The 210,604-nt window shown below is 33.6% G+C and overlaps 1 protein-coding gene across 4 annotated transcripts; it reads right to left on the bottom strand.

Moving 5' to 3' along the window:
* Nucleotides 1–13,543: 13,543 nt before the first annotated feature.
* LOC118187005 (formin-binding protein 1-like) lies at nt 13,544–206,651 on the bottom strand. Of its 4 annotated transcripts, none has more exons than XM_085825909.1 (15): nt 206,414–206,651; nt 80,605–80,720; nt 78,635–78,685; nt 66,925–67,072; nt 58,044–58,106; nt 57,749–57,853; nt 56,767–56,895; nt 52,705–52,851; nt 48,606–48,809; nt 30,837–30,955; nt 30,486–30,618; nt 30,074–30,249; nt 22,637–22,794; nt 17,706–17,878; nt 13,544–14,654 (listed from the first exon to the last, which is right to left on the bottom strand). In XM_085825909.1, the coding sequence occupies exons 1-14, from the start codon at nt 206,435–206,437 to the stop codon at nt 17,721–17,723; spliced, it is 1,731 nt and encodes a 576-aa protein (XP_085682035.1). In that variant the 5' UTR covers nt 206,438–206,651; the 3' UTR covers nt 13,544–14,654; nt 17,706–17,720. The 4 variants fall into 4 exon arrangements, with proteins under 4 accessions (XP_085682035.1, XP_085682034.1, XP_085682033.1 ...); XM_085825908.1 differs by lacking the exon at nt 206,414–206,651 and adding an exon at nt 104,718–104,786 and having other exon boundaries at nt 30,837–30,934; XM_085825907.1 differs by lacking the exon at nt 206,414–206,651 and adding an exon at nt 104,718–104,786 and having other exon boundaries at nt 22,637–22,782.
* Nucleotides 206,652–210,604: the final 3,953 nt, after the last annotated feature.

Consider the following 210,604-nt stretch of genomic DNA (forward strand, 5'->3'; position numbering starts at 1 on the left):
TTTCTGTTGAGACAAAAACCTCGATTACTGGCGGATATTTGTTGAACGCGCGTTTTAAGCTGTTCTGGAACTTCACGGCGAGTTGAAATAGACTTTCCAATGTCTGTGGGTTTCTCACCTTTAAAAAATCCTGAATCGAAGGAAGCAGCATTAAAATTATCTCTATTAATTCATTATGTGATTGATCTCTTTCCATACAGTAGATTGAAGATTTGTATTTTTCTCAAAATAAAATTGGTCAAATCTTCGACATTCGACTGATATTTATTGAAGAGCTCTGCTTCCAGTTTTTCTCGGTCTTTGACTACGGAAAACGCTTTTAATAGCGCGCTTTTAAAATTTTGCCAGGTGTAGGTTTCGGAATGCTCTTGGATAAACTAAGGGTTTGGCCTTTTAAATTAGCCTTTGCTACTGTAATCTTCTGTAGCTGGTTTACGGGATGTAGTGTAAAATGCAGCTTCAGCTGTTCTAGAAATGTCATCACCGAACCTTTGCCATCAAACGTCGCGGCTGGCTTTATAGCTGCCATGGTTTCTACTATGAAACCAAATCCCTTCATTGTGTTTACTGGTGGCTCAGGAATTTGAAAGGTACGAGGAATCAGCGTAAATTTTCTATTTTCTAACGACATGGTTCGTTAAAATGCTTCGGACACAAATATAGAGCTCCTGACTTTTATTCTGTCAAATTAAGTGTCGAAGAACCCAGTGAACTACAAAGCGAACAATTGCTTAAGTCCAAGAACAGAAACGTTAACTCAAGAAGGGCTTGTTCAGGAACATGCACGAACTCAGTTAATACGCAATAATTTAATATGTTCATTATAATGTAGATTTTTTGTGGCAGCAGTGATGTTTTGTTATATATTACTTTGAGCGTGATAACGCATGGAATTTGATTCTTTTTTGTAATGTTTAGAATGCTAAATAAAATAGTTCGTTGTTAATTAAAAAGGTTTTCTCTGCTAAATATATTACCATTCGTCCGAAATTATTAAATAAGTCAAGAAATTGATTAATTTCAAACAACTGGCGTCCGGTGACAGAACGGAATGGCTATTTGAAGAAAACGAAACAACGGTTTGAAAACGAAACACCGATTTCGTATTGGAATTTATCAAGTGAGTTTATGATTTATTTGATTATATCCTTTATTATTTGAATATATTGGACATATTGAATTTAAAATCATGGAATTTTTATTACGAAAGCGTAAGCCTCTAAGGCAATCGTTTACGATTACTGCCAGTGCTTTAGATGCTGAAATTCTAAAGCCTGACATGGAGGTTAATCAACTCCAAGTATTGAGCTCACAGTTGGAAGAAAAATTTAAGAGATTAGATGAAGTTCAATCACAAATTTCCGAACTTTTGTTAAAAAGTGAAAACGAAAGTGAATATTTAGCTGATTTTGACACGAATGAAACATATCGTGATAAATATATCAGTTTAAAAACAAAAGTAGAAAACAAAATGGTGAATTCCACTCCTGTAGTTACACCTGGATTTCCACGAAAAGGAACTTTAAATTTCCAAAGTTGGAGCTTCAAAAATTCAATGGAGAGACCCGAAATTGGTTAGGATTTTGGGGAGAGTTTAAGAAGATCGACGAAGATGTAAATATAGATGACGATGATAAATTTCAGTACCTATTTCAGGCAACGGTCGTTGGATCCCCAGCGAGAGAGCTCATCCTCCCTCAGGCGCGAATTGTAAAGAAGCTATCAAGGAGCTAAAATCTCGATTTGCACGCGACGAATTACTCGTAGAAATCTATGTTCGCGAATTATTAAAGTTAGTTTTGGTTCAAGCTAGCAAAAAAGGAAATATGATTCTATCCAACTTATATGATAAGTTAGAGACGCAACTCAGAGCTTTGGAGACGTTGGGGGTAAAAAGTGAGATTTATGCAGCTATGCTTTATCCCCTTGTAGAATCTTCACTACCTGAAGAAATTCTGAGGGCATGGGAGCGATCTCGCCAGCGTAGGGAAAGTGTTGCACACACTGAAAATTTGGAAAATTTATTGCCTTTTATCCGAATTGAAGTTGAAAGTGAAGAGCGTCTTCAGTTGGCCCGTACAAGTTTTTCTGCTCCAGACAAATTTGACTCAATTCCAGCTACAGCAGCTTGTACAATGTATGTCCAGAAAGTAAGTTCCGTTTGGTAATAAAAGTAAATTGTGTACAACTACAGAACAGTTATTTATTGCACAAAATTTAACAAATCTTAAACTACTTTTCCACATAACTGCCGAAATATTGCAGGCATTTGTCATAGCGTGGCACAAGTTTTTGTATACTTTCTTCATAGAAATTTGCAGCCTGTGTCTTCAACCAGTTGGAAACAGTTTCTTTCAGCTCGTCGTCATTGTTCAAGTGTTGACCGCCAAGGAAAGACTTAAGATGTAAGAACAGATGAAAGTCGCTAGGAGCGAGGTCAGGGCTGTACGGAGGATGGTCAAACACGTCCCAGCCAAATCCCTGTAGGAGGTTTTTCGTCACATTTGCAGTGTGTGGTCGTGCGTTGTCGTGAAGAAAAACAACACCTTTTGACAGCAATCCTCGGCCCTTATTCTGTATTGCGCAGCGCAATTTCCGAAGTGTCTCGCAATAAGCATCTGCTCTGATTGTTTGACTACGCGGTAAGAAATCAATGAGTAAGATGCCTTTCCAGTCCCAGAACACTGTGCACATCATTTTTCGAGGTGTCAAGATTTGCTTCGGCTTAACCTTTGCTGGGGATGAAGTGTGCCTTCATTCCATTGATTGCCGCTTACTTTCAGGGGTGTCGTAAGAAACCCAAGTTTCATCTCCTGTGACTATCTGTGTCAGAAATTCTTCGCCGCTTTCAGCATAACGGGTCAAAAACTGAAGTGCACTACCCATCCGTTTTGTTTTGTGTTGCTCAGTAAGAATTTTTCGTACCCAACGTGAGCAAAGTTTACGAAATTTCAGTTTTTCGGTAACAATTTCATGCATTAGTGATCATGAAATTTGGGGAAATTCCATAGCGAGAGCACTAATTGTAAACCTTCGGTTTTCATGGATCTTGTCATCAATCGCGTGAACCAGTTCTTCTGTAACCAAAGATGGACGCCCACTTCGTTCTTCATCGTGCATATCACTACGACCGTCATTGAACTTTCGGACCCATCTTTTCACCATTGAATCACTCATCGCTTTTCGTCCGTAAATATCGCAAATTTGCCGATAAATTTCACTAGGTTTCACTTTCCTCGCATTCAGAAAACGAATCACAGATTTGATTTCACGAGCGGCGGGATTTTCAATCAACACTGACATTGTAAACAAGCACAACAAAGCGTACGTGACTGACAGCGATCTCCAAATGGAGAGCGTTTCTTCTCCTTGATACAGAGCGTCTACTGCGCATGTGCGGAACTGCGATCGCAGAGCTGCAGCGGAGATAAATTGAAACGGAACTTACTTTCTGGACGTGCCTCGTATTTATGCAGGATATTCAAAGAAGAAACAGCTTAATTTTTGTGTTTGGTGTGACAAGGAAACACATCATTCTTATGAGTGCTTTAAGCTGCACAGCCTTTCATTGGAAGATAAGAAAAATTTACTAAAGAAAAAAGCTTGTTTTAACTGCCTAAAAATTGGGCATGCTGGAGAAAAGTGTAAAAGTTCTGTGAAATGCCTAGTTTGCAACAAACGTCATGTAACGGTGATGTGCAGAGAACTAAAAAGTTCTAGAAGTTCAAAAAAAGAAGCACCTAAAGCAGCAAACGAAACGAGTGAGACTTTGTCTAACCAAAAACTGCAGACAACTCTTCTCCAAACTATTATGGTGAAGATTGTCCATAATGGAAAAAAAGAACTTGTGAGAACGCTTTTTGACAGTGGGTCACAAAGATCTTACTTACGGAAAGACATAATAAAGAGACTAGATTTAGTCCCATTAGATCAAAAGACTTTGAGCCACAACTTGTTTGGTGGAGTTGAAACTGAATCTCAGGTCCATGGTATTTTTGATATCGAAATACAAGGAACGGAAAATAAATTAAAATACGAATTATCGGTTTTAGATAAAGACAAAGTTTGTGGATACATTCCTAGAGTGAAATCCAAACATATATGTTCCTCACTTCGAGAACATAAAATAAAAATCAGTGATTCAGGAAGAGATATACCAGATATCGGATTGTTAATAGGAGCCGACTATTCCGGACAGTTGATGACGAATAATATCATTCCAATTGACAAAAACCTTATTGCCATTGAAACAAAATTGTGTTGGACCCTACAAGGCCCAGTGCAAAGTCATAATACCTTGCTTGATACCGTCGGACTTTGTTATTTGGATCTCACAGAACTATGAAATTTAGAGACAATTGGCATAAAAGATCCGGCGGAAGTGAAGAATTTAGAAAATGAAACGATCAAATTTTTCCTAGAGAACATTAAAGTAATCGAGGGCAATAGGTATGAAGTCTGTTTGCCTTGGAAGGATAGTCATCGGATTCTTGAAGATAATAAAGATAAAACGGAAAAAAGACTCTTCGCCAATACACGAAGACTGCAGAAGATGGGATATTTCGAAGAATATGATGGTATTATTAAAGGCTGGCACGAGGAAGGTATAATTGAAATAGCTCCGAATAATACTGATACAGGTCACTATTTATCTCATCAAGCAGTAATCAAGGATTCCAGTCTGACTACGAAAGTGCGACCTGTATTCGATGCATCGTTGAAGGATGAAAATGGAAATTCCTTGAATGCTTGCCTCGAAAAGGGGCCAAATTTAATAGAAATGCTTCCGAAACTTTTGATACAATTCCGGCAACATGCAATTGGTGTTACTGCCGATATAAGGAAAGCTTTTTTACAAATCAGTTTATGTGTCAGAGACAGAGACTTTTTTGAAATTCCTGTGGTGGAAAGATTCAAACAAAACCGAGATTGTTACCTACATACACTGTCGTGTCGTGTTCGGCATTTCTTCGAGTCCATTCCTGTTGGGAGCAACGATTTCTTAACATTTAGATAATGCTCCACAAGATTTAAGAGGAACGGCACTTAGATTGAAGAAATCCTTTATGTCGACAATTGTATAGCTAGTTTCGAAACCAAAGAAGTAGTCAAGTTCAAAGAAGAGTCCCAAACTCTAATGTCTTCAGGAGGTTTTGACCTTAGAGGGTGGACTGCTGCACCATTCAAAGATAGAAGCATGACTTCCTATCAGAAGGTCATTCCAATTCTGGGACTCTCATGGGACACCGAGAATGATGAAATCTATTGCAATTTAACCCCTTTCACATTTTCAAAGAGTGCCCATACGAAAAGATCTCTTCTGTCAATCTCACAGAGGATATTCGATTCCATCGGATTTACAAGTCCAACCACGTTAATTCCAAAACTTATTATACAAAAAACATGGAAGATGGAACTTTCCTGGGATGAAAATCTTTCACAAGGTATAGAAAGAGGAATTCAGGCTTGGCTCAAAAGACTACACTTCTTGAATTATTGTAAAATTTCAAGAAGACTTGTGATTGGACCCTTCGATGACTGCTCTATCTCTCTACATTGTTTTAGTGATGCTAGTAAGGTATCTTATGCAGCATGCATTTTCTTACGTGCATATTTTGAGGGCAAAACTTCAGTACAATTGGTATTATGTAAATCAAGAGTAGCGCCTACCAAAGAAGTAACTATTCCCAAATTAGAGTTGCTTGGAGCAGTTACAGCTACTCGGCTGTACCGTCATTGTAAGTCATTGACGCTCTTAAATTGACAAAGTGCCAAGTGTACTTTTGAAGCGACTCGTCTGTAGTTCTGACATGGATAAAAAAAACCCCACTGGAGTGTTTTTGTGGCCAATTGTGTAGCTGAAATAAGGAGATGCACAAATCCGGACGACTGACATTATGTACCAAGCTTAAGCAATCCAGCTGATCTTCCCTCTAGAGGGTGCGATGCCAAAATGTTGCTACAGAGCAGATGGTGGGAGGGGCCGGATTGGCTTAAACAGGAGCCGGATAAATGGCCTCTCTCTGAAGAGTCAGAACTAGAAACTGATGAAAGTACAGTTAATTCAGAAAAAAGGGAAAATGTGGTTTCTAGCGTTTCTTCTAGAACCCCAAACTTCACAGAAACATTCACTCGATTTTCTGGATATTATAAAAACGTGAGAGTATTAGCTTGGATCTTTAGATTTCTTAACAACAATCGTTATAGAAAAAACGAAAAATTTAATAAGGAATTGACCTCAGAAGAAGTGAATTTTGCAGAGAAAAGGTTGTTATATTTAATTCAAGCCGAAAACTTTCGGAATACTGATGGAAAATTTTGAAAGGGATGATTACATTTGAGGATGACTTTGGACTTCTTCGAGTAAGAACCAAACTAATTTTAAGTGACGAAGACGAAAACTTTAAGTGTCCTATTCTATTACCAGGGAACCATGCACTAGTTCATCGCCTAATAGAACAGAAACATCGGCGACTGCAGCATGCAGGTACAGACCTTGATCTGCAACTTGCGAGAAGATTATTGGATTGTCGGTGTGAGACGTCTTGTGAAGAGAATTTGTTCAAAGTGTGTTATTTGTAAAAGATTCTTGTAAAGATTTGTAAAGGCAAATCTGTTCAACCACCAGTTGCACCCTTACCAAAGGACCACATTAAATATGCTGGACTTTTTGAGGTCACTGACATCGATTTAGCTGGCCCATTGTATGTATTGTCTGGCGAAAAAGCATGGATTGTGATTTTTACTTGTGCGATCTATCGTGCTGTGCACTTTGAATTGACGAAATCTTTATCAGCAGATTCTTTTATAATGGCACTCCGAAGATTCATTACAAGAAGGGGTAGAATAAGCATCTTATATACTGACAATGGTACAAACTTTGTAAGAACGAATAATGCACTAAACGAACTTGATTGGGGAAAAATAATGGAGTTCTGAACAATTGAGAAAATTAAATGGAAGTTTAATCCTCCAACCGCTGCCTGGTGGGGAGGATTTTGGGAGAGGTTGGTACGGATGCTAAAAGATCTTTTAAGACGAGTTTTGGGCTCTAAAACGGTCAGTTACATTGAGCTGGAAACTATACTATGCGACTGTGAAGCAAAAATGAATTCACGACCCTCAACTTGCTTAGAAGATGGGACTGCGGAGTTAAAGCCATTGACACCTGCATATTTTATACAAGGAATCCCTCACCATGATGTAAAGGATCTGGATACAGCAAAAGTTTAAATCGTCGCTTGCGGTATTTACAAAATCTTCGGATTGATTTGCGCTCGAGATTCAGAAATGAGTACCTAGCCGTGCTAGTCCATAGAAGAGAACGAAAAGGAGACACTTTAGAGGTGGGTGATGTGGTGCTGATTGGAACTCCGGAAAAGCGCATCAACTGGCCACTGGGACTTGTTGTCCAAGTATTTCCAGGTGCAGATGGTCATATAAGAGTGGCAAAAGTAAAAACGGCTGACGGAGAAAAAATAAGACCCGTCCAAAACCTGTATCCTTTAGAAGTGACTCGTCCCTCAGAGCTACCTCAGCCTCGTTAAATCCAGATCAAGATGCGGATCTTAGAACTCCCCCCCCCAACTACCAACAGCTCTGGATGGTCAGATTGATACCTCAAGAATAGTTGAGCCTCTGACTGAGTGCCCTATAATAGGCAGACTCATAACCACTAGGGTCGAAAGACAAGTAAAAGTTCCTCATCGACTGAATCTCTGAACTGAGTAGAGAATACGTTGCAATTTCCTAAAAATTGCAAGGTGGGAAGATGTTCAGGAACGTGCACGAACTCAGTTAATACGCAATAATTTAATATGTTCATTATAATGTAGATTTTTTGTGGCAACAGTGATGTTTTGTTATATATTACTTTGAGCGTGATAACGCATGGAATGTTATTCTTTTTGTAATGTTTAGAATGCTAAATAAAATAATTCGTTGTTAATTAAAAAGGTTTTCTCTGCTAAATATATTACCATTCGTCCGAAATTATTAAATAAGTCAAGAAATTGATTAATTTCAAACAGGGTTAATTATCCATTATTTACTCCAGAATTACTAGATTAACAGTTGGTCCCTTTCTTAGGGCATACAGCAAAGCTTCCACTTGGACTCAAACTCAAAATGTAAAAAATACGAACTAACTAATGACTAACTAAAGAGATTTAGCCCAAGCTAACACAATTCTAAACTAGTTGGCCAGCAATATTAAATTAGGCAGCGAACTACCAAAAGGCACGTAATACGGCCGAGCTTAACAACAGCTTACAGAGACGTAGCCCAAAGGCAAACCCGCGCTACTCAGGAATCCTAACTTTCTCTCTGTCGTAGTCAGTGAAACTTGACTTAAATACCATTCTCCTTCTCATTTGCATTCAACACGATTCTAAAAACTCATTCTGGAGTTGTAAGTTAGAGCTAGGTAAGATAGGAAAGATGCATTAAATTAAAATAACTGATATAAAATTAAAATATACCTTACAAAGTATCTGACCTTTTTTAGAAAACGACGCAGTATAGTCCTGTTGGATAGATATTTTTGAATAATGATACAGATGCTCATCTGTCTGAGGTCCTGAAGTACAGCAAGACACCAGAGAGAATTAACATTTTTTTCTTTTTAGTAAGACAAAGTACAGCAGAATTAAGATTTTGTGATTCATTGTATTGTATTTATGACTAAAATTCCATAGGCGGGGTAAGTTGGCACCAAACTATTTTGGCCTTCAAATTTGGCGAAATTTTTAGGTGCACTAAATGAAAGCACTAAAATGTGATTTTTAAACGTAAACAGAATAGTAACTTTTAAGTTTTGCAGTAGTGAAACACCGTTATTTTATGTAAACAGAATAGTAAATATAACTTCATAACTACTCGATCGCGTGGGGAAAACTTACATAATCTTTTCTTTTCAGTTCACTTCGTTACGTGCATGCAAGCGAAAAACTGAATTCGAGGTGGAAACATCAGGCATCGCAACAATACTGTCCTCAAGATTTCCCTTACAGCACGGGTTGTAGAATGATTTCGCATGAATTTGTACCGATTCCCACTGATTATTTAAAATTTATGAAAGTGGTGCCTTATTCTTCCAGCAATGGCTTTTAAAAGATTCGAAAATAACTATGGATTTAATATGAAAAAACACTTTAATTGCAGATATTTCCAAAAAATTTAGAAGCAGTTATTCTTACAGAAACAAACTTAATTTTTAAAACATAAAACTTAAACAGAGTTGAGTTGTAGCTGGTATTACTCAAACAAACTCCCACCTTGCAATTTGTAGGATACCTATAAATTGCAACAAAAGTTATAAATCAAGTCTATTGGGAATTTTAGCACGTCGGCCAATTGCTTTTTTTCCGAAACTGCTTTATCAATTTGGGTACCAATTTTAATAAATTTGGCTCCTTTTCTAAACAATTATTCAAGGAATTTCCTTTGGAATCTTACATCGACGCATCAAAAACTGGACAAATTTTTGTTGTTGTTACACCAGTTTTTATCACAGAATGATGTGGTAAATAGTGTCCCTTTTTCTCATCTTTATCTACAATTTCAATAATTCCATCCCGAACCCACTCATTAAACACATCATCACATTCTCTTAAATGTCCAGATCGTATGAGATTTTTGGTAGTTGACATTAACCGTTTAGTGGCTAATTCCTTATTCATTCCTAATTCTGGACGTCCACTTTTCCACGGCAAACATACTTCATATCTTTTGTCTTCGTTTCTTTTAATAGTTTTACAGAAAAAAATCTACCGTTTCTTCATCGGTTACCTGCTTTGACTTTACTTCTGCAGGACATCTTATACCGATGACATCTAGGCTCCATAATTCCGTCAAATCCAAATTATTAGCATATACAATACTCTCCAAAGATTTTGGGTAGTTTCTTTACCTTGAAGCGTCCATCCAAGTTTTCTTTTAATAGCTACCAAATTATTATCAATGCACTCAATTCTCCCAGTCAATAATGAGCCAAGATAATCAGCTTCTATTAATAAACCTATTTCAGGCACATATTCTCCTGTATCACTTAAGCGTATATTTTTCCTTTTCAAAATTGGATAAATATCAGGATCCTCTACACGTGGAATCGCACCACATATCTTCTTTTCGTCCAAAACTGAAATAGTGTACTTGAAATTTGAACACAAGCTTTGTAATGTAATATTGTAGACATTATGGGACTCTTGTTTAGTTTCACTGCCCCCAAAAAGTCCATGACTCATCATTTCTTGATCTACAAGTTTCAATCCTAGTTTCTCCGCAATATCTTTTCGTATGAAAGATCTCTGAGCACCAGTATCAAATAATCCACGAACGATTCCGGACTTGTCACCATTGATGATTTTCACCAATACAGTTAACAATAACGTTGGAGATTTTTTTGGTGACAAAAGAACCTGTGCATCCGATTCAGATTGTTTGTCTACTGCAAACATTAAGAGCCTGGTAAGTGGAAATAACTTTGAATAGTAAAGAGGAAACATATTTAATTAGAAATGGGAAAAGGTCCAGATCAGAGCCAAACAGTAGCACCTTAATAAGCTAGGATGAACAAAATGGCTAAACTGTTCAATTAAAATGTTATGCAATGTGTAGAACAATCTTACCATTTCAGACAACTTCTTGAGACTTAAGACTCTAAATAAAGCAAAGAAACTAAAGGCAGACATGCAAGGTCTAGAAAAGCTTAGTCCCCTACTTCCAGTGAAAGATGAAAAGGTTCAGATTAAAATAAACTAAAAAATGGCACTCATAGGATATGAAAATACTTATAATTAATGAACTAATAAATTTCTGATATTTTCAAAACTAAAGATGTTTTTAATGTACTCTACTTTTTTATAAAAAAATATGTTTGATGATTTTGGACAAACTTGTAAATGAATTAAAATCATTTCAAAGTAACCTAATGGAAACAGTGTCCCATTTAATGAACAATTTGATAATGCCATCATGAAATGGTTTATTATAAAATGCATCACTACACATGATATGTGGCTGTTTCTTCTTGAATGTAATTTTAAGCCCCAAAAATGTTGTATGAAGTTACTCTGCACAGGAAGAACTTTTCTCTATTTTGCAAGAAGACAATGTCATTTCCCGCCAACAGCTTTTTAATAAAATTGTTCATTTTAAAAAATGAATTAAATTAAATATTTTATGAACCATAACACTGAAATTTACATCAATACAAGCAGTTCATTCAGTATTAGACACGGAAGGAGAATCCAAGTCACCACATTTCTTTTCAGTTTCCTCACCTTTGTATTGCAATAGAAATCAAAGTATTCTAGACAGATAATAACAGGCTAACTATGCTATGATTTGCTTTTTAAGGTAATATTTATGCTCAAATAAAGAGAATTTTAACAATATTTTGTATTTAATATTATATGTTGAAGAATTAAAAGTTTTGTTTAAAAACTACATAAAAATTCTAAATTAATTTTTAAATATAGAAATTGCTATTAGAACTGGGGAAGGGAGAAAAAACCTGAGGCTATGCAACACTGCATAATCAAAAGCCATAGATGAACAAATATCTCATTCTATCTCAATGTGATTGGTATTATTAATAATGCTTTGTCATCACACTGTCAACAAAATATATAAAAATATTTCTGAACTGATGTAGTAAAATAGTATATATTCTTCATTTGAGTGTTTACACAGTTAAATAAATTATTTATGATGTATTATATAGTGGTGCTTTAGAGCAAACATTTTTCAGAACAAATCACATAACAGCTGAAGAATACCTGGCATAAAATTTCTTACTGAATTTGCTAGGCATATGCATAAAAACTGCACATAAATGCCATAAAAACATACACATAAATGCCATTACAAATTATTAAGAGCTAAACATGGAATTAACTTTGTTTTACTTTCTGTTTAGGTGACACATGAATTCAGAAAATGAAGGAAAGGCAAAATGAACCGAGCACAGAAAATGCATCTGTGCATAAACAAAGAAAAAGAGAAGCAAGCAAAACATTTCTTAATAGAGTGAAACTTCTCTCAGCAACCATTTGTTAAATGACCCATACTACTCAGAATATAAATAGACATCAGTATTGTTAATCACAATAACATTTTCTCAGGCAGTATCTTGAACCCAAATAAAGCTGCAAACTACACAGTATAGCAACCACCAAAATGTTACAGTAATTTACATGCTACACAAATCATTACAGTTATATTTCTAGTTCTTAATGTAACAGTAAAGTAGCTGAGAGTGAAATCAATGCATTTTGTTTGCTTCTTTAATTTAGTATTACAAAGCATATAAGAGCTACCTATTCAGTAATATGAAATTTATCACATAAACTTGCTTAGATTTTAAGTTTTCTTTTAATAATTTTTTACATTTCTACAATCTTTATGCTAATTTTTTCCTTTCCTGCTGGAGAAGATATTATTTTATGTTAAATGAAAGTTGACATGGTTCAAAAATAGTTTATTATTATTTATTTATTCATCATCATTATTTTTAATGTTACTGTTAAATAAGTTGCACTGCTTTTGAAGTAGACAGTTCCTCTCTATACATGTTTTATTTGTTTATCTTTTAGTTTCAACTTAATCTTAAGCATTTGCCCTTAAAATATCTGCAAATCAAAATATAAATGTTTCAACTTTGGTACAAATTTTAGTAAAAGTTAATGAAGATATATATGGCAGTGTGTTTCAAAGGACACTGAAAGTCTTGAATGCATGACTATTTTAATAAATGAATGTTTTTAAAATTACCAGACAAAATTCAAAACAGAAGGTTTTTAGTTTTACACAAGCTTTTTACATGGACAATCTCTTTTCTGCATTTTAAAATAATACTTTCTTCTCTCTGTATTTTAGAAAACTGAATGCAAAGTAATTCAATATTTTTTTATTGATTTACTCATCTTTGTTTAAGAATTCACTATTTATTTTGGTAATTTAATTTGTAAATTTATTAATAATAAACCAACATACCCCACCTCTACTTCAGTATTATTCAGACTCAAAAGCCCTTGAATAGGATTAATTCATTATGGAAATTGTTAAGCAACACCAGTAACTGAAAGTCATATGCCAAAAATTATAGATGTAAGAAAGGAAGTGAATGGCACTGAGTTTTTTTTTTTTTTTTTTTAGTCCCATGGAAGACTCATGAAACTGCACCTGAAAAACTATAAATTGTGCACGTATTCATTCATAATTCACACAACTATTTTAAATAATTAATAAATTAGTAAATTTCTGGCATTTCTAATACTGATGGTGTTTTTAATACTCTGCAAAAATATTTCAGTGTGTTAACATTTTGGATCAGCTTAGAATTCATTAAAATTACCTATAGAAAACAGCATTCCACATGATGACCATCATTCTAAATAGATTGCACTACTGTACTCAGTATTTTTTAAAAAATTCTAATTTGAATTAATTTTTTTTTAAAAGACCAAAATTTGGCTTCACTTTTTATATGATTAACGTTCATAAAAATGTTTTAAAATAATAATAAACATTCGATACAAAATTCGTGCATTAAGCTTTATTCAGCAAAAAAAGTATCAAAATGAATTTGGCTAAACAGCATGACCAAAGCATGCACAATTCAGGAATTTAATTATAAAGGTACAAAATTTTCTAAAATTCTGGTGAAATGTACAACCAGGAACTATAAAAACAGTCTCAATATATTCTCATTCAAAATATATGGCATATTAAAATTCAATTAAAAAAGCTATAATAAACTGACAGTTACTTGTATAACCACTTATATAAAGGCAGTCAACATTTTAAAAGGCACTAATATTATCATATCTTGCACATTGTAAAAAGATAAATTTTCTATAAAAATACATTTATAGTTCATATTACAAACTGAATTACAAAAAGAATTATTTAAAATACTTTAGCATTTAATCCCCTTTAGCTATAATAAAATTTTTAAAAATTGATAAATTATTCACAACTGCTATATTTACATTAAAAGATATTACAAAAGGACACAGTTTCTTACTGTTATTTGAAAGATGAAATGGAATATAACCTTGAGCAATAACATATAATACATACAATACAAACAAGTCACAATAATGATTGTAATGGTAAAGTTAGAAATACTGAATTCATTCAGAAAAACATTAAATTTATCACATCAGTAACACAGGAGCAAACTGCAGTACTAATATAGTCTACAGTGCTTCAAAATCATGAACAAAAAAGAAGGGGAATAATACTTCCTACAACATAGAATCTTGAGCCTGTTCTTTCAATATCACAAAAGGTGACTATATATATATACACACATATAAAAATTTTAGATGTTGAGTAACAAAACATATACATATATATGTCTGTTATACTGATTGTAAAATGAAAGACATTCAGCATATTATATGTCCAACAAGATAAAACTGAAAAGAAATATAGTCACCTCTTCAGATATATCCATTCATTATGGAAACTGTGTCATATATTTAAATAATACCTCCAATGGCTCAGCTGCTTAGCAATCTAGAAGCAATTTCAATAATATATTTAATCTCAATAATAATGTCTCTAGGCATTTAAATTCCTAAAAAGTTAAATCACAATGAAAGAACACATTAATGACTCTTCTTTCTTCATGCTGTATACTGCTTCTGAAAACAGAAAGAAAAATTTATTGCACATATATGTAAGATAAAATTCTATGTTTAATTTTTAATTAGCTCCTTAGGTCTTCTTTCTAATTTAATTACTTCCTCTTTATAGTCTAAAGCAGAGCTTAATTTCTAAACTTAGAAGTGCTAGAGCCCTATGGAAGACTGTTACGAAGGAAGGAAACAATAAATAAATAAAAATAAAAATTATTAAGTAATTAAATTAAAATTAAAGGAAATGTAAAGAGACAAATAGAAATTTAATAAATTAATTATAAATATCAAATAAAAATAAATTATCAGACCTCATCTTATTTCTGGCTTTGACTGACATTAAAATTCCACTCAAAAGCTAAGAAGTACCTTATCCGATCTCTACTTGAATTTAAGTCGATTATATATATTATGCACTATGTCAAGGATTGACAGAATGCAAAAACAATTCTTTTTCAGTACACCAATGAAAAATGATAAAATGATTAAAACGTCAGAAAGGAGAACTCTAAGAACAGTATCAGGATATGGGAGAAAAATTTAACAGAAAAATGTAGCTTTGAAAATGAAGAGAGAAGAGTTCAACACTTTCTTATTGTGCCCTGTCGATATAATTCTAGCCGCTAAGAAGAAACTTTCCCTGAATATGATCCAATAATAATGTGAGAATAAACGTAAGACTTCTCTATGCAGGTGAAAATAGTGGTCCTCCTCGAGTGGTTATATCGTTCAAAAAGTAAAAGGAGCTCTGTAGTAAGAGTTACTAGCATAGCACATGCACGATGAGGGTGGTGCCTTTTAGCCCTTTCAGAAACGAAAAATTAACCTGCTCTCATAAATTCATTGAAATTCCTGGAAAATAAGCCTTTGGTATGTGTGGGTGAGGACTCTTCATTCCTCAAAAACCTCAACCTCTGTCTAAGGGTTGCATCCGAGGGAAAGACAGGCCTGTATTTCGTAAGTTAGAATCGATATTTAAAGCATATTTATTATTAAAAAATTTTTTTGGCCGAATATTCATTTAACTTACATAAAAGAAGTGCCAGAACCCTTTTATTTAGAGCTCCAGCTAAAATTATCGTTTATCTCAAAAATTGAGAAGTACCAAAGCCGGGCTCCAGAACAATTTAAGCTTTGGTCTAAAAGTAATGAATGATATGCTTAAAATAGGATCTTAGAAAATAGCATCACTTCACAATGGATCCCTGTCACATCATTCTTATATAATGCTCGTGATGCATATATTTACATACTGATAAAAATGAAATTCAAATATTTTAATTGATTTTAATATTTACACACCAAAACCATAACTAACCAATAAAAATACAGCAGAACCATACCTTTAATACCCTAATTAAGTCTAATTTAATACCATAATCTATGCATTCTTTTTGGCCTCTCTATCCACTTACATTTGTGGTACCGACAACTACATTTGTGCTAATACAGTTGAAAGTCTGAAATCTGGACATCCAGAATGGTCTAAAATCTGGACTACAGCAACCTCTTTTTCTGTATGCTTAATCCATATGCATTTCATGTTTTTTCATAAAAAAACATGTCGAGAGTCCCGATTCTCTTAAATTCACTTTAGCACTACATAATATACCTCCATATTGAAGAAATAATTATTTACTCACATAATTTAAATAAGTCACATAAGTTTATTCAAATATATCTATATGATCAATAAAAATTTGGCTCTGTAGCCTACCTTTTCACAAGGCCATGCATCTCAAGCCATAACCATATACATACATTGTAGATTTTATGAATACTAAAAAATTTACATCCCTAATGCCAACCAAGTGAATCATTATTTATTATTTTTTGCTTTCATCACTGCATAACTATAAATATATGGCAGCTTGAGAAAAAAAAAAAAAAATTATGAATAATTGAATAAAGACAAAATGGTAACCTTTTATGTTGACATTACCATTGGCAATGATTAAAGACTTCAGCTAACTACACTGTGAAGTATTGAAGAGGAGTAATTTAACAGAAATTTCTTTTCATATGCAAAAAAGAAATTTTGTAAGTGATACTCATAGGACAAAAGATTACATTTTGTGCTGTTTAAATTGAGAAAAATTGATTTGTTATTTCAATAAGGGCAGGACCAGTAGCAGAGACAGTACGGCTGCATCGGGTAGCAGAATTTAAAGGACAACGAAATTTAGGATCCACGGAGACTGCACAAAACCATAAAATGTCCAGCCCTGGCTCTAAATAAGCCTAAAAGTATATGTTAGAATTTATTTATTTGGTATTTGGGACTCAGATAAGCATATGTTGGAAATACAAGTAAGTATAATAAATAATTAACTAATATAATTCAGGCTTAATTTCTTCAGTGTGTGATAGAAGAAAGACAAAATTTAGTGGAACACTGTGATTTTAGTTTCCAATCTCATGATACACTGTCAATAGTATATAGTGGACATTAGCTAAGCTTTATGGCCATATTTTAGCTATGAAGAATACAATACTATTGGAAATAAGGTTAGTTAGAATGCCTAGCAAAGTTAAGAATGTGATATCACTATTGTACATGAAAGTTGATGAGCTGAAATTCATCATGAAAAGCCCTTCATGATGAGTTGAAATTCCACAAAATGCGTGGAAGATATGTTTCAAGTGCTTGAAATGGAAAAAAAAAAGAAGCATCGATGTTTATTAAGAACTTCTTCATCAGTATGAGAGTGATGATGAAGCAATCTGCAATATAACATCACTGGAGATAACAGCTAGGTGCAATTTTGTCTGGAATGAAATTCTGATATGATAAGGCTAGATTAGCAGTGTATGTGGAGCTGCGCAGCAGTCAAAATTCATTTCATGCATTATCTACACACTTATCAAGCATTAGTATAAATGTACTGAAATAGATGAGGGTAATGTTGCTTACTAATATTACCGTTGTTTCAATGTTGGCAATAAATATTACTCTCTAAACTAAAAAATCAAGTTTTTTGCTGAATGCAGTAACAATACTTTAAACATTTATGACACAACAAAATGAATTTATAATTTCAAAAATAATTATCTTACTTAATAAATGATGCATCAACAGTTATTGTACAAATACGTTTCTATGTATGATGTAGGAACAAATCCTTCTTCAAAATTGCGTTTCCGGACGCGCGTCCACCCATCACCTTGATCAAGTTCAACAATATCAAATTCTTCACCTTCACACACATCAATGGAGCCTTCACTTTGTCCTTTTTAAGATAAAATAATTAATAAATATGAAACTACACTTCAAATATTCTACTGACTTAGAAAGACACATGAAAACAGTAAATATTGCAGGCATTGAACGTTATACATGCTGTTTAAATGAGGTGTTTAAGGAAGATATATAATTTGTATGTAATTTTTAATAACACACTTCCTAAAAATGTAAAAATTCATGCAATAATTTTTTAAAAAATAAACAGCATCATTTTATGAAAACACAGTCAGCATTTTGAATCAGGAGGATTCTACAAAAATTAAATATAATTTTTATTATACAATAAATATTTCGCTTTCTTTATGCACAAGAGATTAGCAGAGATATTTGAGAATGAAATCATGGACCTTTTTATATATAACTACCTAATACAAGATTTTTCATGGATAACAAAAGAACTAGAAAATGAAAGCTATCCATTTTGGATATGAATCTTTTTATGTAAAACAGCATACTCAAAAAATCTGCAGATGGCTCTTTTCCTTTTGATGAATATTTTTATTACATATTTTGTCAATTTTGTATATGAGATTAGCACTTTTGAAGAAATTAAAACATAAGTAATAGTTTATTATCTAAAATTTTACTCTAATGGGGAATATATAAGACATCATTGTTATTACCTTTCCCCTTTTTAGATAGAACTTTTTCAAGGCACTGTGATAAGACTTTTTATAAAATCAAAAATTTCATTTTAAAACTTTATAATCTATATCTAGGGTTAATAACTCAGGAAATAAAGTTATTGCCCATTACCATTAATTGGACACCAGCTTTAATGTAAGTAATTTATTTTATTATGATTTATAAAAAGAATAATTAGCCACACAGCTTCACAAAAGAATTCCTAAATTCATGTTTATAATATATCTGTAACAAAGCTGCAAAAAAAGATAGGTGCAGTTTCGTTTGGAATGAAATGCTGATATGATAAGTGGTTAGTGATTGCTTCACAGCTCCTCATGCACCGCTAATATAGTGGTGCTGGTGCATGAGATGTGCAGCAGTCAGTACTTTGCAGGGTTCATAGCCACATTTTAGTTAAAAAAATAAGCACCTATAAGCACTTTTCAAGCACATTTTAAGGAAAAAATAAGCACCTGTCTAATTACATTATACACAACTGCATAACCTTAAAAGAAAAATTAGACTTGTAATTTAAAATATGAGCAATGCAATATTTATTAAGAGAATGAGCATTCAACAATGGAAAACAATTAACTTTTTTAAAAAAATTTAAATGACAGTTCAATTTACAGAATTAGTTTACAATGAGAGGGAAAAAACTTTGCAGAACTAAATTATATTACAAAATTTAATGATGATATTTCAGTTGAAAATATAGAAAATAAATAATAATAAGCCATATTTATTGTATTCGTTTGGCACCTAATAATAAATACAATTTATTTTTCCACTCATATTAATATTTAAATAATTTAACTTAAATCAAAATTCTGAACATTTTCTAAATTTTCATTGCATGACAGTTTTTTCTTAACATATATCCCAAGCAAAGTAATTTAAGTAAAAAAGAGGCACATTTCTGAAATCAGAAGACGGGAAATTGCTTCATTCAGTCATCCTTTAGCAGCAAAAGCTTAACTAACCAGCATACTCGGAAATTCCCGAATTTTCCTGTTAGTAACTGGAAAAAGAGGAGTGGGGGAGATTGTAGCCGTTCTTTAGATTTAAATTTAGGCTAAATAAATGATTTTGACATTTCGATATGTGCATCATATAAAAACCAATGGAACTGAGAAATATTCTGCTTAGAAAGCACAGTAAAACTCTTTTAAGTGTTCATAAACAAATCTCAGACTGAACATCAAAATTAATTAATTATCAATGCAAAATACCCCAAACGTTATTGCGCAATACGTGCTAATTCTTCCATATGTGATATTACGCAATCGGAATCAACACCTGCCGGTATTCGGAGAAAGAAGAACTAAATAAAGGAAAAAAAAGAGACCAATCTGGGGTGTTTCTGATTCTAATTTTCAACAGACTGCATTAAATTTCCGGAATAGAATCAATCTTCACTTAGGTTGGGTAGACCACAAAAACTTTTAGTCCTATTCAATCCAGATTGGACAGTGACAAAAAAAAAAAAAAAAAAAAAAAGGTACGCTGCTTCAATATTAGAGATTTTTCGGAGAAAGGGGAGAACCTCCCAACTTCCGTACTGTATAATGTATTGGGGAGAGGAAAAAAAAAAAAAAAAAAAAAAAAAAATTAATTTGACTATTCGGTTACTTTCCTTTTATTTAAGCCATTCCGAATATTATTCCTTAGAAAGCTAATCTGTGTAAAAACACACCCATTTTTGGAAGTTTATCTATACTTCAGCAGTTATTGCAACTATATTATTATAAACATTCATTCATATGCTCATAATATAAGCATAACGATCATAATAAACACGAATATGAACTGACCACGCAGAACGAGAATGCAAATTATTAAAATCTTGATAGAAATTCAAACGTGTGTAGTATTTGGGTGGGAGGAAAAGAATACCGAATGTACTGGGATTTTCTACCGTTTTCGCAATTCTTTGACCAACAGAACGACGTGCACCTGTCTGTACTCTCGCGCGCACCATACGTTAATGCAGAGAAAGGGGGAAAAGCAATTTCCAGGTGTATGATTCACCATTTAATGTTGCATATAAGGAAGAAAAGTTGTTTATTAAGTTTCGGCTTTGGTACCGTAAAAAAAATGCGCATTCATTAAAAAACAAAGGATTTAAAAAAAAAAAAAAAAAAAAAAAAAAAAAAAAAAAGCACAAGCAAAAAATAAGCACTAAAAACAAAAAAATAAGGGCTTTAAAGAAAAAGTAAAGCACCTATAAGGGCCTTTATATTTTATTTTCAAATATAAGGACTTATAAGCACTTGTAAGGACCGCTACGAACCCTGGTACTTTGTTTACTTCATATACAATACAATATAAGCTACATCTGTTGCAATATTTCGAGCTGAACACATGAAAAACCTACTAATGTTCAGTGGTTTCATTGATTTGGAATCTCATAATAAGCTCTATCACACAGAAAAGAATACTTCAGTTTTTTCCAGATGTATTAAAACATTTCATAACATGGAATATAAATTATTTAATTATCATTTGCTGTCAAGAAATGAGACTTTACTAGCTGTTACAAAAAGATAAGCATGTAGAAACTTTACCATATCACAAAGAATTCATGTAACTAAAAACTATAATCCCAAGAATAATTTTGTTAATGATAATTTATAAATTTTAAATGAATATATCTTCAGGTATATTCACAACCAAGCCAGAAATTCACTGAAATAAAATTGCAAAATGTATTTAGTATCTAAAAAGAATTAAAGTGATAGAATTTAAACTTGATCTTCTAGTAAAATATTCATAATAAAGAAGACATTTAACCTATTATTTTTTAAATTTTAATTAATCAAAGTACATGATGAGCACATAATTTATAATTTCATGGAAAAGACACAATAGTTCAGAAGAGTATATTCTAATTTTGGATATTCCAGTAATCAATCCCCAAATAATATTCAGCTCAATAATTAATTTCAAATAAGAAAGAATTGCCGTCATGCAATATTTTATTTTCCAAATGAAAGTATTTCATGAGAGTAGTTTTAATCTTCTACAATTTTTCATGCGGAATAAATTTACAGTTTGGCTGCTTTCTTCAGTTCCAATATTCTTCAAAAATGAAACTTAACTTGTGCTTTATTAAAACTATATAATTATTCTTCTTTTTTTCCTTTCCCTTTTTTAAAGAGCTACATTTTAAATAGTTTATGAACTATTTCATTGCACAATCAAGATATACATTTTATTACACTAATCAATTATTAACTATTGTTGGCGCATTTTTACGCCAACGAATTATGCCAAATCATCGCCTCCTACAATTGAGGCAGCAGACTTAAAAAAAAAGAAAGCTAACAAGTTTTGACGTGAGCAATTACTTGTAACCAAAGCTCAAAATTAAATTGTATTTTGCTTCACTGTAAATATTAGTATATGATGTGATGTTTTTCTAAATAAAATAATAATAATAATAATAATAATAATAATAATAATAATAATAATAATTAAAAAAAAAAAAAATAAATAAAAAAAGAAAAGAAGAACAGTGAAGCTGGTTTGTCACTAAAGTTTATTCAACTATAGTATATTTCAATTATATTATTTTTCAAAATTTCAACAGTACAATTCAATAATTTTCAATAACCATAGGAATATTTTTCAAACTGTAAAAAAATCATTTCTTTTTCTATTACTATTATAGTTTAAAACTAGTTTGTAAGAAGTGTTCCTTCTCTAGGATTTTCTTCTGTATTGAAATTCCGTAGCTAAACAATTAAAATGCATTAAATTGGAAACATGTTATGTTTTACAATGCAGATTTAGCTGGTAATATTAAGGGTAGCTTTGTTTACTAAACATAAACCTATTTGAAAAGTTTTTTTATGAATAAAAATGAAGTATCTGAGGTTGAAAGGTTTCATTTTATCAACATCTAAAAAGATATCAACTATAACTATTATTTTCTCATTTCAGCACAGCAAATTATGTTGGATACAACCAATATACAAGAAAATGAATCTTTAATAAATGATAGTATGTTTATAAAGTTTTTTATCTCTTCATATTTATGTAAAAATGAATACAGGTACATACACTTTGAAAAATATAAGTGCAAAGACTACCAAAGCATTAAAAAAAAATTTACCTGTAAATGGATACAAGGCTTTTCCAGTCCCTAGTACTGCATCGAATTCATCATTATACTCATATTCATGCTCAAATTCTGGATCAGGATAACAATCGACATCATCAGTAATGCTTGGTTGGCTTGTTCCAATACCGCTCTCAGGGCTGTTAGAAAACCTAAGTATTATGCCACTCATTATTTTAAAAAGTACATAACACAATTCCGTGCAAGCAAAAAGTTAAAGTTTTTTTTTTTTTCCAGAGTTTAATGTTACAAATCAATTCAATTTTCCACAATATATCAGTAAAAATCATTTCCTATCAAAGATGAGCTGTCCTGACAGGTCATTATGTATTCTCCTGATAGGTAACAAATAGGGTCTCGAAAATATAATGCAAGACATAAATGCTAGGGCAGGAATGGTCCACAAGCCAATCGCAAAGCAATTTTGTATTCATCATGGCCAACAGAAGACAATTTCAACATGGAAATAGAACTTAGTCATGACTGATAGAAACAGATGGTTGTGGCTACTTCAGTATTATAGTGGTAACACTGCATTAGCATTCTAGAAAAAGAGGTCAATATTTCTTAACACTACTTTAGTGCAAAAATTCCCGATAGAGTGTTAGAGGTTGCCATACAAATTTTTATATTCACCATATTATTTTTTAAAACTAGCTGCTCAAGCAGCCAGCTAAAACCCCCTAAAAAAGTTTTCAAATTTTAATGATCACCCAAAAGGGTTTATTAAGGTTTTTTACACTCTTGTTGCAGTCTACTAGTCCGTTCGTGTACTCACTCCTGCTAACCTTTTTATTCTTTATAACTTTATTATTAAACATTGTTTTCTTCCCACTTATGCCACAAACAGTTCAACAATAAAATCACAAAATTCTTTAAAGCCGAAGAGTAGCAAATGTTTAAAATTCCCAATGCAATGTCAAATTTGGCATACATTTTAGTATTTTTTTCAGTCTTTTTTCAATTCATTATAACAATATTCAGTTTTCTAAGTATGATGGCTAACCAAAAGATTTGTCTTTTTATGTGTTAAATTATTCTTTGCACTTATGCCATAAAAAAAAAAAAAAAAAAGGGGAGTTCCCAACAGACAATATTGCATACTGGAGATAAAAATGTTTTATTCTGTACAGTGTTGCACTGCTCAGTTTCAAATTGTTGAGTTTGTTAATCAAAAATTCATTACAATTTTACAATACAAAATAAAGAATAAAAGAAATTAAAAATTGGACTTCCAAATGCACATGTATGGGTGGAGGACTATGTTATTCAAAATGCTTTCACATTTGCACCCCATAAAATTCAATTCAATAGTAAAATCACAAAATATTTAATAACAGCATATCTTTAAAATTCCCGATAGAGTGTTAGAGGTTGCCATAAAAATTTTTATATTCGCCATATTATTTTTTAAAACTAGCTGCTCAAGCTGCCAGCCACCTAAAATAGTTATCATTAAAGGGAAAGTATATAATGATTTTAATGACTTCATCTAGTGCAATTTAATAAAAATATTGAATATTTCTAATAAAACATATCATGATTTTAATATGTTTATTGAAATTTGTCACATTAAAAACGTAGGAAAAAATATTAAGAATGATTTTTATTGCTTTTAAATCACTTAACTTCTTACTCAATAACCTCCCAGATTTAATTGGATAGCACCTTAGGCTTCCCTGAATGGCAACAAGCTGAAACATGGAATATAAAAGTTCATTAAAGTTTTACAAAATATAAAATAAATAAAAAAAGAAATTAAAAATTCATTCTTACAGGTGCACATGTTTAAGTGGGGGACTACATTATTCAAAATTTGATTACTCTTGTTCTGATGTTACTGTGCAGCAAGTGAGATAAGTTACAACAACAGATTCTTCATTATTTAATTTCTTTAAAAAATAATACCTAGTGATAATACTTAGTGGCAACAATTTGAAAAGTGATATGCCATTTTATAGTTAAACGATGCAAAATCCCATTTCGAGGATCATAACCCCTTTTGGGTTGAAAATGACTTCGAATTTTTATGAAAAATGGGAATTTGATTATTTTCTTTCAATGATGAGTGATAAATGTTTTTGCTTAATATGGAAAGCCACTGTAGTTGTTACTAAAGAAGGTAATTACTAAAAAAGGTAACTATATGAATTATTTAATGATGGGAACAACCAAAACAAACTTAAAAACAAAAATCACAAGCTTGAGCATGTCAACAATATGCAGTGCCTATGTAAACAATGGACGATGCATATCTGAGTATCAAAGAGAGGGGGAAGAGGAGAAGAAACCTGCCCCCATTAACAAGTTCAGTTCAATACAAAATCAATGTCAGTACAGTTTTTCAAGTTTGAAGATGGGAAAGGATTTTTGAAAGTTTTTCTTTTTTTAAAACTAGGATTCATATTCTAAGAGGTTTGTTAAAGTAATATCTGCTGTGCATAATGCCATATGCCATACACTGCTATTGTCTTTTTTCAGATACATCATCCTTGACACACTTCACAATTCTTGGGGGGGGGATACTGAAATGTGAATATGTGAAACATATTTTATTAACCATTTCATTAAATTATATGAATTCATATTCCTGTTTGAGAGTATGATTCAAATTTATTCTTGTAGCCTGTTATATACATTAAAAAAAAATTCTGAAGCATTGCTCTTCACCACATATTATATTCAGATTAAAACAAAATTACACAAGTCCCAATTTCTATAATTTTTATATTTTTAGTTTTAATCAAACTCTAGCTTATTCACATGCAGTCACTTTGATTTTTGAGATGAAGTTACCCCCTTACTGAGGTGCAGATGCATTCTCCTAAAGTCAATCTTATTATATTTGGAAATTTATGTTAGGCTATATAGGGTGTATCAGTACAGCATCGGCAAAATTTCAGGAGAGATAGCGTACACCTAGATGATGAGAAATCATACAGGAATGCAGGTCGGAAACGCTTTCCTGGTGCGGTACTGACGACACAAAAATCAAGAAAGGACACAAATGGGGTGAGAAAACATGTTTATTACTCGTAGTACAACAAAAACAAAGAAAAAAACAACATAAAGAGACAATGATCATCATCAAAGAATGTGTTCGAAATTACGAGCCAGACTGTGATGCAGGAACTGCGTCATGCATCTCCCAGTCATGATTCATATCTTCCATGCGGAAATGCGAAGCCTGCATCATGGTCTAGGCTCGTAATTTCAAACACTTTCTTTAATGACGATCGATAGTTTGTTTTTGTTTTTATTTGTAGATTTCTGCTGTACTAAACATAATAAAACATGTTTTGTCTCAGTGTTAGTATCCTTCCTTTGTTCCTTTTTGTGTCGTCACTACCACGACAGGAAAACATTTCCGACCATGCATTGCTATGTGATTTTCCATCGTCTAGGTGTACTCTATCTCTCCCGAAAGTTTATCAACTGATACACCCTGTATAAGTTTATTCAATGAAACAAGAATAGATCTAACCGTAATTTTTTTTCAATATTTTACAAAACTGTTACGGACATTTAACATACTATACCAGCCCAACAGAAGGGTTTTTTTTTTTTTTTTTTCAGATTTTCAAACAATACAGACCTTTTTGCAATGTTTTATTCACTTTCGTTTTTTAGATAACTTAATTAACATTTATTGAACATATATAGAATATAAAGAAGAAGAAGAATTCAAGATGCTTCTTGATCAGACCAGCAGCTGTTTATGAACCGACATCAAGCTACATAAAAAATAGTCATGTCATTTAATATCATTTCTCTGTTTTATCCTCACATAATATTGTCTTGGATACTCAATTTTTTAAATTTTACTATCTACTAAATGGCATGTTTTACCGTTAAATATTAGCATAATTATAGAGATTTATTTTGCAACTGCTGTTTCATTTTATATGTATTACAACATAAACTTGGTTTGCATGCATATATGCACCAGAATTGAGCCTTACTCTTTATTAATTTAAAATCACTTTCTGATATTACAATTAACCATAAACATGTAAGGTATGAGGACTTTTAACAAAATACATTTTTTTCACAAGCTGGTAACTTCCACCAAATATTTCATTTCAGGATCAGAATTGTACATTTTTTACACGAGATCATATGCATGTAATAGTGAAGAACATCACATAATACTTCAGATTTAATATTCAGACAGCTGTTCATTTTGAGCAACTACACTGCTTAGAAAAGGAAGTTATTTCTTGTAGATCCTGTATTATTGGACTGATAATATGGAGTATTCAGAAAGTTACTATGCACTTTTAGTTACAACTTCTTTCTACCTTTTGTATTTTCAAGTTACTTCTGTATAGCCTAATTTTAATAAAATGAATATTCCTAGATGCATATACAAAACATATATTTAGTTTATTGAATTTAGGCAAAACGCTTGAAAACTATCAGCTTTATTCCTGCTTCAATCTGGTTGCTCTAAGGGAATTCAAGAATCTCTTATCTCTCTGCCTTACCTACAGAATCTTGAGAGTATTTTTGGTTTGATAGATTTAGAGTAACCTCAAGCTACAAAGACACTATACTCACAAATGTCCATACCTTATCCAGGATCTAAACCTGAATCCAACTTATAAGAATTCTTATGGCCCTATCACTTCTATGGACGTGCGCGCTTACCCGGGACAATTCCGAGAAACGAGATTTTAGTAGCACGGCTTTAAGCGAACATGTCTCGGCTACGAGCAACATTTTAAAACTTGTTCGAAAATATTCCGGCTGGGGACGTGTTTCTCGAACGTTCAACCAATTAGACCAAAGTTTTGCTTCTGAAGGATAACGGGTAACTTTCAATATGGCGATGGCTTTCACTGTGAAGTCATGGACGGTGGAAATAGATGCCGATTTAATTATTGCTGTTTTGTTGTAATACAACTGCCTGAGTCATTTTTTAAATGTGTATATATTCATTAAATATATAATCGTGGAAATTTCAGAGTTGACAGTATTTTACAACATTCTTGCAGTTCGGATTTGTTTACAAATTGTTCGTTGCCAAAAGTTCGCCAAATTTGTCATATTTCGTGCTGATCGTGTATTATCACTGTTACATAATAGAATTTTATCTCTTAAATTTAAGTTGAATAATATTTTAAAATCCGTTTGTATATGCGTGGCTTTTCTCCTAATTACTTATCTTTTAAATTGTTAATTGCATACTCCGTGACACATTTTAAACAGCATAAGATGCATAAAAAAAGAAAAGCATAGCTTATGTAATAATGAGAATACTCATTAAATTTGTCTATTATTTTCATGTTATTAATGAAATAATTTTTGGATTATAAATACATTAGAAACTATACTTTTATTGTAAATGCTACATATTGAAACACTGGAAATTTATGGTTTTATTATTATGCATGATGAAAAACATTTGTATATACATTCATTAATATAAATCTTATTCATTACATTAATACTAATATATATTAACAACTTCTAAACCATCGCATCTCTCTATCTGTATGTAAATATATGACTTATTAGATATGTATATATATGTATGTATGAATACAAAAATGAACATTGACAAGAAGTTTATTTTAAGTTGCTTTTAATTCAGATAACGATATGTAATTGGCAGCAACTATAGTTATCAGTTCTTTGCAAATTATTATGGGTATGTAATAATCAGTTGAAAAATAACTGATGAGTATTTGAGTACTAAAGAGTGTACACATTTTGTTATTGGGTTAATTCATAATTATATCATATGTATTATCTACGTAATAAAAACATGACTACTAAATAATAAGAAATGTAACAGCTGTGCACTTGATTACTTAAAACAGTGCACAACTGATTATCACGTTCATGTCTGTTTACATAATGAATTGCACGGGCCTACTAGTGGCCGAAGCGTAGTTGAACACTGGTAGTTCTGTGTCAGGTTAGAATGCCACGAATGGGCTGGCTACATGACATTTCCTTGGTTTGCCCCATTTGTAACTGGTATACGAGCCAGCTTAAAAAAATCTTCTACAAAGGGATCCCTCCTGTTAGGCAGATATCCCTCGAGGCTTTGCCGTAATCACATAAAATAAACTCATGATGTGCACCACCTAATTTCTAGAGTTGGCATAATTAATGTGTTTTAGGTGTATTACCAAGTGTTCTATGGGACAGTAAACAACTCGCACATGTTTGATTACTCATGTATTCATATGCTTTATCTGATCTTCATTTTGTTGAATAATATCTGCTGGCTGTGAGGATGTAAATATCAGCCATATAGACATTTGTCATAAAAGTTCTTTTTTTTTTTTTTTTTTTTTGTCTATGAGCCATAAAGTTAGTCAAGGTCAGAAGGTGGTCACCAGGTCACAAATTTTCCAGTGAGCCATCAAATTTTCATTGCAATGCAGACAACAGAAAATACACATAAATAATGTCTGATAAATAGACTTATCCAGCACATGTTGTAAACTATTTTTAGTGTATACAGAATTTGGCTATTACTGATGTAATTGATTACTATAACCAGAAGTGTGTTTATCTGTTGCTTGAAGTGCCAGAGTGAAGATCAAAGTGATTAACTTAATAGCAATCACCTTTCTATTATCTTCCATTACTAAAGTTTAAAATGAAAAGTGTGTGAGCGATACAAAACAACACGAAGAAGCAAATGTCACTTGAAAGGAAACGTCACTTTCGCCAATCTGAGCGATAACAGATTCTTGTTTAGCTTTCAGCCTGTTTACCAAGTGAAGATGGTAACCCTATTTCGCCAAAGGGCGTTTCTCAGAACTGTTGCTGCAAACGTTTTGTTCCAGCAACAAATATCGTATGTGATAAGAGTTTTAAACTTTCACCTACAACTAGATATATGAATAGTGACATCAAAGACTCACTATGCTGGGCATGATTTATCTTTACATGACCATAAAATTGTAGTGTGGATGGTACTATTCATATGATGCACTGTTTACCTTTTATTCTTTGAGAGCAAGATAAAGCATGTCATTTATTGTCCAATACTCTGCCTTTTGCAAGAAGGCTATTTTATAGGCCTATGTGCAAATATAGAAATTGTCTATCACTGTTTTTTAAGAAGGCACTACTATGCATACAGCTAACAAACTCTAACTTCCCTCACTCTCCATACTTATTCCATCATACCTTTTTTTTTGGGGGGGGGAGGGAGGAATAGGAAAATCTGCCATTTGCTGTGACCCTCCACAAATGCTTAATAAACTAAAACTGCTAAAAAATTGCATATCAGGAACATTTCACCAGCAGATCTGTAGAAAAATTTATGCCAATATGAGTGTTTGGGACTATCAGTTTCAATAACATTTATAAAGCATCCATAACAGTTCATGGTTTCTTCACCTAAACCCCATATTTTAATCAATTTAAACAATTACGAATCGAAAAATGAGGGAAAGAAACACTAACCCATGCATTTGCTGTGGAGTATTTGGAGCAGATATTTTGTAATTAATGTTGCCATTGGGATTACACACACTGGAATCTGATGCACTTCGTGAAAGTGAATCTTCAGAAAGACTATTTCTGTGTTCTCGACTTAAACTCAACCCACTTCCATGACCTTCAGCTTCCAACATATAACCCTATGGGAAAAGGAAAAGGGGGAAAAATACATATATAAATTTTGCATCCTTCTTTCATTACTTAAAAAAGAACATCCATACATATTACTTTATACATAAATAATCTAATGATACCGATCTACACACATAATTGCACCTAGCACAGCATGCAGTACCAACTTTTTACACATAAAGAAACTCAAAAATTAAAATGGCATCTATATCACTAACAATTAAACAAACAAATTACAACAAACCTGAAACTTTTGTAGCTCATTTTGTAATTTTTCTAATTTTAAGCCATTGTCTGCTAACTGTCCATCTACAGAAGCAGGATCTCCCATAGCTGAATTTTGTTCATATACTCCTTTCATTTTCATGAGTGCATCTCTGATTTAAAATAAACAGATAAAAATGTTTGTATTCATTTATACATTTATCAGTAGTGTTCAAACAAATCAGTGTTCAACATTCATTTATACATTAATCAGCACTTCAGTTGTACACAATAAAAAAACAAAGCAAATTGGAGAAATAAACTTTCAAAACAATGCATATTCAGAGATTAATATCAGGACAATTTAGTCTACCTGAAAAATTTTTCTTACCTTGCCTGTGTTTCTTGGTGTATTTTAGATTTTATTTCATCTATTTTTTGCTGCAGTTTCTTTTTTCTCTGTTGAGGTGGTAAGTCACTATAGTCCTCCTTTATTTCATCAACGGTGTTCTTAAAAATAATAGTAATAAATAAATAAACAAAAAGTGCTACATTTAAGTCTTTAAAGATCAAACTAAATCTAACCTTTATTTAACTCTTGATTTTTATTTATTTTTGTTGATAAGTAATAAAAGATTATTTCTTCTAGGCATAAATTTTTCACAGATAAAATTATTTCATAATATGATTAGAATAGGTTTTCATTTACAACAATTCACATGATTATTTGCAAAAGCATTACTTTCCTTTCAAACAATCTTAAAAGTTTCTTGAAAATAAATTTATACAGTCAAAAGTCGTTAATCCGGACTCGTCGGGACTTCGGCGATTCCGGATTATCGATTTTTCCGGATTATAGATCATCAGTTTAAATCTGGTAAGATGGCATGCAGAAATTACAAAATTAAAAATATAAAACCGTAATTTATGAAATAAAGAACAATTATGAACTAAAGGGTATCAAAATTTACAAAAAGAAAAAGCTTAATATTTATTTGTTTACTTTATTAAACATTTCCTTCAACGTAAGTTGCTTCGTTTCATGTGATAATACTTTCTCTTTAATTCTATTAAACAGACATAATTTCTTGTTTAGTTACAAAGTTCCGCTGTATAAGTCCTATAATTGCTGTGTTGAGAATACCGACTAATTTGTCAATCGAAATATTTTCATTTTCAATAACCTCTGGGTCACTTTTTTCACTATCGGAAGCGAATTATAATGACGAGGAACTTGATTTAAATCATATCAAAGACGGAGATGAAATACTACACTTAGTATGGAATTATAAACCAAATAAAATAAAAACATCTGCCCTGAAGATAAGGATAGTGCTGACAGATCAACTTCCAATTCGCGGCGTGAAATTGATAAACAGATTTCGGATTTCAAAACATACTTTCGCTTTGTAGATACAAATTAGATATTAGTAAATATATATCGGAAATTCTATTTGACATAATCTTTCTAATCTATCATAATTTAATAATGACGTTTCTGCCCCCCTCCCTCTGCCGCAGAGCAGCGTGAAATTGATAAACAGATTTCGGATTTCAAAACATACTTTCGCTTTATAGTAAATATATATCGGAAATTCAATTTGACATAATCGAAAGTTCAAGCTTACTTTTATAAAATTGCTCTAACAGTCTGCAAAAAATAATAAGCCGGATCCAATTCGAAGATTAAGGAACAACGCAATCTGCAACATTAACTGAATTAGATAACTTTAGCTTAGCGTATTACTTCGTTACACATTAAACGCGTATGCGCACAAACATATTCGCAGCCGTAAGTCTTACGCGCTCTCGTAAACGCCTGTGCGCATGCGTAAATGCGACGCATGCGCAGAAAGTTTGTAGCTTTGAGGTCTGGATTATGGGTGTCCGAATTAACGACTTTTGACTGTATTATTGCAGCATGAAACAAATGAAAATAGACTCATGCAAGGCAAAAGCTTTTTTGAGATTACACAACACCTGAACATTGTGAAAACAATTCAGTTACACTGCTTATGAAATTATTTCAGTGGAATAAATTAGAAAGGACACTACCAAATCACCTGCAGATTCTATACCCATTTTCATCCTATTATAGTAAATATTACTCATTTTGTAAAAATTTGTTTTGGTTGTATTTGTATGCATAGATATGATTTCCATTGAGAAACGACACTTCCTTTAATAAAACTAGTTCTACATTTTCCATATTAATAGAATATTCAATTAAATCTTGATATTCATGCATTTTTTTTATATACTATATTTAACATTAATGACTAAAAAGAATAAAGACACAATATTTTAAAATATAAATTAAAATTTTAAAAATTAATTAGTACAGTTATTAATATATAGCCCACAAATACTGAACTCTAAAATAAGATTTAAAACATACAGCAAATCTGCCTAAAAAAAAAAAAAGGAGAGAGAAAATAATCAAGATTCAGAGAATGCAAAAACTTCTAGTGAGAACAAGTGGCTACAGCATGAGTCGTTAGTTCACTGCAATTTGTTCTTGCGTTTGCAGTGATCAGTTAACCAACCAGAAACTAGTGATCTGCATTCTTTTATATTTCAACTTCTTCACTGTCATCAGCTGTCCAATTGGTACAGTGGTCAGCAAGCCTGACTGCCACAGCAATGGGCCCAGGTTTGAATCCCAGAGAAGGCATGTTTGCAGCTGTCTGTCCCTTCATAAGAGGCAATGGTGGCCATCGATTATGTACTTCCATAATGAAATGGCCACCCCTTCTGGCACAAGTCTAATAATGGCTATTAAAAAAAGTGCCCGGTCATTAAAAAACTTATTTACTATCTCATTTCTTAGAGACAAATGCATGATTTCTAATGAAATCAATTGATCTTAGTTTATTGTTAGCAAAAGCAGTGAATAACCACTGTCTAAAAATGAAGTTCTCAGTCAAGGAGGTATTTCCCTCTGCAAGGCAAGAATTTCATAGTTTCAAGGGAGAATGCAGTCAGCCTGATTCCACCTGCTTACTTGCTGCACCATTAAAAAATAATTGAAATATATATATATGTAATATATTTAGGAGCAGGAATTTTGATGTCGTAGAATTTAAAAACGCCGAATCACAATGAGTAAGAAATTTGGCAGTCAAGGTATAGTTAATTTAAATTTTTATTGCAGTAAACATGTTGTGGCCACAATGAAGTTGGCACATTAATTGTACCTATTACTAGAGGTTTTCCTTTTTGATAAATTTGCAGTAAGATAGTAGGAGCAGACAGACAAAATGCAGCTAGGCCAAAGCGTCAAAAGCAAGTGCGTAATGTTCAGGATGAAATCTCAAGTCAGACTGAGTTAGTTTCGGTTTTCAAAGCATTTCGATTGGACAGTTAATACTGCTGTGAAATTACCATTGGCTGGTTGAGTTCTAGCTCCATCCACATCACCATAACTATGCAAGAACCATATGACATAGAACAGTCTCGAAATGGCGCAGTGCAGAGAAAGGTCACTATTTTTAGAACAGAGAAGGGAAATTTATGTTGCTAATTTTATTCCTTATATATTCTTTATTTTTCTTACATATATATGTAAGATAAAAATGTATGAATCAGAATTATAATATAACTATAAACATTAATTCTTCCTCTCTATTCTAAAATCGTAATAACTTATCTGCATTGCGTCATTCAAATTAATCATGCGATCTTGCGTAACCGTTAATACCAGATGCCTCTTGACCACCAATCACCGAATTGTAAACCAAAACTTTTCTCTTCGCGTGCTTCCATTTTTCATAACTACGCACTTCAGCTTTTGCTCTCTACTGTGCTAAGATGTAATTTCGCTGGATTGTTTTCTATCCCAACAATATCAAAAATGTAAATCTTCTGTGGAAAGGCACGACTAGAGTGCCAAATGATTGTGGCTACAAATATCAATTGGAAATAAAAATGGAATTAAAACTGTCTCGACTGCCAAGTTCTTTAGATATTACCAAGTTAGCATTACTAGCATACTGCGCTATCAAAATTCTTCTTCAATATCTCGCATCGACACTGCTCCGGCTTTTCCTTCCTTTGCTTTTATTATGACATATATATATGTTCTTTTCGAGTTTTAATAATGGAACAGATGATCTTCTGACAATACGAAAAGGATGCATGTGGTAAAACAAGTTCAGAACCACTAGTCTAGACATAACATTCAAGTAACTATAAAGTGGATTATATCACAAAATATAAGACATTAGAAGAAAGAATTCCTTGAAACTAAATAAACCACAATAATGGAAGCATGAAAGAATCCAATACATTGTTTTAAAACATTTGCAATGTAATTTATGCTAATTTTAAGTATACTAAAAGAAAATTTGTTATTGGCCTGACACTGAAGGAGACATTAATCCGAAAGGGGATGTCTGAAATTGGCAAAATCTGGTTAGTTATTACAAAAGTAAAGCTTGGGACCAGAGGTTGTGCGGATTTTAGGAGTTTGCGGATTTCAGGACAGAAAAGATAAAGCATAATATTCGGACTAAAAGTACAAAATAAATAAGGCGTATTAGATACATTTAATTAAATTATTATATAGCTTATTCCAATAATTTATTATATGCATTATATTATTACATATATAAATTGATTGTATTATTCATTGTATTATATATACACAGCATCGAGGTTTGCCGATTTCGCCTCATGCAAAGATTTCCGGTTTCGGATTTTGGTGTTAGAATCACTGTTGCTGTAAAATTTAACAGCTTTTCTTTATTTTTCCATATATCACACACAATCGTGTCGCAATTCCATACCAATCTGCCATAAATTGAGGAGTAGCATCTGCCTCTATCTTTTTCAGAATTTTCACTTTTTACATTACCGTCAATGCAACGTGTTTACGTTTTTCAACGTTGCAAGCAGTAAAATCATGAGTGCGTTTTTTATCTGCCATTGTATTAAAAAGGGCTGAATTTTAAAATATTCTTAATTGATCCACAAAATATCCAGATAAAAAGCAAAGGCAGAACTACACAATCTCGTGAAATAACAAAGCTCAGAAAATATAACAATGTGAACTTGAATGAAGAGTTGAGTGAATCATCTGCTTTTTCACCTCGATGCAGATTAGAGGGAAAAAAACTTCTATCTTATTTATTCTATCTTACTTTTTTAAACTTTTTTTATGTCAATAATTTGGTATTTCCATTATGACTCATTATTATTCGGTAAGTATTTTTTCTTCGATATTTCGTACTCAATGTTGCGGTTTCCGGAACCTATAAACTGAATGTTTATATTTTGAGAGGCAACGTGAATTTCAGGTCAGCGGATTTTCGGTATTTGGCCGATTCCGGATTAGGCTTTTTTCCAGATTATAGATGATCAATTTAAATCTGGTAAGATGACATGCAGAAATTATACAATTAAAAATATGAAACTGTAATTTATGAAATAAAGAGCAATTATGATCTAAAAGGTATAAAAATTAAAAAAAAAAAAATTTGTTTACTTTTGTTTTTTTTTTTCAATGTAAGTTGTTTAAGTTGCTTTGTTTTTTGTGCTAATACTTTCTCTTCAATTCTCTCTTCTATAAACAGACATGATTTCTTGTTCAGTTACAAAGTTCCACTGTTCAAATCCTGTAATTGCTGTGTCGAGAATGCCGACTAACTTGTCAATTGAAATTTTTTTCATTTTCAATATCCTCTCTCTCACTTTCTTCACTATCGGAAGCGTGCATATGTAAACACTTTACTGGCTTTATGCGCGTGCATAGCAGACGTGCACATCAACTGCGCATGCGTAAGTTTGTGGCTTTGAGGTCCGGATTATAAATCATTCCGGATAATGGATGTCCGGATTACGGACTTTGTACTGTATTAATTTTTATTAGTGTTTTCTCTGACTTCATCCATGAAACATTAGTTCCAAATGTTTGGGCAACAGATGTTATACTATGCCCCTTTTCAAGCTAGTCAATCATTTTTCCACGTATAACGGCATACCGATCTTTCCTTGAGACACACTGTGCATACAAGCTCACTTTCACTTGCAGAAGAATGCTTGGAAATGTGCCTTCCTTTATAAGTTGTCTTGGACTATTTGTGCTGATTTCTTGGCTTTTGCATGCCCTGATGTATACTCTCTGATGTCATGATCCTGCATGTGCATCAACCTTTCACTGAGTTGGCTTTTCAGTGCACTCATTGCAAAAAGCCCTTTTCAACAAATTCATGGCTGTATGTTAAAAAATTAATTTCTTGCTTAAGTTTTGTGCACAGGTATATTATGTAATCACATATATGATAACATTCAGACAATTGGCCATCATTGGCAGAAATAAAATAAGAAGAAAAACTCAAACTAATAGAAAAGATTTGCAGAATTTATCGGTCAAGAAAATACTCCCTGTCTATATTTTGATGAAAGAAGAGATAATACATGATGGTAATTAAAAAAATTAATTCAAAGAAATTTAAATTTAATTTTAAAAGAATTGAAAAAGTGGGCAGTTATTCTTTCATGCAAGAACTAAAATCAGAATATAACAGCCATGCATCTCCTTCTACAGGATTTTCTAAAGATATTGATTCTAACATAATTTTCCATTTGACTACACATGAAATTTTATTTGAAGAACTCGATATGATAGGGAATGATGGAATTGTAATTAGTATTGGTTTGAAACATGGTGTTATCTACCAGACCAAACTGCATGCTGGAGAAACACTGTAGTGGGCCATACATCTCCTACACTTCAATGACTGCAGTTTTCTACACCTATTTCATCACTTGGGTGATGTTACTACTGTGCCAAAATCATTTAGTGGAACACTTGAGAAAAAACTCCTATTGTTTTACTTTGAAAATGTTAACTACATTCCTGGAGCTGACAGAAAAGCACTGAGCAAGAATCAATTGCATTTTGTAGAGTCATTAGGTTATATCAACACAGGAGATGTGAAAAATTTATAATGCCCTCACTGGGATTCAAACATCAGACGTCCCAACTGTTATTTGGACATGTTACCCAGTTATACCAGAAATGCAGCATGTGGAAAGGAGGAAGAAAATACATTACGTACTCCCACTCTTAAAGGGCATCTGAGGATAAGGGCACAAAATTATCAATTTCTCAAAATTTACAGCAAGACAAAACCCATTAATTCAGCAGAATGCTTTCTTAGCTAATTCCAAAAATTCTATCCTTGCAATGATTTTGGATGAAAGAAGATATATTAGAGAAAACTTAAGCCTGCACTACTTGTTGAAAGCTCAATCTCTTTCCAAGCTAAAGACTATTTGATACTTGATCATGACAAAACTCAGCTTCGAAGCAATAAACTACATATCAATGGCATACTTGCAATATCTCTTCTTCTCTCCACAATTAAGGAACATTGTAGATGAGGACATCAAAAATCTATTAAAGACTGAGACATTGCTTCAACTGAATTCCCAGAGCTTCCCTTGTTACATCCAGGTTGTAGAGTGGTGTGTCAAATTTGTGACTGAAGCATCTACAAATATGTGTGGTGCTGATGCAAGAGACAACTTCATCAAGAAGACACCCCAATCAAGATGTGCATTTTCTGAAAGCCAACATTTTTTTTTAAAAACTAATTTTAAAGTGCATTCCTTTAACCCTTTGTGAAGCCTAAAAATTTCCTTCTGTACGTACAAAAAAATTGAATGAAAAAGGTTACTGTAGGTTACTCTGAACCTTCTTTATTTATAGTAGATGGCAGCTCAACACAAACCAGTCCATATATTTTAGCCATGTTTGTTTTTTAAGACCCTCATTTTTCAAAGAAATCTTCCAGATTTTGTTTTAGTGTATAAAAGGAATTGTTTGAAGGGAAATTTCTATGTTATTTTTCTGGCTGTATGCTAATTTTCTTATTCTATATTAGTTTTAAATATTTACCTTGAAATCTTGCCTAAAATCGAACGGTGAACTGAGGTGTTCCCAGACTGGGCTCACTGCGAGTCTAGGTCTCCGAGAGGCAGCTGTATCTTTATTTCTCTGCAGGTCACCAGTCAGCTCATTAACATAGAAAGGTGGGTCCACATCTGTGTTTCATTTCCTGTTTTTTTTTCTTTCTTCTCCCCCTTTTTTTGAGGGGGGAGGGGAGGTTTGGTTATCAACTAAGAAATTGGGGTGATTTTCTGAAGGTCAGGGATAATTTTATCAGTTAGCTGCTTGGTTTTTCGCTAGAGGAGTTCTCTTTTCCTCTTTCGCTTTGGTTCAAAGAAGTTTTCTTAGCACTACGTTTAGTAGGTTTGAGTTGTAGACATTTATATTTTTATTTTACAGTTTACAATTTCAAACTGTATAAATAATATTAGTTTATTTTCTTGGATTTTTAATTATTTTCCAAATGGATCGGAGAGGGCTGACCATTTCTAAAGCACTGAAAGTGTTACACAAATTGCTTTCATATAGTGAATCTGATACAGATCCCAGCATATATGCAAAACATGCAATAATATTGTGTTGTGCTTTTTAAAAGGTGGTGCCACTTTCTTCGAAAAGGACCACGATAAAAAAAATAGACTAAAGTTTAAATATGAAATGTAAATAATGTGAATATCATATCTAAATTACTTTTTTTTTTTCCATTCATAAGCATGTAATCATCATATAACCCAAAATGAGCTTTTTAGGGAGGGATGTAGAGTAGCAGATCTCCCCATGGCACATCCTGGGTAATACTAAATCTGCTATGGTATTCAGAATATAGTGTTTTTTAATCATAGGCAAAAGCTCTTACTCTTTTACGTGCTTCCCAGCAATGCTTGTTTCAGCACTCTTTTTGAAGCTCTATTCAATCAGTGGGCCAACATCGGGCACACCCACAGATTTAAAACGATAAGTGCTATCTTTACAAAATTTTACTTCTGTACTCCTCTAAGCCTAATTAAACTGCCTACGTTTTTTTTTTATCAAAATTCCCACTTTAAATGGTAGTGTGCCGGAAAGGGTTAAATAAAGAAATTCAAAATTATAATACGAGGCGTATTCGGAAACCAAGCACTGTTTTGAAAAAAAGAAGAAGAAGAAAAAAAAAAAAAAAAAAAAAAGTAAAACAATTTTTTTGAATCCAATTTTATTTTTACATGAAAATACATGTCTTAAACTATTTTTCAACATAGTTTCCGCCAATGATCAAACACTTGTCATACCAGGTGACCAGTTTTTGTATACCATCGTCAAAGAAACTTCCCGCCAGTTTCGATAACCACGACTTCACAGCATTTTCCATGTCATCGTCAGATATAAAGCACTTGCCACCGAGCTCGCGCTTCATGTGCAGGAACAAGTGATAGTCGGACGGCGCCAAGTCCGGGCTGAATGGCAGGTGATTGAACTGCTCCCAATGAAACTGTCGAATTAACAACTGAGTGACACCAGCAGTATGGGGCCAAGCATTGTCATGGAGCAACACAATTCCTTTACAGAGCATTCCTCTTCATTTGTTTTGAATGGCATGCCTTAGTTTAGTTAAAGTCTCACAATATCGTGCTGCATTAATGGTTTCACCTCTGGGAAGAAATTCAGTAAGCAAAACGCCTTTCCTATCCCAGAAGACAGTGCACATGATTTTTTGTGATGACATTGTCACTTTGAACTTTTGTTTTTTCGGAGAATTAGTGTGTCTCTACTCCATTGATTGTTGTTTCGATTCTGGTGTGAAATGACACACCCAAGTTTCATCACCTGTCACAATTTGGTTTAAAAAGTTTTCTCCCTCATCACTGTACCGCGTGAGAAATGTCAGGGCACTACCAAGTCGCTTTGTTTTGTGAACATCAGTGAGCATATTTGGAACCCATCGGGAACACAGTTTGCGATAATTCAAGTGGTCATACACAATTTCGAACAAAACAGTACGTGAAATTTGTGGAAATGCCTCTGAAAGAGTAGTCATTGTGAAGCGTCGAATTGTGAAGCGATGAATTGCTTCATCAACTTTCCTTACCAAACCATTGGTGACAACAGAAGGCCGACCACTCCGAGCCTCGGCATGGACATTTGTTCGACCTGCATTAAACATTCTCACCCACTTTCTCACCATTCCATCACTTATTGCGTATTCACCGTAAACTTCTGTAACTTGATGATAAATTTCGGCCGGTTTATAACATTCCTCGCGTTCAAAAATTTAATCACGGCACGAATCTCACAGTCAGCGGGAGAACTAATCATCTTAAACATTTTGAATGTGCACAGCAAACTGAAAACACAACATAGAGCAACCAAAATGGCGACAATTGAAAGTCAGTGAACAAGAAAGACTAGTGCGCATGTGCGGGACGCCTACCACAGCGCTTCGACGGCGCTAGAATGAAACGGTACTTAGTTTCCGAATACGCTACGTATATTCACTGTTTGTTTACTAAAAATGAAAAAGTACAATTATCAGAAATTATTAAATAAAGCTACTTTTTTCAAAATAATTGCAGTTTTGAGTTCTTTGTGCAAAAAATGAATAATTTGAAATTACAGGTTTTAAACCTTTTGTGTTCCTCATGCCTCAAAATTTATATTAGAAACAAAAAAAAAAAAAAAAAATTTCAAATCTTTGAGTGCCATGCAAAAATGGAAGATGTATTTTTACATGAAAACTTTTTTTTTTTTCATTTTGTATAGGTAGACAATAGGCAACTTTTCCACAGTGCTAGAAAAATTAAAAAGAAGTCCTTTTTTGGCTCACTTTACTGTGTATGGATTTTAAATATCTGCCTAGCTAAAAAATGACTTAATATGTACCTTCTAAACTTTATTCACTGCCACTTTCTGCTCTTTTATTCTAAATGAAACAAAATCTGCAAAAATTTACTGTAGATATACACCTAATACTGTTCTGACATGAAACCTTTTTACACAATTTTGATTCAACATAAATTTAATATAAATATTTCATTATCTTTTTGCGTATGGCATTTTGATTTATTACAAGTTGATCCAATCAAATTCCAAGTTTTTTTTAAAATTAATTTTAAATTATGGATTATATTAATCAAGCTGGATTAATGTCAACTGAATGAAATCCACCAACTTTGACCTACCAACACAGTAAATTCATCAAACGCTGGTAGTTTGGTCAGGGTTCAAATCCTGGCTAGTTACATGGAAATTTTCATGTTTTTCTCCATGTATAACTTGAATATGAGTCAGTTGCACTTAAAAGTTATTCATGGGGCATTCAACATTTTGGCAGATACCAAACACTACGCTATGAAAACAAACAAAAAATGCGAACAACTTCGAATGCAAGTTGGAAAGTAGTTTGACCACAATGTGTTAAAAGCAAAGTTCCCATTATACTTAAATACAACAGAATTTCCCAGTACCATTACATACAACAACTGACAGAGACGGATTTGATGATACATCATATGAAGATACTGATGAATTACTAGTTAATGAAAAGAAGATGAAATAGTAAAGGTTATTCTTGAGATTCTTGCACAGAGCACAGTGATAATGAAGAAAACAATCCAGTTCTAAATGAAAATTTAATAAAAGAAATTCTGGAACTGGCCAGAAAATTTAGTAATCATTTCGTCAAACATCCCAATGAAAAATGTGCTGGCAAGTTTCAACATGAATTGAAGTTGTTGACAGCCTCTTGCAAAGAATTATATAATGGCCAAACCAAAACATAAACATAATATTTAATATATGAATTCATTTATAAAACTGGCAAAATTAGAAGAGATTCATACCGATTTTGATCAAAATATCACAGACAGAATTTCACTAATAGAGGAAGAAGAAAATGCCCATAATATTTCTAGTGACAGCAGTGATATTTTAGTCATATTGCACATGGATGTGCTATTTATTGTCAAATATTTAATTTTTTAATACATTTAAAAAAATTTAATACATTTTCTAGTGATAGTAATGTGATATTCCAAATGCTAAAGTACATATACGTCTTTAATCTTTGTACATTTATCAAGGACGCCCACAATTATTCATGACATAAAACTGTGGATGGATTTCGTAAAGAGAATGATTTAAGCTCTTGTTCTCATTAAACTATATGATACATCCTTTTTTTCTCTTTTAGCTTATTATATTACGAATTTTAAACAAAAAGTTTATTTCATAATAACCTTTTTAATATTTTTATTTTAAAATTAAATTGAAATGGATATTTATAAAAAGGCATGACTTGAAATTGTATTGGACAAAAATAAATCACGTAAAAACAGGAAAGAATTTTTTCCTTACGATGTAAATGAAAACTGTGCAAACTAAATAAGAACAAAATTCAGTATGCATATGCAAATACATAAAGAATGGATTTAAAAAAAAATCATTAAAGTTACTTTTAGTAAGTTACTCAAAAAAGTTAATTTTGTTAATATAATTAGAATCATGCTTGAGTTTACATGTAAGTCTTAAAGAATTACAAATCGAAACAGGTTAAAGAAATACAATGCATCACAATTATACTGAAATGCAAGTGGAGAAACTAGTTATATAAGAAAAAAAGGTAAAGAAACATGCAAAGAAACCACCAATCCCATTGATACTTACAAGTTATATGCATCAGGTATCACAGGAAATTAGTAGAAAAGGCACATGCACAAAATATTGTCATAAAAAAGAAATTATATTAGTAAACCACACATAACAAAAATATGAAAAATCATAAAATACAGGATATAAGGGAAAAAAATTACAAACAAAATGAAAAGTGCTAATGTAAACATATAAACAATAAATAAAGCAGGAAATTATTCTTCTTAATCAAATTTTATAAGAAAATGAAATTACAATTAACTTTCAGTGTTTAGACCAATTAACTTTCAGTGTTAGACTTCACTGTTAATTTCATTAACAGTCTTCTAAAAAAAGCTGGAGGAGTGTACACCCTAAAGGTTTTGAAAATAATGAAATCTTTTATTTGAAAGTTGGAATAAAGAGGGATGTTTTAAAAGATTTTATAGTATACATTTCTATTCTACACTGTGCAATTTTTTTTTTTACTTCACTTTTATTAACAGAAGGCCCACTATATTCTTATTTGTCATGATAAGCCATGATGTGAAGACTTTGTTCTTTTCTAATTTTTATTTCTTTTCTTATTTTTTCTTACTTTTCTATCTTACTTTTCAAATCTAAAAAAAAATTAAAACTTACTTTTAATTCCCCATTTGGAATATATCTTGCCATCACCAATTTGTTTTGCCAATGAAGCCAAACTGGCAAACCTACACATCTATTTTTGAATCTCATTCTTTTGGGTCTTTGTCTTGTTCTTTGTTTGTAATGATTTCAATGTTCTCTATTCATTTTTATGTATGTTTCCTATTTCTACAATTTAACTTCAATCTTAAATTCAGTAAAAAGTGACTAATTAATTTCTTCTACTTTACTTGATACTGGAACTTTTTACATATGGATGCGTTTTTGTATATTTCATTAATGGATTTCCTCTGCATCGGGAGGAATTCAAAATTTTCAAGTGAACTGCTATAATTAAATAATTTAAAATGGTTCATCAGCTAATTGTGCATCAAGAGAAACACAGTGGTTATCCTAGGGAAAGGGGTTCAATTGAATTTACCTCTTCTTGATAATGTCAAGTCAGATTTTACTTGCATTCCTCTCCCTATATACACATTTTGTATTCCCCTTCTAGTTTAATACTATTTTTAATTCTTCTGATTAATTTTTTATTGATCTATTGGAAATTCTGGATTTTAATGGTTTTGAATCTTATTTCTTTCATGTTTTTGTGGATTAGATTCTAAATTTCTTATTTCTTATCTATAATTGATTAATTTTCAGAAGCACATTGCATGGGAAAATACTGAAAAAATTTTGTTTTAAAATAAAAAAAAAAAAATTACTAAAAAAATACCGATATATATATAAACAAAAGTACATAAAATAGATAAATGATTACTGTTTATCTATTTTTAATTTGATTAGATTTATTAAAAATAATATTAATCTGTCATTAAATAGATTCTGAATGTTTATCGGGGGGAAAATTTTTTCTTCTTTTTTGAATGTTAACAAATGAAATACTTTTCAATTTATGTGACCTTCACAATCATATTGGCACTTCAAAATATTTTACTTTGTTAACACAGATTTCAAAATCTTGTATTGTTCTTCACAAAACAGATTATAAAATGACATTTCTTAAACTAAAAATTAAAATTTTTTCCATATTTATCTCTAATAAATTAATTTAATACTTTTCTATCTTTCAATGTTTCAAAAATATGTTTTCATTTAAAAAAAGTAACTTGAATTTATTCAGTTTAAAGCAAACCATGTTTAAGTTTTAGTACACAACAATATTCAAAAGGATCTGGCGACTTAAATTCAGAATAAGCAGCATTTTCGACATTTTTACTAGCTTAAAATCAAAAGGCTTAATGATAACAAAAATACCAACACAAACAATATTTCAAAATGAAAGGAAAAATCGAAATATATAAAGTTAAAAGATATTAAACATTTCATTATGTTTTGGTTGTAAGCCCTTACCTAATAGTAAATTTACAATACAGCATGATGTATATTCAAAAGATTTCTTCAAGGTAATAAATTTTTTTAATTTTGCAAAAGATTAAAAATTGTTTGGCACACTAATAATTCAGTGTCTTCTTATTTGTGTGTGTGTGTGGGGGGGGGAGGGTGAAAAAGCTTATAAGATGGGTAACAGAAAAATTATTTCTTATTTTCATGTTTAAAAAAAAATTGTATTACACTATTTGTTTGCAAAAACTTCATGACTGAAAACTTTCATGTATAGGGACAGCAGCAAGCCTTGCTCTGATAAAAAGAGATTTCAGTATACAGTCAAAAGTCGTTAATCCAGACTCGTCAGGACTTCGGCGATTCCGGATTATAGATCATCAGTTTAAATCTGGTAAGATGGCACGCAGAAATTGTAAAATTAAAAATATGAAACCGTAATTTATGAAATAAAGAGCAATTGTGATCTAAATGGTATCAAAATATATATATATATATAAAAAAAAAGGAAGAAGCTTAATATTTATTTGTTTACTTTATTAAACATTTCTTTTCAATGTAAGTTGCTTAAGTTGCTTCATTTTACGTGATAATACTTTCTCTAATTCTATAAACAGATATAATTTCTTGTTCAGTTACAAAGTTCCGCTGTTCAAGTCCTATAATTAGTGTGTCGAGAATACCAACTAATTTGTCAATCGAAATTTTTTCGTTTTCAATAACCTCTGTGTCACTTTCTTCACTATCAGAAGCGAATTATAATGACGAGGAATTTGATTTAAATCATATCAAAGACGGAGTACATCGAGATGAAATACTACATTTAGCAAAGAATTATAAGCCAAATAAAATAAAAAGATCTGCCCTGAAGATAAGGATAGTGCTGACAGATCAACTTCCAATTCATAGCGCGCCGTGGCGTCCCCCCTCCACCGCAGAGCAGCATGAAATTGATAAAGAGATTTCGGAATGGTTAGAGAAACAAAGGATATGCCTTTATCCATTTTTTGCAGCAATTCCACTTTTTGCTTGATGGACATCGAAACATACTTTCGCTTTGTAGATTCTTTGGGAGCTCCAACATCGGAAATTCTATTTGACATAATCGAAAGTTCAAGCTTACTTTTATAAAATTGCTCTAACAATCTGCAAGAAATAATAAGCCTGATCCAATTTGAAGATTAAGGAACAACGAAATCTGCAACATTAACTGAAATAGATAATTAGATAATTTTAGCTTATACCGTCCGTTATACATTAAACGCGCATGCATGCATAAACGTATTATGCACATGCGCACACGCACAGCCGTAAAGGTCTTACGCGCATGCATAAACGCCTATGCGCATCCGTCAACGTGACACATTCACGCATGCGCGTAAGACCTTTACGGCTGCGAATATGCGTGTGTGCATGCGCGTAATACGTTTACGCATTCACGTTTAATGTATAACTAAAATTATCTAATTCAGTTAATGTTGCAGATTGTCTTTCTTGTTCCTTAATCTTTGAATTGGATCCGGCTTATTATTTTTTGCAGACTGTTAGAGCAATTTTATAAAAGTAAGCTTGAACTTTTGATTATGTCAAATAGAATTTCCAATATATATTTACTAATATGTAAAGGATCTACAAAGCGAAAGTATGTTTCGAAGTCCATTAAACAAAAAGTGGAATTGCTGCAAAAAATGGATAAAGGCATATCCTTTGTTTCTCTAACCATTCCGAAATCTGTTTATCAATTTCATGCTGCTCTGCGGCGGGGTGGGGTGTGGGGAAGCCGCGGCGCGCAATGAATTGGAAGTTGATCTGTCAGCACTATCCTTATCTTCAGGGCAGATCTTTTTATTTTATTTGGCTTATAATTCTTTACTTAATGTAGTATTTCATCTCGATGTATTCTATCTTTGATATGATTTAAATCAAATTCCTCGTCATTATAATTCGCTTCCGATAGTGAAGAAAGTGACACAGAGGTTATTGAAAACGAAAAAATTTCGATTGACAAATTAGTCGGTATTCTCGAAACACCAATTATAGGACTGACTTGAACAGGGGAACTTTGTAACTAAACAAGAAATTATGTCTGCTTATAGAATTAAAGAGAAAGTATTATCACATAAAACGAAGCAACTTAAACAACTTACATTGAAAGAAATGTTTAATAAAGTAAACAAATATATATTAAGTTTTTTTTTGTAAATTTTGATACCCTTTAGATCATAACTGTTCTTTATTTCATAAATTATGGTTTCATATTTTTAATTTTATAATTTCTGCATGCCATCTTACCAGATTTAAACTGATGACCTATAATCTGGAAAAATCGATAATCCGGAATTGCCGAAGTCCCGACGAGTCCGGATTAATGACTTTTGATTGTATAAAAATTTACATTACACATGTATGATTTTTAGTAAGTAATAACTGCAGAAAACATTTCTTTAACTCCTCTGTTGGTAAATTTAGCTTGGAGAATGTTAAGTCTGTATTGTAGTACTCGCCACATGCTCTTCAACATTTTATCTGTAAACTTGATTCAGTATCTGTGAATCTAGCCTTCAATGTATGTGCAAAATAGCCTTCATCCGAATTATGAATGGTGTAAAATATTTCATCACTTACAAAAAGCCTGCATTTCTTGAAACAGCACCAATGCTACTAGTTTTTCTTAATATTTTTCATACCAATTTCTAATGTTCTTAACAACATGAGATTGTATCCATACAGATTTTTAAACTGCCAGTGATGAGTGATTGTAAAACACATCTAATTCCTTTCATTAACACCATTTTAATAGTAACTATTCTTTGTTTTTAAAAACTATTACACCATCTATCCCATGGTCATCTTTCTCTCTCTCATACTCGCATGGGGGAGGGGGAAAGAGGGAATCAAATTGTTCTTTTAGGTGAGGATTTTTGGAGATACAGTTGAATTCCACTATAAGTTAAGGAACTTCAAGGAATTGGAAGTTTGGTTTGCTGTATACAATTTCATGAGAAAAGTAGCTATCTTACAAAAGTATAAAAATAGTGTTTTTATATTTGTATGAAAATAAATAAAAAAAATATTGATGAATTTACCTTTAAGATATGTATGGTTACAATCTAAAGAATGCAAAATCTGAATTTGCAGGTCAAGACTTGGACAACATTTATATGCAAATAAAACAAAGTGATAAGAATAAAAAATTTTCATTTCCTAAAAGATGAATCAACTATGTAACCTAAAGTCTTAAGATTCACTACTTCCTCTTTCTCAGATCAGCAAAATTTCCATCACTGTACCAATTTTAAATATTCATCATATCCGTGATTTGATGGTATTTAAATGCAAGGAATACAAAGTAATCAAATCTCATTTAAGATGGAGGACTTACAGTCATATTACTTTACTGAACTTTTTAAACAAATCAATTGCACTTTACAATCAAGTGAATAGTTAAAAATATTCATGAAAATACTAACCTTTAGGTAAGACTTTAAAATTATAATGGATTATTATTTAAAGCACACTACCTATATGCTTTCCTATATTTAATTTCTTACATTTTTGAAGAGGCTATTATTAAATATAATCTGGCCATTTTCATAGGTAATTTTTTAAAATTCTAATATAAATCAAAGAAAATGCATATTAGAGAGATATTTATTTTCATATGGCTACCTTTGCACTGCTGAAGATATTTAAAATTCTTCCTCGCTTCTTAGATCTACCTCCAGATAATGTTCCTTTCACTGTCAGAATATCAGTTCTATTTGATGATACAGTATTAGATAGATCACCATTTCTGTTACTTAAATCCTCAAATGGAATATCTTCAGGTGGATCATAACCAGATTTATACTTTTCAATTACCAAATACGAATCCTAGAGGAAAAAAACACAAGTTATATCACTTTAACACAGCAAAAATATTTATTACTAATAGTAAAGATGTAGTTTAAACATTTTCAGAGGTAAAATAAATATTTAAAAATACATATTTTCAAAACTTTACAAAACATAAATAAATTTTATTAAATAATTTCCTTAAAAGTAAATGCTTTCATAAAAACATACATTTTTATAACAAGTTACAATTGACTCGAGGAAAACATTTTTCATTATTTTGTATTAATGGATGGACAGGGAGGAAGGAGTGGGAGGAACACAAGAACTTCACCAGTGATTTTACAAGTGTAGTTCCACCACATTTACTGTACAACTCCAGTTAACAATATAAGTGTTTTATCTTTGCACAACATACAGTTTCAGTGGCTGATTCATGAAGTGGGAAGTTCTTCATCTTGAGACATAGAGTTTACTTTTTTTTTTTTAAACTATACGCCTGTGCGGTGAACCTTCTAAAATAATTATAAAATGGAAAAAATACGCAATGATTTTAATGAGACCAGTTAGTGTATTAATACTTCTAATCAGACATCTCCTGATTTAAATGCATTTTATTTTAATCAATTAAAAGTTAGAAACAATATTCTTAAAAACTGCATTTATTTTAAATCACTCGGCCTGTTCCTGAATATCAAACAGATTAAATTTGAAAGTTAAATAACTTATGCTTTACTGAATGGTAACATGTTGTAGCATGGAAAATTAAAGCACTTTATTTTGGGCAGTGGCGACACCCCCCCCTCCCGAAAAAAAAATCAAACAAAGCTGCCACAACTCGCTTCCAGTTATTAATAAAAAATTCGTTAAGTTCTTACAAAATATGAAATACATCAAAAACTAATTCAAAATTCGAGGCTAGGTTTTGCATTTCCTGAGCTGGCTATTTTAAATATTTATAGACTATGAAACATTGATTTATAGACAATGGAGTAATTTTTAAAATGTATAAAAGTACACAGCAAGTGTACATTTTTATGCAATATGTCCTTTAAGATATAGCTTTAAACTTTCAAGAGATACCTAATATTTATTACAAAAGTGTTTACTAATACATTTCATTGTATATATAACATGTTTTTCAAATTTATTACTTATATTATTGCACTTCCCTGCACCATGCTCTCATGATGTACAGTAAAATTTCTCATAACTGGCATCCATTTAACCCAATAAACTTTTGAAAGTCTAGATTTAAATCTGTAATTGAGACTATGAGATAAAAAAAAAATCACAACATGTATCAAACCTTATCCAACTAATGAATCAAGGAATTATCCAGAATATAAGAGATGAACTACCAATCCCTTTTGCATATATGTACGAACTTCGAAAGTAGCATCCTCAATTTTCAGAAATTATTCAATCTGAAGACCACCATATTTTGTCTCTTTCCCAGAAAGATATAAAGAACATTACATTATGTTGCTGTTGGTATAAATATCAGCCTATGATCATGTTTGTAGATGACAAATCTAGTGACTAACATTCTCTTGGTTTTAAAGCACTGGAACTCATTTCACACATCTGGGATTTAACTACATATTTGGAGAAGATTAACATTAGTAAAGATGTGTAGGCTTGTATGGATATAGTCTATTCTGTTCCCTCCACACTCTTTCAAGAAGATGACGAAATAATCGGACTGGTATTGGGAAGGGAGGAAGATGATAGGAGGAGAAAAGGCAGACATGAAGATCACATACAGAGTAAGAAGGTTATCTGGAAGGAAGCTAACAAAGAATTGCTAATTTTCATAATATTTCCCATGAAATTGCTGACCCTAGACGGATGCAGACCATCGGTCTAGGTCTAGATGGATCCGTCACATGCATCCATCTAGATGGATGCAGACCATCCTTCTAGGTCTGCACATGATATTATGAAGCTTCATTGTATAACACAAAAGTTTTTTTTTTTTTTTTTTTTTTTTTTAAATTGCAACAATGTTATAAGCAAGATGATACTCAAAGTAATATACCATCATACTAAGAAATCCATAATTTCTGTGTGATAATAAATATGGTAATTTTTAAATGTTGTTTAATTTTGTTTTTGTGAAATATAAAATCATGTTATGTGTTTTAATTTTAAACAATCTGTAAGATATCCACTATCATTTTATTTAATTTTTGCTGATATATAAAAATATCACAGATGGACTTTGTAAGTTGCAGTTCCTACAGATGGCATCACAAAACATCAGCAAAAGTAAGTTATAGAAATGTATAATCAATTATCTAGCTACATCTCTTATCCATAATTGGACGGTCCCATCACTGCTGGTTAAATGGTTAATGTACCTAGTTAGCACATCCAGCTAGCAACTAGAAAAGTCATGACAGGGCACAGTTGATTCTTAAAATTTTCACATTCTGGAAAAATTTGATGGTCTTTACAGTGGTGCAGAAACTAAAATTTGGTAGATTACTCATCACCACCTAGCTCTGGTTAGCTGGGTATTGTGTGTCTCCCCAGTTGCCCTTTTAACAGAGAAAAATGAAAGAAATTATTACATTCTCCCCATACACCCATACTCTCATGGTAGTTTGTCTCACTAGCTAGAAGTTGGAAGATTCATGATTTTAATTTCAGTGAAGGCAGTTGCTTTTTCAGATGCCTGCATTGAAAAACTGACATTTTCTAATTATTTACACACCCCATCAAAAAGCTGCAAAAAAGGTATTGATGAGCAAAGTAACATACTGGCAAAAAATAATTTTATGTAACTCATGTTGTCACTGAAAAATATTCATGTGGCAAACCAGAGCTTCTTCCCCCCCCCCGACTCCACACTTCTCCAGGCATTTTCACACGTGAGACAGCAGATTATGACCCTTACTATGGGAATTTCACTGTTTTAGCATAGTGGTGAACTGCATACTGAGATTTCCATTGCTTTCAGCAAAACCTTAAGCATAGCTTTCTGCACTTGTGAACCATAATATAGCTTGTTTAACTCCTTTCCTGTGCAGTATATTTGTGTGTCAAAAATGGAAAGATATTTTTATTCTTTTATTCCCAATAAACAACTTTACAGATAATTCCACCCCACTTTTGAATAAATAACAGACAATATCGTCATTTATTGACAAAACAGTGAATTAATTGTATTGTGCCTTTGATAAATGGAATGAGCTCATTTGGGCTTCACAGAATAGAAACACTAATTTTTCGTCTGTCTGAAGTCAGTTTGGTGCAACTGCATTTTGGGTGACACTGGTAAAGGGTTAAAGCCATTGCGCATGTGTTTTTTTCTTCTTGTTTCAAGATTTTGGTACCAAGTTTATGCAGCTCTGATTTTTTTTAAAACAGATCAGTGTGTGCACGGGTAGAATTACAGAATAAAATGATAAGCATGCGTGTTTTGTAAGGAAAAAGAATGAAAAAATAGTAGTACTGGATGCACTGTTGTAATAATGCACAGATACTTCAACTAATGTTTCTCTCAAATGTCTCTTTCTAATAAATTGTTATTAAAAGCTTCTGCAAATCACCAGTGAGTTAATGGCTTTTTAATGAAGTGTGGGTAATCACAAGGCACCATAAAACTTAAGATGCTCTTCAAAATTACTTATTTTTTAAAACTTTACAACACAATGAGCTAAAATTTTACTATTTTAGTTCAATCAAGCAATAACATATGCTAGACTGATTATATTATAATGCAATTAACTAGGTTTGAACCTCTCCCTTTTTCACAGAACTGGAACTGACTGTCTAGAGTTTTCAAATTTTCTTTCAGAATGGTCAAGGATACAACTACCATAGTGTGAATAATATGAATTCACTCTAATAATTCATTAACAACATTAAAATGAAATTAAGTACTAAACATTGAGAAAAAACATAATATGCTGTGAACAAAACTAACTTCTCGAGGATTAATAGATTCTGCTGCATTGACAATGCCTTCCAAACATTTCTGGATGATTGGTAGAACCTGTTTGTGCACGTCTGCTGTCCTCTTCATTACACTTTGTACACATGCAATTCTCCTTTCTTCCATATCTTGAAGTTGCTACAGAATGAAAATTATAAAGTTGCAATACACATAATTACATAAATACACTTCATGATAAGTACAGAAAAACAAAAGAACAAAAAGCACTTCATAGCTTTATACTTAACAGCTAATCAAAAACATGCAATTTTGCTTCTGGATATTAGAATACAAATGTATTCACTCATAATCAATTCAAAAACCAGACACAACACATTACAGGCAACATTGCCAAGACAATCTAAACATATGCAATTGAAAATTCTAGAACATTTCAGATTTTAAAGTTTCTTTAGGCCCTATTAACTTTAATTAAATCAAACATAGAGTAAAAGTGGTTAGATTTTCTTAAGTGCTTCCCCCCTTCTTTCTTAAGTGATTCCCTGCTTCTGCATCTTTAAGGCAGATTAAAATTATACTGAACTGCACACCAAATAATTATTCATATATATATATATATCATGGCTCCCAAAAGCATTAACATACATTATACTTTTTGCTAAAAGTAGTATGTGATAAGGATAAATAAGATAATTTTTTCACTATTTTTTATTGTATTCTTTAAAAAACTACTAATAACTTCTGTTGAAATTGTAATTAATGCTTTTATTCCTGAAAAGAAGGATTATATTACAATAACTATTTGCTATAGAGATGGACATGCATAAAAGTGCTTGTAAGTTATTTCTAATCTCACAATTTGATATATTCTTTTAACACTGTTTAATTAAAGACAAAAGCCAGATGTAGAATAGAGGTCTCAAACTGGTAATCTTCACCCCACATTCAGTGATGGAAGCAATTTTTTTTGCTGTTGGCTAATACACTTCAGTTATATATTTGTTGCAAAGATTTGAAGATTTCAGTTATTTGAAGTCCTGAATTTACATTTATTTCATAACCACTAAAAACAAACATGAATAATACACCAAAAAATCTATAAATAGAGCTAATTACAATAGCTTACAGTGTGGTGTAAATCTTATTCAAAGATCTGAAGATATAGATTTTATTACCTTTTATTCATACTCATGAAAAAATAAATAAACCCACTTATTAATTTTTGCACTAAGAATAATTGTTTTGTTTGGGAATACACTTATATGTGAACAGCTTTAATTCATAGCTGAAAATTATTAAGAAAAGAACCCAACTGACCGATAAGCATCAACAATTCATACTATAGTAAGAAATAAAGAAGTTTTTGATTACATGCAAACACATCTATTTTTGTTTATGTGTTGAAGGAAAATTTAATAAATATAAGACTTAATTGTCATTATTTATTTTATTTGGAACATTTTTCCGAAAACTTAGAAAATTTATATAATTTGTTTATTTTCAGTTTAAATTAAAATAATTTACTTAAAGATTAATTAAACATGCTAGAACTGGTTTAAATAAATATTAGTCTAAAAATTTAACATTTAGGTATCAATATGTTTGAATAACAAAGTATAACCCCCCCCCAAAAAAAAAGTCTTTCAGGTATCAAATTTTAGATTCCAGATAGAAAATAAATATAATTTGAATTTTTTCTTTACAGTATTATTATTATTGTTTATGTATGTTCTGATAAGTATTTAGAAAGAATTTTAAATTTATTTAAAATATTTTTCTAAAAAAAGAAACTGGCTCCTAATAGCTTTTGCTTTATAAAACATCTATTGGTATAACATACAGATTATAAAACATGTAATAAGGATGGAGTTACAGCTTTACATTAACTGTTCAATTGCAACATTTTATAATAGAGATACATTTTATAATGCAGGGCCTGTTCTGTGAACTTTTATGTTGAAGTTCACTATTCAGTGATTTTTGAACTTTGCCCTTGGTGGGTTTAATAAGCATTATAGGATTATTTCATGAGGGTTAGCAGCACCTTACGCAACTTCATCAGCGTTCACAGATTCGAAAATGTTCACAAGGATGCCCTAACAGAATTTACGATAAAAGTGCATCATAAACTTTGTTTAGTTTACTTAATTTCAAAACAAATATATTCCCGTACAAATTCAACTTCAGATATAATAAATAATGGTTATATTTAAAAGCTTTAGCAACTTTTGTTTTCTAGAAGCACATTTGAATATGTGGGGGGGGGGGAAAGCAGGAAATTATCTGAATATTGCAAAACAAAATTACATGTTTACACAACAAAACAGCTTATAAGGATAATGTTAATTTTATTAGCAGTTAAATTTTGAGCTAAACTTCCTTTCCTGTCAACTTCAACTTGCCACTTTCAGCCTGAACGCAGTTTTGGAACCATGTTTGACTACATAATGAGGAAGAGCGGTATTTAACCGCGAAGTTCTTTGGTCGTAGGGAGAGAGATACCAGGTATTCTGGCTGCACGCATCTGCCTTTTTAGGCTACTCTTTCGTAAGCTATTATTACACTCTGCCATACTATTTAGGCCCTTGATAGCTTCGCAGTCTATTAACATTAAGGGGTCAACTCTGTTAGAATCTTGATAGCTTTGGCTATATCTCTTTAGTTCAGATTAGTTTAGTATTATTCTTAGTCTCTTAAGTTCAAGCCGAAGTGTCGGCTTTATTGAACACTCCAAGGCAGAGTTTTGTTAACTTTTAGTTGGAATAATAAAGGGTTAGTTTACCCTTCTCTCTTGTTGTTTCCTGTCACACTAACTCAAGCAATTATTCGTTTATCAGTTCTTAAGATTCTTCACTTCCAACAGTAACTTAGAATTACACAGTGAGGAACTTTACAAGCTATAATTTTTTTTTATAATTATTTTACGTGTATATATTTCCAAGGAAAATACACTTTTTGAAGAGAATTTTAAGATAAGAATATTCTACTACTGGATGCTAAATGAGTAGATTAGAAATATGTATTTATCATAAATTATCAGAATGATTAATGTTCTTGTTTAATACATGAAAAAAATTATTTATCAATAAAACATTTAACAGTATTTTCTTTTAAAGGTCAAAAAGAATAATTCTCCTTTCTGCTCCCATGAGATAGAAATAAAAATTAAAATGTAGAGACAGACAGAGATAAAAATGCCATGCACACTAAATAAATGTCTTATTCTAAATTTAATTGCAGTTGTAATAACAGTATTGGTTACACTAAATTGTAATGTAAGAGATTAACAATGAGCATACATGCCATCTATCATCTAGTAGTCATATGATGTCTTCCTTACAGCTCTGTTTATGCTGTTATCCTGACATATCATTTTCCGAAAAGCAATTAAAAATAATTTTATTGATGAGCAATATTTATCCAGCTCGTATGTTGTGAACTTTCATCAGAAATATCCTAATGTGGCAGTGTATGCTGTATCACACCTTTGAATAGTGGGCTACATTTTCTTTGAAATTACAGTGAACACAGTATACCAAAGCCTCATTACAAAGTTTATTGCACTTCTTGAAATTTAGAAAATGTGAGATTTGGTCTAACACGATGATGCCACTTGTCATATCCAATGAAACCATTCAGTTCTTAGATGATTTTTTTGGGGGGGGGGAAGGCAGCTGTATGATTTCAAATGGATTATGATTCTCACTTCACTTGATTTGTCACTAGTAGATTTTTTTCCTGTAGAAACACCATAAGTCTATACGAACAATTTTCGCACACTGGAGAACATGACAAAGAATATTAGTATGTTGTTTAAAGCATCAGCAAATGGGTGCTCTGGAAAATGGTCTCAAATACGGTAAAAGAGTATGGATATGCATTACTGAAGAGCGCAGTCACTTAAAGCATATGTTGTAAAGATATGATACTGCATTTAATAAATATTAATAATAATTAATTGCAAGTCTTGTGGATCAAACCAGCAAACTATATTTGCTTACTGTGAAATGCATGACCTTTTTAACCATCCTGTAAAATACTAGAAAAAAATAAATAAATAAATAAAAATAGAACCACAAATACTTAAATTACCTGGAAAATATTTGGCATAAGGTCTGTAAAATGAACCCTTTGTAGTTCATTTGTCTTTTGTAGTTGATTGGCATATTCAGTTTTACTGTCTTCACAAGTTCGACTTTTTAGTTGAGCGTGCATGCGTGCCTTTAAAGAAGAAATACTCATTTATATATATATGTTAAATTTTCACATTTTATTGAAAAAATAGAATTTGAATAATTATATTAAAAGTAATACTTTTTACAAAAAGTTACATTTTAAAAATATTTAACAATTCCAACATAAAATGTTCCTCATATCAGTTCTAGCACCCAATGTTATACACATTCCTATCTTATTTTATACCAAATTTTTCATTAAAATAAAATCTCAAAAACTTCTATTTTTGTTTTAAAATATTATTTTAGATAAATTTTTGGAGGTGCAATGAATAAAATGATAAAAAATATTTACATAAAAACATTTTTATTGCAGTTACTGGAATGTCAGTAAACTGTATCAAAACTAATTTTGGTACATTGAAAAAGAAAATTCAGTTTTTTTATAAATAATGCTCTATATTACATACATAATTAATACTCCTAACTGTCATATGGCAACAGCAATTTTTCTTATGCAAATAAACTTTTAAACAAAAATGTGTATATTTTAGGCAAAGAAGCAATTTTATTTTATTATTGATATCATTTAGCATTTTCTGCATATATGTAAGCACTCTCTTTTTTAACAGTAAACACAGATAATTTACTATCAAACATTTCAAATTGAATCTAAAAATTGAGAAGGAAAGAATAAAAACTAAATTTAACTAAGAAAAATTATAATTTGCAAAATTTGTTGATCTGCACAGCCCTCATTCCTAAGGTGTGTGGAAAATATTAGAAGTCTATTACACATAATTTTACTATAATATGACATATTTACAATCATGAACATTAAATATGAAAAGGAGCAAAAATAACAAAACAGGAGGGGATTAATGGGGGGGGGGACTTACTTTTTCCACATCAGCTCTAGAGAGGTTAATATCAGCATCAATCTTTATAAAAGTATCATTGGCTTTCTCAGCTTCTTTAAAAGACTTTTCATAAGCCTTTTTATTCTAAAAAACAAATATTTACAAAGTAAATTTATTATTCTTAAAATGATATATAGTTTAATAAAATTCAACATTAGCATATGAATTCTAAATTTTAATACAAAAATGAAAAATTAATAAGCTATTAACATGCAAAAGACTTTGCAATATATTTAAACTTAAAAATAATATAAATAATTAAAAAAAAGACTACCTTTTCTAAAAGATACCTAGAATTTATTAGATTGCTTTGATATTTTTGGCCATCATGAAGATGCTGCAACAAAAAATATTAATGAGTAAAAATAAAGAATGTTAAAAAAAACAAAATCTAGTTTTGAAGTTTTTTACAATGAACTACTCTTAAAAAATACATGACACATAAATAATGAATATACTTCAGACCAAATCCAAAACATCCTGCATTAACTATGATTAAAATATAGCATGTTTTAGACACAGACAGCAAATATCAAACCCATTATCACATTTTGAATAAGAAAAAAAGTTACAAATTGAACAAGTTGAGAAAATAAATGACAAGCCCATTTCAATAATGGGCTTGTGATACGTTGGGCTGACACAAAATAAAAGCAAGTTTCTTTTTATAATACATATTAACCAGGTACCAGATGATACATGATACTTCAAATAATAACAGTTTAGCGTGTTACCATAAACTAGTTTAATTTGTTTTACATATTGAAAGCTTTCATTGCAAAGGGATTTAATTAGATGAATAAAATCATTGATTTAAATTCTGATTTTAATTGACTGATCAACTAATCAATTAAAATAGTTCAATGTTGAAAAAGCTACAAGCTCAAATTTATAAGTAAATAAATTTATTCATGGTTTTAATTGCATTTAATAAGTTTTGTTTTGAAATTATCATTATTGTGAATGCATATGAAATATTTACAAATCAGTTCAAATGTTTACTTGCTTCAGAGATTCCTGAAAACAAAGTGCTGTTTTTCTTGGAAAATTGATTTCTTTGTGAAGCTTCTTAACTTCTTTCTATTAGTCCTGTTACAGGCATATTTCCAGATCTCTTTGCATTGAATCGTTTATATAATACACTGTTCTGCTGGTCAAGCTCAATTTTTTTTCCATAGTTTGTCAAGTACTGTTATTTTAGATGAAAGAGATTCATACTGTAAATAATAATGATTTCTATTCTCTTTTTGATGTCATAGATAAAAGACGATCCAATACCAATGTTCTCTTCTATAATATTTTTTTAGTCGATTAATAGTACTTAAATTTTGGTGAACTGTTAGAGTTTACATATTTCTATTTTATTCCCTTATGAACATTTTTATCAAGTTTTGAAGATATTTTAACCCCTTAACTGCCGCTGACGTATATATATACGCATTACTCAGCCAATGCGTTAACTGCTATGGGCGTATATATAGGCCCTTCGAAAATACTATAATTTGCTTTGCATTGTTATCCATAAAATTATTCGCAAAGCTTTGGAATGCAACACCACAATGACCTTGACAAAGTATGCAAAGGAGGATACTGTTTCAGAGAAGTCTGGGGAGAGTGTGTGTGTGTGTGTGTAATTATGGCAAAGCTTCGAGGGCTATCTGCCTAAGGGAAGGGATGCCTTCGTGGAGGACTTTCTAAGGGAAACTGGCTCGTATACACATTACACACGAGGAAAACCATGAAAACGCCCATGCAGCCAGCCCGATCGAGGGATTTTAACCTCGGACTGAACTACCAGAGAAGTCTGGGGAGAAACTGGAGAGAAGGATGTGTCTTCTCTCCAGTTTCCGTGAAAGAAATGAGTTCAGAAGCCGTGAAAGAAATGACTGCACGGCCATTGGCTGGTGTTATTCGAGTAAAACGTATCTTTTTTAATTCTGTGTCCTCCATTTTTGCTTACTCTTTGTAGTAGGTTCCAGGAATAAAGAACGATATAACGGATGTTTCAAATCCATTTATCTTTTTTGAATTATTTTTTGATGAACTGCTCATGCTTCATATTGTTACTGAAACTAACCGTTTTGTAGATGAGTGTATGAACCAACACCTCGCAAACGAAAAATCAAGAACAAAATCGTGGCATTCAACTAGTTCAGAAGAAATATATGTGTTTTTTAGGCATACTGATTTCACAACGTATAACAATGAAACCTGATACAGTCAAAAGTCGTTAATTCGGACACCCATAATCCGCAATGATTATAATCCGGACCTCAAAGCTACAAACCTTATGCGCATGCGTCACTTTGACGCATGGCTCCGAATATGCATGTGCACATGCGCAAAATATGTTTACACATGCGCGTTTAATGTATAACGGATGGTATAACTAAAATTATCTAATTCAGTTAATGTTGCAGATTGCGTTGTTCCTTAATCTTCGAATTGAAACCGTCTTATTATTTTTTGCAGACTGTTAGAGCAATTTTATAAAAGTAAGCTTGAACTTTCGATTATGTCAAATAGAATTTCTGATATATATTTACTAATATATAAGGGATCTACAAAGCGAAAGTATGTTTCGAAGTCCATTAAACAAAAAGTGGAATTGCTGCAAAAAATGGATAAATGTATATCCTTTGTTTCTATAACCATTCCGAAATCTGTTTATCAATTTCACGCTGCTCTGCGGCGGGGTAGGGGGGGAAGCCGCGGCGCACAATGAATTGGAAGTTGATCTGTCAGCACTATCCTTATCTTCAGGGCAGATCTTTTTATTTTATTTGGCTTATAATTCTTTACTAAATGTAGTATTTCATCTCGATGTACTCCGTCTTTGATACGATTTAAATCAAATTCCTCGTCATTATAATTCGCTTCCGATAGTGAAGAAAGTCACACAGAGGTTATTGAAAACGAAAACATTTCGATTGACAAATTAGTTGGTATTCTCGACACACCAATTATAGAACTGACTTGAACAGCGGAACTTTGTAACTAAACAAGAAATTATGTCTGCTTATAGAATTAAAGAGAAAGTATCATATAAAACGAAGCAACTTAAACAACTTACATTGAAAGAAATGTTTAATAAAGTAAACAAATAAATATTAAGCATTTTTTTTTGTGAATTTTGATACCCTTTAGATCATAATTGCTCTTTATTTCATAAATTACAGTTTCATATTTTTAATTTTATAATTTCTGCATGCCATCTTACTAGGTTTAAACTGATGATCTATAATCTGGAAAAATCGATAATCCGGAGTCGCCGAAGTCCCGACGAGTACAGATTAACGACTTTTGACTGTATTACACTTTACTTGGCTAAAAATGAATTGATCGAAACTCCATTTTAAGGATATTTTTTATTATAAAAACATCATTTTTATTATACTTACATTTTTTATTATACTTTTACTCAAAACACTAAATTTTGAAAATTCATTTTTTTCTTTTATTCTTTATTTTGTGAAAGTAAACAATTTGTAAAGTAAACAACAAGAAAGTAAAACTTGCACTTATTTTCCCCCTAATACATCACATAATTATTCGTGTCTGTGTGAAAAACTACGGCACTGGGAAATGTATCTTGTACGTTTTCGACAGCAGTTAAGGGGTTAAGTAAATAATGATGAAGAAAACAAATGATTTCTTGATGATTACTCTAAAGATCATTTTAAATTATTTTGTGATATTACTTCTGAATTGAATTTTATGGTTTAAGTGTGAAGAACATGATATTTGATAAATAAATGTTGTAGAGATTTATATTTATTTTAACTAATAATTTAAATTTTTATCTGAAACTTTCCTATAAGCATTCATTTTCCTAATTGTCAGTGCCAGAATAGTTAAATGTTGTAGCGCAAGTGAACAAATGCAAATTTTCTATGTTGAAGGAAGTAGTTAAAAACCGAGTTTCGGTAGGGAAAAGGGAGAGTTAGGCTCTAACTGCGGTCTCTGCCGTAGGTACATTTGCTGGTTCAAGTGGCTTAATTGCATTGCTTCCACTAGCTTAAAAGGGGGTTTGAAGTTCGCTATCTCACTGAGCCCTATAGGATAGTTTATGACTTGTTAAACATTTCAACTTTTAATTTCAATTATCTGACTTTCATTACCGCCCAAGTAAAGGCGAAGTTTGTTAGCGTTGAGTTGACGCATTGTAAATTTTAAAGAGTTAATAAAGGGTTTGAACCCTTCTTCTGCGTAGTTTGCTGCTACTCCAATATACAGATAGAAGTTAACCCACCTCAACTCTACAAGGTAACATACAAGACATAAAAAAATTTGGGTGTAATATAAAATCTGAAAGCTTTCAGATTTCCCTTTTTTTTAAATTATATCCCCCCACATTAGGTAGCTAAGAATTTTAATTAATAATGAAAGCAAGTATCATTACAGAATTTGCCATAAACGAAGTCAGAAGCTACAGCTAAATATAAACAGATAACGGTCACAATTCATTTTTAATATCTTGTTGCATAGAAAATGTGAGTTAGAACAACCTATCTCCAATCTTACAATCACTTAAGATCTCAGTTTTTAAATTTTAAAAGATGAAACTTACAAGTTATATGCAAATATAGGGGACATTCACAACTTGATATTCATAATTAAAATACAAAGACCAAGTTTGAAAACCATCAGTGTAAACACCAACAAAAGATTGGAATCAATAGAATTAATTTTTGATTTATTTCTGATGCAGTAGAATTCTTTAATTATTCTTTAATTTTTTAAGTACCTCAGTGAAACATTAATTTAATTTCCTTTTTATATAGACAGAAGATTAAAATAACCTGGAATCAAAGAAAGTCATCTTAAGGATGTAGGGATTTATATTTATTAACTAACAAGTTAAGTTTAATTTTAGCTTTCCTATAAGACTTCATTCCTCTAATTGTCAATGCCAGAATATTTAAATTTCGTAGTGCACATGAAGGAATGCAAATATCGGGTTTTAGAAGAAAAGTTAGGCTATTGCCATCATCTCTGTAGACGAGCTTCTACTTTCACAGTTATTGCCGATTTACATGGCATAACAGCTTTTACTTTGCTGCAACTAGATTTCTATGCAGTTTTAATGAAAAGGATGTACTGAGTTCTGTAGTTTGATTTCTACTACTTGTTAACATCTTCGAATTTTTATTTTAGTTCTTGTGATTTGAGTTACCATCTGAGTGAGCGGTAGCATGTTAGCATCAAGCCGACGCAGCGTGAATTTTAAAGAGTTTAATAAATAATAACCCTTCTCTCGTTTAGTTCCTCTGAGAACTTACCACACATACAGTTGTTACTTAGAAGATAAGCAAGTGGTTCTCACCAGGAGATAAATGATATGCTTTAAAAGGTCTAAATGGAGGGCTTAGATACACAGAAGAACATATGTGCATATTAAATCGAATGCACAGAATAGACCCATTAGGATTATCTGAATTAATTATCATCTAATTCTCCTAAGAAGAGATGTAATTTTGATTAATTACGTAGCCTCTGATATGTTATGGCATTTTGAATCACACATTCAGTAGTTGGCTGTGCAAGATAAATAATGCTGAGCAGCAGGTGAAGATTTAAGATCTATGTGGGTTTGCACAAATGTCAGAAAAAAGTAAATAAGATACTGCACATATTTATAGCTTGGAATGGAAACTTTGCCTTGTTGATAACCTTGAAATGATATCAACATTTCTGCTACTTCTAGAGACGATGAGGAACAAGTGTACAATAGTTACAGGGGTTGGACAAAAATATGGAAACACCTTTAAAAAAACATGTTTCTTTGCTTAATATGGTGTAGGGAACCCGTTGGCATCCAAAACAGCTTGCAGTCTTCTCGGAATGGATAAATACAGTTCCTGTATGTTTGCCAAGGGAATATTATACCATTCTTCCTGCAAAACGGTGGCAAGTTCAGATAACGATGTTGGCGATGGATAACGAGAACGCACTTTCCGTTCCAATTTAGACCATAAAGGTTCGATAATATTCAGGTCTGGTGACTGTGGTGGCCAGGGGAGATTGAGACAACTCATCCTCGTGCTCAGAAAACCAGTCCTGGACAATGTGAGCTGTGTGAATAGGGGCTTTGTCATCTTGGAAGACACCATCACCATCGGGGAACAAAGTTTGTACCATAGGATGAACTTGATCGGCCAAAATGTTCACATAAGTCTTGGCAGTCATGTGCCCTGACACAGTTATCATGGGGCTAGCAGAGAACCACGATATGGCTGCCCAAACCATAACAGAACCCCCGCCATGTTTCACTCTTGGCAACAAGCAGTCTGTATTATAAGCTTGAGATGGCGTTCTCCAGACGTAAACTCGGGCAGAAGTGGGAAACAATGTGAAAGAAGACTCGTCAGACCATATTACTCGCTTCCACTGCTCTATAGTCCAGGTTTTATGACTTAAACACCACCTTTTCCTGTTATGGGCATTAGCATCACTGATGAGTGGCTTCTCAATTGCAGCACGGCCAGCAATTCCCTGTTTATGAAGCTCCCTTCTAATTGTTTTGGTACTCACAGGGTTCGGTAACACAGCATTCATTTCAGCAGTAACTTTTGCAGTGTGGTCTTCTTATTTTTCGTCACAACTGCCCTTAATGATCGTCTGTCACGATCACTCAGGACACACTTTCGTCCGCGCTGTGATTTAGCAGATGATGTTTTTCCGCTTTTCAAATATGTAGAATAAATCTTCGATACAGTACCTCTTGAAACACTAAACACCTCGGCTACCTTGCTTACGGAAGCACCTACCATACGTGCTCCAACAATTTGCCCACGTTCGAAGTCTGTTAACTCTGACATAATGCAATGACAACCTCACATAACAGTACTCCGACAACAACTGAACTGTTTAGCACATTTACGAAGTTGTATAGGTGGCGTCAGTAGTCAAAAACGCTAGCGCCACCTACATATTTTATTAAAATCAATCTTTCTTTTCAAACATGCATTTCACAAGGTGTTTCCATATTTTTGTCCATCCACTGTATATATGGTAGGGGACAAATTCCCTACATAAGCAGAAAATCAATAAAGTTCAAAAGTAGTGCCACACTTAAAATGTTTCTGGATTTTAAGGGTACTGCTCTTTTTGAATGTCAACTTTGGATCAGTAATTTGTAGATAACATAAAACGACAATGGCTCCAACTGCTTCAAGCTTTTAAGTTTCTCACTAAAAAAAACATGACTGTCCTTCCATATCCACTAAAATCACTTTGTCTAACATCAAGCTATATAGTCTGTTTCTAATGCTGGCGTGTTGATTTAAGAACAGTTTGGCTTTGAGCATGGTAGAGATACAGACAGTAGTGCTAGTTGTTAAAATTTAAATTATTCATGAGTAAATAAATGACATAGTCCAGGTTGAACAATCAAATATATATTGAGAGCATTTAGGTTACATGAAGGCTAGCAACCACAGCAACGCACAACAGATAGGAACAAAACACCACTGTTGCCAACTGTTAAGGGATATCCACCATTAGCTAATTTTCTATGCAAGTCCATTCCATTAATCTTGCTAGATAGGATTGGACAGACTCATTTGGCTTCATATTTAAAGAATTCTCTCATAAGTTCAGTACATGAAGCAAACCAAATTTTGTATGCATTTCTTTTAAACAGTTCTAGGCATCTCTGGCTCTAACACAATCTCCAATATCATCTAGAAATGTATCTTCAACTATGTGAGCTGTGTGAACAGGGGCTATGAGGAATAATAGGGTAAGAGCTTCGTCATTCATTTTCCTCTCCGTTTCATTCATTTCAATTCCATATCCGGGTTCCACTGTTTCCCAACATCTCTTCTGCACCAGCACAGCACATGAACGGATACACCATGTGTGATAATTGTTGCCGTTTAGTTTCGGCATTTTATAATCTTCAGATGTCATTCTTCAAGTAAATGTATATCAAGCTAAATTCACCAGAAAATTTTTTTTATTTACTTTGTGAAAGGATGGTTATTCAACTCACTTCAAGTCCACAATGAGGTTAGGCTTCGGTGCGATCTTCAACCCTGGATCGTAATGGCATTTCCTTTTGAGCTTCGTGCTGATCAAGTGTTAAAATTAAAATTATTCGGGAGTAAATAAATTACATAGTCCAGGTTTAACAATCAAATATACATTGATAATATTTAGGTTACATGAAGGCTAGCAACTACAGCAATGCACACCATATAGGAACGAAAAATGACAACATCACTGTAGCCAACTAACATAATGCAAATATTGGGATTGGCACATACATATATGTAATATATTCAGGAGCAGAAACAAGCTTAGAAGTAATGACGAGCAGAATTTGGAAACGAATGCTGATTAAATCTTCGGTTTTATTTTCCCAGCTGTAATATATTCAAGAGCAGGAATTTGGACTGTGTAGATGTGCTGATCCATAATGACTAGCAAATTGGAGATGAAGGCAGACCAAATCTTCAGTTTTACTTTGAGCAACAAGTTGTGGCTACACACAAGTCGGCACATTTAATGTGCCTGTTCCAAAAGGCTTATATTTTTGGCAACTTTGTAGCAAAAAAGCAGCAGCAGATCAGTGTAGCTAGGGCAAAGCGTGGAAAGAAATTGTGTAATGTTCAGGATGAAATCTTAAGTCAAACTAAGTTAGTTTTGGTTCTCAAAGCATTTTGATTGGATAGTTAATATTGCTGTAAAATTATTATTGGCTGTTAAGAGTTTTAGTTCCGTTTACATCATCAGAATTATGTAAGAGTCATATGACATAGATTTTTCAGGAAATGACACAGTGCAAATAGATGTTGCTACTTTTAGAATAGAGAAGGGAAATTAATTTACGCTGCTAACTTAATCTGTTATATATTCTTTATTTTTTTTTCCTTTTTTTATTTTTTAAAAACAAGTAAATGTACTAGCAGCTGCAAGACATCTATAATTCCAGAAGTGCTTCGAAATTTCAACAATGACAAGAAGAAACATACTGTACTAAAAGGATTCTTTAATTTGAAGGCAAATGTATTTCAGCATTATTACTCTAAAAACTTGAAACTCAAGACCCCAGTTTCTAATCAAATGGATTCTAGAAAACATATATAGTTTAATCTTACTATAAAAATAGGATTTATGAATTATAAAATTATTTAGAAATAAATACAAACTTTTTTCCTTTCTTCCTTCAATTCCTTGACTAAATCTGAAAGTTCTTTTGTTATTTGCCCTAAATATGTTTCTGACATTATTTCATGTTGGCCAGCTATATCACCTATCTCATTTAACATTTTCACAAATGCTTTTGATGAAGAAAACCTAAAATAAGAAGAAATTTAAAAAATATTAATAAAAATTTATTAATTTCATAAAATTTTCAACATTTCATTTTGTTGTGCGAGATAAAACTAACAAAGACGTCAATTCATAACCTATTGTAACACAAAAGTTTTTAAAATTAATTTGATATATTATGGTTTAAAACAAAATTTAACCATTATGTCTATTACAGGTTTTATTATTCAAAAAATGGTATCTGGTAAACAAAGGAATCCAAGAAATGGACCTTAACATATTGTCCAAGCCTAAGAAATGAGTATTCTGATGACATGCAGAAAGCATAACAAAAATGTTAGAAGTACTTATCCCATTTTTCAAATACAAAAACTGGATAAATTTAAGTAAATTAGAGTAGAACGTCGTTTCATAAAAACAGTGGCATTATAGGCTCTTCCAAAATAAATGCTCAATTCTATCATGTATAATTGCAACACTACAAGATCTGGATGGTTATTCTATGCTACGAGAGTCGACAGCAAGTTGTGGGCCGCCAGATGTCGCTGCTAGTGAAAAACAGGTCTGCCCGACATCCTATATTCTCTGAGTATGGAAGTTGTAGAAAGCGCGCAAAAAAGTGTTGCCGCGTCGTCAATCGGGGTTGTGTAGTTGACGTACTAAGTAGACATTGGCCTTGTATATGTTTTCGCCGCTGATTTTTTTCATATTTAAATGGGGAATATGGTCGTAGATCTCTGAATCAGTGGTGAATTTATAGAAAATATGTTGATGCTTTTGCTCTAACAGAAGATGTTTTCATTTACGTATTTCAGATTGCCAAAATTTATAGTTATTTTAATTTGCGATGAACTGAGAGAGTACTTGAAGCCACATTCAGAAAACAAGAATGCAGTTTCTACTTAAAGAAAGGTTATTTATACTATTCCTGAAATTATAGATATAAATTGTAATTATATGCTTTAAAAATGTAGAAGATAATAAGTTTATCAAGCACATATAGACATCCGATAAGCTTCTACTCGATTTATGTACAGGAAGAATTACGTTTATTTTAAAATCTAAAAGTTGAAAAGTTGAATACCTTACGAACAATACTGTACACAAAAAGGAATGTCGTTCATTATTACGCGAAATTCACACTACTGTAAAATAAAAATTAAAAAAAAAAATTATATATATATATATATAAAACTATAAAATAGCTTTATAATATTTTTTCAGTAGCAGTACTATTACTAGTGTGATACTTATAAAAATAAGTTTTAGCTCAGAAGGGTTATTAACTTCGTTTTGCCATTTTGTAGCGTTTCACTTTTCAAATCGTTGCCATTAAATATCATCGCACTGTATTATATTTAAAGAAATTAAATAATGAGGAATATGCATAAATATATGAATGTTTCTTGCACTATGATAAAGCAACAGTACCTAGAACCATGAAATTTTGAATAACGTAATCATCCATCCTAATATAGGCATCTTGGAGGGCAAAATTTGGAACGGGGAATTTGTTTTATTATCTATTTCATATTTTGTAAAGCATTTATGAGTGTTTGATTAAGAAACTGCATGATTTCAAAGCAAGCAATGGCACATCGTACGGGAAAAATACATTTTCATCTCTAGCGCGTGAAACTGTGTATCGGAAATTCTAAAGATATGCTCTTTTTAAATTATATGATTTTGCTGTTGAATTGAATTTTATGGTTTAAATGCGAAGAACATGATATTTAATAAATAAAGGTAACACACAAAAAATTTTAAAAACTGGCCTTTGGAAGTAATATAAAATCTGAAAACTTTCAGTTTTTTTTTTTTGTGTGTGTGTATGTAATTTTATTACGTTTTGAAATTGGTTTCTAAGGAAAACTGGCTTATATACACATTACATGTGGGGAAAGCCACGAACACACGATGCGGGCAGCTCATTCGTGGGATTCGAACCTCGGACCAAACTACCTGTGTTCAGCGACTCTACCGCTCAGCCGCTGGTGGGCTTATTAGCAGACTTATACTGTATTATTATTGTATTATGCTATAATGTAACAATGCTATAAGACTGAGAAATACCTTTAGAATTTGCGATACATAGTTCCGAGCGCTAGAGATGAAAATGTTTTTTTCCTCTTTTTTGTTCATGGAATAGTACTTTTGTTATCCATTAGTATTAAAAAAAAACCATTGTTTCTTTGCAAACTTTAAAAAAATACTGTTCATAGCAGAGTTCTCATTTTTATATTGTAAAAGAGATAGTGATTTTTATTAGTATTCTATTTAATGTGTCGAAACGCTGGTTTGACAAGGACTTCAACTGCAGAAAAATATTTAAAGAAACAGTGCGAATTGTGAAAAAAAAATCACCTTCAGTATATTTAAAAAACACATAAATTTATAAAATAATCTGAATTAATATTAAAGATTTTCTTATATGAAATTATCTAAGTGCATTTAGTTACAATATTATTAATGCGAATATCATTTTGTGTAAAGGTAAAGAAAATATTTTTTCGCGCTGAATTAATTAATGGATTATTTATTTTGAGGGGGGGGGGAAAACACGAAAATCCAAGTTTAAATTATTGTAAAAAGTCAAAGAAACGTTTTGTCAAAGAACGATTCACCTTAATCCGTGTTCCTCAATTTCCTATATATGTCGTACATTGATTTTGTTTTAGTACTTGCATTGTGAAAATCATATTACTATCTTTTAATTATTTTCACAGAATAAAATCTTTTGAGAAGGAAGAATATTTTAAGTAAGCAGTTTTTATATATATATATAAGAAATTAAAATAACAGCAATGTAATATTAAAAAAAAGTATTAGTAATTGTGTGACAAAAATTACAATATGAATTAATCACACATACAGGATAGATTAGTATAATTTTGGTACATATTATTTTATATTGAAAAAATATTTTCTTTCATGTTAATTATAGAATAATTTTTTTTAAATAAAACATTTTGATGCGTGTGTGATAGCTGAATGCAGCAGCAATCGGCCATACTGTAATAGCAAATGAATTTTAGTTCCTTTTCTGAAAGAAATAACTTTCATAGAAAAAGAAAATTTAAAAAAAAAAAAAAAAAAAAAAGGAAGAAGTATTTTCTTTCTAATTTCTTACTTAAAGAAATATTTTTCTAATATTAACTGTAAAATAAAATGCGTGAAAACAGCTTAATGTAAGCATATTAAAAAAAAAAAGAACTTAGTTTGCAATTAGATTGTAATGCAAGTTAATCATATTATAAATTTAAATGAATAGAATTGTTTATTTCTAAAAAGATTTGAAGTAAGCTTAATTCATTTACTCTTATCTATTTACCGTTGCTTTCATAGTATCCCATATCACTGTTTACTTCTTAGTCCTAAATTCCTGCGTTAACTTTCCCCTTAAAAAACGAGATTTTTCTTCACGTAACATAGCAGCATATTCTGCTGCGTGTTGGTCATAATACTGTTTTGTGCAATTTTTTTTCGAACTACAAATGCAGCGTATGAGTTAGTGAAATAATGAGAGAATATTCCTAGAACTTCAGCCAGCATGCGCTATAAATTTCGTCACTCGTCTGTACTGCGATTGGTCTAAAGCTCCTTGAAGCCTTGTCCCCTTTCAGTAAAGTCAAATGGACCCACCCGCCCACCAACTGAGGGCCACAGAATGACTTTCTCTGATAAGTTGTGATGGGTTGTCCATACCGGTTTTTTTGAGTCAATATTGTTCGCTCAAGTTGTAGACAGATCCAGGGATCCTAGAATAGGCGTCCTGAATGGACTGAGACAGGGTTCGTACACATTTCTGCACAAGGAAATTAAGTACTTTTAAGGACCATTAATGAAAAAAATTAAGGACCTATGAACGAATGGGAATTGAATAAATTCAATTAAAAATATTATATCTATGCCTGAACGTGAGTAGGATGCATTATTATTAAACATAACTTAATTAACATAATTATTAACCCTCTGACTGCTCAATTTGTGGACCGAAATCGCTTCAAAAATTGTGTAATTTTTTTTTTTTTTTTTTCTTTTTCAAATTTTAAATCTATATATATTGGAGAATTGAAAAATGCATTTTTTCTTTCTAGAAAATATTTTTTATATAGATTTTTATCATGAGAAACTAAGTTGCCAGAAATACCAATTTTTAAATGTTATCACCAAAAAAAATTTTTTTAAGCAAATTTCAGTCGAATTACAGTTAATTTCTATTTATTGCATAATATAAAAGGTAGAATTATAAAATTTAAGAAAATATAAAGCACTGAGGAAAAAATACATTAAAAATGCAGTTTAGTATGATAGAGTTCAGAACGGGGTTCAAGGCATAGTCCAACTTCACAGTGTTTGCACGAGATTCAATAAATCTAATTAATAATCAATTTAATTATTAATCTAATCAAAAATCTAATTAATAATTCAATAATTTAATTAAATAATCAAGATAATCGCTGAATGTTTTCGAGCGGCCATTTCTGTAAGAAAAAAGCAGCAAAATGTTGTGTTTGAGCGGTAATACCACGTGCCTTCAAACGCCCCAATTTAGCGGACAACTAATGATATTTGTTGTCCAAAACATAAACTAAACGTCTAATAATGTATATAATTTATTTCAGTGGTCAAATGGGGAAAAAACGGGATGCGCAGATTTTGCTACATTTGCTTTGCCCATGGAAATCGCGGGATGAGCAGTCAGAGGGTTAATATGTTTGAGAATAAAATTAATTTTATGAAATTTACCAAGTAGCATTAAATATTTTACATTCGTAATGACTGGACATATTTGAAAGAAGATAAGTGACATTTTAGTTACGTTTTACTAACAGCTTTTTTTTTTAATGTCTCATTTTGTCACATACTTGCTCAGTCTAGAGGTTTAGTAAATAGTAAGTAGATTTTATGTCAAGCAGCATATGTTAAAATGAGCATTAAAATCATAATCAGCATGATTTATAACAAAAGACTGGCTGTTGTCACCGCTCCTTCTTGCCTATAGAAGACCTGCTGATCAGAACAAACCTGAAAGGCCTGATGTAGGCACAGTTAGCAAGTTTTGAAAGTTAGCTGACCTCTGTCTGATGTTGTTAGTGTCGTAGCTTCATGTAGCCAGGGGTTGTAACTCCCTTAACTTCCTTATATACTTTAAGGTTCTATTAAGCCACTAAAGCATTAGTGGTGATAAGTTGTTTTGCATTAAGTCTCACTAGATGCAAAGAATAAATTTTCACATGAATTTTTATATTTTTGTGTTTTACCTTGAGACCATGGTAAAGTTTTAACTCGTTGAGCCCAGCATCGAATTTGCTGTCCTTTCCATTCAGCCGGCGGCAATATTGCGATCAAGCGGTGCAATATTGCCGACTTAAATTATTCATAAATTATACAAAAAGGAAGGAGAGGCACATAAAGTTCGAAATTTTATGATGACAATTCAAAACTATTTGAATGCAAGATAGCCAAAAATGGTACCAAAATAGTTGTTTCGTATTGTAATAAAGCTAAGTCGTATTTTTGTTTAGAATGTTTGAATAAATTCTATTAAAACTACATTTGATCACATTTCATAGAGACTATACTTATTTTTTAACTTTAATACTATCGGTCACACGGACCGATGCCAGCCAAACGAAAATTCCAGTGCCAGTTCCCAGGGACCGACGCTGGGCTCAGCATGTTAACGAAAGGCAAAAACTTGCTTTAATATAGAGAGATAATTTTTAAGAGAATGCATTTAGTTATAATTAAATTAGGTATTAGATAACCTTAGTCATTATGGATTTACATAGCCACTACTAAATTAAATTTATTTTTTAATAATATTTGTTAAAAAAACCCTATTAATATCACAATTTCATAAAATTTCACAGTTTAAAATACATGCAAATTATAACATTGATTTTTAAACAGTATTAGGATAATTACACATTAAAAGCTACAAAACATAAAACTCAACAAAATAATTATGCGTCTTTTTAATTTGAAGGCCTGCCCACACATTTTGGCTAACTTATATCAATTTCCTTCTCCTTAAGCATGTTTTCTAACAATTAGAAATTTGTCTCAATATGCAAAACAATGTTCTCATTAGTTTCTGCATGTTTTACCTCCTAACTGCCAACCTCTGCACTATGTACTACCTATGAGGGTTTACTTGATCTGGTAAAAGTTAAACAGTCCGACCCCCCTGACAGACGTGAAACAAATTATCACTATGTTTGAAAGTAATTAAAAATCAGATAATAAATTTCAATAAAGGTTGCAATAAGCTTCTTAATCAAAAAGAACTTAGAACATATAGGCCTGTTCTTATGCTAACAAAATAAATTACAGTTTGTGGTGATAATAACAAGTCAAATTCAAATTAAAAATATGGACTAGTGGCTAAAGACTATACAATTTAATTTCAATTTAATCTGGTTCAGTAACTCTATTGTCATAATAAACTCAAATGTCAGCAGCAGTAATGGAAAGACTAATAATTACAAATTATCAGAGCTGACAGAACTAATGCAGGGAGCAAGTGGAAGTCAGAATCACACTCGTCTTACACTAAAAAAACCTCAGTTTAAAAACTGTCTGATTTGCATTCTGGTGAGGAAATAGAAATTGGAAATTATAATAAAAGCTGAAACTGTAAATAACTAGTTAATTAACATAATAATAACTGTACATATCTTTGAAGAATAATTTTCTTTCTCTTTACATATTTAGCTTCTTTTTTCAACACGTTTCCTTTTCACTTTAAATTTTTGGGATTTAATTAAAGACTTCTGTTATTCTAAAAGACTAAATGAATTTAGAATGTATGGAAAAAGCTGCTAATTTTATTTCAGTAGTATGAACATTCAGTAGAAATATGAAATACATATGGTAAAGTCTGGTCACAGAGCTGGTGTGGCATAATTTTTAGAATTTAGGGACATACTGAGCAACAAAATCTAGAAATGGCAAAACTTTTAGAATTTAGAGCAGGCACTGGAAGCAGAATTTAGAAAGGCACCAAGCAGCAGAATTTAGAATCCATAGAGACTGTGTCAGGTGGCAAAATGCCTAGTGTCAGCTCTGTGTATGATGCATTAAGACATATTAGACAAATCTTTTGAATTGTCAGTTTTCAATTTCTTTATTAATAAAAAATTTCCTTTCTATAATGCCTGTCCATATGATAAGATTAGAAGTACTTTTGATATTTTCCATGCTTGTGTCTAGTGAAAAGTAGAGAAAATAAAGGGAAGATAAAAATGTTAATAAAGCGATTCTAGAACCAGAAGTAAAACATTCAACTATTATGTTTTCATTGTTCTTCCAGATGTTCTCCAATATGTAAGAAACAGCGTGTTACTACCATGGAGACATTTTTCATTTTATCACATTTTTCTGGAATCTTTTAGAATCATGGGTCTATAAATTTACCTTAAAATCTTTCTAAACTTTACAAGAATCAACATCTAAAATCCTAAAGAAAAATTACTCCTACCAATTCTGTAACAGCAAAAACGAAATGATGTTTTTTTAAAAAAATCGGAGGAAAAAAAGTGCGAAATTAATTTTATAGAGAAAACTGATGCATTTCTGAGAATTCTGATCATTCTGAGAAATTGGGAAAATTCTTACCATGAAAAAATTAAAAATACATTTTTAATTAATTACACAGTTTTTTTGCTCTTGCTAAAAACTGTTTTGTAAACTGTGCTTTATAGCATTATTCCTTGCTTATTTTCCAGATTCAAAAACTTGTATAAAATGTGGCCAAAATGGAACTTTATAATATGATAGTGAAAAATAAAAATGCTTTATTTTAATGTTTTTTCTTAAATATAATCCCAATATATTACCATTATTTAATGAAATTTATCAATGTTAGAATGTTCTAAAAAAATCTTCAAAAAATTCCCAGATCTCGGAATTAAAAATTTTCCACAGAAACCGATCTTAAAATCACCAAATTTAGAACCGTTTAATAAAAGAATTCACATCCCCAAAAGTGGAAAGTTGTTTGAGAGCTCTTCATTACAAAAAATGAAATAATTTTGAAATGCTTATGTTTCGCTTCTTGCTCAGAAACTCGAGAATCCCACCATTATTTATATTACAAATAGGGAGAAATTAGAACTCATGAACCCATTCAAAATAGCCATATTTGTCAGTGAATCGCCAAAAATATTCCTGCAAAATGCTAATTCACACTCAAAATGGCAGTCGTAAAAACAGACAAATTTCAGATGATTAAAATTAAGGACCTTCTGCCAATTTTGGCAAAAATTAAGGACTTTTAAGGACCCAAAATCGATTATAAAAAACGTAAGGACTCTTAAGGACCGTACGAACCCTGTGAGAGTTTGATTTTTCGTATATATTTAATATGCTAGAGCTTTTATTATATTTACCGGATTTGGACTTTGTTTGGCAAAAGGAAATGCATCATGAAAATCTTTCATAACACATTTCCTTTTCTGGAAATTCTTTTCTGCTTCACAGTGAATAATTTATTCGGGGAAAACTACATAGTTCTGAGTTGTCAAAGTAACACTGACGTGATGGCAGTTCATTTGAAGTAAGTTATCCGCTTCATAATAAAGTGATATGAAGAAAGGTAATGAAAGCAAGAATTTCACCTCCATTGCAATGTTATTTCCTGAAGATAACGAGATTAAAGCTCAGTGAGAATCTTTTGCTATTTGCAAAACAAACTGTTGGGTCAGTCTAGTATGAAGTTTCAGTTAAGTTAAGGTTTGACCTAAGAACTCTTAACAAATGGAAAATCTCTCTCAGAAGATAAGCACTCCTCTTCAAATATTATAGCTCTCACTGCACTTCAAGTTGAGATATTTTGTACTGAGACATGGGGGTTGGACATGGGGGCTCCACACCTTAATAAAAATGGTAGATTTCATAAAAATTTACACGATTTCAATGGGAAACTTAAAAGTATACGCAGACAGGCAGTACCATTCCAGATTCTCAGTACTGCAATTTACTGGAGGAAAAGTTGTTAGTGTTACCAAAATAAACACAAATTACCCCACGTGAAATTTCTTTGGGCCACTTTCCATCGCTTTGGAGAATGATCAAGGCATAAGCAATATTTGAAGGCTGGCCAGAATCTTCTAGCAAACTGGCAATTCATGAAAATAATGTGCGAATTAAAAATCCTCCCTAGAATAGTTTTTCTTCCAAAGAAATTTTGTTTTTCCATCTAAAAATTACACCACAGTGGGAGCAGATCTAGTGTAACACAGGCCAATATTTACTAACTGAGGAATATGTCCCACAATGTTTTAATTAATCATTTAATACCTTTTCCTTATTCCATATTAATCCGAAGAACAAAAATAAAACTGCCAATTAACTTTAAAATGCTACAGAGCTACTCTGCTTCAGAGGATTGTAGAGTTCATTATAAATGAAGACTAGCAATATGTTCTTGCAATTAATTACCAATTTCAGACCCTAGGTAGGAGGGAAGTATAATAAGCAAAAATCTCAGCAATATGAAATATATGATTTTGTACAATACTGCCATAATAAAGGCACAAAAAAAGCAAATTATTTATTATGCCTAATGTTTAAAATTTTTATACGTTAAATATTAAAGAGCAGTGAAAGTCTAGTTATATGAAAACTGGCAGAAAGTTTCTGCAAAATATTTTCATATCTCACTCATTATTAAAATGTATGAATACAGTTCATCCATTTACATAAAAAATCAAATTCATCTACTTAATTATTAATTTATTTAATACTGTATATTTCTGCAGATAAGACCTTCAGATAAGATGAGGCATAAATTTTCGGAAAAGTTTTATAGTTTTAGCATATATCTGTCTTAAAAGGTGATCCCCAAACTATCAAGAAGCTCTGAATTTAGATCAGCAAACAGCATCTGAAACAAATAACAATTTTATTTTCTTGCGTCTGGCAGCACTGCAGACAGAAGCATGTGCTGAATCCCGAACTCGCATGTACATTTAACAAGTTTCATTGTAGCTTGTATTGCATGTTCAAACTTGTACTATAGGTATAATCAGCGTAAAATTTGTAAAGTGCAGGCCTAATCATGGACAAAACAAAAAGAAAGAAATATGAAGCAAGTTTCAAGTTAAAAGTCATAAAAGAGGTTTAAGAATCGAATAACTGTGTTGCAGCAAAAATTTTCAATATAACAGTTAAAATGGCAAGAGATTGGAGGAAGACTTGAAAAAAAAAAAAAAAAAAAAAAAAAAAAAAAATGCCAATGAAAAATTTTTCTATGACAACAGGAGTAGCTTACCAGCTAGATTGAATAGCTGCAGAATTGGTATGCACTTATGAGAAATATAATTAGGACTTGTGCATTGAAGCACTGTTTTGGTTTGCAAGGGCACATTGTTTTGGTTAGCAAGGGCTAACCAAAACAAGGCAAAGAAACAGTAGATTGGAAAAATAGTTCACAAACAGAAAAATCTGGCAATACAACAGAAAACAAAAATTGTACAGAAATTTCCACAAAATTTTGACAATAAAGTCTTGCGCAAAAATGCAACTTTCCATTCTCTAATATTAAAAATATAGATGAAACATTAATGAACTTCGAATCAATAAACAATAGAACTGTGGAAATAAAAGGCATAAAAACTGTTAAAGTCAGAAGTACAGGCCATGAAAAGACCAATTTACACTAATATTAACATGCATGACAGATTGAACAAAGTTAAAAACCTATGGTCATTTTCAAGAGGAAAACTACTAAAATAAAATCCCTGCCAGGCATTTTCGTACATTTTCATAAAAATGGGTGGATGAATGAGAATGGTGTAAAACTGTGAATGGAAGACATGTAGCATAGGCAACCAGATACTCTATGAAATTAACACAATTTGTTGGTGTGGGTATGTTTCACAGACACGAACCTGAGAACATTAAAAATCACTTAGCACAGAACAATGCAAAGATCGCTGTTATACTGGGTGGTTTAACTTCACTGTCACTCACCTTCAGATATCTCTCTGAATAAACCAAGATCACATACTTGAACCATGAAATAACCTGGATGATAAATATTGAAAAGTATGCGAAAGCTGGAGATATGTAGGCTGCGTCGTACGATTTCATGAAACAGTGATCAAATCCTTAAAAAAATTATGGGATTTTTAATGCTATTGACAGCACTGAGGATGATTTGTTACGAGCTACTGATGACGAAGTGGAAATCGACTCGTTAGGTACAGAACATGATCCATACGATGAGGTTCTTGCCTTCGATGATGAATGTGAGGACTTTGCAGGATTTTAAATACATTGGTGAGTGATTTGTTTTATTTTGTGATAGTTTTAATTTATATAAAATCTGTCCTATAAGATGAACCCATATTTTGGGAGCCATTTTTATGTTTCAACTACCATCTTATCTGCAGAAATATATGGTAATTAATTAGCATTATTATTAAATATTCAATACTTTGTAATAATTCAAAAATAAAATGATATATTGTAAGAAAAAGTAGAAAGCAACTAATGAAATGAATAAGTGGAAAATTATTTTTACATGGAATATAAAATTTCATTGTCACATATGTCAGAAAATTAAAGTAAGCTTACTGATGATCATCCTCATCTTTTCTTTTTGGCTGGTAATTTTTTACAAGTTTCCTGAAAAAATTCAAGGGAACTTAATAAGGAGATAGTAATTATTTACAGAAAATTATAATACAATCAATTCCTATTACAAGATTTGGGAAAAATTTTAAACAAAATTTTCATTGCAGCAATAAATTAAAACAGGGATCTTATTTTAAGACAGCAAGAGAAGTAATTTTGAGCACCAGTTTGAATTTACATTTTCATTATATTCATATTCAAATTTATGACTTTTTGGTGAAATTCCGTTATCTTGAAAATAATGGATCACTTCTGCTTTATTTCTCGAAAAATTTTAAAAAGGCAGAATGCAAAATGCAGTAAAAATACCATACGATGTAAAATCTATTTCATATAATAAAGTAAGTCGATCGCTAAGTGCGGGACATATGTATCCCACATTAACTACGGCTTGAAAACCGTTTGTCAAAAAAATTATAAATTTACCCTTTTTGTGACATATTTTGTTCACTTGGATAGAAAACTGGGTAATTTTTTTAATTCGTAGTTAAAGGGTTAAATCATAATTTAAGTGACTATCTTCTCTCTCTCTCTTTTTTTTTTTTTTTTTTTTGTGAATATTTTGAAAATGGGGAAGAAATCAGCCAAAGTGGATACTGATTTTCTGAAGAGACAACTGATATGAAAGTTTTATTTAAGCTTCTTAAATTTTGCACAATCCGCCTTGAGGAAAAATTTATGCATACATAAAACCTTAGGGGGGGGGGGAAATTATTCTCCTAATTCATGTTTTTTCACTTGATGTAAAATATGTCCAATACCCGGTATGTCAGCCAGGATGCCATATTACAATATAATGCAACAGGTTCTGTGTGTCACTGGTATAGGGCATTGCTGGTAACGGGGAGTGAGGTGGTGATGGAGCAGGCTCAACAAAGACCTATACACTTGCCAGCTGGAAGTACAGTACAAAGTCTGTAATCCGAATGTCCATAATCCGGAATGATCTATAATCCGGACTTCAAAGCTACAAACTTTATGGCCATGCGCATTTAATGCAGTATAACGGACGGTATAAGCTAGGCTAAAATTATTTAAGGCATTTCTGTTAATGATACAGATTGCACTGTTCCTTAATCTTCTAATTGGATCCGGCTTATTATTTTTTGCAGACTGTTAGAACAATTTTATAAAAATTAAGCTTGAACTTTCGACTATGTCAAAAAGAGTTTCTAATTCTGTAGCTGACAAAAGATTTACAAAGCGAAAGCATGATTCGATGTCCATTAAACAAAAAGTGGAATTGCTGCAAAAAATGGATAAAGGCCTATTCGTCTCAAAATTATGCGAGAAGTATGGCATTGGAAAGTCCACTAAATAAAACAAGAAAAAGGAACTTTTGAATTTTTTGTGGAAGCATCTTAAACAACTTACATTGAAAGAAATGTTTAATAAAGTAAACAAATAAAATAGTAAGCTTTTTTTTTCGTAAATTTTGATACCCTTTAGATCATAATTGTTCTTTATTTCATAAATTATGAATTCATATTTTTAATTGTATAATTTCTGCATGCCATCTTACCAGATTTAAATTGATGATCTATAATCCGGAAAAACCCCTAATCCGGAATCGGCGAAGTCCCGACGAGTCCGGATTACGGACTTTGTACTGTATATGGTAGTGGTGGGGGCTTGAAGAAAGAAACCAGAAACGCCAATATATCACTTTCTTTGTTTACGTTGTGCCTTTCATGTTAAGAATAAGTCTTTAAGTGTTAATAGTAAATAAGTAATAAAAAAATAAAAGAATGCTAGTTGCCTAGGCATAGACTGGGTACATCAGCTAGTAAAAATATATGATCACTTAATACATTAATTGTAATTATTCATATTGATATTCACATTCTAGGAAAAAAAATCCTGACACAAAATTTCTATTTCTTTTACACAATTTAATAAAACAGAAGTACCTGAGTTTTGAGGCATATTCATATTCAATTGAGCCTCTCTCTTTTAAGAAAGAACTGTATTTGTCTAAGAACTCAATCCCTCGAAGGGTATGTTGTCCTAAATTGTCATACTGGTCCTATAAATAATAATTAAAAAAAGAACATTACACACAAAATTATTCTAATTTTTCTTCAAATTCTATACTTTTATAAAATATTTACAAAGGCATCATACAAAATTCTAAAAAATAAAACAAAGGCCAGACTTGCAAAAAACAACTTTTATATTTTAATGGTAAGCAAACAACCATATTCACCCACACAAAAATATATAACAAACACACATTAATTTAATTTTATTTATCCATTTGTTTATTTTTTACCCCCACCTGGAACATAATTTTGAGTCACCAAATATAGTATTTTAAATAAATGTTGGTATTTTTAATGATAGTTCTATAAATGTGTATGTTCAAATGCAGTAATATTGTATTTTTTATATTTTAGCACACGAAGGTATATGTATATAACTGCTTACAGCTCGTAAACAGCTCCTACAGAACTGAAGATATCTCTTATCAAAATTTATTGGAATAGGCGTCATATATTTAAACAAGCGATTTTTGACAGTTTATCGAATTTTTTATTTGGAATTTTTACTATTATTTGGAGAGAATGCACAAAACATCTGAGATGAAATATGTTGCTTATAAACTGAAGCTTGTTAACAAACTGCTAACAAAATAAGTGTTTTCATCAATTTGTTTACAAAAAATTATATATTTTAGACACAAACAGTAACTAATGAATTATACTACTGGAATATGCATATATATGTAAAATATAAAAAAAATGGGACGGCTTTGCTCTATGCGAACAAGCAACCTTTAATAAACTTTCTGCAATTCAGGATCTTCCCCCTAGACCAGTACCATTTCCAGAACATTCGAGAAATTGTATAACTCAAAAACTTTATAACTATATGAGAAAAGATCATGATTTATGATAGGACATAGTTAAAGCTCGTACGCTAGGTCCTGGATGTCTTTCTTCATGTCTTTCCTCATACTTCTTGCTTCACTAATCTACTAATGCTTTGCTTACCCGGCATCTTGTTTTTGAGGGGGGGATGTAAAATATAAAAAAATGGGACAGTTTTGCTCTATGCAAACCAGCAACATTTAATTACCTTAGCTGCAATTCAGGATCTTCCCCCCTAGACCAGTACGTTCCAGAACATTCGAGCTTATTACGCAACCGCTTCTATAAATAGAGAACTCTGCCATTTTGTGTCAGAAGCTCCTCTCTCCCTCTACTAAGATCTATGCTACTGCGCTTCTCACCTTTCTTCCCTTTGTTAGAATAGTTATGACATCAAAAGCCTAGATTTCATTGTATTTAGTTTGAAACACTATTTGATATGTAATTAGGAGAATTTCCTCAAAAAGAAAGATTATATGCCATTGGAATTGAATAAAGATGTGCAATTAAAAGCAAAATCCTCCTGTTTCATCATTCTGCTGCCTTAACACTTAAAAAATGCATACTTTCTTATAAGACAAATAAACCAAATATTTTGAACTTGATAACTACCTCTTTTTTTAAACATTTAGTACTGAAATGGCAGCACAGATTAGATTCCATTATACATAAACATTTTTATGAGTATAATGTGAGAATGGGTGGCATGGCAAAATTGAAATTAATTAATTATATCAAAGTATACAGATGGATACCTGGCTAAGGGATATCTCCATACAGGATTTTCCAATGGAAATTCGCATTATTTTCCTGGGAGGGGAAAAATTAAAATTCCAAATAAACACTCTGATGAAATGATACTTGAATTACTACTGTTCTCTGGCTTTACACACCAGAAGGCCATAAAAACTGAATTTTGATGTTTAAACTAACTTGCAAGCACATTTTCAAGATCTCATGCTAAAGTGTAATAAAATATCTGTTAATGGAATAATGGTTTGGATCTTCTCCCGATAACCAAAAATTTGAAAATTAAATTTTTACCAAGCACAAAATATAACAAATGCAGTTACTATATCGTTCAACAAAATTTGTCGTTATATCTTCACCAAATAGATCAATTTTCGGTACGTTCTTAAGAATTTATTTCCTTTATTGAATTTGTTTGAATACTGCCTTTAAATGAGGCTTCAAATAGAATAATCTGTTAACTCTTAGAATAACGGGGTCTAAAATAATATTTATTTTGGTTTGAGTTTCGAGAGAGAAATGCAGAAGGGCAATCTTTTTTTGCAAAGACGGACGTTGATTCTTCAAACTTCAAAATGTTTTAAGTTTATTTGTGATAACAGTCAACACCACATTAGTGGCAACTGTTTTGCCTTTCTAAATATAAACAATAATACTCTTAGAAGGATGAAGTATTTTCAAGCAAGTAAAGCAGTAAACAGACTTCAACTTCCAATCACAGATCTTACAAAACGACATTCGTATAATGAAGGCGAAACAGTTATTACTGCATTCCATTCTTAACACTAAATAATTAACGCAATTCCACTTTCCGACACTAAATAAACAGAATTCTATTTCCAAACAAACACGAAGATGCATTTTCATATTACATAATTAAGAAGAAATGTAAAATACTGGTTTAAAGCTTTACAGTTCTCTGTTTAAGGTTATACACAAACAACTTCAGCTGAGTGCCACACTTATAAGCTTTATAGAACATTTCCTTAGTTTGGGGAGGGGGAAGCAGAAATCATCTAGCCATTACTATCCGAAGCAAAAATTAAAAATTGTTAAGTTACACAATCGTAGCTTTGTATTAAATGAATATTTTATTAATACGAGACGCATTTCTTATTATCTTTAATACTGAAAAACGCGTATTGTTTGTTCGGCGTGTTATTGTATCTTAATTACTAAAAAGAGGTCTTTATTTTTATTTAGTTTTTGATTTCTTCTCAAAATATTACAGTACTTTTCAATTCATTGGCTTCTACCTAACTTTTATCTTTCTTTTATGAATTATCAATACGAAGGGTTGATCTTGATTTTCCCAAACTTGCACAACCTTAACTTTCCATACGGCAGCAATGGCTATATCCGACCCACCAATAACCCATTATATTCCTCTTAACTTTTTTAATTAATTTATTGGCTATACTGCGAAAGAAACAGTTTTCGCTCAAATGTTTCATTTCGAAGTCAATAAAACTAGAAACTGATCTTCATTTTCTGCAACGATCTTCAGAGTTTCGATTGTGTTCTAATGAAAGTACACGAAGTTTTTATTACTTCTTGTGAGTTTTAATTAAGTCTTTTCACTATAAATTATAATTTCACTTACGTTTTAAATTCTCTGGATTATTTGTTTAAAGGTAAAATTTTGATTTCAATTTTTCACAGAAGTATTTCAATTTTTCCACTTAAGTTTTCAATTCTTTAAATAGAATTAATTATCTTTATTCAAGGTACAAGATTCTAATATTAGAATTTAATTTGTTTTTTCCTTCCTTTATGGACGGGGGCAGAATTTTCGAGTGAATTATTATAATTAAAATACACTGAAATGGTTCATCGCCTAATTCTGGATACAGAAAAGCAAGGATTTTTGTTGGAAGAGAGATTTCAGTGTTCCTCCTCCTGACGAAGTGGCATTGAAACTGACTGAATTCCTCTTCTATTATGTTCGTTTTTCTTTAAATTTCATTAATTTTTTGAATTGGGATATTGCTTCTTTGAAAAGTTTTGGTTTTAACATTTTTAAAATTCTTTATTGCATTTATAGGATTATTAAAAATTTATTAATTATGAATTTCAATTTTTGGTCTGTGAAAAATTAGTTATATATACACACGTTTGGTGCGGCCGATTGCAATGAAAAAGGGTGGTGAACAACATGTTATAACAGTCCCATGTACAACATTTTAACATTCTAAGTCTACTCTTTTTTTATCTATGCGAGAAAGCTACATACGTACAAATGTCAATTAAAAAAAATCTCTTAAATCCATTTTGCAAAATCAGTCCTTTATTCTGTACCACGGGCGTAGCTAGAGGGGGGCATCTGTCCCCGGGCGCAGAATCCAAGGGGCGCCAAACTGATGTTACGACATTTTAGAATTAAATGTTTTCTATCCTTGGCAAGCAGTAATTGGCGCGAAATCTTCAGTTGTCCCTGGGCGCTGAAAACCCTAGCTACGACTCTGTTCTGTACATACGTACAGATGTCACGCAAAACAATCATTCAGATGAATTACAGAGCGGTCAAAATGGCTATTTTCGTCGAAATATGACACCCGAATTTTTTCGCGATTACAATACTTCCTTTACTTCGTATAAGGAACTAAAAATCATGCCACGGTTGGAACTTACAAGTAGATTTGATGTTAGTGAATTCTTCGAAATCTTGGTTAAAAATCTACCGCTTATATATGACAGAACTACAAGCACTTCCCAAAATCAAAGAAAGATGCTGGAACTTTTCTTGGCCTCCGGATTTCCTTTTCTATAAAAAAGGTCGGAGAAATTTCTCTCCACCTGTAAAGACTCTTTTTTTCCTTTCATACATTTATTTATTGAAATTATACAACTAGAGGGTTTTTAAAACGGTATTTTACTTCCCATCAATATCATCCCAGCATTTAACAAATATTTATTTTGCCTATTGCTACAAGTGCGCATTTAGAAAAACCCGCTTAAAGAAATATTTTCAAAATTTAAGAACATACAATGAAAATCGTGTACTTAAAACAAAAGAGAGATTCTAGCGTTTATTGATTTTGTAATTATAATTTATAAATAATGATGTAATCACTGACATCTAACAGGATTATAATTATATTTTTTATAAGGAATTTTAAAGCGTACATAACAAAGTCATCCGACAACTTCCAGTATGAAGACCCTCGATTAATTTCACCTGGTTACCACTAATTTACAGCATTTAAATTTTATCATGAGAAAGGGCAAACGACTTTTCATAAAAGGAATAACTAAATCAACATGTATTTAAGTAATCAGATTGTTTATTGAAGCCAATTGTTGGAAATGCCGATTTCATAATTATTATTAGTAAAGTGCATCGTGAATGCAGATAGTAAATGCACTATTCACACAATTTTTTGGTACACTACAGAAATAAGCGAGGAATATAGCTAGTGAGTATATGAAGTAAAATGAAATGTGGAAATCCTGAACACGTCAGCAGAAATACGTATATAGCAAATTTATACAAAGCTTTAAAGAGAAAAGTACGATTTTTATCTTTCGAAACTCAGCATTATTTGGCGAAGGAAACGGGAAATTGATACAGCACTTTTTATCCCTCTGTAATCTACTGAATATTAAGCAGAAACGCCAGCTAATTAATTATGGAAAAGCATGTAATGCTAATTGCCATAGAAAGAATGGCTCCACGGAAGACGTTCTAAAAGAAAGCGATTTGTATTCATGTTACACAGGAAAAATTACGAAAACCCCATGCAGACAGAAAATTCCTCGGAAACCTAACACAGTATGAACTATCAGTATTGAATGGTCTTATCTACTCACGTATTGATGAATTATTATTTCACATACCCAAGTTATCTAATCAGATTGAAAAAATGAGGAATATTTTGCCTTAAAGGAAGTTTGGTTTATTTGATTTGACGCGAGGGTTATCTGCCTAAGGAAAGGGATGCCTTCGTGGAGGACTTTCTAAGGAAAACCGACATGTTAAACATGGGAAAACTACGAAAACGCCCAGGCAGTAGCCCGTTCACGAGGCGGGGGTTGGTTGTAATCGAGGACAAATATCCGGAACCGACCGCTGGGGTAGGAGACCCGGTGTTTGATCTGAGGGTGCAACTGCTGAGGGATTGGAGGCTTGCCTCGTCTCCATCACTTCAGCATTGGCCTCCTCGTGGTCCTCGCTGGTAAACATTTCGGCTTCGGCTGGCATGGGCTAACAATGCTGGACAAACATCTCAGTGGACGACTGAATGGAATTTCCGGAACCGACCATTTATGGGAAGAAACCTGTGGTTCTTCCAGACAACTGGCTAGACTTTTGTCTAGACAGCTTCGATCTGCAGAGTAAATAATCAGATTTCCACAGAACTAGAGCCATCGTATATACGGTGGTGAGTTCGGGATTGGCAGGGACGGTCCCTCGCCTGTTGTGGGGCTAAATGGTAGATTACTTTGGCTGAGTACCTGAGGGTTTGGCCCTCACGGTTCCAATGACGGGGACTGACACAGCGGGCGGAGCACTAAAACGTCTAACCGAAGCTAATGGAGTCGTGCTCAGAGGCAAAGGCATCCTAAGAAGCATTTTTATTTGTGTTAAAGTTACTAGTCAAAAAGCGTTTTATCCTTGTAATTGCTTTGTATAAAGCCGGGCAGGGACCGTAGGTTCCACGCTGCCTCGGACGAGGTCTCAGGACCTTGGAAATATTAACCCTGTATGGCATGCCCTTAAAGGATCCCGGGCCGGGGCCCAAGATCTTGTGCTCTGTTGCCTGTTCACGACATTCGAACTCCAGACTCAGCGACTTACAGTTCTCGATCTCAGGTTAATGTCTAAGGGAGGAGATATTTTTACGAAGGACTTTCTAAATAAAACTGACAAGTATTCAAATTACACACGCGGAAAACTAAGAAAACCAACCACGCAAACAGCCCATTCGCCTGAGATCGAACCAGAGTTAAAAATCCCAATACACAGCGGTCTTAAAACCGCTAAATTACTGGAGGGGCTTTAAACTGCCGTCCAGACTGGGGTTTATCTGAGACTGAGGTAACGGAGACAAATGACATAGCCGACCCATCTCCCAAACCAGTTTTTACCCATAGAGCAGCGAGCTGAAAAATCTTAACTGCACGCATAGCAGAGTTACTGGACACATAGACTGACTCCGTTAGCTCAGAAAAACTAAAGGACTATTCTAACTTCCTTGGATAAACCCCAGTCTGAACGGCCCGGGTTCATCTGAGTTAAAGGAGATATTTAACGTAGTCGACCCATCTCCAAAACCAGCTTTTTCCCACAGGGCAGCGAGTTGAAAAATCTGAACTGCACGCATAGCGGAGCTAGTCGACACATAGAACTGACTCCGTTAACTCAGATAAACCCCAGTTTGAACGGCCCTTACCCATTTCCTTACACAACAGAAATACAATGATGAGACACATTGTAAGCATCATTAAAAAGCATGGCACGCATTATTACAACTGATAATACTTTACAGTGCGTATTATATAAATTAAACTTTTGAAATTAAAAATAAAAACATTGATTTATATATGTTATAAGACTATCGTCTTATATATATCGCTCAAAATTATCCACGGATAGCGGAAGCGTCGCTGTAATTCTGTTTCCCCTTCATATTTAAATCTTAAGAAGGTAAACTGTGCATTTTTAATCACCCTCAAAGACTATCAGTGCCACCCAAAGAGAAAAGTATCCCAAACAGAATTCAACAGATTGAACCTTGAATGCAAATCAAGTTGACAGACGACTAATTATCATATGAAGAACAATTTAATATTACACGTTTATTATGTGTTAATAAAAGGAAGGCATAATGACAAGTCGAAATAAGAATACAATACTGAACTCCGATAGGGAACTTAATAAAAAACTTAATTCCAAAAGTATAATTTAATAATAACTATTAAAAAAAGAAAGAGGTTGTTCTATAATTATAACATACTGAGCACAGAATATTGTTATTGTCAAGTCGGCATTTAAACATCTATTAAAACTTGATATTTTAGCACGAGTGAACGGAAATCTTGTTTTGGAGATAATTTCATTATAAAAACACGCAATTACAGATAAAAAGATTAAGTAATAATGACTATGCTTACGATGTTACTATACAGATTAAGCTAATTTATTGCAGTACAAGATACAGGTAATTTGTGTGTAACCACTGAATTGCATACAAGCAGGAAAATCATTAATTCCCAACATTTCATTGAAAACTGTTTCATGTTTTCCCAGACATGAATCATCGCGACGCCATCGATTTTGCAATCAATTGCGTGCGGATACATTACATTTTCTCCGACTCTCTCTGTTTTATCTCTCCAGGAGGGTGTAGCAAGTAATACGCTTTTCAATTGGAGAAAACAGTTTCACAAGCAAAATACTAAATAAAGCGCATTTCCTTTTACACAAAAGGAAACGAGAAACACCTTTCCCCTGGTTCAAGACACAAACACCTTTTTTAAGTTATACTAATAATACGATGAGAGCAGAATTTTTAATATATGTCATAAATTAATGCCAAATTAAATTTCCTTGTAATACTGGCAATACAGACAAAATAACGAATGCAGAATATGCTGTTGCCTAATACATTAGGTTACACAGGTACTGGATAATAATAGTAATATTAACAATAAAACTGCAATTGAAAACACTTTTTAAACGGTTTAAAGCGGAAACAAAACATTCAAAGCAATTTCAGTTGAGAAAAATTAATTAATTGAAATTTAAATCTTAAAAAACCCATGGTTTCCAAATGCGGGCGTCAAGGCCCACCATGGTAGCTGAGAAGGTCTATAGAAGTGTTATTAGTCCAAAGAGCAATAAAAAGGCATTCAAAAGTATGAGGACAATAACCTACTAGTCTAAATACTTTTGAAAAAAGCGTTTAAACATTCAGTAGATTATATAAATGTCACAGTCGCGCATCTTTACATGAATCTTACTAAATTAATGAGTCATCCTTTTACATATGTTGGTTCAAGTTGCATGTAGGTTTATATTTCTATTTCAAAGGAACAGAGTTATAAATTATTCGGGATTATGTATTCTATGTATTATCTATTATTATAATAACATATATCTGTTATTAACAGATAATAATAGATATCTATTATAACTAATTATCTATTATTAACAGAGTTATGTATTCTAAAAACATGACTCGCAATGATATCGAGTACGCTCATATAGCATATTTTGTCAGTTTATAGAAACTCTGGTACTTACGTACTATCGCAATCCCCTTAGTAGAAGTCGCCAAACTCTGGCAACCATCAGCATAACAGCTCACAGCTCTTTATGTAACCATATCCACAGTAAGTTTCGATCCAAAAATCATCTTTTCCTTCTGCAAAAAATCGCGAAACCGCGCCAAGATGGTTGCGCTAATACCCCGTAAGCACCGAAAGTCTTTTGTGAGGTACATTGTTACAAATGCTTTGAGAAAATTTTAATTGCTAAAAGTCTGTTTTCGTGTTGGATGTCACCAGTACTAAAGCTTTAATCAAAACAGAATACTACTACTACTAATAATAATAAAAATAATAATAGCAATAATAAGTTTATTCCAAGTAATCTAGTATATTCTCTAATTTCATAATTCTTCCACAGTAAGAATGTAAAATACATAAATAAATAAATAAATTGTCAAAATATCAAGAAATATAGAAATTACAGAGGTTTACTAACAGACCTCTAATTACTGTAATTTAAAGTCGACTTTAAATGCGGTTCCTACAAAACTATACTTCTAGAATTAGTAATATCTTGGAAATTAATGAAATGATAGTTACGAACTCACACTCGTTGAATTTGTGATTAGATTTGGTTTATATGAGTACCGCTAAAAAGTCGAGAGCTATCTGCCAAAGTAGAAAGATGCCTTCGTGGAGGCACACATTACGTACACGGGCACGTACGTTACACATGAAGAAAACGGCCATGCAGCCAGCCCGTTCGCCTGGAATAAAACCCACGTTAAACTACCAGTGTTTAGAGACTTAAATACTCGGTCACTCGAGGACTCGAATTTGTAATTTAATTCTCTACTGAAACTGCAACAAAAGCAAACCATTAATTATTGTTATTAAAGCTAATAAAATGCGGTAAAAATATGTTTCGTTCAAACCGCCATTTTTCACGAAATTTCATTTGAAAGTTTCTAAGCCGAATGGTAACAAGAACAACCTTTATATTTACAAACACTGTTTGGCTTCCTGTTTGAGAATTAACGCAAATCCTACCATCGGTGATCACCTTAATATTCACATAGTCTAGTCTGAAAGCTAAAATAACGATCATTTTGTGTGCTGTGAAACAAAAATGATATGAAACCTGTGTGATTTATCGTGATATAGACTGTGTGATGTGCGGTAGCACGAAAAAGATACCAACATACATCTGCAGAAAAATTAATGTTCAAGTTTATGCTTTGCAACTAGTATAAGATTATTAGAGTATAAGATTATTCTGGCCAATAAAAAGTCTGGCTAGAGTAATTACGTGTAGCATATTTCTGTTGTTTTCTCACTAAGTCCTGATATTACCCACATGGCGGATCTTATCGAATAGTCATAGACAGATGCATTTCGCATAGTCAGGGTAGGTCTTAAAGCATTTGGCACCCTGTGCGAAAATTTTTTCGTTGATCTTCTCTTTCAACCAAAAATGGCGAAATGATAATAAACGTTTCACAAAAAGATATTTTTTGGTGATCTAAAAATATCTTGATTATTCGCCCTGGACGATCGTCCAACCTTAACTTCTTTCCCTTAAAACTGTTACTGGTCCTAGTTCCCAAGCATTTTTAAAACTAGTGGATGATAGATACTGGTTGAAGCAAGACCAGCACCTGTATATCCAAGTAGGCATATTAGATATCGTTGGGCCTCGCTAACTGCTAAACTTCCACCCCGGATGAAATTCCGAGGGAGAAGACCCCAGGTTGCGGAGGGCCTCCCAGCTATTTTCAAATAAAACCAACTTTTCGCGAGGTTTTCGGCTTACCATGTATTCTGAGTGTCGCTTTACCACACAGGCTGCATACGCTTACAAACATCCATGCTGGAATTCAATTGTTGCAGCAATCAGCGTCACTAACCACTATCCTTTCTGTGTGATACCAGTGGATGATAATACAGCTTTGCGATAATCTACCTTACTTTTGATAAACAGCATGTAGGACTATCTGTGGGTCCCAGACTCATTTTCACTAAACTCTCGATGAGGCGTTTGAATTAATAAATTTTAAACCGCTCAAAACGCTATAATCATAAACGTCAAATATATGGAAGAAGGGAAAAAAAAAAAAAAAAAAAAGAAAGAAAGAAAGAAGGTATGCTTTTGTGTTGGTTTTAGATAAACTCGATAACTACCTTTCAGTGGTTATGACAATCAACATGTCGATTCAGCTTTCTTTATCTAAACGCTTGAAAAAAAAAAAAAAAAAAAAAAAAAAGTTTCAGATTTTAAATTATGTTCAAAGAGTTTTTTTTTTTTTTTTTTTTTTTTTTTTTTTTAAAGAAAACCATTTTGTGTGTTACTTTTATTTATGTTCTTTGCGCTTAAACCATAAAATTCAGTTCAATAGCAATGTCGCAAAATAATTTTAAAATGAGCCTATCTTTAGAATTTCCGATACACAGTTCCGCGCGCTTTAGATTAAAAGGTTTTCTTTTCCCCGTAGAGTGTTGCCATTGCTCGGTTTTAAATCGTTCAGTTTGTTACGCAAAAATTCGTTAAAGTTTTACAAAATATGAAATTGATAAGAAAACAAATTTCAAATTTGATCTTCCACATGCCCATATTCGTAGGAGGATTACGTCATTCAAAATTCGATGGCTCTAGGTACCGCTGTTTTATCACAATGCGAGAAATATACGTACATTTATGCAGATTTTTCATCATTTTATTTCTTCAAATATAATGCAGGACTCTAACATTTGGTGGTATTAGTTTGAAAAGTGATTCAACGAAAACAATAGTCCTTCAAAGACAAAACCCCTTCGGACTAATAATAATAAATAAGTAATGATTGTGGTTTTTCTTTTCTTTCTTGCCTCTACTCCTTTATTTGATCTCCCCACTTTCTTTTAACATTCGATTGAAAAATTATGAAGATAAAAACACATGCAAAGGCAGGATATGATGATAATTTGCAAGAAACTCGTTACATCTTCATTCCTTTAGCGAAAATACGTAACTTCTCATTATGAGAACATATTTAATATACGCCACTGCTTTATATAAAGCCTTCCTCATAAATAACTCGCATTACCCTGGCAAACAGCAATTCGTTTTGATATGCGAAACTAATCTCATAATATGAGTCTTCCATACAAACGTCACATCTTACTCATAATACTTAGTCTTCATTCACAAGAACGAGCGATGTAGAACGAAACGTAAATGATACCAGGGAAAATGTATTCTCAGAATTACAGCGGAATACGAAGATTACGGAAATGACGCGCAACATAATAGATAAAACCAACTAACACCTCTTCGACGCAATCTATCTACTCCGAAACACCCATTTATTTTATTTTGTTCTGTTTTATTTACCTGCGCGTTCGTTACGGTTTTGCCAAGTCAAGCGTAGCCCGGCAATTACGAAACAGAGCTTGTTGAATCACTGGAACCTGACAGTGGAACTGCCGCAAAGGTATCGTATATCCAAAGCACTGTAATTCCGCAGAAACTTTCCTCCACAGCAGAAAAAGATAATGATTTCCGAAGAAGCTTTATCTACGCTTAGATATAAAACCTCGCTTTTAATATTCTAACCAAATTTTCTACCTTAATACTGCTACCGTGGTGGATATTGATGAACTACCGTTGATACTTGGAAAAGACTACCATTTTACAGCGCTTGGGGAGTGAATAATAAATTATCTTGCTAAATTGCGATTTTTAGCCCAAAGGATTAATTTGCCCAGAAGGGCTATTAATTTAGGCTATTGGCATTTTGCGTCGGTTCATTGTAAATCTCGGTTCACTTTTCAGATTGTTGCTACCCAATATTACAGCCCTGCACTATATTTAAAAGAAATAAAATAACGAAGAATCTGCATAAATGTATGTACGTTTCTCGCACTGTGATAAAACAACGGCACTTAGAGCCATCCGATTCTGAATAACGTACGTCTCCACCCGAATATGGACATCTGAAAGCCATAATTTGGAATTCGTTTTATTATCTATTTCATATTTTGTAAAGCATTTATGAGTCTTAAGAAACTCAACGATTTCAAAGCGAGCAATAGCAACACTGTACAGGGGGGAAAAAAATCTCCAGCGCGAGAGACTGTATATCGGAAATTCTAAAGATATGCTGTTTTAAAATTATTTTGTAATACTGCTGTTGAGTTGAATTTTATGGTTTAAATGCGAAGAACATGATATTTAATAAATACAGGCAACACACAAAACGTTACAAATAACCCCTTTGGGCATAATATAAAATCTGAAAACTTCCAGATTTTTTTCTGTTTTTTAATTTTTCATTTGATTCTCTTGACACTTCAACCATTTCTTTTCCTAACAACTACCAAATTTAGAATATTGTTGGCAGCACAATTTAAAGATTTACTGCTAGAACAAGCGAATATAAAAATCATTTTAAAAGAACTAAAATTTTCTTAGTTCTCTACTATACAAGATTGCCAATCATGTTTGCCTTGTATAAGTAAACCAAAATAAATTAATAATTGTTTTTCAGTGGGTTTGGAAAGCTGTTACTGTTTACATTTGCGGTTTTGTCAGGTAGAAATAAAAATCTTTTATTTTGTTATTTTCATCACGGTAGCTAATTGGATCGTCTTTAAAAAATAATTTTGTAATAATAAAATTGTAAAAAATAATGTTGCAACGTTTCACAACTGATATTTTTACCATTAGTGTAACAAATAAAAATATGTTTCTAAAATCAGAAATTTTGCAGTTGCCGTACTGTATAATTCTAATTCTTGTATAGAAATATAGTATATTTCTGCATCAAAAATAAAATTTAAACGTAATTATGAAATTTTTTAATGCTATATAGCTAAATTACAATTCTTTTTAGATATTTCCTGTTTAAATTTTATTCAAATATTAATATAGTTTTTAATATATTATTTCCTTATTTATATTATTCTGCAATTAAAAAAAAAAAAAAAAAAATGCCTAAAACAAATGGACTAGCTTTCGAAACTATGTCGTCAACAGGCTGTGCTTTGATTTTATTTAACTGAAGTGGTTTAATTTTATCAGTTGACAATAGTACATATTATTATTTATGAAGATCCCGTTTATGTTCTTTGACTGTATTCTAAAGTTTTAAGAAAGGAAATAAATAAAGTTTTTAAAAAGTGACCCCCCTTCCCATTCATAATTAAGTTGAGTGATGCAGCTTATCACGAAATCACAGGAAAAACTAAATAAATAGAACTACACTGCTCAAAACGGTTCCGGGATATTAGGAAATGTTTTACTTACTAATATATGATATACAGGTGTTGTAAGATATGAGAAAAGAAGCAGCAACGAGCAAGGAATAATTAAATTTTATTTACAATATTTGTTGCTAAACAAAACAAATATATATATATATATATATATAAATCACAATTTGTGCATATTGCGCAAACAAACAAAAAAAGAAAGGGGGGAAGTGAATTCTCGGAAAAAACAAATGAGTTTCAATAACTTCCCTCTGGCCGAAAGCAATGCCGCACACCTACAACGCATGGAATCAATAACGTTATCAATGAGTAAGTGGGGTATTCTGTTCTACTTCTGTAGAATAGAGCTTTTCGACTGCTGAATTGTTTCTGGGGGTGATAAGTAACTAACAATCCTTCTTCCTATAATGTCCTAAACATGTTGTGTGGGGTTCACATCTGGAGAACATGACGGCCAATCCATTCGAAGAATTCCTTCGTCGAAAAGGAAATTGTCCATTAGCTAAGTACGATGTGGCCTGGCGTTATCATCCACGAAGATGGATTCATCCCCGACTGCTGCGGCGTAAAGGGCCACAATGGGTCTGGGGATCTCATTCCTATATTGAGCCGTTAGCGCTCCGTTTCTGATAATGTGCAGGTCGGCGAGGCCAAAGAAATATCGGCCCAGAGCATCACTCCGCCTTCGCTAAATCGGATATTTCATACATATATGCAGGAGTATTCCCTGTACCAGGTTCTCTCATGATGAGAATCCGCCTGTTGTCAGGTTGTACACTAAAGCGGAACTCATTCGTGAAGAGCACGAACTCCACAGATCTCATCCTCATCTGAGATGCTCCTGTACCCACTTTATGGGGGGCAGCACGGTGGTCCTGTGTCAAGCAAACACAAACCATAGGTCTGCGAGTATACAAACCCATATGGTGGAGTCGGTTTCGAACAGTTTGAGCAGAAACTCTGGTATCAGCAGCCGTCTGAATGTGCTGTTGCAAGAAAGTGGGGTTTAAAGTGCGGTTTCTTCTAGTCGTTAGTGTTAAATACCGATCCCCATTTTGCGTTGTTGCAGGCTTATTACGACCGTTTCTCGATCTTCCGCGAGCATTTCCAGTTTCAAAAAACCTATTCCTGGAATGACACTTTAAGAAACCCCTAATGCTTCTACTACAACGAATTGCGTTTGATCTGCCTTTAAACGATCGATGACCCTCCAGGCTACCGATTCAGCTAAGTCATCTTACTGAAACACAGTATTTACTGTTATAAAACATTCAACGCGTTCAGTTATTTTTAATCTCCTCCTACAGATGAAATGTTGCAGCTCGCTTTTCATGCCTTATCTAAAACGGGTAGTTTTTGATGTCACAGCAAAATTTGCATATTCCAACTTTGTAAACGTTATAATTTTCCTTTTTAACTTCTTCCATTTTATTTTTGTCAAAAAAAGTTTTCGATTACATGATTATTTCATACCGAACTCACAATATCCCCTAACTGCTTTGAGCAGTGTAAGTACTATTACTAGTGGACTCGAAATTTAAACAGAAAAGCCTTTTATTGCTACTTGTAATACTATCTGTAGATATAGAAACCTGTTAAGTCGGTAATAAATATTTTCCTGATAATACATCCTTTCAGAAATTTTTTAATGTTCAATACAACAGAATATAAAAAAATTACTACGCTAAAATCCATAATTACACATTCACCGAAAAGAAACATACATTAAAAAAAGGCAAAATAAAACAGCGAATGCAGACGAGACCAGGATGATTTCACCTTTTACAGCAGACGAATAAGGAACATCCCTGTAGGTTACGGTCAAGAATCCGGATGCCGCTTGACAAGGCGGTTTCATGTTGACGTCATAAGCCGACGACGATGCATTTAAAAGGGGAGGAAAAGCGTGGTTCTTTAAAAAAAAAAAAAATAAAAAAAAAAAAAAAAATAAAGAAGAAATTTTCTGAGGGAAATTAAATTCTTCACACAGCGTGATAGAATTTTTTGCGTGTCGAAATACACAACAGGGGTTCTACAACAGAATTTAGAAAATATTCGAGAAGTCTAAAAAAGCAGAAAGCGTTTACATTACACAAAATAGTTTTAAAACTAAAAACACCAAGTCACGGATAAATTACTACGTGAATATTCTAACTCTTCATATACAAGAGGAAATTAGAAATGCTCCACATAAATGCAAACTTTTGCTTCTTAAAATTACCTTGAACCATGCAAACGTTTTACGTGATCAAGTTATATTACAAGTAAGCATATTATTTAAGACACAATAACACGCCGAATAAATACTAATTCAGAAGTCAAACAACAACAACAAAAAAAAAAAAAAAAAAAAAAAAAAAAATGTAATACTATCTGTAGATATAGAAACCTGTTAAGTCCATCTTTTCAGAAATTTTTTAATTTTGTAAATATAACGCTGATTTTTGTTGTTTGACTTCTGAATAAGCATATTATTTTTTTCGGAATTCAAACACAAACGATATTGCTAACGGTGTCCTAAACGACCGCTTACAAATTTTACGTGCTTGTCTGTTATGACTAAAAAAAATTTATGTAGGAAGATGTGCGTGAAAATTAAATCATGCGGTGCTATAGCAAGATGATCGACACGCAAAAAAAGGGAGTAGACAGAAAAAAAAAAAAAAAAAAAAAAACAATTTTGATGAAGGAAGTAATTTTGATTACAGAAGATGTTCATCCTTTTATCCACTGCAACATCGACGCATGGATTCACGGACTCGTTCAAACTGGGCAGCTGTATCACGAACATGAGCCGCCGCTTCCACGATCCTAGAGATGAGGTCGATGTCAGTTGTTACGAGTATCTCGTACACCAGGGATATCATGCACCCCCACAAGAAGAAATCCATGGAAGAGGGTGGTTAGGACATCCTGATGGCCATGCGACTGGTCCTCCTCTGCCGATCCAGCAATGAGGATAGGTTCTATCGACGAAATGTCACCCATTCACGTTGGAATGTGCGGGCGCCCCATCATACTGAAAATAGATGAGTTGGCTAGAACGACATCCTGTCGGTAAGATCTCTTCTAAAAAACGCGCCAAGTACGCCAGTCAAGGCATTAAAGCAGTGTGTGAGGACCAATTAAAAAGTCACCGATAATACCAGGTCACATGTTTACGGTGAAGTACTGTTCGTTTGCATCAGGACGTGTATTTCTGGGATTGTTATGTTATGTTGTTAGTTGCACATTATGCAAATTATGGGAGTTCAAGACACTGACCCGTGAAAAAGTCACTTCATCGGTTAACAGAATGCACGATGGAAAATCTGGATATATATTACGTTCATGCAAATATCAACGTGCGAATGCAACACATTGGGTAATCTACTTCGCTCAATGCCTGTGGCCTCTGGATGTGGTGGAAGTGTAGCGTGTCCTCGCGCAATATACGCATAACACCCTGGAGCGAAGTACATCAAAGTTGTGTTCGATTGTTCTGATACTCATCCCTGGTCAAATTCCCGTAACAGTCTCCTGTATGACAGGTGTGCACGTAGTATGTTGTCGACTGATGTGCCTGCTTACTCGGAAAGCTCCACACTCAATCAGCAGGTCATTTGTCCAACCGATGGATGATTTGGCAGACATCTGCTTGGGAAGGGCTCTCGGTACATGTGTCTCGCCATTTCTATAGACGTAATTAGACGTATATAATATACCCATAGATGAAATGCATATCGGCCAGTTCCTCGTTACTGAACCGAACCACTATTCTCCTGAAATGATGTCCAGACAGACTCATCAACGCATAATTAAAAACACAATTCTGGAGAAGTTTAATATTAATTTATTTTTTCCGCGATTTAGGTTCTGAAACACTCCCAACGGAAATAATCTCTCCAATTAAAGAAAACGAAAGATTCTTTAAAAATTAAAATTTTTAAAAATATGTTCCAATATAACTAAAAAGGTGCCTACTGAGATGTAATGTGAATGAATTCGATACACATCCTCTTTTTTAAACACAAAACTTATATTACGTAGTTGCACAATATATAAGTATAAACAAGAAAAAGGACATATAAAACTTGTAAGATGCGAGAACAGAACAAAAATAATGAAAAATGCACAGCATTCTAAGTGCCCTGCGAAAGTGATCGTCTGAGTCCGACAATTCAACTGTTTGTTTTTGGAATTAATGGTCTTTGACTTAGTGCCAAAAGCGAAACAAAGTCAGGTTTAGTTGTTCTGTTCCGGTGCACCGGAACAGTGCCTTCAAAATATCCATACTAGTTATCGCAGTATGAAATAATGGAGCATTATACTTGAAGAAATTCCACTACAGAATCAGAGTCGTTAAATCATGAAAGTGCTATTAGGCAGGATTGTTTAGCTATGGCTAAGTGTAGCAGGGTTTATCTATCAGTATTGAGGGGTGTTTTCGTGGCGGATTTTTATAAAGGTTACCTAATTAAGACAAAATATACAAGAGTTCTGTGGCAAAGGAAAGGAAGCTTTTTTGGAAGAATTTTTAAGGAAAATTGGTTAGTGTTTTAAGCTGTTTCTCCAAGAATATAAACCGAAAAGAACTATTAATACTGAGTAATCTTACCAATGGCCATTGATGTGCATGACGTCAAGGAAAAGTGGCTCGCATTTACGATATACATAACCAGAATTAGATTTAGACTTGATAGGGCCCTAAGTTATTTGAGATATGGGGTCCTTTATATGTCTGTTATAATATATTTGAATACTATTTATATTATATTTTAATTTTTAGGAGGCTCCCCAGAAAGCGGGGGCCCTAAGCGATAGCTTGTGTAGCTTATACGTAAATCCAGCTCTGTACATGACGAACACCGCCAAAATCCTTTGCAGCCAGATTATTTAACAGTTAAGAATCAATAAGAGTGAATTAAAAATGCTAGGCTCAAAACTACTCGAACACCACAAACACAGGAGTGATTTAAGTAGTGTTTTAAAAATACTCAGTATAAAAGTAAAAATGAGAGCTTACTGGCTTAACACTGCTTCGGTGCGCTTTCTATTAAGAAAGGGCATACTTGGTTTAAAACTATACATATGGATGGGAACGGGGTGGGACTAAAGTCATTGAAAAATAAAGAATTATTTACGGATATGTATATACGTTGCTTAAATTAAAAACATATAAATCATAAAATTACAAGCATGCACATAATATTGATATCTTTTCAATGCATTCCCAACATTTATTTATCTAAAAACGGCAAGGAACCCCTTTCTTCCAAATATTGTTTTACAGGTTCACCGATTGAGAAATTGAAGAAGTTTGAAAACAGTGATTTAAGCTAAGTAAGGCAACTTCTGGAATAACAGCTTAATTATACGTCACAAAATAACATATTTCTCGCCGTTACTGCCCAAATGGACCGTATACTCTGTTTACTAAGAATAGTTTTATGCTAAATGATATTCTACCAAGAAAAGTGAGCACTCTATACCAAGATTTCTCACATGTCCCACTAACGGTACATTACATGAGTTTGGTGGTACAATTTTTTACACAAGAGCATTAAAAGAAAGTTTAAAATGAATGTATCATAGCATCTCTTTGGCACATACATTTTTTATTCTTAATTATGTGGCACCAAATAAGAATATGAGCCAGAATAGGGGTGAGAACATTGTATGACGTCTTTGTACGATCTATTAAATTACAAATATATATTTGCTGCACTTCATTTAAACGTATTTCCTCGAATTTAATTACAGATATATTTCTCATTTAATGAATTGAGTTCTCATTTCGCAGCAAAGCAAAAATACATCAAAACTCAAAACATCTTCATTATAAATCGTAAAACACAGAAAAATCTAAAAGAACAAATACCGTTAAAACAATTTATGCAATTAAAATTAGAATTTCTGGGCCAAAACAAGCAATTCGGCCAACGGGCAGGAAGACCAAAGTTTCTGAGCGCAAAATTGAAAATTAACTTTCGATCCCACTGGGCAAAACGACATTGAAGTTGGTACACCAACTGAACCTAATTCAATATTCTATTAAGAGTTTCAATGTAAACAGATGGCGGCCTCTTACGCCTAGCGCCACTTAAACTTTTAAATTGTTGATAATCCTACAACACGCAGATTAATTAAAGGCATAAAAATCTTAACCGGAATATAAGAATAACATAAATTCAATCACTTTTAAAGCTAAAAATGAACAATTTGCGAACATATAGGAATAAAAAAAACTGAGTGGTAACAGAGCATATGTTAATTAATCTAAAATTGGTTTACTCCCCTAGAAGAGTCAAATAATTTCCGTTTAATAGCAATAAGTTTACAAGAACATGTCCCCGTGTTATCGACCTCTAGTTGAAAACATGACGGCATTCGTGAAACAAGTGAAGAACACGATATTATTCTGAAGAAAAAAAAATCTGAAAGCTTTCAGATGTTACATTACGCCCATAGGCGTTTTTTTTTTTTTTTTAACGTTTTCTGTGTTACCTTTATTTATTAAATATCATGTTCTTCGCATTTAAAACATAAACTTCAGTTCAACAGTCGCGCAAAATATTTTTAAAATGGTTGGTTTGGTTTATTAAATTACGGCAAAGCACTCGAGGGCTATCTGCCTTAAGAGAGGGATGCCTTCGTGGAGGACTTTTTAAGGGAAACTGGCTCGTATACACGTTACACATGGGGAAAACCACGAAAACATCCATGCAGCCAGCCCGTTCGAGGGATTCGAACCTCCACAGTCTCGCGCGCTGGAGATAAAAATGTTTTCTTTTTTCCAATACAGTGTTGCCATTGCTCGCTTTGAAATCATTGAGTTTATTAATCGAAAATTCGTTAAAATGTTACAAAATATGAAATCGATAACAAATAAATTCAAAATCCGGGCCTCCAGATGCCCATATTCGGATGGAAACGTACGTTATTCAAAATTGGATGGCTCTGTGTACCGTTGTTTTATCACAATGCGAGAAACATACATACATTTATGCAGATTCTTCATTATTAAATTTATTTAAACATAACGCAGGACGATGATATTTGGTGGCAACAGTTTGAAAAGTGATACGGTCATTTACAGTGAATCGACGCAAAATCGCAAAACGAATTAATAGCACTTCTGAGCTAAAAAATTATGAGATTTTTTCTACGAAGCTGAAGTTTTCTGGGAGGTGCTATTAATTTGTTCGAAGAGTAGAATGAGCAACACGAAGCTCGAATACGTAACTTTTTACTATAGGGTTTGAATTTACAAGACTTAACATATTTAAAAAGGATGAATGCACCCTGGCCGCTAACCGACGAGGAAATCAGAGCATTTCTAGATTTTGCTCAGATTCTTTTTTTAGCAGTGATTTTTCAACGGATATGGTTTACAAAGATTTGGTTGAAGAACTTGTCATTGATGGTCCATCAACTACGCAAATAGGTTATGAGTCTTCCGAAATGGTGAGTCACGCTTTCTTGTAAATATTTTACTATATTGCTCATAATTTAGATACACTGTATTCGGATTTAAATAGCATTTACCTATGATGCGGAAAAATAATGTGTTCATCTAATTTGTAATTTCATTGGTTACAGTGATTTTTATATAACAATTTTTAATTTAATACTGTTACGGCTTTTGTATTTAGTTTGCTATTTTTTAGTAGAGTTGTAATTGTTTCATTTCCCCGTGCAATGCTGCGCGAGACAAGTTTTAAGAGAAAGCTACGCCGAAAAGTAAAAATATATTAGTACGCGCATTTAACATTTAATAAATAGATATCTCGTAATTGTACTCTTTTCCTTTGCAAAAACCTCGAGAAAATATAAATTACCAGAATGTTCTCGTACACGATTAAAACGCTTTAAAAAGCCGGGCAGAAACATCTGAGTTCAGTTGTTTACTTGTTCTTGTTGATTGTAGGGAATTCGCGGTGGGATCGGATTAGCTTTCTCTGCTTTGAATTGTGTTCTACTTAACGTTTTAGTAGTTTAAAATATAACAATTGTGAGATATTGTAATGTTGTACGGGTATCTTTGAGAAAATGTCAGCATTTTGTTTTATTTCTTGGAATAAGAATAAATTTTATTAACTTTTTATCGACTTACGCATTCAATTCATTACGAAACCGTACGCACGCAATACTTTTTGGTGTCAGAAGTGGGATTTTTTTAATGTCAAATAAGAACAAATAAGGCAGTTGATGATTGCATTTGCTGCATTCCAAGAAGAAATGGTACGGGCCTTCAGCTCAGAAGAGATGAAATGGGACAAGTGTCCGTTAAAGAAGAGATGGAGGAAAGATTGAAGCTGGTCAAGAAACGATTGAAACAGGAGAAGAAGAGATGAAAAGAGAAACTACCTGCATAATAGAAAATAAACTGTAGGCTATGGAAGGCCTAATATTTATTTTCTGGAAAATAAAGTTGGGCAAATTCAAGAAAAAGTTTCCTCTGTCAAAGAACAAATAAAAGAGAGAGTTTGGGGCCGTAGAACAATAAATTGATTATAGAGTTTCTTCTGTAAAAGATCAAATTTCTTCTGTAAAATAGAGTTTTTTCTGTAAAAGATTAAATCGATTATACAGTTTCTTCTGTAAAAGAAGAAATAGTTTCTGCTTTGGAACACCGAATAGAAGGAAGAGTTTCTGCTGTCCATCAACAAATTGATGACAGGGATTCTGCTGCTATCGCTAAAGAAGTTGACACCCTAAGGCCCATATCACACGGCATTTGTTTCACACGAACAACTGTTTCAGACAGTTTTTCTGCCTGGTTTACTATTGAAAGAAAGACGTGCGACTTTTTCCTTCCTTCTCAAAAAAATTGTAAGTTGTTTGTTTTCAACCAATCAGCTATCAGTTCCGAATGCTAACAGCTTGTTTGTAATTGGGGAACCAGTTTTCCCTGTGTTAATCCCAAAGCTATCTATGGTGATTGGCTGTTGTGACAAAGCAGAAAAATTGTTCCAAACAGTTGTTCGTCCGAAACAAACCGACGTGTGATAGCAGCCTAAAGAAGTGCATAGCGACAGCTGGAAACAATTTTGAAGGTTTTAAATTTCTACCTAAAAGTTCTGAAGTTCCGCTGCAACGTTAATTTATGATGGAATAATATTTTACCTCCCTCCTGTTTGGTATTGTTATTTCGAACAGCTCGAGCAAAATACATGATTGTATGTTGCGTACCTCTAACTTCTGGGATTTCATTCTTAAATTTCGAGTGCGCTAATTTAGAGTAAGCATTTTAGGATTATTTTACTATGTCGGGTTTACCTCGTAACCAAGGCAATGACAGCTGCAGTAGATAGTCGACAACTTCAATTTATTTTTTCCACTTAATCTCCGTTTAGCATGTTTTGCTTCGAGAAAAGCATACGATTGAAAGCCGAATTAAACTATAGTCAGAAACTGAGAAAATAAATGCTGTGCGGTGATGATGACACGTGAATGTAATGAGAGTAGGGTGACAAGATCTTGAGATGCTAATTTTAAAGTAACAGACTACAGCAGGCTTGTCCGTAATTGTTTAATTGAAACCTGTTCCCACGTATTAAACCGGAATTCGAATTAGAAAGATTGGATTACCTTACCCCCTTTTTTAAATGTTCTTTCTTTAAAAGATCTAAAAGTATCCAGATCGCTAATTTTAATTTTTAATTTATTAAGAAAAACTGAGTAAGAATAAAAAAGAATGCAGGAAATATGAAAAAGTATGGTAAAAGGAAGATACTCGTCTCAGATTCATATACAAGAGTAGCTCAAGCCCTTCGATATTCAATAAGCAACAAATACAAAAAGTAAGCAAAAATTGTGCAAATTTCGCATTTAAACATTCAGAACGACAATTTTCGGTACCACGTAAAAACTTACAAGAAGCAAGAGAATAAACATAAAAAGGACGGCTCATGATAACGTAAAAACAAAACAAAACAAAACAAAAAAAGATTTCTTACTTTGCACTCACGATAATTTTGCATGAGAAATCTCAGAATTATTCCAAAATACATTGCTCATATAGGTGTAATTCTGAAGATTTAAAGCGCTGAATCTAAACACATATACGATATTCAAATCCGAAAATGAAGATACTAAATAACCAGCTTTAACAATATTGTACTGACCAGATTCAAAAGCGATAAACCGCTAGAACTGTTATCAGTAGAAATGATAAAAGAATCTGAAACATAGGTTTAGAACGTTTCTTTTTCTCTCCTCTCCTCCCCCTTAGGCCGAACACTTGCACGAAAGCAGGTTTAGAATGTTAATCAGTTGAACGGTTCAGTGTACAATTCTCGAAATCTCGATGGCGCAATCGATGGAACACTTTCGTACGAACCTCAGAATTACGAGTTCAACGGTCAGCGGCGAAATCTTTAAAAAAACCTTCCTACATTTTCTGTGGCGGGGAACACGTAAGCAGTTATCGTGGGTGTACCCTGACTGCAAATGTGTTCGCCAGTCTGGTGATTCTAGCTGTTCTGCTGCCATCCATGAACGGCGTTCAAGAGGTCGCTTTTCAAGAGGATAACCCTCGCCCTAACACCGCTGTTGTAACCCAAAATGGTCCACAAAGTGTCGACGTGTTGCCTTGGCCAGCTAGATCACAAGATCTTTCTCCAATCGAGCACATATGGGGCATCACTCCAGCGTCAACCACAACCAGCATTAACCTTCCCTGTAATGACCGACCAAGTGCAACAGGCATGAAACGCCATCCCTTCAAACTGACATCTGGTGCTTTTACGACACAATGCATGTTTGTTTGCATGCTTGCATTCAAAATTCTGGCGGTTACATCGGTTATTAATGAACTAGCATTTCACATTTGAAATCATTCTTCTCGCGTTTGTATATGATCTTGAAAATTTAATCAATTAAATATCTTACCTTGTAGAGACATTAGGCTATTTTGAAGCAGGAGATGTGAAAAATGAGCAATACCTCGCCGGGACTCAAACCACGGACATCTGGAATTCGCGTCCAGCGTGCTGACCACTACACCACGAAGGAATGCTACGTAGGCGGAATAAATACCTTATATATACTCCCTTTTAAAGAGCGACTAAGATTTTAGGGGACCCAATCACAAAATCCTGGTGGTGGAGAATCATCATACACCACTTTTTAGTTCAGGCGCCACTGTAGAGACATTAGGTTATTCTGGAAGTAGGAAAAATGAGCAAAGCCTTCACCGGGACTTAAACCACGGGCCCCTCGAATACGCGCCGAGCATGCAGATCACTACACCACTAAGGCATGCTAAGAAGGCGGGAGAAATACCTTATATATTCCCCCTTTTAAAGGACGACTGGGGTTTTAGGAGACCCAATCGCCAAATCCTGGAGGATCATCATCATCCACCACCCTTTCTAGTTCGGGCGCCACTGTAGAGACATAAGGCATTTTTTTTAAAGTAGGAGCTGAGAAAAATTAGCAATGCCCTCGCCGGGACTCGAACCACGGACCTCTCGAATACGCGCCGAGCGTGCAAACCACTACACTACGAAGGCATGATGAGAAGGCGGGAGAAATAACTTATAACCTAAACAAATATATTGCTGAAATTTCATTGTTCAGCATTAATTTTTTCAGTTGGGATTTTTTTTTTTTTTTTTTGGAGGGGGGGATTTTCCGTTAGTGTATTTTCAACGATTTTTGTGTTTTCGTAGTTCTCCCTTTTAAATTTGAACTTTTGGACTCTATTCTTCACTGCCGCCAGTACTTAGGACCTTAGTTATCTTGTAGAATTAAATCGGAACTTTCAAATTTGTTCTGCAAGGGGTAAGGTTTCGTGCCTGGGCACCGTTTGATCAACTTAAATTTAAGTTTGTACAATTTTCGATATGGCCCAAATGCAGATTGATTCAAGAAAATGTTAACACAATGGTGAACAGAAAATAAACTGGCTATACTTTGATTAGACAATATAGCTTATTGCACACAATATAGCACTCACATATTCTCCACGCATTTGCCATCACCGTCTACACATTTTTGGAACCTGTCCTGTACACTGCATGGGAGCATACGCTTGATGGTATAATGTTCTATGAGAGCTTTAACTTTTTCACTAAGATCGCCAACATTACACAGTTTCGTTGCATAGACACTCTTTCCCCCATTTCCTACACCAAAAATCACATGATGTGAAATCAGGCGAATGCGGTGGCTAGAGGAACAGTACTTCTATACCTATCAATTGCTCATCTGCTTTTCTTAAATAAATAATATATTTTTTCGGGAAGCTTTTAACATAGATGCAGATTTCACGCTTCATTAATTCTTGAAGTATCTTTTGATTTTAAGCGTTCAACAAAGCGATAAAAACGCAACTGGTAAGTAACTTGTAGAGATTTTAGGTACTTTTTGGAAGCAAGAGAGATTGAAAAATGAGCAACGCCTTCACCGGGAATCGAGCCCCGGGCCTCTGGAATATGCGCCCAGCGTGCAGACCACCACACCACGAAGGCATGCTAGAAAGGCTGGAGAAATACCTTATAAACCAAGCACATTAAAATATAGCAGGAATGAAGCGTCTGTCAATCCCAGTTCAATGAGATATATTTGTTACCTCTTCCTTTCTTTCCCCTCGTATCTTAATTTACGATTTCTAAATGTTACAGATACAAACTTTCGGAAAAATTATTTTTTACTTTCGGGAATTTACTTTCGGAAAATTTTTTAAAAATTCAATGAAAAGATCGATGAATAAGTTGTAAGAATAAATGACTCCCAAGCGAAGCTATAGGTTGTACAAATGAAATATTTCACATGAATATTAACACGGATAAGAATGGGTTAGGCCTATGTTCTACAGAAGCTGGAGTTCCGTGAGTCAATTCCCAGGGTTCCACAAATCAAAATAAAAAATCAGAAAAAAAAAATTACGAAGCACTTACACTAGTTAACTAATGTCTATTAACTAAAAAATACAAAGATTCATTTAGTTTTAGATTAGTTTTAAATCTTAATACGTAATCATACGTCAAAGAGAATGTCGTGCCACGCTCTGCAAAACTAAACAGTTTTTTAAGCAAAATGAATTGAATTTAGACGGTAGTGATAAAAACTGCAGAAAGGAGAATCTTTTTCAATTGAAGAAAACCATAAAAGAATATTTTTCAACAAAGCCCAGTTGGATAAAAAAATCTGTTCGAATACTACGATAAGGAAACATCTTATCGGCAAATCAAGAGATTAGATATTAAAATCAAAATTAAAGCAAGAGTAACTCCTAAATTCTTGATTGTAGATTCATGAAATAGAAGAAGAGGATTCTAGAAGTTTCTCACAGAGCTATAACCATTTTAATGCCATTCGGAACAACATATTTAAGTTCAAAATCTTCCTCAACGTATATGGTAACAAAAAATATACAAACATATTAAATACAGAGCGTGAAAGGTGAGTGCGGATATCATAAATAGAGCTTCATATCGAAAATCTGTAAAAAAAAAAAAAAAAAAAAAAAAAAAAAAAAAAAAAAAAAATGCAAGCAGAGGGCCGTCACCATATATAATGCAAGACACTCGAAGCCCGTGTTAATGCTATTAATGAGTAAATTACAGCAACGTTATGTTAAAATATTTTAATTAAAATACAACGCTTTTCTTTAATTTTCTTTACATAAAGTACCTGTAATTGTACATATTGATCTACTTTAAATATTATTTTATGATCTATTTTTCTAACGGAGAGATGGGGTTTCCCGAAAAAAACTTTACAGTTCTAAAGGTTCCACGAGATGACAAAATTTGAAGACCACTGGGTTATATTCGAATATGGCGGCATATTCGAATGTTCGCCATATTCGAATATGGTAAAGCCCAGAAGGGTTACTGGCCTAAGGGAAGGGATGCTTTCCTGGAGCGCTTTTTAAGCGGCACTGTCTCGTACTCACGTTACACATGAGAAAAAGCAAGAACACTAACCAAGTCACCACCAAGTACGTCTGGGATAGAATTCATTAAATATTCAACGTTCTTAACCACCACTCGGCTTATGGTGGGCCCATGAACAGGAATGAATCCGGACAGAGATGAAACACTATATAAATGAGAAACATATAAACGATACTTAAACGATACGATTTTATTTACACCAGAGAAAGGGAATATGAATACTCTTAACGGCCCTTAGCGGATTAAATTTAAATCTACATAAAATAAATGTAGAAAGCAAGAGAAACTCGATATGAATCGGGATTATTCAAAGTGCGCTGCTTAACCTCCATTCTAGAAGATATTAAAAAAGAAAAGCCCATTAGATGATATGACAGATACCAACTGCTGATATTACTGATTCATATCTCAAATATGTCTGCGGATACCTGTACAGAAACTGTATACGTACAAATAGGAACTCAAAGTGAAATCTACTTTAAAAAAAAATGGTGTCGAGTTATTTGGCGAAAGAAGGTTCATAGCATTACTAGAGAGGCAGATTTAAGGCTGACCGATCAATTGGAAATGAACAATCGATGTCATCGCCGGCTTTGACACAGACAATGGAAAACAAAGAACTCCAGTGCTAATAAGAACAATTGCGAGACAACGCTGAAATCGTTTAAAGGAAGGAAGCATGTAATGTTTCCTGACAATATATACTCAAATTTAAAGACTCATTATGCAAGCTACGGAGGGATATGATAAAAGTATTTGCTAATAAACGCATTATGAAAGGCCAAAAAGTCGCCTTTTAAATGCGGGTATGAAAGGCAAAAGTAATGCAAAGAATTTCTAGATTTCCTCAGGCTATAAATTCCGTTTGAAGAAAATAAAATTACCTTAAAAAGGCGGTAAGAAACGCATACAAGATATGCATCTATTTAAACTCGATAAAGGAAATATTACAAATAGTATACATAAACAAAACACGTTTTTAAAATAGCCTATTTGTATTTTTCAGATGTGGAATGGAAAGCGTGAGAAGTTAAAAATTTCCGAAGAGGTTACAGTTTTTATTTTATGTTAGTTCCTTTTACATGCAATGAACTCCCCCCCCCACACAAATGACGGGCAATTGCCTATGCCGGCTCCTAAGCTCATGTGGTGGTCTCTTTATTATGGAGGCACCTAATAGGCCTCCTATGAAGGGACATACAATTTTTACATCCATGCCTTCTCCGGGATTCGAACCCGGGTCCTTCGGTATCGCAGCCAGCCTCCATTAACCACTATACCGTCTGGGAGGCACATACAATGAACTAAAACTTTACTAATCTTAGTCCCATGCTTTTAAAAGATCACCAAACTAAAGAATTTCTGAGCTTCCTTCGACGACGATTGTTAATAATTTATTGAAAAAATTATTCCCGTATATACTTCACACGAAAAGTAAGTATAAAGATTACACTTAATCCTGTTCCTTTATCGCTGTAAGTAGAATACGTTTTTTTAAACTCCAAATTTGTTGAATTACTTATACTGTAGAGGACATCTCTTCTTGTTGCTGCTGTTGTCACTCTCATTTGTCTGACAATAGTCAGTAAAAGCCCACGACATTCATCGTAGCAAGGAATCAAATTCGCCTGTCGATGGCAAAAGCCTTGACCACCAGGACATCTCTTTCGTATTACAAATACGTTCTTACATAAAGCAAGCGACATTCCAAAAACATTATTAGACATAAGGGTTAAAATGATAATTTTTTCAAACACCGTAGAACTCCAGTTATTCACAAAATTTCAGGATTAAAGATATGCCATAAAAATTCGCAAAAAATAATCATCGTTCTGCACTCCTTGATATTAAAAATAATAATAATCTGAAACGTTTCAGATTTTAAATTACGTCTAAAGGAGCATTTTTTTTTAACGTTTTGTGTGTTACCTTTATTTATTAAATATCATGTTCTTTGCATTTAAACCATACAATTCAGTTCAACAGCAATATCGCAAAATAATTTTAAAAAGGGCATATCTTTAGAATTTCCGATACACGGTTCCGCGCGCTTGAGATATAAAGGTTTTTCTTTTCCCCGTAGAGTGTTGCCATTGCTCGGTTTTAAATCGTTTTAGTTTGTTACGCAAAAATTCGTTAAAGTTCTACAAAATATGAAATCGATAAGAAAACAAATTCCCAAATTTCAAATTTGGGTTTCCACATGCAGGAGGATTACGTTATTCAAAATTATCCTAGTTTTATCACAATGCGAGAAACATACATTCATTTATGCAGATTCTTCATTATTCAATTTCTGTAAGTATAATACAGGGCTATAATATTTGGTGGCAACAATATGAAAAGTGATTCGCCGTTTATAATTTAATAGCCCTTCTGGGCAAATTACCCCTTTGGACAAAAAATGGGGTGAGTGGGAAGACAATTATTTAAAAGAACCTAATTCAGCTCTGGATTCACGGAATCAACAAATAATAAATATTGAATATGGAAATATTGAATATTTCATGAAATTATTTTTTATGAAATATATTTTGACAGTGATTATTTTATGATACAAATGAAAATTATGTATCATTTAAGAATGAAGATAACATTCAGGTTAAATACTAAGAATGGAATTCAGATATAATAGTAACCTAGATTTTCCGCTTATGCACACCAGGACAGAATTCAACATCATTCGTGATGTGTATCACACTTAAAAGTGTTGTAAAGCAAGCAACAGCACTTCTTTTACAAATTTTCAGGCTTGAAAAAGAACTGCACAAAGAATTCTACAGCAGAAATACTTCCTAGCGCGAAATTTACCCGTGACAATCAAACAGAAAAACATCCGTTAAAAGTTGATTTTGGTGACAATAGGAAGGGAGGAAGTTTAGACTGGCTACCACGAATGATGGATGTCACAAGAAAGAATACTTAACTTCTACTTTTGAAAAATTCCCAAGTTGACTGACCTCACAAATTTCATTCTTTACACGTGCAGTCAAGGGAATACAAGAATTTTCTCATAAAAAAAAAAAAAAAAAAAAAAAAAAAAAAAAAAGCAGCATATTATCAACGCTTTGAAACGACCTGAAGTCTTGGCCTCAAACTTATATCTGAACTGTTAATTGTTAAAGCAACACACAACAACTTCAGAAGCTGAACACAATTTCAGAAGAAGTCTAGCATAATCTCCATCTACATATTTTTTTAGTGTTAACATTTTCTGTTCTATTATTTTAGCGAGTTGTGACCAATAACTTAATTTTTGGCGATATTTAAAATATATGATTCTAAATGTGACAATTTGACGTAAATAAGAATCGTAAAATCATATAAAACAGCCTTTACTCTTTTGAATTTAAAGAATAAATATCTTTTGAATAAATTGGGTAATAAATTCAACAATTAATATATGGTATTTCTTAAAATAGACGTTGGGATATGATTCCTATTTCATTTACAAGTATCATAGAGGAAACATACGGTAAGTAGTTTTCATTAGATGGCGAGAGAAGGATTTCTCTTTTTATCTTTAGAGAGCTGATTTATCATTCAAACATTCAAACATTTTTCCTTGTCTAACGAAAACAGCCGTATCAAATACAGTGATTTCAAGATCCATACTAGCTGTTTGACAATTTCACAAACATATTACACCACAATTCTTTTTTTATCTTTCCTTTCTTCAGAATGGACCTGAAGAAAACAAAAGCATTTATCACACTATTTCCCAATACTTCCAAAATAACATTAGTCACCACTCTACAGATTTGTTTCGCAAATAACGTTCCAATGTGTTTGTACGTTTTATCCACCACACTGTGTTTTAATCAATATAGATAAGTACGATTATTTAGTGGAACATCCACACAAAAGGCTTCGGACCTTCCACCACAATAAGCGATGGTAGCCGTTTGTACATATTTCCCTATTTCTTATTTTATTTTTTATTAATCCAGACAAAGCAGGAACGAACTTTACGTAATTACCTGATAAAGCAGGCAAAGACTTAGCTCTACATAAGCGGTGTGACAGTGTAGCTCGTTAGCCGAGCGGTCTAAATCATCGCTTTTCCTCAGAACACCAAGAATGTGGTTAGAACCCAGTCGAGTGTTAATCCACTGGGATTTGCATATATTCTTTTATCTTCATTTTATGATTTTTACCCAACTTATTATTTTATTTCTACAAAGTAAAACAGTGTCAAGTGTCATATTTTATAGTGAATATTTCTATCTTACGATGATTTGTTACGAATATGTGCTATAATTCCTTAACGCGTTTACACCAGCAAGACGACTCAAGGATACTTCTCTTAGGAGACTACCACACCTAAAGCTTACGATCCATCATCCATTTTGACTGGAATTTCAAGACTTTACATTCTAGGGCCCAAGTATTTACGAAAAATAAATGAATCGGTCGAAGACTTACAACGAATGAAGATCTCCGATTTCCGCTTTATCCGCATCCCATTTTCAAATATCACCATCACATTTGGTTTTCGGACTTTTTCTATTCTCATTAATTCCCAAAAATCTAGTCATATTTCCAGTTCCTAGACGCGACTGTCATTTATCTTTCTTAGTTATACAATGACGAACTAGAATTTTATGAATTTTGGATTTAAATACCTCCTTCATTATTAACCAGTTGGCTATCGGTAACTGACCATCTTCACCTCCAGCACCCAAAAGAAATACCCCCCCCCTTTGGACCATTTGTGAAAAGAAAAAAAACTACAATTTTAAAAGAAGATAAAATAGTTAACTGTTAAAACATTTCACCTTCGAGGCTAGTTTCCGACCGATTGATATACGATGCGATTGATACTGAATGGTTATGCGGCAAAAATTTATAATCAATGGTCGGCTCCCCTCGAATAACTCCTTCAGATTAAATATTTATTCTTTATTTAGTTAGTGGCCGCTGTATTCCTCTTACCGTATCTTCATTGTAAATCTTTCGAAGGCTGTCTTTCTGCACATTTCGCTCCTTCTATAGTCGCAAACAGTTCAAAACTGCTTTAATGAAGGAATGGCCATTGCTAACATCTGCGATGGTTGATCACCTTCGGGGAAACATGCGCAATCGCTGTAACTTGATTATCCATTAGAGTGTTAATTAGCTAAGAAATTTCACTTTTAATATATTTAATATCTGTATATACATTCTTAAACCTTTTAAGTTAACTGAAAAAGGTATTTACTATTACTTTTTGAGAAATATTGGAGTTCCAATTGATTGATTTAATAGTTGTAAACTTAAATTTTTTTTGTCAAAAATCTTTGTAGTGATTAATTAATGCATGTGATGATTAATTATTTGCAAGTCAAGATAGCCTATTCTACGTTGATGGATAGTAAGATTTAAGTGTGAGGTAGTTAAGGTAGCTTTTAAATTTATCTATCGCTTTTTTATAATTGAAAGTACTAATATCACTTATGTACCTATAGGCACTGGCAGACAGTTTTAATTCTGGTCCTTTTAATCCTAGTCGAAATTTATATTCTAGCGTAAACAGAAATAAATTACAAATCTGTGTTTATCCAAAGCTGTTGCAAAAGGAGTCACAAGTGATTAAGAAAAGAAAAACGTTAAACAATTTGCTTACTACGTGAAAACTATTTCTGAAAAAAATTTTCCCTTCTGTTATATGATAGAACAAACTACTACATCTTTCCGACATTCTAATTTCAATACAACTCTAATTTGTACGCTGAAACGTGAAAGACATAAAAGGCCTGCGGTTAGAGGGACTTCATAATTGCTCGGCCTTGACCTTGGCCTCTTTATGGAGCTCATTTACGAGAGCAGTCGTTCAAAACAAACTTTGATTTCAGAATGGTTGTAGTACGAGGAAATAATTTGTGAAACAAAACAAATTCGGGAGACTGGCAATTTCTCTATGATAATAATACGCTAAAAACAATTTTCTTTTCTTTTTTTTTTTTAAATCGCATTGAAATTCCTCTGACTTATACATAAACGCTATTATGTATAATAACAGAATAGGAATATTATATATATATATATATATATGTATGTACATTATCTAATAACTATAGTTATTAAATAATGTACAGATATATATTCCTATTCTGTTATCAGGGCTCGGTAAGTTCAGTTTTTTTTTTTTAAATTCCTGTATGTTGGTAAATGATGCATTTTTGCTTTAAAAATAATTATATCATTTTTATGTTACGGTTAAGATCTTCATGCTTTTAATTAATCTGCATGCAATAGTTGTAGATTTATCAACAATTAAAAAATTGAAGTGGTGCTAAGCCTAACGAAGCCGCCATTTATAACCGTACCCGTATACCTTTTGGGCGACCGTTAAAATTTGAAACCTTTAAAAAAAATCAAAGTCGATATAAGTAAAAATTTCGATCATGATATTTCTTCAATTTTTGTTATAACTGCGATAACGGTTCATATGAAAAATTCAGAACACATAACAATAATGAAATTTTAATGTGTATTGCAAAACATTTGTTAAAAAACGAAAACTAAGGCAAAGATCTTTGCGTAAACATAGCAGCCCATTTAGCAATTTATCTCTACTGTTATTTAGCAATTTATCCAAAGCTGTTGCAAAAGGAGTCACAAGTGATTAAGAAAAGAAAAACGTTAAACAATTTGCTTACTACGTGAAAACTATTTCTGAAAAAAATTTTCCCTTCTGTTATATGATAGAACAAACTACTACATCTTTCCGACATTCTAATTTCAATACAACTCTAATTTGTACGCTGAAACGTGAAAGACATAAAAGGCCTGCGGTTAGAGGGACTTCATAATTGCTCGGCCTTGACCTTGGCCTCTTTATGGAGCTCATTTACGAGAGCAGTCGTTCAAAACAAACTTTGATTTCAGAATGGTTGTAGTACGAGGAAATAATTTGTGAAACAAAACAAATTCGGGAGACTGGCAATTTCTCTATGATAATAATACGCTAAAAACAATTTTCTTTTCTTTTTTTTTTTTTTTTTTTTTTTAATGTAAGGTAAATTGTTGGAACTGCTCGAGTATACTGATAACAATTAAAATCTTTAGATTTCTATTCATTCGTTTACAAATCTGCAGAAAATAGAATGGAATTCTTCAGATACAGAGCTAACCGCGTTTGAACCAAGTCGATGTAATGGCGTGAGTTGGCGACTGTCCAGCATGCTGAAGTGAAGTGTAGTGAAGAGATACGGAAAAAATAGTAAGACCTTAAGAACTGAACTAAATTACAGTTTACAGAAATTACTAACTGAACTAATCAGAATTTAATATACTTTGTATTTATAAAAGTTTAAATACTATACCCACTTTCAAACTTGAAATGAGATTCCATCAAAATATCGGGCAAATAGTTATGTTTGCGAATTTATGAAAGGAACATTTATAACTATCTTATAAATGCAATTCATACATAACAGCTATTTATAAAATGGTAATGGAAGAACGGTAAAATCACCAAATACTGACAGTTAGACCTAGGTTCGATTCTAGGCGAACGGGCTGGAAGGAACGGAACTTTCCTTCTAAAACTTGGTAATTAAACTCATTCTCCGCAAGGTAGAATTTGCATTCCTTCACACGTGCTACCAAATTTAAATATTCTGGCATCGACAATAAGGGGAATGAAGGCTTATAGGAAAGTTTAAAATTAAACTTTAACTTGTTAAAATAAATATAAATCCCTACAAGAAAAATTTTTCAAATTTGTTTAAAAAATCATTCAAAATCTAAAAATACACTCACATATTATGGGAAGTAATTTAAACGTTTGTTTAAAAACTAACACTTCAGCATTTAAATGTCCACACTGTTGAAATTACAAAAACTAAATACATCAGAAAAGATGAGTTACAAAATTAAGACACAGATGTGGTGAACTTGATCACCGAATCTGTTGACTATAGAATATTTTCAGTGGAAGGAATCTAAAGAGCGATGTTCACCCAAAGAAGAAGCTGATTATGTCCGGCAGGAAAGGAGGAAGTTCGCTGAATAGAAGAAATTAAGGCATTTATTATGATAGAATTTTTATTCAGTTCTGAGAATTACTCTAGTTGCAATTTACTAGTAAAGATTTTTTTTTATTAGCTAGCAAAAGACTGTCCTAACAGTAAATGTTCTACTTAGTTATTAAGCTAATAAAATGCTGTTTACTAAATGGCAATGTTTTACTTTTAAATGGCAAAGCTTTAATATCATTGTCAACAACTCTGCTTCTAGCAAAACATCTTTTTCAACAATTCTATTTTTAGGAAACATTTGTTTTCAATTATAACCCACTCTGTATGAGAGAGGGGAAGCTTAAATCCCTTTATTAAGAAATTTCCTAATTATTCTTCCCTATTCTACAGGCAACCCAATATTTTTTTTTCCAATCTGAAATGCTATTATGATTTATGCCATTTTCATGACACCAAAAATTCTAAAGTTCGAAATAAAAAAAATAATAAATGAATGAATACTGTAAATAAAATTGAAAAGGTATGTTAATTGCCGACCCTGACGTTCGAAATAGCATATACATGGGATAGGGTGAACCAGGATGTTCTAGAAATGAAAACTTGAAAAGAAACCGCAATAGAGAAAACAAATCATCGTACATTAAACTCCCGCAGGAAAAAAAGCATCAGGGCATCCCAACATCGATTCTGTACATTGATTAGGAATATCAATATCTAATAATTTCATTTCATCCAAAATTAAAACAAAAAGCGGACAAGGAGAAGGACAGAAGCAGTTCTCAGCCTAGCTCGAAGCTATGGGTGTCCTCAAAAGTGAGTGATCTTTTTGGGGCAGTAGGCTTGGAGAAGAGATGTGCCAGCAACTGAAAAGTGTACATTCCTCTACGTATATTCAAATCGGGAAGGTAGGGGGGGAGTTAAAAGAAAACAGTGAGCATATGCATGTTGTGTCTTCCCTCCTCACGAACAAGTTCCGATGAGGTACCTGAATGTGATCTTTTCTGCACATGGCTTTCACAGATCGTCCACGTTTCGGTATTACATTTTCAGTCACTTCGTTGTTACTTTATTAATAAGTAAACATATAACGCATAAATCGGAAACTTTGACCTGATTATTATAGGTCGAACAATTCCTCAATAGCTGGGTCCCAAATTCATTTTTCACTAATAAATAAATACTGTTACCAATAACGTTCGAAATATATGTGCGAGTTACAATAAATGGTCATTGCTGAAGGCTATGAGTGTGTTTTGAATATATTTACTACCCTTAACACTTTGCCGATCGAAAGGAAATATCTCCGGCTGCGATCATAAAAGTACTAGACATAAATCAATACACATTAAAATATATAATATACGCGGATAGACAGTTTTGTGCAGCTTATAAAATGACATTGCATTTACACATCTTTTGTTAAAAACGGGACCCAGAAAGGACAATAACCTACACAAATGCATTACAGAACTACACTAAGTGCTGCTTCGAGATTAAAACTCGTGTTATCACGTGTTATTCAATTACTCGTTATTCTCGTGTTATTCTATTACTTCGTGTTACATTCGTATTATTCTATTATTGCATGAACGATAGACGCATTTAAAATGAAATTTTAGACGTTATAATGGAATTTGGGAAAGCAATTACAGTATGTAAAACTTAATAATATATTTTTGAGTATATTCTATGGAATTATGAAACTCAGCACATTTGAGGCAATATTGGGGAAGGGGGACCGATTTTAGCGTAGTAGTGAAAGCCCTGCTAAAATTAACAAACTAAGCCACTGTATGCATTTGGTTCAATAGTTTTTGGTTTGCACTCGAGGTGAAAGAGTTCGATACTATTATTATAGATTTTCTCGATTGCTTAGAATAATTGACTAACATATTTTTGGCAACACTATATTAATTATGTTTATGCAGGTTGCTGTTATCTGGTGAGCTGTACAACTTTATGGACCGTGCGCCTCCAAATATCAGAACTGCAGCTACCTGGCGATTCAATTATCCTGATATATTAAAAATAATTCTTTGCTTAATTTTTGCCCAGTAAATATAAAAACAAGATTGTATGTTTAGCTTTAAGACCTCATTAAAAATTTATGCCTTTAGCATATTTTTATTTGAAATAGCTGATGCATTTTAATCAAATAAAGATAATTTCACAGATAAATTTCGGCAAATAAAATAACACTGAACAAATAATAATAATAATAATAATGAAATTTTAAAAAATTAAATAAAATTTAAAATAATAATAATAATAATAATAATAATAATAATAATAATAAAAAAAACGCAGCTTATATTGCAAATTTACAGCTGGCTGTTACAATGATGCTGTTTTCTTAAATGACATCTTTCGTCATGAGATTTTGAAGCCGCATTTTTTTAACTTCTACTCTCAAAAGATTTAATATTAAATTTAACTTTTGAATGTAGAAAATTTTACTATTAGAGTTACTTAGAAGAAACACACTTTTTATACAACGAAAGAGCTGTGTTGAGTGATTTTTAATCTGATAGATTAACAGCTGGTATACATTCTATTATTGCATGAATCTCAGAAGCTAATGGTATACAGTTACACACCATTAGCTTATAAACGGCCTTTTTACAGGTATAGACAATAAATCAATTATTTTAGACACAGTGATACTGAGATGGCATCAAACTTTCGTGCTAAACCTAAATTTGTTAACAAGGGGAAGCAGAGTATAGAAAGTTGTAGGAATTCACAAAGCTAGATGTTCCTCAACGTAAAATAAAAATAATTAAATTTAAAATCTTACAAGCTCATTATATGATAAAAAGTATCACTTCAAGAATACTTAAATTTTAAAAAATTTAAAGCAATAATAAGCGACACATGAATTCTAATCGTTAATTGTTTAATAATACATTACCAACGTACTTATTTTAGTCAATTCCAATATATGGCGAATGGGACATAAGAATAGCGTAATACAAATTCTCTAATTGATTTATTAAGTCAAAACAAATTAATTCTGAAACTACAATTATACAGTTACATCTGGCAACAGCGAAAAATCTTCCGGTTAAGAAATCGCTGCTAGAGGCACCTTCAATCAAAATGGTGCCATCCATGCACGACAAAACGAATTTGTTTTGGAATATGCCAGTATATCATCGTTTATCATTGTTCAAAGAGGTTTTCGCACGAAATTTGCTAAACAGCTACCACATAGTCACAACATCGAACGGTGGATGAAGGCTTGTGTAAGAAAACCAACCCAAGACGAATAGCAGCCAAAACCGAAATGGTTGAAAAAATTTGCGAAACGTTTTTATGAAGTCCCATAAAATGAACATGTTCTGCAAACTGTGAACTCAAATGTGCCTCATGTAACGACGTGGCGTGTGTTACGGAAATGTCTTACAATTCCGACCATACACTATCTGATAGGTTTACAGTTCAGGCGTTAAAACCTTCCAACAGACCTTTGCGTAAAGCTTTCTGTGAGAAAGCTGGAGGTGGATGGCTTTGTGAACAGACTTTTGCTTACGGATGAAGCCATTTTTAACGTTTCTGACAAAGTTAATCCAGATAATGTACCATTTTGGAGCAAGTAAAATCTACTTGGTATAAAGGAACATTCGCGTGATACTCCAAAAATGAACACTTTCGACGCCATTCCCAACAGCTGTGTTTTTGTTCCCTTTTTTTTTTTTTCTTAGAAAAATCGATAAACGGAAGCATTTACCAAACTATGCTATCACAGTAGTTGTTCCATCAGTGTGAGAAGGCGGTTCCCGGCTTCATTATGCAGTAAGACGGTACTCCACCACACTGGCATAAAAACGTACGCCAGAACTTGTACGGTACTCTACTCCATCTCTAAATCGGCCGTGCTGGGTCAAACGACATGCCACTGGATTTTTGGCCACGGATATCCCCAGATCTAAAAACCTAGTGATTTTTCCCTATGGCGTTTTGTCAAAGTGCTCGTGCCTTCATTTCCCCACGACTTACAGCAACTGAAGCAGCTGATAATTGAAGTGCTCGAATCATCCAGAAAAGATATTCTATCACGAGTGTGGCAGGAACTGGAATATCGCACAGATACTTACCGTGTCATCAGAGGGCTACACATAAAACATACCAGCTGGCCATAATTAAACTGACAGTGCTCACAGTGTTCTGTAGCGCGATCTATTTGCGAGAATGACGCCATATTTTGTAGGAAGATTAAACAAGACGGGGGACGAAGGATTCCGCGAAAAAAAATTAGTTCCAAAAGTCACCGCTAGGGCAATATTTGGTGCTGTGTAATAGAAAATAGAGTGTTAACAAATGCAAATTAATACGGAATAAAATTACCTTTTATTATGGATATGCCTTATGGAATATGGATATGCCTTACAGTACGGTATGGAAAATCTTACGAAAGATTACCAAGTTCTATCCGTACAAGATCAGCCTTTTGCTCTCAACTTTCTTGCCAGAATGGAGGTAGATGATGCTTGGCCGTGGAAAATCTTATGGGGAGACGAGGCCCACTTTTACCTGAATGGAACTGTGAATACCCAGAACTGCCGAATTTGGGATGACAAATCACCACATACAGTCAAAGCAATTCCCTTACATTCACCAAAGGTAACTGGTGTGGGTTCACAGCGGAATTTATCGTAGGTCCATTCTTCTATGAGAACATTACCCTGACATAACCGGAAACCTATTCTGTTACCGGAGAGAAATATCGCCACATGTTGAACAGCTTTGTCATTCCGGCACTTCAGCAGACATTGCCTGGGGGGGGAAATCACTTTCATGCAAGATGGAGCCCTTCCACACGTTGCTGTACGGGTGCAACAGATGCTACGGCAGAAATTCACAACAGAAAGAGCCATTAGCCGCTACTTTCCAACTGCATGGCCACCTCGGTCGCCTGATCTTACCCCATGCGACTTCTGGCTATGGGGTTACCGTCCAAGGTCTATCAAGGAGTGGTCCAAGACCTGGCTACGTTGAAGGATAACATATCACGGACTGTACGGGAGATTCCTGCAGACATGTTACTTTCTGCTGTTGTGCATACTGTGCACAGAATGCAATATATTGTCCACAACAACGGCAGCCACACTGAACCTCATTTGAAAGCAAAATAAAAGGTAATTTCGTATTGATTTGCATTTGTTAACACTCTATTTTCTATTACACAGCGCCAAATATTCCCTTAGCGATGACTTTTGGAATTTTTTTTTTTTTTCTGTGGAATCCTTCGTCCCCCCGTCTTGTTTAATCTTCCTACAAAATGTGGCGTCATTCTCGCAAATAGATCGCGCTACAGAACACTGTGAGCACTGTCAGTTTAATTATGGCCACCCGTATAGAAACTTGGATAACTATTTCACTGTAAATTTTATTTATCAAATTTAATTAGAGCGTTCACAAGTATGCTTTCTTATTGTCCCATTCAATAAGAAACAACCTGTAAGTAAATAGCAAAATTTTGATCTTGTCGGATTATCAGTTTCTTTTAACAGTGGGTAGCAAATATATTTTACTCCGGTCCAAGTAATTTATAAACAGTGTCTTTACTAATTTATTTGTCAATGTTTAACAGTAATATATCAAAAAAAGGGGAAGAGGAGTTCTGATAAATTCGGAAGCTATTACAATCTGTTTAAGAAGACTGTTTACGAAGTTTAGTCTTCTTAAACAGATTGTTTGAGAAGTAATTTATAAACAGGTCATATAAACTCTGCTGCTAACAAACTGTTGGACTAACTGTAACTACAAGGGGGCCCTCTGGTGAGTCACCAAAGAAGACCTCAATAAAAGCCAAGTGTTTAACCTGATAGGTTGTTTCAGACTCTTGCTCTGCAATTTTCTTAAAGTTAAATGTAATGTCCGTGTCTAACTTAAACCTGTTAATAAAGAATTGTTAGACTATAAAGGACTCTTATATGACCCTATCCAACACGACCCCCTTATATCACTTAAAATATTCCAAAACAAAATTAAAGTATAATCGAGTAATGCCAATAAATCAACTGACTCATTTTTCAGAACTAATAAAATCTACATTAAATAGCGGGTGTGAAAAATAATGTTTCTCAGTATGTAATCACGATTTCCAAAGGACCGGATAGGACTGGGAAATAACAACAGAGAAATTCCAATAAAATATTTTTACGAGACTTTACAGCCACCTAAAAATATCGTTTGGTGTTTGGGAACTTTTAACATCTACGCACGCTGCCAATAACCACAAAAGTAAAATTACTATATAAAAGAACTTTCTCCTTAGACAAAACATAAAGCGCCGAAATCTACTCAGTTCGCCATTATTTCCACTTCAGTGATAAGCAGTTTTAGAAAACTGCAAATCTCAAATAAGTCCAACTCATCCTACAGATAAGTAGCAAAGTACTAGAATTCCAGATTAGCAAGCACATCAGCGTGTACTGATTACTTATACGGATCTACATCACACATAAACAAGCAAATCTAAAGAATAAGATCAAACAAAACAAGCAGACAAGAGATTATTTCCTCACTCCAACGAGTACGTGGCAATATTAGAAGGATTCTAATTTTCTGAGAAAATCTCTACACTCTATTTATAAAATAGAATAAATATGACATACATAAATATCTACCTATGTATTAAAAAGAGAGAGAGAAGAAAAGAGGGGGGAAAAAAGAAAATCTGAAAGGTTTCAGATTTTAAAATCACGTCCAAAGGGGCGTTCTTTTAACATTTTGTGTGTTAGCTTTATTTATTAAATATCATGTTCTTCGCACTTAAACCCATAAAATTCAGTTCCAGAGCAATATCGCAAAATAATTTCAAAATGAGCCTATCTTTAGAATTTCCGATACACAGTCTCGCGCGCTGGAGATAAAAATGACAAACGTTCTGTACAACTTTACTGTTTTCTGTACAACGTTGCCATTGTTCGCTTTGAAATCCTTCAGTTTGTTAAACAAAAATTCGTTCAAGTTTTACAAAATATGAAATCGATAATAAATCAAACTCCAAATTTCAAATTTGGGCTTCCAGATGCCCCTATTCGCAGTAGGATTATGTCATTCAAAATTCGATGGCTCTAGGTACCGTTGTTTTATCACAATGCGAGTATAACACGACAATAATGGGTGGCAACAGTTTGAAAAGTGAAACGAACTTTCATATTGATTCGACGCAAAATCGCAAAACGAAAACAACAGTCCCTCAGGGACAAAGTCTCTTTGGACACAATCCTGTAAAAAAAATCACCAAGAGCCGAAGTCATTATCGATAATTCCAATTTAAGTTTCATACAATTTTATACACGATGGGGGGGGGGAATAAATGCTTAGTGGCAACGCGATGACGATCACTCTCTCATTAGGAATGATGACTTTATTGGGTATTGTTGAAACGAAAAAAATTTTGCTTAAATATACAGACGAGACATATGAATATGTGTATCATATAACAATAGTAAGCGTTATGTCTGCTAAAAACTGTGGAAGCCCTAAGATAAAATTTAAGATAATGTTCCACATGAATGTAAGAATACACTAACGATTGAAAATTCTGACACATGAAGAATGGATGAGAAGTGAATGGAGTTATAAATCGACGCCGCAAGATCTAGGAATTAAAAATGTTCCAAGAGAATTGTGATCCACGTAATTACTACATGTTTTACTATGTGTGTGTGTGTGTGTGTGTGATTATGGCAAAGCCTCGAGGGCTATCTGCCTAAGGGGAGGGATGCCTTCGTGGAGGACTTTCTAAGGGGAACTGGCTCGTATACACGTTACACATGGGGAAAACACCCATGCAGCCAGCCCGTTCGCGGGATTCGAACCTCGGACCGAACTACCAGTGTTCAGCGACTTTACCGCTCGGCCGCTGGTGGGCCCTCATGTTTTACTATGAAATCTGCACTATCAGAAGCTTTCTTATAAATTAATCACTTCTCTTCGAACTATGTTTTAAATGCACTTTTTTTTTTTACTTCATAATATAGATGCGTGCGTTTCTGTGCGTAAGACAAAAATATACTTTCATATATATGTGTCATAAAACATATTGTTACGAAATGTCAAGGCGCGGTGAGATGGCTTCCCCGCAAAGCAGTTTCAGGGTTGCCATAAAATGGCAAGGGAAGGCATGGTTGCCACATTTGGTTAGAAATCGCCCATTTGGCGACATGTCATGGACTGATGGAGAACCTTCTGTAACGAATTCTTACCGGTTTAGCCCAGAATGTTCTCGAACACAAGCCGATATCTATATAAACCCTGCTGGTCCGCAGTCAGAGTGTGTGCCTCGTCTAGCGAGCTGATAGTCATCGAGCGAGTGTCTCGAAGTCTAGGGCCGAGTTGGTCGTCGAGTGCATCGAGAGAGTCTTTTAGTGCATCGTCGAGTTTTGTCTTAGACTCTGCTGAGTCGAGAGCTATACTCTTGTGTATCGTCGAGTGCATCACGTCAGAGTCTCGAGAGTACGTGGAGTTCCGAGAACGACCGAACAGAGTCGGAAGCTGTACTCTGGTGCTTTGCGGTGAAGCTGTCTCCACCGTTATTGCCTGATAGTGTGAAGGCTGTGTCGCTGAACGTGTCAGCTTGTTTATAACAGTTCGACGACTGAAAAAGTGATTTTGGAGCTGTCCTGAGAATATTGGTAAATAAAGTGTGTTTCAATACTTCATCAAGTGTCGTCGTTTTTCACTCCAAATCCATACAAACCCCGTACGAACGTGAAGGAAGAAAATAACGTAACAACTGGTGTCAGGAAGAATAGGAAAAACGTAACAATATACTTTTATAATATATATATATATATATATATGTCATGTTTTAATGCGTAGATGAAGGAATCCGGTACTTTTTAGCTGGTTGTGGCTGTAGATAGGGCTGAGTGGAAAGGCATGATGACTCATGTAACACAACTGAGCCTGAAGTATCACAATCTTTATTTTTACGCATAATCAAATCATCCTTTTGCAGACAAGACATTTTTTTAATCATAATTGAATACAATAATTTCCATGTACACGGATTTTAAAGTACGACATGATTTTAGATTAATAAGCACAGCAGCAAAGCGTCTGGCCGGGAGGAAACCTTAAGCGAAAGTGAAATAGGACGCTGCAATTTAAAGGAAGACGGGTTCCAGTTAAAAAGTTTTGGTTTACTATTATTTTGATTCGACAAAGATGTATCTGCATTAAGCGTTACGTAACATGGAAAGATCCTGAATTTGGGAGAAGAGATTAAGTTAAGGGGAAAGCACCAAATCTAGAATAGGTTAATTTTGAGATCGCCAATTATTTTTAAAGCAGCTATCTTTTTTTTATTATATCTTATATATTCCCCCCTTCAAAAGATAGGTCGGGAGAGCATGGTGGCAGAAAGGCATTAGTGAATTAGCGAAACAAGAGGAAGTTCATCATATGAGGAAAGACATGAGGAAGCATCAGGGACATAGCCGGCAGGTTTTCCAATGCCTGCTTTCTCATATACAGATTACGGAATACTTAACAGATAATTTACAAACAATATAATTTCTTAAGAAACTAAACAATAAATTAACACAAATATAATTTTTTAAAGTCCTTAAAATGTTAAAATGTCCAATGAAGTTCCTGAAGAAAATAGTTCCAGAAGGTAAATATTCAAATTGTTTTCGCAAAGTAAATGTTCACTAAAAAGTCTTTCAAACGTTTGTTGATCAAAATATTTCCATTATAGTACAGATTGAGATGCGAACTTTGATGTAACACTCAATTTATAATGATTAACTGCATGAGTTCTTATTGTGGATAGACATACTTAATATAACAGAAAATTCAATATAAAAACATAATAATATTCAGGATGTGTACCTGTGTTTCAGCATTTCGATGGAAAACTTTTTTCGGCCAGTTCTAATTATGAAGAAATCTACACGGCTTTGTTATTCTATGTTCACAGTGAATCATGGGAAAAGTCCCGTTTCACCGAAAGTTTTAATGCAAGTTTGTGCCGCATTCATAACCAAATCATTCATATCGTGTCATCGAGCCGCAGTCTTAGTACTTATATGTGTGTGTAAGATAAAAAAAAAATATACTATTTTAAAGGAAATATACACCACTTCGCAATGCGAATCAACGGAGAAATGAGGTTAACATTTACAAATACTTATTCGTAATTACTTACAAATACTGGCATTTTGCAACAAATATTTATTACATTAAATTCAGACGTCAGATACAATAATTTAAACGCCTAATTGCAGCACCAAGATCATGTTTCGGTAGCTATTGAGATCTGAAATCATCTTTTTTCAAATATCTTTCATATCGGTTTTAGTTGCCGCTTAGCATCTCTGGTTTATACTTCCTTGTACGAAGTAAAGGAAATATTGTAATCGAGGAAATTTCGGGCATCATATTTTCAACAGAAATATCCATTTTGACCGCTCCAAAATCTATCAGGATGATTTTTTTTGCTTGATGACTGTACGTACGGACAGAATACAGACTATTATTTTCCAAAACGGATTGTAAAATGAATTTAAAATGGATTTAGAAGGGATTTTTTTTAGTGATGTCTATACGTATGCAAGTAAGCATGTATATCGCGTAACTCAAAAATGATTAGCCGCATCTGTATATGGAAATACTATAACATCTAGTTATGCACCTTCCCTTTTTTTATAACAATCGGCCGTACCAAACTAATATATACAGAGACCACCTTACCCCGCTCGTAGAGCTGTTTCTTTCTTTTTCTTTTTTTTCTTTTAAATTCTTAGATGTTGCTAAATTGTGCATTTTTTTCTTTAAAAGTGATTGAATTATGTTATTCTTTATGTTCCGGTTAAGATTTTTAGGCCTTTACACAATCTGCATGCAGCAGTTGTAGAATTGTCAACAATTTAAAAGTGCAAATGGAGCTAAGTCGAATGAGGCGGCTATTTATTTACATTTAATACATATTTTAGTATAGTTAATTAAGATAGCCGGTGCACCAATATCAGTTTCTTTCTGCCCAGTGGGATCAAAAGTTAACTTTAAATTTGCGGGCACTGAAAATTTTGTCTTTCCGCACGTTCGTCAAATTGCTTGTTTGGGCCTAGAAACTTTAATTTTAATTGTATACATTGTTTTTAACACTAATACAGAATGTATAAAAATAGAAAAACCTAAAACACTAAATACAGTGTTTTAGGTTTTTCTAAAACACTAAAAATTGTAAAAAATTACAATTTTTAATGAAGATACTGAGCTTTCATATGCATTTTTGCCCCGCCGCAGAGTGAGTACTGAATTGATTTAATATGAAATATATCTTTACTGAAATCCGAGGAAATAAGTTTAAATGAAATCCAGAAAAGAAAAAATGTATACTTTAATAGGCGGTACAATTTCGTCATGTGTTATCCACATTAGGTTTCCTGGTTAAATATTAATATTTCTGTATTTTTGGCAATTTATTGTGTCCGCTCAAAGATCTTTTCATGCAGAACACTCGATTATAGAAAATTATGTTCAACACTGACAGAAATATGGAAAGATAGCTTTCGAATGTTCTTCTACCATAATTTAATTCGTTTTCATAAATTATACATAATTTACAATGATATCTATATAAGCGAAATACCAGTGCCTCATCCGAGATCTTCAAAACTATATACCCGATTGACTTGAAATTTTGCATAGTTACTCATTCCACTAGGTAGACGCGCACTAAGAACGGATTTTACTTAAATTCTGTCCAAAATAGATTTTTGTTATACAATAGAAGTTTCTCATACATTTGGTTTTCTAAACAAAGTTCAGAATTTTCTTTTATTGTTGCCTAAACTAGATATGAAATACAATGTTGCCAATGAATGCATTTTCCTTTAAAATTATTAAATTGGTAAATAACTTGCATCTATCCAATGAATACAAACAACATTTAAATGATAACATTTATATTTAACTGTTATCATAAATTTCATGAAAATAAATGTTATTATTAAGAGAAATAAATTATTGTGAAGAGAAATAAAAATGTTGTTATTTATAAAAAATGCCATACATAAAAAATCAAGGACAAATAATTATAATTGATTAAAAATTTTGATAACAAAGATTACATTTATTTTCATGAAACTTATGATAATAGTTAAATATATATAAACCTTAGTTTTATATTGGCAATTGTTCGTGGTGTAGGTCTACTGGAGATCCCGCCACGTTAAATAATAGGGACGCATCCCAATATATAGTACCTCATGGGTGATGCGGAATTCTGTGTATGACAGATTCTTTCACTGGTACCAGAGTTTCCCGACTTTAAATTTTAAAATTTACATTATCAGTTCACAATTAGACAATTCGTCCACATTCAAATAGGTAGCGTACTCAGTAAAGCGGGCGGGTATCAGCTAGTTGCTTTTATAAACTTAAAAAACTGTCTGGCACTGCTTTCGATTTTACATTCAGTTGAAATAATAGCTATCTTCTTTAAAACCAAATGCTTCACTCAAAGAATAATTCAGTCAATGGTTAATTATTTTTGTTTCATTTAATCAACTGCTCCTTAAATCAGTCATGAAATTATAAATACATAGATATGCATGCTCCAATCCATGTATAAACAAAAATTCCATTTTTGCCAGAAATCAAAATCCAGAACTCAAATGGTTACAATTTAAAATATCATATGTGAAAGGGAATTGAATTATTAATATTAACAGAATATTGAATTATTAATAGTAAAACATGTTTACTTATATACTCTTCAATTCTAATAATTTTTTTTAATGGCACTTAATTCAACTATGCCTACTCTACGCTCAGCGAAGCACTATAACAACCGTAGAAGGTTGGTTGCTCAACAAACGATTCATCACTCAGTGAGCAGGTGTGCAAAGAAAGAATGAGACACGGAGCACAATAGATTACAGATCGGTTGCAGGCAGCAGTGAAAAAACAGTTTGATAACCTCCTGCGAACAGGAAACGAACCGAGAAAATTATTACAAAATGCGTTGCTCAAGCTCAAACGAGAGCCTTTGAAACTAGTGACGACTAACTGGAATTCAGAAGCTTCGAAATATTGTTACAAATCAAGTTTTGTAAATTTGTGCAATTAAAAAAAGTAGCATAAAAATCTCGCTAATAAAGGCAGAAGGTGAATAATAAAGAATTTTGATTTTAAAATATCATTGAGATTTATTAAATTTTAAAGAAAAAAAATTTGTAAACACAATTAAAACAACACAATATCAAACACCAAAGCTTTCAAACGTAAGAATCAAGAAACTTCTGAATGCAAATACGAAAAGGTCTGAAATTGAACTTCATTAAATATACTATATATTTCATCACACTAGAGAGAGCCTGACCCACTTATTATTTCATTGATAATAAGAAAAAAAAATCCTTATGTCGTAATATTTTTATACCTTGCACTTATTTGCAGTACAGGCATTCTTCTCTTTTCGGCGATGTGCTCTTTCGAATAACAAGAACATCTATAATCGCAAAGTAGATCGCTCTTTCGACAATTTCGCCCTTTCCTTGGATTTTAATGAATACTTTCGATCGTTTTACGAAACATTTTTATTCATATTGTACGTTATTTAACATTCACGCGAATTTATGACATTTAAGAGTTCACATTACAAGTTATTTGATAAACATTACTTATGAATTTGCATGAAAATTTTAAACTCGAATTTCGGCAACGCTCTAGTAACCTTCTTGAATATGCAAAAGACGGCTGCATATTTTAACCAGAATTTGTAGATAAAATTACACTAAACTTCCAATTGTGAACTAATTAAAGCAATGATGACTGAAAAATAGAGATAATCTAAAAATAACACTGTATGTCATAAAAATTAACTTTTCAAAAGTTTAAAGTATGTTTTAATTAAATCCATAATCAAACTTTTTTCTAGAAGAAGGCATGCCGCGTTGATATTCTTTTCAATAACATGCGAAGACAGTAAAATTAAACTGTCGTTAAACTCTAGTTTTTTTGGTTCACGTGTCCATCATCAATTTTACAGTTCAACGGCTTGTTCCTAGATTCCAGTGACTTATGTTTACATTTAAATCTCCATCTTCACTTCCTTCTTTTTCTTTACTTCATATAGTTATTGAAATTCAAAATGTGTTAGTCGCCCAACCGGAATAGTGGTTAGTGACACTGACTGCCGTACCAAAGGGTCCGAGTTGCATATTTCAAGAGTGCACATCTGTGTAGCCACCTAGCAAAGAATCTCTAAGGAGATAGATATCTTTGCACCTAGGGAGTGGCTTCTAGGATGGACCAACAGGCATCCAGTAATATTTCTCTCATGTCACATGACCTTTCACGTGTTTTCAGATTCAAGCAAGATTGCTGAAAATATTCTGCCACGTAATTTGTACAAAATAATTAAAGCATCGTCGATTTCTTCTGAAAATTTTCATTGCAAAGTTAGATCAAATATAAGCAATTGTGAAGATTTCACTACCTGGTTGAAAGAATTTGAAATAAATACAAACATATGTTGGATACTCCGCAAAAATATGCATGTGAAATAATATAAAGAAAAAAATATGTTATAAACATCTGAGCCCAAATGCTATCTTATGAGAAAAATATTTACACCATATTATGTGTCTATATAGAAGTCATATTATATAAACCATAATTATATGTGTATATAGAAGTCAGCACTTTTTTTTTGCAGTCTATATGAAAAAGATATTCTATAATAATAGCCAATGCAGAATTTTATTCAAAGTGAACTTTACTAATTTGCATTCGTACACATTTAGTGTGTTAAATTTCACATTTAATAATTCTTCACTCTTAAATATACTGTCTACACAAGAAATACTCATCAAACAGAATAAATGTATCTTATTCACAACGAACATACTTAATTTATTCACATATAACTTTTAGTGTTAACAATGGATATAATCGGACCATACACTTTCAAAATCAAAAGACTGCAAGCACTGAAATAAGAAAACACTAGATTCATTGTAACACTTCCAATCCTTCTCATCTCAATTTAAAAAAAAAAAAAAAAAACTATGCACTTGAATTCTCTTAATCCACAGGTGTTAGTAAATGCATAATATTCGAGGCTAACTGTAGCTTGAGACGTTTTCTCGATGTAAAGAGCGATAATATGTCGTGAACATCAATCCAAATATTAATGCGTGATAAAAAATCGCGAAAGTGAAATGTTAGCGATTAATTAAACTCATAAAACGAAGGCACTACGAGATTTTCTACAATTACACCATACATTCATAACTACGAGACAAATGCCAATTAAAAGATAAACAACGCTTAAATGCACGAAGATTTAGCGTCACAAGAGCAATAGAAGGTCATTAGCCCATTTTCGCAACCCCTCCTTCAGTGGCTACGCTGATGTGCCCTTGTGGAATATGCGTCCGGGTTCGAATCCCCGATAATTTTTAGATGTTTGCATGTTTTAGATGGATCCCGATGGATGTTTGTAAACGCTTGCCATGGATGTGTCTGTGCGGCATGAGAAACATTCTAAATATGTGACGATCCGAAAGTCCTCATGCTACCCAAGCATTGATGCCAAGCATGGCGCAATCTTGCCTCTTTGCCACGAAGAATTTCGTCGGCTTGCTTTGATATCAAACAAGCGAAATTAGTCACAGCAACAACAAATATCTTCATCTAACAAACCACCTTCATCGTTCTTGCCTTTCTGCAACTACTATTCCAACTTCCCTTTGTTCACACTTTGAAAGACTGAACACATCTGATGAAGATTTAGCTAAAAATCAAATGTTATCAGCAGAAACTTGGCTGTTTATGGTCCCACGACTAGCCGAGTGGTTTAAATCGTGAATCTTATTTTTCTTTAAAAACTTGCAAAATTTACTTACGATTTTCAAATAAAAGTCTCAAAACCCAACTCCTGAGACGAAATATGGATAATCATTACACGGATAATCGGGAGTTCATTATACCACTAAATATTACTTGACAGCTAGACACACAGAAGTGTTGTTCTAGTACATATTCGAATCTTAAAAGTGAATTAAAGTGAAAATCTTATGATTAGAATACAGAAAATTTTCCTCTTTGGCTTTATGCTGGAGTCTTGTGTACATAATGAGAAACACCGTACATTCGGGCGTACCTGTAATTTCAAATTACATTTTTTAAAAAAATTTTTAGGTACATTCCCCGTATAATGCTCTTTTCGTTACTAAGAAACCTTACAGATACATGTCCGAGTCTGTTATCTTTTCAAGTCATTCATTCGAAGATTTTTCGCACTCTTTCGAACGAATAAATTGACAAGGGATAAGGGAAACAACATGTATGTGTGTGAGGAGGGGGGGGGGGAATGATTAAGGAAGTAAACAATTCTGCAAAGAGAGTGGGTTGTATTCAATGCAAGTGTGTACAACAATGTTATTCTAGGATTTCGAGAAAAATGAGGTTTGAGAAATCAAATTTTCGTATGCTCATATTTTTCTTATTTTTATATGTATCATTTTTATATCCAACGTACAATGCGGACCCGTAAATTTGGATTTCATTTTTTTGTATTAAAAATGCGCGTTATACGTCGGAATATACGGTATATGGCAATATTGCCTTTGCGAGAACATTTTTAAAAGCATGCTTAATTTAAATGCTTAAAAAATATACTCAGAAGAATTTGGGGTCGCTGTATTTTGCAACTGCAAAAGGCCTCTCGTTCCAAGGGGTTCCAAGATCATTATTTTTTTCTTTCATTCGGTATCTTAACACGAAGGGCTTCAAAAAAGTTCTCAGACTGCATATATTCGACACTTTACTTACTTGGTTTCATTATGGTCAGAAAGCCTTCTAGTGAAGGAATTTCAACAAGAATATGATTCGAAACGTCCTTATTGCACACACGGAGAAAACCAAGAAAAAATCCACGCAGCCAGCCGATTCACTATGATTTGTACCAAGTGGAACCCCCCCCCGCGTGTTCAATTAATTAATGTTTACCGCTGGTGAACCAAGAAAGACTTGAACACGGGTGAAGGAAACTCGTTTCCTTCGAATATGCTTTTGAACGAAACTAAAGATCAGATTGACGCTAACAAATGTATTTTCTGTTGCCTACACAACAAAAACGTTCACAAACTGTATTCAGAAACAAGTAGCAGTGCTTTCACGATCTCAATAATCACAACCTAAATTCACTATATATGCACTTCAATAAATTTCCAAATTAGTAATTTTAATTTACGTAGCTCTCAAACGCAATTCATTTGTGAAGATTAAGAATTGCAGTTTGTTTATAACTGTACAGTGTATTTCTATTTTTCGATAACTGTTCGTTATTATATAAATTAAATAGGGCAGCTGGTATTATTTAGATGCAAGATTTCATTTCGCAAACTAATGAATAAACATTCTGAGCTCACCTAGCCAGATAACACGGTGGGAATATAAATGTGTATATATACGTCTGGTGTGGCCGACTGCTATGAAAATGTGACGTGCACAACTACATGTTATAGCAGTCTCATATTCAAAATTTCAACATTCTATACTAGCTTTTGAGTTACGCTAGATATCTACATACGTTTGTACGTACGTACAGATGTTACCAAAAAATCTCTTTTGAATCGATTTTACAATCCATTTTACGAAAAAAAGTGTCCTTTATTCTGTCCGTACGTACAGATGTCATGTAGAGCGATTCAAAGCGGATACTTTTGTTGAAATATGATACCCGAAATTTTTCCCGATTATAATATTTTCTTTACTTCGTACAAGGATGTCAAAACAAGTCAAAAACAGATGTTTATAAAAGAACACTCTTAAAAATATGAATTCTGTTACTCTCTAGGAAAACTCTGTTTTATAGTAAGAAGAATTATTACATTTATTCACAAATGTGATGAATGTCAAAATACCAACGAACAATTTAATTAGTCACACCAGGCATTTACCAGATTACACCACATGGGTACAAGTATTCGATTTCAGACTCTCCCGTTTTACTCACGCTTCATAATTCATTTTCTCTGAGATTACGAATGGATAGAGTTATAATAACTTCGCAGAAGCAGACGATTCCTGACATTGGTATAATAACTAATAACGTCAAAATAAGAGCTGCTAGAAGTCATGCGATATCATGCACATAATCTCGAGAACTTAAGCTGCATGGATTTAGACCCGATAGAATCACGGATTTGTACCAACGGCAAGGTTCTTATATCAATAATAGAAAATGTCATAGAGATAACAAAGTAAACAGGGAAAGGTGACGCAGAAACTGGTGATATAAGCGTGAAAGCTCCGTAAGTCACTGTAGAGAGCTTCTAACGAACGATAAGAGTTAATTTAAACACCCGTGGAAAAAGCACGAAGGAACTAGAATGTGGAGGTTCGATTAGAATACTAGTAACGATTTCTTAGCTGCTGTTATATTTACTAAGCATGCGAGATTTGTTACAGAAGTGTAATAAAAGTACAAAGAGTTTTAAAAAAAAATTAATTAAAAAAATTTAAGACCTAATCTATTTTTAAACTGTTTTTTTAAAAATATTTTTATAATTTTATTAACATTAAAATAATCGAATATGCATTACTTGCAAAAACAGGATTTACGTCAAATTTCTCATTTTATAATTTACCATACAAAAAAATGGTTGACCATTTCAATGAAATTCAGTCTCCAAAACTCAATTTTTTTAGTCTGTCCTACAGGGCACTATTTCATGCTAAAACTACAAGCGGACCGGGCATAACACTTACAGGCTCGCTGGCGGTAAAGTCACTGAACACTGGTAGTTCAGGCTGGAATTTGAATTCCGGTGAATAGGCTATTTGCATGGGCGTTTTCATGGTTTTCCTTCAGTACAAACCAGTTCCCTTATAAAGTCCTCTACAAAAGCTTTCCTCCCCTTAGCCAGATAGTTATGCAGTGCTCTGATACCACCATAATCAAATAAATCTTCTATAAACATTTAACAACAACGCACTACCAGCAGAGGAGAAATCCAGATAATCATTTTATCTTTTTAAACAAGTTGGTTTTTTAAACAAGTTGGTTAAAGTTGGTTAACTTTCAGGAACATTATTTTAATGATTGATTAACTTTTCACTATATAAATTTCATAATTTTTTTTTTAATATTTTGTATGTATCAGTAGTGGCAAACCAGAGGCACACGGACCACATGGGCTTGTTATTTTCTCTTCTGCAGCATGAGACAATGTTAACGAAGCTTATTATTGTTATTATTACTGAGAGAAGATTTGATGATGCATGCAAATTTTCTTGTTTTTTTCTCATAGCGTTCACTACAAAAATACACTATGCACAAATGCATAACGCACGTGCATATTTTGGATAACACAATTTGAAAACTGATACTGGCGAATTTGTTTCGCTTAAGAACCGACAGTGTTCTCATTAACGTAAATCATATTGTTACGAAATGTACAGGCGCGGTGAGAAAGCGTCCCTGCAAAGCAGTTTTAGGGTTGCCATAAAATGGCAAAAGAATTCAGGGTGGCCCCATTTGGCGATATGCCATGAACGGATGGAGAACCTTCTGGAACGAATTCTTCCCGGTTTAGCCCAGAATGTTCTCGAACACAAGCCGAAAGCTATATAAACCCTGCTGGTCCGCAGTTGGTGAGTGAGTGTCTCGCCTAGCAAGCTGATAGAGAGTGTGTCTCGTCAGAGTGCGGGTTAGTTAGTATCGAGTTGGTGTCTCGTCTAGCGAGTAAATCCCTGCGGAGTCGATCGAGTTGACAGCCCGGCAGCGAATGCCGAGCGGGTCGACGAGTGCATCGAAGAGTCTCTTAGTGTATCGCGGTCATTGCATCGTCGAGAGAGTGTTTTAAGCTCCGGGAACGACTGAACCGAAGAGTCGGAAGCTGTGCTCTGTGTATCGTCGAGTGCATCGCGAATTGTAGCGTGGAGAGTCTCGAGAGTACGTGGAGTTCCGAGAACGACCGAGCAGAGTCGGGAGCTGTACTCTGGTGCTTTGCAGTGAAGCTGTCTCCACCGTTATTGCCTGATAGTGTGAAGGCTGTGTCGCTGAGTTTCAGCATGTTTATAGGAGATTTTCGACGACTGTGAAAAGTGACTTTGGAGCTGTCCTGATTAACGTTGCCTAAATAAAGTGTGTTTCGATATTTCATCAAGTAGTATTGTCTTTACTCACTCCAAATCTACGAACCCCGAAACAACTGGTGTCAGAAAAGAAAAACGTAACAATATATAGTTCTTAATACGCAAAGGAAAATGCACAAAAGAAGTTTAAGGTTTGAAAAATGCTGCCAAAATTTAGCGAGTTTCTGAAAATCATTTTGCTGTATGATGACGCTTCATATTACAGTCGAGAGAGCATCGTCGAGAGAGTGTGTTGAGTTCCGGGAACGACTGAACCGAAAAGTCGGGAGCCGTGCTCTGTGTGTCGTCGAGTGCATCGCGAGTTGTAGCGTAAAGAGTCAAGAGTACGCGGAGATCCGAGAAGGACCAAGCAGAGTCAGGAGCTGTACTCTGGGGCTTTGCAGTGAAGCTGTCTCCACCATTATAACCTGATAACATGAAGGCAGTGTCGCTGATTGTTCCAGCGAGTGTATAGTAGATCTTCGAACGACTGTAAACGTGTTTTGGAATTGTCCTGACAATACTGGCCAATAAAGTATGTTTCGATACCTCATCAAGTAGTATTGTCATTATTCACTCTAAATCCTCACAAACCCCGTACGAACATGAAGGAAGAAAATAACGTAACAACTTGTGTCAGAAGAATAAAAAAAAACGTAACAATATTTTAAGGATATACACATTTCCCGAAACAAAATATTCAAAAAAGCATTTTGGTTTTGGTTCTATTTATTTGATTATGGCAAAACATTTAAGGACTATCTGCCTAAGAGGAGGGATGCCTTCATAGAAGACTTTCTCAAGGGAAACTGGCTCGTATACAAGTTACAGATGGAGAAAACAACGAAAATGCCCATGCAGCCAGCCCGTTCCCCGAGATTCGAACCCCGGAGTGAATTACCAGTGTTCAGCTACTTTACCGCCTGGCCGCTGGTAGGCCCAAAAATAGAATATTGAGTCTTTGTTTATCTAACCCTACACTCATTATCATCATTGTTGTAACTATTGTACAAAATTTTTATAATTCTTGGATACATTTATTAACATTAGTTAATTAAAATATACTGTTCAGTCCGCAGTACTAACACGTATCTTAAATCGTCCTCGTAAATACATTTTTCAAGGGAAAATGGTTAGTATTTACGTTCCATGACAGCATCGCTAGCTAGCAAGCTCGCTGCTTTCAAACCCGCCTCAAACTATCAATATTAAGAGTTCTTATCACTTTGCTTTTTTAATAATACAATAGTCAATCTAAAATATAATTTTGCTTAATTTTAAACTTTTAATTGGTATGCCGGTCCTCCATATAACATCTGAATATTTTCATGAATTCTAATAAACTAATTAAGAACAAAGAGGTCGGCATGATTCAGGTTTTCCACAATGAGGATTCAGTTAACATTGCAATCACAAAAGATAAGGAATAAATTTAAGATAAAATTTACCTTATCTCCACGTGACAATTGTAATCAGTCGTTTGATTCACACCATCATTAAAGCAATTTTGAAAATCTATAGAATAAAGATTTCATGTCTCATACTTAATTGCTGAGTGTTACTGTTGGTATTTTTCTATATAAATCATGTTAAATATTAGAGCTTATCATGCTAAATTACAGAATTAAGAAATCGTGACATAATCTATCAAATGTTTTCTGGACACTTAAGAAAAAATAAATCAGATTTCAGAAATATTTTCACATATAAATAAATGCACGATAAAAATTTTATAAATAAAACTGAAAAATGACACTAAAAAAAGATTCGTAAATGATCCCTTAGGTTTGGTTTACTTTAGTTGATTGTGGCAAAGCACACGAGGGCTATCTGCTAAGGGAAGGGATGCCTTCGTGAAGGACTTTCTAAGAAAAACTGGTTCGTATACACGTTTCACACGGGGGAAACCACGGAAACGGCTATGCAGCTAGCCTGTTTGCTTGGCATCGAAACGCAAGTCGGAATTAACAGTATTCAACGATTTTATCGATCGGCCGCTGGTTGGCCTAAGATCATCTTGGATTGTTAAGAAGTATACAATCCAAACACGACGACTTTTAGAGAATTAATTAAAGAACATGTTATACTACTGTTATTAAAAGTACAGGTCAACAGAATTAATTAAAGAAGAGGCTACATAATTAAAGAACAGAAAACTATTAAGATTGTATTTTGAATTACAACATAGTAAGCAATTTTAAATATATCCCCAAACACTTTTTGGGGGGAGGGGAAAAAATTGTGCATGCTTGAAAACAGTTAAACTTTCCAATCCTGGCCTTTCCAAAGCGTTTAAAAGCCTCAGATTAATTTTTCACTGCATTACTTTCTTGTCCAACAGATGGCGTGCCTGTAATTTCCTCTGACTTCGTTATTTTATTTTGCCTTTTTAAACGACGTATTTACGGCTTTTGCCTCTTGAATGAGGAAAATTCGTGTCAATTTTCTGTCAAAACTTTGTAGAACTTTAAAGCCCAATGCCAAATTAATCTCCTCATATTCAAGAAAGCATGTTGTGTTTCCACTGATCAATATGACAGTTAACTGGATTTTTTTCCTGGAAAAACATTATAATGTTCTTCTTTATTTATTTCGCACTTATCAAATGCTTAAATTTGACACTTGACTGAATTGGGGTACAAAATATAAAGCACTAACCAACCAGCTTCCAATTAAATGCAACCAATAAACATAAAAAAAAGGAGCAAAATTGACTTAATTTCACATTTTATACAGGTGTTTAAAACTATGTTAAAATTGTTATTATGTTCAAACTACATATTGCAATATATTATATCACAGCAACTTTTTACTTGTGTCGTGACAGATTAGGGCAAAATTAACAAACTGAAGTAAAAAGCTACTAAATAAAAAATCAACAAACTCGCATACAGTATAAATGTTACACGCCAATTTTTTTTTAACAGCATTTTACACCTCGAAGGAAGTACATTTTCACATAACATATAAAATCCTCTTCCGACAAATGACAAGTACAGCAAAAATTTAAAACAAGACCTTGCCAAGTGTTGAACTATATATAAAAAAAAACCAGACCTCTTACTTATCTTTCAAGCAACATGTTGCCATTCTGGAAAGCACATGATCTTTAATTTAGCTTTCAAATTTGATCAGTGCTTTATTAATAAATTGAATGACTGAAAAAGCAATAAGCATAATTCTTAATAATGTAAATTTTATATTACTTTTTTGATAATGTATCTAATTGATATAATTTAAAACAAATTTAAGTTATAATATATTCAACTGACAATTTTTATGAATATTTGCAGCTTTGTTTTAATTGATAGAGAAGTTATTCCTAATGTCACATACTACGCAACTAGTACAAACTTTTTTTTTTTTTTTTTTTTTTTTTTAAATGGTTAAATATTCTTCGAGGCGCTAGACTGTAATCTAAAGTCACCAGATTAAAATTTTCGTCTTCTCTTTCTTTTTACCCTCCCCCCCAAAGGAATAAAGAAAGAAACAAAAAAATCGCATAATGGCGGAAGAGTGACTAATGGCGAGAAAAGAAAGGTCGGTAACCTACTAATATACAGTAACTGTTCTTTCCGCGATGAGTCAACAGAATGAAGGAAAATGACTGAAACTAAAAATGCAGACAATGCTTAAATCCTAAAGTCATTTCAGCAAATGTCTTTTAAGGGCTCAGGTTTCATAGAATATCATCTAAAAACACTCATTTCTAAACTGAAAATCCGCTAAATGTGATATAACAGCAATACATATACAATTCATACAAACAAAAAATCGGCTTCTTTTAATTTACACGAGATTATTTATTGTTGGGAATACTGCTAGTTCTTTATCAACTTTTGAATAGACGCTATACTACCGAGTTTCTGTGGTTGGCTAAAAAAATTATCTCTATTAAATAAATCTATTAAATAAAATACTAAATTAAGCGCCCTTCAGAATTAAATTTCTAGTTATTGCTATTTTTTACTTTCATCTTATTGAAGATTAAACAAATGTCTTATAATACCTATAATACGATTATTTAAAAGATTGCGTCATACGTTTTCAGTTGTTGCCATTTTCGTTCTCGTTAAATTTAAAAAATGCTATAACTAAATAAAGATATATAAATAAATGTCTGAAAGCCGCATATTTGTGTCAAGAAATGTAATCACATTGTTTGTAGATTGCTGATGAAATTGCTGAACAAAATCGAGAGCTTTTTTTTTTCGGGGGGGGAGGGGCAAATGGCCCCAAGACAGAATGTTTGGCATTTAATTAACTTGATTTTATTATTATTTCTATAGCCATTCGTTGCAATAATGTTACTATATTCTAGATTCGAGAATGCTGCGAATGGGCAAGCTAAATAGCGACGAAAGTTTGAGTTTATTGAATGAAAAATAAAATATTCTGAAAGAGTATATATAGTAAATTAAGTTCGCAGAATTGTTTAAGTAGTTTCTGGAAACAGAAAATATATTTTCCGACCAAAAAAGGGCTACGCAAGCGATGCAAAAATGAGAACAATAAAATTGAAAACACTCAAACGTGCTGATCAAAAAGAGTTTATACCATTACGTTATCAATCACATTTAAAAAATTCAGTGAACGTGAACTGCCTAAGTGAAGACTGACTCATCTCTAAGATGTTGACATGAGTATCAGTGCGCGTGATTTGACTCATTCATGTGAATTAGAGCATGTGATTGCAACATAGTCAAACAGATTAGACGTTCTGTACTTAAAAATGTTATTTTATCCGCATAATATATCTATGCCCCCCTCCCCCAAAAATTATATTTTGGCACAAACACAGACTTTTTCTGAAATGACATACCGATTTTTTTTTCGATATTTCGATTCTACGACTTAAATTACATTATTGAGTGCTACATTTTGTAAAATCGCAAGATTAATTTAAAAAAAAAAAATAGCTCTATATTTATTAATATCTATTCTTTAAAAAAAAAATTACTTTATTCCTTCTTTCATAATTCGAAATTTAGGTTCAGTTCAAATAAAATTCAGAGATATTTTCTGATTTCATTTTAAAATTCGTATGTTTTAGTTAATTTTTATAAATTTTCAAAAGCTTTTTACATCAATCTAGACGGACCTGAAAAAATTAGTTTTTTATTCAAAATTTCCCAAGATATACATGAATTTACATACCGGCGCGTTCTGAAATTTGGCATATCTTTATTATATGCGGCTTAAGTGTCTGTTTCTCGCCGATAGTTTATTGGTTGCTTGCGTAACTGTACTAGCCAACGGGGTGCAGTTGGCACGGCATTCAAATAGTCCATATACACTGACACCATACATGCAGTTATCAGTGTTTTAATTAAATTATCATGATATTTAAGAACATCTAAATATTTTTAATTCATACAATTGTTGCTTATTATGCATTTAACTATATTTACATATGGATTACCTAGAAACTTGCAAACGTTGAGAAATTAAAGGAGATGAAACTAATTAACGACTGGTTAATCAGTCTTCAATTACCAGTATGGGTAAAACTTCTGATTTAGACAGCTTCGATCGCGGACAGATGGCATTCGATGCATGGGCCACATTCAATTTACAAAATCCTCAGCGAGCTAGAACTGTCAAGGTCGACAGAGTCAAGCGTATACCGAGAGTTACACGGATGGCGGGGAAAAAGAACTAGCGATCGGGCAAATTGCAATGAACAATTAACCTATTTAAATGAAAAATCATTCTCAACGAACAAAAACAAACAAAATATATACCAACATAAATTATAGAAACAAATTAAATTCAGAACATGAAAATTCGGCAGCAGATAATATCAAAAGAGAAAGACTTCGAGGGTTTGTATAAAAAACTGTAAGCACACTTCTGTCACTAAATACAATGTAAGAGTAGGTGACACTTGGAGAACGTGTTAATTATTCAATTACGTATTATCGTGTTATTAATGAGTAAATGACATTAGATTATAAGGCATTTCTCCCGCCTTCTTAGCATGCCTTCGTGGTGTAGTGGTTAGCACGCTCGGCGCGTATTCGAGAGGCCCGTGGTTTGACTTCCGGCAAGAACATTGCTCATTTTTCATGTACCATTAACTTAGTTTGGTGGAACAGGTTAAGTAAAGTGACTATATATCTCTTCTGCTTTCAAAACTTACCTAGTGTCTCTACAAGATTAAAGGTAAAATCTTTTAATAGAAAATACAGTACCTTTCTTTAATTGTTTTTACGTAAATATCTAGAACATGTTCATCTACTTTAAATATTATTTTAAGATATATTTTTCCAAGGGTGTGATGGGTTCCCCGGGGGGGGACCCTTAGATTTCTAAAAGTTCTGTGAGTCGACAAAGTCTACAGATTAATGCTACAGACCAGAGTTTCTTAAACTGGAAGTCGCGGGACCTGCAGCAGAGGGTCGCGAAAAATTTTAGCAGTTTTGATATTTCTTATTGTAATAATTTTAGAATTACCAAATATTTTTAAAACAGATAAAGATAAGGCAATACAGACAAAAAAAAAAAAAAAAAAAAAAAAATTCAACGCATTCCTTTTATAATATAAACGTTCATTTTACTTGCTTTGCACGTGACGCTGTCATTTCGTCTGTTACTTATTTAAAATTTTCACACTGTTCCATGTCTTAAAATTAGAAATTAATGATCTAAAACTGCAATAGTATACAGCACAAGAAAACTGACAGTTTCACTCACACGTGTGAAACGATTTGGGCAATGCTTATGGGGTCCCACAAGCTTTTCGCAAATGTTATGGGGTCCTGGGCTCGAGAAAAATCTCAGTGATAAAAAGGGTTCGCGACTGCGAAGCGTTTAAGAAGCCCTGCTATAGACGGAACTGAAAAGTTGATGATACGACGACGACGTAAATAGTTAAACAGAGAGTAATGCTATTCACCTCGCATTTTCACCTTGCATAGTGATATTGAGAAATATGATTACTGTAGATTAGGATTCAACAAAGCAAAAATATTTTTTCAACTAATTTTAATTATCTCAAATAATTAATATTTTCCCAAGTCTTCACATTTGTCATGAAATTACAAAAAAGTCTTTTTGAGCTCGTATATCAGCCCACTCTCAAATTTGAATGGATGGGTGGGGAATTCTAAAAATTCGAGGAAATGCGGCAACAAAAAATACTTATCGTCATAGAGATAACAAACTCCCTAAAAATATTCCCGAATATGTTACTGTTGCGAGTTAAAACGTAATTAAATTTTAAAATGAAAACAAGAAAGCTGCTTCACAGTTGCCTGTATAAAATAAATCGTCACACTTCTTAAGATTCGCTTGTGCATAACTGAGCAGTACTCTTCTATTTTAACTGAAGAATAATTGAAAATAAACTGCAAGTAAAATCTAACGCAGATTTTTTTTTTAACAGTCTAAATCTGTTTTCGTATATGCCCACATATTGCGGCCCCCCCCTCCGAAAAATTGCTTGATAAAAGTGACCATGAAATACTATAAAATTTCGAAATAAAAACCTAAAGAAGGAAGATTATGCGTCCTCTTTGTCCCTATCCATAAACAACACAAACTCGACTCATTTGCAGGAAACATGAACATCAATTTACCGTTCACATGTACATAAATAAATATAAGAATCATAAGATATGGCAAATATTCCTAGAAAGGATCGAAGCAGGAAATGAAAATTTTCTTCAAGTAGATCAAGAGTGAATTAAACCCATCACTTCCAAAAGCAGCAGCCTTACTCAAGAAGTGGTTGAAGGTCGCCTGCACTCCGCTATTTAAGACACTACTCAGCGTATGCAAACAAATTATAATGGGCGATTAAGAAATATGAAATGAAAAAAATTGAAAGGTTCCACACTTTAAATTACGTCCCATAGGGGTTTTTTTTTTTTTTTTTTTTTTTTTTTATGATGTTCTTCGCACTTAAACCATAAAATTCAGTTCAAAAGCAATATCGCAAAATAGTTTTAAAATGAGCCTTTCTTCAGAATATCCGATACAGAGTCTCGCGAGCTGAAGATAAAAATGCTTTTTTCTGTACAACGTTGCCATGGCTCGTTTTGAAATTCTTGAATTTGTTAATCAAAAATTTGTTAAAGTTTTACAAAATATGAAATCGATAATAAAATAAATTTCAAATTTGGTCTTTCACATGCCCATATTCGTAGAAGGATTACGTCATTCAAAATTCGATGGCTTTATGTACCGTTGTTTTATCACAATGCGAGAAACATACAAACATTTATGCAGATTCTTCATTGTTTAATTTCTTTAAATACAATACAGGACAATATTGGGTGGCAACAATTAAAAAAAGTGAAACAACGCTTGTAGAGAATCGACGCAAAATGCCAAAACGAAATTAATAGTCCTTCTGGGCAAGCTGCCCTTTTGGACTAAAAAAAATCTGAAAGCTTTCAGATTTTACATTACGCCAAAATTACGTCCAAAGGGGCGCTTTTTTAACGTTTTGCGTATTACCTTTATTTATTAAATATCATGTTCTTCGCACTTAAACCATAAAATTCAATTCAACAGCAATATTGCAAAATTATTTTAAAATGAGCATAGCTTTAGAATTTCCGACACACAGTCTCGCGCGCTGGAGATAAAAATGCTTTTCCGTACGGTGTTGCCATTACTCGCTTTGAAATCGTTGAGTTTGTTAATCAAAAACTCGTTAAAGTTTTACAAAATATGAAATAGATAATAAAACAAATTCGAAATTCCGAATTTGGGCTTCCAAATGCCAGTGGAAACGTTCAATATTCAAAATTGGATGGCTCTGGGTACCGTTGTTTTATCAGAATGCGAAAAACATACATTTGTGCAGATTCTTCATTATTTAATTTCTTTAAATATAATACAAGGCTCTAATATTTGGTGGCATCAATTTGAAATATGAATAGACATTTACAGTGAACCAGAGCAAAATGCCAAATCGAAATTAATAGTCCTTCTGGGTAAACTGCCCCTTTGGACTAAAAAGGAGCGACAGAGAGGGGATAAGCAAAGAAAAAACTTTACTTCACCATTAAAGTAACTGGAGTCTTTTACTCGCAATATTATCATTTTACTACTTTTTAAGTAGTTAAAGAAGGAAGATGACAGTCACGGAAAATTGACAAATTTGCATTACACTTTCGCACCCATCGAACCTCAAAAACTTTCTCACCCAAATTTCTCGTGATTGCAAATAGAATTCAAAGGTTATTTCCCCTCCCTCAAACAAACGCACACACACATAGCCTACTTGGCCGTAAGGTCCTCTATTATAAACTACTAATGTTCAATTTCACTTCTTCAGCGGATTCAATGGATGAAAGTTAATAGAAGCAAGACAATCCTTTAAAGGTAGAATCGTTAATGCTAAATGAGAGAGAGGGCTGTTCTTCCAGAAAAGATAAGCATTCAGGCATCTCCAAAAGAATGATTGACAATTCACTGAACAAGTCCGGAAAACTAATACGCCATGTACTAGTATGATGGGAAAAGCACCATTCGAGAGCCCAGTTGATGGCGAGACATACGGGGCTTGGGAAATCCCTACTGCGAAGAGGTCTTGAAGTATAATAAAAAATCAGTTGCATAAATATTCATACTCATCATCGGTCTTGAAATTATGTAGCGAATTGGACGCGTTCATCGATTTTTCAGTATTTATTATTATCAGCTTATGTAATTTTTATATCATTTCTTATAAACATATTAGTAGCCAAGACACTAAAGCTGCGAAAACAATAGTTATCCTTTTTGGGTTTAACTTCCGGCGTCTTTTCATGCCATTCTCTAACAAGGGGTCTTCCAATCCTGAACTCTCAATTTTTTTCTGAAAAAGGTATATATGAATCTCATCTAAAAGTATATAAAAGTAAAAGTATTAGTTGCTAACATTTTATAGATAAATATTAAAATACTGTAAACGAAATTCGGTGATCCAATCCTATTTGGCAGGATCCAAAAATTTCAAAAGTTCAATTTTGAAAATATTCAAAGTCGACAAGGTGATCGAGATTTGCAACAAAACTATGAAACAATGAATGAAGGAACAATAAACGAAAGATATATATTTTGGCTACCAACACACGGTAATTTAAAATGAAAAGATAAACAGAGCTAATGAAAATCAAGTCAGAATCAAGTCAAGAAATTATGGAAATCATTCTTCTGTAAAAAGATGCCTCGCAGTGTAGTTATTTTAAAATGACATAAGTAGTACACATTTTATGTGATAATAAAAGCACCGACTGCCGATTGAAGGTGTAGTATAGATGAGATGCAGTAAATAATGATGAAAGCAGTAATCTCCTTTACACCAGTTGGAATAAGCGAAACTCATCGAATTATAAGTTTCGGCACTGCGAGCCTAGCAGCGACCAACGGCAATACCCCTGACTACAGTTTCGGTTTTAGTTGATTATAGAAAAGCACACTAGGGCTATTTGCCTAAGGGCAGACGCCTTCGTGGACAGCTTTATAAGGGAAACTGGCTCATATACACGTTACACATGGGAAAAATCAAGAAAACGCCCAAGCAGCCAGCCCGTTCGCTTAGAATATAACCTAGGTCGGAATTAGCAATGTTCACCGGTTTTAACGCCATCCTTCTGGCTACATGTAGTTCGAAGTGGGTTCAAATCAAATGTGAACAAATTGGCTGAACGAACAAATAGGCTGAAAGAAAAAATTTCGCAGTTTTCCTCATGGGTTAAGTGCATAGAGAAAAGAAAAATTATTATTATTATTTTAGGGTTAATTTTTCCAGGCATCTTTTGGAGCTTTTAGTAAATAATTACGTAATTTTTTTTCTAACTTTATTTTAGACACATTGCCAGCTACTTCTCCTCCCCCGCAATTTTCATTTTGACGTATATAATTTTTAATAAGGAACAGAAGCAACCAAGCAAGAGATGTCCTTTAGCTAGAAAGCGTAGGCAGCAAAAGAGAGTGCGTAGTTGGATTGCAATGGTACTTACAGTAAAATTTTTCGTTAATCTGTTTGGATAACTACACAGTACAGAACGTTAAAATGAAACGAACAGAAATTAATTTTCAGATATGATGCAGTTTCGGAAACGTTATTACTATTTTTAGAATAGAAAGGGGGAATTGCTCAAATTAAAATGAGGAATTAAGGGGGGTATTGCTAAATTAGAATTAAGGATACAAATAATTAAGTACACAAGTAAGTTACTATATAAACATGAAAAAGGGAGTAACATCTATTTTTAATTTTTAGTATTTAACACCGCTTTTTAACACATTATCCAATATTCAACTGTTACAGCGCCTTTTAAACATCGCAGAATTGAAAGTGTTAAATAAACATAAATGAAAAATACAATGATTTTTCCAGCAAGAGTTAAGGAAAATGTCATTTGAAGTACAATGCTATCTGTTTTAAGTGGTTTGGTTTATTTGATTACAGCAATGCACATAAGGGAAGGGATGTCTAAAGGACGGATTTTCTAAGGGAAACTAGATTATAACTGCATTACACGTGCAGAAAATTACGAACACGCCTTTGCAGCTAGCTCGTTCGTCTGGAATCGAACCCAGGGAGAATTACCAGCATTCAGTGACTTGACCGCTCGACAGCTGGTGGGCTTTGCTTGACAGTGAATAGTAGTAAAGCACCAAAATCAAACTAAATCTACAGTAGATATCAATTCTGAACACAAATTTAAAAATAAAAAACCCTTCCTTAACATGTTGAATGTGCTTATGACAGAAGATCCTGCTGAAAGATCCTAATTTTGTTCAGTCATTAGGTTTGTCGAAGTAGGTTTGGTTTATTGAGATTACGGCAAAGCACACTAGGGCTATCTGACTAAAGGGAGGGATGCCTTCGTGTTCGCCTGGAATCGAACCCAGGTCGAACTAAAAGCGTTCAGCGACATTACCGCTCGGGGGGGGGGGCTAGTCAAAACAGGAAACATGAAAAATACGCAGCGATCACGCCGGGATTTGAACTCCGGACTTCCCAACTGCTAGCTGAGCTTTCTCCAATATTTCCACGAAAGCAAGCGGTAATGAGGCAGAAAGTAGCTCACAGCTTTACTGCATTTCGTTACTTTTCCGTTTTGCCGGCTTTTTCCATGTTTCTGCCATAAAAATTACCAGAGATTCAATCACAAAATGATGGTTGACATAATCTTTCATGCACTGAATAAAGAGTTTCATTATCCAGTTTATCCTGTCAATCATTTTCTGATGAAATGTCGAAGTATTTATTATTACAGCGTCACCAGAAGAAGCATTAACTTTGCACAGGTACTTGCGCGCTGCAAAAATCTTAACTTTTTAACTATGCACCACCAACTTGCAGTGCTGCGAAAATTTCCATGTCGAGAAGCAATAAAGCAAAGCAATAAAAACGTCAAGGCTGTTCAACGCAGACAGGTAACAGTGCCAGCCAGTTTCTGGAGTGATTTCGAGCAGCCTGTGATAAGCGAGGGTCAGCAGAAGAATTCCCAAGATTGTTGTTTTAACTTTTTTATTTCGAACAAACCGACCGCCTGACAGCGAAGAATGCATTTACCTTGCAGCCTTCGCGCTTCGTTGGCCATTCGCGTAACGCAGAACCAATTCATGACGGGCACGTGCGTTCTTGAACACACGTAGTGAATTACGTAGAACAGTTGAAGAAAAAGAAAGGAAAATTAATAAAATTTAAGTTGAATACTTCTAGTGGATTACGTATCCACCGCGGATTTAGTAAACTCACATAACCTTCCAAATCCAGAAATTCGTGACTTATTTGTCCAGATAAACAGAATAAATACCGAGTACTAAAGATTCTCAATGATACTCAGCAAAAGTTTATCACTCTGCCATAAGGGTCCCATGGATTTCTTCAAGTAGTATTTTCTGTAGACGGAACTTGTGTGGGTATTTAGTTAACCGCCTGAGGAAGCAGAATTTTCTAAAGAATTTCCTTAGGAAAACTCGCTTGTATTAATATCACATATGAGGAAACCCACGAAATCGAGCCATGGACACAGCTCATGTGCCAGACAAGATTCAAGTCTGGGCATTGCTTCCTAAGACTGCCTATTTAGGAGACAATGGTCTGGAACGAACCTATGATTATTCAGCGCACTTACAAACTCAGTTACTAAAGAGTACCCACGGCTTGTGAATACGGTTTAAATTTACAGAGCTGAAATCTAAACGCATCTAATTACCATCTGATTCGATTCGAAACTGCGTTGCCATGTTACTCGTATATATGCCAGAAAGTACTGTGGATCTGTGGATCTAAAACCAATGCAAAGAATTAAAAAGGGAAAGAATGCAGTACACATTTGAAGAACGGTTATAATATGAATTGGATCTGTACAAAAATAGATTTACAAAATGAGGGAGAGAAAGTACTACTTTTTATTTTAACCTTACTTCTCAGATTCTCTTGCGACTCTCGCAATAATAATTCGTAACATATAATTACGGAAGAAATTTCTAGATGTCAGGATTGACATGGGTGAGTTTCCGTTTTAAAGCATGAAAAAAGTTTTATGCGTTCAGAAAGATATTTTATAATTCTTTTTAACAATAAAAAATTTGGTTGCACCCGCTGGGCTCTCATTTGCGTTTCTTTAAAATGCCAAGTCTTTCAAAAACTGATTTTCTTTATCATCTCCGAATTCAAAACTACATTATTACAATATTTTTGTCTGTTTAAACATAGTCAGTGGCGAATCTATAAAGAGGGGCCCCTCTCACGCGAATTTTTCAGGGATCTTCATCTTAAGACGCAGGATACTGTGTCTAAAAAATCTGACATGTACACCACATGACTTCCTTGTATGGAATATTAAATTACACACTTTTCTTGCATTTCATTTAAACTTTTGGATAGAATTAAATCTAGTTCGTCGACAGCGCATAAACCATAATAGAATAAATGCACTCTTTAAAATTCACTGTATTTGTTTACCATAGCGACACTCCAGCGCAAGCTTCACTCAACAGCGTTATATTTCCTTCATATTATAACTCAGAATGCACAAAATTTATAGCATTTGAAGAGTTATCTAATCCTTGCCACATGTTCTATTCAAACACTATAATAAATCTAGAACGATGCATAAAAGACGATTTCACAGACGATTTAGCATTTCTCATTCAATTAATTCAGTTCTCACTTCGCGACAAGACAAAAATACATAAAAACTCAAAATACCTATATTAATACACTATTCTGTACTATACAATACTAATTAATATACTATTAATATATTAAATTAAAAATTAAAGTAAATCTTAAACACTTATTTCCTCGAAAAAATTCCAGAAAGGAATAAGCCTGATTTAAATCGCAAAGATAAATGAAAGCGTTATCTTTGTTGCTGCGAAGCTTATTCTCTCTAGATTGGCAACAAATCTACTAGTAAACAAACATGTCCGCCATGTTATATAAAAATTAGGCTGAACCGCATGTAAACAGCTTTTAAATTGTTGATAATTCTACCAATATTGCTTACAGATTTCCTAAAAGCATAAAAACCTTAACCGAAAGATAAGAATATCATAATTCAATCATTTTTAAAGTAAACAATGTACAATTTACAAACATATAAGAGTAAAGAAACTGAGATTGAGCCGGGTAACAGAGTGGATATATATATAAATATATTTATATACGTTTGGTGCGGCCGATTGCAACCAAAATACGAGGTGCACATCTGCATGTTATAGCAGTCCTATATACAAAATTTCAACGTTTTGAGGCTACTCGTTTTTGAGTTATGCGAAATACACACGTACGTACACCACCAAAAATTCTCTTCAAAATTCATTTTAAAGCAGTTTTATAAATTTTTTTGCAAGAAAAGAGTCTTTTATTCTGTCGTTACGTACAGATGTCACGCAAAAGCATCGTTAAATTGCATTCGATAGCGGTCAAAATAGATATTTTCGTTGAAATATGCTGCATGAAACCTTTCGCGATTACAATACTTCCTTTCTACTTCGTACAAGGAAACAAAAATTATCCAATGAAATGGGAACCATGTGAGTCGCAGAGCACATCGCGACTGCTACTCTATGAATCCAAATTTAAATACAGCACATAATAAATGTGGAAGGAGGACTCCTACACACGTAAAGCCTAACCCAAAAAAAGATGATTACAAAGATATAGCAATACAAATGGTAAGTTATTCGATTTAAATTATAATACCACGTATGTTACCGAATAACTTGGCAAAAGAATGAATAAGATAATCATAGGATAAGAGCTGGTCTCGTGTAACTTAAATGACTAACAATGATATTCTATTACATGCGCTCAGAACGTCATATAAAAATAAGATACCTCGTCACTTAAAATATACCTGTACTTGAACAACGGGAAACGGCACTTCAAAATGGTATTTGCCTATCGTGTCCTTGAGCAAAGGTCAGTGCGAAGCACCTTACAATAGATGATGAAATTGAATACAGTGAATGATACGTAAAAAAAATGAATCAATATTCAATCCTGCCGATGAAACAGCATGCATTCTTTTACTTGCAGTGATATATATGCTTTACTATATTTTCGTATATATGGCATACGGATGATTTTATTCATATATATATACAGATACCACTAAGTTAATAGCTTTTATAATTCAGGTATAATTATAAAAGCTATTAACTTAGTGGTATCTGTCACATGTCAAACCAAGATTTTCAGTATAAATGAAAAGCACTACGATTTTAATTTTTGCATATTGTACAGACAGTCATGATGCCATCTCCACTTGACAACTCGCTCAACTATTACTGAGGAAAAAATACCTTTTTAGCTCGAAAGGGAGGTTAGTCTCGAAATGCCATTTTGCGTCGAAATATTTAAAATGCGTTATATCATTTTTCAGATTGTAGCCACTAAATATTATCGCCCTGTATTATATCTAAAGATATTAAATAACGAAGAATCTGCATGAATGTGCGTACGTAAAAAAAATAACATTACCTAGAGCCATCAAATTTTAATAAATAAACACATAAAACGTTAATAATAAAAAGACAAAAGAAGCTTTGTAAAGCCGTCGAAAACGAAACATTGATATAATGAACTGGGGAAAGATTGAAAAAACAGAAAATTGTATGACAACACATAACGCTGCATCGGGAATTCTAAACTTAAACCTGCTATGCTTCTTTTAAAATTTTTGTAATTTTGAATTGTAGATGGAGTTAGTGCTAAGAAAATTATGTTCCATAATAAAGCTAAAAAAAAAAAAAAAACTTAGTAGTATAACAGCAGACTAGTAGAGCCCAGCGAGAGTGTAAAAAAACTTTAACAAACCCCTTTGGGCGACCATTTTAAAATCTGAAACTTTTCTTTTTTTTGGGGGGGGGGCTTCTCAGATCCACTTTCCATTGTAATCGTCGAGAAATTTAAAAAAACAAAAAGATACTAACTGGACAATAAAAATAGTAATAATTCTGTATTGGATGCAGACGATATAATTTCTCAAACATACATATATGTGTTAATTGGTTATGAAGGTATCTAAAGCAGAATACGCGTGAGCTACGCGACTTTCCTAGCTTAAAGGTCAATAGCAACTCCATGTTCTTTACAGCGTTTAAGAAATGCATTTACATTTTTCTTTCATCTCCCGCAGGTGATGAAATAAAAGTCACTTACGCGGGTGGATTTGAAATACACCTTTATAAAGCACTTTTTATCATACCAAAAGCCTCTTATGAACTCAGTGTTGCATAAAATAAAGGTCACTGCGTAAGAAAATAGTCAAGAAAAATATATAGGAAGTCGTACTATCTAGGCCCGTATGGTAAGGCATATGCTTTCTTGAATCTATTGAACATGAATGCGACGTCAATGATATAAAGTATGTAGAGAAATTACGTATTTTTTAAAGCAGCAGTGATGAAAAATGAGCAACGCCCTCGCCGAGAATCAAACCACGGACTTCTGGAATATGCGCCCAGCGTGCAGACCACTACACCACGAAGGCACGCTAAGAAGGCGGACCTTTTAAAGGATGACTGCGGTTTTTAGGCGACCCAAATTGCCTAATCCTGGGTGTGGAGAATCATCACCCACCACCCTTTTTAGTTCGGGCGCCACTTTAGAGACATCAGGCATTTTTGAAAGCAGACAAAATAAAAAATGAGTAACGCCTTCGCCGGGAATTGAACCCCGGACATCTGGAATACGCGCCCAGCGTGCAGACCACTAGACTACGAAGGCATGCTAAGAAGGCGGGAGAAATACTTTATAAGTAATTCAATTCTTTTTTAAAAAAACAATTACAAACATCTGACGGCTATCTGCTTGAAAAGGGGCACACGCCGATTAAGGGAATGTGAGCCATCACGCACAGCGTTTTTCCAGAAGAACCCAAAGCACCCCTTTTTGTGAATTTTTCATAGATTATGAATATTTTTTCATAAAAAAATCATAGATATATCCAGCTAGGAAAACAATTTAAATTGTGCAATGTGAATAAATATTTTTCAAATTTCTAGCCATTAATTCTATTCGTTATAGCAGCTGCAGCCATAAATGGAAATACACGTATATATTTATAAACACTACTGAACAGCACCTCAGCCTGTCCTTTGTGTATCTGCATAATACTGAAGTGTGTACACGTTACTATAAATAGCTACGCAATGTTTTTTTATATACTGTGCTCTTTACGAATGCAATTTTGCAACTCCATGATTTTAATACGACATGCACACCGTTATCTTTCTGCCAGAATAGCGGTAACTTCACTTTATCAGTCTAAGTACCGGTTTATGTTTATCAGTATCTACGGTCTTATCTATTCGCAGGCTGAACATATGGTCACACTGCGCATATGTTATTAATACTCAACCTACGTGCAAACGCAACAATATCAATACCTTTAATAAAAGTAAAATCAGCGCCATTCACCGCGAGAACGAATATCTTACGAGAAATGGAAATGTCAACTGCTGTGAATCTGATCAGCGCATCTAACAACCTAGCGTACCTGATTTCACAGGCTGAATGCGGCGGAAGAGAACGGTTGCGACACGATTTAAAAATAATACCCTCACGCGATGTTTAAAGTTGTGCAAACGCCGCACATAGCAGTGAAAACAGTAGCATGCGATACCGTCACCTCGAAAGTGAAATCGCTAATAATTAAACAAGCTCAGCTAGTTAAACAAACGTGCCAGAGGAAGTGCAATGAACAATAGATTTATCCGCATTATTTATTTAAAATAAACAATTAATTCATGCGTTCAAGGCTCCAAGAGCAACTTTAATTCATTCAATCTGCCACATAGTAAATTTCAAACAAGTGCTCGAGGAAGCGGAAGCAGTTTAGGTCAGAGTTTGCACCGGAAAGGAGATAAACACACACATACTTCAATTAAAGCCGCAAATATCAGAAGCTTTAAAATTAAAGAGCTAATGAAAAGCAGAGCATTCAGTCCCACACCATGCATTAGTTTTGATAATTCTGAGCATCATGGGGTGAGTGAATCCATTTCTGCATCTATTTAAGCTAGATTACTTGACGCTTTCCATACATACATGGTCGAATGACCTTTTAGTCAAACGACCTTGGAATTAAGTGTCGCTTTAAGAAGTAATTAGTGCTCTTTGAAAACGCGACGTTCATGTTCAAGTTAACGAACCGCGTTTATAAAAAGTTTTATCGAGAGAATTCCATGGCACTGTGGGATAGGAATTCGATACTAAAATGATAATTAGATGAATCATAATAAATACAAAAACAAATTAATTTAATAAGAGCGTAAGAATATACAAATTAAACTTGCGAGAGTACTGATCAACTAAACTGTTCAAAAACATTTTGAATAAACTTATTCGAAGTTTCTTTCTTATGTTTGAAAACTTTAGGTAAGGTACAAGAAGGAATTCCAAATTAGAAAGCTTATCATGCAAATAAAATACAACCTTGAAACTTGAAATATGTACACTGTGCAAAAAAAAGGGGGAGTGACAGTTTTATATCTTCCATTCTACTGGGTCGATTGACGAAATTCAAACTGCGTTTTTCATGTCTCGAAAGCACGACTTAGGATATATAGTAGATTATAGCATTGTTCTAATAGGTATTTTGAGACGAAATCCAACTTTTTCTGAAATGACATGCCAATCCTTTTTCATATTTTGATTCTACGAATCTCGTTTTTCACAAAAGTCCCGTCTAGCAGAGACCGTCGCTAAATGACATAATCCCTGCTTAAAAAAATCTGATGTGTACACCACATGACTTCCTTGTACGAAATATTAAATTATATGCATTTTTTCTTGCATTTCATTTTAACTTATTGGATCGAAACAAATGTACTTCTTCGGTAGAACATAAACCACAACAAAATAAATGCACTCTTTAAAATTCACTATATGTGTTTACTATAGCGACACTATGGCGCTAGGTTCACTTAACAGTTATATTTCCTTCATATTATAACTCAGAATGCACAAAATTTGTATAATTTGAAGAATTATCTAATCCTTACCACGTGTTCTATTCAAATGCTATAATAAATCTAAAACGGTTTATAAAAGAAATTAAGCAAATAAAACAAAATAAACAGTTTTTCACAGACGATTCAGTATTTCTCATTCAATTAAGTCAGTTCTCACTTCGCGACAAGGCAAAAATACATAAAATCTCAAAATATCTATATTAAAAATTACGAAGTAAATCTTAAACACTTATTTCCTCGAATAAATTCCAGAATGGATTAAGCATAATTTAATTCGCAATAATAAAAGAAGGCGTTATCTTTGTTCTTGCGAAGCTTAGTTTCTCTAGATTGACAACAAATCCGCTATTCTGCCAAGTTTCAAATGTAAACAAAAATGGCCGCCATGGCAAAAATAATTAGGCTTAGCCGCACTTAAATAACTTTTAAATTGTTGATAACTCTACAAATATTGCATGCAGATTTATTAAAGGCATTAAAAAATTAACCGGAAGACAAGAACAACTACATAATTCAATCATTTTTAAAGCAAAAAATGAACAATTTACAAACATATGCTACCTGAAACTTTCCGGGATTACAATACTTCCTTTTTACTTCGTACAAGGAAGTAAAAAGAATACATTGCAGATATACGTCGGCATCAGCAACTTTTACTAGACCCTTGAATAATTTTCGACTACCGGAAATGCTTCACTAAGCCTAAGGGTCTATATAAACGATTTTGAGTATATTAACCATTAGACGATGCTTGTCCAACAAATCGCCCACGTGCATAGTCTGGCCCGCCATGAATTTAATCCAATTCGGCTGTTAATAATAATGTGTTCAGATAATTATAACGCTTAAAACGAAAACAAAACTTGAAAAATAATAAAAGCTTCAAAAATTTTACAAAAAAAAAAAAAAAAAAAAAAAAAAAAAAAAAAAAAAAAATTTTGCAATGCATCCTCTTCCCTCCCCCGCAGGAAGATTTTCATCAAAATATGATAAGTTCGCCACGTACAAATCTGTCTCATTTTCCACCCGGTGTCGATTTATCAACTATAAAAAGACTGCTAAGATGCAAATATAGGAGCTTTATATTATACATGTAATTAAATTTTAAAAGCTGAATCGAACTAATGCTTATATAACATACTTTTGTACCTATGCAAATAATTTTATGAAATTATATGTTAAATTGTACTACATTTTTGTATGCATGAAATGCTCTGCCAGAAAAATAGGAATAGAGAAGTCTTATTTAACATTGAGTAAATATCTCTCCTACTAAATTGGCAAGATATCGCCACGCTTACGATGGTTTTGGCGGCTATTTGTCACCAGATTTTTTTGTCACCAGATTTGGCGAAAAATCAGCAAAAGTAATGACGACATTTACATTAATTCAGAATTAGTTCTAGAAAAAAGAATTTTTTTGGGAAAAACGTTTTTAGTTTTAGTTAGTTTCCTGAAAAACTTTTAAGTTTCCTTCACGAGAAAATGTTGAACAACTTTACATTAGATCAACTGTTTTTAATTTTGCGAAACAAGCAAAGGATCTTCAAAATTGTTAGAAACTGGATATGTAAGTGCCAATAAAATGTCAGATAAACAATACTGTTTTTTTTTTAATTACTTATAATTTTGTTCCAATCCGACAACCCATGATGTAACCATTAATTATCTGACATGTCACCTCCTCTTAACGAAAAATGCCAGTCGCAATTTTAGTTCCGTAAAGGCAAAGATTTCCTCATTTTTTTTTCATATATGCGTGGAAAGGGTTTATACTGTTTACTTTTATGGAAAGAAGACGTAAAAACCCATTTCCTCATCGGATACAGGAGCTTCAAATGACATTGCACTGATCTCGACATCCTTTTATGAACTGCAGCGGAAATCCGACAAGAAGAAAAGTATCGGAGGAAGGGAGGCAGGGAGAGCTAAGGAGGCGAAGGGCAGCAAACGCGGGGGTTGTGTGGACCAACGGCCGTCGCGTCGCGCGAGTAAATTAATCCCACACGCAGTGCCACACAAGTTTTTCTCTGCACGAGTAGCTTGATAACGGTGCCTACAGAACACTTCAAAAGTCAATGCACATTTCGATAGGGCCCACTCAAGAATCCTTCCTGACGGTTGTCCTTTCTCGAACGACCGCACCCTGCAGACGTTATAATTACGTCTGTTGAGGTAAGGAGAGTAAAATTGATTTTCTTCTGTTTCTTCAGCTACAGCCATGTATTTAATTTCTTTTCCCAACACAATTTGTTCATTATTGTGTTCACCGAAATACCTAAGCACCAACAGCAACGAGCGTTAGATTTACAGGCAACATCCACACAACCGATACTATGAACGCGACACAGAACCAATACCGGTATACAACTCGCAAAATAAAATAGAAATTTTGATAATGATGTAATAATTAACCAGAAAATTAATGCAGAGTTGTCTCAGGCTTAAGTTTTTTTTCAATTCATATGTTCAAACCCCTAGCAAAAGGGCGGTTAAAACTGGCTCAGGCACATTTGAAATTAATGGATCCATAAGAAATGGAAAAGTTAATAAGGACAGTAACTCATCCCGGAAGAAGAATCATCAAGAACTTTGTTTATTGTTTTTAAATCGCTTACTTTATTAATCGATAACCTTCCAGATTAAATTCAAAAGTATCTGGGCTTTACTGAATGGCAACATGCTGGCGCGGGGAAGAAAAAAATATCGTTTCGTGTGCACGGGCTCGTAATGGGTTGAATGCACACATAACCGATGACAGCTTCATAAAATTTATTTAACCAAAAGAAACACTTAAAAGTTCTGGAACTTTCCACAAAAATACTCGTACACCTCTTCTCGGTATCACAGAGCACAATCTATAGTTACACTTCAAACTACTAAGAACGCTAAACGTAGCGCAATATAAAGCACATCTAAAAGGTGAAGCTAGCAATACTACGCAGTCAACTCTAAAGTAAAAACTGAGCATGATCGGTATCCGTAACGTTATGCCGCGATATTGCGAATTCCGCAATATGTCCAGCTCAATAAAAACGTTGCCGTAAAGGCACTTCACTTAAAAATACATCAGGTGAGTTTCCCAGAAGAGAAAATTTTAAAAATGTGGAAGAGAGGAGAACATAAGTTTCAGAGATCAACTAGAGTCCTAATGGACTGGAATATGCGACTAAAGTCATAATACAGATAAAAAGAGATACACCAAAATATAAACAGAAAATTCAAACAGAGACAGAAAAATATATGCAATATATACAAATACAGGAGTGCATGTGTAGAGTTTACGTTGGAAAATTTCTCTCTCTCAAGAGAGGTCCAGCATAAGGGCGTAATTCTTTTTTTTCTCTTGTAGAATTTCGTAAAATTCATGAGACGGTTACACACAGTAGCTTTTTTGTAGGTATTTCTATTGATTTTTGTTAACTTATTAATAGTTTCAATATTGAGGTCCTCGGTGCAATCATTGATTGCGCACGCAGAAATGTGGGTTAGTAATGATGCACAGATATTTACTTTGTACTTGTTGAGTTTGAGCATTTTTGGTAAGGGTAGTCCAAGTCGGTGAAGCATAGGTAAGGAATGGACGCACAATTAAGATATATAAAACGTTTCTTTCTGAAGTCCAATTTGGTATAATTACCAACAATTGGAAAAAGGCAGTTGATGACTTTTGCTGCTTTATTCGTACCATTTCCGATGTGATCATTCCAATTAAACTACTAAACTCAGTGGCGTAACAGCCCTAAAGCTTCGTTCAGACGGGGGAGTAAAGGGCATAAGTGGTTCAAGCCGAGCTCCGTTGCCAAGGCAACAAGTCTGTGCTACGTCACAAAATCTGGTTTAGGGCTGGTGGCATAGGGTTCAAAATTTTCAACTTTACGCCGAGTTTGGAATAAGCTACGACCAATCAGAGCGAAGCTAAAACGAAGCGGCGTTCTACAGAAGATTTCGCTGTTACAAAACAAGCAGAGCGAACGCGGGAAATCAATCGAGCAGGAGAACAACGCGGGAAAGTTGTAGACACATCCACGCATGCGCAAATTTAGCTTCTCTCATTGGCCACGGCTTACACCCCGTTCTCGCAAGTGTGAACGGAATTCCCGTATTTTATGCCCTTTACGCTGCCGTCTGAACGCAGCCTATTACGGGCCAATGCCTAAAGTGCCCCGAAATCTGCTTTCTTGATCGTGGGCCCCGGGGTGCGTAAGCATATGCCCTGAAAAGTGGTCAGCTTGTCGCAGGATCCCCAGTGTTTAGTCCCCAAGCAAACTTGGTATTCATTTTATCGACCCAAAGGATGGGAATCAAGGAATGAAAGGCTGAGTCGACCTTGCCCAGCCCGGGTATCGAACTCCGGACATGTGGTGCTGCTGCGCGATGCGCTAGTCACTGCGCCAACGGGCCTCTATCCTTCCAATTAAGTTTGCTATTAAATGTGATACAAAGGCTTTGGAAACTTATGGAATAATTTCATCAAAAAGAGTTGGGTTTTTCTTGGATAAAATATTCATGTACTTTTTACGAATAATTAACAACTGAGATTTATGGGCATTGATGAATATTCTCCATTTTGTGCACCAGTCTTAAATTACGCAATTTCCTCATCGATTAATGTTATCATACGGTTAATGTTATCAAAATAGTCATGGACAAACGTGATCACTTTAAGTGGTACGAGTTACCTAATCATGGTTGTAGTTTATGTAATTGTACCGTAAAAATTCCGAATAACAGCGGCATTTAACAATGACATGAGATTCTGCGTGAAGAAAAAAAGCATAAGATGTTGGAACAACATATTTTGCTATTTTATCAGATATTATGTGTTCACAGAAAACAACAGAAATGTTGATCTTAAAACACGAGAATGCGAGCGAGCTAATGCTCAAGGAAGAATACCTGTGCAATTTTATGAATAAGGCTTACGATCACGTCGTTCAACTCTGTCTTCTTTTTTCCCTTTAAAATCTCGTTAAAAACTCACAATAACAATATCCAAGTAAGTACGTAATTTGATTTTTTATATTGGTTACGGATTTTACGGAAAAGAAGGATGAGACATAATATGACTGTGGAAGCATTATGGCAATTGCAGCCGGATCGAGAATTTGCGCAGCTTTTCATGTTCAAAACAAGCTGTGCACAACCTAATCGACACCAGATAAAAGAGACGTTTCTTTTTAAATTTAATTTGGAATAATTGACAATACCTGGAAAAGGCAGCTGATGATTTTGGTTGCTTTATTCTTAACATTTTCGATGGGATTCTTCCAATTAAGTTTGCTATTTAAAGCGATACCAAGATATTGCGAACTTTTGTAACAATTTCATAAAAAAAAAAAAAAAAAAAAAAAAAAAAAAAAAAAAAAAGAGTCAGGTTTTTCTTAAATATTCATGTGATTCGCATGGCCGTATCATCAGCAAAACTGTCCATAAAAGCATTTGCATACTTTTCTGGTTTGGGAAAATCCATTGCATAGAAAAAGGTAGAAAACATGGCCTAAGATAGAACCCTGTAAAACTCTAGCTCTGATTTCTTGTAAATCTGATTATGCTTTAGCAAGAGTAACTATAAATATCCTATTTGTAAAGAAGGACATAATTAGAAGTATGATTTCTTTATGGAAATTAAAGTTTATAAATTCGTAAATTAGTTCGTCATGCCAGACGCGGTTGAAAGCTTTCGCCACCAGCAAACTCAGTAAGTACTAATTGTTACTCATTGTTTAGTAGTACATTTTGTATAAAGGTTATGTATAAATATTTTGTCGGAAGATAATTTGGTGGCAGAAGTACAAGATACGGTTTCTTTCTATACAGGATGATTCTTTCAAAAATTTTCCCTAAGCTTGGTAATAGGCTGACTGGCCTGTAACCATCTGGCCTGGTAGATAAAAGGATGATTTTCACACTTTTCCATTTTCAGGAAAGTAAGAAATATTCAGACAGGCATTAATTATGCTAGTAAATTTGGTAGTAACATTTTTGGCAAGTTTTTTATTACAACATTAGAAATATTGTCAAAGCTTGGTACTTTTTTAAATTTTTAATGGTATTGGTAATTTCGTCGGGAGCTATGAAGTCAGTTAGGTTTTTAACAGTAAAAGCCTTTAACCAGTCTCTTACAAAGTAACAGATTTCATAAAACAAACTTGACACCACCTGGTGAAACATTTGGAATAAATTGTTTTTCAAGGTGGTTAGCAAAGACTTACTTTTTTGTCTCTTGATAATGCTGCCCCCCCTTTTTTTTTCCTTATTACGTACTCCGCCCATAGGCACTACACGGAAAGGGAGGGATACCCCATGGAGGTCTTTTTAAGGGAAACTGGCTCGTATCCACGTTACACATGGGGAAAACCACGAAAAGCCCATGTAGCCAGTCCGTTCATCGGGACTTGAACCCCGGACCGAACTACCAGTGTTCAGCGGCTTTTACCGCTCGGCCGCTGGTGGGCCTGATAATGCTGCTTTGTTATTCAAAAACTGAGAACTAATGCTCTCTTAGGGCTTATATAGTTTTACCCCAGCCGCCGAGAAATTTCTAGTACCTACCAGACAGACAGAAAAAGCAAAGATGTCTTGCTTTGCACCCTTCCACGGTTAAAGTTACGTATAAGAGCCGGATACGGTTACAGTTACACACTGGTATCTATTACAGTTATTCAGTTACAATACTAATTGCAGTTATAAAGGAACCGGGCCACAATATTGCCGAAATTTGACGATTTTTGGCGATTTCAGGCCAAATTTGGTGACAAAAATTAGTCGCCAAAACGCCAGGTTGGCGATATCTCGCCAGTTTAATGTGATAGCCATTTTTACTCCAATGTGCCCTTGTAATCTCATTTTTCTTGCAGAGCGTCTCTTTCAAGCATTTCATGTTTATATATTACAACTTCACATATTTCACTAAAATTACTTTTTTGTCTCTTGATAATGCTGCCCCCCTTTTTTTTTCCTTATTACGTGCTCCGCCCATAGGCACTACACGGAAAGGGAGGGATACCCTATGGAGGTCTTTTTAAGGGAAACTGGCTCGTATCCACGTTACACATGGGGAAAACCACGAAAAGCCCATGTAGCCAGTCCGCTGGTGTTAAAGTTACGTATAAGGGCCGGATACGGTTACAGTTACACACTGGTATCTATTACAGTTATTCAGTTACAATGCTAATTGCAGTTATACAGGAACCGGGCCACAATATTGCCGAAATTTGACGATTTTTGGCGATTTCAGGCCAAATTTGGTGACAAAAATTAGTCGCCAAAACCATCGCCAGGTTGGCGATATCTCGCCAGTTTAACGTGATAGCCATTTTTACTCCAATGTGCCCTTGTAATCTCATTTTTCTTGCAGAGCGTCTCTTTCAAGCATTTCATGTTTATATATTACAACTTCACATATAATTTCACTAAAATTACTTACATATATAAAAAATCCGTAACAGTATTTTTATTTCCAGCCGCGGCAACACATTGCTTTCATAGAGCCGAGTTTATTAACTAAAGGATAAATATCTTGCATTTTTCCGAATGGCAATGGTCTTGAGAGCAGGGGATAAAAATGTTTTATTTCAAATAGTGTTGCCACGGTTCCCGCTAATCTTTCAGCATGTTAAATAAAAATCCAAAGTTCTACAAAATATGAAATAATAACCAAAAATATCAGAAAGGTTTTAGATTTTAAATTACGTCCAAAGGGGCGTTTTTTCTAACGTTTCGTGGGTTACCTTTATTTATTAAATGTCATGTTCTTTGCACTTAAACCATAAAATTCAGTTCAATAGCAATGTCGCAAAATAATTTTAGAATGAGCACATCTTTAGAATTTCCGATACACAGTTCCGCGCGCTAGAGATAAAAAGATTCCCCCCCCGTAGAGTGTTGCCATTGCTCGCTTTGAAATCTTTGACTTTGTTAATCAAAAATTCGTTATTATTCGTAGGAGGATTACGTCATTCAAAATTCGATGGCTCTATGTATTCGATGGCCGTTGTTTTATCACAATTCGAGAAATAGACATACATTTATGCAGATTTTTCATTATTTAATTTCTTCAAATATAATGTAGGACTCTAACATTGGGTGGCAACAGTTTGAAAAATGAAATGGACATTTATAGTGATTTAACGCAAAATCGCAAAACGAAAACAATAGTCCTTCAGGGACAACCCTTTGGACTAAATATTAAAACAAATTCGAAATTCAAAACTCGGGCTTTCAGGTGCACATGTACGGGTAGAAGACTAAGTTATTCAAAATAGATATTATTTTTTGCGTTACAAATGAATAACTAAATTGTAGAAAGAATTGAAATGCAAAACCATTATGCGCGTACAACTTTGATGATCTTTAATAAATTCCCACATTTTTAATCTTAAGTATGAACTCGAACCTTTCGAAAATGATAAAAAAAAAATCTCAAGTTTTTCCTGAATGAAATCTTTAAATATCAACTGTGCTTTCACCGGAAATTGAGTTTGAGTTTTCCAATTTATTAAGTGGATGTACAACATTACGAGTGGATGTACAATTTCAAACTCAAATAGGGCTTCAACATGCCGATATTCTGTTTATTGCAATGTGAGAAACATACGTACATACACGCAGATTCTTTATTAATTAATTTCTTTAAATATAATACAGGGTGATAATATCTGGTGGTAACAATTTGAAAAGTGAAACAACGCTTATCGTGAATCGACGCAAAATGCCAAAACGAAATGAATATTCCTTTCTGGTCAAATTGCCCCTTTGGACTAAAAAAAAAAAAAAAATAATAATAATAATAACAATAATTCAGTAAATGAGAACTTAATTAAAAATCTGACAGGTTTCAGATTTTAAATTACGTCCAAAGGGGCGTTTTTTGACCATTTTGTATGTTACTTTTATTATTTTTACTTTTATTTATTTGCTTTTATTTATTTAGGTATCAATCACCGAAACCGAGTTAATTTCTTTCCTTATTTTTTCTTAATAGAGAGATTTGTAAAAAGATATGCTAAGGTAAAGGTGAAAATTTTTGAAATATTTTTAAAGAATAAATTAAAAAAGTATTTTTACTTCATGAACGGAAACTTTTACGCTACATTTTTACACAATAAATAAGTACAAAAAAAGAAACAGCTGGGAGATCTCTGAGATTAGAAACTTGGGTCAAACTACTAATAATGTCCGCTTGATCATAAGACCTTTTGAAATTAGGTTGAACAATATATTAAGGAAAATAGAAGACACAGCATAGATAAGAACAAAATTGGATGAATTAGAGATTTACATGTTTGGTGAATGAGTTAAACTTGTCTGTATGCCATTATGAAATAATAGGAATGTAGCATAAAAGCATCAGTGAAGAAGGCAATGGCAATCTAAATCATTGTAACCTAAATGTATAACATTATTAGTATCTGCTATTAATTTCAATACAGCTGAAAAAATTATAAATGAATTATATTATAAATCACATGAACTTGTTGCATTATAAATTACAATAGTTAGAAATATTATTAGCGTGATTTAGCGACCATCTTGTTAACAAATAATTCAGCCTAAAACTAGGTTAGAAAATAAGCTGCATGCTGAATGTGTTACCAAAGTGTTAAACCACCAAGGTGATTACCAAGGTGTTAAAAACATCTTCTGTTAACTAGAGTTATGATGTAAGAATTTGTAAAAATTATCATTTAAATATAAATTGGCTATGCCAATTTATTTACTATATAAATTCTAATTAATAATAAAAATTTATTTCCTATATAAATTCTAATGAAAACTTGAATACAGTGCAACAATATGTGAAAAAAGAATGGATTAAAAGGGAACTGAAAATCCCAAGATATTCCCAAGATATAAGGGGGTTCGAATTTTTTTTATTGTTAATTATAAAAATTCTGCAGATGCTCATAATTATCAATTAATTAATTAAATGTGTATTTTAAATTAAATGTATGCCAAAGTACATCAGGTAGAGTAACTGGAGAACAGAATAAATATTTAAACGTTTAATAGTATTAAAATATGGAATTTGTAAGAAAGTTAAATAACCTTAAAATAACTTCAATAACTAAAAATGGAAAGCTTAATTCGGCATGTATTGCAATAATATTAGTGTGAATTTAGAACCACTTAAGAAATCCAATTTTTGGATTTAATAAAGAGAATTTTTTTAATTAAATTACAACTGTTTACCTAAAATGGTAAATTTGAAAGTTAAAACCATTCTGTTATCTAAGAAGATTTTTTAATAGTTATCTAGAAGAGAAAAAACTTATTTAAATTGTGGTACAAATCCGATATCCGATATTTTATGTATCCGTTTTATGTATGTCATTAATTTATCAATTTTATTATTCAAAACTGATATATATATATATATATATATATATCAGCAGCTAAAATCTACAACTTGGAAAGTTTTCAATTCTTACAGAGAATAAAAAAGATCTGGCTCATTATTCTTTTAAGCATCATAAAACTTTAAATTGAGTGAAAAAAGAAATTCATTTTTACTTTAGCATATGCCAGATTTTAAATTAGTATTTGTTTTGTATGCACAATTTTTACAATATTGATAAACGAAAATAGAGGCTTGCAGTCTCAACAAAATGTCCCATTACTGGCGATAAATGACTTTTTGTAGCACCCATCTTCTTGGGAATTCAAGTTCTTAGAAACAGGGGACAGGAAAACGTCGCGTAGTTCGTGGTTAGATAAGAGGGGGAGGGATCTTCGATCAAATTTCGCGCAGTTCGTACCCTACCTGTGCAGATTCTTCATTATTTAATTTCTTCAAATATAATACAGGGCGATAATATTTGGTGGCAACGATCTGAAAAGTGATACAGCCTCTTAAAGTTTTCAAAGCAAAATGGCAAAATGAAACTAATGGTCCTTCAGGGCAAATTGCTCCTTTGGACAAAAAACTAGTCAATGTCATTACAAAACAAACTGACACGCATTCTACTCCGTTTTGAAAAAGAAAACTTCAATAACTATGTCGCCTTAATCTACATAAAACTAAAAGATTTAGTTATTTGTACACACAGATTCTGAATTAATCGAACCATGACTCAAGAAAGTACGGCTAGAAAGGAAAAGGAATAAGAAAAATGATAAATAGGTTACTTGAAAATCTGTCAAGAAAACTAGTCTTCATCTCTAACGATCTCCAAAGAGGATTAAATTATATATGAGAAAGATAATAAAATAAACTTTTTTAAGTAGCTGATACTGCACGAAGGAACTATTGTTGCGAACAAACAACACAGATGTTGTATTTCGTATTGATGGCGTGTAGAACCTAATAACTATGTCGCATATTCGACGGTGACAGCAAAAGGTATTTTTTTTCAATAATACTTTTAAAAAATCTCTTCTGTATTATTTCTAAACAGAGAAAAACAAGAGTTTGGGTTAATTTTTCCTTTGATGATATTTGAAATGTATGTGTACGCAAGCGTAATCGTTAGGGTTATTATGAAAAATAAACAAATCAGTGAAAATATCAAGAATTTATCTTAATAAATTCCTCACATTTATTCTGGAGTGGGGTGGATTGAAATCAAAACAGTGAAAACGCAAATTTCTACATTAATGCAGATAAAAAGTTAACAAATTGTCAAAAAATAAATATGTAGTTCAAAATTTCATAAATAAAATTATCGTGTGGCACTTTTTTTTTATTTTTGCATTTTATAAGGGATAGATCTTATTTTTCATTTTATAAGTAAGAAGTTGTCCAGCAAAGACGATTCGACGTGACTCAACGTAATCAGAGATTTATAATTAGAAAATCCGTGAAAAATCGACGTTTGAGTATTATAAAGATTTCTACAGAATAAAAAATTTTCTACTTTAATTTCACTTAAAACTCTTCGACGAGTACTCAGATCAGCTGGATTACATGGGCGCTCTTCTCGAAGAAAATATTTTGGAAGTGAAAAAAATAGAAAGCTTAGACTTTTCTTCTCAAAATCAATGGTAAATAACCCCGAAGCGTATTGGAATCGTATTTTATTTGCAGATGAAAGTAAATTTAACATTTTGGGTTCCGATGGGTGTATAATTGTATGGAGAAAAAAATGATGAGCGTAATCTCAAGACCTTGGTTGGAACAATAAGGCATGATGGTGGAGATGTTCTAGTGTGAGGGTACATGTCAGCATCAGGATTAAATAATTTATATTTATTCATGACACAATGAACATACGCTTTATTTAAATATTTTAAAAGATAATTCGAAATTGAGTGCCCAAAATCTGATACTGGAAACAACTTTATTTTTTTAGCATGGTAACGATCCTAAGCACACGGTCTTAGGTCAAAATCTTGGGAAGGTGCTTCAGAAACTGAAAGAAGCCAATCTGAAGCTGAGTCCTGCTAAATGCAAATTGTTCCGAAGGGAAGTGACTTACCTGGGACATGTCATCTCTGCAGAAGGTGTGCGCACGAATCCTGAAAAGGTATCAGCGGTTAAATCCTGGAAACGTCCCGAAAATGTCCATCAGCTGAGAAGCTTCCTAGGGCTTTGCACCTACTATAGGAGATTCGTGAAGGACTTTTCTTCCATCGCAAGACCCCTTCACAAGCTGACAGAAAGCAACCAAAAGTTCTTGTGGACAAAAGAATGCGACGATGCATTTAACAACTTAAAGGAGGCTTTAACATCTGCTCCAATTCTGACGTATCCTCAGCACGACAGACCATTTATTCTCGACACCGACGCGAGCAATGAAAGTGTCGGTGCTGTTTTGTCCCAAGAATAGACGGCCAAGAACGTGTAGTGGCGTACTGGAGCAAGTGCCTGTCTAAACCGGAGAGGAATTATTGTGTCACCAGGAAAGAGTTGCTCGCCATAGTCAAAGCTGTAGAACAGTTCCATCACTATCTATACGGCAGAAAATTCCTGCTCCGCACCGATCATGCATCATTGACCTGGCTTTTAAATTTCAAGAATCCTGAGGGTCAAATAGCCAGGTGGATACAGAGACTCCAAAAATATGACATCACTATCCGTCATCATAAGGGATCATCACACGGAAACGCCGACGCCCTGTCTAGAAGACCTTGCCAAGAAAACTGCCGATATTGTTCCAGGATGGAAGCGAAATACGAGCTGCTGGCTCCGGTCGCAAGACAAATTATAACATCAACATCGGCTGATCGAGAACCGTGGAGTGATGATGAAGTCAGGAAAGACCAGCTAGAAGACCGCGACATTAAACCCATAATTGATCTAATGCAGCCGTCAAACAGAAAACCTACCTGGCAGGACATTTCTATCTGTAGTCCTACAACCAAACAATATTGGGCACTCTGGGATTCACTTCACAATCGAAACGGCGTCTTATACCGGAAATTCGAATCGGATGATGGGAAGACGTTCCGATGGCAGCTGATACTTCCAAGATCCCGCATTCCTGATGTCCTTAAAGAACTACATAACAGCCCTACGGGAGGTCACTTTGGAATAATGAAGACCTTACAGAGAGTTCGTGAGCGCTTTTACTGGAATAATGCAAGGGATGACGTGCAAAAGTGGTGCCGATCTTGCGATGCCTGTGCAGGTCGGAAAGGACCGAAGAGACGCAGTCGAGGCAAGCTGCAACGTTACAATGTAGGGGCGCCTTTTGAACGTATCGCCTTTGACATCCTGGGACCTCTGCCACGAACTGCTGATGGCAACAAATACGTACTCGTTGTCGTTGATTACTTCACCAAGTGGCCTGAAGCGTATCCTATTCTTGATCAAGAGGCTGTTACAGTAGCTGAGGTGATGATACAGCACTGGATTTCCAGGTTCGGAGTGCCTCTTCAGTTACATTCCGATCAGGGAAGGAATTTTACCTCGGTAGTAATCAAAGAACTATGCAAACTACTCGACATTGACAAAACCCAAACGAAGCCATTACATCCCCAGTCGGACGGCATGGTAGAGAGGTTCAATCGAACCATCCTTAATAACCTCTCATTAGTGGTTTCCAGAAACCAGCAGGACTGGGACAAGAAATTATCGCTGTTTTTACTGGCTTACCGCAGTGCTGTCCACGAGACTACCGGCTATTCTCCATCACAGATGCTCTTCGGTCGTGACCTTCGTCTGCCTTGTGATCTATTGTTTGGCCGCCCTCCAGATGCTCCTTCATCGTCTGAGAAATATATTCAAGATCTCCAGGCCCGGTTTGAAGTGATGCACAACTTTGCACGAGAGCGAGTCAACTTAGCGACGGAGAAGATGAAGACCCGATACGACACAAGAGCTACTGAACATCAATTCCACGAAGGAGACAAGGTGTGGTTGTGGAATCCGACTCGACGGAAAGGACTTTGTCCAAAATTACAGTCACCTTGGGATGGCCCGTACACAGTTCTAAACAGGCTGAATGACGCCGTGGATCGGATTCGTAAGTCTTCGAACTCTAAACCTAAAGTCGTTCATTACGACAGGTTAGCTCATTACTATGGCCATAGTACGTAATGTAAATAATTGTAAATAGTATCAGACCATGGTCCTTTATGTTTTTAAATGTGTATTTGATTTGATTTGTATTTAGTATTTGTTTTGTATCTAGTATTTGATAGCATTTGATTTGTTTAAGTTAGTTATTGCATTTATTGTTCATGTTGTTTGATATTGTGATGTAATGTTTATGCCTCAGTTGCATTTATGCCACAGTTGTAAGTTTAGCTTCCTGTTCAGGGATTGTACTCCCTGGGACGTGCAGTCCTTGGGAAGGCGGCAGTGTTACGAATTTGGTATTTAAAAAGCTAATGTTAGTTCAATTATAAATTAAATGGTTTTATTTCTCGCGCAGTGCAGCGCGTGACGAATATTAAAAGAAAGCTAAGCCGGAAAATTGAAAATACAAGAGCGCGTGCATTAAATAAATAAATATCTCTTTTTGATTTCGAGAAAGTACTGGAAAATTCTAGCGCGTGATTTTAAAATCTTATAAAAGGAGGAAAACATCTCAGTTTGTAGTATCAAGATGCATTGGCTGTGGACAGTTCACGGGAGGGTGACCCCCACGTGACTACCACTGTCCAATCTGTGTTTTACAGCAAGGATGAATTTGAATATTTTGTTTAGCTAATCTGTTGCACTTAGTTGTGCCATTTGTCTTCATTTAGATCGCGATATTAGTTTAATTATTCCAATCTAGACTACCTGTTTCAAAACTTAATAATTATTAATATATCCAATATTTCTCATTGCACGCGTAAGCTGCTTTGCTCGGTGTCTGAACTTAGGTGGGTCACCACACACGTGACAGGCTCCTGCCAATCATCTCCGTCCACTCCACCTACATTTCACAAAATTTGACAAGTTTCGCCTAGTTGGCGCGGCGTAAATCGCCTTAATAAAAACTTAAGTACCAACGCCTTAGGGCAATTTACCCAACAGAGACGGTTAAAATAGGGGTTGGCTACTAATTGCCGCCTAGCCATTGACTCGATTTCGATTTCGATCAGTTTGTAGTAGTTGCTTAGTTTGTTGTTGTTTAGAGAACTGCTCTTGTTGATTGTAGCGAATTCGCGGATTAGCGTTCTTTAGCTGTTTTGAATTACGTTCTATTGGACATTTGAGTAGTTAAAAGATAACTACTGTGAGATATTGTAATACTGCATGATAATTTGAGAAAATTTAAGCATTTTTGTTGTGATAATAATAAATTTTTGTTCATTTTTCATCGGATTTGTGCATTTATTTCATAACGAACCCGTACGCACGCAACAATATAATAATGTCTACATATAATAAAAGAAAGAGTCTGTGTGTCTTTTCGTTCGTGCTGCGCGTAACCTAATAGAACCAGGGCTACGAAATTTGGTACATAGGTGCATCTAGGCAAGAGCCAGTGCACCTCGAAGCGATTTGTTTCAAAATTCGAATCAGATTTTTTTTTAATTTTATCTTTTTGATTTTATAGCATCATTTTGAATAGTTTTATTCTTTAAGAAATGTGATTTTGGCAACAGCTTTTCATTCAATTGTATAATGAACTGCTGACTGTTGAAAATCAGCACTCTTGACACTTGGAAAAATGAGGGCGATAATTCTGTGCAGTTTTTAAATTTAATGTTTCTCTTGAATACTAGACGTTTGTCGAGAGAAGGTAACGGGAAGTTGGTTAATTTATTTATTATGATAATTAATATTTGTATTAAGGGATATTGCTTATTTCATTGTAGTTTTGTTACACGTAATAACTTTTTTTATGAAGTTGTTCTGCAGAGTAAAATTCTACGCAGTTTTTAAATTTAACGTTTGGTGTTCCCTTCAAGCATTTTTCCGGTACATTTAAAAGCCAGACGAAGGCTGGCCGCGTAGCTGCTAGTTAGTTCATAAAATAATTAACGAGAAATTTACAGATGTCTAAAAAATTTTCGCTCTAAATTATTAACTTTTATAAATGAATAAAGCAATATTTCACTGAAACTCGTAAGCGTACGAACACTATTGTGAGCCACTGTAGATACATTTTTTTTAATCGCTCAATTTTCTATGAGCAAATATTGTTGCAATGATTTGAAAAATATTTTTCACATCTAATACTGAATAATAATGCAACAATTTGCAAAACTGGCAAATGACCTCGTGAATGAACGAGTAAACGACGATCTGGAGAGTTAAGGCAAGGTAACGCGATAAACGAAAATATTCCTTGAAATTCAATGACTCCTTAACTCGTCAACAAGAATTGGTTTTAGTAGAGGTTTCAAAGAAATGTCATGTTTCCCTAGTCTTTCTACAGTTCACGCATGTTATATTTGCAAGTCATAATTATGTGGATACCCCGATAGGATTTAAATCCAGAGAAAATGGAGGAGGTTTGACAAATTCAAGACAGCTGTATAGTAACTACAAGCGAACACTTTGGGCTGTATGTTTTAGATCGTTATCCTACTAGAACTTCAATGTATTTTGTAATCCAAGTTTTCTTGTCCATGCTTGCAGGTTTTCATTCAGAATATTTGTATATTTATACTTATATTATTTTATGTAAAAACTAAATTTCCCATTCCAGAGGCAGCGAACATCCCAAATGTTCCATTATGCCTTCATTTTCGAGCTTAACAGTAGACGATAAGTTTTTCGGATTCAAATAGTTTTCGGGCTATCCACATAATTATGACTTGCAAATATAACATTGTTTTAATACTGATGCATTCTGAGGGGTTCGTGGATTTGGAGCGATTGATGGCAACGTTTGATGAAGAATCAAAACACAATTTATTTGTAAGAATTACGCAGGACAGTTCCATAGACGAGTTACAGTCGTCGAAAAAACAACGACAAAATGGTTAAAACAATCAGCAACACAGGCTTCAGGTATCAGACTATAACGATGAAGACAGTTTCATGGCAAAGCATTAAAGTACAGCCCCCAACTCGGTTCGGTCGCTCTCAAGCTAATCTCTGAACTCATAGTACTACTACTGAGCTCAACATACTCTGATACTTATAGCACTACTACTAAGCTTGTAAGGATCTTAAGTTTTACTAACGTTTATTTTATTTTAAATCTTTACTATCACTTCTTATTTTCTACTTCCGGCCAGAATTATAAGCGTTAAGGTTTTTATGCAAAGTTTGTCTGGCGAACGCCAAGTATTTAAGTTGTGGCCTTTTGCCAAGCGAGAGAGAGGAAGCAGTGAGTCAAAGCAGGCCGCTTACCTTAGAAGTTACTTAGTTGCTGTTTGCCTTCCAGGCCAGAGGTTTTAATCCTCTTGATAAATTTAAACGTATTGTAGTGTTCACAGTCTCTGTACTACATACGCCTCCTGTTAATATAAGGCCAATCTTCCACGTTTATTATTCTAAAGTTAAATTAGAGTTTAGTTTTATTTTTATACTTTTACGTTAGACCCCAAGTAGCGGGTCAGTGTATTCCGAAGTACGGAAGTTATTGTATATAGAGAAAAATAAAGGGTTTTGTATACCCTTCGTCTGTATCCTGTCTACTTACCACAATTAGTGAACATAGCTTTAGTAAGCTCTCTGTTCCGAGTCAGGTCCTTGTATGTTCCCGAAGAAGGTAAGAAGGAACATTGACCCTGATAGTGGCGCCCAACGAAGAAGAATAACCATGGCCGAGTTTCAAGAAGAACTTGTGCTGCCTGCAGAAACGGCTCAGAATCCAGAAATGCCAGCTGCCGCCCTGGAAGGATTTGGTTACATCGTCCAGACCATGCGCGCTTCGATGAAACCAGAAGCAACATTTAATGGAAACTCACCGGTAACCAGTTTTTTGGAAAAATTGGATGACCACTTCATGCTCTACCCCGTGCACGAGTTTCAAAAAGTTACCTTAGCTACCAGCGCTTTGAGGGGCCAAGCGCTTAACTGGTTCAAATGTATAGGCAGAAGTCTCTTGGGTCAAGCAGGAAGTCCCACCTACACTTACGAAAATTTCAAGACTGCCCTAATAAAAAGCCTTCCCTGTTGTAAGGGATCGTGCGAAATTAGAAACGGAACTTTTCAGTATATATCAACAAAGAATCGAAAACCTCTCGAGCTTTATTTTAAGAAAAATTCACGTTTTCAAGCTCTTGTATGGAAACCGTCCGGATCCTGAAATAATTCAAGTGATTTTGCCGAGGTTACTACCCCAAGTGCAAGACTTTATTGAATTGAGAAATCCGACTACACTGGAAAAGTTATTTGAGCTAGCAAAACAGTTTGAAAGTAGAAGAACGGCGGACGTCGAAAGAAGACGCCAATATCAACAGCGAAACCAATTTGGTACGCCAAGACTACAGCAAACTCAAGCACACGGCTACGGAGAAAAAGCGAATCAGTGGGCAAGGAAACCCGAGCATTCAAAAACAGCCGGCGAACGTCGACAGTTCAATAGCAACCCAGGAAAAATGTCTCAAGGCCAGTGGAAAAAGAAGGAAAGCACGGAAAGGAAAAATAATTTAAACTAAAACGGATTTCTGCTGACGGGAGGGTGCGGAAATCCGAAGGCCAAGAAAACCCCTCTTCCTACAAGTTAAATACAGTATGGTGAAAAATCTGACTCTTCCGAAGATTGAAGTCTTGGTGAATAATATCCCAGCCACCGCACTCCTGGATACAGGCGCGCAGTGTTCCTGTGTGGCAGAAGATTTTTTTAGGAAGTATTTTCGCAAATACCGCATATATAATTCGGATAATACGACAGTGTTAGCGGCGCAAGGAGAAAAATGTAAGTGCGTAGGTAAAGTACCGTTGTATATCCGTATCAAGGACGAACAAGTAAAGGTGATGTTTTTTATAGTAAAGAATCTGCAAGCACATATAATTTTAGGAATAGATTTTCTTTCAGAAGCACAAGCTACGCTGGATTTTAATGAAGCGTCCCTTAAGCTGACAATGAAACCAGTTCGTACAGAAAACGCTGAACCGCCGATGTTAAAACTTGACCACCTCTCTAATGACGAGCAAGGAAGAATCCGACAAGTGGTAAGTGAATTTGCTTCGTTATTTAGTGATATTCCAGAATTTACTCAGGTTACTAACCATAGTATTGACACCGGAGATGCAATGCCAGTTCGTCAAAAACCATACCGGTATGATAAGAATAAGGAAAAAATTATAGAATGGCATATTACCGATATGCTACGTAAAAAGATCATAACGCCCATCTCAAGTAGTTATGCTAGCCCGGTGGTTTTATGTAAGAAAAATAATGACTATCCTTTGACGCATCCAAAAAGATGGAGATTCGCTATTGATTACCGTAAATTAAACTCCATAACTAAATATCCGGTATATCCGTTACCGATCATAGAAGAAATTTTAAGGAACATAAAATCAACCAAATTTATGACGACTTTAGACTTAACGACTGGTTATTTTCAAAAAGGGGTTAGGCCTGAGGACGTGCCTAAGACTGCTTTTATAACCAAGTCTGGCACTCATGCATTTTTGCGTATGCCGTTTGGCCTTTCAGGGGCCCCGGCAACATTTCAGCGATGCATGGACATTGTGTTAAGACCAGTTCTTGGAAAGTCCACATTTATCTATTTAGACGATATCATTATTACTAGTGATAATCTCGACCAACATGTACAGGATTTAAGACAGGTGTTTTCTTTATTAAATGAGGCCGGTCTAAAAGTTAATGTCGAAAAGTGCAAATTTGCAGCCCCTGAATTAAAATATTTAGGTTACAAAATATCTCAAAAAGGGATCGAGACAGATGAATCAAAAATAATCGCTGTACAAAAGTATCCGACTCCAAACACGGCAAAGAAGCTCTCTTCTTTTCTAGGACTTTGTTCATATTATAGGTCCTTTATAAAAGATTTTGCGGCTATCGCTGAGCCATTGTTAAAATTAAAAAGGAAAAAGGCAAGATTCTCGTGGACGGCCGAAGGCAATAGTGCTTTCGAAAAATTAAAACAAGCATTAACGCAAGCCCCTGTGTTGGAATTTCCTGAAAAGGATGAGAATTTAGAAATTTCAGCGGATGCTTCGGATTATGCGGTAGGAGCAGTACTTTCGCAAAATCAGCAGCCCGTGGCATTTTTTAGCCGAACTTTAAATCAAACACAAAGAAACTATTCCGCGACCGAGAGAGAGGCACTTGCAGTTCTGTTAGCAGTGCAAAAGTTCCGAGTCTATTTTGGAAAGGCGCCGATAACAGTGTACTCTGATCATGCGGCGGTAACTAGATTGTACTCAGGGAAAAATTTATCCCCAAGGTTAATAAGATGGGCACTCAAGCTGCAAGAATATAATCTGGTAATCAAGCATACTCCCGAAAAGGAAAATATCGTAGCAGATGCCCTATCAAGAATTAAAATAGACGAACAAGGTAATACCGTAAAGGTGGCAATGCTTACAGCATGTACAATAAATTCCCGAGAAACTGTAATAACCGAACAGGATAAGGATCCTGAGTTTGGAAGTATTTATGAGTATTTAAAGGATCCTGAAAATTTTAGCCACCAAGATATTGTGGCGATAAGAAATAGGGCGGCCCATTACGAACTAATAGATGGTCTATTATTCTATACAAAAACTACGAATTCCAACAACGAATTTCGACCTGTTATCCCAGCTAGTCTTAGATTAAATATCCTGCAGGAGCTCCATGACAGCCCTTTAGCTTCTCATGCTGGTATTCGAAAAACTATCCAACGCGTACGCGAGGCAGTCTACTTTCCTGAACTGCAAAAGTTAACAAGGGCGTATGTCCAGTCCTGCACAACATGTCAAGCAGTTAATTATATTAATTTCCGCCCGGCCGGGTTTCTAAATAGTATTAAATCCGAATTTCCAAATGAAATAATCGGCATCGATTTATTGGGCCCTTTCCCAAAAAGTCAGTTAAACAAAAGTCGCTATCTCCTTGTTATAGTTGATCATTTTAGTAAATGGACCGAAATTGTTCCCTTAAAACGAGCCTCCGCGAAATTAGTTACCGATTCTATTTTAAATAAATATATTTTAAAATACGGGGCGCCCCTAAAAGTTATATCGGATAATGGTCCTCAATTTGTAAGTAATATATTTGAAGACATGTGCCAAAAACTGGGCATACGTCATTTAAAAATGGTCCCGTATCGGCCGCAATCAAATATAGCGGAACGGGTCAATAGAAATATAGTGAAAATTATCCGTAGTTATGTTAAAAATTTTCATAAAAGCTGGGATAACTATGTCAATGAATTTGCTTTCGCCCTTAGGACCGCAAAACATGATACAACGGGCAAAACTCCTGCTGAGTTATTTTTAGGCAGAAAGATTATAACGCCGTTAGATAAATTATTTTATGTGCAACAAAGAGCCCCAGAATTTAAAATGGGTGATATAGAAAAACTAATTAAGGAAGCAAAGAAGAATACGGAAGTAGCACAAAGAAAACAGAAGCTCTATTATGATTTGAAACGACGGGGAGTAACTTATAAAGTAGGGGATGAAGTTTTAAAAATTAAGCATTCACTTTCTTCAGCACCAGAAGATAAAACTGCCAAATTTTTTCCACGATTTGAAGGACCATATGTTATAGAAAAAATAACTCACGCTGTAGTAGTGTTAAAAGCCAGAAATGGTGAAACCTGTTCCGCAAACATTGATCAAATCAAGCCCTACTTCGATCGTAATAAAATGCAAATATTTTCAGATCTTTTGCAGGATCCGGCACGGCAGACACCGCAGGCACAAGCTCCAGAGGTGGAGAAACGACAAGTACAAGGGCAAGCCAATAAGAGGCAGGAGCAAGTGAAAAGAAAATTGCCCCGCGGAAAAATTGAAGGTAGCAAGAAAAAGAAGCCGTTCCACCGTCCAGAAAAGAGAGTTCACGAACACCCCCAGAATGAAGAAGGAAAAAGGACGACGTATGTGAAGAGAACCAGGAGAAATGACGGCAACTATAACCCGGCTCTAAAACGGAAGATCTACTCATCCGACAGGACTCTCCGCAGTAAATGTCGCCGAACAGCGGAAGGACCATCAGCGGCGGAGGAAAAGTTACAAGGAAAATTTGAACGGCCAGCAACGAGGTCCAGGCAGGAACACGAAAGAAGGTTCCCGGTTCCGCCAAGACCACAAGCAGAGGAGAAAAAGAAGGTATTCAAGGGTGACCGAACTGGTGAAAAAAGGTAGCTTCCAGAGGAAGGCACTGAAGGGCGAGCCCGTACAAGAAGGAGGATAAATCAAACACGACTCCTCGCTACCTTCCATGACTGGGCCCAGAAAAGGATGTCCGAATATCACAAAGATAAGTAAAATTTTATGTTACTTTGCAAACTTAAGTTAATCTTTCATTCTTACTGCAAGTGGCAGATTTCAAGAAGTTTTACCTCATGCGAGGTCTACCTTTATCGCCAAAAGGGCGAGAAATGAGTTGTTACCGATTTTGGTATTATGTTTTTCAATTACTCGCGCGTAAAACTAAAGTTGATGTATAATAGCGTTGTGTAAAGACTTAAATATTGTAAAAAGTTATTGTATAAATTTTATTTAAAACATTCTAGCAAGAAAGAAGTTTTAGTCTGAAAGACTTTTTGAAATGTATTATTTCAATGTAGAAAGAATTGGCACTTGCTTTGAAAAGAATAAAAGTTAACAATGTACTACTAATGTATGTTTTCAAATGTGTAAAATTAACGGCATGTTGGTATGTTCTTATATACAATGTGAACTGTTATTTTAAATGTTAAGAAATACCGTGATATGGTAAAAGTGAATGTTAAAATTTTTTTAGTCGTGTGACTGCAAAAAGACTAAATCATGAAGAATATGTGTTAAAGGTTGAATGATGTAGTTAGGCTCTCTGACGCTACACTTTAGAGTTAGACACTTTCAGAATAGTACCTCAGGGTTTAGAGTTGAAATTAGGGTGTGTTAAGAGGTCTTGTTATGTTGAATTTTAACACGTTAGTGTTTTGATTGTAGGAGGAAGTGTGGAACACGTAGACAGAAACACATTCGTGGTGTTCTTTTACAACACATGTCAGAGAGCACGGGGAGAGATAATTAAAATAGTCATGAGTGAAATAAGAATGTTAAGAGAAGTATAATTGTATATGTTACTTGCCATTTCATTGTGTAACATTTCATTAAACTAGTTTTCCTTCCAGATCTCTGGAAGGAACCAGAATTGAATAAAAGCTCCTGTTTAGATGCAGTACAGATGAAAAAAAAGTGTGTATCCTGGGAGCTGCTATTGTAAAAAAAAAAAAAAAAATTTCTTTCTTTTAAATTTCTAGTTTCTAGCGAAAAATATTTGTAAAAGATTTGCCTCGCGTTAGATTCTAGAGCTAAAAGTTTTCAACAAGGTCGTTTTAGACCTCAGTTTCAAACTAATTAACTCTGGCGGGAAGTATGTAAGGATCTTAAGTTTTACTAACGTTTATTTTATTTTAAATCTTTACTATCACTTCTTATTTTCTACTTCCGGCCAGAATTATAAGCGTTAAGGTTTTTATGCAAAGTTTGTCTGGCGAACGCCAAGTATTTAAGTTGTGGCCTTTTGCCAAGCGAGAGAGAGGAAGCAGTGAGTCAAAGCAGGCCGCTTACCTTAGAAGTTACTTAGTTGCTGTTTGCCTTCCAGGCCAGAGGTTTTAATCCTCTTGATAAATTTAAACGTATTGTAGTGTTCACAGTCTCTGTACTACATACGCCTCCTGTTAATATAAGGCCAATCTTCCACGTTTATTATTCTAAAGTTAAATTAGAGTTTAGTTTTATTTTTATACTTTTACGTTAGACCCCAAGTAGCGGGTCAGTGTATTCCGAAGTACGGAAGTTATTGTATATAGAGAAAAATAAAGGGTTTTGTATACCCTTCGTCTGTATCCTGTCTACTTACCACAATTAGTGAACATAGCTTTAGTAAGCTCTCTGTTTCGAGTCAGGTCCTTGTATGTTCCCGAAGAAGGTAAGAAGGAACATTGACCCTGATAAGCTCAACATACTCCGCGTACAAGCAAGGTATTTATAGCTTTTGACTTGCCTTCGAGAACACTCTCGGGAAAACCGGTATGAATTCGTTCTAGAATGTTCTCGCTCCGTCTATGTTATGTCGCCAAATGGGCGATTTCGCGACTATCTGGCAACCCTGCCTTTTCTTCCCACTATCTGGCAATCCTACAATCTTTTGTAAAGATGTAGTCCGGTGCTTGCTAGGTGTTCAAACTGACCCGATTTGCGGAGAAACTATCTTACCGCAGCTGGATCTTTCGCAACAATACGATAAATCTTTGTTTACCACAGATTTTTGATAAAGCCAGGCGTATTTTCCTTGTTTTCTTGTTAACGAACTTTCATCTAGCTGATCGCCTGTTGTATCCATGTGCTCTAATGATTCTTTGTAATAGTTTCACGGTTAACTTTTATCGCAAACTTTCTCCTAAATCCACTGTTTCGTAGCAATAATTTTCAGATTTGATTGTTTTTTCATGGATAAATCTCTAACTCCTTTGTACTAGCTTAGAATGTAGTCTAGATTTCAATGTATTTTGAACAGTTCCATGCGATTTCCATCGTTTTATAACATCAAAGCTAGTTGAAAGCTTCACATCACGGTTTTTTTTTTTTTTTTGGGGGGGGGGGATATTTCGAATATTTTACCATCTTTAAAATAATGATTATTTAAAACAAAACTTGTCGTTAGTTTTCAAAATCCAGCCAAGTTCACTACACATAAAGAACTGTTAATTTATTGGGCTAAGCAAGTAATAATTTCTAAATTCAGAAGATAATTCTTGTAATATATTTTCGTTTAAAGAAAAAAAAAATAACACGAAACGTTATCCACCAAAACATTTGAACAAAAGTTTCGAGTGTCCAAATTATTATGTGAGTTACCGACTAATACGTTTTGAATAAATTATTATATTACAAGGAATATTTTGATTATATTTATTCCGTAGCAATCACGGTTTAAAACTTTCAAAAAATTTATAATATATTAGAAAAAAATTTGGAGTTTCATTCCCAGTCTGAAATACTGCCGTTTCGTACTTCTAGGATAGGGGAAAATAGTGGATGAAACAGCACGATTTTGCCCACACGATTTAAACAGGAAAAGGACGAAACAGGAGATCCCCGATAATACTGGCACCAAATTTCTAAAAATAAATGAATAACCTTCTCAGAAATGAAATTATGGCCGTTAGCTTCCAATCTTAATGCAACATTAAAGTGGATTTTCCGGTCCTCACCTCAGTGCAGAGGTCTCGCCAATCTTAATACAAACTGTTTTGCCCAGTTTTAAAATATATTTGAGCAGTAAAAAACGCGCTGTATCCGGAACAATTCATTTCATTTGTCGGTGGTATATAGCCAACAACTTGGTTTCCATTAATCATTTTTGTAAGTAATCCACTCTGGCAGGCCGTCGGTTCTCAGTTTTGATTTCTTTCATTGTAAAATCAAAATAATAAACACAAAGTATTAACTAATTTAATTTATTACTTTCTCTTATGCATATCTTCTGCGGTTTCATAAAACTGAAAACAAAATTTATGGCATATCAATTTCTTACTCCGTTTCTAGAAAAATGTTTGCTCTTGAAAACGAGACTCGTGGTTCGATGTCCGAGTTTTGTACAGTTACTTACCGCAATTACTGAAACCTATAATCATTGCTCAGTAAATCGTATTCTAGTTTAATTAGGTTTCTATAGGTTTTACATTGCAGACGATAAACTGCAAATTCATGATTAAAAAAAATTAATTGTACATCACTAGAATGGCAACAGACGATATTGATATTTTATTAAACGTACTTAATTGAATTTTAAGACAGAACTTTAAGCAAGGAATGCTTTTGTGTTTGTTAAATATAAAATAAAATTATGTTACGGTTGTCAGAAATGGTAATTTCTTTCGAAGAACCACTAAGAAATAGGTGGAAGGCATCTCAACATGAAAGATTTTTAACTAATTGCACGGGAAGAGGCAAAGTAAAAGTAAGACGGCTTTTCTTTTTCTGAATTGTTCTATTGTTTATTTGAAGCAATCATATGAACGCAGAATGCCAAAACGAAATTAATAGTCCTTTTGGGCAAACTGCCCCCTTTGGACTAAATCGTTTTGAAATCTATCCCGAAAAATTAAGCTATATGTTTTCGCTAATCTGACATAACTGATAATAAAAGAGACTATTTGATTTTTTAAAAAGCTCAGTTCAATTTCGCTAAATCTAAGGTAACTGATTAGACCAGTCTAATGCAATTGATAGAAGAATACATTTAAAATTTCCTTTCTACTAATTTTAAGGTAAACTGATGTAAAAGAAAATATTTTAAAAGAAATTTAATTTTGCTGAAGACATTTAATGAATTACAATTTCAGAGAGATAGTTACTTCCAAAAAGAAAAATACAATTGAACGGGGATGTGTGCTGATTGAATAAAATATTATTCCCAATTTACATATGAAATTCATGAAAATTAATACATTCATGCCACTTGAGGGCAATCAATGAAATATGAGACGATATTAAATCATATTAGTATTAAAACCGCGTTCTAATGTAGAAAAGGGTATCCCTTAAATTGGCGCCAAATATCGACGCTGATACTGTTTTCTGGTAACCCAGAATAGACTCTGTTTCGCCAATTCTATGATAATTTGGGGGGCGGAGGGGACTACGTGCTGATGCTTTAATCTGATTGGAATTTCTTAATTCACTAGTCCATGGCTGCGTGGTTTGTAGTATGTGCATCACGTTCTACAAATCACATAATTTAAATTTTGATCATATTTTGAATTATTCTAATTTTAACTGCTATTAATTGACCATTGGTTTTCATTAGCTGGCTATTTCTAATTAATTGTTGTTCCCTCATCTTCACAAAGAAGTATGTCTGTTAAGATAAGTACTCTTTAAAAAAAAAAAAAATGATTTAGAGCAAAAGAGCAAGAAAGCTATTATTGATTGGTGTATGAATGAAGGTTTAATTAATTCTCGGTATGAATGTCCAGTTTGTACAAAACATATGCATCTGGTAGAGGGTAAGGATCGTCGGGTGGCTATGAAGTAGGTCTGTCGTGAGGAAAGGTGAAAATACTCATCATTGTAAGAGGTCTATCAGGAAGGGCACATGGTTTGAAGAAAGCAAGATGTGTATAATTGATATTTTAATTTTTACTTGTTGTGGGTGATCACATGAAAGAAACTTTGTTGGAAATGATTTCTGGAAAAACTCTACCTGAACGCATGATGATCTCAAATTGCTGGCAAGCCTATGATAGCCTCGGTAATCAAGGCTTCCAGCATTTAGCAGTGAATCACTCCCTGACTTAACAAAGACGCCGAAACTTGTGCCCATGACAACACCATTGAGAGTATGTGGAGCCAGATTAAGCGGGAGTTTCACAAGTGAGGGTCTTCGGCAGTTAGATGACATTTTTGACTCATACTTGGCTGTCACTGGTACCGGTATCATCAAGAGAAGGAAGGATCCGTTCCAGGATTATATTAATTGCATACAAGAATTGCATGTGGCGTAATCATCCTACACTGATTATGAGACATAGCCAAGAACAAATGAGGTGAATATTATTATTTTTGCAACCGATATTTTCCAGGTTATTTGGGGCGACAGCCATCTTAGAAACATTACTTCTTGGCATCAAATAAATCGCCAGAAATATCAAGGAGCATCCGATTGCAAACTTTTACCTAAAACTGCTCTTAAAAATATTATGTGGCATCCTTAATTGATCAAACACGGCTTCGAGTCAGTCAGTCAGGAGAATTCAATCATTCAAGGACGTCTCATGAAGAACCTTCTTAGAGAAACTACTTTAGATTCATGATACATAAGGAAAAAACCTTTATGCAACAAATCCTATCTCATATAGAATTGAACCTTGGAAAGCTATCAGCATTTAGAAGTCATTACAGGAGATTTTAAATTTTAACAGAAAAAAAAAAAAAAAAAAAAACTGAAGCATATAACTTGAGTATATAACTTCCTATGAAGAGCTTTCAAAATCAGAAATATCTCTAGAACAATTTATTGATTTATTGGAATACAAAGCACAAGAGGGCATCTACCTATGGGGGGGGTGATTCTTTCCTGGCACTTTATAAGGAAAATCGGCTTGCATTTACATTATTTATGAGTAAAATCATGAAATTATGGGGCCTTGAACCTCCTTCGATGTAACTGCAATTTTCAACATTCTTATCAAATCTTATTCTTCAACATTATTAGCGAAGGCCTTATCATATAAAGAAGAAAGAATAATTTACTGACCTATGTTAAAAGTGGAGAATGGAAAATATAAAACTGGAAAATCAATGTACTGAAAAGAATTCGTATCATACTTTTATGGTAAGATCCAAACAATACAGTAAGGGGACTGTTCAAAGAAAGAAGATTAGTTATTATGTGTAGACAAATAGTTAGTAAATAAGTAAATTAATAATATTCAATTCCGCAATTTTTCAGAAATCGAAGGTCTCCTCTTTATTAAAAAAACTGGCATTGTTTTGATTTTAAACAATTAAATTTTTCAACATTACGATTACTTCTTCTTGTCCAAAATCTCATTGCATTATCTTGGTTAGGTTAGGTTAAGCTACTTGAATATGACAAAGCAAACAAGAGTTATCTGCCTAACTGGAAAAAATATATTAAATCTAAAAAATTATCTATTAATCTAAAAAGGTTATCTGAAAAACGCAAGTTAATTTTCGGCAATCGGCCAAGTAGAACGGGAGATTTAGAACTGTCCTTTCTTTGACTCGGTGTACGTAATTCTTATGATTAGATGTAGCAAGTTAAACAAATGGTTGCGCATCTCGCAGTGAAGACTAGCTCTGTAAAACTAACACGATAAAATAACGTCAACCCGACGTTACTTCGGTAATTCCTAAATGAAGACAGAGTTACGACATATAACAAAACACAATTATTTGAAAACCTATGCTTTTGAACGTGTAAACATCTTTCTGACTACATTCGGTTACTATTTAGAAGTGAAACAATAAAAATCAGCGTTATAGCGTTAAATCAGCGCTTCTATGAAATTTTGCAAATATAAATTTTTGTTCTTTGCCTTCTAAATTAATACTTGTTCGGCGTGTTATCTTAATTATTGGAGCCCCAAACAGGCTTATTTTGTGCTTCCCTTTTTTTTTCCCCCCCATATGGTGTGTTCGGCATTTTGTGATTGTACGAGTTTCCCCTAGAGCCTCAGACAGGCTTATTTTGCTTCCTTTTTTCCACGTAGTTTGTTCCCCATTTTGTGACTATGAAAATTTGCAAATATAACGCTGATTTTTTGTTGTTTAATTTCTAAATTAATACTTGTTCGGCGTGTTATTTCGTCTTAATTAGTCTGGTTTCTAATTTATAGGTGTTTACATTTTAAACATTTGAACATAGTATCAGTGCATCACACAACGTCAATTCTCAACTCGTGCTTATTGGCGAGTGAAATGATGCCATTCGCAACTCGAATGGTATCGAACGGAAAAGATTGGTCGTTTTCCATTTTGCCGGCGCAGGCGATAAAGGCGATGAATTCACTTGGCGGCGCAGACGATGAGTTCACTTGGGGTCACGTGACATGAACCGGCGAATCAAGGCGCTGAACCATGAAAGCATAATAAAATCTTTTTACAAATTTATTGGCTTTTTACAAAATTTTAAACAATATTAAAATGTTTATGTCTTCAAAATAAAAAATTCTTAGAACTAACATTTGTTAAAATTTTTTTATGTGTATACTGTATGTTGCTGCCGAATATATCTGCTTGGCGAGATTTGCGCCGGCGAAACGGAAAAGTACCACTGCAACGTTTTTCCATTTTTGTTCTACTGTATTACAATTTTAAATTTCATTTAGCATTTCTGAAAACTATATAAAAATATTTAATTATTACATTTTTATTTATTTGTTTTATTACGAGATTCTACGTATAGTGACATATTAAGCTGTTGATTCAGATTAATTTTTTTTTTCGATTTATATTTTTTATAAAGTCCATTCTGTAATAACTTTCCTTATTCATTTCATTACGAAAAGAATTGTAATAAAATATTTTTTATGCACTCCTGACTAGTGAAAAATTAATGCTACTGCATTTAGATAATTAAAGAACAGATCGCAATATTCTCCAGAAATTTCATCAGAAATGTAACGTGTCATTACGCAAAATGGGATGCCCGGTCCTTAAAATTTTATACCAGTTAAAAATTATCCAAAAGACAGATCGCTGCACCTTCAACATTCATAACTTCAATCCGTACTGATATACGTATAATGTTTCAGATTCGAGATTTGTTTGCACTCCTGAATTCTACAACCGAGATGATCGCAAAAGCCACAGGAGCGGAAAAAAATAGACGTAAATACTTAACGGTACTTTAATGTCATCAAGAATGGAATGCGCCCTTCCCCTCCTTTTAACAGACTTTTACATTGTCAGCCATGGTACTTTATTTAGCTCTACTTAAAACGGCGAAAAAAAGAGGGAGGGGGACAATATCAAACCGGTCAGGAAGGTTAGATGTCTGACCTTCAAGAGATTCTTCTTTTCTTTTCTTTCTGTTTTTTAATACACAATCAAACTTCAAACTATTTTTTCCCTTAAAGTTTCGTTCCATAACGATTCTCCTCACCAAATCTAAGCCCTGGAAAATAATATATGAATTTCAATGGGCTAAATCAGGGGTTCTCAACCGGTGGTACGCGTACCACTGGTGGTATGCAAAGAAGCAAAGTATTTTTAGCTATTAAATTCAAAAATTAAAACCCCAACATCCTCACTGAGTTTTTTTCTCTAACATTCGTAAATTTATACGACCTGAGCTACGTGGTGGTGGTAGTAGTACTTTGTAGTGCTGGCACTAAAGGTTTTCAATTTTTGTTTAGATGGTACGTGTTTGTCAAAAGTTTGAGAACCGCTGGGCTAAATCAAGTCCGAAATGGTTAAGTTGCACACAGCTCCGATGTTAGGCTGACAATATTTATTTTATCAAAAGAAACAGTTCAGAGATCCCGGAACTGCACATAAAAATAGTCTAATCAGTAGTTACACTTCAAACTATAAAGAGCGTTAAACGCAACGCAAAGCACAGCTAGAGAGAAGCTAAACCGGAGATATTACTCGGATCTCACGCTGAGCTAACAGCTAAAAAAAACTGAGAACAGATGCTCTTCGGCCTTATATAGTTTTCATCCGGCCGCCGAGATATTTCTAGTACTTTCTGCTTTTCGAAATTACTGAAATATGAAGGTCGAATTATGGTTACAGCTAATATAATGATAAATTACATTTATTCAATTACAGTACCTATTACGGTGATAGAAGCACCGGACCAAAATGTGGCCAAATGGTCGACAAGTTTGTCGATTTATCGCCAAATTTAAATAAAAATTAGACATCAAAACCATTGCGAGCTTGGCGATACATCGCCAAATTACCGAGATACCCATTTACTCAATGTTAAATGGACTTGTCCCTGTATTCTTACTTTTCCGGCACAGCTTGTCTCTAGACTTTTCTTGCTACATTACACAGAAAAATAAAACAATTTCACATATAGATGCACCAGAATCATCTATCTATGTACAAAATGCGTTACAATATGTTCCAAGGACTTCAAAAATATTCACCACTTCCTAAAGTTCAGAATTAAGCAAATTTCCAGCTCTAGCATTTTCGGCGACCTACTCTATTAGTACAGTTATCGCCCGCACAAATTAAACATATATTAATAAAGTGAAATACACCTTTATTTAGTTGTTGCTGGTGAGAACAACTTAATTAGAGCTCTATGCAGTTGCCCAAAAACGCACCAAGTTTTTCTTTACTCATAATCCAACCTAGCTAATGAAATCTAAAAAACTTTATATGAACCAAAATTAACACTAGAATACAAGAATATTAGGGTCACATTTTATTGTGTGATTAATATGACCTGTATAAACAAAACTCTCACCAACAATAAGCACTCCCATAGGTGCCACTCTCTTGTTTTAATGCAAAGATTATCAGTAGTGTAAGCGAAAGCACTTTCCAAGAAACAAATCACTCCTAGATTAAGTGTACGAAAAGAAAAACTTTCTCACCAAGGCCTCACACCATGCTATCCAGCCCAATCAACCATCTTTTGTTTAATGGTTAGATAATCAGGAAGCGCGATCACCGAGTTGCGATCAAAACAATACAGCAGACAGAAGTAGCAAGAGGGAATGGGGGCGATGAAAGAACTGAATAACTCTCAGTAGCACATGAGGTCTTTCTGTGTGCATTCCAGGCCAGCAATTAAAGCTTAGAGCCGCTTACAAAATAACAGACAAATCGCACAAATTACCCCAAAAGAAGCATTGTGAAAAAAAGAATGAAACTACAGCACTGCTGATATTTAACTGACTGAATTTATAAGAGAGATTAATTGAAAGGGACTTTTTTTTTTTTTGTTTGTATGTATGTTTAGTTTGTCTGTCATACAACTGAATTTCCTTTTAATTTTAATTGTAATTACAGGGTTTGCTCTAGAACAAAACTGTTATTTTATACTTCGGTACCACAAAATTTTCCAGAAAGTTCTAAAAATTGCAACTAAAAACTGGTAGTTCTATCTGGAATAGGATTTATATTGGTAGTTCCCTCTGGAATAGAATCCCGACGAAAGGGCTAATTGCATGGTTAGTTTTCCCCATGTATTATGTGGATTAGGACCTGATTCTCTTAAAAAGGTCCTTCAAGAAGGCAGCTCTTCCTATATGCACATAGCCATTGAGTTTCTTTACTTTAATCAATTAGCCTAACCTAACCATATGTTTTTCTTTCCATATGTTGCTTTGTAACCAGTTGCGCTAATGTTCTTTTAACAGTAGAGAAGCCAACTCATCAAAATGACTGCTTCTAGATAGGCTAAAATTTGTTATCCGTTCAATGTTGATGATGTTTCTAATGTTAAGATGTTACATAGATATGATGCATAATCTACCTAGTTTTAAGAACGGACCATCGATTGTCTTAGTGCAACTAAACCATATAAAGTTATCAACACCAGAAAAACTAGCCTTTCTAAATGATGCAAGATTTCAGTGTAAATTTAGAGGCTCATGCAGAGTCAAATAAAGGATATTCTGATTACTTGCTGGTATGTTAACAATTGCACATGAGCACATATTTCTAGTTCTTTACATCTCATGCCTACAGGTGATTAGGGTAGAGGCAACCTCTCTCCAAGCTAATGAGGATTCTCATTCCATCTTTTTAGTTAGGCACCATATAAAGAAAAAAACATACTTTAGAAAACTGCATTTTCGTTCTGGAATCAAATATTAGATTTCCGAATAAGCATATGGTTATGATAACCTTTGGGAGGAATGCTTTTAACACCTCAAAGCGTATATCTCAAGCATTTTCAGGTGGTGGCGCACTTGATGCAATCAGAATTTTTCTGAAAGCGACCAAAGCTAAAATTAAATCTTACCTAAGAATCACAGTATGCAGCTGATGTGATTACGTTAATTACTTACAAAAATAAGTGAAACTCATACCTGATACTCAAAACAATTCGAGAACCACCATCGCTGAATAAATGAATCATATGTGTGAAAGAGAAATCCTTTTTTATTGCACATCTTTTGAAATCACGGAATGAAACTGGATATGTCCACTTCATTTTCTGTTCCACACAGATCTTACAGTAGTTGCACCCACCAGTGGGTGAGTAGTAAAGTCGCTGAGCACTGTGGTTAATATGGATTCGATTCCAGGCAAACAGACTGGCTGCATGGGCATTTTCGTGGCTTTCCCAAAGTCTAACGTGGACTCTAGTCCCCTTTGAAAGTCCTCTAAGAAGGCACCCCTCGCCTTGCCATAATCAAGTAAATCAAATCACACAGTAGTTGCTTATTATTACAGCTACTGAAAACCCATTTTTCCACAAATGCAACGTTTGCACGTGGACACGTCTTTTAATGATATCTACAGTAAAATAATTTCTTACTGTTGAATTTTGCCTTCAAAATATTGTCGCAAGACAGTTCAATAAAGTTTCCTTCTATATAAAAGTTCACATAGAAGCTTCTGAAGCAACAGAAACTCATCGATATTATATTTTAATGATTATCATTAAACAATTTTCAAATGAACTGAAAAACAGAGAAGTTAAAGAAAACGGGGAGGGCTATTAAATGTTCTTCTCATAGCACTAACACAACCGATATGTCTGTTCTTAAAAATAGGTAGATTATGCACCATTTCTATGTAACATCTTAACATTAGAAACATCATCAACATTGAAGGATAACAAATTTTATCCTATCTAGAAGCAGTCATTTTGATGAGTTGGCTTCTCTACTGTTAATAGAACATTAGCACAACCAGTTACAAAGCAATATATGGAAAGAAAAACATATGGTTAGGTTAAGCTAGTTTATTAAAGAAAGGCAACTCAATGGCTATCAGCATATAGGGAGGGATGCCTTCTTGAAGGAACTTTTTAAGAGAATCAGGTCCGTATCCACATTAAACATGTGGAAAACCAACCATGCAATCAGCCCTTTTGTCGGGATTCTATTGCAGATGGAACTACCAATATAAAACGACTTAAGGTTCGACCCTAATGACCCAAAGAAACATATGAAATATGAACAAATGAATTAGACATATGAAAAGGAAGAGTAAAAAAAATGGAAACTTGCAATAAAATCACAGGGAAACATTACATAATAAAAAGTGCAAACTTTGTTCTACAACAAATCATCTAAGGCCAGCTTTAAAAATGCCCACAATAAACGCACAATTTTAAGTTCTTCATCTCTGTTATTATTTAAATACTAGCTGGACTTATTAAAATAATTACATATTTTTCTTTTATAATAAGTATTTTATGCAGCTGGCTGCACAAGTGACTAGCCTGATAAATAGAAGTGGAAGTTACTACAGTTTTTCAGCAGCTGGGGAAAAATCAGTTTCTCAGTTGTTTAGTTCAACACGAGTTCAGAGTACCAAAATATGTGCTTTGCACTGCACTGTGCTTAACGTTTTTAGTAATTTGAAGTGTACTCTAAAATACTAATTGTACCCTGTAGCACTGTAAGAATACTTTTGTGAAAAGTTCCAGAAATGTGAAGTGTTTCTTTTGGTAAAATAAATTTTATCAAGCTATCATCAGTTCTATGTGCATTCAATCTATTATGAACCCGTATGCACCCAACAATATAAAGATTTCAGTGAATCCAGCCTAGTGTAATTTTGCATGTTCAGCAAGTAATTAATAATAATAGAAATGAAGAACATTTATTGCTTTTAAATCATTTAGTTTGTAATTTAAATTTAGTTTGTAAATTTAATTTGTAATAATAAAGCCATAACTTGCAATAAAAATGGGATCTGACTTAAAGAAAACTGTACCTGTAACAACTAATGATGCCCCAAATAAGGTAGGAATACATATGGATTTGTAAAATTTCTGGTTGAAGAAGTTCAACAATGTATTATGAAATTTCATTGTATTTTGCATCAACAAGCACTCTGTGCAAAAGGTAGTATGATGTCATTTCAAAATACTGTAGTATATACAGTATAGAGTTCGAGATCTGAACGTCCAATATCTGGAATGATCTAAAATCCGGACCTAAGCCACTAACAACTTTTTTTTTTTTTTGGTATTGTTTACACATGCGGATTTCATTTTTTTCCCTCGTAATAAAATATGTGGAGAATCCCTATTCTTAATTTCACTTCACTAAATAAAAGTACCTCGTTATTGAAGAAACAATCATGTTAACATAAATTTTAGTGATCAATAATTTGATTCCATATCTGCATATCTGCTTGGTATTCCATAGCTGCATCTCAAACCGAAGTATTCTACATAGAAACGTTGATTTTATACCTACTGTGTTTTATAGCTCTGATGCTAACATGGCTAATCATTGTTTATTATATTTTGCTTTCAACACCGCATGTTTATCCAACACAAGACATCCAACTCATGCAGCGATGCCTACACAATTTTAATTTATATTAATAATTTTATGCTGACATTATGCTTGAAGATGATTACAGATTTAAGTTAAATCCACTAAGAAATGTTCATGAGGAAAAATTCGTCTTTCCATATGCTAAAAATAAGCCTAGAACTACTGCCTGTAAAGACAAAAACTACATCATCCTAAAAGATAGAGAAGAGGTACTTCACAGTTGGAATGAGCTCTTTAGTAATTTGTTGAATAACAAATACTAAAGTGCTCATTCCACTTTAGTAGTCCATTTCAAATACTAAAGTGCTGCGTGAATACGCAGGATGGGTGTTCAACCAACCCAATTACCTCTGCAAATACCAACAGTATTCGCCACCATGTTTGGCAGAAGTTAGAGAAGAAATTAAAAGGCTCAAAAATAACAAGGCTGCAAGCCCTGATTGAATTACTTCAGAACTCATTAAAAGTGCTGCAGGTCAAAACATTAAGGAAATACATCCTCTCATTGAATCAGTTTGGAACCAAGAAGTTTTACCTAAAGATTGGAAACTGAGCATCATCTGCACTATACACAAAAAAAGAAGGCGTTTTGGAATGTACCAACTACAGGGAAATCAGTCTACTTTGTGTATTTTACAAACTATTTTCCAATATACCTTTTAGTAGACTAGTAACTTATACAGAAAATATTGTAGGTGATTACCAATGTGGTTTTCACAAAGGAAGATCTACAACAGAACAAATTTTTAACATTTGGTAAATTTTGGATAAAGCCCATGAATATGGCATAACAACGCACCACCTTTCTGTTGGTTATAAGAATGCCTACAACTCAGTAAACAGAAAATATCTAATTGAAGCTATGAGAGAATTTGCAATACCTGAAAAACTTATAAATTTGGTCACCATTACTCTTACTGAGACAAAACTTAGGGTTAAAATTCAGAATAATCTCTCAGAGCCTATTTTTGTTTCAAATGGGCTCAGACAAAGTGATGCACTGCCCTGCTTGCTTTTTAACCTTGCCCTCCAAAAAATCATAAAAGACTCCAACATTAATACTTGTGGAACTATCTTTAAAAGTCTGTTCAGATTTTTTCATCTGCTGACGATATTGACATAGTTGCACGCACTCCCGAGTCACTTACACCTCTAGAGGCTGCAGCCAGCAAAATACATCTAGCAATCAACCAAAATAAAAATCAGTACATGCCATGTGGTAATAACAGCAGCCCCTGCTTTGAAATTGGGAATTGCAAATTTAAATATTTAGGATCAGAAATTAATACTCTCAATGATTTAATGCCTGTAATAGAGTCACAGATGCTAACCGATGTTTTTTCAGTCTAAAAAAATATTTGAAGTTTAACTTCACTAGCAGATAAACGAAGATTCTAATTTACAAAAGCTTAATCAGACCCATTCTTATACATACTCTGCTGAGACTTGTGCAATGACAGAAAAAACTAAAAGTATTGTTTCTATCTTTGAAAGAAAAATTTTGAGAAGTATTTTTGGTGGCATAAAATGCAACAATATCCGGAGAAGAACTAACTCTGAACTCTAAATCTTTTAAAGAACTAGATATAGTAAAATATATAAGGAATCAGAGAATTAAATGGGCAAGACACATATGCAGAATGGATGAAAATCATGCAACTAAAAAGATCTTCTCGATCACACCACTCAGCACCCAAAAAAGAGGGAGACCTAAACTTTGGTTCGACTGTTTGGAAACAGACTTGAGAATTTTAAAAATAACTAACTGGATGTCCATGGCCAAGGACAGAAGAGCTTAGAATACAGCTCTGAGGAAGGCAAGGGCCCATCCTGGGCTATATGGCCATTTAAGAAGATCTGTTTATTGACATAACCAGTGCCAGAGCTTGTATGGCCACACCGGGTGGCAGAATTTAGGGAAGACAAAATTTTCGGAATTTAGAGAAACACTAAGCAAGAAAATTAAAGCATGAAAATATTTTTAGAATTTAGGGAAAGCTCGGGGACACAAAATTTAGAACTTAAAGAGGTACTTGGTAGCAGAATTTAGAACCCGCAGAGACTGCATCAGGTGGTAAGATATCTAGCACTGGCCCACATGCAAGTACAGTCAAAAGTCATTAATCCAGACTCGTTGGGACTTCGGCGATTCCGGATTATAGATCATCAGTTTAAATCTGGTAAGATTGCATGCAGAAATTATAAAATTAAAAATATGAAACCGTAATTTATGAAATAAAGAACAATTATGATCTAAAGGGTATCAAAATTTACAAAAAAAAAAAAAAAAAAAAAAAAAGCTTAATATTTATTTGTTTACTTTATTAAACATTTCTTTCAATGTAAGTTGTTTAAGTTGCTTCGTCTTATGTGATAATACTTTCTCTTTAATTCTATAAACAGACATAATTTCTTCTTCAGTTACAAAGTTCCGCTGTTCAAGTCCTATAATTGCTGTGTCAAGAATACTGACTAATTTGTCAATCGAAATTTTTTCGTTTTTAATAACCTCTGTGTCACTTTCTTCTTTAGCGGAAGCGAAGAGGAATTTGATTTAAATCATATCAAAGACAGAGTAAATCGAGATGAAATACTACATTTAGTAAGGAATTATAAGCCAAATAAAATAAAAACATCTGCCCTGAAGATAAGGATAGTGCTGACAGATTAACTTCCAATTCATTGTGCCCCACCGTTGAAAACATCTGGTCATTTTTTGCAGCAATTCCACTTTTGTTTAATGGACTTCGAAACATACTTTCGCTCTGTAGATCCTTTACATATTAGTAAATATATATCGGAAATTCTATTTGACATAATTGAAAGTTCAAGCTTACTTTTCTAAAATTGCTCTAACAGTCTGCAAAAAATAATAAGCTGGATCCAATTTGAAAATTAAGGAACAACGCAATCTGCAACATTAACTGAATTAGATAATTTTAGCTTAGGTTATACTGTCCGTTATACATTAAACGCGCATGCGCACACGCATATTCGCAGCCGTATTATGCGCATGCGTCGCGCGCAGAAAGTTTGTAGCTTTGAGGTCCGGATTATAGATCATTTCGGATTATGGGTGTCCGAATTAACGACTTTTGACTGTATATGTGGGAATTTACTTATTCAGGACTCAGATAAGTCTTAAGAGAGTGCAAGAAATAGATAAAAGTATAATAAATAACTAATAAAATTCAGGCTTAATTGTCTCAGTGTGCGATAGCCACAAGACAAAATTTAGCGGAAGAACTTGTCTTTCATCACCAATATCATGATACATAGCCAATAATGTATAGCTGATGCTATTAAACTAGGCTAAAATTAGGCTTTACTTAGTCCAAGGAATTTCAGTTAATATAGCAGACTGCACTGTTCCTTAACTTTCTGATTTAATCCAGGTTATTACTTTTTTGCAGGCTATTATTACAGCAATTTTATGAAAATGTTATGAAAGTTTGAACTTTCGATTATATCAAAAAGAGTTTCTAATACTAGGGCTGCAACAGAATCTACAAAGCGAAAGCATGTCTATAACAAAAAATGGGATTGCTACAAAAAACAAATAAAGGTCTAAAAATTATGCAATTGTGTATGACTTTGGAAGGTCAACTGTATATGACATACAAAACATGAAAAGGAACTTTTTAATTTTTTGTGGATTCAGACACTCCACTTATAATGAATAAAAGAAAAATTATTCGTTTTGCTAAAAATGACGATCACAACAAAGTGATGATTGAATGGGTCAGACAGCGTCGCAGCGAGGGTGTGCCATTGACAGGTCCAATGCTAATGGCTCAAGCCAAAACATTTCATGAAAACATGAACTTAAAAACTGAGTGCATATATTCGACAGGTTGGCAAATTATAGTTAAAAATCACCAAGGTATTAGGCAATTAAAAATTTCAAGTGAAAATGCTTCAGCTGATACTGAAGCTGCTGAACTATTTGCAGATGAATTCACCGAACTCTCTAATAGTGAAAAGTTATCTCCAGAACAAATTTACAACACTGATGAAACTGGTCAATTTTGATAATAATATGTACCTTGGCAACCTCTACACAAAAGGCTCCAACTGGTGTCAAACATTTCCTAAAAGACTAAAAATTTTTGCATGTGCAAATACAACAGGAATGCACAAGTGTTCACAAGTTTTAGTGAAAGATAATGTATCTGTTTTATTCTTTCCTCCAAATTGTACATCTATCATTCAGCCTATGGACATTGGAATACTGCGAGTGCCGTAATGCAAATATAAAGTAGTATACTAAATTTTGTCGACCATTTTTGCCTATTAATGAAAAGACGGCAAACTATGCGATTTTTTGCCAAAATTGAAGTCTTCTTCAAACACACTGGGTTTGGTGTAACTTTGATTACACATGTTAGTTATTATTCTGAGAGTTTGTGTTGGTTATTATTCATATTTAATGAAAAATTAAATATAAATAAATGATATAATAAATTTTAAAGAAAAATAAGAATGGAAAGTTTCTTATTGTATTCTTTTTGTGTGTGTGTGTGTATGTGTTTTGGGCGAGTCTCTTGTGGTCGATGGGATTTTCTGTAAGTACCAGTAGTATTTTTAAAGCCCCCATTAAGTTTCTTGATTAATGAATGGCAAGACTATTCAAGAATTTAAAAAATATTTTAGCATAAAATCTGCTGCGTGGGGCATTGCAAGATCGTAGGAGGATGTGTCTCCATATACTTTAAAAAGTGCTCAGCATAATTTATGGCCAGGTACTATATTTCATGGTGAGGATGATGAAGATGATAGCCACTAATTTTAAGGTACTCGGATAAAATAAACCAAAGGTAAAATTTTCCAACTAATGCATTTTGTAAAAAACGTGGAGAAGCTGAAATAAATGAAGATGATATAACAGAAGTTTTTCATTGTGATTACAATGCCCCAATGATCAATCAATTAACAGATGGCAAATATAACAAGTGGCACACTGGACACCTGAAAATAATAAACCATAATTTAATTGGCATGATATTCGAAAAAGGTTAGCCATCCCTGCTCTGGAACAAAACTTAAATATCTTAGATCTTTTTGAAGTGGCGATTTTTAGCGCAAAAATCACCGCTACGCAAAACCAAAATAACAAGTCAAAGAATTGCGCAAACTCGGTGTCTATATACTGCTAAAAATCGTCAATTATCACCAAAGGGCACTTGTAACTATATTTTTACCATCTAATTCTCAATATTTTTTTTTCAATAATGAGCACTAGCCATTTTAGACATTGGCCATTACTAAAGACAGAAGCGATTGTCATGTTATTATGGAGGCACCTAATAGGCAGGCCTCCATTGCCTCCTATAAATGGATGGACAAATTACATTCATCCCTTAATTGGAACCTGAATACGGGTCTTTCGGTATGGCAGTCAGGGTCATGAACCACTTTCCCATCTGGGCGGCAATTTGTAAATCTCTAAATCAACAGGATATCAAAAAAGGATTTAAAAATTAAACTAGTATTTCAATGGCATTTTAATATAGAATTATATAAACTTACACAGTCTGAAATCAGCGCGTACGCTAGATTTGGCGCAGTGTTAAATAGGCGTGTTTGCTAGATTTGGCACTTTTCCGCATACATTTTCGCTGCCATTTTTTTACGGTCCTCAAAACGGAATAGTACCAAACAAACTTACTGCAGGTCGGAGTCATTTTTTCTACAAGGTAAAGCAATCAGGTGGATAAAATTATTAGTTTAATGCCTGATGATCTCCTTGCTAAGGAAAGGATAAATAAAGTTTTCATGATTTATTTCTTGTGTAAAAAATATAAAACAAGACCTGCTTCCCTTCACAAATCTTCCGCAAAAACATGCCTCTGTGCAGGCATACACTCTTTGCTTGCTTTTCCTTAATCTAATTCAAATTCACATGTAAGAAAATCATAATTATTAATGTTATGTGAATTATGTGTTTTGCTTATTAATGTTATGTGAATTTAGGCCTACATAAAATAGCCGATATTACTTTAAATTCCAATTTATGTGGGCATCACTAACTGCAATATATGCAGGATGATTCCAGATAGAAAATAGTGATATTTTTCTTATAAGGTGATTATCCCATTCTATTATTTAAATCTCCTCATCCAAAATGGAGAAACATTTCAGATATACTATGATTTACTGTAACTTTCAAATGCGATCCCGATTTCTCTAGCCTATGTCACTGAAATTGTCAGGAGCAGTTGTTTTCTGATTACATAATTAAATCAACTGCTGTGTAGTTTTAATTAAGATGTAATTACAATTGCATTGTAATTTTTATTAGATTATATAATTACAATTATACTGTATATCCAATTAAATTTCACAATTAACCTTTTCCCAGGGGCTGGAACATATATGTCCCGAGCAAAGTGTATGGCAACTGGGGGCCCGGGACAGTTTTTCCTTGGTCGCAGGGGTAAGAATTCTAATACTTGAAGCTTGACAACTATTTTACGACACCCTAACGAGTGCATTCTTTTGAGGGATTCCGCTAATGGGTAGGGGTAATTGTCCGTAGTTTGAACCCACATGGCTTGTTTGCGAATTCGGTGTTTTCCGGGAAATATTTTCTCAAGAGGAGAAAATAAAAAGACTAATTTGTTACTTCGATTCTTGCGCGTTTGAGTTTTAAGATCTTTCTTCAATTTTTTTCCTTTTGCAAACACCGTTATAAATTCTTTGATATTTATCATTTTCTCGAGTTTGGTATTAAATAATGGCTAAACGTAAAGGAAATTTTCTTTGTTTCATTCTTTTTGTAATTGTTTATTTCAATTTATTCCAGTTTTTAATGTGCATGTAAAGGCAGTGTAATGAATGTAAACGTTTAAGGTGATGAAAATTAATTTTAATGTTATTTCTAAATGACATACATTCCACGACTACTGTTTACTTGAGTGAAATTTTGGTTTGTTATGTTCTGAATTATAACTAGCGGCTGAACGCATAAATTTTCTTTAACACTAATAATTCAACCTGGGTTCAAATTTCGAAGAACGGATTGACTGCATGAACCTTTCGTATTCGTTCATGTATAATAGCCAATTTCCTTCGAACGTCCTCCACGAAAGCCCCCTTCGATTAGGCAAATAATCTTTCCTTTAATCAGACGAATGAAAATAAAATTATATTCAAAATAAGAAAGCTATATTTAGGATCGTCTCATAACTATATTTAGAAACCCTTCCTTTTATGAATAATTTTGATGACAAAATGAATTTCGACTGTGCGATAAATGAAACTCGAATTTTTATTAAAGCAGTTAGTAAAGAACATTTTATAATTCAAAATTTAAAAAAGTTTCAAAACTTATTAATTTATCCGTTGTTATATGTTTGCATCTACAAGATGATATCTGTATCAATTCTTTCAGAAAGTAGATACGTTAGTTTTGATTAATTAAACATGGGAAAACACACGAAGGCTGCCTTTCTAAGGGAAAGGATGCCTACCTATCGAAAAGGATGCCTTCGAGGAGAACTTTTAAGGGAAACTATCTCGTATTCACGTTTCACATGGGGCAAATAATGAAAACCAACCATGCAGCCAACCTAATCGCCTGGCCTCCAACCCAAGTCGAACTACCAGTATTCAGCGGTCTTGACCACTCAGTCACAAGTAGTGTTCAGAAAGTAATTAATTTTTATGTGAAAATTATATTTTGGAGGGAATCAAACGATATATTAGGATACTAAAGATGTATAGAGTAATTGATATGTGTACTATTTTTTAGTTCCCTGAATTTAATCCTCAGTACGATTCTTCATTAATATTCATCAACTCAGTACAAATCTTCATTCCGAGCTTCATTACTCTGAAAGAAAGCAACGATAAAAAGCTTGAGATCTGAAAATTTCGCATAACAATCTGATACCTCAAAGCTGTTTTTAGCATTATGAAAATGTAGATCATAAAAAAACTGAAGAAATATTTCTCCATTCGACAAAAATCTTTATTTTTTAAAAATAAATCAACGAACAACTATTTCTCTACTATTCTAAGGTAAAAGCAATATATAATATCTCTAAGTGGTAAACCTAAATTTTTGTTTTTGAATACATAGTTTCAGTTTCAATGTATCCAATAATTATTCAATAATAATTCAATATTATTTTCTCAACCTCCAGCTTTTGCTTCTGCATTTCTTTACCGAACCAAAAACTGTGAAACGGTTAAAAAAATTAAAGATCTTATACCCCTGATATGAAGGCAGATCAAGCCTGGGAACGCTATTTGCAACGTCACATGGATGAAAAATTTATTTTAAAAAATTGTTACCTCGTGCATTGGTAAATTTTTGTTAGTGCATGTTTGTTAGTGTTGTTCAATAATGATTCAATGCAGCACAAACGCAGTTACCAATTTCTTTTTCTCCAGAAATGAATTTTACAGAAGTGGAAATCCAATAACACTCATTTGGGAACTCGAAAATGCTTTCTAAATGACACTTGTAACAATTACACTGTATCTAATTTGCTCTTCAATATCAGGATAATTATAATACTTAAAATGAAAATCTATATATTGTTTGAAGGATATGTTTGAATATTTTAAATCACTAAATTCTCTATACTGTGACAAGTCAATATAGGTAACTCTGATTACTTCACTTATTTTTCAGTATATAACCTATGTGCAAATTTAAAAAGTTATTTTAACCAAAAAATGAACAAATTGTCTAGTTGTAGCATAAAACATTTCGTCTGAAAATAAAACAATAAATTACGTTTCGTAAAAAACTGCATACTGTTGATCTTTACAATATGGTAACTGGTAGTTTGGCGACATTTTGGAGGCGATAAAGGTTACTACCTGGGACTTTGGTAATAATGTGAGCAGTACTCAGTTCCGATTACGCATTATTTTGTGTGAGGGAAATGAGAGATCATGGGATATGTCATGTGATATTAATGGACGAATTACGGTTCTTTAATCGGAAAAGGGGGGAAATCGGGAAAAAATCTGGAAATTTTGTATTTGGTTTATTCTGTGTTGTCTGAAACAGTGTTCGTGAATTTTTGGATCCCATGGCCGTAACTAAAGAAAAGTTTATCGGACACGTAATCAAGATTCTGAAGAAGATTAGGTAAGTTAGTATTTTTAATTATTTGAGGATATTATTTTTATGCATTGTTCTAAATGTAAGGTGGAAGTAAAGGAATTTGGTATTATTGGGAAAATTGTTATTAGCAATGATTTAGTTTAAAGTAATTAGGATTGTAAGGTAATTTTTATTAATTTAATGTATGTGCTCATTTATATTTTAAGTACTGTTTTTGAATTTAATTATATTTTAATTAAATGATAGTTATTTTGTGAATTTTATGTTTGTAGGAATTTGGTATACGTTTAAGTTTAAGTAAACGTGCATGGAAATAATTTAAATATTTGATACTAAGTATTTGTAATGCTTGCCGTATGAATTCGTTGGTGACGTGTATAATGTATAGATGATTTAGAGGTAAAAGTTTTTGGATATTTTATTTATTTTATATGTGGAAATGTTCATATTTGGAAAGGATAAATACTTTTTCGCGATCGGGTAATTTCATATATGTTCTTTTTACCGGGTTTAAAGATTGAGAAAATTGTCATGTATTTTCGTGAAATTTTTCTAATTTATGAGAAAAAAGCAGTGTACATGGATATAGTGAAGAGTGTGCGCAATGCCATTTTTGTGCAATTCTGGGATGTTTTTTTAAGTAAAAATAAGTCGGCGTGTACATGGTTTATGTGTATGTGTTATTTTGAAAAACGCGTAAGGAGTATGGTATTGTGCACTTTTTCCCAATTTTGCAGTGAATATTTGTCATGATTAAGCAGTTTCGTTAGATAAAATTTCTAGCATAAGTGTAATTCGGCTAGTAGATTGTTGGAAGAAGTGTTCAGTAGATAAAAAAAAAAGAAACATGTCTTTACTTCGTGAAGACAAAATGGCGGCGGGAAAAAAAATAGAGGGTTGCTGTAGGAGAGTTGGTCGCCAAATTTTCGCCAAAAAAACGCCAAGTTACCATAATGTAAAGATCAACCCTGCATACATCTATCTGCAGTGTGAAAGCGATTAGAATACTTCCTTCATTCTATCGCCTAGAGCTTTGGAACTGGACCGAAAAGAAATGCAGACCGTTTCTCTGCCTGCCAACAAAAGAGCACTAATCACCTCGTCGTTAAGACTCGATCTGAAAAATTTTACCCCCCTTTCCCTAACCGCTGAGCGAAGAGCCCCCAGTGAAGGAACACAACTGTTTTTTGAGCCCATGTGAAAAGGTTAATATGCATTTGCGTAAATTTTAATTGTAATTAAAACTAGTTACATTGTAATTACAAAATAATTGCATAATATTGTTAAAATTACAGTGCATTTTCAATTGCATACTACAGTTACATTTGCAGTTAAGATCATGATTTTTCCTTGTCTGCGTAACTGCCTTTATCAGAAGCAATTACTTTCCTAATTATATAATTATAATTACGTACTGCAGTTACAGTGCAATTGTAATTAGATTATATAATTGGAATTATATTGTGCAATTGCAGTGATTAAGAAATTATGTAACCTGTAATTAAAAACAGTTACTTTGTAATTTTAATTACTTAGTAATTGCATAATGTTATTACAATGTGATTTCAATTGCATACTACAATTACAATCATGATTTCACTAGGATATGTAATTCCAATTATCAGGGGCAATTACTTTCCTAATTACATAGTTACGATTATCTACTGCAATTCCAATTAAAATTACATCGTAAATAGCTAATATAATAATGTATTTGAAATTACAGTTTTAATGTAATTGTAATTGCAATAAAATTCATAATTGTAATTAGATTATATAATTATAATGTCTCTAATGGCAATTGCATTGTAATTGTAACTAGATTTCAGAATTATAATGCAATTACATACATTGTTGTTGTAATTAAAAAGTAGTTATATTCTAATTGTAATTGAATAGTCTAATTACAATTATAAAGTAATTGGAAAAGCATATTTCAAAATATTATTGAAATTACATTATTACATTTTAATTGTAATTGCATTTTGTCAAACTATGACCTACAATTTGGAGAGTAATTAGGCTGGAAAATGAAAATTCTGTTTTCGTACATAAACATTTAATTTTACTGTAACTGTCATAAAAGGTTTTAAATGAGATTTTTTTTCCGAGTTGTTACTCAAAACGGTTAGAGTAGACTGAAGAGTGCCCATTGTATTATCGTGAAGTTATCGTTTCATTTATCGCCAAGTTGTTGTTTCATTTATCACGAAGTTGTTGGTTCATTTATGGTAACCTGAGTAGCTGAATGTTATGGAAAACCTTATTATGACATAATTGGTTGCAGAACTGCGGTAAATTTTGAATTGTGGGATGTTTTGTAAGGGCTTGTGGTGTGGTCGTTAGGAAGTACATTCCTTGTTTTGTTGTTTGGACGGTAGAATGGCTGAATGTAGTAAGATTAATTTGAAGTTTCTTATGATTTGGAACAAAAGGAGAGAAAGAGGATCAATTGGCTGGTGTGTAAACGAAGATTTACTTAGTAGCCATTTTCCGAACAGTCCGGAACTACGGAGGATATTTTCAACTCTCATTTTTGTGAATTTATGTGGTGACGCTGATATACAGATTCGAGTTCAGATAATTTTAAGAAGTATTTGGATCCTGTTAAGGAATTTTGCGCGACACACTGAAGACAAAGAAATTTCTAAATAAGGTAAGTGGATATTTGCTTTGTGTAGTGCTTAGATGCATAAGAGGTTTTTCCTTATGTTATTTTATTGTTTGGTTTAAAATGCAGTTTATTGACATTATATATTTTTTGTTTGCCTCTATTATAGAATTAGGTACCTCTGACTTTTTAAGTGAAAATATATCAATGTGTACATGAACAAAATCAAGGGAGTGCACAATGCCAGATTTCTGCGATTCTCTGATTTTTTTAAGTGAAAATAGGTCGACATGCACATGGATAAAATCAAGAGTTTGTGCAATTCTGTGATTTTTTTTAAGTGAAAATATGTCAATGTGTACATGGATACCGAATTTGTGTCGAGTTGTTTGTACATGGATAAGGAGTTGTTATTTTGTTTTTGTGTAGCGGCATACAAGGCCAAAACAGCAAGTCAAAGAATTCCACAAATTCGGTATTCATGTACTGTCAACGGGTACCCTTAAATATACTTTTACCCTCAAAACCTAATGAAAGAAAACATTTGCCTCTAGCGAATAGTTTCCTCTTATCAGTTACTTCCTGCATAGGAAAATTTATCACCTGTCAGTTTAATTAAGAGCAGAGAGGGGAGGGTACTCCAAGACAGGCTGCATATATGCTGCTTTGCAGTTTTGTGCCAAAATTCAGGTTTCCGTACATATGCTGCCTTGCCGTTACAGGGATAAAAATATTTGAATGCATAATATGTTGCCTTGCCAGTTTGAGAGTCAATATTTTCGAGCGTATATTTGGCCTTGCTGATTGGAGGGTTCAATATTCTGGAAATCAGACTACTAAAATTCTATATTTATTTATGCTTAATCCTAGTATATGGTACACATAGGATTTGGCGACATTATAATAAGCAGTAAACGGGATATTTATGACGAGTACTAAACAATTCATTTTGTGTTGGTGACAATTTTCAAAACGACACCAAGGCTGTACTGTATACTAGGATTTTACCTTTATTTATTAATAAACTTTTCTTTAATGAATTAGAACGAAAACAATTGATTTTAGAAATATGCTAATAAACAGAATCGTATCCAAAATTTGTATTACAGTGGAACATAAATTAACTGCCATTCACAGGACCATCTTCATGACAGATAAGCAGAGGATAATAAAAACTCCTCCTACCACCACTACACACAGATTCTCGATAATAATGATCCATTTAAGGCACAGTACTCTGCACAGTGTGGATAACTCAAAGACAGTTGGAAACTGATTGCATCATTAGCTTGCTTATAGTTAAGAACTGCTATTTAAAATAAATTCAAAATCATTCTCTTAGCCACAAGAGGACAAATATCAAGTATCTTTATAAAGAGACAACCTTTCTGATTATTGTTGTCAACGAGCAGAATTTTCAGTTGAAATTTTCCACTGGCACATCACATTCACTAAATTATTTATGAAGAACATATATTGAATTTGCAGCATGAGAAATTGTTCTGTGAAATTCTAACAGTACAGCATTCTTTAAAACAGTATTTTAGCATTTTATTGTAAACTCAATCACAAAAGTGTCATATTTAATTGTACAATATGGTCTATTTTAAAGCTACAAATTATTTTTACCAGTTTGTCGCAATAATGGAAAATGATGTTTAACAGGGTTGGATAATTAAGTTTCCATGGTATTTGTTAATATGCATACAGAAGTACTATTTTATATATACAATCTAAACATGAGAATCTATTAGCATTATTTAAATATAGCGGTATATGAGAAGCTGTAAAGGAGGAACCTTTTATCATGTTTCAATTATTTTATATCAAGTATGGCAACAAAAAATACAACTCTTACGACCGAATAATGAAATAAAAAAATTTATAAAAAATCTCATATAAATAAAAAAGGTTCAGAAAAGAAGTTCAACCTAATTTACAAAAGAAATGGAAAAGCAATCTGTACCGTATACGTCATAATATGAAAACCGAAAAATCAATGACCAATCAATGACCTCAACAGAATTTCATAAATGTTGAAAAAGTACAGAAATACAAAACACAATATATACGATAATACTGCTAATAAATTGTGATAAAAAAAAGTAACACAACATACCCAAAGCTCGGTTCCCCAACTCATATTTTGAACTGGTATATCCTATGTAAACACTGCAGTTGAAATTACATCAAATTCCTGGACATTCTTTTATTAAAGACTAGCATCACAAATTTAAAAGCGCAATAGTTTATTTTTTAAAGCAATTCAAAATTAAAATTAAAATAATCTTCCATTAGTAAAACCACTGCAAATACCACAGACCGCCTTACAGCTATGACATTCGTAACATGATGTTAATAGCTACATTAGAAATTAAATCAAGTTTTTTAGCAGAATAACAATAGCGACATCTACTGGAAGAAAAGAACAATACATTCTTGAAATATTATACATAAGGCTCAGTTATCAGTTCAATAGATATTTCATAAAATGTTTTTCTAAATAGTAAAATGGAGTTTTTTAAATCGTATTGAAAAGCAAAATAATATTTTGATATTTTAAGTATCTTTCTGATACTTTGGCCCTGATGCTGCATTATTAACCGCGACTCACCATCTGATCGTAGATCACGTCCGCCATTTTTGGAAATTACATAGAAATTTCTTGGTTAATAATGCGTAATTAAAACTGGTTTGCTGCGGAAAATATATTAATAACATTCACTTCTAAAGGTTGCCATAAACAATTCTTCAAGAAATTTGTCGTGAAAGTCTGTCACCCTGTCGCTGCCTTCGGCAAAATGTAACAATGAGATAATCCGATGATCCGGCATCTAATAATTCGGCACACCCAATAATTTTCCTCCCCTTCAATTTTGAATTTATCTTCAATCACTTTAATTAACCTTGTAACAGACGATCTCAATATGGAACGTTTACGTTTCAATTTCAATCTGTCTAACTTATTTTCCATTTTATTTAAATACACCCACGACAGCAATAATAAATATATATTAATTTACTACAAATAATTACTAAATAATTAATTTAAGATTTCCCTATCTTTATTTGGAATTCCAAATAATCCTCTTGAATATGAACTTTCCATGTTTAAATCCGAATCGAAACATTCAGATCGAACACACAAAATCTTCTCAAAGTCTTATATTTTCGCCGCATGCACCATTTAATATTGTACATTTCTAAACAGATGATGGTGGTTCAGTGGTTTACTAATTTTAACAGTTTAACAATTTTAAAAGTATTTTAATTCACCATTGTACAGAGCGTATTCTTAGCCCGCCGCCTTCAACAAAAACAAACTTTATTCTCTCCCAACAGCGCCCTCTAGCCTTTTCTTCTTTCAAATTATTCAACAGACCACAACCTAGGATGCTGTCCATCCGAATTCAATCCGTGACGGAAACTTAGCACTCAAGAGCAACCCTGGTTGGCATTCTGCCAAAACACATAGACTCCTCCAAAAGGGCCGGTATTACTTACTGCGATGTGAAAGGTCTTCTCTTCTCTGGAAAGAGCTATGCTGAAGGGAAAAAAAGTCCCCATTCTTCCACCCTATTTTGAGAATAATTTGGTCCGAATAGCGCATGCGTGTTTGCGCTCATGGTCGCGGATGAAGCGGTCGAACTATAGCAACTGCCTAACTGTATCCACAGGTGCCAGATTTGCTTCTGTCTGTCTATCTGTGTCAATAAGATGTTACAATAAATAATTCTGAAACAAGGCCTGGATATAGTGCATGTAGTACATAAAGCATATAGTGCTTGTGTGGTAAGGGGACACTCAACACACACAGAAATGATAAATTCTCTCAAGAAGTTGGTGGTAGTGGATGAGGAACGGAAGACCCTCAGAATTCCATTCAAGGTGAAGCTCAGCCAGGGCCGGCGGAAGCGGGCTAGCAAGGCCTTCTTTGCAGGCGGGCACTGTAGCCAAGAGAGGGGCGGAGATCGGCCGAAGACACAGAGCTCATTTTTTTTAAAGCAGAAGACTGTGCATCATCATCATCATCCTTTTTTAATGCAAAAGAATGTGATGATACAAGCATAGTATTAAATGAATCTGAAGTTAAAGATTATTCAGATCATTCGATGGACGAGACTGGCATAAATGAAAATTCCTTTCGTCATATTGATTTTGATAATCCTGAAAAGTAGCCAACTCTTAGCGACAAAGTGACAATGACTTTATCTGAAATGGGGCCTATTCAAAAGAAAGGTTTAATGTATCCGAAAAGTAATAATGGACGTAAATTTAGTGATACATATTACAACAGAAAAATGGAATTAGCTCCCCGTTCGTGGCTGTTATATTTCATAAGTATAAATTCTGTTTTTCACTTCTGTTGCAAGATATTTTCATCAATTGACAGTAGTAGCCTCGTAAAATAATCCAAGCCTATGATGATTGGATAAATGTATTTCAAGCCTTGCACAGGCATGAGACCAGTAGAGCACATATGAAAAATTTTTTAAAAGGCAAAGAGCTTGAGAAAAATTTGAAAAATATAATCCCCAAATACAAGAGATAAATCCCCAAATACAAGAGATGTATGAAAAATGAATGAAAAAAACGTCAAATGTATTAGGAAGACTGATTGAGATCACAAAATTTCTTGGCAGCCAGAATTTAGATTTTCTCTGATGTGCGGTACCTAAAAGACAACAGAAACCAGTGCTTAAATTGCGCCGGAGCCCACCTGAACCCAACTCCGGTGCTTCTCAATTTTAAAGATAAATTACAATTTTAGCCGAAGTGCACCGGAGCCCTAAAAATGATGAGCTCCGGTACTTCTTTTTATAAAACTGAACCACGATTTAAAGGTAAAAAAATTAGAATTCCTAACGTTTTGGTTTAACAATAAGCTGACTTTGCAATACTCAATTTTCCTAGAAATACGAACCCACGAGAACATGAGACGTTCAAGTAAAGTCTCTTCACTCACATGCGGAAACCTTTCCCTCTAAGAAAAGCAATAAATTTGGGGGAGTTTGTTTAGGAACGCGTAAATTTCTCGCCATGCCATCGTATCTAGTGTATTGTTATCGATGCTTGCAGTTAGTTATTCTTGCAGGAAGGTAAATGTGCGTTAAGTGACAGGGAGTACAATAAGAGCGAAATACTGAGATAAAACTGCTCAAGCACGTCCTATACATCGTCTTCTCTCGGTACCCATAATGGGGGGAGAGTAACCAGCAACTTTACGTTCATCCTTAGGAGTCAAATTCTGGACTCATTTTACTCCCGACATACATCTGCCTGATGGCTATAATTATATCAGCAGAGAGCCGCGGTCAAAGAGAACGTTCTTTCTCACCTAGATTCCCCTCAGTTTTTTTGTTTCCACCCACTTATACCCTCATTCTGTTTCATTCCGGAATTTTCATCAGTATATTTAATTTTTGTGATGATAAAAGAACTCCCCCCCCTACGATCAGAGCTTAAATTGGGCCGGAACACACCGGATTTAGGCTCCGGTGCTTCTTAATTTTTGTAATAAATCATAATTCTAGCCGGAACGCACCGGAGCCCTGAATAAGAAGGCTGCGGCACTTCTTTTCTGTAACCGAATAACAATTTCAGTAGAAATTTTATCTCGAAAATTTTATTTTAACAATAAAATTATATTAAAAATCGCGTATTAAATTTCAATTTATCTCTTTACATTTTATTTAATTTTAATTATTTAATTACTTCAATGTTTAATTATTTCAATAAATAATAATTAATTATTCAATAATTGTTAATTAAATTATAATTAATTAATTATATAATAATTATTGATTAAATGACCATTTATAAACATTAATTAAATAGCTATTAATTAATTTGATAATAATTAACTATTTAATTTTTACATTATTAATGAGTTTAATAGTCATTTTATTTATTTATTTACTCTTGTTCCTCTTTGCTGACGGTCTTCCATAGGGCTCTGGCACTTCTCATCTTAGAAATTAAGCCCTGAATCTTAAAATTAGTGGAATTGTTTGCAAAGTTCTACCCAATTATGGAATTTCACATATAAAGAGTAGCTATCTAAATGTAGCAACAGGTAAAGTTTATTATCTAAGCAAAGATAGTCAAAATAAAATGCTGCAAATTATTGGCAGTAATATTGGAGAGAAAATCTTACTACCTCTTCGAAAAGCCAAGTATTATCTAATAATTTTAGATTGTACTCCCGATATTAGCAAAACTGAACACATGAGTGTCGTCATACGTTTTGTCCTCTGCAATGATGATGTGGCAGAAATCAAGGAGCATGTTTTTAAAGTTGATGATTTTA

Source organism: Stegodyphus dumicola, chromosome 10 (genome assembly GCF_044657685.1).
Source record: "Stegodyphus dumicola isolate Sdum_Otavi_A_Nest chromosome 10, ASM4465768v1".
Lineage (NCBI taxonomy): Eukaryota > Metazoa > Arthropoda > Arachnida > Araneae > Eresidae > Stegodyphus > Stegodyphus dumicola.

Excerpts from the sequence above, each read along its gene's own strand:
- LOC118187005 (XM_085825906.1), bottom strand. The coding sequence starts at position 104,771 with ATGTATTTTGGAATAATTCTGAGATTTCTCATGCAAAATTATCGTGAG. Across the intron at positions 78,686-80,604 it reads GAATATGCCTCAAAACTCAG|GAAACTTGTAAAAAATTACC; the intron begins GTACTTCTGTTT and ends GAATTTTTTCAG. Across the intron at positions 58,107-66,924 it reads TGAAGGAAGAAAGGAAAAAA|CATCTTCATGATGGCCAAAA; the intron begins GTTTGTATTTAT and ends TTTTTGTTGCAG.